The 216,310-nt window shown below is 38.4% G+C and overlaps 3 protein-coding genes across 7 annotated transcripts; 2 read left to right on the forward strand and 1 right to left on the reverse strand.

Annotated features, from left to right (window-relative positions):
- Window positions 1-2,039: 2,039 nt before the first annotated feature.
- On the reverse strand, window positions 2,040-38,547 carry LOC145981138 (uncharacterized). 4 transcript variants are annotated; one of them, XM_083114251.1, is made up of 7 exons: window positions 38,387-38,547; window positions 18,426-18,491; window positions 17,161-17,262; window positions 13,239-13,356; window positions 9,995-10,269; window positions 7,797-8,064; window positions 2,040-4,666 (listed from the first exon to the last, which is right to left on the reverse strand). In XM_083114251.1, exons 1-6 carry the CDS (start codon window positions 38,441-38,443, stop codon window positions 7,837-7,839), a joined length of 846 nt encoding a protein of 281 aa, XP_082970377.1. In that variant the 5' UTR covers window positions 38,444-38,547; the 3' UTR covers window positions 2,040-4,666; window positions 7,797-7,836. The 4 variants fall into 4 exon arrangements, with proteins under 4 accessions (XP_082970377.1, XP_082970376.1, XP_082970375.1 ...); XM_083114250.1 differs by having other exon boundaries at window positions 7,829-8,064; window positions 13,239-13,371; XM_083114249.1 differs by having other exon boundaries at window positions 13,239-13,371.
- A 1,475-nt stretch (window positions 38,548-40,022) lies between these two features.
- Window positions 40,023-128,228, forward strand: Dbp80 (putative ATP-dependent RNA helicase Dbp80). 2 transcript variants are annotated; one of them, XM_083114922.1, is made up of 10 exons: window positions 40,023-40,197; window positions 65,170-65,408; window positions 68,665-68,757; window positions 98,761-98,863; window positions 99,164-99,278; window positions 100,030-100,207; window positions 105,561-105,798; window positions 116,033-116,195; window positions 119,775-119,966; window positions 127,599-128,228. In XM_083114922.1, the coding sequence occupies exons 1-10, from the start codon at window positions 40,141-40,143 to the stop codon at window positions 127,661-127,663; spliced, it is 1,443 nt and encodes a 480-aa protein (XP_082971048.1). In that variant the 5' UTR covers window positions 40,023-40,140; the 3' UTR covers window positions 127,664-128,228. The 2 variants fall into 2 exon arrangements, with proteins under 2 accessions (XP_082971048.1, XP_082971047.1); XM_083114921.1 differs by lacking the exon at window positions 40,023-40,197 and adding an exon at window positions 64,115-64,297.
- A 24,637-nt stretch (window positions 128,229-152,865) lies between these two features.
- Window positions 152,866-211,480, forward strand: LOC145981371 (sodium-dependent multivitamin transporter-like). The gene is made up of 15 exons (XM_083114608.1): window positions 152,866-152,887; window positions 153,453-153,658; window positions 158,899-159,058; window positions 167,830-167,895; window positions 168,291-168,342; window positions 168,754-168,821; window positions 173,254-173,399; window positions 174,400-174,543; window positions 176,965-177,073; window positions 180,262-180,371; window positions 184,491-184,671; window positions 196,196-196,282; window positions 200,880-200,989; window positions 205,812-206,016; window positions 209,150-211,480. Exons 3-15 carry the CDS (start codon window positions 158,990-158,992, stop codon window positions 209,279-209,281), a joined length of 1,479 nt encoding a protein of 492 aa, XP_082970734.1. The 5' UTR covers window positions 152,866-152,887; window positions 153,453-153,658; window positions 158,899-158,989; the 3' UTR covers window positions 209,282-211,480.
- The last annotated feature ends 4,830 nt before the right edge of the window (window positions 211,481-216,310 follow it).

Genomic DNA, 216,310 nt, shown 5'->3' on the forward strand with positions numbered 1-216,310 from the left:
GTTTTCATGAAAATGGAGGGGGGAAAAGTGACTTCCCTTTTGCGTCTCTTTTCAAGGTCAAATTTTTGCAAACATAGAAACGTGGGCTTTGTTTGTTCTAAAGCAATGCTTTCTTTTCCCCCGCCTGTGAACTGCTTTCGAAGGAAGCTTGTTTATCAGTATCCGATGTCAAAATGAAAGTTTTCCATGGGGGGAGGGGGAAGACTGGTTGCTGAATCTGCGTTGTGAGAATGGAATTTCGAAGCGCGCTGAAGGAAACCTTTGTTTTTTTAGCACAAGTGTCCACAAGTTGCGACAGGGGTTACCCTGCATTGTCTAAAAATAGAATTTCAAGCAGCTGCAAGAATCGGTGCTCATTTTTCACTGAGTTCTAGCTTTTCGTCCGTGAATGTTGTGCGTAGGTGTCGTTTTGTGCCCAAGTGTGAGGACATTTTTTGGGTTGTGACAATTTTTTAAAATAATTTTTGGGGGTTTTCTCCCTTCCCCCTCCATATATACGCCAAATTTGCATAAATTTTGAATTTTGACATTTTTTTCGGTGGGGGGGGGGCAGGGGGAAACACCATTTTTTTAAGAATAGTATTTTTGAGGGGATATCCCCTTTCCCCTCCATATGTACGCCGAATGTGCATAAATTATATATCGTCTGAATCTGTGATTCATTCTGCGTACAACGGTATATCTTTCATATCTATAGGGCATTTAGTTTCTGAGCTATAGTCATATCTAGGTACCGCTGCATTTTGAAGCTTGAATCAGTGGCTTCCCGACCATTCCTTTTGGGGGTACTACTCAAGTTACATTGGTCATACGACAATGATGCAAATATTTTTGTTTCTTACATGCCAGCGATAATTTCTATGTGCATTTTGAACTTTTCATATCCTTTTTTTTCGGGGGGGGTGGGGGGTCGAAACCCCATTTTTAAAAAATAAGTATTTTCAGGGTATTTCCCCCCTTTCCCCCTCCATATATACGCCAAATGTGCATAAATTATATATAGTCTAAATCTGTGAATCATTCTGCGTACAACGGTATATCTTTCATATCTAATAGGGCATTTAGTTTCTGAGCTATAGTCATTTCAAGGTACCGCTGCATTTTGAAGCTTGAATCAGTGGCGTGCCGACCATTCCTTTTGGGGGTACAACTCAAGTTACATTGGTCATATGATGATAATGCAAATATTTTTGTGTTCCTTACATGTCAGCAATCATTTCCATGTGCATGTCGACACTGTCATGTACTTTTCTCTTGGGGGGAGGGTGGGGGAACCAATTTTTTTTCCCCGAAATTTTGGAATTTTGAGAGTTAGCCCCCCCCCCCTGCCACACACATGCCGAATTTGCATAAATTTCATATAGTCTGAATCTCTGGTTCATTCCGCGTGCAACGGTATACCACTCATCTCTCTAGGGCAATTAGTCTCCGATCTACGCTCATTTAATTGAAACTCTGCATTTTGCTCAAAATCGGCTCGGGACAGAGGGGCTTACATGTGAAAAAGGCCTTGGGTCTCAAAAGGTTAAATACATAGATCGTTGCTTTGTGATCAAGGGATCCCAGGTTCGATTCCTGGTGGAGGCACATAGTGGTTCAGATCCCACTTTAAACTGTAGGTCCAGTCCCGATTAGCCTTGCTGTGGTGCAAATCAATCAAAAAAAAAATAGTACATAGAATTATAAAAAAGGAATAAACAGTGGAAAAATATCAAAACCAACCTGTGAGCAGCTTAGCACCCTTGTTACTATTCACCTTATGGAAGATTTTGATCCAATCTGAATACTGTGACAGAAATACAAATAAAATAAATCATTGACAAGGCATTAAGCCATGCTTTATCCAATCTTACTTCTATCGCAATGCTGACCTGTAAGATGCAGACGTAAAGAAAAAAGCAATATATTTTCAGTAAAATTTACAAATCGCCTTTTTAATTTGGCAAAAAATATATTTCATAATATACAATGCCAACTTTTGTGCAACAGATTTTTCAAACTTTTATCTTATCAGGAAGTGAAAACAAAAGTCACATGAATTCTTAGTAACATTTCATTTATTTTATCAATGAGGCAGTTGTCACATTCACGCAAATAAAAAAAATCTCTCTCCTAGCACATGCTTAGCACTCAATTTGATTTCATTCCAACTATAATTTTGACTTACTTGTTTGTACATTTCCAGAAATTTTACATTAACAAATTTTGTATGCACGTAGTAGTGTTTGTGTGTTTATAAAATGTTTTCATTGACTACTGCTCCAGACAATTATGCTGAATTTCTACTCACAAGTATATATGCTACCAACAGCTAGTACAGCAAACAACTTTCTACAACTAATTTGAACATGCATTATGCAATCTGAAAGGAAACTAATCCTAGTAAAAACCTTAGCATTGTACATAAAGCATAACTTCTTAATTACAAACGTCATGAGAGGTCATTCGTAGAAACGGGAGGTGGAGAATGAGGCATTAAAGCATTAGTTCATCCCTTGCGAGAAACATATTATGACATTTCCGTTGCTGGAGATCGTTTTTGTCCGGTTATTAACTTTGGGCGCTAGACGAATGGGGCACTGTGATGTAATTATGCATAGTGCTGCATACTGAAATTGTCAGGAGAGAATTGCAGCTTTTATGAAATCACCCCAAAAAAAAAAGATGCAAAAACAACATGAACTGGCTACGATCACTAATGGCAACAAAATTAACAATCACACAACCAATTGCAATCACGTTAACCTTCACCGGTAGAAATTGCTTCATTTCTTTGCAATTTAATGTCTGAATCTATAGTTCCCGTCATCAAACATCATAATTTGTTCTTTTAAAAAGGGGACTTTATTTTCAACATCACATCACAAATACATAGCCTTGAAGGTAGCAACTGGTCTGTGCTTGCTGATATCTTTATCAAAAATATGCATATATATTATTTTTTATGTGCATTAATTATTAAGTGTGTCCTTACATGGTATTTAAAAATAAAAAGTACAGGAATAATTAAATTATCTACAACTTAACACCTGCATGTATTCTCTTACGAGGAAGAACGTCAAACGAACATTAAAAATTGATTTGTTACCAAACAGGAGTGCATATACTGACCAAGCACACAACCAAACGCAACCGCATTCCAAAGAAAATATACAGACATTTCAAAAAAATAATGTACATTAGATTTTTTAAGACAACATTGGGTACAATGTCATTACTTGAAAATTTTTCTTCCATATTGCTACTGTCAATACCACATTAACATTTTTTTTCCATCAGAATGCCCACTATGAAATTTTATACTACAATGGGTCCACAGCTACAAGACTACAACAAACTTGTAATGAAGACAGACTACCATAACAAGGAATGCATTATATTCAGTTAATTTTGCACCTTGTAACTTCCATTTAAAAAATTAATAGCTTTACAAATTCAGTAGTACTACGTAATTTTTTAAAAGACAGAAATGAGTAGTACTCTTGATAATTACATGACAAAAAGCGACAGTGAATAAAAATCTTGTACTTTTATATATATAGAATATTTATATATTTATATATATTCTTTCTCTATAATGGGATGAAGATGCATTTAAAATTTCTCCAGATGTGGATTGACTCAAGTACTTTCCTCGTCTACCTTTTGCACAAGGCAGAAGTAATGAGATGTTTTATTTTCTTCACTGTACTTCCACACGGCCACTATTTAAAATGAGAAACACTTCCACTTAAAGCTTTAGGTGCTAGTTCCTAAAGACTTCGGACATTTTTCCATTCCTGCTAAAACTCACACAAACTGTCAACTACATTTGTCGTACCCCTCTGTTTCAAAATAATTTCATTTTTCAGTTTTAAATTATGCTTTCTTCTATTTGGGAAGGGGATCTATTGGCGAAAACACTACTAAAATTAATTAATTATGAACAATTTCCTAAAATTGGTTTGGCACTATGTTACAAAAAAACGTACATTTACAAATAATTCAATACAACAACACAATATACTAAGACAAACTGCTGAAACAGAAGGGTATTCATAACTGAACAATTGTCATAATGTTAAAAAGTTCGCTCCAACTACAAATTCACAGTACTTTTTTTAAAATTTCTTTTTTGAAGAAAAAAGGGGAGAGGGTTAAATATTGGAACACCAGTCCTGACGTTGTGACAATGAACGAACTGATGAACAGTAACGTCCCCTATTATGCTAGTTTTTTTTAGTGTTGCACGTCTCCTAACAAAGAAGTGAGCGCCGGAAAACATAGAGGGGTTCGCTCGGACAATTAGATATACTGCTGCAATCTCTTCACATCACCGGTTCATTCTCAGTGTTCAAGAGTACAAGATTGCACAGAAAAAAAGAAAGAAAAACAGGGTAGTTAAAACTCACTACATTACCTGCTGCCACAATACACTGCCAATTATAATGAATGGACAACGGTCGTAAGTACACATTGTCATTTTCCGATAGTTTGACTCCTTTTTGTATGTTTTCCTTTGATTTCGCAACCACCTTTTAGCTTTTTCTCTAAAGAAAACACTAGACCATGTTTACTGGCATCCACTTCTAAGCACAGAAGATCATCCTAGTAGTCCTCCATGTGCGTCATTCTTGTCTCTCTCTGTACAACTTCCGGGAACATAAAAGATGACTTGGTCAAAGGTCTGGAAGAGAGAGATTTGTTTCACAAAAGTCATAATTTTTACTTCAAACATTTCATAAAGATTTCCACAATATATGTACTGTAAATCAATATTTATGTATGAAGCTGAAATCAGTTAAATTTTGTATTATCTTTGGGCATCATGGCATGGAGACTGGAAAAATTCAGTTTTTAGTTTCCATATTTCAGAACATTTCTCAACATATACTCAATATGCATGCAATAACTACATATCTGTGTGTGACAAAGAGTTGGGTCAATTTCTTGCAAATAACAGACAAAGTACAAAGTGACATTAAACAAAAGTTGACGATCTTTTTTTATACCCTCCAATTACATTAATTACAAGTTTTCTGTCATCCAAACAATAACATTTTTTATTTTATTTTCTTTGCAATTTTATACCTCCCAAATGTTTGCTTTTACTATTGTAAAACACTTAAAATTAAAACAATTGTTGTCAACAATAGAGAATGAGTGCTCAAGCATCGGCTCCTGGTTGTTACAAACGTTATTTTGGCAACGTTGGAAGAGAGTCCCAAGTCAAGCTGCCCATTCCTAACCCCACCCTTGCTACTAAAGTGTAAATCACCAATCCTGAGACCATCTGTAAACAAACCGTCTCACTGATTCGATGTATCACTCCACGTCAGCTGATTCATGACCGCCGACTATTGCATAGAACACGCCATGTTGAAAGTGGCACTACTTCCTTGCTGTTCACATAATTATTTTTAGAAAATAACCAATGTTATAAAATATCATTATGTACACAAATCTCTACGCTCATTGAAAGTTACAATGCATATTCCTACAAAATGTTCACACTTATCTTGGCTTGCCATGTCACCAAGTTATTTTACGAAGTGCACTATATTTGACGGAACAAAAATAGTTATTAGGATGCTTATCAAAGTTTCCAAATGCAATAAATTTACGAAATTTCTTTGTCTTGTTTAGATCATCAATATATTTATTGGACTTACAGCATTGCATATGGCTGTTTATGCCCATTATATATTTTATTTACATAAGATACAATTTACATAAAATCTACAAACAAATTTCAAATACACTCCTATCTATATCAAATCTTAGAAATATACATTACCATGTTATATCATATTGTCTAAAAAAAATGCAAGTAAAATATATTCAATTCGCATGCAATGCAAGAAAGAAGCCCAATTTATGGGAAATGATTACTGGTGCAAAGAGTTAACCATAAAGGTGAAGCAATAAGTACAAAAGAAAAAGCATTGGGTTTAAAGTGAGACGTCATTTGCGGCAGCATATCCCATACTACAAATTGGCCGTTGTTTTACCTTCCATAATGAATCCCGTAACAACGCTGGATTTTCTTGTGGATTATTTTACTTCTATGAGTTTGCAATGCTTCCTGCATCTTACAGAAGGTCTCAGGGTTGGTGATTCTAACTTTAGTTGCATGCCTGACAGCAGTGTCAGAAGCAACAATTTTGTGGAACACATACAGGATTTACTTCTGGTTTCTCTTCAAGACAGTCACAGTAAAACTTACAATGCACAGACTGTATTTTATGTAACTCGGGTAGTGTCTTATATTATTAAAAAGGTAATTGGCCGAAACAATAAAACTCCCCTTTGTTCCCAAAAGTTGGGAGCTGTTAACCTTTGACGCAGATGCGGAGGGAATTTGCATAATGACATCAAAGTCACAGATTTCTGTATAAATGGGAGGTCGCAACAGGGGCAATGAAGGTACAGATAAAGAAGCTCCCCTGTGAAGAATCTTTCTGAAGTCTAGAGAAGAGATCTCCTAAATACTTGCCGCCACTTAAAACTACTTCTTATAACTAAAATGATTGAATGTAATAGGCTGCTGTTCATGCTCCCTGAATTTAACCTTCACCAAAGTTGTGAGAAAAATATCATCTGCCGCCTACATTTTCACTTTTCACTGCAAACAAATTACACAAATAGCTTTACCTAATGTCAAGGGGGCTGACCTCAGTTGGGGGGGGGGGTTGATGCTAGTTCCAGGGGGGGGGGGCTGCCCTGCTACGGGGCTGGTTGCCAACCTCTCAACAGTGCCAAGCCTACACTTATGTCAAGTAGACTTATGAGCATTATTATTATTATTATTATTATTTGGTTGGTTTACCATTCAACTTTTATTTAGGGTGAGCAACACTACATATTAAATTTCTGTTATGTTGGAAAGAATAGGTCTCAGCAAAACTATATTCAGTGTGCATGTTTGGGTACAGACATGTGAAACATTGCTGCTAGGTTGTCTTGGATCAAAAGTACTTCTATTTAAGTACCATAGAAAAAAAAAACTCTTCTCAGAAGAGTGAGGAAAATTGTTTGCATCTACAGTAAATACACAAAATGGGTTTGTACACACACACACATAATCAAACAATGTTTAACTGTTAGATGCATTTTTGAAAGATTCATTCTATATTTTTAATTGGCATTTTCCATGCCCCGTTGGTATAGACGTTTCATGAATCTTGTAGCTATTTCCGAACATTATGTCCAGTTATTCTTGACAACTGATCTGTATTTTTGAATGAAGGTGGTAAATTAACGTGGACACATTTCATAATCTGAGCAATTATAAGGCATCAAAATGTTCCAAGTCTTAGTTATCGGCTGAGCACTACATGCACAATGATTATTACTTGATAAGATGCATGGTTTAGATTAAACTATGCATTTCTTCCAATATCGTCAGAATTGGCACTGCTACTGAAAGAAAAAAAGGGGACATGTTTCAAGTCCATATAGCTTATTCCTTATGGACAAACAACTTCAAATGAAAGTCTCGACTAGCCCTAACACAAACAAAATCTTCAACACATCCTGTTCCCGTTCATGTGTTTTTCTACACAATTGGAAGTTTGTTATTGCCAAGAGAAATAAATAATACTCCCATAACAGTAATGCTTCCTACAACCACCCAGCACACAGACCTCTCTTTCTCCAGCTTGCCTCAGGGAAAGGTCAGTGAGGTCGGAGCAGTTTTGTGTCCTTGCATCTGGCTGACATGGAAACTGTTCCTCATGCCCTTAACACTGGCTCACTTTGAAAAAAACAAAAAGTGAAATTTTCTGTACTTAAATTACAACAAACTGCTAACTTACATTATATAAAAATCAGGTACATGAGGACATACTCAGGATGTTACTCTGCTTTTTCCTCCACCTTTGCTTCTGATTTTTCTGCCGAATTGTTCTCGACTGGTTTAGCTGGTTTAGGGGGTTCAGAGTTTTTTTCTACTGGAATCTTCTCCTCTGCCTTCGTCTCTGGTTGGCTTTCCTGTTTAGATTCTGTCGAAGCTGGAGCCTCAACCTTGTTCTCCTTTACTTCCTCTTGACTGCTGCTCTTCTTGGTTTCTGGTGCAGCATCGGCCTACACAGAAAAAAATAAATTTTGAAAATACGGTGTTTGTATTTGGGTTAAAACAAGGAGATGCATTATCTCCATTGCTCTTTAATTTTGCCTTAGAATATGCTGTTAGGAAGGTAAAAGAAACCAAAGAAGGACTAAAATTAAATGGTGTGACTCAGTTGTTAGCATATGCAGATGATGTACACTTTTTAGGGGATGATATAAATACAGTTAAGAATAATGCTAAAAAAAAATTCAAAACTGCTAAAGAGATAGGTTTGGAAGTTGACAAAGAGAAAACTAAATATATGCTTACAGGCCGAAACCAAGTGTTAGGTAATAATCAAAATCTAATTACTGATAACAACTCGTTTGAACCAGTTTCCAAATTCAAATACTTAGGAGTAATATTAACAAATGAAAATTATATTAAAGAGGAAATAAAAAGTAGGCTTAATTCAGGAAATGCATGTTAATTCTCTCTTCATAAACTTTTGTCTTCTTGTTTAATATCTAAGAAACTAAAAGTTAAAATATACAAAACAGTAATTTTGCCTGTAGTATTATATGGGTGTGAAACTTGGTCCTTACATTGAAAGAGGAGCATAAATTGCGAGTATTTGAAAATAAGATCCTTAGGAAAATATTTGGACCTAAAAGGGACGAGGAGACAGGTGAGTGGAGGTGACATAATTTAGAACTACATAATTTGTACTCATGTCCAGATATTATTAGAATAATTAAATCAAGAAGACTTAGGTGGGCAGGCCATATGGCACGAATGGGAGCGGAAAGAGAAGTTTATAGGATTCTTGTTGGGAAACCTGATGGTAAGAGACCTGTAGGAAGGCCAAGACGAAGATGGAGGGACAACGTTGAGATACACCTAAAGGAAATCGGTAGGGATGGAAAAGAGTATATAGATCTTGATCAAGATAGGGACAGATGAAAGGCCTGTGTTGCTGCAGCCATGAACCTTTGGGTTTAAGAAGGCTAGATAGTTAGTTAGTAAATCTCGCTCCGGAATGGCACAAGATAAAATTCACAGACAATTGTAACATTAGAACCTTCGTGGTTGTACACATTAAATGATGGACTTGCAATCTATCCGAGGTTCTATATTCAAGTCCCAGTATGGGTGTTCCCTGGCACGAGGGTTGGAAAGAAAAGTAGCAACAACACTATCGCCATGTCACGGATGATTGAGGGAAGGTGCTGCAGTTCCCACTACGTGTAGAGCGAAAGCATAGGTGTTCAATGCACTCATTATCACTAGTGTAGTGCATGTGTGCAGAGCTGTGAAGTGGTGTTGTGAATCCGACCACTCTAATATGATGCTTCGAATAGAGAGCAGCGTGTAAGGATTAAAATTGAGGTAATGCATGGCAGAAAAGCAACGGAAGAGGGTCTCCAAGAAGCATGTAGCATTGAAGCCTTGCCACATCGGACAGTGGCCCATTGGGTGCAGCACATGCAGGTCATCCTGGTCACACAGTGCAAATATTATTCCAGTGTTTCCAGACCTGAAATGGAGTTATTACGTCACTTCAATGTTTACACTCAGCCCGCAGGAGTTCTGACTTGTACTGCTTGGAAGAACAACAACCTGGGAACACTATCTTTTTTTTATACAGTAAGATTACTTCAAACGATTGGCTCATCAGGGAAGTGCTTCCTGTCCCGAAACTGACGTGTGTAAGAGCAAGTCAAGCAGGGTTTGATACCCAGTGGAGGCACATTGCACAGTGGTTCAGAACCAACTTTAAACTGTGGGTCCAGTCCCAATTAGCCCATTTATGCATAAAATGGATTTAAGAAAACCTTCATATTCAAACCAAAAATAAATATTACAAGCATATCTTTGATAAGCAATCAGTAGACAGACCATGGTTGAAATTACAAGAACTGAAAATGACAAGCAGCAAACTCACACACTTAGGAAGGTACTCACCAATGCATCTGTTGTGGCATTCTCCTCCGGCTTCTTCTTCTCCTCTTCCTCTACTTTTGCTGGCGCCGCCGCTGGCTCTTCCTTCTTTTGCGACTCCTTCTCCTTTTCCTCTTCTGCTTTGCTTTGTTTTTCATGTTTTTCATCTACTTCCATTTTCTCCTCTCCGTCCGTCTTGGGCTCTTCTGCCTCATCTTTATTTTCATTGGTTTCTTTCTCCACTTCATCTTGCTGTTCGTTCTTTTCTTCTTTCTTTTGTCTCCCCCTTCTTGAACTTCCTGCAACAAAAAAGAAAATATATTAAATACGAATGGGACATTAATTGCCACTATATCAGTATTGACTGATAGAGAGTCATATCTGATATATTTATAACTATCCAGTGGAACCACGATTTTACGATTTTCAGCGGACCAAGCTGGAAAAGCTTGAAATTCACGAAAATGTAAAATCGAGGAAAATTTTATAACGTATTGCTATGTTGGGAGCATCAAGTTTGAATGAATAACGCGGGGTAATGTAAAATCCGGGTTCCACTTTAAGGGATGGGACAGATTAATCGGTACTAAACCGATATCGGCGGTTGTAGCCATGTCAGTAAAATTACTGATTATTTTACCGATCCGATATATCTATTAATTTCTTCTAATTTAGTGCAAAATTCTGCCATTTATAATTTTTATGGATAATCTCTGTCCTACTTTTTAAAAAGTATATGTCTAAATATGCAACTTCTTTTGCATTGCAGTCACCTGGAAACAAATTTATTAACGAGATCAAGGGTCACTTAGAATTTTGCATCGCATCAGTAAAGTATCTGTATTGGTAAATTTTATCTTGCTAATTTATCGGAATCAGCCAAAATTTCATAATGGAAAATCACTATTAAATAGCGTTGAGCAATCCTATCAACTTGAGAAGAATATAAAAGGTACTATAGTTGATCAAAAAGTACTGCAACCTTTCCAGCTCTAACAGAACTTAAAGGTACATTAGCCACATGGTTGTTTACACCCAATGTCATAATTTTAAATCACAGCTTGGAAATAGTGATGAAAATCTACTAGAAGCTTCAGTAATGTAGTTATGGTGAAGAATAGAGAAAGTGAAATGGACAACAGGAGAAATAAACCATTGATGGAAAGGTTTGGTGAAAGAACACGAATGCTGGAAGCAATCAAAAAAAGAAAAAGAAGGAACTGTCTGCTAAAAGATGCACTCGAAAGATTGGTTAGTGAGAGCAGATGATATTAAATTAAATGGATCCAACGGTGACGTGAAGGGTAAGGCAAAAGATCGAAAAGCTTGGAGGTTGCAATGTAAAACCTGCCCACTAAGGCAGTGCTGCCATCCATTAAGAAAATTATAAGGCGCCATATGTAATAAATTGGATTTTTGAAGATTAGGTTACATGACTGTTGAATTACACTATAAGTGTGGTGTAAATTTAATGTGTTGAAACAAATTGGTTCATTGCACAAGAACGCAATCCAAATCTAAGAATTCTAAAACCTGTTTGTCATTGCTTATTTTCACGTCGTTGCTTCATGGATCCAGAAAATATAGTTTTGTATGAAAAGATATGGCAATTTTCGCACATTATGTTCAAATGGTATTTGGAAATCTTATACAGAAATTTCAAAACCAGGGAATCGCTAGGGAATGGGGGGCTAGACACATGACATAAGCTTACGTGACGAAAAACAAAAACTAACATTCATACAAAATGTTGATAAAATCAAAATGTATGATTCTGCTTCTTTAATGTTGAGAATTGGATGGCTATCACCATTTATGGATGCAAGTCAATATTTTAAATTTAGTCAGGTTAAAGGAAAAAAATACAGGGTGTTTCAAAATGATTTGAACAATTTAAACTCTTATTTTATACCCCCACACCCCTATATGCCTTCATGGCGTGGTGCTAAGCACAGGGGAGCACTTTACTTTTACTTTTATTCATAAATTGTTAAAATAAGATACAATTTAACACATATGTAACGTAACTGTCCAAGTTTAAGTGCCAATGATTATCGCGAAGTTAACTCACAAATGCTCAATGTGAGCACCCTTCGTTACTCTGCACTCGTCAATATGGTAATCTATAGTGGAACCACAAGCAAATAAACCAGCGCAGACCCGTGACTCCTGTGCACCATATTCCCACGTGGAGGGGAGGGGAGTGGACCATGCTTCCTTATGGCCCGAGCTGAAAGGAAGAAGGGAAAGCTGCATGCGGACTACTCGTCCAAGGTTTTTTCCCTTGTGGTCGCTCCATAGCTCCATCCAGTCATGTTTCAACATGTTCTCATCTGGTTTGCACAGCAGCAATAATGCAATAAGAGTTCTTTGCTGGTGAATCTTTTCTTTATGAAATCGTGCACGAAACTGATGGTTCAATCACGACCGAACCTACTCTTGCAAAATGCTTTCTCCTCACCACTGGCAGCCATTTTACAACTGGTCAGCCTGGCACCTGGTGGCAGTTAAAAAAAACAACAAAAAAAAAAAAACCTGAAGGATGCGTTTAAATGAATTTAGGGATATTCGATCGGTAATTATGTTGTATTGCTCATGTAACGAGTTTTTATCATTCAGATAATTTTGAAACACGTATAAATGAGTGGGTGGGACAGATTAAATTGTACTCTAATAATTTCACAATCCAAACCTTCTCTAAACAAGTAGTGCAAATGAGGCATAACTTACAAGACATGCAATCATTTCACTGATTACATGAAGTCCAGTTTTGGCATGCACTTAGTTCTCACTCTTGTCACAAGCTAAGACAAGAATAGTCAAATGAATTGATTGAGACAGCCAGTTGCAAACCCGAGATGAAGTAGGAAGCAGTGACAGGCACTATGCTCTCTCTTTTATCATCAATTGTAACCTTTTTAACCAAACTTGCCTTTCCCATGCTTTAACTTTGGCTGTCTAACTCCTGAAGAAGCCACACGATGTGGTGAAGGCTTCACTGAAACTCTGAACTTTACATTTCCCCCATTATACATTGTCTTGATGGTCGCAACATAGCAAAATGTTATAATTTTTCCAGCATTTTAAGTTTTTACAGTTTGGTCCCCTAAAAATCATAAAATCTAGGTTCCACTGTACATAGTTAGTGCAAAATTCTGCCAATTTGTTATTAATCCATAATAACTATTCAGGTCAAATTTATATAGGCAGGTTTTTGTTTCATTTGAAGAGAGAAGCGAGACATTAAATAGCTTAGCAAACTACTAACCTCTTGCCGAACTGGCAGGTGTGGATTTCCTTTCTCTCTTGACGGGGGGTGGTGGCGTTGGGGGAACTCCTCTGGTTGAAGATCGTGTTCTTCTCCTGCCTTCCATTTCACCTTCGTCCTTGTGTCCGAGTTCCTGCAATTGAGATGCACTGTTCATTGACATAAGCTCACACTAAGAGACAAGGATAATTCCTACTCTCTGAGAACATATATGTTTAGTTATTATGTATCAACAATTCTCTACATTAGGACAATTTTAAGGTGGGAAAATAAGAAAAATATGGAAATCCTAGAACTGTAAGTCATATTTGTAGAAAACTGCATTTTTCTAAACTGAAAATAGAATAACTTTAACAGACTTCTGAGACAGCAGTGACCCTAGCTAAACTTGGTGGTATCAATCCCATAATTTCTATAAAACCACAGATAATATTACTGTTCTGTTTATACAAGGTTAAGTTGGTAAATAGGTCACAAACTGATGTGGGATAGCTGAAAACAGTAGAGTAGTATATAAAGGTGTCATTAGGTGGCAGCACAATCGAGCTTCATGATATTTAGTTAACGGATGCACACATGAGCAGCTCAGTTGAAAAATGATGACTGTGCTCTAGAACTGTACATGGAGATGTTACGGGTGGTGGTTATTATATTATTCGAGCTGACAGGCGAGTGATGATAGAGAGCATAGCAGCTGCTATAGGAAGTTCTCGTGGTTTAGCATACAGCATAATACCATGATCGTTTCAATCCCTGAAATTTCTGATGGCAGCAAATGTTTTGCAGATGATGGAAGATGATGAACATGAGGTACGTCTGTGGCTGAGACAGCAGCTTGAAGACTAAGTAGCAGGGTTTGGAGATAGCTAAAGTGATGAAACAAGTGTATCAATGTTGGAGATTGCGTCGAAAAATAGAAACGGATTTAAGTCAGTATCTCACTTAATATTTTTTAATAAACATTTGTGAGCTATTTACTGACTTACCTATGTATATGTGCATAATTAGTTACCTAAAACTAAAATTAAATAACTCAATTTGTGTAATATACGAGGGTCGTTCAAGGAAAAAGTTTCCCTATGTTGCAAAGATTTTTTTTCTTAAGTTACAGACAAAAATCAACTTGCACCAAGTAGCATGGTCCTTTCTCACTTTTCAACATAATTTCCAAGGTGGCACAAGCATTTGTCCCATCGTTGAATAAGTTTTTGAAAGCCATCTGCAAAAAATTCGGGGTCCAGGGAACGAAGAACACTTTTCACGGCTGTCTGAACCTCCAAATCAGTGTGAAAACGTTGACCCTGCAGTGCAGGAAACAAGTCACTTGGGGCCAAGTCAGGGCTGTAGGGGGTGTGGTAACCTTTCCCATTTCATTTATCCTGTGTCAGTGCTGCCGATTCCAGCAGAAAGGAGTCCAAGAAGTTTGCGGCGGATTGCTTTTTTCACTTTCTCCAGTGTTTGGCAATAACGTGCAGCATTGACTGTTTTCCCTTTCTTCAAAAACTCTTGTGATCAATACTCCACACCACCAAAACACGTTGTTCCGCCATGACTCGCTACTCCTTATGGCCAGGGCACGTTTCTCACTGCACAACTCAAGCTAATCATGTGCCGTGCATGCACGGTAGCCCGCACGAACATTGCATTGTGTGTAAATGTAGAGGAAGACGAAAGAACACATTGCTAGTTTCATTTCATTTCTCGGGCTCGTACTTTCTCAAAAAGAAAAAAAAGGGAAACTTTTTCCTTGAACAACCCTCGTACTTACATAACTTCAAGCTTCTTATAAATGTTTGATATGGTTCCCTTTTGTCACTGCAAATATCCCACCGTAGAGGCACGCATATTTAATTTTTTACGAAAAAACGAAATGTGAGATAACACATTTTAATGTTAATTTTTCATGTTTCTGAAAGGTGTGAGGTGCATATTCCTACCCTGTTTTGTCACAAAATAAACTGCAAAATGCGAGATACTCTTAAACATGAAATTTACAGTTTATTTACCGATGTGACACTTTCTGATGTCAGAATTATCCTGCGAGTTATGCAATTCATGGAAAATTGATTAATTCTGTTGTAAATATTTCAGAAGCAAAAAATGGACCCGTTTGTACAGGAATAAACTTAATATTCTGGTAAGGACATAAATGTGCTTTTAGATGGGATATGAATATTTTGTGAAGTAAGAGCAGTTTCTAAATCAAATTTTGGATTACGTTCACATTTTAAAAACCAAATTGTAATTTTATATACAGCTTTCTCACTGCTATAACAGCAACATTTTATTTTATTTACAGCTTTTGAACCTGAAATTGACTGTTTTGTACCAAAATTTTGCTTTTTTATTTACAAAAAATATGTGCCTCTATCCCTCCGGTATGAAACTTCATCCCATATTCGCCTATTCCCATGTAAGCACGACCTTGTTCTCAAGTGTGCAACACAACCAGTGTTCATAAAACAATCGTACCAGAATTTGACAGTCTTTGCGTGATGCGGAACTTTCTGATACGTAGTTCTGAAATGATAACTACCGCAAGACTACATGCCAACTGGTTTATTGGCCATGTAATCACCTGTAACAGAGCAACTGACTGACCTCTGGTGGCCTAAAAATTAAATTTCATTGTATGGCAAGTATTTAGAACCACATTTGAATCAATATTGAATAATACTTTCGGAGTTAGTCAGCTTAAGTTTCAGGTAACTAATTTTAATAACCCTGTGTAATAACTAAGGCTCAAAGTTTCAAGCCAAACTGAGCCTAGAAATGGTCATTCTAAAGTATATATATAGAGGCATGCATATTTTGTTTTTGGCGGAAACACAAAAAGTGAAATAACACACTGTAATGTTCATTTTTCATGTTTTCTAAAGGTGTGAGGTGCATTTTCCTACCACAAAAATTTTGCTCTATTATTCCTGAAACAAGGGGGGGGGGGGGCGGAAGGACTATAATATATTTGCATTTCACTAAAAATACTACAGTATTTTAAATGAAAGGGGATACATTAATATGAAATTTAATGTATCCCTTTTTATATATGAATGGTATATATTGCTCCTTCATTTAAAATATTATTTTTAGTGGAGTGCTAAAATAAACTATACTCTTTTTTCATTTCCTTTTTTCGAAGGTAAAGTACAGCAAATAATCTTACCATCTGTTTCGATTAAATCTTCCTTGCAACAGCTATACCACATTCCAAAGCTTGCTGCCACTTCTACCTGCCTTTGTCATTTCACAGACACTCGATACAGTTGTCATTGTCACAAGTTTCAAACTATTCTAAAGATCTTCACAATGAAAGTCTGAATCTAGCAGATAAGTACACTTTCAGCCCAACAGACATGCCACCTACAATGAGTTTGTTGCTGCGTAAGCCCAGATCCCATTGTTTCAACAATCACTGCAACGTACTCCCAACACTCATGGAGTGAAGGTAAGGTAGAAGATGCTTGTTCTTTCTTTCCTCTAAGCTGCACCAAATAGACAATTGTTGAATGTCGTATAAAATATTTGATATCTTGTCAAAGGGACAAGGGAAAAAGGGGGGGGGGGAAGAAATGTAGACTCAAACCTAGTCAATAAAGAGACCAGAAAAGAAAATGTTTCAAAAAAGTGAAAAAAGGGAAGTCAAAACCATGTAATCTTGTTGGTGGAAGATAATTATCAATAGTGTTGTTATCTATTCCACGAGACATGTTGAAAAATAAAAAGGACTTCCCTTTAAAATCTGGTCCCTAATGCTCACACACATACACAGGAAAACAAAATCATACGTCAGAAATTTTGATATGATATTGCAGATAATAGTTCAAACCCCAAGAAGTTTGATTCAATTTGCTCAATAATGCTCACACTTCTACAAACAATGCATGCAATCAAGAGTAAGTACATGCAAGTATGCACCATCTACCTTTAGTAATGCCTCTCCTTCTTGAGCTGTTTTAAGAATCGTCGAGATCCTTTTTGATGAACTTCTACGATTTCTCTTTTCAGCTGGTTTCTCCTCCTCTGACTAAAAGTACAACAGAAATAACAACATAAAAATGAGTACACAGCACGTTAAAAAAAGAACAAGAACCAACTATAGAAATAAATAAATAAACCACGCCAGCAGTTCTTAACCTGAAATCCATGGACCCCCGGGGCAGCATGAATGCTTGAGAAATGTCACAAGCTTTTATACTTGTCGTAAAAATTTGAGAATACATAGTTAGTTTTACAAAACGTTAAAGTGCCTCTTGGCTTGCTAGATAAAATATAGGTAAAGTAAAGTTCCCTGTGCATATAGCATTTTACGGGATTGAGGGGGGGGGGGGTAGGACCACACACATTCTCGATCTAGGCCATCTTGGAGGTGATGTGATCAGCACCATGCTATGGCTGCTACCTTTATATCCCATGGTTAACCCCAGGTACCCATTGATTTGAGACTGGGTGAGGCCCAAAGCCATTTCATGCAGGAGCAGGACCGAAAAATGCTGACCTTAGATTAGCCACCCCGGAGCTCCTGCGTGGCTTGCTAGAGCTAAAATTATTTAGTGTTTATTAATATTAGAGATTACACAATACAATATTAAAATTAGTATTGTAATTGGGTGAAGCCTTGGGGTCTGCAACACATACTATTCAAAGGGGGAGATCTATGATGCCTAAAGGTTAAGAATCACTTAGAAAAAAATAAGATGTTTGTTGTAATAATTGAGTTAGAAATAACCATCAGAATCTTCAAAAGCAACTTCTTTTAATGATAAATCTACACAGGTGTATGCCAACTACAGAGGAGAAGACTTGCATTATCAACCTCTATCAATTGATGCTGACAACCAGTACATTAATCTCAGTACAATATCTTGAAAGTGCCGTATTTCTATGAAATCCAATCTGAGGCAGCACACATATGCTGAAAATATTTAGAGTCGAGATTAAAACTTCATCGAATGCAGTATGCTTGCATTATGACACAATACAAACCAAAGGCATTCCCAGAACTAAAAATAAAATTTAAAAAAAATTAAAAGTTATGCAAACTTGGATAAAATGAACCAAGTCATAAGAGCAGAGTTTAAACCCAAACAACCATTATAGTTAGAAATACATTTAGTGCACAATGGACCTTGCATAAGTGAAACTGTGGGAGTGCAGAAAAGTTTTAGAGAATAAAAACAAAAATATTACCTCTTTATCAGCTTCATTTCTGTCTGCAACTTTGTCATCTAATCTCTTCAAATTCTCTGCTCCATCCTAAAAAATATATAGAATACATGATTACACAATATATGATATATACATAACAAAATTTTACTATAATCTAACAAGAAACAACACTGCAAGTATGTTTCATTTCATTGAAAATATTTTTCTTTGCAGGTTAGTTAAAGCTAATTTGATAATTGCATCATGTGGGCAAATCAGGGATGTGGAGGTACGACTCCAAACATTCTTGATCTCAGCCTGGTGGAGCCAATGTTACCAGCAATATCAGATGCTTTATGCAGAGCATTGTTACAAAAGCTGTTGGAATGGAACACAGGATTTCCCACATGGCAGTCAGGCACTCGACCAACCTATCAGTGTAGTTCCTTCTAATTTAATATGTAATATCTTAATTCCTATGCAGAATATTAATTATGGATTTTTTTTTAAAAATCCTCCTAGCAGACAGACTAACTACCGTACAGTTTTGGCAATCATTGTCACACAAAATTTGAACCTTCCTTACTTAAAGTAATGAACATCGTTTGGATTTCGAAAAAAGTTAAGTTGAAAAATATAACCTTAAAATTACCTTACGCAAGCATGTGCGCTTCCCACGGGCAATGTATTTCCATTAAGCGACAGTAAGTATCATAGACTACTGGGAATGAATGTAGAAGTAAATCAGAACCTTCATAGAATGCATTTAGGGATTTTATTTTAATGCTAAGAGAACCTAACCTGACTAATCTAATCACAAAAGCACATATTGAACAAAATATTAATTGCTGAAACTCCGCAATATGTGTTAACAGACGTAAATCAAAATATGTAAAAATTTCGTTCATAGCATGATGAAATCGCAATAAAACAAAAGGAACTTGGGCCTTAATTCTTCATGAAGATAATTTTGGTGAACTGTAAATTGCATCTTAATACTTATGCGCAAAATGTTATCATCCCAGAACATAATTAAAAATCACGTGTATCAAATTTAAAATCTAGAATGGACTGTAATATAAGGACCTTTCTTAAAAAGCAGTGTTGAAGAATGCAGAGTAACTCTTCCATACAAGAACTTAGAAACAAATTATTTCAATGATCTCATTCCTCAATGAAAAATATGAACAAACTGCATGGAAGTATATAAAAGATGGGTAACACTTTACTATACCGGAGACGGATTTCTTCAAATTTACAGGAGAAAGTACTTACGCAAATAATTTTCTGTAGCGTTGTTGATGTTCGGGACTGTAGTTTTGATCCATTTTAATGCGAATGCATGTGGTTATCTACGAAAATCTATTTCCGACGTGCTATTGCTACTGCCACCATTTGCTTTCTCCACGTCATCGAGAAAAAGCGATGTTGTCTGTATATGCAAAACTGAACGAAAGGAGTGCTAATGGAACCTAACCTAACAGGCCTAACCTAACTTAGTAGGCATACCTCGTCCCCATGATGGTTCGTGGGGCTATCGTGAATTTTTGGGCTAACGTCAATGGTTTAATAATTACTCTTTATGTACAAAATTCAACTTTTTTTGGTTAAAAAATTTCGTGAATGTTTTTTTTTAAACTTAGGTATTTTTCGTTAGAAATTCATTATTTCACCTAAAAAAATGTTCCGCAATCCAGAATAGTACGTTAGCAATGTAAAAAATTGCAAAATAAATCATTGATAGATGTCTCCGGTATAGTAAAGTAGTACCAAAAAATGAATTGGAAGCTAATGTGAAATGTCACACAAACACTACAAATTATCAAATGGGTGAAATTTCCATGCAGTAGGGTCGGGTGCTGTATACGTATACTTCCCTGTGGAATTTTGGGAAGAAAAAAAAAACACGACACCACTTTCGAATAAAATTAAAAACATCGATTTTTTTGAGGGACACAACTTACCTGCCTAACCTACTCAAACGTAAACTTCCTCATACCTGCCTAAGGTAACAAAAAAAATAGTAGTTGAAAGTATTTACCGCCTTTTTCCTGAATACCGGTTAACTTAAAAAATACTTTGTTGCATCAAAAATGTCAACGTAGTGTGTAAAATGTATGGTGTGTCTTCAATTCGACAATAAGTCAATGGGATCTTTACAGTGCATGAGTGTTAGTTATTGGGGATAAAGAAAACGGCTCTACTTAGAAATGACTGTTGAATAATATTTGAAGAATGAAAACGTTAAAAAAAATTTAAACGAAAATTCGACGACACTATTGATTTAGAAAATTGATCCCGAAAGTAGCTTGTGGAAATTTAAAGGGCTCAAAGATGCTGCCGTGAAAAACTTTTTGTTTCAAAAATATAAAACGCGTTTTACAATAAACTGTAAAAAAACACTAAGGCAAGCTAACTGAAGTAGCCGTGTCTAATCTAAGCGGCACTCAAATGTGGGAGCGTGACCATCAAATCTTGCAGCAAAGTAAACACGCGCGACTTTGATTTAGCCATTTGCAGCATTCTGAGGTAGTACATTATTCGATATGCACAATTTTTGACATCGAGAGCTGTGAAGTGTCAATATTCATATGGGGCATTAACATAAACCATACAAATTAATATCTTTGATAAAAAGAAATTCGAAATGCATGACGGCAACAGCTTCTCCTGATGAAAAAAAAACGCGTCTTCTCACCTCTACTATTGGCACGCGACTACAGGCAATTATTAAAATGTTTATATTTACAAACTGCGGTATTGAACAGCAATACAAACCTTCCTCATTTATAATATGTCTTCTTTCCTTTGTTTCTAAGCAATATGACGCCTATATTTTGAAATGACATAAAAGACGGTATTTGTTAAGTCAAGACACTCGACCTTCTACCACCTCTTCCTCTGCACGGAGCAAATATTACGTAATGCAATGAAAATAACGAATGAAAAAGCACGAAATTCAACATGTTATATTGATTGGCCGCACAAACTTTTCAGTTTCAGCCGTCTTTTGGGAGAAATTAAATCACTCGCACATGTTATTACACACACACACAATCACAAACTGTTTCTCACTGAACACAAAAACTATAGAACAAACAAAACACGAGAAAATGCACAATACTCTTTACTGTACATCGTCGGTTTCCTTTGTTTAAGAATTAACGTTCCGTACTTCAAACAAAACGATGAAAACAACCAGATTTGTCACGAATTATAAACTAAATTAATATATCCTCACCTTCTTATCACATTTGCATCGAAATATCTTTTAACTGTTGAACTTAAATCCGTCTAGTACTTCCAGCAAACACAACGCGTAAATGCAATTTCGATATTTACGTATGTATGATATAGATATATTATTCGGATTAGCTGTTCAAGGAGAAAAAATGCTGCATTTAACGGATAACTCTGTCACAAGTTACTGGCAGTAACTTGTGACAGCAGTACAACACGTACTGTTCAGAAATAAAAAATTCTGAAATTAAGTTTTCGCAACATAAACCAGTCAGAACAACGTTCTCAGAATTTCTCGCTTCCACGTGTCGAACCTACACATTGACACTCGATTTTTTTTTTATTAAATAATGATGCTGGATATTTCAAAACACTCAACACCTCTTAACATCCTGTTCCAACATTATTTCTCGACTTTCGAGTTTGCGTAAGGTCAAGTTCCCCATGCATATAGCACCGTGCCATGAAGGGATATTTAGGGGATGTGGGTGGTAGGGCCCCACGTATTCTCGATCTCGGCCTGGCCATTTTGGATGTGATGTTATCAACACCACGATCCGGCCGCCTTTATCCTCAAGGGCTGCCACAAGGTACACATTGATTTGAGGCTGGGTGAGCCCCAGAGCCACTTTATGCGGGAACAAGGCCGGAAAAATTCCGACCTTACACGCCGGGAATCGACCCCCGGTCTCCCGCGTAGAAGTCAGGCTTTTCTTATCATTCTTTAAACGGAAGACCTCTAAGCGGCGGCAGCCTTCCCCACACACTCAATTTATCTCAATTCTCCTTTTTCATTCAGGTCAGACAAACAAAAGAAATCCATGTCCAAACTGGGATTCGAACCTGGAACCCTAGCATCCTAGTGCACTGCACAGACTACTCTGCCACAGAGGTCGCCAGACCACTGGGGCAATAAATTGCAACAATAACGATAACTTTTTTTAAAAAAAAAAAATCCTCTGAATAGGATTGTCATAGAAATGCCAATTAGGCTACACAAAATATATATACAGGGTGTCCACAACAAAAATCTCTCTTTAAGTAACTTGCAGTTTATTGCCTGTCAGATGTACAAAGATGTACTCTCATAACGCCGTTACCCCATGTACTAGGTATCCATATCTAATCAATGTTATTAGTGAACATGCAATGTTTACCAGATCACTTCAACCACTCAGTTGTTACAAGTGGTTTGATGAGAACTAGCTACACATTGGTCAAATTGATCCCACCTTGCCAGTACCAGCATTAAAGGGTTGGAAAAAATTCCCAACTGCATTGCTTGGTTAGACAGCTCTAACTTTAAAGGGAAGGGAGGATAGTTTCCATGAAAAAGTATTTTTATATGAAAAATATGGAAATTTTAATTTGGTCAATTTTGGGAGGAATGAAGTATGTTACTTAGTTAAATGCATTATTGTATTATTTTGCTTCTCTTGTAAAGTTTACTCTGAATTGTGCCACATGAACTTAACTTTAAATACACATTTCAAATGTTCTACACCAACTTTGGGGGGCTCAGACCACTAAACCATCAACTTTGGGAGGGCTATGACCAGAAACAGAAAAACACATGACTTAATACTAAGTATGTAAATATGAGTATTGTTAAAATTTTTACTAAAGAAGTTTCAAAATACTATGTGCATAAACTAGGGTAGTGGATGGGGCGTTTGGGCTACAAATGGCTCTCACATGTAATTCAGAACGAAATCATTGATATATTAGGGAGATCTGTTTTGCGCTCCGTGGTAGCAGATATTAAAAGTTGGGCATATTTTGCTATTATGGTTGACGAAACTTGTGACATATCTATCCGTGGACAATTAATATTCTGCATTCGAACTGTGAATAAAAATTTTCATATTTTTGAGAAATTGATGGCCTTTCATGATATTCTGAACACTGAGGCCAAAACTTAAAAAAGGGAGAGTCATTCATTAATTTATTTCAGTGATCAAAGTCCCCCCCCCCCCCCCGCCAATAATTTTGACAAGTCTGCACCCCTGAGTAGTATATGCCAAGTTCAAAGAAATGCTTTATACATAAGTCAATGAAGGCAAAAAGGTCGAATTTCAGGACTTAAAAAGCAGAACTTTGGTCACTTGTTAGAATTGCAAGTAGCACAATTTAAACACATCTGAGACATGCTGGTGGACTTCTATTTTAGACCATTTGACATGGAGCTAATATTATTTTTTAGCTTTTTGTATGGCATTTGAGCAATAATTGTTTGAAAGTGAACCCTCACTTTATAAACATGTATTTAATGACACTGTTACAGTTAACATTATTATTAGTAAAACATGGGGGAGAGTAATCTACAGCTGTTGGGGGGGGGGAGGAAAAAGAAAAAAAAAAGTACCTTCAACGTCTGCCTTTGGACATCTTTTTAATGACCAGTTATCGACCAACTAAAGTTGCATTTAGAGAACAAACTGAACTACAGTTCAATGTTTATGGCTACCCTCCTCTACAGGACCTGCACATATCAGATCGGATTCCAGTCTTACCTCCGATAACAGCAATTTAAGGTTTCATGCCTGTCAGAAACCCCTAAAATATTAGTGTTTACGCAGCACTGTGAGGACAATTTGGGGAAGATACTTTAGTTTCATTACAAAATGGAAAAAAAAGGGACACTCCTTGCAAGATGGCACAATTTGATAATATGTCTAGGCACATTTGTTATTATTTCCTTATTTCATGCCAGTCAGCAATAAGTGTCTAGGATTATTGAAATTAACTACCACATATGTTACAATTCTCACTCTCATTACCTTTTGGGAGCTGCAGTGGTCTAGAACAGGGGTTTCCAACTGGCAGCCCGCGGGCCGCATGTGGCCCGCAAAGCCAGTTTGCAAAATACATTAATTTTATTTATTTTTATTAAAATACATTCTTATTTTACTGAAGGAACGGATGCTCTGTGAAGAAAGACAATATCACAGGCAGAATTGATTTTGCAGTCAATAATAATAATCAGAAGAATCTAAAGTGACGTAACTTTCTCTTCACACCATGCATTCCATCCCTTCGCTATGTGAAATGAACTCGCCTGCTTCCGCGAAGGCTTCACGCTTTGTGTTCAGAAACAAACTGCAGAGAGGCGCTATAGAGATCTGCTTTACTACGCACGAAGTACGAAGAGATTTCCGGTGTTCCAAATCGGATTGTACTGTGACTGATTGTTAAAGTTTGTGCAAATATCGAAATGAGCAATATCTCCAAAAAAATGTAAGATTGAAAATTAAAATAGCTTCTCTCGAACTTGAATTGCGTGATTTGCAAGGCGATGTGTTCCTTCTCACTATGCAAGAAAAGGGGCCAGAGTTTTTCAAATACCTTTCAAAAGAACGCTTTCCAAACCTTCATAGTTTTGGACAAAGAATGACATCGATGTTCGGCAGCACATATACGTGTGAAAGTGTTTTTCCTGCAATTAAGTTCATCAAGAACCGCTACAGAAGCAGACTGGCAGATTCTTCACTGCTTCACCTTCTGAGACTTTCAAATACAGAAATTCAAATACAACTTTAATAAAAGAAGCAGATCGGGCCCAATTTTCACATTGAACACTTACTATGAAGGATTCTTATTTGTATGGTGTCTCTTTAATTTCTTTCACTTCATCAATAAATATTTGGTTTTTGTGAAATAAATTGTAATTATAAAACTTTGATTTGTAATTCCATTGTTTTATTGCCTCATTTTAGAAATTTAGGTCATGCAAAAGTACTACATTTTCAGTTCAGTTCTTACAATTTTTGTAATTCTTAATCCCCCCCCCCCAAAATGCGGCACGCCTATCGACTGCTGGATATAATTTTGGCCCTCGGACCTTTTGAAGTTGGAAACCACTGGTCTAGAAGGTAGAACTTCAAACTGACACCCAGTTTTGATTCCTAGGGTGGATGATATAAGGTAAGAATTTTTCTGGCCTTGTCCCCACATAAAGTGGTTGTGGGGCTCAGCCATCCTAAAAAAAAATAGTACCCGTGGGCAACCCTGAGGGGTAAAGGCAGCTGGAGTATGGTGTTGATCACAACCTACAAAATGGTCAAGTTCTAACAATGTGTGGGGCCCTATACCCACATCCCCTGTCAACCAGAATGGTACTTCCTATTTGCATGTGTAATCCTACGATGAATTCCAAGCTAAGGGGAGTATTCAAAGTGTATGGGAAACTTTACATACCTTCACCACATTATCTTTAGCATGCTCCATGATCACAACAACCAATTGTAAAATTCATATCACATTTTCTTGATAACTGGAATTTCTCTAGCAGTGCTGGCTTTCCTTTCGGGCAACACTTTGTTAATTATTGATTCAACATCAGATGATCACATATCTGCAATTGTTTGTGGAGCATTATGAACGAGATTTTCCTACAGCAAGTTTAGAAATGGCAAGGGAGTAGAAACGAAAGGAAGAAACTAGATTCTAAAAACCAGAATAATAACTATTGCCACCTGGTGGAATCTTCACGAAAACTTAATTATAGAATTCCTAAGGGAGATATCCAACATCAAAACCTGGATTATAGTGTCATCTACACTGAAAAAAAATAATTAAAAAATGGACATTTGGCATCCTGTTTGCAGGTTCCTCAGACACTGGACAAGGGGCCAGATAATGGAGCAATTCCATTAAAAATTAGTTCTGGTCACTATACTTTATATTGTAATGTACATTGTAATGGTTTATCTTCAAGTAATATGCAACATTCCTCTTTCAGTTCAGTGTGAACTTTAGCTTATCTTTTTTTGCTTTCTCTACATTTAACTACAACAAATACTTACTATGGTGCCTGTGTGTGTGTGTCTATATTGTTATAGGAAGGTGAATGGGCATCAAAAAGCTAAAAGTAAAAAGCCGAGTTTTAACCTAAGAGGGCAGTGGAGTTTGGCGAAGGTCGCTGTGAAAAGCACTTAAATTTAACGTTTTTTGTTTTTTTTTTTGTTGAATATAACATTTTAGGACAAAAATTTGCAGGAAAACACGAAGTGGATGTGAACTTACTTTATGAAACTTTGAGTACATGACACATTTATGCAATTTCAATTTGATTTTCCATAAGAAAATACGTAAATAAGCACAGAATAGTTTTGCGATTTGAGGGTAGCACAATCGAAAATGGCCATTATGATGCATACTAATGTAATGCTCAATTCTTTTATGACCAATCTAGAAAGGGCTTTTCTTTCAAAAGACACTTGCACAGCCAAAAATTATTGTTTAAAAAACTCATGTATTATCAATAGTGAAAGATACGGCCGCCAGCATGTTCTGAAATCGCAAGCGGTTCGCCACTTGGCCACTAGATGCCTCTCTTGCAAAATTGCCTCAGACTGACGGGGAGGGCTAGTTCGCATGGGTATTAAGTTCAAAATAATGAAAATAATTAAATAATATAATAACTACAATTAAATAATGAAAATATACTTATTTAATAGATGATTACTTATTTCTGCAGAACTTACTGGAAGGCAAGGCAAGGATTATATTGGGATGATACGACTTTGAATGATAGTACCAAAGAAGATTTATTACTATGTATAATAATATGCATAACATATTACCAGGAATTTTACTTTTCGTCAATTGAACCTAACAACCTTTTTTGATATTCAATAAATATTCAATTCTTTATCTACTTCACATTAATTTCCTTGCCAGGACAGTTATTAATTTTTTTATAAATATATTATGCCGACCTTACCTATACGTAAGCTAAATAATGAATAGCTACATTATCACTATCGTTATACTGCCTTTTGACCTATTCACATAATAAAAATATATTAATTAATTTGAATATGTCAATTAATACTACTTTAATTTAATGTAACCATACTTATTTTAACTTAACATTATTATTATTTTGAGACATTAGGTGAGGACCTCCTTCCGACATATATACTAGATACGTGCATGCCGATTTGAATAAAATGTAGAAAAGGTGGTGAAGGGGGAAGTAGTGCTTCCTCTTTTTACATTTCGACAGTTTTTACCTGATATGTATTATTTTGTGAGTCAACGCTGTAGTCAGGAAATACATGTAAATACATACACACATGCATACATAATTGATGATTCGCAAGGAAACTTCCTTAAATTCCCATGCTTGTTCCGCTTGCAAATCACATCCTCTCCAAGTTATAATAATATTGTCGTTGCTTACTTATACATGTGTGTGTGTGTGTGCCATTAACATCACTACTTCCAAGCATAAACTTTTTGTGGCTCTTACAGAAACATCTGTTTTTGGAGTGGAACAATCACGAAATGGTTTACACTGGCCTCCCCGATGGGGCAGTGGTAGTGTCATCGCCTTGTAATCAAGAGGTCCCGGGTTCGATACCCGGTGGAGGCACATAGTGGTTCAGATTCAACTTTAAACTGTAAGTCCAGTCCTGATTAGCCTTACTGTACATAAAGTGGACTTAAAACACTAAATGAACCAACCAACGAAAAGGTTTACAGTTTCTTTGCAAATCATCAATTAATGTAAATTATTACTTCGAAACCTTCATTAACAATAACAAAAGTGATATAAAATATTGGATAAAATTCTTGCCTTCGCTGAGATTCAAATTAGAGATTTACAGGTTAGGAAAGGGGAGGGAGAATTTCCAGGCTTCTTCCCCTTCAGTGTGAATGGTGCCTCCTACGTTCAACATTTCATTCAAAATTTCTTCTTAGCTTCAGATATATTTTGCATCCCCTATGGCATAAAGGTGACCCTTGTAATTTAAAATGTCCCAAGTTTGGTAACCTCTTGCACACGAGTGTAGGAATGAGTAGTAAAATACTCTTCAGCAATGCACATGTGCTGCTCCAAACAATTAAAAGAACAGGCATAGTAGTGTCGAAACTGAGCAAAGAGAATTCAGTGTAACCAGAGGCAAACTAGGATTATCTCAAGAGTCCAATTTCGGCACAAAATCTTGGTTTATGATTTTTCACGTAAATGTATAGCCAATACCTAGGCACATATGGAGTGCGTCTGTTGACAATATTTCAACCTGCTATATGTCCCAAAAATGGCACTTTTTCACTCAACCCATAAAATCACCAATAAAAATCCATCAAATGTTGCACATGACCAATATTGGTCGCAAATGACAGATTGACATGGCATCAGTCATCAGACATCTAATTATGACCCTTTGATAATTTCTTACGTATTTTTCTCATCCAAAAGTGCATTTCTGAAAAAAATTTAACACTGCCTTCCACAGTCTGGTTGCCTTTACAACCCCCCCCCCCCCCCCGATAGTCACCGATTTGAGGCTCGGTGAACCCCAGAGCCACTTTATGCGGGGACAAGGCCATATATACCTGAATTTAATTTACCCATCAATTACATATCAACTAAATTTAATGAATCAATTACATGTGATGAACTTTCTATACCAGATAGGATCTTCTCAAATACGAAATAAAATAAACCACCAACAGGAATAAAATTTGAATTGGGGGGGGGGGCTGGTCCTGGCAAATATTGCTGACATAACTTTCCTGCATGTTTATAAAACTGGAAGAAAAATGAGAGCATGGTAAAGGAAGTAAAATGCATGTTTTTATGTATTGTCACTTTTCTACCACTATTGGCCTAGAGGATGAGAAAATATTTATGAACGGACACTCGCAAATAACACAGATGTCCAGGAACTTTGGTGGCGAGTCTTAAGGTTGGCAAGTAATGCACTCGGCTAACAAGCTGCCAAAACAAAATAAGTTCTAGTTAAACAAATCCACACGTTTGGTGGTAAGTTTATGATATAGGTATATGCTCTATCAGAAGTTGTGCAAAGGATATCAACAGTACCAATAGCATCAGTTTCCACAGAAATATTATTCAGCATTTCTAAAATTTACCCCAAGAGGCCAGCAGTAAAACTAGGACTTTGGTGTGAAACATGTTTTTAGGGTTTGACTGATTCCATGTCAAATCAGCCAGGCCATGAAACCCACCGATTCGGAATTCAATGAAAATTAGTGTATTTGTTAATACTACCACAGTATGAACACAAGAAAAAAAAATCTTTTGTAGACCTCATAGTTTCAGCATTCTGTAGATTGGTCATTGGCAAGGTCATGGTGATAGCCTGCAGTGCTTAACAGAATTTTTTTTACAGTAAACTCTGTTAACATGAATCCCAAGGGACCGAAAAATCAAGAGTTCATGTTAAAATAATTTGTGCTAACCAGGGATTTTCAGTTTTGTTTACTTCCTCTTGGCCATGACTCCTGTCTTAGTGCTTGCAAGTTGATGTTGCTCATACTGGCTATGTTTTAAAAAATAGAAAAACACATTTGAACACATTGTTGATATGAATCTGTTGGTTACAATACTGTATAAGTTGATGACAAGATGTTAAAAGATTGTTGAGCGATTTCTTCCAGAGAAACGACAGAAAAAAATTATGAAAAACTTTGAAAGTTCGTGTTAAATTAGATCTAATGACGCAACGGACTAAAAAACAGTTCGTAATTCGTATTAACTGATAAAACTTTCTATAAGATATAATACATCCCTGCCGGGACCAACATTTTGTTCATGTTAACCGAGTGTTCGTCTTAAGTGAGTTTGTGTTAACGAGGGTTTACTGCATATCAATGTCAAACCAACATCTCACTTTATTTTTTTCCCCCCTGAAGTTCATGTGTATTCCATTTAAAAAGTTGTCACCAAGATTCCTTTGCACTGAGAGCTAGAAAAAATCTTGTATTGTATATGATGTTGATTTTTTGTGTCAACGTCTGACATTATTAAAATTGCATTATCACTATAAGGCGGAGCAGTTATCTTTCTTATTTATATTGAAGCTTAAAAGTATGTTCTGAAAGGCTATATAATAAAATTAGTGGGATTTGCATTACTTTTATTAAAAAATCTTCATTAAAACAAATTTTATGTACATGCATATGGATCATTCCATGCCAAATCACAAAAAAAGAGAACATTTCAAATTTTCAGGAAATTTGGTAAAAGACATGAATTAACTTACATATGTAAACTTTTAGCCCCAGTGATGCATGGTATTCATACAGCGGGGTTTCCAACATCATAAAAAAATGTAAAAAATTATGTTTACACGGTCAAGAGAAACTCATCATAACTTTTCTTTAAATTATGGTATAATTTTCATCTTGGGCTTGTTTTGAAGCTGAGAGAGCATAGCTTTCATAAAAAAATGTATGTTTAATTTTGTGGAGAATAAAGTATGATATACAGCAGGGCATGAAATTTCTAGTTTGAAATCAGTCGCCGGACTAAAGTCTTTGGTCGCCACTATTTTATATTGATAAATAACAAAAATATGAGCAATTATTAAAAAGTTAGGAATTAATGTTTATGTAGCGCTGTCGTTCTGCACTGAAGTACCACTTATCAATCACAGCTGCTGGGTCAATCTCTGACAGGGAAGGGGGGTTCCGTTTACGGAAACTGAGCAAATCATCCAGTGTCTCAGGCTTCAGAGAGTTCCTGTAAGTCTTGAGTCTGTTGTGACAGCTGAAACCTCTCTCACATGAAGCTGTGCTCACTGGCTCCCAGCTTTCGGAGCGGTAGCATCGGCCTTAACAGTAGCCCCTATACAGTGGTGCGTGACACGGCGATATGGAAAGTTCGTTAGAGCAACGCTACGTGATCAAATTTTGCGTCCGGTTGGGCAAGTCTCCTTCCGAAACGGTCACAATGCTTCAACAGGTGTTTGGGACTGAGTGTCTGTCCTCTTCTCAAGTCAAAAAGTGGCACAAGGCTTTTCGTGAGGGCCGGGAAGAGGTGACTGACGAACCCCGGTCTGGACGCCCGTCGTCGGCCCGAACTGACGTGAATGTGCAGCGAGTGCGTGATTTTTTGAACACGGACCGGCGTTTGAGTCTCTCCACTACGAGTTTGTCCCGCCCGGACAGACCGTGAACGCTGCTTACTACCAGGAAGTCCTGAAAAGGCTGAAAAGAAGCGTAGCGCAAGCGAACGGACATCAAGGACAACTGGAAGCTTCACCACGATAACGCCCCCAGCCACACCTCCTTCATCGTCAACGACTACCTGGTCCGAGTCAACGTTCCTGTGGTACCCCAGCCTCCCTACAGTCCGGACTTGTCGCCTCCTGACTTCTTGTTTCCACGCTTAAAATCAGTGCTGAAAGGAAAACTTTTCGACTCCATCGAGGACATCAAAGCAAATGTCAAGGCAGCCCTTGCAGCCATCCCAGAACAGGACTTCGGGGATGCCTTTGAGTCATGGAAAAGCCGCCTACAGAAGTGCATTGATGCAGGAGGTGCCTATTTTGAAGACTATTAGTCAGTTGTACCGATCAGCTCAATAAATATGTCTTTTTGAACGAAGGCTCATTACTTTTGAATCCTACCCTGTATCTCAGTCAATAATGGGGAAATAAACAACGATCGTCGGGATTAGTTCCAGCAAAACTAAAACATTTTGTACGTACTCATATATTTGCAACTTTAAATTAAAAACCTTGTAACTGCCATGTTAATTTACAGTTTAATGATAATGACGCTATTTATGAATAGTATTTTGTATATTTTTCTACAAAAAAGGTTTGCTAATTTTGCCTGTAAAAATAATTGAATTTTAAATCAAGAGAAATTTAAGTGTGCGTACAGTTTACATATTATATCTCCTTTAGTATGAGCTTCACCCCATCAGTACATATATTTTGTTTCCTCATTTTCCTTTCTTAAGAGCCTAATAAGCAGTATTAAATTATTATGAGATTAATGCACTCTCACTAAATGTGATTCTGATATCTACAAAATCCTTATGTAGATTATTCTATAAATTATTTCTATAAAGTGGTTTAAATCAGTGATTTCTTTCTTTAAAAAAAAAACACCCAATTTAAATCAATCCATCTTGTCACTATGACTTCAAAACTAAAGCACAGTCATCGAAGCGGGTGGGCACATTGTCGCAGACATATAAAACGGCACACAAAAGTCATTCATGTCAAAGCAGGATGTCTACCAGTCTGGTAAACCTCTAAATCCTGTAAAGTCATGGACATTTACTGTTTCTGAAAATATCAAAAGTGTGTTGTAGTAATAGGTTTTTAAACTAATAAAATAAAAAAGGACAAGTAAGAAATTCAAAAGTTAACGGACAAATTATACTTCATAATATAAAAAACAACCAGTGGCTCTACAGCCCTAGAAGGGCCTTGGCCTATCTCCTGACTGCCAGTCTCCCTCCCACAATCCTACCTTGAGGTGTGGAGATCTTCAACTGGTAAGGGATGACGTGGAGTCAGCACGTTGAACCCTCAGCCATTGTTGATTTCCCAGACCGGGTTACATTTGATATATATACTGAGTATTACAGTATATATTTTATATTAAACAATCTAGGAAAGGGTTATGTTTTGAACTATTGTCCACAACTATGGTTATTGGAATTTCCCATTTTCTTGCACCAATATTTGGGTTGTGTTTGGTAGACATTAGGATTAATACAGATATTATAACTAAATTTACTGTAATTATGCATTACTTATGATTTTTTAAAAAAACTCATTTGTTAAAGTCAATACATGCTTAGTGTTACATAAAAGCACACCCCTGATACCTCTTTGCAATGGTCAATTCTATTAAGTTTCCCTATTTGTTATCACTTTTGCATGGAAGTGAATATTCTAAAAATTTGGTTAAGCGTGGTGTTAAATACAGTGACGACCTTCCAGTCGTTTAAATACATGAATTTCCGTAAAGGCATTAGGCTGGAAAATTTTGGTTCTTGGTCTGGAAAACCTGGATAAGTCACGAGAATATTTTTTGTTTTCCGAAATTGTAGATACACTGTCAAAGTTATGCTACTTGTGTTTTTTTTATTATCAAGGTGTTGTGCCGTTATGAGATGCCCCACATGGTCAAAACATCAACAAACAGTCTTGTTTGGAAGTGATGCGGCATTCGAGGAAGGCTATGAGTGCTGTGTGGGCAAATGGAACATCGATGCTACATCATGACAACGCTCCAGTGCATTCGGTGCTCCTTATCCAAGTGTTTTCCGCCAAGCACAACACACCTGTTGTATACCCCCCCCCCCTTTCCATTTGGCATATGTGGACTTATTTTTATTTCTCAGGTTAAAATCCACCCTGAAACGATGCCACAACCAGTGTATAGAAAAGATAACAGAAAATTCACTCTGGGAACTGCAGGCTATTCCCCAAAATGCATTCCAACAGTGCAAGAAGCACTGGGAGCACTGTAGCAGCAGAGGACACTAATTTGAAGGTGATAAATCCAATTAAGCTGTGTACAAGGTAAATCGATTATTTAAAAAAAAAATCTGTTTCTTTTTGGACAAATCTCGTACATATTACATTTTCCTTTCATATGAGCTTCAGCCCATATGTACCTATATTTTGTTCCCATGCTTTTCCTTCGAAAAGAGCCTAATAAACAGCATTGGAAGATTTCAAGCTTAACATACTTTCACCAAAAATTATTCATATCTGCAACATAGAAATTAGTCAATAAGGTAAAAATTACTGACAAAGTATGGCCTAATTTAATTACAACATATCAATAAATTAGTCCCAGGCTGTGTCCTGCAGTCTAAGGCATCAAGCTTTGGGCACAGACTACAGGACACGTGCAGGTTTGAGTCTCCTGAGGGAAGGCTAACAACTTTTCTCCTGAGACTTCAGCCCGTGTACAGGACCGGTAGCCATCCACCATCGTGAGGAACTTATGGAGCTACGAATGAATAGCATAACCTGGTCATGAAAAACCTAAATCCACGACTGGGGATTAGTCATTCTGACCACACGTCACCTCGTAACCGGTTCAATGATCTCCCACCTGTGCAAGTGAGAGTGACAGTCGGTAAGTAGGCCTCGGCTCTCCTAGGCTGTCGAGCCATGGGTTGTATCAATAAATTAGCATTCTAGTAAAATTGAAAATTCAAATTATAATACTTATAATTTTCAGCATTTGCGGAAAGCCAAACAGTTTGATAAGTGGCTACTTTGTCTCAGTATGAAATCATTATCAATAGGTTGGGATATATGATAAAAAATAATGTGTTATTTTTAGCAAAACGAAAAAGACTATTAGGAAGTGATCCTGTATCCCCAAAATGCAACAATAAAAATTCACAAACTAAAAAAACCAACTGACTATATTTTTTTACGTCTGACAAATCACAGACCAAAATACAAAAACTGGCAGTTGATGTCACTGCTGACAATTTTTCACATCTATAGGTACTACAGAAATAGGGGAAGAAGGAGGGGGGCTTGACCAACTGTACTCCCTCCAGAATTATGTTGAATTATTTTCTAATTCCCAGACTTCGATGTTTTATGTTATATAAACTGTGTGCAGAAACCACAAACAACAGTTTCTTGATTGAAAAGTACCGCAGGCCCACGTAAGTAAAAACCTTATACCTCAAGAGAACTTTCACAGTGTTTTATTCATAAAAAACAGTTGTATGCACACTCAGATAGCAAAATAATAAAAAAAAAACATGCAAATAATGTTACCAAACTTAGTGCTCCTAACCTAACAAAAACATACAAAGTAGAAAATTGCTGAGTGTAACACCTAACATCTTAATGATAGCTTCACTTCAGAATTGCAAGTTACTTTATTTTAAAATTCATTTAACATATTATATATTGTAAATTTATCGACTTTTGTCACTAATATATGTTGTGTTATGAAGCAGTAGGCAACATTCCGTCTGGAGATGATTTGGGTGCTATATTCACATGTGCGAAGCCTTCGGGCTGTGATGCTTCAGGCTAAGGAAACAGAGCTACTTTACTTCACACATCTCCGTGAGCTAAAAACAACAGAAAATGTACATAATGTAGTCTTCATAAACCATGCAAAATTCATCACTTTTTTAGCAGGGATAGAGAAGGTCAAGGGTACCATAATAGGTTGTTTGCATGCAAAGATTACAGTTGTTTATTCGAACAGCTTGTAAGCACAAGTAAATAGTCAATATGGGTGATCATTTTAACATTTTCATATATTTGTATCATGAACTAAGTAGGTATCAGTCAAAGAGGAATTTTATTGTGAACAAGCATGGCACAAGTAGGCAATGCCAGTATGTTATTGTTCAAAACAGTACCTGCATATTTCCTAATGTGTTTCACATTCTCATGGCAAGAATTACGCATTTGCTGATGATACTTTTGGAGAAATAAAATATTCTAAAGTAAGAACAGTGCTTGTAGTCAGCAGAAAATTTAAAATGCACCCAAGGTTTTTATATATATACATATATCGGAAACTATGTTTGCCAAAGTTACAAATTACACCTCATTTTATTCAGTACAGACTAGATTATAAACTTGTGGTTTAGAAGCCCAATTTCAGTTACCAAGTGGAAGAAAAGATGAAAATTAAGAAATCATATTTTTCTCTACAAAATTTGAATTTTGTCAGGTCCCTACGTAGGCAACGCCATGATGTGAGGGTTCAAAATGGTACCTGCATATTGCCTAATTGTGTTCCATTCTTGTAACAAGCACCCTTGCTTGTATAAATCTCTAATTTAAAGGTCATGGTTTTCTTTTTTCTGTGGGACATTGTCCCCTCCCCAAATATACTAAGAATGAAATTAAACTTTACTAGTAGCTAATGATATATGCCAAGTCTCATGTGACACTCAAAAGATGAACCTCCGACCATTATCATTATCCAAGTCACACTATGTCCTAAAAGTCGCATACTATGAGAAAAAGCTCCTTGTTCCATTTTGAAACACGCCGTAGTTTAAGGGTTAATGTAATGTACAGTGAACCATTAAATTAATTTACAGATATTTTTAATTTTTGAATAAAGCTAAGTTTGAATGTTTGCCCCACAATTATAGCTTTTTACTCAATAAAAATCTGGAAGCACATTTTATGTAAAAATATGAAACATGAAATTCACATTTATGATTCTTAACATCGTAATTTGCCGATATAAATGTAATTTTTTGGTTGGCTACAAAGGAAAAATATGTATTTACATAAATTCTGGGATCTACTTATGACATACACAAAGAATACAGATGTCACTAGAGTGGGCGAAGTCGTCTTGAGTCATGCATCACATACATTATACAGAATTTACCCGGAAAAAAATACCAAATCTGTAACGAAAGTAGGAATTTTTTGTTTAAGAAGGATTGAAACACTGCATACCCACAGACGATAGACAACGCTAGTCAAGATTTGCCCACCATATTGCATGTAACGGAAGCGAAAAAGCAACGAACAATAAATACTTGTAATGTGAAAAATTACAATTATTTCAGTGAAAAAAGCAAAATCCCACCTTAAATAATGTTTCACAATGCATAATAGGTAAGTACGAATGTAAAAAATTACGAAATGGACGAGTGAAATGTGTTTTGCCTATATCAAACTGGTACACAAGATCTAACAAAAAAAAAGGTAAAGTGTTCCCCTGTGCTTAGCACCACGCCATGAAGGCATATAAGGGGTGTGGGGGTAACGCCCCACACTTTCTTGATCCGGTCCTGAGATGTAACACAGTACATAATTATAATACTAGACTGTGAATTTCTGAGACTCTGCAAATCCAAAAACAGCTATAGATATACTGGTACGAAATTGTACAGCAAACTACATCAGGAGATACAGTCACAGACTAAATAGTTTTCATAAATGGATAGAAATGGCTAATAAATAATTGTATTTATAATATAGAAGAATTTGAAGACAGAATTTGTAATATAACTTAACTCACTGTACAATTTATATTATCAAGCTATGGTGTACATTTATTTTGTACTAACAATGTATCCTGTACTATATTATATTTGTATGACACTATCTATTGCAACTTGAGGTTGCCTAACGACAATAAAACATTCTATTCAAATCGTTTCTGTATTTGTTTTTAAGATGAAGGAGAACTCTTAGCATTATAATTATGCTTATCGAGTTACTATTTGTATGTTCAGAGTAGATGAGAATGTTAAATTTGATTGTAAACCACCTCTTTCTCATAGGTGATAATTTCTGTTGGGTGATGAATGAAAAGATTAATGAATTACAAATCCAGAGAATTCTGGCAATTCTAAAAAAAAAATCTCATACCCATAACATATTAAAATTCTTTACTTTCTTGTTGTTAAAGAAATGTACACATTCGCGACATTGTTTTCAAATAAAATACCATCAATCTAGACCGGCATTTAATTCGTATTGGCTCACATTTACGCCAAGAGCGTTCACCCCAAACAAACTCGCTTGTTGGCTTTATAATTTTGTAACGTTCGGCAAAATTGAAATTAAGGCTATATATGGGTGTAATAAGATGTGCATAATAATATATATTACACAATATTTATTATTGTGACTGGTGCAGTGTTTATTTGGTAATTGTATTCATAACCGCGTTAAAGTCAGCGTCGCTTCGTCTTGGCGCTATCTTTTAGTTCACTTGTCCCCCACTAGGGGGTTATATACGAAGAAGCTCGCTCACGAGCGCCATTGACGCGAAAATACCAGCTTTCACAACGTAAATACAACCACTTCAAGTGGAAATTAAGGATTTATTTATATTTCACATGATTCTCTAATGTGTCCAATTCCTTATTATCATCATCTCCATGCACACGATAACGTACTACACCAATACTAATTTTGGAAACTGTATCTTGTCTCCCTTATTTCGCACTCATCACGTTGGATCAGCATGGTTCCGCCACTTTTACATTACATAACAACATACACTAGTCTTACCTTAGTTGTGACTTCCATCGTGTTTTCTTTCTTCAAGTCAGCCGTTTCTTCCGACATTTTTTAAGACGGACAACCGCGTATAAACACTATACTACAAGTAAAATCTGGAATTCGCCAGAATCCCGGTAACTCTGTTTGTACAGCACGAAAAGATGGCGGTTAGCGTGGGTCACGTGATTAGACTTGAACTTGAAAAATCGTGGATCCTGGCTCCATCTAGGGAGAAGTACGTAAATCATCTCCTGGCGGGAATGTTACAGTGCTGTGGAATTTGATGTAATAATAATGGCAATTTTGCCTTTATTTAGTGTTTGAAGTTCGCCAGAGGCGTCTCTAGAATCTATCACATTTGAATACACATACTGATTCATAAGAATAATGCAGGGAAGTAAGGAAAGGGTAGTATAGCAGATAAGATAGAGATTACGAAATGCAGACGACACAAAAAAATCCCTGGATGCAAACAGTTGGGTGCTGATATGTCAGTTTTCTCTCTCGGAACTTGTAATTTCGACGGGCATTCTGATTTTGAAAAGAATGTGCAATAAAGTAAATGGCAATAGATTAGTCACTTATTCCTGTTTCACAAACTGAGTAGGCTTGGAATGTAATAAAGTGGTCTCAGGTTCAATAACTGGTGGAGGCATATTACACAGTCGCGGGCTTAGCAAGGATATTGGAAGGAAGGGGGGTTAGACCCCAATATTCAATTAAAAGTGGATTGGAAAATTGTTATGGGGAAATAGTACCGAAATATCAAACCCAACTAGAACTAATTTATAATTTTTAGAACAATATTAGAACATATATACGGGTTTTAAACGCACGGCCCTGAAATTAGGCGGGTGGAAGAAGTTCGCGTTGTTGCCACGTTGGAGCACAACTCCAAGAGCAGTCCAATGTTTAGATATGGGACCATAGACAAATAACTCCAAACGAACTTTGAATTCACACAATCACCAGCTCGAAAGTGCGCCGGATTAAGTTGAGAGCAGTCCGTTTTTCCCCTTTTTATGTAAATAATTTATAAGTTTTAGTAATACATGAATAGTACTTTATGAATAATGAATAAAATATGTAAATAGAAGGTAATTAGAGGCAATAAACGCTATATATACATGTTAAAGAATTAATTACTTCGGCCTGTGTATGGGACCGGTGGCCACCCAGCATCGTGAGGAAATTGGGGAGCTACGAATGTCGAATGAGTAGCGTAATCCGGTCATATGAAGCCTACAACAACGGCTGGTGGTTCGTCGTGCTGACCACACGTCTCCGCATAACTGGTTGGATAAGCTTACCACTAATCAACTTTATTTATTTATTTATTTATTTATTGAAATTTCCAGTACAGCAGAAGCCATTTTAAACCAGAAAGAAACAACAATTGCACCCATTGTCATGTCCATCTGCTTTGTTATATAAAGAAAGCATTAGCACGCATACACGTGAAAGTAATGTCGTGTAGGAGCGAAAACAAAAGCATGAATGAAGTGCAATATCACAATACATAATCTGTACTACGCATATTGTATGGATGAATGTGCTTCTTTGTCAGTTCCGCTCGTACCATGGCGCTGGTGGTTTCAATCTACGTTTCTATGTGTAGCTAACCCATCCTATTTTTAAAGAAAACTTGGCGATTACCAAAAAAAGTATTCGTGGTTAATATTTGTGGACGCGATTTTTAATTTGTGCTGTTTGCAATTGAATAGAAGCGATCAGCATATTGAGCTATTTATTGTGAGCTACGAATGAATATCAACCCCAAAATGCCATTCGGATTTACGCAATTCCTTCCAAAATTTAAGGTAATATCTATTGGAGAAGTTTCACTTTATTGTAGAAAGTTGTATAGTTAAGAAATTGTAAAATTATTCAACATTACCGAGTTAACCGTTATTAGGTATAATAAGCTTGCTAAGAAAAGAACGTTTTCTAGTATGAATTGCTTTTCTTAGTCTGTAAATAATTAATTAACTAGCAAATAAGCATATTTTCTTATTATTCAAAGTTTAGTGTATCAATTTTATTTTATCCGATGTTCATTGTTAGTGTCAATATTGGTTGGTGTAACTAACTAACTCTCTAGCATTCTTAAACCCAAAGGTTTTTGGCTGCAGCAACACAAGCTTTCCATCTGTTCCTATACTGGACAAGATCAATCCAATTTTTCAATCCTTACCGATTTCTTTTAGGTCCGTCTCAACGTTATCCCTCCATCAACTGGTTATCAACTGGTTGGTGATGTGGTCAACAACTCTTACTTGGTTTCGAGTGTTAAATTTTGTGCTGTATTTATGTTGTTTTTTCATTATTACAGGATAGGCCTAATGTGTTTCATATTTACAACTTTTTTTCCAAATTTTGAATCGTACCTAACCTGTCTCGCTAAAATAAATTTTGATTGATTGATGGATTTAGATTAAATTACTTCGCATTTCTGCCACTTTTTGGCTAATCCCGAAGATGAGTGATGGTACGATGAACTTGATGAAGGGACACTCACAAAGAATGCCCAGGCAGAGATTCGATCCCGGTACCATGGCGTGTGCTAACTATTCCGCCACGGAGGTCGGCTCTGGTTAAAATAACAATGGCAAGAAAGGTGTAACGGTTTTTTTTAAAATTCCGACATGTTATCAGCAAACTTCTCACACCAATGAAGCAATTAACAATAAAATATAATAACAAAGCTTCGATAAAAGAAAACAATCAAAATATAACAACCTATATTTATTTTCAAAGTTGAGGAGGGAATTTAGATTATAGAATCTCAATGTGAAATGTGAATGAAAAAAAGAACATCCCCCGTTCTTTATTTCCCAGGCTTCTTATTTCTAAATTCTTACCCAACCAGGAAAAGACAATTAATTATGTTATATTATAATCGATATTTGGGGAGGAGTAGAGGAAAAGGGGGAGGTATCGTAATGGTATCTTTATCGCCTTGTAATCAAAGGATACCGACCTGTTCGATCTTCCATTGTGGCGTGCCCAGGATTTTCGAAAAGTGGGTGGGGGTACGTCCCTATATATTTCAGTATAGTGCAGGAGGCATTAAAAAGAGCGTTTCGAGGGCTAACAGCAGACGTCGCTCGCACACTATTGCCGATACTCTCGTGTCGTCTGCTCCTCAGCCGAACAAACAGGCCGAGGTAGCAAGAGGCAGAGGTCACTCACCCTTCCATAAGGGTGCAGCTAGCTAGCTGTGGCAACCGGACTCGCTCATTCGCGGACCTGATTGGTTCTCGCAGACACACCCCCTTATTGTCATCTGCTGTAAGCCCGCGAAGCGATCTTTCTAAGGCCTCCTGCACTATAGTCAGTCCTCATTTTGCCATCCATTCATGCATTTGACGATATTGTATTTTAGGAATACCTGACCAAAGAGACGCCACTGCTGGCACGTTGAAACTCTGTCAAAAAGATGAAAATGAAAATGCACGTTATATACCGTGCGTCCATTTCGATCTGCAGCCGAGAGATCGGGAGAACCGTGGCGGGCGACGCTGACGGAGATGCCGACATTTGCGGCCTGTAATGCCCGCTTAATTTTATGGACATATGCAAACATTTATATAAATATTGCAAAACGAGCACTAACCTGTGTTATAAGAGTTGTTCAAACTGATATCCACCAAGTGCCAAGTGTGTATAATGGTAGAAACGAAATTCCGACAGTGGAGAATACGTTGAATAGCCTGAAACTTTCGTGCCTGTAGCTAAAGTCCTTCTGGGTCGGGCCGAGAACTTATCAGCCCCCCTCGTAACGTGAACCTTGCGGCTGGCATTCCAATCCTCTCACTGACACAACCCACATACACACTGCAATAACACAAACAAGTAACGGCAAGTAACCAATAATAACACTCTTGCGCACAGTACGAAATTAACACGCTCTTGGTTTACATCTGCTGGCCACTATATTCACAGCTCTGTCGCGAAGGAACAAAAAACTCGAGCTCGGAGATTTCGGATTGCAAGGAAGCTCACGAACACCATTGATTTTTAACGGTTTCGTCTACAGCGTAATCTTGATACAGTGTTGCACATTCGAAACCTCCAAACGATTCCCATGGCCACAAAACTCTTTCAAGGATATAAACTTAAGCAGGACGTTACTGGTCAAAACAATGATTAAAATGTTTTATTATCTGTGGCTCTTAACATCGTTTCTAAAGCGTATTTTTTTGTGTATATAATGGCAGAACTTGGATGAATTGCAGATGATAAATTATAACACAGGTTAGTGCTCGTTTTGCAATATTTATATAAATGTCTGCATATGTCCATAAAAATAAGCGGGCATTACAGGCCGCAAATGTCGGCATCTCCGCCAGCGCCGCCCGCCACGCTTCTCCCGATCTCTCGGCTGCAGATCGAAATGGACGCACTGTACATGGAGTGCGACTTGTAATTGATATATACCTGCCTCAAGTATTACACTCTGTTCATATCTGTTATTTTCTCACTTTAAGTGGCTTTTCTGCAACTTTAGTCTAAACACGATGATGGTGATGATGATTGCACAAAAATGATGAAGAGCTGTCCTCAAAGGAGCTATCATTCAAACCGGGAGTCGAATCCGGAATATTCAGAAGGCAAATCGTTTGAGTTTTTGTTTTACGTTCACTTTATGCACAGATAGTCTTATCGGGACTGTTTAAAGTTGGATCCGAACCACTAGGTACCTCCACAGTTATCGAATAAAATTGAATAAATTGATACATGCGCATTTTTTTAAAAAAATGAAAATACACAAGACGCAGAATGATATGATAACTATTTTTTATGTCTCGATGTCTGTCTATGGTATATATCATTTGTAATCACATTTCCAATTATTTTTTTCAGTTTCTAATTTTCAAAACGCAAATCTTGTATGTAGAAATATCATAAACAAATCCATAACTCTTGATGTGGTTGTAATAATGTTTTTTTGTAAGAGAGGCGAGCAATACACACACGTGTCACACACACACACACAGAGAGAGAGAAAGAGAGAGAGAGAGAGAGAGAGAGAAGATCTACACTACTGACAATCATGAGCCCCCTGAGATTTCTGGAAAGAGTTAATGTTATTCGAATAGTGTAATTATACGATAATTTATAACAAAAGTTATTGTTCTTTGCGACATACAGGCCGTAAGTTACAGGAAGTATCATTATTATTCTTATTTCAAGTAGGGTTACATTTAAACTTACTGTCTATTTTACACTGATTATCTAACTATAGAAAACAACTTTATGTCCTTTAATGTTAAGTTTACAGTTATGTTTATAGATATACAGAATATGGAAATTAGAAATGTAGTTAATTTTTTTAAAAAAAACATTACTAGTAGTAGAAGTATAATAATCAGTGGCATAGCGGCCGCTCCCGCAACCCCCGCAATGCGGGGGGCCCCCGGGGTGTAGGGGCCCCGCAATATTCTCTCTCTGTGTCCCTGAAATTATATATACTCCCAGAAATTTAACAGAGAGTATCTCATATTTTTTAAAATTGATTTGCTGTTTTAAGTCCACTTTATGCACAGTAAGGCTAATTGGGACTGGACCTACAGCTTAAAGTGGGATGTGCCTCTGCCGGGTATCGCACCCGGGACCCTTTGATTACAAGGCCACGACGCTACCACTGCGCCATCGGGGATACAGTATCGATATAGGAAACATAAATCTGGTTCCCAGTAACGTATCATATGACGTATACGATAATAAGCAGCGTATTGTCCCAGCCATAGGGGCCAAGGCAATTTGACATGTGGGCCCCCTACGAAATGCAGAATGAACTTACTTGCTCGTAGATAACCATCGATAGGAAAATACGCTACGCAGTTTGTCGTAAACGTAGTGTAGTGTGTTAATTCAATTGTCGACAATTATGAATCCAGTATGAGCAGTGTTCAGTTGCTCAACCAGTCGATGCGTTATTGCTATACAATAAACAATCTAATGTTGGTAATTCATGATCTTTTACCACTAATATTAGTTACACGTGATATTTAAAATGGAACTTCCCAGTTCCAACCACATATTTTCAAGGAGGCTCCAAGCCTTTTCATATTGAAATAAGAGCTGAGATAAATTTCCCACATTGTCCACACTTGTCATGTTTTACTTCAAAGGGGTCCCAAAATACAATAGGAGGTAGAGTCCAGGGGCAATTATCCCTTTCCCCTAAGGGCCAGTACCCCATTTTCTGTAACGCAGGGTGTATGAGTTAAATGTTAGATACCATTACGTATTTTGTGAAGTTCATTTTTCTGAAATACTATTGAAATTTCTTGCGCATTTCTGTCGAACCAGTTCTGTGATCTGCAGTGTTCGAAGTGAAAATTTCTAGCTGCGAATTTCTTTCTTCGAGGTTTGGATCAACTTGAAGCCAATGCAGTAGGTGGAGGAGGATGCTTATGCAAATTATCCTAGCTGTGGGGGGATGCATTATGAATTTTTTCTTAGCTGGGGGATAGCATCCCTCCTTCGTCCCTCCCTCCCTTCGAGCACTGATGATCTATTAATAAAACGGTTCTTGTTATATGAGAAAGTCTTTAAGAAATATATGTTCCGTGGTCTATCGAAAAGAAATGGCATCGCTGAAATTTTGAAAAATGATATTGAGGTCCACTAACAGTAAATTTAAACATCGTGTCCGTGTGGAAACATCTTTTTAGGGGGCCCAGTCCTTCCAATCGGCATTTCATTGAGTGACAGATTTTCAGTGAATAGTGCCCCATCGCCACTTTATTATATAGAAGTATATCTCAAAATTGGAGGCCGCTGCGATTTCTTAGTAGCAGATTGCAATTGACTTTGTGATGTTAGGTCACCATCGACAATCTGGAGGTCCAGTTCAACCCCCAAAACTGAAATAATAAGTTTCCTTGAGTATATAACCCACTATTAGTATTAGGAGGCTAATGTGAGCGACTCTTAAACTTGGCTTGGCGCAGCCAGAGGATGGTTTTGGAGTTGAAGGCGCATCCACTTAGAAATCCGAAAGAGAAGTGTTTACTATCCTTTAAATAATTCTCCCAAACAGTATTTTTTAAAATTGAATTGTTTCAATTGTTCTTTTAAGTTTTTAAGTCCACTTTATGCACAGATAGGCGAATCGGGACTGGACCTACAATTTAAAGTGGAATCCAAACCACTATGTGTCTCCACAGGCTTTCGAACCTGGGACCCCTTGGTTACAATGGAAGGACTTTACCACTACGCCATCGCGGAGTCCCAGTATTTTTTAAATATCTGTGCAAATATATCTAACCTGATATTTTTTAAAAATGTTTCAACCAAAAAAAAAATACAAAGGATCACGAACAATTTATTTGGCTGCGTGAAGCTTCTCCCTCCTCCAAAAGATAATCCTGGCGTTGAAGTAAGAGAAAATGTTTCCAATTCTTCTTCCAGTTATCTCAGAGATTCAGGCCATCCTGATTTAGTTTCACGAAGCCACTAATCTGATATATTCGTATATGTCGATAACACAAAATTGGAACGAAGAATATTTGGGTAAAAGTTAATTTCTTGTACAGCTGAGGAGGGGGGGGGGGTAGGGATGATTAGCTGACTATGGTACGTGCCCCACTCTGGCATCATCTCGATATATATATATATGCTAAGGGGTCCCCTAATATTTTACTTGCAGGGGGGCCCCCAGAGAACTGCGCTACGCCACTGATAATAATAGTAGTAGTAGTAGCAGTAATAATAATAATAATAATAATAATAAAAGGTTCTGTGACTGCCCTCCCCCTGAGAAAAAATTCTGCGGGCGCCCTTGCTGACAAAAATATTAATTTAGGGTGCCAATGCCTTCACTGGCCGCCATGACATTATTTTTTTTTATTGATTTGGTTTATTTAACGTCGCTTTTGTGGTATGTGCCATTTTTTTTGTCTAATCTCGACCATGAGTATGAATGGTAATATAATGAAATGGATGTTTATGGTCAACCACAATCATCAACGGCACACAACTCAAGTCTCTGAGAGGATTATGCTGGCTAGTGTTGCCCACGAGACGAGACATGTCTCGTCTCGTCTCGTGTCCCGTCTCGAAAACGAGACGAGACAGGTGGTCAGTCTCGTCTCGTCTCGAATTTTGAAGCGCTTGTCCCGTCTCGTTTTCGAGACGAGACGGCTCGTGAAAAGTCTCGAAAGTTTCGAAAAAAAATCAAACAAAATAATTAGTCAGTTGCGAATATTTATTTACTCGAAATAAAGTATTCTCTTTGGAAACCCAAATCAGCGTCTATTACATAAAAAAAGGTTATCTTATTTAGTTTTTATACTCTTCCGAAATCCAGTATTACTTCCAATTTTCAATGTATTCAAGCCTAGTAATTGTATGTTGAAATAGTACTCCAGATAGATGTACTTTGCTAACATACCGATTCAGATATATATCTATCTGTAAAAATATTGTGAGAGATAAGAAAATATAAATATGCTGACCAAGGCAGTAATTTATTTTATTAAAAACATATTTATATTTTTTTGGAAACAAGGCTTAATGGTGTTATAATTGTGAGAGAGAACTATTCTCGATAATTTCTTTAAATGGAAAATTTATGAGAAATATTGCAAACCTTACAAAAATTACGAAAAATGCCGGCTTTGCTTGCTTTTCCATAGTAACAAAATGTATTATTTGTTTATCCTTAAATATATTTTACGTCATTAAAGAAAAAACTACTGCTATAACGCGTATACAGTTAAGTGAGACACACAACAATTTTTATCGTCACAACACGATTATTCCCACACAAGGAATAAGGAATATTCCACATACAATCGTGCCATCTAAGGAACGGACCCAAAGCAATTTTTGTAGTCTTCTCATGGAAGGAAGTGATTTTTGACATGTAACCTCCCCTCCCTTGCTGTTTGTAATGTTTCCCCATCCAAACCCCCTCGCGGTCAGTAACCCTTTTCTCTAGGTATCTTTCACCATATAACTTTCTATTAAGCATTCTGTTCGGTTAAACATGAAATTTCGCAGGGGAGGAAAAATTCCCTCCGTTCAAAATATTCGGGGAAACGGGAATTCCCCTTTCGCCGAATTTTTTACTTGGATGGGAAATATGATATAATGCGCCTCTGGGTAATTGTGGGAAACGGGATTCGGCAAAACGGGAAGACACGGAAACTAAAAAATGAGCAAGAGAACACCTTAATTCTGTGAGGAAATGTAATCAATTTGTGGCATAACTTCCCTGGGTGATCGTTATCCTCTCCTGCTTGTCGCGGCGCTTCGGCACCAAAGATTGCATTTATTACTGTTGGTTCGTTCGCAAACGAAACTTCTCGCTTTTCGCCTGTCGCGTGTTGTTTGTCGCATAGGCCAGACCGAAGTAAGAAGTAACCAGACCAAAGCAACAACCTATGTCACTTGGAAACGAACCTCAGCAATAAATACAACCTTCCGAACCGAAGTAGCACGACGAGCTCCACGTGTCGCTGGGAAAAGGTATTTTCTATCACTGCCCATATCAACATCTAATTTCTAATTAATTTCTTGCGTCGGTTAAGCATTCTCTTATTTCTCTATATTCCTGGAAGTTCCAACATTTCTTCGATTCTTTAGCAAGCTCTTTCGAGTTATTTCTGTAAGATTCCTCCTCGAAAAACCTAATTCGCCACACGATGCCAGTATCGAATTCGCCCAGACTATATCCTCGTGTTGCAGGTATCTTTACTTGCAAAATCCTGAAATTTCCTCAACAACTGCTACCCCAAGGGCTTCCTTCCATTCATCCTTGTGCCAAACGATGTGGAGGTAGCCACTGCCATTGTTTAGTGTAGGTCCTCTTCCAGCCTTATTGGCGACAATCGTCATAAAATTCTCGCCAGCACAAACAGCTCATTCATTGCGACCCCTCTTCTCAAAATCAACAGTACTGGTTGCAAACTCCAAAGATTTCGCACCAAAAACCTGGTAATAGGCCAATTTAGTTAGATACTCTGCGTTGACGTAAAGAATCTACAGCGTGTCCCGCTTATACGTATAATAAAAGAAAAAATCACAACTTTTTTATTTACCAATATTTTTTGTCCAAACTTTGTACAAACATGTAAGAACTCAGAAAGTTTTTTTACAAATCAAGAAAACTAGCGCACTTCCACATGTGAACCGTTAGTGGCACGGCAAATGTCAAACCGGTTGTCAGCCTCAAGCCACACGTTTTGAAGTATGTGCGGGGTAATGTTGCTTACTGCAACCACAATTCTTTCACGCAAGTCTTGCAAATCTCTAACCGGTGTACAGTAAACTTTGTTCTTAACACACCCCCACAACAAAAAATCGCACACAGTGAGGTCTGGTGATCGTTGGGGCCATTCAATTATATTCGAACCTCTTCCTATCCATTTTCCATTGAAATGCTCGTTCAGGAAGTCTCTAACGAGATTTGAGAAATGAACCGGTTTCGCGTAACTGTTTTTCCCATTTCTTTATTGAAATGTACGATGGAACAACTTTTTTAGCACCTAAACCATAACGTGCACGAAATCGTCTCTGCACAAGTGTCACAGGCTTCACTTCAGACAACGTTAAAACACAAAACACCTTTTCTTGTGGTGACCGCATGACGGGTGGCTACTGAGGAACTGATAATATCAGTTTTCAAGACATTCTGGGTACTGCGCATGCGCAACTACCACTGAATGTGTTGCTAAAAAAAATTCTGAGTCATTCTTTAAAATGAAACAACAATCACATTTCTGACAGTTTGTTTAGAAGTTATGAATTTTTATTTTATTATACGTATAAGCGGGACACGCTGTATACTGCCTGAAGTCAAAGGAGTAAAAAGCGACATGCAATGCAAGAAACAAGAGGCCTGCCACTTGGAAATGAACCCTCAGTATAACCTTCAGAACTTAAGCGACATGACGAGCGGGACGTGTCGCTTGTCGCTTTCTAATGTAGTGCATCGTGTCGCCTCTGTCTGTTGGTAGCGCATGCATGGGGAAAGCTTGCTTATAGACTAAAGGAGCTTGTGTCGCTTGCATGGACGTCCGCAGGATTTTTTCCAGCGAGGGGCAAGGAAGGTATTTTTTTCCAGGGGGGGTAAACAAAGGCAAATTTTCCCCCAAAATAGTGTTGTTCCCTAAAAAACATTGCTTAAATTTGAATTTATGGTGTTCATGCAATAAATAACACATATTATTGTCGCTAAAATGAAATTATATGTATGAAATACATATTTTTTGGTTGACTTTCATTTTCCAGGGGGGCGGGGGCACGGCCCCCACCCCCCCTCCGGACGCCCATGGTCGCTTGTTACTTCGGTGCGAAACCCTCGTGTCGCTTGGGGATTCCACCAATCGAAGGCAGGCTTGCGCGGCGTCTCATGCCGGTGCAATGCTGCTGTTGATGGGCTAGTTCCCAAACAGCATGTGTCGCGTGTCGCTTCGGTTTGAACTCTCCCTTACATGTAACCTTGCAACCAAAGCGACGCAACAAACTGTTCGGAGTCGATTGTTGCTTGCATGTTGTACGGATTAGACAGTTTCCTGAATAACGTGCGTCATGTTGCCTCGGACTGTGAATGCTTGCTAATAAACTGAAGTTGCCTGTGTCACGTGTGAACTACCATTTCGCTTGTCACTTCGTTCTGAACACGCTCCCACAAGGGAGCGTGCAGACCAAAGCGACACGCGACAAGCAACCGCTTGGAAACGAACACTCAGTAAATGTGACCTCCCAAACTGATGTAACACGACAAGGTTTACGTACGTGTTCCTTGTCGCTGAAACTTAATATCGTGCATAGTGTAGCCTCGGTCTGTTAGTTGGTAGTACATATGGAGTGAAAATTTGCCTATATACGGAAGGGACTCGTGTTGATTGTAACTTCGGTGCAAACTCCCCTTGTGGCTTGTCGCCTGTCGCTTGTTGCTTCGGTCTGAAAGCTCCCTTGGTGTACGATGGATAAAAGAGTTGATTGAAGGCAAAAAAACAACAAAGTAGATTTCTTTCTTTATCTACTAGGGACGTTCAATATATAAGTTTCCCTGTGCTATAAAATATTATATAAAGCAATGCCATTAAAAAGAAGCACATGGTTGACAAGCGCCACCCTTCGTCTACAAGGAACAACAATCGATTCGTTATCAGACGTGAAGGCCCATGCGCTCAAGGGCCAAAAGTAAATGCTTGTTCGGAAAACGCGGGCTCGCGTCATAAGGAGTTCAGAAGCATGGATGCTAAGGGCGTTCTGCTTATGGACCTTTTGGAACGAGGAAGAACAATTAATGCTGACCGTTATTGTCAAACATTGGATAAACTGAAAAACGCAATTCGACATAAGCGACCAGGTCTCCTGTCAGCTGGTGTCATTCTTCTTGACGATAACGCTCGCTCCCACTCAGCAGTGCAAACACAACACAAAATTGAAGAATTGGGGTGGGAACGGCTGTCCCACCCTCCATGCAGCCCCGATTTAGCGCCGAGTGATTTCCATCTTTTTCCGGTGTTAAAGTCTGAATTGCAAGGTTACCGTTTCGAATCAGATGAAGAAGTGAAGCGTAATGTGAGAATAGTGCTCAATAGCCAGAGCCCTGATTTTCTTGCAAAGGGTATGGACAAATTGGTGCAAAGGTGAGACAAATGCCGGAATCTCTATGGGGATTATGTGGAGAAGTGCGGAAGGATCCTCCTACACAAGTATGTATAGTTTTCTAATGTATCTTAAAAATATTTTTTTTTACAGCATACGGAAACTTATATATTGAACGACCCACGTAGCTATTGGTAATCAACAAACAGTATATTAAATATTAATGTTTTTTATGGTTTATGTTTGCGTTCCGGACCGTACAGGACCAAAACTGAATGTAGAACCTGTCCGGCTGTGAAGGACCAGAAATGAATGATGATCCAAACCGGTAGGATCTAAATGTAAGTGAAATTGTAGGTACCACTTACATCTCTCTGGTATGGATTGTGTCGCTACAGGGCAAAGTTCACCGCGATCCTCTTGGTAGTTGTAAAGAAAACACAGGCACACACACTGATAACTATAACTATGTATTATAAGGTATATGCACATAACACTTGATTACACTTCCCATGCACTCCTGTCTAGGGGAAACTGTTTACACGAAGTTGCAGCTGGGGTTACAACAACGCGCCACTAATGAAACGTAGCCACGTTGGGCTTACGCTATCCATAATTGTCCGCGACGGTTTCTGGCTGTGTCCCGAGTGGCCTCTCTACGCACACTGGCTGGAAGTAACTACCGCGCTAAGATGGCGGCAACTAGACACCGCGCTAAGATTGAATTAGCCAATGGGAGTGCAGGTTACTTAAGGCATTTGAAATACACAAATAAACAATTGAAGCTATATGCAATATAAAATATATAAAGAAAGAATAAACATGGTTACTTTTATAGATAAATTTCCAACATACTCCCCCCCGTTGGAATGTTCACATCCAACCTAACACTAGGGGATACATTGTCAGTGTTTTAGCTCATGGAGCGTCTTCTTCCCAATGTGATAAAGGCACAATTTTGCTTAATGCTCTCTTGTAGACTCCGTCTCTAGTACGAACGGTGACTACGCGCACTAGGTTATCCCTTCCCGGAAACACTTCTTGGATGACGCCGACTCTCCACGAGAGTGGTGGAAGATTGTCCTCCTTTAATAGCACTGGTGTGCCAGGCTTCAAATTCGACTGAACGGCTGTCCATTTCTGTCGCTGCTGCAGGCTATGCAGGTAGTCCTGAGACCACTTCCTCCATACTCGCTGCTGGAACTGCTGTATGCGCTGCCATCTGGATAATCTGTTGGCAGCCAGATCTGTAATGTTTGGTTCAGGAAATGAGATTAGAGGACCTCCAATAAGAAAATGACCAGGGGTAATGTAGCTGAATTCATCATGAGAATCAGGGAGTGTGGAAAGAGGACGGGAGTTGAGGCAGGCCTCTATTTGGCATAGCAGAGTTACTAGTTCTTCGTATGTTAGCACGGCGTTTCCTGCTACTCTTCGAAGATGGTATTTCATAGACTTCACTGCACTTTCAAAAATCCCGCCGAATGATGGACTGCGTGGTGGAGAATACTTCCATTGGAAATTCTCTTCTGCTGCAAATCTGTTAATGTCCTTGTTGAATTCTTGTGATTGAAAGAGTTTACGTAATTCCTGCAATTCATTTTTAGCACCATGGAACGTCGTAGCATTGTCGCTAAAAATACTTGCACACTTTCCTCTTCTCGCGGTGAAGCGTAGTAGAGCTGCGATGAAGGCTTGTGATGTCAAGTCTGAGACAATCTCTAGATGAATTGCCCTTGTGGCAAGACAAGTGAAAACTGCAATGTAGCATTTTCTTGTGGATCTGCTTCTTGCGGCCCCGGTCTTGATGTGGTATGGCCCTGCGTAATCAACGCCTACGTGATGGAATGCCTTGCTGGGTCTCACTCTACTGGAGGGTAACTGCCCCATCAGCTGCTGAGCGGCTGAAGCCTTCAAACGATAGCATATGTTGCACTGATGAATGATCTGTTTGACCACCTGTCGTATGCGAGGTATCCAGTATTTCTCACGAAGTGATGATATGAGAAGCTGTGGACCAGCATGCATAAGTCTCTTGTGTTCTGATGCTATCAGAATTTTCGCGAAATGACTCTTCGGATGAAGAATAATTTGATGCTTGCTTTGGAATTCCAGTTCACTGTTTTCCAATCTTCCTCCGACACGAATTACTTTTTCATTGTCGAGAAATGGATGAAGGTTCCTCAAAATGCTTTTGTTGTGTACTTGCTGCTTGTCAGACAAATCTTTGATTTCCTGAGAGAAGAATGCGCGTTGTGTTATCTTGATGCAGGCAAGTGTGGCGCCTTGAATTTCAAAGGTGGTAAGGTCTTCACTCCTTTTCTCTCTTGAGTTTCTGCAATTGCTGATGAACCTTTTGCAGAGTGACACTACTCTCAGCAGCTTGGATAAACTTGAATATCTAGATATGATTTCTTCTTCAGTTGTTACATGAGTGACCAATGTGGTAGCTGCTACCTTACGCTGCTCTGGAATAGTGTTGTCGTCTGGACGGAATGCTAAACTGGATGATGGCCACTGTGTCTCCTCTTCTTGGAGCCAGGTGGGTCCGTGCCACCAAAGCTGAAGTGATCTGATAGTTTTTGCATCGACTCCTCGTGAGATCAGATCTGCAGGATTGTCTTTTGACGGAACGTGCTTCCAATCACTGACCTGTGTGAGTTCCTGTACCATAGCAACCCGGTTGGCAACAAAAGGTTTCCATTTACTGGCTGGTGACGCCAGCCAAGCTAGGACGATTTTTGAGTCAGTCCATAGGTGAATGGTGTCTATACATAGACGCAGTATGGACAATGCTTTGTGTACCAGTTTGGCTAGTAGAACTGCCGCACATAATTCCAAACGTGGAAAAGTGGTTCTCTTCACCGGAGCCACCTTGGACTTTGAACACAATAAGTTCACACTTATGTGACCCTCTGAATCAATTGATCTTACTAAGAGAACACTGCCATAGTTTCTCTCTGATGCATCAGAGAAACCGTGAATTTGAACTTTATGGATGTCTCCTGGAGCCAAAACGAAGCGTGGTACTTTTACTTCGTTAATACATGTGAGCTGCGAATGAAGACGACGCCATGTTTTCTGCAAATCTATAGGAAGCGGATCATCCCATCCTACATTGTGGAGCCATAACTGCTGCAGGAATGACTTGTATGTTATCACCACTGGCGATATTAGTCCGATTGGATCGAACACTTGTGCAATTATGCTGGCAACTTGGCGCTTTGAGAAGATCTTCAACGAGCCTACATCCACTGTTGTGGAGACCTTGCTGTCCATGAGAAATTCGTCCGTGGATGGGCGCCATGAAATTCCCAATGTTTTTGTGCCTTCTGTGTCGAATTGCACTAGATCCTGTACTGCCTTCAATTCTTCTGGAATAGATTGCAACACTGCCTTGCTATTGGAGCACCATTTACGTAGATTGAATCCTCCCTTCTGGAGTAATTCTGTGAGACTTTCACGCAGCTTTATTGCACCTTCAATGCAATGATTTCCTCCCAGAAAATCGTCAACGTAGAAGTCATGTGTCAAGACATGAGTGGCTACTGTGAAATTTGATGATTCATCTTCTGCCAACTGCTTGAGGCATCTTGTGGCCAAGAATGAACTTGAAGTTAATCCATAAGTGACTGTGTTCAAACTGTAAAAATGAATTGGTTCGTCACGTGATGCTCTCCATAAGATGCATTGAAGTGGTCTGTCTTCTGAATGCATGTTAATTTGCCTATACATTTTAGCCGTGTCTGCAGTCAGTGCGATTTTGTGACTACGAAATCTGAGCAGGATTGAAAACAATTCTTCTTGTATCGTGGGACCAATCATTTGTATACTGTTCAACGATTCCCCCGTAGTTGTGGGCGAGCTTCCATCAAAAACCACTCTTAAACGTGTAGTTTTGCTTGATTCCTTGATCACACAGTGATGTGGAATGTAGTACCTTGTCTCCTTGTCTCTGGATACATCTTCCAATGTCCCAATTGGTTGCATGTGTTTGAGTTGTTGGTACTCGACCATGAATTCTGTGTACTCTCTTTTCAATTCCACGTTCCGATCAAGTCTTCTTTCTAATTGGTTAAATCGTGAAATCGCTGTTTGCAGAGAATCCCCAAGAACGGATCTGTCCTTCTTCAAGGGTAGCTTGACTGTGTATCGACCTTCTCGATCACGAGATGTAGTTTCCTGGAAATGTTTTTCACAGGCGATTTCTTCTGGTGAAGGCAACTTATCATGGAATTCCTCCAAATCCCAAAATCTCTGTAAATGGAAATTGACTGTATCTTCTTTGAGAACAAAGAATGACTTCGAAGGTCCGTTCGTAGATGGTACATTGGGAATCCTTCCGGCTACAATCCATCCAAATTCAGTGTTTTGCAACGCTGGATAGTTTCCTGGTCTTGAAAGTTTTTCTGGCTTGAGAATCGTGTAGAACACATCTGCAGACAGAAGTAGGTCAATGTTGCCAGGTGTATGGAAGCAAGGATCTGCTAAATGTATGTCACTCGGAATTCCCCATGTGGAAGTTTCGAGCCTCTGCGCTGGCATCGAACCTGTGATGTTTGGCAAGATGGAACAAGATATATCCATGGTGAATCCACTTATGCTGGATTTAATCTGCGTCTCCATGGTGTGAAAGGCTTGGACTGTAGCTTCATTTATCCCTTGGATAGGTATTCGGCGTTTTTGTTTCTTGATGCGTAGCTGCTGAGCAAGATGCTCTGTCATAATATTACTCTGCGAGGCTCCATCCAAAAGTGCACGACATGGGAGCCACTCGCCGTATGCGTTCTTGATTTTTATGACTGCTGTGGCTAGGAGAACTTGCGAAGTTTCTCTGTTCTTGACAGAACAATATGTTGCTTTAGTCTGGGCATCATTATCCTGAAAACGAGTATCATCGCCTACTGCCGATTTACTTCTGGATTTACTGGACTGCTTCTGTGTTTGACGTTCTCTGTTGTTCTTATCTTCATGAAGAAGGGAATTATGTTTCTCGCCGCAATATTTGCAAGATCCTGCCTTGCATCCTGACCTAAATCCCTGGTGATCTGACTGTCCAAGACAATTGAAACAGATCTGGTTTTCTCGAAGAAATTTGTACTTCTGAGCTATAGTAGCTGCTTTGAAAGAACTGCACGCAAACAGCGGATGCTTATTATTCTTCATAGTATCCTTGCAATACAGGCATGAAGGAGATACAGTAGAAACATACGATCTTGAAGGAGAAGGATGCGCAGGTTTGTGACTTTGTTGTTTGGTGTTGCCACTAAACTGTGGTTTGAATGTTGATCTTTCATTGGAAATTGGTTTGAATTTCTCTAAAGCCTTGGTTCTGTGCTCTAGAAATTGAAACAAACTGTCAAGACTGGTGAATTCAGAATCATTCACTTCTAATTCAAAAGCCTTTCGTGTGGTGGCATCAAGCTGAGAAGTAAGATGTTGAACTAACACTATATCTGATAGTGAACTATCTCCTGCTAATAATTTTAACGCTGAGACGGAGCTAATAGCTGTGTTTGTGAACGATCGCAATTCCTCTGCGTTTTCTTTCGACACTGGTTTTATATGCAAAATATCATTGACGTGTGAAGCAGCTATGAGACGCTTGTTGTCAAAACGCTCTTGGAGTTGTTTCCACGCTACACCGTAGTTGGATGTTGTAATTGGTATGCTTTCAATGATTTGCAATGCCTCACCCTTCAGTGCGACACGTAAATACTGGAATTTCTGAATATCTGAAATATCCGAATTATCATGTATGAGCGAAGAAAATGTGTCTTTGAATGATACCCATTGGGTGTAATTTCCACTGAAATGCGGAAGCTCTATTAATGGCAACTTGACTTGAGACTTGCACGAAGCCCTGTGTTCATTTTCCGCGCCGTCTGTATTTGAATGATTTCCCTCAATTAATGTTAGCATCTGCGACTTGAGATCGAAATATGAAAGTTCGATTGTCTCTCGAACTGCCGTGTGTTCATCGTCTGTGGCTTCAAATTCAATGCAATCCTGAATTTCTTCTAGCTTGGGCCATAATGTGTTCAGTTGCTCCAGCCGAACCTTGATCTGTTGAACGTTCGGCGCCTCTGGATCAACACTGCTAATGTACGACTGCAATCTCGTTATTTGCCCCCTGTAGGCGGCACGTTGCTTTAGAAGATGTGCTAAGTCTGCCATGCCTCAAGGTGGGAGGGACAAGCAATGCGTATTGAAATGAAAGGAAAAAATGAGGAAATATTGAACCAAACACTGTTGTACTCACCGATCTGGCATTCACTGGACCATCTGGGCATCTGAAATCCTGGTTAGGCTGCAACACTGCAGGTAGTCGTTGACACTGACGAGTACTGGAACAGCTGATGCACGGTCGCCATGGTGATGTCACGTCTGCACGCGTGGGCTGCTTGATGCAACTCTCCGCGATACGTTTCTCCTCGCTCCCGCACGAAAACGAACGAAAAGCCAGCCCCGTGAAGGAACAGAAAACTGCAATCTAAAAATAACTCAGGGACACACCACCGGTGTATGACGTCATGTCACTGGTCGCCGACCGAAAGTCCTCGTACAGCGCGAGGGGCGAAGGGAGCGGAGTGTGAAACGTCACTGACAAGCGAACAACGAGAGCGCTGGCGGTCGGGGAAGTCCCGATCGTCCTTCAGCCACGTGGAAAATATTTCGCGCGCTACAACGAATGACGTAATGCTATCAATAACTTGTAGTTACTGTACTTGAAAATAATGTTTGCACAACACAATGTCACTAAAATCACTGATAGTAACGGACCTCATGTTCAATACAAAGGAGATCGCGGCCTGCGGAGGACCAAAATGTTTGCGTTCCGGACCGTACAGGACCAAACTGAATGTAGAACCTGTCCGGCTGTGAAGGACCAGAAATGAATGATGATCCAAACCGGTAGGATCTAAATGTAAGTGAAATTGTAGGTACCACTTACATCTCTCTGGTATGGATTGTGTCGCTACAGGGCAAAGTTCACCGCGATCCTCTTGGTAGTTGTAAAGAAAACACAGGCACACACACTGATAACTATAACTATGTATTATAAGGTATATGCACATAACACTTGATTACACTTCCCATGCACTCCTGTCTAGGGGAAACTGTTTACACGAAGTTGCAGCTGGGGTTACAACAACGCGCCACTAATGAAACGTAGCCACGTTGGGCTTACGCTATCCATAATTGTCCGCGACGGTTTCTGGCTGTGTCCCGAGTGGCCTCTCTACGCACACTGGCTGGAAGTAACTACCGCGCTAAGATGGCGGCAACTAGACACCGCGCTAAGATTGAATTAGCCAATGGGAGTGCAGGTTACTTAAGGCATTTGAAATACACAAATAAACAATTGAAGCTATATGCAATATAAAATATATAAAGAAAGAATAAACATGGTTACTTTTATAGATAAATTTCCAACAGTTTACGAACCTTATTTATTCTCACTATACAGTGAACAAAATTTTTTAAGGTTTTACCCACTTTCCGGAATAATATTTTGTCATGTCTCCCAGTTTTAACTTTTGTTGAAATAATATCCTGCATTACTTGTACGAGACGAGACAAAACGAGACAGGACGGGACGAGACAAACGTATATTTTCGAGACGAGACGATATTTTCACGAGACGGGACGAGACAGACCAAAGTCTCGTCTCGTCTCGTCTCGTGGGCAATACTATACCGCGTTTGTTACAACCTGTCCCGGTTCCCGCGCTAGCTTATCGCTGGCTTTTCTCCGTGCTGGGTAAAGTCAAAGCCAGGCAGCCAATTAAAATACACAACGTCTCAACAGCGTCTACGTAAGCGTCTCTCTTCTGGCTTCCATTCGCTCATCGCTGCCCAGCAGACGACATTTTCCTCGTTTCTCATTGGCACCGAAACTGTCGAGCGATCGATAGCGCGGGAAACGGGACAGGTTCTAACAAACGCGGTATAATGCTGGCTGTGAGTCCAGATGTTAGAGCCATGTTGGGATGGATGTAAGGGTAGACCTTCTCTTCTGGTAAGATGCCTAAAAGTCAACCTCACCTCCATGCAGTAACTGTTTCTTGCAGGCAAGCGAGGCTGTGGCGTTTGGGCCTACGACCCTTATAATCCTCTGTAGGGTTCCGTTGTCCTTTGCTTGTCGTTGTGTGTGCTGAGTGCCCCTTTACAGCCTTAGCTTTTAGCCTAGGTAAGAAGATTTTTAGTCCTCACTGATAGTATAGATTTAGTTCTTGTTTAGTATGAATGAATGAATTTGTTTTAAAAATTGAGTCAGTAAGTTTTTCACGGACATTTTTATTTGCTTGTTAGGAGCTTGCCCTCAACCTTGTTGTTTTAGTAAAGGGCTTATCCTCATTTTGCGTGGCGGCCAAAAATAGCCTATGTGCGTAAGTGTCCATAATATACAAATCAATCAATCAGTCAGTCAGAGCCTTGTTAATTTGCAATAATGCATTCCAAGGGCCACATTTATTCTTTCCCAACTTTTTCTTTACTCGCTTATTCGGCACCTAACCCTTCGCCCCAACTCCTTTATGTATGTCTTTATTCAAAAGAAAACTATAAGAACAATAAAGAAAACACAAATAGTTTACAAATCAATTTCAGTCACCTTCTAAATAGAAATTATAGCATACTGACTCAATTTCCATCAAAATCGGTCAAGTATTAACAGAGATATGAGCCGTTTTGTCATAGAGTGGCCGCCATCTTTGATGACGTCATAGTGGGAAAATGTATAGTCGACGCGCTAGCTACGTTAACGACCGGCTGGCTTTGAAGTCCACGGAGCGCGCCCACCATCTGCAACAGTCACATTCAAAGCACAGTGTTGCCACACATCTACTATCCACATCTACTCTACGCCACCTTGTCCCTCCGCGCACAAGCACCTTTCCACGGTCTCCACATTGAAGTTGCAAAGTACGGCAACAGCGTATCCGCAGTCATGTGACTGAGACTCTACGTGGTGTAGACGAGCAGAATGACAGCTGCGCCCATTGTTTGAAGGTTGAGTGTGATTGGACGAAAACAACTCGCCCGCTATTTATCCCCATCCACGTTCGTGGCGGCGGCATTCTTCAGTTCTTCGACCTTAACGAAGTAAACGCGTGGACTATCAAAAAAGAATCGATCAAACAATTCGATTATGGATGGCGGGGAAAGAACTTCCGGTTTGGACAATTTTCCAATGTAAACAAGTAGAATACAGATCGTCACCGAGTTTATTTTCTTATAAAATATCGGATACAAAAGGGATCACTTGAAATTTTTGAGTGATATAGAGAAACAAAGGTACCTAGAAAAGATTGGCAATTTCCCTGATCCCTTGGATGAAGATTTACGGAAAAATAGTAGTCTTTTCCAAGACAATGTTGATCTTCTATCAACAGTTTCGTGTTAAGACTTCTGCATGTTGAAATAAAGCTTACATAAAATATAAACATTGAAATACTTCAATTTTACAACAGTGAAATGTATAACTTTCGACATTGTGTAGTCAAACACAGCCCCTTTAATTTTACCATATGGCTTAGAGAGAGCGTCGTCAGAAATTTTTGTAGGGGGTAAAGGCCAGTAATGAAAGTAGAATAGTAGAAATAAAAATAATAATAATTACAACTGTTATAAATGTTATACAATAAATAATTACTAAACTAATGAAATAAACAAATTTTATTCTAAATTTATTAGTATTATTATTATTATTTATTAATGATTTTCGAGTGCATATCCAGCACAACAGTTACAAATCTGAAATGCACACTTATTGTATTTTATTATTAACTTTTGCAAGTGTCGTTCAAGAAAATACTTTAGAAGTTAGTAAAAATTTTACTAATAAAGTTTACATTGATTACATTAAATTATAAGATTATAATTTTTAGAATTCTGGATGATTATAAACAGTTTCAATGTTTAAATATAGTCAACACGTGTGCGTTAGACAATTATGATTTTCGAAACACGTAAAATATTTTAATTTGAATTACTCCGATGATGTAGAGTGCATCACACATAAATTTGCCGTTGCGTAGAAACGAATTTTCGTTTCGTCTCCCTCTCTCTTAGTATCACGTGTTCTACCCTGCTCGAAAACCTTCGCTATTGTTGCCATATTGTCATTCCATTCCTGGACACACTCGCGCAAACATCATTGAAAACAATTGAATAGCGCTCCAGCTCGCGGTTCCCACTGTTCGGCAGGGACGGTAATGTGGCAATATAGCACGGCGTAGTGGTTGCTTCTTTTATGCAGTGCATGTTCATTGGCTAGCTAGTAACTAGTGTTGCCAACTGTAATAATGAAGCACTATTTCTGTCACGGAAGGGTAAGGCAGGTAAAGTGACGGTGAGTTTTGTTGGATTGGAAGCACCATATTTTTATTTTATACTAAGTATTTGACCGGTTTGACGTTGTGTTCGTGTATTGCGTGTGTGTATGTAAAAGTGTGTGTTTGCTAATGAACGTTAAATTCCATAATGCCTCCAGTTCTGTCGAAGTTGAAATCAAAAACCTTGCATAGCCAACCTCGGGCAATTCTAAGCAACGTGCACGAGTTCATGAAGGAAGAAGCCAGTCATGGTGTTAGCATCCCAATAAAGCATTTTGGCAAGAGAGCAGCGAACAGCAGCAACAAATTGTTCATATTTCATAATTTTGGAATTATTCAAAATAAATAAATTATGTGGCTCCAACATCATTTCAACTCTGGCTCCGGCACGTGTTCTTGTAGAAATTCCATAGAGGGGGCTGTCATTTTTACTGCTTAATGCGATACATATTGTTTTCTGTGTTAAAATTGCCATGCTTTGATGGGTGACCAAGTTCATAGCAGGGCCGGCGGAAGGGGAGGGCGAACCGTGCCATCGCCCAGAGAGGCAAAATTTGAAGAGAAGAAAAAAATAAGCCTATTGAAAACTGTGATCGAGCGAGATATTCTTTTGCGCTGAATAGTATTGAAATAGCATAAGAAGTCTCATTATTTATTTTATATTTTGATGTTTTAGTTAGGAATATATTGATTTTCAATTTTCCGTTGCTGCGTAATGACCGGTGGGGGGGGGGGGGGGTTCGAAATAGAGCGGCATCTGCCGCCACCTCCCAGGGAGGCAAAATGACTAGCGCCGGCCCTGGTTCATAACAAAAGAAAAAGCCGCGCAGCTTATCGTCTAGTGGCAGTATATGTACTTGTTATTGTTGTGGAAACCGGCATCCTTTGTAAATGTACAACAAAGGCAACCGACTGTCGCCGATCTCAGAGAGGAAATAATAATACTTCTTAAGGAGGAGTGTTATGGTGCAATTGTAGCGGTTTAACACCTTGGCATGTTGTTATCTGCCGTTGCAGTTCCATACCAGTGTATACGGGTTTTGGGAGTGAAAAGTTAGAACGCCACCAGTGCATTAATGCAATGAAAAATAATATATATATTTTTTTATTTTGTTTGAAATCACTCAAATAAGGAATCGTTTGAAGAAGTCTTCTTTGCAGCATTTTTGGTAATTTTACTTATGTGTTAGTTCATATTTTGCGAATTTTTAGTCCATATGTATGTAGCTACATACAAAGCCACTTGTTAGTACATATTAATCCTAGTCCTGGTATAATGCATGACGTTTAAAACTCAACGTTAGATAGACCTGAATTCTCTAATTTTATTGTTGTACGTAACAGCTGTGCATCGGCGCACTGCAGCGATTTTTCTATCTGCTCCATTAGCAACACTGCTTCTTTAGTTGTTTCGCGCATCGCACGGCAGAAATATCTGCGCTGGACTCTAGTGTCGACTATAGAGCGTATTCCCTCGTGTTTGTGTCCAGTCTTTTCGCTTTACTGCCTGAATTCACTGATTTTCCCGTATCGGACCTGTCTGAAAACTATGTATAGATTCCCGAGAAAAAAAATTTGTTCCCAACCTCGTGTTGTAATCAAAAGCCACACAATGATTGTCGCCTTGTCTTAAGACACTGCATTTACACATTTGAACTCCATGTTATTCTTTTGAAAACCGGAAGTAAAGTTCCCGCCCGCGCCAAGGAAGCACAGAAATGCAAACATCTGGTGAAGCCCCATACCAGGTGGCGGATGTCCACCCAAGTCAAAAATACATTTTTGGTATGGTACCTTGTGAATCCCCCCTCCTGTCTCCTAAACTTATTTTGTTCTAGAGCCGTCACATGGCAAAACCCAATTAAGTGGTGTTTTAAGTCCACTTTGTACACAGTAAGGCTAATCGGGACTGGACCTACAGTTTAAAGTGGGATCCGAACCACTTGTACCTTACCGGGTATCGAACCCGCGATCCCTTGATTGCAAGGTGACGACGCTACCACTGCGCCATCGGGGGGCTTAAGAGAATGAGTAATGATATGATGAAATTGATGAAGGGACACTCACAAAGAACATCCGTGCCCAGGTCGGGATTCGAACCTGGGATCCCTGGCATCTCAAACAAGCAACATTAATCAAAGCGGGCGCTCCGGTTTGGCGCCCCTCCCGAGGACCGCGCCCCGGCCAATCGTCCGCTTTGCCGTGGTGCCTGTGAAAATAACTTGGGTCATCTCTATATCAAGAATATATTAAAGGGTTGTGTGTTTCACAATTCTGAATTCTCATTGAAACTGTGACTCAGTCTCGATTAGCGTGGTCCTCCCCGATGGCGCAGTGGTACCGTTGTCGTCTTGTAATCAAGGGGTCCCGGTTCGATACCCGATGGAGGCGCATAGTGGCTCGGATCCAACTTTAAACTGTAGGTCCAGTCCCAATTAGCCTTACGCATAAAGTGGACTTAAAACACCAAATCAATCAATCAATCGATTAACGTATCTGAGAATAAACTACACTATTTGCTACTTTTTGTTCTCCGGGTGCGATATGACGTCACGTAGATTGCAATCGAATGTAGAACAGTATTGCCAACTATGAAATGAGTATTGTTTTTATGTATGTTGTCCTTGTTACCAAATAACAACCTTATGTTAAAGTAAAATTATCACTTTCTCGACTGTTTATGAATGTAAAACTCACAAACAATTGTATACACTTCTGATGGTAGATAATGAATATCAAGATACTTATTAATTTAGTATGTTAGTTTGGAACACTGATATCAAATAGCAGCGCTGCAAGTGAGAGAAGTTGTAACTAATAATTCCAAACTGATTTCAAGTGTTCACCGTGGTGCTTCATTTCCCTAACCGTGTGAGACAGAACAAGAGTTCTAATTTTATGTTTTGTTGTCTGTAATAACTGTTTATCTTTCAACTTGAAATATGGCTAGCGAAGTTGATTGGGCTCTGTGTGCTGATGAACAAGAGAGAAGAGTAATAAGCAAGGTAACGGGAAACAACAGCGGAAAGCATGCTTCTGCTTGCAAAGGGTTGCATCAAGTTGTCAGAATGTCTTGTGGTCCATTTTAGACAACAATATCCAACTCTTTGTTCATCGAAGTGATGAAGTTAGTTGTAACATTGTAGGTTAGCGATTTAATCTTTATATAATGATTATTTCTTGTACATTTATGTTTCTACGATAGCTGTAAAAATATTTGCGGTACGAAGGTTGATCAACTAGTTCCCAACAACCTTGAACACCATTATTTTTTTTTCCTCAGTTACATTAGGACTACTTGAAAAGTTTGTATTCATTTCAAGCATAAGAATTCATGTTGAGATATTGTTCATTGAACTGAATACAAGGTATGTGTTAACATACATATATCGAAATCGAACCATGTAAAAATTGCATTCGTAGCATGATGAAATCGCAATAAAACAAAAGGAACTTGGGCCCTTACATTGTTTAACTCATCTTTTCTATTTAGAAACACATGTCAAATTAATAAGAAATCAACCGCAAGATATATTTTTTAACATTGGTGTGTAGTACAGACCGGTAAGGTTTGCTTTCATTAATATTTATGCATTTATTTTCACTATATAGCAATGTTCATTTCTAAATAAACGAGGGAGCTGTCTGCTGTAAGTAAAATGTAAACAGTTTGGAACCAAATATACTCATTAATTATTGAATTAATGACTTAATGAATAACCAGTATCACTTATACCTCCCCTTCCCTCCATACCATATATAAAAATCATAAAATACACACTAATCAGGCCATTGCTGTATTGATTTGGTATTAATTTTCTTTTTAACACTACAAATGTGCCTTCTTCCTAATTTTATTTTTTGTTTGTACTTTCAGATTGGGAACATATCCTTATCTCGTCAAGAGAAGATACAACCTCCTATTAGTGCATCCTCAAGTGCATCTTCAGGAGATGAAAGAGCCGAAGAATCAGAGTCCATATCAGTGGCTGAGCGGTCACTGCTGCAGAAGATTATCAGAAAAGGATTGGTCGAGAATAAGAATGACATAGAGGTTCAGAGAAAGGATCCCAATTCACCATTGTATTCAGTGAAATCATTCGAGGCACTGAATTTGTAAGTTTAATGAAGAATTTGCTATGCTTTTTCAAATGGCTGATGTTTTAAGTGCTGCGATATCAATCACTGTTTCCTCAGCAACAATATGGCAATGGTGGTTTTGTGGTAGCTTGAAGAGAAGTTTTTTAGGTATAATTTAACAATACAGGGAATTTCTCCAATTTGTTTGAATTTTCGGTTACTTACTAATTTGGGTCTCCTAATCACGAATCTGCACTTAAAATTTGGCGCTCACGTATAAATTTGGCGCTTATTTGGGGGCAGGTGAATCCGGCCACTTTCTAACATGCCCTTAACAGGGAGTCTATAGATATAGGCGGGGCCGCGATAGCGGTTGGGGGCGGTAGGTCGATTACCCCAGGGGCGGAGCCCGGAACCGGCGGGAAATTCGGAAATCGAGGGTGTGGAAATAAGAACTTAATTTCGATTATTTTGCTATTTCCACGTGTGAGCGCCAAATTTTGACTGCAGATTCGTGATTAGGGGGTCAAAATTAGTGAGTATGCCGAATTTCAAACAAAATGGAGAAATTCCCTGTATTGTAAAATCGCTCCGTTTTTTATTTAATATGTGTGTGTTCCATAAGTTTATTTGGTGCCTTTAACATTCTACACCTCCAACGAACTTCAGATCGAATTTATCTGTAATTTGTGAAGTCTGCAACTTGAAACCAAGTTTACTTAAACGTGGAAGTTTTACAGTTTCAAACATATTTCTTTTAGGGTGAGGGGTTACACTGACTTTACTCATATTCAGGAGACAGAGTACACTGAGGTATTTCCATAGATATTCTCGGTCACTCCAGGCGGCCCAAGTTCTTTTTGTTTTATTGCGATATCATCATGCTACGAATACAATTTTTACATGGTTTGATTTCGATGTTTTCTGTTAACACAAACTGCGGAGTTGGTTACACTTTACTATACCAGAGACAGATTTCTTCAAATTTACAGGAGAAAGTACTTTTTCTGTAACGTTGTTGATGTTCGGTAATGTAGTTTTGATCCATTTTAATGCGAATGCATGTGGTTTTCTACGAAAATCTCTTTCCGACGTGCTATTGCTGCTGCTGCCATTTGCTTTCTGCATGAGAGCACAGTGTTCCATGTGTTTGATGACGTAAACGCTGTAGTCATTGTTTTGACCCACACCGTCTTTTCGCTATAAAAAGACGTGTCGTTGTCCGTATATGCTAAATTGAACGAAAGGAGTGTTAATGGAACCTAACCTAACAGGCCTAACCTAACCTAGTAGGCATACCTCGTCCCCGTGATGGTTCGTGAGGCTATCGTGAATTTTTGGGCTAACGTCAATGGTTTTTGGGGCTAATGTCAATGGTTTAATAATTACTCTTTATGTCAAAAGTTGAACTTTTTTTCTTGAAAAAATTTCGTGGTGTTTTTAATTTTTTTAAAAAATTAGTTATTTTTCGGTGAACAAGGTTGCAACACTGCATGCACACTCCAAATCAACAAAACACTGGCACAATGCGCGATGAACGGGTAAGCTATCACCATATTGTGTGGAAATAGGGAAGAACAGTTTGTACTCGTTAATGTAAGAAATAGTCATTCTTTGCTTTAGAAATTCATTATTTCACCTAAATAAATGTTCCACAATGCAGAATAGTACGTTAGCAATGTAAAAAAGTGTGAAATAAATCATTGACAGGTGTCTCCAGTATAGTAAAGTAGTACTGCGGAGTTTTAGCGATTACTTAAGTTATTGTTCAAAATATCCTTTTGTGGTTAGGTTAGTCAGGTTAGGTTCCCTTAGCATTAAAATAAAGTCCCTAAATGCATTCTACTACGGTTCTGATTTACTTCTACATTCATTCGCACGCTTCTACGATATTTACTGTCGCTTGTCGACTGAGAATATCTTGTCCATGAGAAGTGCGTAAGGTAATTTTCAAGTTGTTTTTTTCAACATAAATAACTTTTTTCGAGTCCAAACAGTGCTCATTACTTTAAGGAAGGTTCAAATTTTGTGTTACAATGATTTCCAAAATTCTACGATAATTAGTCTTTTGTGCTAGGATAAAACGTAAAACAATCGGAACCGTTACCCTACTGGTAGTTCTGGTAACCTGGACCCTCTGTACCCCCTCGAGAAAGTGAAATATTTTGCATGTTTTGTGAAGTTTATGTTGTTTAGGAACGTTTTCCGTTGTTTTTAGCTCACGGAAATGTGTTATTGTGGACTAAAGTATGTCTGTTATCTTAGCGTGAAACAGAACAGCTCCAAGGCTTTGCGTAAGTGAATATAGCACCCAACACGACATTACACAACAGCAGCAGACAGGACATTGCATACCATTTTATAAATATATTATAAAATAAAGTAAATCAAACACAAAGGACTGAAAACTTAAGAAACCAAAATAGAAATGAAATTATTGTTAGGAATGTTAGATTTCTTGCTGTTCATAATTTTACGTTTGGTTTTTGTTCAGTAAGGAGTGCTAAGTTTGATGGTGTGATCTTTTGCATGTAGTATTTAGCTATTTGAGTATCCATAGCAACAAAAGTACTCTGAGATTAGAGGTTTTGGTATAATTTAACAATACAGGGAATTTCTCCAATTTGTTTGAAATTTCGGATACTTACTAATTTGGGTCTCCTAATCACGAATCTGCACTTAAAATTTGCTGCTCACGTATAGAAATTCCTGAATTATGGCTAGCCCCACGGACCATTGGCACGTGGTTAGGCTAGGTTAGGTTAGGAAACATAGTTAAAAAATTTTATGGTCGTAGTAATATCCGGAATCTATATATTTCATTCTTTAAGTATTCGAAACGGAAAATCTTGCGATAAATAATGAGCAATTGTGCATTGTTTACTTACTTTGGGACCAAATATATCTGTTATTTGCGTTTTCCACATGGTGGAACCACTTTTATATTTCATAAAACATCAAAATATGTTGACTAAAAGAAAATCAATGTAATTCTCGAGGGGGGTACGCTGGGTCAACAGCCCATTTTACAAAGAAGTGTAAAAGTAAATTTGAAGCTTTGAAAAAGCAATTAGTGTAATTTAGAGAGTTTTCCAAAGTAATATTTATTGGAGAATGCATGATGATAAAATTAGCTTACGCAGCCATTCCTCGTTTATGTTGCCTTGGACTCAAAATGCTGCACACACTAATTTCCAAAATAAAATATGTAAACACACATGAACAATTGTTTGCTCTTTCTTTTTCAATAGTTTTTACGTAATTATAGTGTTAATATTTTGTGTTTTTATAGGAAGCCAGATCTATTAAAAGGTGTTTACGAAATGGGGTTTAATGCACCTTCAAAAATTCAGGAAACTGCTTTACCAACGCTTCTAGCTGATCCGTGAGTATGAATCTAATATTTCAAATTTGCTATTTGCATAATCGTACGAAATAACAGTCGGAAGGTAATGTTTCTTGGTATTGTATGGCCAGTATGAACCATTTAGATCCAGAATATTATCAGAGTTCAGAAGTTTGTGAAAAGTGAATAATGATAGTAGTTGAATAGTTGAATTTCCTTCAGTTACAACCAGAATGCCTTGTTTTCATTTTGTATATTTTGGCTTTTTGCTTATTTCTGCAGGTTTTAATTTGTGAATGTTTGTTATGTTTCTTAAATTGCATTATTTTGCTCATTCATGTGCATTTGCAGAGTTGAAATAGACCAGTTAAAGTCTGTTCTTTGATCTTGGTGTGTGTTTTTTTTTTTTTTATATATTTTATTGTTTTCAAGACTAGGATTTGTGACTTATTTTGGATTTTGCAGGATACACAATATCTTTCCAGTGAAAATAACATTATTTCAATTATATATATATATATATATACGGTACAGATTGAATTGCCTGATTAGTGACTATACTCAAGATTTACTTATATTTAAAGCTTCACATGATTCTCCAGTGATGAGTGGTCTTTCGTAAGAAATAGAAAAAACCCTCATTCCGCTGTTAATTTGTCGGCTCTGCAATGTAATGATAGGTTTTATGTCAAAGTATTATTGACAAAACTGACTGTATAACCGTAACATTAATCAAATTACAAATTAATGTTTGATGAATGGAGCATGTGGAGTTTGTTTACTTCAGGCACAAATTGACCTCCAGGGGGGGGGGGGGGGGCTCATGGGTTATTAGGGGGCTGTGTAAACCAAGTCCATTTTTTAAAAAAATTAACAGTATTAAATGGCGATATTTGGGGTGGGGCTAGGGGTCATTAACTTATATGAAATTTATAAATATCACACAGCTACTACATTTTTCTACATCTTTTGAAGTGTTAATTGATTGATACTGAAATCATCCCTGAACAGTAAAGGTGGCTGCAGTGGCTCAGTCGGTAACGCGTCTGACTACCATGCTAACTGTCCCAGGTTCGATCACCGGCCGTTTCAAATCCGGGAACTTTTCTAATGTTGGAAGCTTCCCCGGTACCCACCCAGCATCAAATAACATGGGTACCTGGGGGTAAAGGCAGGCAGGGGCATGGTGCTGATCACATCACCCCTACTCATGACCGGATCAAGTAAGTGTGGGGCATTACCCCACACCCGCTATACGCCTTCATGGATAACAGCATATTAAAAATAGGTTTTGTTTTTATGTAAATAAATTTGAACATTATAGTTTTACGTAGAAAACGGGTTTCCACTGGGAATCAAGCCAGTGACTGGTCGGGCCAAAGAGAGGGTGCTAACCATTTGGCTACACAGGAGCCCAGTGTAAATTGATATGCTATTGAAATTGAAGACTTATCCCCTTTTCGAAATATTAACTGTGAAATTTGGGGGACTGTTTGGAAAGGTTATAGGGCCGGACCTCGATATGCAAGAGTATTCACTGGTATTGCTAGGATGATCCAGAAAATGATAGTAAACGATTTCTTTGAAATGATGCAAGATTTAAGAAATACAACTCTCCACCTGACATAGTTTAGTCTAACACGTATAACTGAAATCGTATATGGCGGGGTAAGAAGGACTAGTACATCAGGTAACAATGTGTAGAATAGTGGAAGAGGATGCAAGGCATTAAACTAAAACCAATATGTGACAAATGTTGAATCAAAATATGTTGTAACTAGTGATTCTGCGAGAGAAGAGATAGAGGGGAAGGAAGCGCTCAGAGTGTGAGAATATTTTCAGGGACGTAGTCACATTTATCATTTCCTTACATGGAATACACTAAGTTCGTGCTTTTAGATCTCGCACAAAGGCTTCTCCACAAAAATAAGCACTGAGCAATCTTGCATTTGTTGTATTTACGAGTATGTTGTCGTTTCGAATTATCAGCCGGAAGTCTATGAAATCTATTATCACTCATGCACAAATAGGCATTGTTTCACTTGACAAGAACAAGAAAAGAATTAGTTTCCTGTAGTTTACAGTTATTACAAGCATAAGAAAACAGCTTTTCGTTGTGACGTTTCAGGAGAACACACGCTCCCTTCATCAGACATTTTCATTTGACGGGAAACATAGAGTTGAATGTCTGGGAAGCTTCGTTCATTGCAGAAGAACACTGGAATAAATCAAATAATGAAAATGGTAACGTAGATCCAGTATGGAGTTTTCTTTTTCACAAATGGAGTAAGCCACCATCTTTAAAATTTAATGTAACAGAAAACATGAATAGACTTTGTGAAAACAATGATGAATTTGAATTACCGGATGATATTTGGGATTCATAATTTTAAATAAAAAAATAATGTGATCAAATTTTTTTTATCTGAAATAAAAATAAAACAGACTGCGTCTTTTCACAGTTAAGTTGCTATTTTACAACAATGTAACATTGACAACATCCATTATATAACGGATTGTTTTTTTTTAAAAAATTGCTAACCATTGTTATAACTGTATCTTTAGTCAAAATGAAATTAAATGTCTGACGAAGGGAGCGTATGTTCTCCTGAAATGTCACAAAGAAAAACTGTTTTCTTATGCTTGTAATAACCGTAAACTACAGGAAAATAATTCTACAATGCAAGCAATGTGTACGTACAAGAAAAACTAAGAGAAAGATGTTTTGAAATACATTAAAAAAGAAATGTAACACTCTTAAATCAACGATCTGCTTACTCTGCACCAAGCTTCTCTGTAGTGACGTAATGTATCCACTGCGTATACGAATGAGCAGTCCCTGGATCTGTGTGTCTTTCTAATAGTAGTTGAATGCACTTCTTCCGAAACAACCTTCCATACAATTCTTGTAGGCCTGTTGCACAAACGTGGTTTCGTTTTTATGGCATCTAAGATTTCGTTTCTGTTGTCTGTGTTACTAACATTGCAGTGCTTCAACTGCCTTTTTTGTCTATTCGGATGCTTCGTAAACGAAGGCCATGCATACAAAGATTGAATATTCAGATTTTCCAAAGTTTTGCTTCCATGGAGGTATTATCAGCTCACTTTCTCAAGGTTTGGCCAGCAACCATACATCTTCGCCTTCCGATAGAGAAATGGCAGGGTGGCGACAGACCTGGAAAACCTGGAAAACCGGGAAAAGTCAGGGAATTTGAGGTGTCAAAAAAAGTCAGGGAAATGTCAGGGAATTTCAACATCATTGACTTCGAACACTCTTTTGACGAAAATTGTTATAACTCGGGCACTATGGGAGCAATCTACTTCGGATAACTTTTGTTTTGCAGCTAAAACATCAGTGCATGCAACGGTGTACAATTTACAATACCGGACCGAGGAAGGGCGCTTGGGGGGCACGTCCCCCGAATTTTAATGGAAAAAACAAAAATCTGGAGTTTGCCCCCTCTTCTCCCGCTATTTTGGGGAGAAGGCGCAAACTTTAGTATTCTTTTTAAAGAATGGACACTTCTCAAGAGAATGAAACATGTTTTATGTTCTTGGGTGCCATACAAGTTGAATAATAACCCAAAATGTGATTTTTTTTACGAAAAATAACTATTTGCATTTTTGGAGGAAAATTGTTATAACTCGGGCACTAAGGGATCAATCTACTTCGAATAAGTTTTGTTTTGCAGCTAAAACATCAGAGCATGCAACCGTGTACAATTCAGAACGCCGAACCGAGGAAAAGGGGTTTGGGGGGAGCGACTACCGAATTTCAATGGAAAAAAAAAACAACATAAAAATCTGGAGTTTACCCCCTCTTCTCCCGCTATTTGGGAAGAAGGTGCAAACTTTAGTATTCTTTTCAAAGAATGGACATTTCTTAAGAGAATGAAACATGTTTCATGTTCATTGGTGCCATACAAGTTGAATAATATGCCAAAATGTGATTTTTCTTTTTTTACGAAAAATAGGTAATTTGCATGTTTGGTGGAGAATTGTTATAACTCGGGTACTATGGGAGCAATCTACTTCGGATAAGTTTTGGTTTTCAGCTAAAACATCAGAGCATGCAACCGTGTACAATTCAGAACACCGAACCGAAGAAGGGGGGGTTTGGGGGCGCGACCACCGAATTTCAATGAAAAAAACAACATAAAAATCTGGAGTTTACATCCTGTTCTCCCGCTATTTTGGGAAGAAGGCGCAAACCTTAGTATTCTCTTCAAAGAATGAACGTTTCCAAAGAGATTGAAACATGTTTCATGTTCTCGGGTGCCATACAAGTTGAATAATAAGCCTTTTTTTTCTTTCGAAAAATAGGTAACTTGCATTTTTGGAGGAAAATTGTTATAACTCTGGCACTAAGGGAGCAATCTACTTCGGATTTTTGTTTTGCAGATAAAACATCATAGCATACAACCGTGTACAATTCAGATCGCCGAACCGAGGAAAGGGGGTTTGGGGGGAGCGACTACCGAATTTCAATGAAAAAAACCATAAAAATCTGGAGTTTACCCCTTCTTCTCCCGCTATTTGGGAAGAAGGTGCGAACTTTAATATTCTTTTCAAAGAATGAACATTTCTCAAAAGAATGAAACATGTTTCATGTTCTTTGGTGCCATACAAGTTGAATAATGAGCCAAAATGTGAAAGAAACTCTGTTCGGAAATGTGGCATGCATATGTTGCAGGGGGGGGGGGGGGTTGGTCATCAGTATGAATTTCCCAGGCTTGCTCCAGACCTGTGTCCGAGTTTCCACACAAACATAAGAGTATGAAGGTCCAAAAAGCACATTCATTTCGTAATCAGCACCATGATACCATATGGTATCATCGGGCCAGTACGACCTTACTCTGATGATACCATATGGTTGGTATCATCGGAGGAGTAAAGGTTAAGCCTCTAAATATTATGTGGAAAATGCATTGAATTATCATTTTTTCTTGTCCGTATGGGAGTAGTAAGGGGACCTGTCGACAGATGGAGGGGATAAGAGCGGGTGGCGCCATCCGATAGTTGTCGGACATCGTAGTAAGGCATTTTGTTGGACAAACTTAGGGGACATGGAAACAAATATGTTCCATTGATACATACGATTTTTGTCGAATATCGCCACCCGACAAAGTATCTCACTACAACATGCAACAGAAATAGAATGGACTGAAACATACAACAAAAATCGCATGCATAAACAAGAAGAGCTTTAGACTGAAAATATGCTGCTGGAATTTTATTACTCTTCTGGCTCACTTCACCTTATTGAATGTAGCAGTGCTTGCGAAGGCTTTCTTTTATCATCCTGACGTATTACTGGTTTCGCACAAGTTAACATACGTTTACAATGACATTGCACTATTCTTAGATATCAAGAAGAATCCAACCAAACGGGATATATGTTAAATACTATCACGAAAAAGTGAAACATAAATCTGCATTGGTGAACGTTTTAAAAATTGGCAAGTGCATGCTCCCAACCTCAAATTTACTGCAACACTAGTATTGCAATGAAATTAACGCCACTCTCTGTCCTGTCTGTTTAATCTCGTGAGAGATGGTCTTAAATCTCTCACTGAGTGAAGTTAATGTCCAATATTATGAAATAAAATACTAATAATAAATACGTAAATATTTTAATATCATATTTACTCGAATTATTCAATCATAACAGCAAATCACTTCCTTCAAGAATTGACTTTTCTCTGCCAGCCCTGCTAAATTTCACTTTCCTTCTACTGATTTATACGAGGGGTGGCCAGAAAGTAATTGCCAATTAGTAGGTACATTGATTTTTTGCATACTCCAAAACCGTGAAAAATGGTAATTGCTGCGAAATTATGTTTAGGAATGTGCAGTGATGTCTGGACACATTTTTCGCCCATTCGAAATATCGAAATAATAGGCATTTTTAGCGATTTGTTTTTAAAGAAATGTCCTAAAACAATTCCATGAAATCCAACACCCTTGTCTTTTCTAGGCCATGTTTGTGTACATAGAACATGCAAGTTTTCCAACATTTTACTCAAGAGTAAACTATAGAGTTATACGTACGTGGAATAATTCCGACAGCCACATTGAATCATTTATTTCCCACGCTTTTTTCAACTTCTATCAAAACCATTTGCATCACAGAGCAAAGTGGCAGGGTTCTAACAGGAGATCGAGTGTGTATCTACCGTCACACGGGAGCCACATCTTCGAATTTGCCGCACGAGATATGTTTTGAATTACCAAGCTAAGTGCGCACTATCGGCATTTGTCGAGTGAGTAATAATGGAGCTCAGTCGTTAGGGCATCTGACTACTATGTGAGAGACCCGGGGTCGATCCCCTGTGGGGGAGAACCGGGATGTTTTCCACCTATTCAAACTGCTCCGGCGCCCACCCAGCATCATATGAAGCTGGTACCTTGAGGAAACTTTGAGGGATAAAGGTAGCCAGGAGTGTGGTGCTGATCACATTACCCCAACCTTCAGCCGTGATCAAGAAAGTGTGTGGCCCTAACTCCACACCAAAATTCCATTATCTAAAATCCTTACCTTAAAATTAATAAAGGGGTATGGAAAATAACTTTCCCAAAATAACTTTCAAGATATCAAACTCTCGCGAAGAGGCATAAGCCATGTGACTTACAATTTGAAACAGTAGTTTAAAAACACCATGAAGGTATAATTTCAGATATTTGCCAGAATGCGCTAAAATGAAAATGTGAATTTTGGGAAAAATTTTCGGCATAATCACCACCGTTGTTCTGGCATGTGTCGCAGATGGCACTAAATTTTGTATGTCCATGGTATATGTGTCTGACAGCAAAGACTGGAACTATCTCTACCGCAATGTAGCTGTCAAATCGTTGCCTTGCCAGAAACCTCTTCAGTTAAACAAAAAGATGAAAGTAGGTACATTCAAGGCCAGGGCTGTACAGGGAGTGGTCTAAGATCTCTCACCTGAAGTGATGCAAAGGGCCCGTGTGTACTCAGCTCTATGGGGTTGTGCACATTCAATTGGCCTTCCGTGAATTGTCTGCACCATCGTCTCACCATACTATCACGCACGACGTCCGGTCTGCACAACTCACACGATTGCTCTGTGCCAAATTCTGAGCGTGCAATGTAGGCTACATCGCAGTCGGTGAGATACTTCATGAGAGCTGCAATCTTTAACCTAGAACCGTCCTAAACCGGCTACATTGCAACTGTACCAGATTACAGCTACATGCCACTTCTTCCTGCCTGTATGTGTGTGTGTCGCTCTCCGACCACTAGTATTGCGTATAGGCACCATTGGAGCTTTTTCAGGATGCCCCTCGTATATGAACTTTCAGAAGCTTTTATTATTAGAGTGTTCCTGTTTTAATGTGTTGGTTAGCTAAATCAGGTTACTGTACAATGCAATTCTATAAATTCCTTGCGTTAAATTTCTAATACTTACATACCCTTTTCGTCAGCATTAATGGTATAACTGCATGTTGTCAGTTTCACAGCACTTCACTTGAATATACTGTACTGAAGCAGAAATCCCATCGATAATGTAAGGAAATATGACACTTTCTTTTGTTCGATTCAGTTGTTTCACTTATATGCAAGAGTTAAGTTGTTTGCTTTTCAGAGAAGAGAGAAGTAACTTTATGCATTGAAAAATGAGTCCGCACTCATAGTTTTTGCAAGCAGAGGTTTCCAAACCTCAGTGGAAATATCAACATATAATACAGAGAATGTATAAGGAGACTGATAAATTACAAATTGTATTTCTTAATCAATCACTCTTATCTCATTTAGTCGTAACTTTAAAAATAATCAAGTATTTTATTTTAAACTTACTGCGTATGACAAAATTCCATAATCCTTCCGTAGCTTGTGAATTGTAATAATTTTCCAAATTCACTATTTTGCAGTTTGAATTGAAATCATAGAGAATAGAGAAATTAAGTCAATTTAATAGAAGATAATATTGGTACTTAGCAAAACCATACGTGGATCTGTGTGAGTTTATTATTTCTATTTGCAAAAACATCGATTTAGTTTAGTTTGTAATTGTCAGGGAAAAATGTAAATTTTGTCCTGGAAAACCTGGAAAAGTCAGGGAATTTCATTTCTGCTTGTTTGTAGCCACCCTGAATGGGCTTGCATTCTTCTTTGGTGACGTAACACGTGGTACCGATGATTCTTCAGCTAGGCCATGGCTGTTCCTTAATGTTTGACCCTTCGTCGATTTAATGTCTGCATGACATATTACAATGTAACAAACACCATTCTTAATGAATTTTTCCGTACTTTCAAATGAGCTGAAAATAAAATGCAATTTCCATTTAAAGAAACGCAAGTTTGTGTTGAAAATTGTACTTCCGTACGTAGTTGAACATATTGTGTCCACTAATTTCATGAGCCCCTCTCATACCTATATAGTTATCTGCGAAAGCAGTTTTTTAATATTTATTCTTGTTCACGAAATATTTCTGGCGGTAATTTTAGGTGACTCACCCGGTATATTGTGGAAAGACTCAAGGGAGACATTGTAAAAAAACTAAAACTGAAAGCAGACATCGATACTCGGCCAAGCGATACACTCATACATTCCAGCAATAGCGGAAGCAAGTGAAGTCAGGAGATGCAGCATTCCACAAAACACTACTGGGTGCATGGACGTAGACAAGCAACATACCCCGTAAGGCTGAGTCAGCATCTGAGCAACGCCCTATGGTAGGTTAAAAGGAGTCAGTCAGTCATTCATCAGTGAGTTAGTACCGAGCGGCAAGCGTCAACACAAGCATCTGTCCGAGAGTAGCTCTTCAGACTCTTGAGTCGCCTTATCACTGAGGGCAACCACTACATTACTAAGCATGTTCATCGTACCTGCCTACAGTCAACTTGGCTAGTACTGCTCGCCGACCCAGTCGCATCGACCCGATGCAGCCCAAAGTGGTAACCAATAGCTAGAACCCACACATCAACGACCTACCACAGAAACGGAGGACTGTGGGCCAGTGAAACCAAGACTCCGACATCTGTCACCTGACCGCTTTGTAGTCGGCTAGCTGAGAGGCAAGATGCATCAGTGACATCCCTTGATTCCTTCCACACTCTGCTTCTGCTAAGTAGGGGAGATTGTAGGGTGAACATAAAACATAAGTTGCTCTATCATCAGGCTGCTTAACTGTTCACGAGTTTGTTCAAAAGGACACAAGTACTTTTTGTCTGTAGTAGATGTTGCACGCGTTACGTTGTTGTGACCACCATTCCAAATCACGACGCCAAATCAATAGCATATGCACTTTTTCATTGTGTTTTCCTTAGATTTGGTCTCCCGACCATTGTAGTTGTCCTTGACAGGATCTGCGAACGCTTCAAATCTAATTCATGAGCTAACTGAGTTGACTGGCGTACAGCTACAGTATGTAATTACACCTGCAGTAATTACAGTTGAAGCATCCTTTAATTACCTAAAGAATATCATTAAACCCTATATTTTAACAGCGAAAGAAAAATGGCAAGATTATTTACAATCAGCAGTACAGGCTCGCAATATTATTTTTCATAGCTCCACGGGGCAGAGCACGTTTTACTGGCTACATGGATTCGAACCAAGACTTCTGATCGATGCAATCATCCCCCTCCCCCACAAACTACTGCCCCTACAAACTAAAAACGGTTGGAACAGCTAGATGAAATCCTTAGTTCAGCGCATGAAATTTTAAAGAAGCGGTTCCTGCAACAGAAAATGCACATTGATAGCAAAACGCAACAAACAGAATATGAAGTCGGCCAAGACGTGTGGATTTTGGAAAATTTACCACTCAGACCCCCCCCCCCATCCCCCGAGCGTTCACCGTTTATTACAAATTTAGAGGTAAAATCGTCGAGAAAATGAATGCAAACTCTTATAAAGTTTTATTCAAAGATGGCCGAAATAGAGAGAAAGTTGACACCATCACCATAGCTAGACTTAAGCCACACTACGAAGACGTACCTTCTAACAGACGAACAGACAGATCTTCCGACTAACACAATCGACTAAAAACACTATTTCTGTACAGTATTCCCCCCTCTTTCCTGCAGAAACGCACAAAACTCCTTATCACTGTTTTAAACACTGCATGACACTTTTTCCTGGCATGCCACATTTTTATATTCACTTTACTTGCCCCAGAGTAATTAAATGAAAAAATATATACCACAAGTTCACTTTAAAAACAGGGTGGCGACAGACCTGGAAAACCTGGAAAACCGGGAAAAGTCAGGGAATTTGAGGTGTCAAAAAAAGTCAGGGAAATGTCAGGGAATTTCGTCTTCATTGACTTCGAACAGTCTTTCGACGAAAATTGTTATGACTCTGGCACTATGGGAGCAATCTACTTCGGATAAGTTTTGTTTTGCAGCTAAAACATCAGAGCATGCAGCGGTGTACAATTCAGAACGCCGAACCGAGTAAAGGGGGTTTGGGGGGAGCGACTACCGAATTTCAATGAAAAAAAAAACATAAAAATCTGGAGTTTTCCCACTATTCTCCTGTTATTTGGAAAGAAGGTGCGAACTTTAGTATTCTTTTCAAAAAATGGACATTTCTCAAGAGAGTGAAACATGTTTCATATTCTTTGGTGCCATACAAGTTGAATAATATGCCAAAATGTAATTTTTCTTTTTTTACGAAAAATAGGTAATTTGCATGTTTGGAGGAAAATTGTTATAACTCTGGTACTATGGGGGCAATCTACTTTGGATAAGTTTTGGTTTGCAGCTAAAACATCATAGCATGCAACCGTGTACAATTCAGAACACCGAACCGAAGAAGGGGTGTTTGGGGGCGCGACTACCGAATTTCAATGAAAAAGAACAACATAAAAATCTGGAGTTTACCTCCTCTTCTCCCGCTATTTTGGGGAGAAGGCGCAAACCTTAGTATTCTCTTCAAAGAATGGACGTTTCCAAAGAGATTGAAACATGTTTCATGTTCTCGGGTGCCATACAAGTTAAATAATAAGCCAAAATGTTTTTTTTTTGTGTTTTTTTTAACGAAAATAGGTAATTTGCATTTTTGGAGGAAAATTGTTATAACTCTGACACTACGGGAGCAATCTACTTCGGGTATGTTTTGTTTTTCAGATAAAACATCAGAGCATGCAACAGTGTACAATTCAGAATGCCGAACCGAGGAAGGGGGTTTGGGGTGGTGCGACTCCCGAATTTCAATGGAAAAGACAAAAATCTGGAGTTTGCTACATTCTTTTCAAAGAATGGACATTTCTCAAGAGAATGAAACATGTTTCATGTTCTCGGGTGCCATACAAGTTGAATAATAAGCCAAAATGTGAAACTGTTTTTTACGAAAAATAGGTAATTTGCATTTTTGGAGGAAAATTGTTATAACATGGGCACTATGGAAGCAAACTACTTCGGATAAGATTTGTTTTGCAGTAAAACATCAGAGCATGCAACGGTGTACAATTCAGAATGCCGAACCGAGGAAAGGCAGTTTGGGGGGAGCAACTACCGAATTTCAATGAAAAAAAACAACATAAAAATCTGGAGTTTAACCCCTCTTCTCCCACTGTTTGGGAAGACAGTGCGAACTTTAGTATTCTTTTCAAAGAATGGACATTTCTCAAGAGAATGAAACATGTTTCATGTTCTTTGGTGCCATACAAGTTGAATAATATGCCAAAATGTAATTTTTCTTTTTTTACGAAAAATAGGTAATTTGCATGTTTGGAGGAAAATTGTTATAACTCTGACACTACGGGAGCAATCTACTTCGGGTATGTTTTGTTTTTCAGATAAAACATCAGAGCATGCAACAGTGTACAATTCAGAATGCCGAACCGAGGAAGGGGGTTTGGGGTGGTGCGACTCCCGAATTTCAATGGAAAAGACAAAAATCTGGAGTTTGCTACATTCTTTTCAAAGAATGGACATTTCTCAAGAGAATGAAACATGTTTCATGTTCTCGGGTGCCATACAAGTTGAATAATAAGCCAAAATGTGAAACTGTTTTTTACGAAAAATAGGTAATTTGCATTTTTGGAGGAAAATTGTTATAACATGGGCACTATGGAAGCAAACTACTTCGGATAAGTTTTGTTTTGCAGTAAAACATCAGAGCATGCAACGGTGTACAATTCAGAATGCCGAACCGAGGAAAGGCAGTTTGGGGGGAGCAACTACCGAATTTCAATGAAAAAAAACAACATAAAAATCTGGAGTTTAACCCCTCTTCTCCCACTGTTTGGGAAGACAGTGCGAACTTTAGTATTCTTTTCAAAGAATGGACATTTCTCAAGAGAATGAAACATGTTTCATGCAGTAGCGGCTCGTGCCTAAAATAACAGGTGAAGAAGTATATTTATAGGCAATGAAAACAAATAGTAAGTGCCAGTGCCCCCCCCCCCCCCAATTTAAAACGTCTTTTTTGTCTTCATCCGTCCATCTGGAAAATGGTGTCTGCAACAAATTACACACTAAGTCATTTACTGGGTTCATTGCAGAAACCACAGCTCAACACATGAACACAACACACGATAGGAAACGCGAAACACACACGCGGAACAAGATCTCGCGAGAACGCGAAGATTTTGCCACAAGCACTGGATGCGATGTTTTCTCCGACGAGAGAACTGCTTCATCTAGAAGGCGACACCCGTTCAAGGCCAACGCTAGGTGACGTCACCGTTGCCATGACAACCGGCTAAGTTTTCCGCAACCTAGCGGTGTTTGCTCTTGGGTTGGGACGAACTCAATACGTGCGTAGCGCCGAGCGGCGTGTTATTTGAGTATTATCGTGTGCGCTCTGCTGGGAAATAGTTTAATTTAACAAGCAAATGAAAAATGTCAATATTAATTTGAAAATTAGGTGAAAACATCTGCACTTGTTGCACTTGGCCAGCCGCCACTGGTTTCATGTTCTTTGGTGCCATACAAGTTGAATAATAAGCCAAAATGTGAAAGAAACTCTGTTCGGAAATGTGGCATGGATATGTTGCGGAGGATGGGGGGAGCTTGGTCATCAATATGAATTTCCCAGGCTTGCTCCAGACCTGTGTCAGAGTTTCCACCCAAACATAAGAGTATGAAGGTCCAAAACGCACATTCATTTCGTAATCTGCACCATGATACCATATGGTTTCATCGGACCAGAACGACCTTACTCTGATGATACCATATACAGGTAATATCATCGGGGGAGTAAAGGTTAAGCCTCTAAATATTATGTGGTGAAAAATGCATTGAATTATCATTTTTTCTTGTCGGTATGGGAGTAGTAAGGGAACTTGTCAACAGATGGAGGGGATAAGAGCCGGTCGCGCCGTCCAATAGTTGTCGGACGTCGTAGTAAGGAATTTTGTTGGGCAAACTGAAGGAACATGGAAACAAATAGTATGTTCCATTGATACATACGATTTTTGTCGAATATCACCACCCAACAAAGTATCTCACTACAACATGCGACAGAAATTGCATAGACTGAAACGTCCAACAAAAAACGAATGCATAAACATGAAGAGCTTTAGACTGCAAATATGCTGCTGGAATTTTATTACTCTTCTGGCTCACTTCACCTTATTTAATGTAGCAGTGCTTACGAAGGTTTTCTTTCATCATCCTGACGCATTACTGGTTTCGCACAAGTTAACATACGTTTACAATGACATTGCACTATTCTTACATATCAAGAAGAATCCAACCAAATGGGATATATATTGAATACTATCATGAAAAAGTTAAACATAAATCTGCATTGGTAAACGTTATAAAAATTGGCAAGTGCATGCTCCCAACCTCAAATTTACTGCAACAATAGTATTGCAATGAAATTATTGCCACTCTCTGTCCTGTCTGTTTAATCTCGTGAGAGATGGTCTTAAATCTCTCACTGAGTGAAGTTAAATGTCCAATATTATGAAATGAAATGCTAATAATAAATACGTAAATATTTTAATATATTTACTCGAATGATTCAATCATAACAGCAAATCACTTCCTTCAAGAATTGACTTTTCTCTGCCAGCCCTGCTAAATTTTCACTTTCCATCTATTGATTTATATGAGGGGTGGCCAGAAAGTAATTTCCAATTAGTAGGTACATTGATTTTTTGCAAACGCCAAAACCGTTAAAAATGGTAATTACTGCAAAATTATGTTTAGGAATGTGCAGTGATGTCTGGACACATTTTTCGCCTGTTCGAAATATCGAAATAATGCAAATTTGGCAAAAAAAAATGCGAATTGTAGGCAATTTTAGCGATTTTTTTAAAGAAATGTCCTAAAACAATGAAAAATTCCATGAAATCCAACATCCTTGTCTTTTCTAGGCCATGTTTGTGTACAAGTTTTCCAACATTTTACTCAAGAATAAACTATAGAGTTATACGTACGTGAAATGATTCCGACAGCCACATTAAATCATTTATTTCCCACGATTTTTTCAACTTCTATCAAAACAATTTGCATCACAGAGCAAAGTGGCAGGGTTCTAACAGGAGATCGAGTGCGTATCTACCGTCACACGGGAGCCACATCTTCGTATTTGTTGCACGAGATATGTTTTGAAGTACCAAGCTAAGTGCGTACGATCGGCATTTGTCGAGTGAGTAATAATGGAGCTCAGTCATTAGGGCATCTGACTACTATGCTAGAGACCCGGGGTCGTTCCCCTGCGGGGGAGAACCAGGAAGTTTTCCACCTATTCAAACTGCTCTGGCACCCACCCAGCATCATACGAAGCTGGTACCTTGAGGAAACTTTGAGGGATAAAGGCAGCCAGGAGTGTGGTGCTGATCACATCATCCCCACCTTCAGCCGTGATCAAGAAAGTGTGGGGCCCTAACTCCACACCAAAATTTCATTATCTAAAATCCTTACCTTAAAATTAATAAAGGGGTATGGAAAATAACTTTCCCAAAATAACTTTCAAGATATCAAACTCTCACGAAGAGGCATAAGCCATGTGACTTACAATTTGAAACAGTAGTTTAAAAACACCATGAAGGTATAATTTCAGATATTTGCCAGAAAATGCGCTAAAATGAAAATGTGAATTGTGGGAAAAATTTTCGGCATAATCACCACCGTTGTTCTGGCATGTGTCGCAGCATGGCACTAAATTTTGTATACCCATGGTATATGTGTGCGACACCAAAGACTGGAAAAATCTCTACCGCAATGTAGCTGTCAAATCCTTGCCTTGCCAGAAACCTCTTCAGTTAAACAAAGAGATGAAGGTAGGTACATTCAAGGCCAGGGCTGTACAGGGAGTGGTCCAAGATCTCTCACCTGAAGTGATGCAAAGGGCCCACGTGTACTCAGCTCTATGGGGTTGTGCACATTCGATTGGCCTTCCGTGAATTGTCTGCACCATCGTCTGACCATCCTATCACTCACGACGTCCGGTCCGCACAACTCACACGATTGCTCTGTGCCAAATTCTGAGCGTGCAATGTAGGCTACATCGCAGTCGGTGGGAGACTTTATGAGAGCTGCAATCTTTAACCTAGAACTGTCCTAAACCGGCTACATTGCAACTGTACCAGATTACAGCTACATGCCACTTCTTCCTGCCTGTATGTGTGTGTGTCGCTCTCCGACCACTAGTGCTGCGTATAGGCACCATTGGAGCTTTTTCAGGATGCCCCTCGTATATAAACTTTCAGAAGCTTTTATTATTAGAGTGTTCCTGTTTTAATGTGTTGGTTAGCTAAATCAGGTACCTATACAATGCAATTCTATAAATTCCTTGCGTAAAATTTCTAATACTTACATACCCTTTTCGTCAGCATTAATGGTATAACTGCATGTTGTCAGTTTCACAGCACTTCACTTGGATATACTGTACTGAAGCAGAAATCCCATTGATAATGTAAGGAAATATGACACTTTCTTTTGTTCGATTCAGTTGTTTCACTTATATGCAGTGCAAGAGTTAAGTTGGTTGTTTTACAGTAGCTTTATGCATTGAAAAATGAGTCTGCACTCGTAGTTTTTGCAAGCAGAGGGTTCCAAACCTCAGTGGAAATATCAACATATAATACCGAGAATGTATAAGGAGACTGATAAATTACAAATTGTATTTCTTAATCAATCACTCTTATCTCATTTAGTCGTAACTCTACAAATAAGCAAGTATTTTATTTTAAACTTACTGCGTATGACAAAATTCCATAATCCTTAGCTTGTGAATTGTAATAATTTTCCAAATTCACTATTTTGCAGTTTGAATTCAAGTCATAGAGAATAGAGAAATTAAGTCAATTTAATAGAAGATAGTATTCATACTTAGCAAAACCATATGTGGATTTGTATGAGTTTATTATTTCCATTTGCAAAAACATCGATTTAGTTTAGTTTGTAATTGTCAGGGAAAAATGTAAATTTTGTCCTGGAAAACCTGGAAAAGTCAGGGAATTTCATTTCTGCTTGTTTGTAGCCACCCTGAAAAAAAATAATAATGCATATCCAGTGTTGTCAAGTTTACATTAAAACAACGAAACTGGAAGAATAGAAACCATTCCGAGCATAGCTAGGCTATAAGAAACAATAGTGTACACTCTTGCAATGAATAAAACAGTAAGCACAGAATGCACAATGAATTGTTCATACAGCAATTCACGTGAATCAGTCTGAAGCATGGTGCAAATGCTTGCACCACAGAAATCGTGTGGAAAGAAAAAAGAACAGAAATAAGGAAGCCCTACATTCAAATGCAGGTCAGTATTTCACTGAATCAATTGATTCTGTTGACAGTCTTGAATTACTGTGTGACACAGTCTTGAAAAAAGAGAGAGAGACATATAAACATAATAGCGCATCATTATTATGTTAAGAAGGCTTGAATTGACCGCTCAGGAATACACAATTCTTCTCTTTTCAAGTTAATATCTAGTAACAACAATAATAATAATTGAAAGTGAGAAATAATAATAATAATATTAATGTTAATAAGCACATATGTCATAGTGCGTAGAGTTATGCTATATTTTTCTCTCTATTCGCTTATTTAAGCAAATAAGTAAGGACTCTGAAAATACATTATTGACAAAAAAGATCAAGAAAGGAAAAGATTGAAACGAAGCTAATATTCATATTTTACCATCTTTCCAGAACACTACAAAACAAAACAAGAGCCATCCTATTATTCCTCCTCACCTACACACGTGCAACATGGCATGCCAGCCAACAATTAAAAAATCTCATGTGTGCTATATCTCAAGGAATTGCCAGGTACAATTACTTATAATTATACCGTCCCTTTGCACTACAACATCCCCATTGAAATTCCCAAACACAACAGTTATCCTTTTCCCTTCATAACGTACTATGTACTGCACAAGACAATGCCACACCGAACTGTCCTGTCAGCTGCAGAATTTACATGCTCACCTATTTAACCACATTTCTCTAGACAAATCCCGACCCCTAAGCAGAAGCGAACCATTTTAGGCTTCATAAGCACAATGGCAAGCTACTGTTGGAATTATGCCATAACGAAGCGAATTGAACCTTTATTTCAAAATACCAAACAAATCAATAGAACGATAAATAGCATGCAGCTTCAATTAGAAGCTATTCAAATATTTTTTCAAAATATTAGTGTCAAAATCACATCTTTCCAGCATCAAATCCACGATGTCTTCCGAGCTTATAACGATCATTCAGAGGCATTGGCCCATAATCAACAATAATTACTTTCAAAATTGCAAAATTTAACAGATAAAAGCACTAGTTTAACACAATCATTTCGTATTGTACCCAAGCCCTTGGGTAAAAGTGACAAGTCTGCTATTATCCTTAACATAGCAGGAAGCAGAGAAAGGAATGCTGAATAAGTAATCAGGCAAATATTAGGTTACTGACTTGAGAGACCGCTATTTTTGGGGGAGAAACGGTTGGTGAGTGTACGAGATAGAGTAAAGATTGAGAGAGCAATTGGGGGCGATTATTGGACAGTGGTGCGTGAGCAGAGTGAATTCTGACAGGGAGGTCAGACATGCGACAATTCAGATTATCGAGAGGACAATCTGTGGAAATAACCTACATCCAAATGTGAGGCAAGTAAGAACCTTTACCTAACAGTATTCATATCGTTTCGGTCATGGAGAGCATAAAACCCATGAACGTAACCTCTCGCATATCATATCATCATATTAGGACAAGCGAGTGAGTAATAACTTTCAGGAGATGTCTGATGAATAGCTACACCCAGGAGACAATTCAGGATCTCTGGTTCGATCCATTGCAGTATTAATATTGTGTTACGGTTTATATTAGAATTCATGTCAATAATGGCACAATTTGGTCAATTTATGCAAATTTCACAATTTGAAGATGCATTAACAAACTGCAAACACCACTTTGCAAGCGAGCACATTATTCCAAAAACAGTATTATTGCTGAAGGACCTAGGCAAAATCAGAAGAAATATTTTGAGTGAAGGATTTGACTTGGCTATTTCGACTAACCTTATTGATATGTACTATCAGATACCCCTGACTCAGTGCAGAATATCTGATGCAATTGTCAACATGGAGATAAAAATACCAATCAAATTGTAACAAAATTACTATAAGATGTTCAATGCCATTCCTATAACTTTCACGTTTAGGAACCTGACATGTCTACTATCACACAGTCCTGCATATGTTGCAATCGATAAAGATCGAAACATATTAACAATAAGTGGCACGGACCTTGAAAACTGCCAGATTCACATACAAAAGTTATGCCTCCTTCCTTCTCACATGAGAAGACAGGAGGGGCAAAACTTCTGCTTTTCCAAATTAATATAAGTGAAAACAGTAGAGCAGATGAGACAAGCCTGTACATACACATGTCATGAGTTCTCAAACACAGATATACGAGGTTTGGCTAGAAAAAAACCGGATTGATGTTGCTATTGGCAAACAACGAACGCGCGAAGGTTGAGCAATGCATGATTCTATACTACCATACCCTGCCTACAGAATGACTAATTGCCCTGGGTGCAGGCCTCTCAGTTTCGCTGTGGCACTTGGACAAAGCGGAACGTGCGTCTGTGCTCCGTCGGAAAAATGCTGAGTATTAAAATGGAACAGCTTGTCAATATGAAGTTCCTTTACAAACTGGGGAAATCCGCAACAGAAGCGTACGACATGTTAAAATCTGTGTACTGGGATGAGTGTTTATCACGCACACAAGTGTTTGAGTGGTTTAAACGGTTTAAAGAAGGACAGGAAATGATCCAAGACAACCCACGTTCAGGACGACCATGCACGTCGAAAACTGAAACAAACATTCAAAAAGTGAGTGATGTGATTCGAAAAGTTCGTCGATTGACCATTAGAGCAGTTGCTGAAATCACAGGAATAGACAAAGAAAATGTTCGACAAGTTTTACACGAGAATTTGAACATGAGTAAAGTGTGTTCAAAACTCGTGCCAAGGAACCTGACATTGGAACAGAAGGAAGCTCGAGTGAACATTTGTACGGACACTTTGAAGAACATTGAAACAGACCCTACATTCTTAGAGAGAGTGATAACCTGTGATGAATCGTGGTTTTTCACGTACGACCCTGCCACAAAGTGCCAATCAATGCATTGGAAGACCCCGAGTTCGCCACGTCACGAGAAAGCTCGCATGAGCAAGTCCAAATTCAAAGCCATGATGATTGTCTTTTTCGACATTCGAGGCATTGTGTACGTTCATTGGGTACCCGAGGGTCAAACTGTAAACCAACATCATTACATTAATGTGCTGCAAACCCTTCGTGAGGGAGTAAGAAGACGACGACCTGATTTGTGGCAACGGAAGTCATGGATTCTGCACCAAGACAATGCTCCTGTCCATACAGCCCTGTCAGTGAAGACATTTTTGGCTAAATATGGCATCCCAGTGTTAGAACATCTGCCGTATTCGCCGGACCTTGCTCCCTGCGACTTTTTTTTATTCCCCAGAGTGAAGTCCACTCTAAAAGGAACCAGATTTGAGACAGTAGAAGCTGTGCAAAGAAAAGCGACTGATGTAATGAACATGATCTCCGAAAATGACTGGCAACACTGCTTCCAGCAATGGAAAATTCGTATGGAGCGGTGTACAGATCGTGCAGGGGAGTACTTTGAAGGAGTTGTACAAAATGCTGAATAAAAGATTTCATAGCATCAGTCCGTTTTTTTCTAGCCAAACCTCGTAATTCAGTTAGACCTAAATTTATTCACTTTGAAAGGGTCATTATGTTGCGCTGCATGAGAACAGGAAATCTAGTTGCTAAATCTCGGCCTCAACTTTTAGGCCCCTTTTATGCACAACACAACCACAGCACCAGAACAGAAATCCTGAATGGGGAAGGGGAGAGGGAGAGATATTTCTGGAGGGGAAGAAAAATTTGATAAGCCTCTAAATATCACATGGGAAATGCATTGAATTATTACTTTTCTTGTGTGGGGCGTTACCCCCACACCCCCTATATGCCTTCATGGCGTGGTGCTAAGCACAGGGGAGCACTTTACTTTACTTTTTACTTGTCTTTATGGAAGTAGTAAGGGGACAGAACTGTCAACAGATGGAAGGTGGGGGAGTTGAGGGGCATTAACAATGCGGCACCCTCCAATAGTTGTTGGATGTCGGAGCATGCCATTTTGTCGGACATTCTGAAGAACATGTAAAAAAAAGGGTGCTAAGCAACCCTGTAATTTGTTGAATGTCGTAGTACAGCATTTGTCGGACAAACATTTTGGCTCCAATGATGCATATGATTTTAGTCTGATATCGTTGTCCGACTAATGTTGAACTTCGACAAAATGTTCACTACAACTTGCGACAAAAATTGCATGCATGGCATTCGTATGGAATTGATTTTTGTTCGATGTCTTCGGACTGCAACATCTGACAAAAAAATCCATGCATAAACAGAGCCTTGTACATCCAAGTTTGTTTGGTGTAATACAACATTTCATTGAACAATTTTTTTGGCTCCTTATATGTATGCGGTTTTTGTCGAAAGTTGCAGTTCGATACTTGTCATTCTGTGACATCTGACAAAAATCACATGCATTGCGCTCTCAAGAATCCGATGTTTCTTGGATGTTCCAGTGTGACTGGTTGTTTACGATGTTTGTCGGATGCAACATCCAACAAAAATTGAGCCTAAGTCTACACCACTGCAAATATACTACTGACATTTTATTACTCTTCTGGCTCACTTAATCTTATTCAATGTAGAAAAGCGTACAAAGTTTTTCTTTCATCATTCAGAGGTAATGCTGTTTTCGCATAGGTTAAGATTCGTTTACAATGACATGGAACTGTAATACCATGTCAAGAAGAACGCAACAAATCGGGATAGTTGAATAATGTCACAAAAAAGTAAAACAGAAATCTGCATTGGTAAATGTCATTTAAATTTGGCAAGTGGAGGATGCTCCCAACCACACGTTTTCTGCAACAGTTGTATTGCAATTTATGCCTCCCCCCCCCCATTTGGTCCTGTCTGTTTAAACTTGTTGAATGTCCAATGTTATGAAATAAAATTATAATGATAATTACGTAAATATTTATCATAATTACTCAAATCATTTAATCCTAAAAGCATATTACTTTCTTCACTAATTGACATTTCTCTGCCAGACCTATTGAATTTTCATTTTTCATCTGCTAATTTATATGAGGAGCATCCAGAAAGTAAGTTCCAATTAGTAGGGACCTTGATTTTTTGCAAACACGATAATAGTGAAAAATGCCAATTGCTGTGAAGTAGTGTTTATGAATGTGTAGTGAGATGTGTGGACACATTTACACCCATTCGAAATAACGAGAATTTGGCATAAAATATAAATTGTTGGCATTTTTCGCAAATTTAAAGATGTGCTTAAACAAAATACCTCAATCCAACATTCTTGTTTTTTTTAGGCTTAAAAAACAAAATGTGCCATATTTGGAACACACAAGTTTTCCAACATTTTATCCAAGAGAAAAGTACAATGCATGTTGTACGTGGAATAATTCCGACAGCCAGATTCAATCAAATATTTCCCAGAACTACTGCTTCTATCAGAACAATTTGTATGACAAAGCAAAGTGGTGGGGTTCACACAAATGCTGCATCATCAGTATTTGTCGAGCAAGAAGTGTTTTGAATCACCAAGCTAAGTGGTGAGATTTTGGTGGTGATCGAGTGCTCACAGGGGAGTCGTAACATCATCATTTGTCGAGCGAGAAATAATGGAAAATAACTTCCTCAAATCACGAAAATACGTACACCACGTAACCTACAGTTTAAAGCAGTAGTTTAAAAACAACATGAAGGTATATTCGCCACAAAATGCGTTAAAATGAGAATGTGAATTTTGGGAGGAATTTTTAAAGGAAGATGGAGAGTGATGAATTGGCAATGGTAGGGATATATGAATTAGAATGTGGTGGATGTACAAGCAAGTACAGCCCACCACTCAGGAGAAGATCCCTGACGGAAGTCAGGTGATGTAGCGGCAGGCGACCACTATTAGGGTTGGGGGAGTGCACCCTGGGTCAGAAACAAGTGCTGTGGTCTCACTGTAAGCCTTAAGGCTTGATTCACATGTTCGCTCAAATCTCGGTCCGTGCACGGTCAGGGGGTATCCACATTAGCGGTAAAGGTATGATCATCGTCATATTTGGCGTTGATTCTTTACAGAGTACACCGATTTTCCTAATTTTTTAAATAAAGAGCCTGCCGATTGTACTAACTGCAATCTTTAAGATATTTTCAACAACTGAATTGACTGTTACAGTACTGGCGTTCGAAGCAAATGGCAAAGAGAAAAAGATAAAAAGAGTTGCAATAGCGGAGAACATTTATTTGCACTTACAATGTGCAAAGCTACAAATGCCAACAATGGTAAACATTACTTTGTCGGTCTAGGTTTAGCATAAAAATTCTCGGGATGATTGTTTCATATCGACACTGTTGATCATTTCTTTTATTCGAACGTTTCCGACACAACACGGCTAAATAATGTACAACTACCATAACTCTTACAACACCACGAAAAATCCCAAGGATATCACAATTAAACACCCACGCAGAAGCACTTCCACAAGGACAATGACCGCAGCGGAAGACTTCCTTCTACCCCTAAAATCTGCAAATAGACCGGTCTTCCCCTGTCCATCTGCACGCCCTCTCCCCTCATTTGGAGATCTTCTCATGAGGGGTGAGCTGTACATAGCAGAGACAGGGAGAAGCATCAACAAAGTAATTAAAGAACATTGGAGAGACATTAATGAGAAAGATCCAAGAACAGCATTGAGTGAGCATATGTTGACAAATGGGCACAGGATTAAGAAAGTAAAAATGAAGGAGAAGAGTGGAAATGAAATAGAGACGAAAGTGGCAGAGACAAAGCACATATGCATAAACAGAGGAGAAAAAATTAACAAAAATGAAGGAGAAATTTGAATAAAATGGGTACAACCAATACATAGAGGCACATATTTTTGGTAATTAAAAAAGCAAAATTTCGGGTCGATTTCGGGTTCAAAAGCGGTAAATAAAATGAAATTTTGGTGTTATAGCGGTGAATAATCACATGAAAAGTGCTATATAAAATGAAATTTTGGTTTTAAAATTGTGAATATAATCCTAAGTTTGATTTAAAAACTGCACTTATTACACAAAATAAACTTATCCCTTCTAATAGCACATTTATGAAGTTACCAGAGTATTAAGTTTATTCCTGTGTAAAGGGGTTTATTTTTGCTTCTCAAATATTTACAGCAGAATTAATCAATTGTCCGTGAATTGCATAACTCACAGGATACTTCAGACTTCAGAAAGTGTCGCGTCGGTATATAAACGATAAACTTCGTGTTTGAGTTAATTTTGCTTTTTGCAGTTCATTTCGCATTATTTCGTGACAAAATATGATCACAAAATGCATCTCACACCTTTCAAAAACATGAAAAATTAACACTACAATGTGTTTTTTCACATTTCGTTTTTTCGTCAAAAACGAAATATGCATGCCCCTACTAATACAAATACATGTGGAGAGCAAGTTGGTAAAATTTCCCAAGCCATCTTTCATTTTCTGCACACAACGGAAGATTTCAACTTACCAGATCAGTGCAATTAGAAAGGGAAGTTCAATGCCACCAGAAGGAGGAGGGGAGGGAACACAAGAAGAGTAGGTTACAGGATGGAGGGGAGGGGGAGAAACAGCCAGCTATAACACCTTCAAGGTGAAGAAACCAGTTTACCTAGGAGGAAATGAAAACACATGTTCATTCTTTAGAGGTGTAGAGTGACATGTGAGGTTGTGTTGTTGTATGTGTAGCTTGAAAAAGTTCTGGGAAACTAGAGCGAAACACCGCAGATTATTTTGCAGGTCGAAGATATCTCACTTGAGATGATGTAAAGGAGCCTGCATGTACTCAGCTGTATGGGGTTGTGCACATTGGATTGGACTTCATCGTCTGATCATACTATCGCTCATTATGTCTGGTCTGTACACCTCACTAAATTGCTGGTGGCTCTATGCCGGATTCTGAGTGTGCAAAAATATGATTACAGCACATACCTCACAGTCGGTGGGAGACTGTATGAGAGCTGCCATCTCTAACCTAGAACTGTCCTAAAACGGCTGAGTTTTACTGCACCAGATTAAAGCCACATGACAGTTCTTCCTGCCTGCATATGCGTGTTGCACTCCGACCACTAGTGCCGCATAAAGGTGCCATTAGAACTTTTTTCTAGATGCCCCTCATACATAAAATTTCGGAAGCTGTTATCAACAGTGTGTTCTTATTTGAATATTTGATTAGGTAAATCAGGCACCTTTACAATTCAGTAGATTCCCCTTTCATAAATTGCTTGCATTTAATTTTTAATACATATATACCCTTCTCACCAGTAATAATGGTATAACTGCATGTTGGCAGTTTCACAGTACTTCTCTTGGATATACTGTGGATGTTTCTACTGAAGGAGAAGTCCCATTGATAATGTAAGGAAATATGACACTTTATTTTGTATGATTCAATTATTTCACTTGTGTGCAAGGGTTAAGATGTTTGTGTTACATAGAAATGAGAAGTAATGAGAAGTAGGTTTGTGCATTGAAAAATGAGTTTGCAATCATGGTTCTTGCAAGCAGAGGGTTCCAAACCTCAGTGGAAATATCAACATTTAATAAGGAGAAAGGCAAAAGAGATTGAAAAATTACAAAGTTCCTTTTTGCATCAATCACTTCACTCTAATCTCATTTTGTTGTAACTTTAAAAATAATGAAATATTTTATTGAAAAACTGACTGCATATGAAAAAATCCCAGAATTCCTCCCTAGCTTGCGAATAGTAATAATTTTCCAAATTCACTATTTTGCAGATTGATTGCAAATCCTAGAGAAATGAAGTCAATTTCGTGGAAGCTAATATGGGTACTTAATATACCTGGATCTGTATGACATTCGTATTTTCATTTGCAAAAACATGAATTTAGTTTATAATAGTCATGGAAAAATCTAAATTTTGTCCTGGAAAACCTAGAAAAGTCAGGGAATTTCATTTCTGCTTGTCTGTAGCCATCCTGAATAGAAATTAAATCATATGAAAACCCCGGAGTAATACTGTTAACATGTAAAGTGCAACGTGGACGTTATAATATCCGAAGACATAAGAATACACCCCATTTTTCCCTGTAGATTGACAATTCAATACTACACCATACAATCCAGCAGCATGGATAAAAAACCTAAAGTTTCAGCTCAATCTGCCTTATAAAACATCCACAGTATTTAATGTCATGGTGTTATACCACCACGATTGGGCACTGGAAATTCCCTACCTCAACATAACAAAATTCCGCACCGTGACCATTCCTTCCAGTCTCATGGTTTTTCAGCACAAAAGATTTCCCGACAATAATATTCATTTGGCTAGAATGTATCACAACCTTCACCCTGTATCAGCATAAAATATTACATTTTATTCCATTGCTTCTATGTCCAAGTAAAACTAGTCCCCTGACACCCCACGTCCTCTTTCAATCACCGAGTCATACTGTGTCATATATAACCAATGCAACATTTATAATTATAACTTTCACTATAATACTTGCTTACATATACTATAAGCTCAGAACGTGTAGAGAGCCTATTCAAAAGGTGGAAGACTACGAAATTCCCGCAATATACATCTTTGCCATCATTGTCTCGACCATTAGTACCCCCCCTCCCCCCCGTCCCCACATTCATAATCAAAACACCAAAACAACAAGCACCTCCAATCCTCTTAACTACTATGAGTTCAAAGTAATTAACCCCCCCCAGTCCCTCTTCTCCCAAGAATACATTTCCCGAAGCCACCTGCTGTAATTAACTGTACTCTCGGCTAAGGAAGGAAGAAATCCCATCCAGAGGAGTCTCATCTGCACCAAAGCCAGGACCTTCATCCAGAACTATGTCCCCCCCCCCACAAACATAGTGTTAATCAGTGGAAAATGAAGAAGCTGTGATACATGTGTGTTGCTTGTGCTACCTGATATGTGTTTATGCCCAGACAATTACGGCTTATACACAATTCGCCAATAATACATGCATCAATGCATAATGCACAATTGCTAATTTCAGAATGTCTTCAGTAAAGTGCTTCAATATCTACTCTCACAAGTGTATCAGCGATAAACTACCAAAGTAGAAACATCACTCATTCACATACAATAAGAAGAAAAGTGCACATACGTTATTTTTCATCAACACATAAAGATCATATGTTATAGTGAGAAAATCATTATCAGTGAAAGGACACTTGTTCTTATTCCAGCTATCAGGTGTCAACAGGTGATGATACAATTAATTATGTATTCCGTCTGTTATTGGGTACCTTACAACAAACATGTATGTAACAATTTTTTTTTGGTTGGTTAAATAAAGAAACCACCTATATTCTTCTTTCAAAGCCTGGGTAACCACGCGAAACGTGGATACTCAATCGGTCAGGGGAATGTGGAAAGACTCAAGGAAGACATTGTATAAGAGATAAAACTCAAAGCAGACATCGAATCTTGGCGAAGCAACACAATCATACATTCCAACAATAGCAGAAACAAGTGACATCAGGAGATGCAGCATTCCACAAAACACTATCTGGTGCATGAACGACCATAAGCAACAAACCTGGAACGCTGATTCGGCTTCTGAGCAACGCCCTATGTTAGGTTAAAAGGGGTGACTTCCAGAATTCATTCGGTCATTCATCAGTCAGTTAGTAATGAGTAGCCAGCAGTGAGCGACAATACCAGCATTAGTCCGAGAGGAGTTCTAGGCTCTCGAGTTGCCGTCTCACTGAGCGCAACCGCTACATTACTAAGCATGTCTGCCGTACCTGCCAACTTGGCTAATACTGCTCGCCGACTCGGTCACATCGACCAGATGCAGCCCGGAGTGGTAACCAATAGCTAGAACCCACGCATCAACAACCTGCCACAGAAACTGAGGACTGTGGGCCAGCGAACCCAGGACTCCCGAGATCTGTCACCTGTTTGTAGTCGGCTAGGCAAGATGAATCAGTGACATCCCTTGGAGTCCTTCCACTCTCTGCTTGTACTAAGTTGGGGAGATTGTAGGGGGAACATAAAACGTATGTTGCTCTATCATCAGGTCCCTTAAGCATTCACGAGTTCCATCCCTGCAATGTTCATGAAACCAGTGAACCGTATATGGGGGGAGAGAAAAATGTTGACTTCAACACACTATTTGTATGTTTTCCTGTAGTTAAAAGTTAATGTGGGCGTAAAATGCATATTGTGTAGAGAGACAGATTAGAACAAATTTAAGTAAATGATTATACGGCTAACCAAAATGAAAATACATATTATCACTTAATGACTTTTAATACTGTAACAGGCAGCCCCCGTGGCAGAGTGGTTAGCACATTGCGCTATGATGCCAGGGGTCCTGGGTTCGAATCCCAACCTGGGCATGGATGTTTGTGAGTGTCCATTCATCAATTTCATCATGTGATCACTCATCCCTATCTTCGCACAAAAAGCAAAGTAAAATAAACCAAATCAATCAATACTGTAACATTACTATTCTGCCGTGCAAAACTTCGAAAATGGAATTTGCTATTCGTAACAGACATGTAGTTCCATTTTACGAAATAACTTTTGTGAAACCATTACCAAAGCAACGAACAAAAAACAGTCCTAAGTTATTCTCCCCTGAATACAGCATCAGAAACGGTACTGCATATCGGAACGTCTGTATGATACCAGCTATCAGTAACATTATTGCTTTGAAGGAAGGAGTGTAACATTTTTACAGTCGTGACCTCAAAGTTACTGGTTAATTGTAACGTTCCTACAGTGGAACCTTGATAATTCGAACCTCAACATCTGGAATTCCTTGATAAGTCAATTTTTTTGTAATCCCGTTGAATTGTCCATAACACATAATACTAATTTTACCTCAACAACTCTAATAATATCTTGATATGACGAATTTTTGTAAAGTGTATGGGATGCCGTTCGATAACTCGAAGTTAGAGTATGAAAAACCTCGGAGTCAAAGTTAAATTCTAATCACCTCTATAACTCGAAGTTTTAATCGCACAGACCTCAATAAGTCAAAGTGTAGGGTGCGTATGTACGAGGGAAAATCGAAAAGTCTTTGCACCTAATTTTTTTTCTAGCTTGTCATAAGTGTTATTACAAAAGCGAGATACACGAGCGATGCAGTAGGCTTTTCTTGGAACGGCCCTATTGTAAATTCCGATTTCTTCCATGGCACGGTGCTGTTATCAGTTGGCAAAGATGGCCGGAGTGCTCAGGAAGTCCACGCCATATGAGCAGCGAAGTGTTATTAGTTTTTTATGGTGCAAAGAACAAACAGCCACAGATATCCACAGGGAAATGGAGCCAGTGTATAGGGGACAAGTGTTTATCAGTGTGGAGGGTGCAGAGGTGGTGCAAGGAGTTTGAAAATGGACGGGAAAATGTGGAGGGCAATGATCGATCGGGCCGACCTCGTTCCTTGTTGACACCGGACAACATTACCCGTGTTGATGAAATGGTGAAAGCTGATCGACGTGTTCATCTGAAGGACATTGCCACTGAACTTGGCATTTCCTATGGTAGTGTTACGACATTGTTCACGATTTGTTGGGATACCGCAAGGTGTCGTGTCAGTGGGTTCCTAAGCTTCTTGATGATGAACGTTGTTTAAAAAGCCAATAAAGCTTCGCTGCTCATATGGTTCCTGAGCACTCCGGCCATCTTTGCCAACCGTGCCGTACCGTGGAAGAAATCGGAACTTACAATAGGGCCGTTCCAAGGAAAGCCTACTGCATCACTCGTATATCTCGCTTTTGTAATAACACTTATAACAAGCCAGAAAAAATAGGTGCAAAACTTTTCGATTTGCCCTCGTACAATGTCAGGTGATCAACAATTGTTCAGAAGGGTCGTTAAATTTAGAGCTCTATAACTCTTAGTCTGCGATTTTGGCCCTCAATAACTCGAACCATGGTAAGTCAAAATCCTTGATACCTCGAATTTTTTTCTTTTTCCCCTCAAGTTCGAGTTATGAAGGTTCCACTGTATCAGTTTTCACACCCACTAAAGTTACTTGTCAATACGTGATGAACCTCTTCCTTACCCTGTAACGTTACTGGTTCCCGGCAAAGGATGTAACATTAAGGCATCACGTAATGACCTACTCCTTTACAGATCAGTTATGGTTCGGTACCGTTATGCACACCTGTAATGTAATGTTCGATATACTTGGGGTAACGTTTCTGGTCACGAAAAAAGCTACTCAGTTTCTGGTAGTAACATAACAGAAACCGTAATTGAAATACCGCTTCAGTTCATTACGTTACGACTCCCTGATATGTACATACAAGAAAAATAATTATTGATTAGTACATTGAAATTTCTTGCCTTGCTGCATTCCTAGATTTATTTTATCCCCAAGGTAATAATCTGGCTAGATTGTTTTGTATAAGCAAAGTAGATTTGTCGGAATGTATAAGTATTTATTTATTTCCTGTTATGATGGCAATAGGCATGTTTTTATGTTAATTTAAATGTGACAATTTTTTTTACAGGCCTCAGAATATGATAGCACAGTCTCAGTCAGGTACAGGAAAGACTGCTGCATTTGTGTTGGCTATGTTGAGCAGAGTTGACCCTGACCGCAATCACCCACAAGTAAGTATATTGTACTGACTATATTTTTTGGTGCAATTATTTATTTGAAATGTAGATGATATTCCATGTTTTGCCAGTAAATTTGCACATTTTCCTGTAAGTTTTATTTGATATATAGTAATTTTTTCTTGTGATAACTGTTTTTTTATATTTTGTGAGTTTTTTTTTCTTTTGGTTTTTGCATTCTTCATTTTTAAAGTTTGTTGCAAATTTAAGAGAACTTCACATTGAATGTTCCTTATGTGTTTGAATGTTTCTTATGTGTTTGAATGTTCCTTATGTGTATGTTTTAAATTGCAGGTTTTGTGTCTGTCACCAACGTACGAGCTAGCGTTACAAACAGGGGAAGTTGCATGCAAGATGGCTCAGTTCTGCCCAGAAATTAAAATTAAATATGCAGTTAGAGGAGAAGAAGGTTTGTGTTGTTAGTTTTGGATATTTAAAAAGGCATTTTGTTCTTCTGTTTGTGACAATCTTGTCCCAAAATGTTCTTTACTCCTTTGATTGTATGATTAGATTGCAATGTAATCTATATGGTGTGTTTTGTGGGTGGGTGTATGTAGGTGTAGATGGGGTGAAATACCATTAGCATATGTTACGTTGAGAATGTTTGACACATGTTTATAGTTAGTTAAATACTGTATTTCTTTGAATCAGAGGTGCAAGAAAATTTAGATGTGCCTTGGATTCAATGGCATCTTGAATTCAAGAATAGTATACAATAAACCCCCCCAGAGTTATGTAATACACGATAGTGTAATATAAAATGGATTACTTGCCAATTTCAATAATCAATTTTTTCCTTGATGTTTCTTCCAAAATACGCTGTATTGATAAAGAATAACATTTTCTCATGGTAATATTGTTATCGGTAAGTGTAACAATAATGTCACAACAATGCAATTGTAATACTATACAGTATTCTAGCACATCTGTGCATCTTAAATTGAAAATAACTTTTTATCCTTAGTTTTCAAAATTGAAGGCACACTGTACATTTGACGTTGTCTTGAATTTGATTAAATAGAATATTATTTTTCTTAGGGATAGTGTTAGTTACTAATTTTTGGAGTCCAGCGTACGTAGCCATGGACTACTTTTTCAATTGTGTCATTTTCATCGTTCTTAAACATATTTTGAAATACATTTTTCTTTTTCTTTCTCAGTGCCCAGAGGATCCAATCTAACAGAACACATAATAATTGGAACCCCAGGCAAAGTTCTTGATTGGGCTGTAAAATTTCATTTTTTTGATCTGTCCAAAATCTGTGTCTTTGTGTTGGATGAAGCAGATGTAATGATTGCTACACAAGGGCACCAGGATCAAAGTATAAGAATCCACAAGTAAGCAGATAGTAACCAGTTGCATTGTACCGATAATTTTACTGTTCTGGCATGTAAATATTCATAGGAAAGAATATTGCAGTGATGTGTTTACATGCAGTGTTTTTGAGTACTTTACATGCCCCTACTTACGCCTATCATGTTGCCATAGTGTTGGGAAATTGGCCAGTATTCTTCAGTCTTCAACTTTACATTCGCTTTATACTCACAGGACAATTGACAGTGAACAATCTCGACCTGTTGATTACGTGCCCTAGGACGTTCATGATTTCAGGTGTTTAATATGATTAGAAAGTTTTAAATATGCAGACATGGGCTGAATTGTCTTAGTTTAAATTTAATTTTTTTTGTTGTCGTGGTAACGTGTTGCTGATTTTGTTTGCTTGCAAGTATGTTACGTTAGTAGATAAGTACTTATAATACGAGGGGCATGTAAAAAAGGGCCAATTGGTTATTACAGAGAATAAAATCAAGCGAGAAAATTTTAATATTGATGCTATTCAAGTGCATACCCTGGCTATTTTTCTACATAGTCACCATGACGCGCCAAGCATTTTTGGTACCCTGGAACAAGTTTGCGTAGACCCTCTGCGTAGAAATCTGCCGCCTGGAATCTCAGCCAGTCGAGAACTGATGTCTTGAGAACTTCGCTATCATAAAAACATTGCGAAGCAAGCCAGTTTTTGAGGTGAAGGAACAGAAAGTAATCACTTGGGGCAAGATTGGGACTGTATGGTGGGTGATTAAAATGTTCCCATCGAAATTTTTGAATTGTCGCAACAGTACGGTCAGCTGTGTGTGGGCAGCCGTTGTTATGAATAAGCAGAATTCCAGACCGTAACATTCCTCTGCCGGTTTTGGATGGCACGTCGCAGATTAGACAGTGTTTGGCAATACACATCTGCTGTGATGGTTCGTCCTGGTTCCAGGAATTCCACAAGGATTACACCTTTTTGGTCCCAAAACACGGTTGCCATGATTTTGCAATGTGATTGTGTTTGCTTGAATTTCTTTGGTTTCGGTGAACCAGAGTGACACCATTTCATGGATTGCTTCTTGGACTCACGAGTGACGTACGATATGCAGGTTTTGTCTTCTGTCACTATGTGAAAATACAAGTCATCCCCATCCTTCTCCCAGCAGGCCAAAAAATCATTGCTGATTTCATTCTTTCACCATTGCGAGTGTTTGTCAACATTTTTGGCACCCACCTCGCACACAGTTTGCGATAACCCAGGTTGTCCTTTACAATTCGGTGCCATGTTTTATCAGATACTTCAGGAAACTCCTTGCCTGGATTAGTAATGGTGAAACGTCGATTGGATCGCACTTTCTCATCAACACGTTGCACAAGGTCGTCTGAACGCTCCGCTCGTCATCATGAACATTTTAACGTCCTTCCCGAAAAGCTTGGCACCATTGTCTTACATTTTCTTCACTCATTACTGTTGGTAATTTCCGATGAATGTCAGCTGCACTCAGTCCTTTTGCGTTGAGAAATCTAATCATCTACCTCACCTTGCATTTGGCGGGATTTTCTATTACAACAGCCATTTCAACTTCCTGCTACTCGCACGTTCGCACCTCCACACTGAGAAATATACCATTGTTACAGGCACAGAATACTAAAGCATGCTTCCGTGCACGTGCAGCTTCGTCAGTGTTGCCAGTCCCAAGTAAAAAATTATCAGCCTTTTTTTTTTACATGTGCCTCGTAAATGCCATATATATTGAGGTAACATGTAATATAGGGTGTGGCAGAAAATCCTGATGATTTTTAAAATTATATAACACATTAAATAAAGAGAGTTCACTGTATTCATGTGCTAGCCTTAGAAACAAAATGTAGGCCATTATTATTTAAAAAAAATCTAATGATTTACACAAACATTAAATGCGGAAAGTAACATCTTGCAAATGGATAGAATGTTGGTTATCAGTATTGGTAAATTTTATACTGGTGGTTTATTGGCAGTAGCAAAAATTTCATAAAAGTCCATCCATAATATAAATATATTTCAACTAATTTTCTTTTTAAAGATTAATATTTCAATGATCTGCAGTGTGGCATGTCCTGGTGACATGACTAGCATCCAGGGAATATTCATCATCTGTCCATGTATATTGTACCCTGTCATGTGTAATTGTAGCCCAATGAAACCAACAACAAGACCACACTGTCATGCCTGAACCTTTCAGTATTTGGTTGATTGTGATTGGGTAGAGACACATACTTATAGTGAATAAGAAATCAAGATTTCGGTACAAAAAGACTGGACACATTTCAGGATCAAAATCGGTATATAAAATGGCACTTTGGTGTTGAAATGGTGAATATAACCCTAAATTTGACTTTATTTTACTTCGATTCTTGTGCCATTTTTGGTTAATTTGCAAAGATGGAGATGAGTGATGATGAAATTGATGAATGGACACTTACAAATATCCATGCCCAGGCCAGGATTCGAACCTGGGTCCCCTGACATCGTAGCATGATGTGCTAACCACTCTGCCACCGGTTATTACACAAATAAACATTTCCCTTCTAGTAGCACATTTATGTAGTGGCCAGAGTATTAAGTTTATTCCTGTGTGAAGGGGTCCATTTTGGCTTTTACAGCATAATTGACCAATTTTGTGTGTTTTGCATAAATCTTGAGGATAATTCAAACTTCAGAAAGTGTCGCATTGGTAAATAAACTAGATTTTGTGTTTGAGTTTATTTCACATTTTGCAGTTAATTTTGCATCAAATCATTGTAGGAAAATGCATCTCCACCTTTCAAAATGAACATTACAGTCAGGGGCATATCCAGGAAAAAAATGGGGGTGTCCATCCTCCAAGGCCAATGGCAGGTCTCCCCCCCACCCCCCCGTCTATAATAGTACAAGGAAAGTCATCTAATTTTTTTTTATTTTTGGAATCATAATTTCAGTAATGAATGTGTGTTGAATCTTTACAGAAGAATTTTGAAATATTTTGACTGAACTCTTCATCTGAAATCTCCCGAAATCTCTGAAGTAGATCTGTGACGTTTCTTGGGTAGGAATGAGCAGAGGCTAAATTGTGATGAGGGCTCTAAATACTTTGACAACTGTCCAGTAAAACTAAAAAACGTTTCACAGATAAAGAGTACAATTAACCTTTAGCCACCCGATCCGATTTTCAGCAAAATGCAGAGTTTTATAAAAATGATCGGACGCTAATTGCTGTAGACAGACAAATGATATAACGTTTTACTCTGAATGAACCGTAGATTTGGACTATATAAAATTTATGCACATTCGGAATATATATGGAGGGGGGATGAACCTGACAATTCAAGAATTTTTTAAAAAAAATGTTGTTTCGCCCCCCCCCCCATCCCGACGAAGAGTATGGTATGTCATTATATTTGACATTCATTTATTTACCATTGGCATGCCCAAAAATTATTTTGTGGGAAGTCACAAATGCCCATTGATCTCATGTGGCATCCACTGACACCTAATTTCCCAGCATCTTTGTTACCCACTAGGTCGAGTTAGTGTGAATGGCTCAAGATCAGATACAGATAGTTTGAAAACAGGGCTTTTGTTCAAAAATTACTGGATAATGAGCAGACATAGGTCACATTGCAGCAGCTTGAAAAACATGTGCTTGGCAACAAAGACCTTTTTTCGTCTTGCTTTTGAACTTTTCTTTGTAATAGCGCAGCTTTCCTCAACCCCTCCCCCCGCCCCCCTTTGTGGCGACATGGGGAAAATTCCTTGTGACCTTGGGTACCAAGAAGCAAACTTTCCACCCGTCTAGTTTCCAGTGGTGGAAGAAAAGAATTGCTAACAAATCTGGCCTTTGTTTGTCAGAATTCTTTTTTCTTCGTGAGAAAGCCGCACAAAAAAAGCTGCCATTTTCCCACTTTTTTTTTTTTTTTGTTCGACACCAAGATGTGCAAGAGTCATAATTGTTTAATATGTGTGTTAACTAAATCGCAAATCCAGCCAAAAATAGCGACATTATAACGTAAAAACTACGAGCATGCTAGAGGATCTCGATTGAGATGCTCAGGATGCAATGGGTTACATGTAGAATCTCGATCGAGACACTCGGGATGCAAAAGATTAAAAAAGCCCCTTTTCAACTGGGATGGTTCAAACAGACAGCTCCACTTTACTGACAAGGTTCAAGAAATATAAAACATGAAGTGAATCATGTTTTTATAGAAATAGAGTTTCACACACTAACAACAGTTTGTTTTTACTGTCTGGTGTATAATTCAATATATTTGTATTTAGTATTTCACCTCTGCATGTGCTATTTCTTAAAAAAAACACAAACTTCACTTCCTGTACCAAAGCAGTTTCTCACTGAAGTCAGATTTTCAGCTGATATATCACTACCCAGTGTAAAACGGAAAAAATAGTGAATATTATATTAATGCTGTACAAGAGTAGCCTAAACTGTGAGCCTGAGCGAAAATTCGAGATAGCCAAAGGGGGCTTTTATAGAAACCATAGGGATATTTTTAAAGAGGGACCTGTGTGAGGCCCGGAACTTGGCCATTTTGAGCGATTTTTCATTCGTAGGCTGGGTGTCTAAAAGGAAAACCGGGTCGATTTTTGGGTACCCTGGACCTTGGCTTAAAACGCCAGCACCTAGGTTTCGGCGACTCAAAAGTCCCCGATAGATAGTGAATTTTGGATATGAATTGGGGGAATTTTTTCGAAAATGGTGGCAATCGAAAGGGTATCCCATACAAGTGCGAAAAGTCGAGTACGAACTGAATCAGGCCCGGAGGCGTGGTGACTAGTGCCGAAAACATGGGTCGCTGTGGGAATTTTTGGTGTGAGAACTGTAAAAGATGGAGCAAAACTGACGAAACTCTTTGGAAAAAGGAAGGGTTTTCGGGCTACCACGTGGTATTTTTTGTTTTTCTTGTACAACTAATAGCAACGGAACTGCCATTTTGAATATGGCTTTTTTGGAATTTCCAAGTCACGTGATCTGCAAGCCATCCATCGCCCCCTACGGGCCAAGTGTCTTTCAAGTTTCCGTCAAACACTAAATATGCATGCCTCTAGATAAAATGCCCGTCTGATGCATTACTGTTTGCGAATACTAGTAGGTATTGGGAATTCTTGGTTGGAATTTAAACACTAATACCAGCTAATGCTTTCCTGAGGTTAATCTATCACATGCTGTATTAAAAATGCTGAGGTTAAATATCCTGGAAATTATATGCAAATTGGTTAATTTTAATTCTTTTTCCAACAGAATTGTGGGGGGAGATGAGTTTTGTTATTAAGGAGCACCTCTTGTCCATACATATCATCAAAGGATATTGGTAGATTACTAACGATTTGATTTGTTCCAGGAACCTCTCGAAACACTGTCAGATGATGTTATTTTCTGCAACGTATGAACAGGAAGTCATGAACTTTGCTGAGATCATTGTTCCAAATCCAGTCAGCATTAGATTGAAACGAGAAGAGGAGAGTTTAGATAATATAAAACAGTACTACGTAATGTGTAAAAGTCAAGACGAGAAGTTTTCTGCAATTTCTAATATTTATGGTGTTGTGACAATTGGACAGGCAATGATATTTTGCCATGTGAGTATACTGCTTACGTTAATAAATGTGCTTGTATGCTTGTATAAATTGCTTGGTTTTAGATCGCAAAATTAATGAGGGGTATACAAGGTGTTTCAGTGTAAATGTACAAAGAATTTTGTTAGATATATTTGGACAATGTTGGATAATGGGTGTACAATGTTGTTGCATGTATTACAGTATTTTCCTACACAGCCCATATACAGGGTGTCCCAAGTGGGACTGACCGTTTTGAAAAGTGTGTTATTTTAATATGGTAAGGGGGTCATTCCACATCAAATCAACGCAGAAAACTAAGGTTTTGACACCCACCAACTCCGATTTCAATGAAATTTGGTATACACCCTTCCTCTATGGTTGAAAGAAACCCCCTAAATGTTTTTCACTCTATCTCAAACGGTTTTCATTTTACAGCACTTTGACAGACAAAACACTGATTTGATGATATTTCAGTCTTAAGACCCTCGACACACGATATCCTTGCTTACATTTTATTTCTTTTCTCCGTAACCAATCATCAGATCTCTTTGAAATTTTACACAAAGTTCAATGAAATAATGAGGATTTCAGAAGAAAAATACATTAGTACTCAAAATATTTTACAAATGCCTATAAAAATACCAAAAATGGATTTTTAGCCTAATTTTTGTGGTGGGAAAAGTAGGTTATGAAAATCTAAATTTTCATCATGTGGGTATGATAGAACCAAAAATTTTTGATGTTGAAAATCATTGCAAAGACATGCTCTTTCTCTACAAAAAAATAAAATTTTTGGTTTTTTCATTCCTTCTAACGAAAATTTTACGTTTTTTGGAAATTGCCTAAAATTTCAGGGTCAATAATCCCTACCTAATGGTCCAGCGCTGGTCGCTCGACCATTTTTAAAATTTTTCATTTGTTTGTCGTTGTAACCCCTGTACAAGGGTAGTTCAAAACAGGCATTATTTTTGTAGACTTCGTTTGAAAATGGTGGCCATTATTGTTTCATGACTTGCAACATTTTTGGCCTATGCAAACAGTTGCGATAATTATGATATCTCAGCTAAGAAATATTATAGAAATATCTGAAATATTGTTTTCAGTACATTTCAGGCTACATTTTATGTTCCATATCTTCTTTCACCACATCTAATGCAAATGGCTGAAATTTAGAGTCAAAACTGACTGATATTCAATTTTGAAGGGAAATCAATGTATAGGTTATTTTTTTAGTAGGTAAGCAATGAAATATCAGAGCTATAATTTTTTTTTAGATTAACCCTTAGTTCGCCGCCGTAACACATATGTTACAAAAAAAGTACAGTAGAGCGTCGATTATCCAAACGTCGGTCAACCGAACGACCGCTTAACCGAACTGTGTACTCGCTCACTTTCAGATATCTGTAATGAAAAAAGTACGTGACTTAGCTGCTCGTAAGCGTGTAGGCTTGCTTAGACAGACCAAAATAAAGGATTTTTTTAAACGTTAATTTTGTGTACTGTGTGTATTGTTCATGCAAAATGCGTATGTAGTGGCCGCGGTGGCTCAGTCGGTAACGCGTCTGACTACCATTCTGAAGGTCCCGGGTTCGATCCCCGGCCGGTTCAAATCCGGGAACTTTTCTAACGGTGGAAGCGGCCCCGGCGTCTACCCAGCGTCGAATAACATGGGTACCTGGGGGAAACCCTGGGGGGTAAAGGCGGTCAGGGGCGTGATGCTGATCACATCACCCCCACTCACGACCGGATCAAGAAAGTGTGGGGCGTTACCCCCACACCCCCTATACGCCTTCATGGCGTGGTGCTAAGCACAGGGGAACACTTTACCTTTTACCTTTTTACCTTTTTATATGTACATATTTTTGTTTAATAAACTGTACCACATACTATATATTCCTACTAAAGTTGCCTTTGTACGTTACTTTGTAATACATACTTAAAGAGATGCCGGTTTTTATGAATAAATTTACTGTACAGTACTTCTTTTTGGCAAATAAACATGTGCAGTTCGATTATCCGAACAAACCAGTTTTCCGAACACCCATGTCCCCCAATTACTTCGGATAATCGACGCTCTACTGTATGTCCCTTGTAGCCGCTGTAACACATATGTTACAAACACCTTTAGATACAATTATTGAGGGTTTGCCACACTTATATTTGTATATTGAGGTTGAAACACTGACAGTTCGTTCGGGAACATGTTTTGCAATTGTGTTTCGAAAATTCCAAATCCCCCCCCCCTCCTTTCTCGGAATATGTCACGTGTTTGGGCTCACCCAAACACGTGTTCGCTCTTCAGTTGACAGACACAATAAATGCTTGGTATTTACGATGCTGTTTTCCTCCAAGCTTCCAACGCTGTGATTTAGTACTGATCAGGCACACATTCTTCTTTATGTTTAGACCTGGTGATCCAGCTGAAGTAGTGGCAGGGGGGGAGGGGGTAGGGCAAGGAGAGAGGGGATTGGATGAGGTTTGGCGGTGTTAGAAATGCAATGAAGGTTGACGATAGCCAGAGGCCAGAAGCATGAGTCTAAAGCGTGCGTCTATCCAGAAGTATAGACAAAACAAACGATTGCAAAGGCTCCCTTCCCTCCTCTGTTAGGACTAACAAAGGCCTCACCATAAACACTTCGTATCATATAACAGCTCATCGATTTCCGTAATGCAAAATCGTTTCCTTCCGGACATATTTCCACAAAGAGCCGAGTCAAAAGGGAGAAATAGATTCACAGTAGCTACACAAGATGCAAGTGCGAACAAAAAAAAGCAAAAGTTCGGGTTTTCTCCCCAAAGTAGCTGGAGAAGAGGGGGCAAACTCCACATTTTTATGATTTTTTCATTGAAATTCGGGGGATGCAGCCCCCGCCCGTAAGCCCCCCGCGGTTGGGGCATCCAAATTTTACATGGTTGCATGCACTGATGTTCTGCCTGCAAAACAAAAGTTATCCGAAGTAGATTGGCCCCATAGTGTCAGTTATAACAATTTTATGAATAATATGCAAATTGGCTAAAATTCGCTAGAGTTTTACGTTTTGCCTTATTATTCAAATTGTATTGCACCCACGAACATGAATCAAGTTTCATTCTGTTGCGGAAGGTCCATTCTTTGAAAAAAAGCAAAAGTTCCGGTTTTCTCCCCAAAGTAGCTGGAGAAGAGGGGGCAAACTCCACATTTTTATGTTTTTTTTTCATTGAAATTCGGCTCATGCAGCCCCCGCCCGTAACCCCCCCGCGGTTGGGGCATCCAAATTTTACATGGTTGCATGCACCAATGTATTGCCTGCAAAACAAAAGTTATCCGAAGTAGATTGGTCCCATAGTGCCAGAGTTATTACGATTTTTCTCCATTATGTATACGAATTCAAATTTCCCGCTCAAAGCCTCGGCGACACTGGGCTTACTTTCGTCAGACCGTGGGGCGTACTAAGGGTTAAACATGTACCTCCAAATCTTCAGCAGAAAATATTCGATACACGCCAGTACACACCTTTTCTTTGATAATAGTTACTAATGGACTTACTATGCCATTCGTATGTTGCAATTAATTAATACGTACAATAATTTTAATTGCATGTTAGTACATTAAAAGTAAATAGTTATAATTATAACTAATAACGTAAATTTGTTTGTTTTTGCCAAACTTCCCCCTGTTGTAACTTTGTTATCATGTAATATCAATCTTGAAATTTTTTACAGGTACCTCTTTATGCAGTAAATATCAAATTTTATTAGGTTCCCAACCAGATATTGGTTTGATTTCAGTTTTAAGTCAACGTTATGCACGGAAGGCTAATCGAGACTGGACCTACAGTTTATTAAAGTGGGATCCGAATCAGTATGTGCCTCCACTGGGTATCGAACTCGGAACCATTTGATTACAAAACGTCGACGTAACCGCTATGCCATCGGGAAGACCTTTCCAACCAGACATATATTTGGGGCCCAAATTTTAAGAAAAATGAGCACCTTCAAGGAGCTTTAACTCAATGCGGAAACCAGTAACCGAGCTCAAAAATTTTCTGGTGAAACTTTGCATGTACATGTTTCCTCTAAAAAAATATAGCTCTGATATTTTATTGCTTACCTACTTAAGAAAATATCCTATACATTGATTTCCCTTCAAAAATTGAATATCAATCAGTTTTAACCCTTCATTTCAGCCATTTGCATTAGATGTGGTGAAAAAAGATACGGAACATAAAATGTAGCCTGAAATGTACTGAAAACAGTATTTTTTACCCCAGATTTCTATAATTTTTCTTAGCTGAGTTATCATAATTATCTCAACTGTCTGCAAAGGGCAAGAAAGTTGCAAGTCATGAAACAATAATGGCCGCCATTTTCAAACGAAGTCTAGTTTTAGAAAAATAATGCCTGTTTTGAACTACCCTTGTACAGGGGTTACAACGACAAACAAATGAAAAATTTTAAAAATGGTCGAGCGACCAGTGCTGGACCATTTGGTAGGGATTGACCCTGAAATTTTAGGCAATTTCCAAAAAACGTAAAATTTTCGTTAGAAGGAATTAAAGAACCAAAAATTTTATTTTTTTGTAGAGAAAGAGCATGTCTTTGCAATGATTTTCAACATCAAAAATTTTTGGTTCCATTATACCCACATGATGAAAATTCAGATTTTCGTAACCTACTTTTCCCACCACAAAAATTAGGCTACAAATCCATTTTTGGTATTTTTATAGGCATTTGTAAAATTTTTTGAGTACTAATGTATTTTTTTCTGAAATCCTTATTATTTCATTGAACTTTGTATAAAATTTCAAAGAGATCTGATGATTGGTTAAGGAGATAAGAAATGAAATGTAAGCAATGGTATCTTGTGTTGAGGGTGTTAAGACGGACAGACAACACTGATTTGATGATATTTGAAAGTGCTATAAAATGAAAACCGTTTGAGATACAGTGAAAAAAAATTAAGGGGTTTCTTTCAACCATACAGTAAGGGTGTATACCAAATTTAATCGAAATCGGAGTTGGTGGGTGTCCTGACCTCGTTGAAATGGCATGGAATGACCCAAGGAGAAGCTAGAAACAAAAACATAAATTACACTGTTCGGCAAAATTAAAATTTTTGTCGCTCCCATGAACCAAATAAGGTGATTCTTATAGATTTGGAACTCCTGAGTTCGAATCCGCAACCAGTTTTTCTCCAAGACTTACCAGTTTTGAGGGAGGGGGTGGGAGCTGGTTTCAATTACCACGCAAAGGTGCTATTCTCCCCCCATATAAAATTGCATGCCATCATCAGAATTTCAATATAAAGCAAGCAGATAAAACTACATAAAGAGTAAAAGTTCAACATTTGCATGTCAATTGGTGTTCCTGCTCCTCTTGTAATTTGTACAGGGTGTCTCGCATGTCGCATTCCAACAGAAGTCGGCCAACATATTCACACTCCATTTCCCACTGTAGCGCCTCTCCATGGTAGCTATTTGTTGATGAAACCTTTCACCGTGTCCATCGGAGACCTCACCCAAGCTGTACTGTTGAGGGAAGAAGTCCAAGTGACAATGCAGGAAATGTAACTTGAGGGACATATTAAATCCCATGGTACGAAATGAAGTAATTAACCTGCCCACAATGTCTTTGTAATTAGGTGACTTATGATTCCCGAGATAGTTCTTCAGTGATGTAGTCAAATTTCAGTTGTTCCATAAGCGACGGAATGTCACTGCAATACACCAAATCACCATCCTTTGTAAAATGAGGAACTAGGCTCACCTCTCTTTTTCTGTACATCGATATATTCACATCTCGGTCAAGTAGATTCCATTGTTGAAGTCGTGATGCAAGCAACAGGGCCTTGGTCTTCGGAAGGTTTAAGTCTCTGATCAGATCATTCAGTTCTTCCTGACTTATCACATGTGATTCCTTAGTGTCAGACACTGGGGCGTAATTGGGATCTGAATGCGTACTCGAAGATTGTGCAACATCCTGACAAGTCGCAGGTTCTTTGTCGGATGAAACACTGCTCAGTGTGTATGAGTCTGGTGGTACGGGTACAGGCAGAGAGGTCTCCTCGCGGAATCCAAGTCAGGATACTGTATTTTATGCTTCGTGCCTTTTCAGAAACCTGTAATATTGGTCAGGCAGAAGTAACAGTCTGCAACATGATCCCGGGGCTCCCGCCAAACCATAGGTATGGCGAATGGTATCGATTTATGTGTACCTTTTAACCATCCTTTTAGTGTACGCGCACACGAGTTACAACTTTGTTTGGGAGCCCAATCGCGATCCTGGTCACCGACTTTACACCCAAAGTACAGGTGGTACGCTGTCTTTAGGAACTGTGACCATGCCTACTTTGCCCCTTGAAGACCACTTCCCCACATATGTAGCAGAATGAATCTACCGAGTTTTTGCAAGTTCGTGGCATGTTGGTTTAACACAAATGTCAATATTTCACGCAGAAATATTTTTCCTTAACGATATAAACAGACACAGAGTAACGCGACTCTTTTACACCACGATCACCTCGGAAGTAAAATATCTGCTTGATGGGACAATGAGGTGGATGTCTTGGCACCTTTTTCCAGCCACATCCTGTTTGTCGTCTAGACAAGGGGGTGCCAACGAATGACCACAAGTTGATTACGAATCCTTTTACCTTGAAGGAAGCCGAGGTGACAGTGTAGGAAGAGTGTAACGAAAATAAAACGTTGAACTCCAATGTACACAAATAAGCCTGTCACACATAGTTAAAAATTGTAAGATACCATTCATTTTAGAGCCAGTCACTTATGGCTCGTGGGACATCGTGAAAATATTTCTTCCAGTAGTAATGTTAAAATGCAATATTATTCACATTTTTGTTTTGACATTTATCTGGAATTCTCAAAAAAATGTGTGTTGTGGCAGAATTCACTGTTTTTTTGGAGTGGGTGGGGTGTATTTGGAATTTTTTTCTATTTCGGGGGGGGGGGGAGTTGTGGGGGCAGGGGAAAGAATGTTCCTAGGATATAGTAACAATTCTTGGATTGAGGTAAAATACACAATTATGCATTCCAAGCATAAAAAATACAATTTCATTACAAAAATACAATTTTTCGGTAATTTTTTATGGAAAATGCCCCCTGAAAAAACCTTACGTGCTGGAACTTTTTCAATGCGATATTCGTAATCAGCGACTCGAAATCTATAAGGTACACCCTTTCATCCTCGTAGGAGGATTTTCATGCCGATCAGTGTTATCAGGATGTCTACCAGTCAAGAATGTCAAGAAAAAGTCAAGAAATGAACAGGTACGTCAAGAAAAAAGTCTAGAAATTATGCTCGTGGTCAAGAATTTTTGCATTTGTTTTTGCAGTATAGTGAATTTACATAGTTATATACCTGTACTGGTATTTGTTAAATTTAATATTTGGAAATTAAAATTGCATTGAGTTGTGGTTATGGTTTGTGTACTTTGTTTCTGAACCTTTAGACTGCCGAGTGGGTTTTCGAAACTAACCTCTCTCTGGCCACTGCCTTTGTGTGCGATTTTCAAATTTTACACGTATTTCAGAAAAACCTTATATCTTGGCGACTATTTGAGCAATCTACTTCGGGTCCAAATTTATATAACCATTTAGATAGATGCATCTAAAGAACCATCCAGACTTTTTTGTTATCGATTTCTTCCTTAAGAAAAGATATATCCCTTGCTCTCACGCACACACAGACATTCAGGTGTTGCAACTGACGACAATATTGAAGACATTTTCTGTAAAAAAAAGGATTGTCTAAATATCAAAGGGAATTTGCATCACCAGGGGATTTTTTACTTTAATATTTGCAAAAAATCACACGGAAAATCTATCAGTATAAGAATTTCAGTTGGAGATATAATTCAATTTCTTGCACTGAATTTTAAAAATTGTAGATCCACAGTTCATTTGGCAGATAATTATATTTCTGTTGTTAGTAACACTGATTGTTGATGTACCGTCTGCTGTGCTGGGTTGCAAAGTATAAACAAAGCAAGGTGAGAATCCCGTGTTTGACTCGGTGTCTCAAATTGTTCAGTGTTTTTGTTTTTAGTGAAGTGAAAGTGTCCGATGGTGTGTAAAGAGAAGGGTAGTCAGTGAAGATGAGTCAGATTAGAGCATTATTACGTACACAGTTTTCCAAGGTTACGATATTAAATTAAAAGTTAAACAACTTGGCCGTCCACGCCAGATTTAAACATCAATTCTATTAAAAAAAAAAAAAAGAAAGTGGTAATGGTGACAGATGTCAAAATTTTAATAGTCACATTTATTTCCTAGAAACCCTGACGGACATCCATGCACAGCATGCTACGATGCCAAGGGTCACGGGTTCTAATCCCAACCTGGGCATGGGTGTTCTTTGTGAATGTTCACTCATCCTTATGTTTGCGATTAGCCAAAGTAGTACAAATGTGAAGTAAAATAAACCAATCTTAGGAACTATGAATTTTTGTTTGCAAATTTAGTAAACAAAGTTCCATTAAAATTACCTCTTTCATTAGATTTCTGTGACATATACTAGCGAAATTTTTTTGATTTCTTGATCACGTTGGCATTACCCATCATACTAGATGCAAGATGGGCTACACATGAAACAATCTCTTTTTCGACTCAACATGTTCGTCTGACACTTGGAGTTTGCCGCCACCGTGATGCTTCATCACACTCCCTGACGATAAAAATTGTTCCTTCCATGCCTTGATGGTGTTACATAATGGAAGATCCTTGTGAAACATGGCAAAAGTTGCACTTGCACAACACTTTTTGTCTGAATACCGGCACACACACATTGTGCTTTTTCAGTAATGTTGCCATTTTTGTTTGACCCCGATGGAACAGTGGTAGCGTCGTTGCCTTAGGCACATAGTGGTTTGGATCCCACTTTAAACTGTAGGTCCAGTCCTGATTAGCCTTACTGTGCATAAAGTGGACTTAAAACACCAAATCAATCAAACCATTTTTGAGTACTAGTGCTGCCACCGCTAGTTGTACATGTATGAGAACTTGCTGAAACAAATTCATAAATGTACTATTGCTTTTGCAATGCTTCAACAAAAAGCTCGGTTTGTAGAAATATAATAACTATTCAAAACTGTCAGTTATAATCCGGACACCATTCATATTGATATTGAGGCATTTGTTGTATCGTGACAGGTTTTTGTATTTCTTCATCAATAACGTTACAGCGTGTCCTGATTTAGTTGCGACAGTCCTGTCTTTTTATTCTTTGTTCTGACTTCTAACTGACATCAGTCAGGACTTGAAACTATCCCAATTTTTTGTTACTCCTGGAATGTGATATGCAGAAATATTGATTGAACCCAGGCTAACTTAAAATACCATGTTCCAGAGAGGACATTTTGAATTCATGTGTGGAGTTTGACTACAAGAGTGGTGTAATTTGAGTTGCTTCCATTTGGTTGGTATCTATCTGTACTGTAAGCAATTCGAGCATATGTAGAGGTTTACCCCAAACATACCTGGTGTCAACCAATGGAACGCAAGTACTGAGACTTCAGAACCATGCAAACAGCATTGAACCCAGGTCAAACTCCAGGAAGTGAAGTATATTGAACTCTTATATGCAAAAGAACACCCCTCCAAGCCTTCCGACCTCAGTCCAATGTTTCTTTCAGTCAGTGGTAGAAGTTTGGGAGTGTTCTTTCATTCAAAGAAGAATATTCTTCCAATATTATCACCAGCGAATCCATAATTTAATTGAAATATGTGTTAAGACCATGGTATGTACTGGATTAAATTTCAAAGATAACATTTTTTGCTTAAGTTATTCATTATTTTACTAAAATCAGACATTAACTATGGGTCACCCTAATAAATACATATTGCTTGCATTGAAGAATTTTTCTGTTATTGTTACAACCAAGTACACACATTTTTTTTCATGTAAATTTTTGTGAGAACACGCATTTCCTTCATCATACATTTATACATAGTATAGTTACAACAATAAGATAAATTTAATAAATAAAACTTACAAAATGAGACTTTGTCAATAAGATTTGACATATGAGCTATCATTACATTGTTGGAAGCAAAGAACTGTATTAACAGTGAAATGAACATGTCTCATTTATTATATTTTTATATATTTATTCTATTCCTGTTATAACCATAACATTGATCAAAGTATAAATAAATGTCGGACGAAGGGAGTGTGTGTGTTTTCCCCCAAACCGTTACATAAAGAAGCATGTTTATTTGCAACAACCAAAACTTAAGAAAATGTAATTTGTTATTTTCAGACCAGAAGAACAGCAAGTTGGTTAGCTGAACGGATGACCCGTGAAGGCCACGCAGTTGCCCTGTTGACCGGTGAACTATCAATAGAACAAAGAATAGCTGTGCTTGATAGATTTAGAAATGGCCGAGAGAAAGTACTCATAACCACAAATGTGTTATCTAGGGGTGAGTGTAATGTATACATGTGTGTTGATACATATGTAAATACATATTTTATGTATGAAACTGAAGTCAGTTATATTTTGTATTATCTTCGGACATCATGGCATGTAGACTCAAAAAAATCATTTTTTCCCCATATTTGTACATTGTATTAGTTTTTGGCTTATATCTTACATATTTTAGTTATTTTTACATATTATTTCCATATTTAAGAACATTTCTCAACATATACTCCATATTCGTGCAATAACTACATGTCCCCTTGTGATCAAAAGAGTTGTGTGAATTTCTTGCGAATAAGTGACAAAGTCCAAAACGACATTAAACAAATGAAAGTTTGACTTTTTTTATACCCTCCAATTGCATTAATTACAAGTTTTCTGTCATCAGAACAATAATAATTTTTGTTTCAATTTTATACCTCCCAACTGTTTGCTCTTGCTATTGTAAAACACTTGAAATTCCTGTTCATTTACAATTGTTGTCAACAATGGAGAATGAGGGCTCAAGCATCAGCTCCTGGTTATTACAAACGTTATTTTGGCAACGTTGGAAGAGAGTCCCAAGTGGAGCAGCCCATTGCTAATCCCACCCTCGCTACTATTTGGTCTAGGAATTAATTCGTGCGGTTGTTATGCACACATTGAAGCTGTAGTTCAAACACAAAATAAATAAATACCTTAAGAAAAATATTGTCCATCGCGAGCCACCACTTTCGCCCATCTGTCAGGCAAGTTACGGATTCCTTGGCGAAAGAAGTCCTCATCCTTTGAAGCGATCCAGTCAAAGACCCATTTTTCGATATCTTCTGAAGAAGTGAACCGCTGTCCAATCAAATCGTTATTCATGCAATCGAACAAGTAGTAGTCCGAAGGAGCAACGTCTGGTGAATGCGGCGGGTGGGGTAAAACTTCCCATCCGACATTTTGTAAATAGGTTTTGACCGGTTTTGCGACATGTGGGCGAGCGTTATCATGTTGAAAAATAAGTTTATCATGTCTGTTCTCCCATTCTGGTCGTTTCCTGGCCAGAGCTTGCTTCAAACGCATTAATTGTCGTCGATAACGTTCTCCATTAATAGTTTCACCCGGTTGCAGCAGCTCATAGTACACCACACCTTTCATATCCCACCATATGCACAGCATAACCTTTGTACAGTGAATATCTCGTTTCGGTTGTGAGGACCTGGTTCACCTGGCTTCACCCAGGCCTTTTTTCGTTTCGGGTTCTCGTAATGGATCCACTTCTCATCGCCAGTAACAATGCGATGCAAAAACCCCTTTCTTTTCTGTCTTTGAAGCAGCAATTCGCAAATGGTTTTTTGTCTTTCAATGTGTCTGTCTTTCAATTCATGTGGAACCCAATGTGACATCTTTTGAATCATTCCCATGGCTTTGTTTGATCAACGCCTAATGCTTCTGCAAGTTCTTCCTGCGTTTGACACGAATCCTGATCGAGCAATGCTCTCAATTCTTCGTCTTCAAATTTTTTTGGCTGTCCAGGTCGCTCTTGGTCTTCCAGGCCGAAATCACCACTTCTGACACGTTCGCTCAGCTAGCACATGGTCACCATACACTTCCACCAAAATACGATGACTTTCGGTAGCACTTTTCTGCATGTTAAAGTAATGAAGCAGAACACCCCGCAAAAACACTTTATCTGGCACGAACTGCGCCATGTTCAGTTGACTACAAAATGCTGTTGTTGACGCGTCAATCAACTGCCCTATACTACGAACGATGCGTGCTGACAGGAGTTTTCAACGCATGTGTGGATACATGGAACTGTGGGACGATATGCTCGTTACGCCATCTCTTGTCCAGGCGCACGAATTAATTCCTAGACCAAATAGTTGCCTGCCCAACAGCACCAGAAGGAACGATTTTGTCTCACACGTATCGAATTTGCTTCTGGTTTCTCTCTGCCGATGGTGCAGTGGTAGTGTCGTTGCCTTGTAATCAAGGTGTCCCGGGTTCGATACCCGGTGGAGGCACAAGTGGGTCAGATCCCATTTTAAACTGTAGGTCCAGTCCCGATTAGCCTTTTTGTGCTTAAAGTGGACTTAAAACAACGAATCAATCAATCAATCTTCAATACGGCTACGGTAATAGCTACAATGTTGAGACTGTATTTTATGTAGCTCGTGTAATGTCTTATTAAAAATGTTTTTTTTTTTACAATTTTAAGTCCATATTTAACTCCATATTTTGGTGAAAATAACTAAATATGTATTTACAGATTAAGCACATTTTTACTACATATAAATCAATTCCCTGGTTAGCATCTTTTGAAGTACTTGTCTAAATAAGCAGTTCTTTTTCAAAATCAAATTCCATTGTAGTCACCTTTTCACATACATAAAATAAGGAGTTAATTGAAGTGTTCATTCAGGTTTTTTATTTGCTTTCTGCTGCCTCTCTTAATTTACTGGTAAATTGGATGTTACCATTTTTCCCTGACATAGTAAGAAGTTTTCAAAATACAAGATACATTTCAACATTTCAATTAACACAGACTGAAAATTTTCAAATGACATCAGCAATTTATAATAGTCCACGTCTATTTCTAAATGTTGTATTCAGGATCCTTGGATTTGAAGCATGTGGTGCTAATTCATGCACCACAAATAATTTTGTTATTCTAAATTTCAAACAGACTGGATATTCCAGTGAAAATGAAACTAATGTTATATAAAGCTCTTTGCATAACTGCAAAATGTAAACCAATAAAAGATGAGCATATTTTTAGTGATGGGCCTCCCCGATCATGTAGTGGTAACGTCATCGCCTTGTATCAAGGTTTCTCTGGGTTCACAGTGGTTCGGATCCCACTTTCAACTGTAGGTCCAGTCCTGATTAGCATATATGTGCATAAAGTGGACTTAAACAACAATTCAATTAATTTTTTTAAGTTACATTTTGCTTTTTAAGGCCATTTCTTGAACCTACAAGTAGATGCCTATGCATATTTTGTTTTTGACGAAAACATGATATGTGATATAACGCATTCTGTTAATTTTTCATGTTTCTGAAAGGTGTGAGGTGCATTTTCCTACCCAGTTTTGTCACGAAATGATGTGAAATGAACTGAAAAAGGGGAAATAGACTCTTAAACATGAAATTTACCACAGTCTTGAAGTATCCTGTGAGTTATGCAATTCACGGAAAATTGATTAATTCTGCTGTAAATATTTGAGAAGCAAAAATGGACCCCTTTATATATTAATAAACTTAATATTCTGGTAATGATTTAATGTGCTATTAGAAGGGATATGTTTATTTTGTGTAATAGTGCAGTTTTTAAATCAAATTTGGGATTTTATTCACATTTTTTAAAACCAAAATGTTATTTTGTATGGTGCTTTTACCGCTATAACAGCGAAATTTCATTTTATTTACCACTTTTGAGCTCAAAATTGACTCTGTTTTTGTACTGAAATTTGTTTTTTTTATTTACCAAAAATATGTTCCTCTACCTATAAGCTATCAAATAATACTGTATGTATGCAGCCTTCAAGTACTGATTCAAGCTTGCTACCTATTCTCAATTAGCTTTTGTGTGAATAAAGTGACTCCTTTCTAGGCATTGATGTGGAGCAGGTAACAATAGTCGTAAACTTTGACCTCCCTATTGACCAGAGCGGCAAGGCTGACTGCGAGACTTACCTGCACAGGATCGGACGAACGGGAAGGTTCGGGAAAGCCGGTCTTGCCATTAACTTGGTGGATGGAAACAGGACATTGGCAGTGATGCGGCAAATTGAAGATCATTTCGGTAAGAGCAGTTTTTAAGTGTACTTTCACCCTTCGTGTGTCGGGTGAGAAAAATTACGTCATTGGTTGCACATGATGCCAGAGACCAGGTTCTTAAAATACGTTCAATTAAAGTTCTAAAATACCAAACTTTCAATTAAATATTACAGTCGGAATAGGAGTCAAGCCTCTCCATTTTTTCCTGGTCTTCCCCCACTCCTCTCTTTCCTCTTGTCTTCTTCTAACACTCTCCACATCTTGGTCTCCCCCTTGGCGTTATTCCCACTCCTTGTGCATTGTAAGCTCTTACTGGTAGTCTTTATGCATCAATCCTCTTCATGTGACCTAACCATTTCATCTGTGCCTGATCTATCCTGTCCTGAAGCTTCACCACACCCACCGTCTGTCGGATCTCCTCATTCCTTATTCTATCCCTTCTAGTCTTCTCCAATATACTCCTTAACAATTCCATCTCCACTGCCTGCATCTTTCTTTTGTCTCTCTCTGTCATTGTCCAAGTCTCTGCTTCGTTTGTAATTATTGGTATATAGAATGTGTTATATATTACCTTCTTGCATATCATGGGTACATCCCTGTTCTATATTAATCTTCGGACGCTTTGAAGATTCCACCACCCATTTGTCCTCTTCTGTTTACTTCCTCAACTATTCTTCGACTTCTCTCAATTGTGTTTCCTAGATATTTGAAGCGGTCTCCACTACCCTCAACTCTTCCATGTCCATCTTTATTCTTAGTTTATTTCTGGTTCTGTTTCTTGTTGTTAGAACCTCACTCTTTTCTGCACTGAATTTCATTCCTTCTCCTCTGAGGCATGAAGCTACAAAATGCACATTTCAGTTAATAAAACAAGTGCACAGAACAAAGTAAGTAATTTTCCACGTATGGGAATTTCAGCGTTACATGTGCAACTATAAAAATCAGAAATAAAATTTGGAAATAAAATAACTGGTGATTGAAAGTAGTTTTCATTTTTACAAATGTTACAATGATGTCTATCTATTGTATCACTTTCACTCGGAATACCTATGTTATCCACTTTTCTTCCATTCTGAATTTTTATTATACAAACTGTTCAGTTATTGCACAAAAACACAGTTTAATAGAAATCAAATTAGCCAAAAAAAGTGGCACAAGATGCGAAGTAAAATAAAGCAAACAAAGACAGTTCAGTTTTCATTAGTCACGCATGGACTCTCACATTTGGCTTCGAAGAAGGTCTCCTGGTTGCTCGAATATGTGACTCTCACTGAAAACAACATCGTTTTATAAAGAAGTAAGGTCAGAACATCTAGACAGAGGGAGGTTGTTGACAAGACAATCATTGATAAATGGTGACATTAAAACCACACATAAAAAAAAAATCTTTGTTAACCATAAGTCAATAAGGGCCAGGTATTACATGAAAGCTTATCTCTTTTCAAGAGCCAATTTCTATTCATTTTCTCTCCTTGTCACTTTAGCATGTGAAGTGAATATTCTAAAAACTTGGTTAAGTGAGGTTCTAAGTGTGGTGTTGGCTAAAATATAGTCACATGTTTAAGTACTTGAATTGTCCTAATAGCTGTAAGCTGGAAAATTTTGGTTTTTGGTTCTTGATACGTAAAACCTGGGAAAGTCGGGGAATTTTGTTTTTATGAAATTGTGAACTCCTTGAGTGAGGCATTTAGCAAGCAGTTCCCTCTTAGCAAATTCCCTTTTCTTTTCTTGATCACTTCCAGCATTGCTATTCTTCCACTATTTCCTTCCAGCACAGTTTTATTTCTTACTTTGTTATAATAACTAACTAACTAACTATCTCTAGCCTTCTTAAACCCAAAGGTTTATGGCTGCAGCAACACAGGTCTTCCATCCGTCCCTATCCTGGGCAAGATCCGTCCTTACCAATTTTCTTTAGGTCCATCTCATCTTCGTCTTGGCCTTCCTACTGGTCTCTTACCATTAGGTTTCCTAATTAGAATTCTGTAAACTCTTCTTTCATTTCCCATTCATGCCAAATGGCCTGCGCACCTAAGTCTTCGTGATTTAATCATTCTAATAATATCTGGACATGAATACAAATTATGCAGTTCTAAATTATGTAACCTTCTCCACTCACCTGTCCTAAGGATCTTATTTTCAAATACTATCAATTTATGTTCCTCTTTCAATGTAAGGGACCAAGTTTCGCATCCATATAATATTACAATTACTGTTTTGTATATTTTAACTTTTAGTTTCTTAGATATTAAGCGAGAAAAAAGTTTATGAAGAAAAATGTAACATGCTTTTCCTGAATTAAGTCTGCTTTTCATTTCCTCTTTAATATCATGTTCATATGTTAGCATTACTCCTAAATCATTTGGAAATGATTCAAACAACCTGTTATCAGTAATTAATATTATTATTATAGCTGGGGACTTTATGTTATAACTTATAACATATTTTTTATTTGGCATTGGATATAATACTGCGGTGAGATCTTTACGTATCTGATGAAAATCAGCCGAAATAGACAAACTTGATAAGGCATATTTTACCAATTTAGCATTTTTACAATGTATTTCTTCAATTTTCTCATAATAAGACATATTTCTGTCTAATTTCGTAATTGTCTTGCATGTAATCGGTTATTTTATAATTTATTCTTCATACCTTTAGTACAACGGATAGTTTGTTATTCATGGCAGGGTAAGGGAATTACGAATGAAGAAATTAAAAGCAGATGCCGTCTTTTCTTACCAACTAGTACAGAACAATAATACACCCTTCTATTTAACCTGTCGATAATTGATAGCCTTGCGAACATTATTGAGGAAAAATGTTCTCAGTCATTGTGCGGGCATGAGAATCACCGTAAATAAGTAACCAATCAGTCAAAAGTAAAAATGACGTTCGGTATATTACAACCCCTACTCTATCGGCAATCGAGTACAGGAATTTCAAGATTACTTGTCGTTTTGAGCTACGCACATATCAGTGTGTATACTCTGTCCCAGGTACCTTTGTAGCAGGCGAACAAACCAAATCTCTGTGCAAGTAGTAATGCGAGACTGCTCCACCACACAGTTGCCACAAAGGTATAAATCTGACATAATAGTCAATGAAACTTAATATACAGCACCTTCAATAAGTAGTGTGGAAAACGAACCAAGAAACTGGTTCCCCAGACGGATGACAACATAGATGGCAGTGCAATCAGTACGGCTGCTAATTTTCTTATGAAAGTAATGCGGCTTAGTTAGTTTTTGAAATATATTGTGTAGATTTGTTTGTCTTGAAAGGCGGTACTTGAATTGATGGAAATAGTTATATTTGTGGAGTGATTTGCAGTTACGAAATGGCATTAATTTGGAAAGAAAAGTAAAATAAAATTAATAAATAAATAGCATGCGCAACACAAGATGAAACATTCCAATGTGATTCCGGACGTCAGGTGTTGGATTGTGAACTACAGTTTATTTTTCTATGTTGTTAGAATGTAAATAGTATACTGAGAAATATTTCATACCAAGCCGACAAACCACAAATCGTCGATTCAGGCACCTTAACCTGGCATTTGGTTCATCCATCAGCGCCAGTCCTGCTTACCAGGAGCGGCCCACTGAAGCGAGCAGTCGGTAATCAACCAATGCAGCCTTTCGAACCCTAGGGACACAAGCTCTGACTGCACCGTTTCCTCAAGGAGATTTTAGACCTTAGCGACACGCGACAAACGATACGAGGATTTCACACCAAAGCGACACGGGTCCTTTGGTCCAAGGCAACTTTCATACCAAAGCAACACGCTACATATGTTGCTTGGAAACAAGTCAATCAAGAGCAACATTTCACATCGTAGCGGCATGACTGGCAGCACAGGCCAATGTTTGGTTGGTGAAATCCTCAAGCAATAAGTGTCACGTGCCGCTTGTCGCTTTGGTGCGCAATCTCCCTAAAGCAATATACTCATTGCATCGTACATGCACGAACAGCAAACCACGGCAACACGTTGCCAGCTACTGAGGAAACGGCCCAGTTTGAGCGACACACAAGCAACAAAGTGACACGTGTGGCTTATTGTGTCACCTAGATCTGTTGTTGTAACGTGCGGTTTATCGTGTTGCCTAGATCTGTTGTTCACACAATTAGCAGCAAATGCTTGCTAATAGACTGAAGGCACCATGTCACTTGTCACTTAGTTAGGAACTCCCCCTGTGGCACGTCGCTTCCGTCTGAGCACCCTTCCTTTAAGGAGCTTTCCAACCGAAGTAACTTGTAGCATGCGACCCCGACCGAAGTAACTTTTAGCACGCAAATACGCCATATGAACGTGTCATTTGCTGTTTGGACCCTCATGCACAATGAATGCTATTTTACAGTGTGAACATCCCATGTCGCTTGTCCCATTGGCCTGAAAATTTCCTTACACTCATGTTGATGGTTGTTGGTTGGTTGATTTGGGGTTTTAAGTCCACTTGATGCACAGTAAGGTTAATCGGGACTGGACCTACAGTTTAAAGTGGAATCCGAACCACTATGTACCCCCACCGGGTATCGAACCCACGACCCCTTGATTACAAGGCGACGATGCTACCACTGCACCATCGGGAGGCACTCATGTCGATGGCACTAAGGAGGTTTTGTGTGTGTCCCCTTGTCGTTTCAAGCAATCATCATTATCATCATCGCCGCAATTAGTTTAAAGCAGAAGAAAAGAGACAGTAAATATCAAAAATCAAATGCTTCAGTGAGTATATCTTTGAAAGAAATGATGATGATAATATTGAACCTAATTCATACACAAAAATTTAGTTAACAAGAGCATTCCACACATATTTTTTCTCCCGTATTATTAACGAAAGTACAACCTTGGTGACAATGAAGTTCGACCAGAAAGGAATACGTGATTAAATGCACAGAGGCATAGGCGGTGGAATGGGTGACCCGCAGAAGTGACGCATGTGTGTAAGAGGAGGCGTGTGAGTAGGCAAGAATCGTGATCCCAGCATGTTGCACCCAAGGTCACGTAAAGAACGAAAACGGGGATCTATATGCGTGACATTGAACTTCGACCAGGTACCAGACCCATACGGGAAATTCCAGATAGTGGCGCATTCGACGGAAGCATGACGTCACGGACACGGTAAGGGAGTCCGCCGTATATAAGAGCGTGCTGTGCACCGAGGAACCGCAGTGCATCATCACCATGGCCAGGGGCAAACCTATTGACAACACCGTGAGGAGAAGAGTAGTGGAGTTGCAACGGATGGACTCAGTGAACGGGAAATAGGGCGCCAACTGAACTTACCCAAGTCAACCGTCCACTGCATCATCAAACACCACCAAAATACGGGTACTACAGAGCCAGGTAAGGCCCCCGGTCGAAAATGCCTGCTGAGCGTGCGTGACCTACGGATATTTAGGCGCTATATCCAGACCAACAATCATGTTTCTGTGGCTGAATTACGACTGTGGACTCGAGAACGCTTTCACATCGAAGTGTCAACCAGAACCATTCGCCGTTACCTACAGCGATGCGGTTACCGAGTGTAGAAGGCGAAATGTAAACCCTTCCTTTCCATGTTGAACAAAGGCAATCGACTACGGCGGGCATGAATGTACCGGGGATGGACATTTCGGCAGTGGAACAGGGTTTTGTGGACGGACGAATCCATTTTCAATGTTGTGTACGGGAAAATACGGAAAACAGTCATTTGTCGGAAGGAGGCACAGAATGAAGCAAAATGTTATGCACGTCGGGTACAGAAACCTGCGTCAGTGATGGTATGGGGATGCATGACGGCATCTGGGGTTGGCCCACTACACGTGTGTGAGGGCATTGTGAATGCACACGCCTATACACACATACTGGAGCGGCATCTTCCCACAGTGCGAAGGCACCTGTTCCACAGGCGGCGTCTCATCTTTCAACACGACAATGCCAGGCCTGATACAGCGCGGCTGACAAGAGAATGGTTGACTCGCCATCACGTGCGAACTCTGCCATGGCCACCATCGAGTCCCGACCTCTCGCCCATTGAGAATGTGTGGCGTGTTCTTAAGCGACGTGTGCAACAGAGGGGACCCACGACAGTGGCTGCTCTTATCGCCTGCCTGCAGGAGGAATGGCACAGCATGGATGTGGAATACCTTGAACGACTCGTCCGCAGCATGCCCCGACGCATTGCCACAGTTATTCGCCGACGGGGCGGCGTCACACCATGGTAAACAGGATCTCCTCTAACAGTGGTCGAACTTCAATGTCACGTGTAGATGGACGAAAATGTAGTATTTTGTGTGGACACCATACATTGCTGCGTTGCAGCGGAAATTTATGTTTTCCTTTGTTCCATGTAGCCTGCTGAATAAAATATGTTCAGCATATGAATGTGTTCTCCTTCTTTCACAACGCACTCCTATATTTGTGACTGGTCGAACATCATTGTCACTAAGGTTGTATAACGATAACAGGACGTGGTCGACTGTCTAGAACGTTAGTTAATATCTTTGCGACCACTGTACCAAATATCATAGCAATTATCACATCCATAGAAATGCTTCATGTAAAAGAATCAGAAGTTGCAGCGAAAACTCCATTTACTTCCATTATAAGGAGACGAATGCCATGCAGCTGTACTGACACCAGCGCCTCTAGTGGTGTCATATTTGAGTGGAACCAGCCAGAGAGCCCAGAACAGTGCCATTTTCCACACTACGTTATTCAAGGCGTTGTACTTAGGATAATTGCAGTGAACCTCACAATATTTTCCCACTACATTCTTCGGTTAAAGGGATTCTGACTTCATTTAATACCCCACTCCCACCCTAGTTGATCTTCCCTAGAAGATGACTTCCCCTATAATGAGAAATTCGAAAGTACAGTTGTGCATATTTTAGCTTTACTGGGAATATTTCTTCAATTTTATGTCATATTTTTCCATTTTTATGACATAATTACATACATATTTTACAGTTTTATAGGACGTAAAGTCCCAGGACCTAATTACAGGGTGGGTACTCACCGGGAATTCCAGGAATTATGCATGAATTCTGCTTGAATTCTTCTCTGTAGACGTGAAATATTGCAACTTTTTAAAATCCCAAATACATTGAATTTATTCATATTTATTAATGCTCTCAGGCAAGTTTCTCACAATTTAGCTTTTTATTTTTATTGAGGAAGGAAAAGAAAAAATCCCTGTGGAAAATAATATTGATTAGGTAAATTTGAAATCTTATACAATTAACAATTTTTCATAGATTACTATATCCGGTAATATGTGTGACTTGTGTTTGTAGATGCATTTCTAGTCCGAGTATATGAAATGGCAAACGTAAACTCCACACTTTAAATTATATATATATATATATATATATATATATATATATATATATATATATATATATATATATATATATATATCGTTCAATTGAATTGAATTAGAATTTTTGAATACACTGAAATTGCACAGACCCTTTATATTGTTAATATATTTATGTGTGTGTGGGTGTTGAAAGATGGTAATACCTAAGTTTGAAATAGAGAAAACACCTGCTTGTACCCTTGAATTTTTGGAAAGGTTGACTTGAAAACTTGGAATTATACTTGAATTTTATCATGGTCCTGGAGTGGCCACCCTGAAATATTATTAATATACATCTTTATTCTTTTCAGGAAAGAAAATCGCTGAGTTAGATGCCGAAGATGTCGATGAAATAGAAAAACTTGGACAGGAGTGATAGTGGAACCACGATCCCTGTGAACGGATTATATTCATTAACAAGACAGTGTTTCCAGTGTATAATTATAATGTTATAATAATACATTATGACCTATGAACATACCACACTGTGAATGTGGTCAAGACATTGGAGAGGCCAACATGTGATACATCCGTAATTTTTTTTTTTTTGATAAGTGGAACTGAAATGGTTTTATTTGCAAAGGATTTTTAGTGGTTTAATAATGTAAATTTATTTTATATTTTCTGGATGTGTATGAGTGCAATGAATGGAGAAAATGACTCTGCGCGACTGTTACTTATGCATGACTCCTATTTACTGTATTTGTCCCATTAAATATGTTAGTAAAATGGTTTGTTTGCTGTGAGTACCTCCTTTCTGACAACAAGAAGGAATTAAATATGCAACGATTCTATATGTTTTCAAAAACACTTGCCTTGTTGCTCGACATGAAATCAATTTGCGTTTTCAATTTGAAACTGGTTTTGTAAGTAGGAGAAAGGCATTGCTGTGTCTAAAGTTAATATGTTTCTCACAAGTAAATAAAAACTTTGAAAAGTAATATATGTATTAATTAGGATGTTCATATGATATTTTAACTTAATACTGCATAAATATTAAATTAATTAATATATGACATTGTCAATCCATCAAAAATTATTACAGTTTCATACATTTTTTTGTTTAAAAAACTGCAGATTTTTAAAGAATCATATAATTCTTTTGCGTAATTTTGCTATGGGGTTGATGGTCACGTTTACATACTAGATATTGGTATTGGTGTAGAAACCAATACTATTGTACTTCTGTGCGCATTTTAGGAATTTAATAGTTTTTCCAATATTAAAATATTTTAAAATTATTCTATTTTTGTCACTAACATTTAATGGATCAGTGTTGTATATACGTATATATATTAGAAAGGTATTGCTGGGTATATGTGTGGATCCTATACCCATTGATATTGGCCAGAGCCGATACCAGTAGCTGTAATATGTAGTGCGTTATTAATAGTTGAAAAACGCTTGCATTATTTTTTTATAAATATTTTGTATCAGGGCTAGTTTTATATTAATTAAAAATCTTGATCTTGCACATCATTGCAAGGCATTATTATCAACCTCAAGCGACACACAATTACCAACAGATTTTGTATTTGTTTTGTAAATATTCATTCGGCAGGACAAGATTTTTTAGAATAAATAGAAATCTCTGCAGAAAATCTTATGGAATGTCCCAGTAACACTACATTACATACCTTTGACTACAGTAACTCTTGATGTTCATTCGGACACCATTTTATCCACGCCTTGCTTTCGGACAAGTTTCTTGTTGCTTTCAAATATCTTGATATACTGTTTTAACCAGATCTAAAAATGCCACTTCAATTACAGTCCATACCAGCTAACTGTAGACCAGGTGAACGAGAACAAGTCTCTGCGCAAGTAGTGACGCGATACGGATCCACCAATGAACAGTGAGAGGAACGGGATTGTGTAATCGGTGACGGGAGTTTTCCTGTTTTCCTCCCGCATTGCAAACTTTTGAAAAGGATAATACTGAACGCACATGGCAAACAGACCGCATTTTTGTCTCCAGGTCCGTACGATTGGTTTAAGAATTTCTTAGGGAAATATTAGGGATAAAACTGCAAGAGCAAATGTTCACAAGCAGTGCATTTAGCGTACGGACTAAGGTCTGGACCGTACGGTTGGCAACGCTGTGCTTTCACCACTCTATTTTCCTCTGCCGATATGCGTGGCCCTGCTCTTCAGTTAGCTGGTATGGACTATATTTTATTTTCACTATAATTTCAATTTTTAGACCAACTTTTACCAGTTCGAATTAAATGGTGTAAATTTATTTGTTGCTTTACATATAAACTTTGTCTTGTTCACAGGGGAATATCCAGAATTCGTTATTGGAGACACCCGAACATATATAAAAAAGAACATAACTTAGGGAAATTAGTAGTGAAATAATTCGCAGTACATCTGTGTCTGTATATCAATTGAGACTATTACCCTCATAAATTTCCTTTGAAATTTAATTATTGCAATTGGATACACAATAAATTAAATTTTTTGGTTGTTCAAAATTTTGCTCGTTATGATGATAAAGGTTTTGGCTTTCTTAAAAACTCATTTACAATCTTTATTGATGGCTTGTGATTTTTTTCCATTTTCAAATTGAAATTTTAGTCTAAATAAGGGAGCATGATTTTGAAGAACAGCTCTGTATATGCCACACAGTATTTTGCTGAAATTCTCAATATTGATCCATATTTCTAGATCATTTGGCAAAATTATAAATAGCCCCAAGGCCTGGTGACCCCATGCCTGTTCATGTTTCATCGCAAAAGATTCTATATTTAATCTTTGAGGATGTCCCAATTTACATTATCTAATTTTCTTTAGGTATCAATGAAATTTAACTGAAAGACACATGATGTAAACATAGGTATGATATTTATTCTGTCTTATGTGCAGAGGTAATTAAGTTGTCTTCATAATTATGAGCAAACAAGAAATGAATTTAGTGTTTCCTAATATGTGTATATTAGTCAAAACTCTTGCCAGGGTAGGTAACAGTATTATTCACATGCTTCGCTAAACATGTGACATTTTATTTTTGATTGGTAATGTTTAAACGGCATGCATATTTCATTCGAAATATTCTTAAACACAAAATTTAGAGTTTATTTACCAACATGACACTTTCTGAAGTTTGAATTATCCTGTAAGGTATGCAATTTACGGAAAATTGATTAATTCCTCTGTACATATTTGAGGTACATATTTGAGAAACAAGAATGAACCCCTTCATATAGGAATAAACTTATTACTTTGGTAACTGCATTAGAAGGGATATGTTTATTTTGTGTAATAGATGCAGTTGTTAAATCAAATTTAGGATTATGTTCACGATTTTAAAACCAAAATGTAATTTTTAACCTTTTTTTTAAAAGTTGTTCACAGACAAAACTGGTAATTGGGGTCGTTCGTTTAAAGGTGGACTGCTTTCGTTTGAAAATTTTGATTTTCTCAAAATTTCGGATGGAGCTGTAGTTCCATCAGCTTCCTCCCTGGGTATGCCAGTGGTCAGTGCTATGACTTCTTTAGTAGTAAACATGGACATTGCAAAATTTGTCGAAATTGATGTAGGAAGAACTTTTTGATTTCATATTACAAAACTTAAACTGAAGTTGGTTCCAGTTTATAAGAATAAGATTTTTAATGTGCGAGTTCACACATCACATCGGAAATTTTCCCCCTTTAATAATGCTTTCGCCGACAGTTTAATTCTCAACAATTCAATGGAAATTACATTCTTTTGATATGAGGCAATGCTGGCAGTAACAAGGAACGGCGTTAATGGAACGCAGCCAAGCCGGTGATGTTTTTCAAAAGCAAGCGGCAGGCTCCACGTTCTTGCCGCAATCGCTGACGCAGCTCAACACAATACTGTACATTCGAAACAACAACGTCTGTAATTAAAACAACAAATAAGAACTAGTCCCGAGCCCTGCTAGCCTATCTCTCTTAAGAAATATTCTTCGTTAACTTATATTTACAATACAACTACATTAAGTCATTCCATTCGTGTGTCCGGAGAAGGAAAGAGGCAATCCGAGAATTAGGTATTCCTTATAAATTTAAAACAAACAATCATGCCGCCCCTACCAAAGTGCCGCTCTAGGCCTGGGCCTATGAAGCCTATTGGGAAATCTGGGCCTGACTGGACCTACAGTTTAAAGTGCGTGCAATGTGCCTACAGTGTAAAATTGGATTGAACTTGGAACCCTTTGATTTCAGAGTACAACATTGCCGCTATGCCATCAGCGAACCCCATAACAAATTCGACAATAACAATAAACTAAAGTATATATTAATTGTTTCAAATAATGAAATACAAAACATCCATTAAAAATTGTACCAACATTATTAAGCATAAATAATATACTTTCTATATACTTTTATAATATTTCTGTAATTTTTTAAACACAATATTTTCACAGTTTCAATCTTCTTCAGCTGAAATAAGAGAAATGGTACATATACAGTAACGGACACTTCTGGATTATAACAATTGCAATGAAAAGTTAATAAGAGTGTTACAACCCAGAAGTGATTGTACATGGTACAAACTAAATAAGGAAAGAAATGTTAAAATAACACCAAAAATGCTGAATACGTTTGAAATATTGTGTTAAAATAATATCTATGCCAGAAATATTAATTAAAATTATGTGGAGGCACCCCGACACTCCGTCCTCCTTTCTAACATGATCACATTCATTACCAAAGGTTCTGGATTCAAATCCCAGCGTGCACATGACCATTTATTAATTTAATGAAATTACAATTCCTTCTCATCATGACAAGTAGCCAAAAGTGACAGAAAAGTTATGAAGTTTCTTTAAAACAATTATATAGAGTTGACCTTACCTTGTATTGTAATTATATCCAGGGTCTCCTCGATGGCGCAGTGGTAGCGTCGTCACCTTATAATCAAGGGGTCTCGGGTTCGATTCCCGTTGGAGGTACATAGTGGTTCGGATCCCACTTTAAACTGTAGGTCCAGTCTCGATTAGCCTTACTGTGCATAAATTGGACTTAAACAACAAATCAATGTAATTATATCCTTCAGTTTGTCACATTTACATATTAAGAAACATTTCATTATTCATTCAAGTTCTTGCTGATATGAAGGCACGTTTACACACATTAAATTTTATTAAATACAGTAGTTCAAATTTATTTTTGAAGGTTGTAGTTCCCTATTGCAAAGAAAGAAGCGTGAACAATGTTGCATATTCCAAAAAATATTTTCTTGTTCGAAAATTGTGCTTAAACTTATATTTTGGAACATAGTTTTGTAAATAATAAATAACTGTGCATAAGACCAGTGTTTGGGTTTCCAATGGGTTTAGTGATGTATGAACCGGCCATATAATACTTTGTCAATTCACAGAGCAGGGAATAGATCTGCAATTAGTTTATAGTGCTGACTAGTTTTTGTGTGTATGCCTGTGAAAATTCAATGATATAAAAATTGAATGGTAGTGTTTCATATTTCTAAAAGTATTTGAAGTTTAGTGTTGTGTTTTGTTGAAAATTTGTTCATCTGAATTGAGAATTACAGAAAGTTAAAAAAAAAAAAGTGCCTAGGTAGGCAGAAAATATATTATTATGCTCATTGCTTCAAAGCATGATCTTAATAACTCTAAAACGTTGCATACTGTAAATTAAAAATAAAATTTTTATGATGAATCAAACATGCTCCCATTTACTTGAATGTCACCTAACCTAAAATTAATCTTGTACCTTATTTTTGAAGGAAGATTTGTTCTTATGTTACCACATGAAAGTTGTGTAAATACTTTCAAAATTTTTCCTGTAATTTTTTTTTAACATTATTTACATCATGTGTAAATTTGTGCTAATTTGTGTGTGCTGCAAAAGTTTCACAATCCTAATTTTGAGTGAATAAGGTGAAACTGATTTTACATTAACCCCACCCTTTCCCCAGTATACATTTCACCTTTGGACTTTCTCGATGGTGTAGTGGTAACATAGTTGTCTTGTAATCAAGGAGTCCTGGGTTCTATACCCAGTTGAGGCACATGATACAGCAGTTCAGATACCACTTAAAGTGTAGGTGCAGTCCAGATTAGCCTATTTGTGCAGAAAGTGGACTTGAAAAACAACCAAATTAATCAACATTCCATCTACATGTCCCCAACATAACAAAATATTATAAAATTTTCCCCAATGTAACAAAAATTGTTATGAAATTTTCCTTAATTTTAAGTTTTTTCACTGTGTTTATCTGAAATTCCTCTGTGTAACATGAAAGCTGCAAGAGATATACAGCCTGTTTTCTGCATTGTAAAGTCTTCTGCATTTGACATAATATTTGAGTGCCTGTTAATTCCATACAGTAAAGTTGTGGAAAAATTATATTCTTGACTCAAAGTACATTTTGTCCCCAAAATTGTCATTTGGGAGAAGAAAATGGTATTTTGAATTATCACAGGGTCCTAAGCTAGGTTGTTAAGGATACAGGAACCCATACATTCTAATTGTTTCTGTTGCCTTACATAACAGGACCGGAACTTGTTTTCTCGCACAATTTAAATTCTGTCCAATTTGCATGTTGTTTCATTTCAATACCGAACTTGGTCTTGGACTTTTAACCACTGTGTTATTTTTTTAAAAAATTTACCAACGTTTCGGAGGCTGAATCTACCTCCATCTTCAGGGTAGCTTGTAGTCTTTTAAATCATATGGTGAGTATATTTTTTTAAAAAAAATAACAGTGGTTAAAAGTTCAAAACCAAGAATGAATAAATCACCACTGATTAGCTACAAAGAAGAACTTGGTCTGTATTTAAATTGATCCAGAAAATAGGTTTCCGGGACCAAACTGAAATACTTCAAAGATAAAAATGTTCTTTGCAGTCCAGAACCCATTTACGCTGGATTTTCTTTCCCAGACTGGAATTGAGTTCATTTACAATTCCTGGAACTTTAACAACCCTGGTCGTAAGTGAAAGTTTTGTGACTGAAGTCATGCTAATCTGTGAATTGCGACCGAATAAATGGTATATGCAGCACTTGGTGGATTTGGGAATAATGATTTTGTGAGCAAAAGTTAGTGTTGATTAGCAACACTAACAATCCAGGATTTTGTCAGCAGGTGCAGCTACTGTGTCCAAGTACTGGTCCTGACAAGTGTAAGAAATACCATAAATCATACTGTAATTTTGCCATGAAAGGGAACTTCTGAATTGATCTCATAGGCGTAGCTAGAACTTTATATTTGGGTGTGCACAAAGAAAAAATATGAGGTCTTGTACCTTTTTAATAGCATTTTGCAACACAATCACTTGGCTCTTTAACTGCACTGATAATTGTAAAGGAATATAAATTCACTAAATGACAGTGTTGAAAATATCTGAATATTTGTAGTAGAAAAAAATCAAATTGCATAGAAATTACACAAACAGAAAATGTTCATGAATAGAGCCCGGGACTTTGTCCTATAAAACTTTAAAATATGTATGTAATTATGTTATGAAAATGGAAAAATATGTCATGAAAAATTAAAAATATGTCATAAAAAATCAGAAGTATCACCAGTAAAGCCAAAAATATGCACAACAGTACTTTCGAATGTGTCATTATACGGGATGTCAGTATCTTCCAGGGAAGATCAACTACGAAGGGGATGGGGTATTAAATGAAGTCAGAATCCCTTTAACCATATAATGTAGTGTGGGAAAATACTGACAATATATTGTGAGGTTCGCTGCAATTATCCAAAATGTTATTTGCTATTATGCCAGATTTACACCTTTGTGGAAAGTAAAGCATATTTGGCAGCTCGCTATAAAAAGGGGGTATTTTTGTTCTGTACTAGTTGGTAAGAAGATGACATCTGCTTTAATTTCTTCGTTCGAAATTTCCTTATCCTGCCATCGACAATATGAACTATCCATTGCACTAAAGGTACAAATTATAAAATAAAAATAAATAAATTATAAAATAACCGATTATATGCAAGACAATTACGAAATTATACAGAAATATGTCTCATTAGGAGAAAATGGAAGAAATATGTTGTAAAAACACGAAATTGGTAAATATGTCAAAATATGCCTTATCAAGTTTGTCTATTTCGACTGTTTTCCATCAGGTATGTAAAGATCTCACCCCAGTATCCATTCTGATGCCAAATAAAAAATATGTTATAAAGTCCCTGGCCCTATTCATAAATGCTACAAACAAATACATCAAAATACACGTCATCTATAACAAGAGACGTCTGTCAAAAGGTACAATGTTCTCAAACTCATCAATAACTTCATTTACATCAATAGACTAAGCTTTTTCCTGTTCCACAAATAGCAAGAGCAGGGCTTCCAATCTATCCTGCTTCTGAGTTGCTCTTAATTTAGTTTTAACTTGGGTAAGCTTGGAGAAAGCTCTCTCTCACACGTGCAGCTTGCGACAGGTATAGAAGAAAGGTGTACAGAGTAAATATCTTCTTTCTCCAATGACATCAAAAAATCGAAAAACTATAGACACTCGTTTCATCAGCGATAATGCACACGTTTGTACCAAGTAATGACATTTTCAACTTCTTACAAACTGCCGCTTATTTTCTCTCTTATTGAAATATCTGTCTTTAATTCTCTTTGATAAAGCAGCCCATTAGGGTGTGCCTAGGCACACCCGGCACACCCCGTAGCTACGCCTATGATAGATCTATTGTTGTACCTGGCAACTCTGGTCTGACCTTGCCATGCTTCCTTCTTGTCCCATTTCTCTATCACTTTCTGTCTTTCTATAGAGTGGGCCTGGTGCAATTACTACCAACAACAATTGAAAATATCTCCTAAACCAACAATGCTAGAATATTGATTGTTTTTTTTTTGTGACAGAACACATAAAAGATAATTGATAAGTATGGTGAGCATGTGGCATACTACTAAACATGTGGACTAAAATGACTAAAAATTTCCTGCGCACACACACTACTAAGTTTATGTAGCCTTTTGACAGAGTCGTCGATGTGTATTAATCCGTTATCCTGCAAATGCTGCAAGACATTTGGCAAACTACCATCTTGATATTTGTCAGGCTGCTAAAGGCACACATGTGGAGATCTACTGAAACTTGGGAAGTTTCCTTAATGGAAAATCAAAATCCCATTGCCTAGCAGTATTTAGTTTCAGAAATATATCATTATTTTATTGGTAGTAATCAGTGGCGGCGATTGGGTTCAAAAGCCGGGGTTGGGCAATTCTACCTTTTTCAAGGTGCCTGGAAATCCTGGAAAAGTCAGGTAATTTAATTTTTCTGCTAAAACGGAATAAATGATTTTAATATTATTAATAAAATATAGTCGTGGAAATGTAATTAGAAGTGTTTGTGGAATCCATCTCTTTTTGTATTTTTTTTCCTTTCCCGATAGCCAATCAGTACTGATTTTTGTACTAGCAAACTAAAAAAGGTTTTTGAAGAAAGAGAAAAATACAAACCAGAAATTTTAAATTAAATTTTTACTTTGTGAAACTTCATTATATTATGTGAATGTTTCCCCAATTTCCGAGAAATTCAAAAGTTAATACAGGAAATGTGAATGCTAATATTTTTCTAATTGATGATGATTTACATTTAATAGCAAAATGAGTAGTCCATAAAATGTGTTTTGAAGGGAGGGAGGGGCGGCAAAATGAGTGGCATTGAGAGCCAGTTTTCTCATCACCGTGGTGTGTACACAAGCCCCTAATTAGAATTGATCTCCAGGAGGGGCTCACGGGTTATCAAGGGGGGCTTTGTAAATCAACTCCATTTTTCAAAAGTTTAACTGTTAAATTAAGGTAAATTATGTGTGGGGGAGGGGGGTCATTAAATTACACAAAGTTTAGAAATATCACAAAAATACTTCATTTTTCCTATATCTTTTAAAATATCACTTGAAGTGTTAATTGGCTGCTACTGAAATCATCCCTTACTGCACACTCCATACTACGTTTGATGATACAGATATCACACAACAAAAAAGGGGCAATATTCAATCATAGTGCCTAGCATACATTCGGAAACAATAAAACTCCCCTTCGTTCCCAAAACGTGGGAGCTGTTAGCCTTTGACGAAGATGCGGAGGGAATTTACATAATGACATCAAAGTCACAGATTTCTGTATAAATGGGAGGTTGCAACAGGGGCAACGAAGATACAGATAAAGAAGCTTCCCTGTGAAGGAACTTTCTGAAGTCTTGAGAAAAGAATCTCCTAAATACTTGCTTCTACTAGACTTCTTATAAATAAGATGAACGAATGTAATAGCTGATGTTCATGCTCCCTGAATTTATCCTTCACCAAAGTTGTGAGCAAAATAATATCGGCTGTCTACATATTCAATCTTCACTGCAAACAAATTACACACAACAGTTTTACCTAATGTCAAGGGGGCTGACCTCAGTGCCAGGGGGGCTGACGGTAGTTCCAGGGGGGCTCAGCCCAGCTACGGGCATGTGTGTACACCTTCGGCAGAATCGAATATCTTTCCAACCCGTAAAAATAGCAGGACGCTAAATATCTGTTACATTTGTGAAATAAAAAATACTCTTTATTACTTTGCTCTTCAGGTTCCAGAGGTTAACAAAAGTGCCTTTATCTTGTGGGTGGGTCCCCCTTTGTTTGCCCACGCCAAGTTACGCCTACAACCCCTCTGGCCCCACCTTAACGTCGCCACTGAAAAATTTGCAAATTGGGAAGAAAGGGTTCTCTTAATTCACGTAAATGCCCATAGATGTCGGTAGTAGTTGTATGACGCGATCGATAGAAGTTCTGAATGGTGCGGATAGAAGGCAGACTAGTTGAATGGCATCGCAAAAACGTTACATTTGGGGACTTTGGAAGATATTTCTTGAGTACCATTATGTTAATATTCTCAAGTTCAAAATTACATGGATCTACTTTAATTTATGAAAAGGAAAAAATCTTAACTGCTCATTGTAAATGAAATTTAAGAGAAGTTGAAATGAGAGAAAATGTTCCAAATATCACTCACTGAATGGGAATATATACGATTAATCTTATCTTTTATGAATGTTTTCACTGAGTTTTATCTTACTGATTGGCTATCGGGAAAGGAAATAAATACAAAAAGAGATGGATTCGTTAGAATCGCACGACAGTTATTGATAATATTGAGCAGGTGTTGCTGTGCACGTATGCTAAATGCATTAATTTCGCTTGTTGACAAATATTTTTGACTCGTGCCAAGGAGATGACCATATTAACAGACAGCATGTTTCAAGAAGTTTTCGTAGGTGCAATATTTTAGATCTCCCATTTTGGAGCAGCGTGTTACGAGTCGTGATGGTAAGTAGCCAGTCGGAAGAGACTTGATTTGAAGGCTAGGAGATATTCGTGTAAAGTGCAGTGCCTTATTACAACTCCTTGTCTGTACCCACAGTTCCCTTTGACAGACAAAAGATCTGCCATTCAAAGAATCTCGTTTCAAGTAGCTAAATGTGAAAAGTTTATTTTGCCTCCCTGTCCAAAAGAATCAAAATCGCCCATTATACAACGCTGTGGTACTAATTATGCCACTTGATCTGCGCTTTTGGAAAAAGTTTATAAGGAAGTGAATGCTGTTTACAATGAGTTCAAAAGGATGGAATGAAGCCAAGAACTTCTCTGTTCCTGAATTGGCCATGTTTTTTTTAATCTGTTAAAAACTACTACGAAAATAGCAATTTAAAAAAAATCAAAATTGTTTTGTGAATATTGCTTTCTTTATTGGCAATACAAGATTAACTATGCAAATTGTATCTCTAAAATTAAGTCATGTTAAAAGTATTAAGAGTTAAGACAGATGTGTTGTGTTGCTGCAGCCATAAACCTTCGATTTTAAGAATGCTAGAGAGTAAGTAAGTAAGTTGGGAAGGGAGGGAACAACCTTTTTTAATCATATGTGAGTGAATTGAAAATATATGATTATGGCAAATTTTAGGCGCTAAAGTGTTGGGTGTTCACACGCAATCGTAAAAGATTACAAATACACACTGCTCAATTCTTCTTTTATTAAAATCGATTAATTTTGTACATGCACAAACTACTCTCTATTTTGATTTCTTCTTCTCAGTATTCCTCATCATTGCTCAGTCGTTAGGGAGGATGACTACCATACAAAAGACCCGGGTTCGATCTCCCTCGGTCCCTGTTCAAGCAGCTCCAGCGCTCACCAGCGTCGTATAAAGTGGGCACCTGGAGGAAACTCTGGGGGTAAAGGCGGCCAGGGGCGTAGTGCTTATCACATCCCACCAACATTCGGCCGTGATCAAGATAATAATAATAATAATAATAATAATAATAATTAATAATTCATGGCTCGACAGCCCTGGAAGGGCTTTGGCCTATCTCCCGACTGCCAGTCTCCCTCTCACAATCCTACCTGGAGGTGTGGAGTTCTTCAACCGGTAATGGGGTGACGTGGGGTCAGTACGTCGTAACTGCAAAACCCCTAACGCCTTCATGACGTGGTGTAAAGCACAGGGGAGAACTTCTTCTTCTTCTTCTTCTTCTTTTTGTCCCTGTCAGCATTATCTTGTCGACTTTGGACATCGTTATTGTTTTGTATTTGTTTTAACGTTTTCTTCTAAAGTTGATAGTTAGTCTCACAAATTAATCAGAATCACAAATATAAAACAATTATTATAAATAATTCACTTTTTTGTCCATTTTGCTATTTCTTAAAAATCACTTTATATTTCAAGTGTACATTTCCGAGAATATGCATACAGCATCCATATTAATGAAGGGGATAAATCTGTTAAAATGGATGAGAGTGATATTGGAAATGGAATTTTTAAACGTTGTAAACCTTTGTAGAGTATGATTTGTTGATCTGAAAAAATTGGACATTCTAGAATTAAATGTTGAGCATCAGGATTATTATTGCCACATTTACAATTTTCTTGAGTTTTAATTTTTATTTTTGCTAAATGTGCTGGTGTACGTACGTGTTCTGTTCTTAATCTATTAATAAAAACTATGACTTGCCGTGGGAGAGTGTATGAATTGAACCAAGGGACTTTAGATTTCAATTCTGCAATCCATCTATATGTGTTGCCCACAAACTTAAATTGATCCTTGCACCATTCGTTCCATTTTTCCATAATTTTTATTTTTACTCGTGGTAATAAATCAGTGTACATTAACCTATTGAAACTTATGAGTTGTAAATCTCTGGCCTGTTTACCATATATGTCCACTCGATCATTTCCTACGTTAATATTATGTGCTTTGACATAACTGAATTGTATGTCAATGTTTCTTTTGCAAGCAAATTGAATTTGTTGAATAATTAAAATAATAAGATATGATTGATGACATAATTTGGGATAGGATGTAAATAATGCTTGAAGAACACTCAGAGAATCTGTAAGGAGAAGATTTTTTAAAAAAATCTTCCGCTATTCCACATTGTAAGGCTTTGTATAGGGCGTAACTTTCCGCAGTAAAAATAGATGAATCTATAGGTAATCTAAATTGTTGATAAATGTTTTTCTCTGGGATGTAATAGGCACACCCTACACCATTGTTATTCTTAGAACCAACGTTGTAAATCATTACATGCATTGGCCATTTTTCTCTGTACATTGCATGTAAACCTAGATCTCTGAAGTGGATTGAACATTGAGTAGGCTATATAATGGAATATCTAGTTGATAAATCAAAGGATGTAAGAGAGTGAAAGTATTAGATCGAAGTTCTGGAAATAAGTAATGACAGTATACAAGGAAATATGAGGTGGTATGAGGATTTATTACATCGGCTTCAGCCCATTGTTTTTGTATTTCAAACAATTTATTAAATGGATGAGGATGATTTTCCCATGATTTAAGGAGGAATTTTATTGTTAATTGAATCCGCCTGTGACTCAAAGAAGTTTCTTTACTCTCCATATGAACACTTACATTGGGGCTTGATTGCATAAGACCTAGACAAATCCTCAATGCTTTTCTTTGTAATATATCTATTTTGTCGAGTAGATTGGATTTTGCTCCCCCGTAGCTGAAAGCTGCATAGTCGAAAAATGAGCGAAAGCAATTTTTATAAAAAAGAAGTAAAATTTTTGGGTGGCCTCCCCATTTTGTTGTTGTCATGCTACGAATTATGTTTGAAAACTTTTGACCTTTGATTAATAAATATAAAATGTGTGTATTCCATATAAAACGTCTATCAAAATGTACACCTAAATATTTGTGAGAATCTGTCACTGGGGATGTCAGAAATTTGTAAAATATTATTGGGATAACTGTCTGTGCGTTTGTTATTAAAGCAAATGATTTTGGATTTATTTTCACTAAGGGTTAATCCTGCATTATGAAACTATTCTCTAATGGTGCTAATTAATCTCTGCGTTTTGATTATACCTTGGTTTGCATCATCTGTAGTACAGTAAAAACAAAAATCATCTGCGTATTGTACTATCTGGAACGGATAAAGAGGTAAGGAATGAATTTCATTTGTATAAATATTAAATAATAAAGGACTCAAAGGTGCACCTTGAGGAATTCCTGTGGTAGTGAAACGAGGGTTACTAATTTTTTTATGAGAACCACCCATATATCTTTCTATTGGAATATGCAGGGGCGTGCCGTGACCTTTCGTGATAGGCAAGCGATGGTTAATTTTTCGTTTTGGTTAATTATAACAATTTCAAATATAATATAAGCCTACACACATCCCTATCTACAATAATTTGCATAATGGTGAAGTATCGGGCTTGAGTGTGTGAAGTGCATACATACCGTAAAGCCCGACCCTGTGGTCGAGTGGTTAGCACATCGCGCTGCGACGCCAAGGGTCCCGGGTTCGAATCCTGGTCGGGCTTGGTTGTTTGTGATTGTCCATTCATCAATTTCATCATTTCCTCACTCATCCCCATCATCGCAAATTAGCCAAGATGCACAAAACGCGAAGTAAAATAAAATCCAAATCAATCAATCAATCAATCAAATCATACATACCGTAAAATCAAATCTTCGCTGCAGGTTTATAAAGAAGAAAAAAGCCTCTCAATATAATTCTTCTTCTTCTTCTTTTTCTGACCCTATCAACTGGTAGTCGATTTTGGTCATCTTCCTGAGTTTTTTAAAATTTTTTTTATGTATTTAGTTCGCTATTCACTTATATTTCACAAGAATGAAAAAAAAACATCTATTGATATTTATTTATACTGTTTGTTAGATCGTCAAATTACATCTTCTTGCATATCCATAAAGAAGCCATATGGTGGGAGGAGTAGGGTCCGTGAGCAGGGCAGTAAGAGATGTAGGGAATGGAATTCTATTTCGACGTAAACCACTATATAATTTATCTCGTTCTCTGTCGAAATTGGGACATTGTAAAAAGAGATGTGTAGCATCTTGATTATCTTCTCCACATGCGCAGGCTTGTTTTGTTGTAATATGTAGTCGTGATAAATGATCATTAGTGCGAACATGACCTGTACGTAGACGTATTATAAAAGTAATAACTGATCTTGGAAAATTATATGGGTAGTACCAAGGTTTGTTTTGTGAATGTTCTGCAAACCATTTATATGTGTTGCCCGTGGATTGAAATTGTTCTATACACCACTGTTTCCATTTTTCTTGAAGTTTATATTTAACTCTTGAGAGAAGGTCCGTGTATGGAAGTCTCGCAAGTGAGGTAGTTTCCGATGATCGAGCGGTTTTGGCATATGTGTCCACACGTTCATTTCCCGTGTTTACTTGGTGAGCCTTTACGTAACTAAACTGGACGTTGATATTTCTTCCATTAGCATACTGAGTTTGTTGGATTATAAGTATGATGAATAAAGGATGTTTACAAATCTGAGGATATGAGGAACTCAGCGCCATTAATACGCTTAAAGCATCTTTTATGATGAGAATTTTTGTGTAATTATTATGGATAGCGTATGTGAGAGCTTTATATATTGCATAACTTTCTGCAGTGAAAATAGAAGTGTCAGGTGGTAAACGGAATTGTTTGTTTATATTTTGACCTGGAATGAAATAAGCACAACCCACACCTAGGCGGTCTTTGGATCCATCAGTATATATGATTAGGTGTGTTGGCCATTTCTCTTTATACATGATATGTCTTCCTAAATCCCTGAAATGGATATTGCATTGGGTATATAAGGGTATGTCTAATTGATAAATTAAAGGATGTTGGAAGGTAAAAGACTTTGCACGTGATTCCAGGTCTATGTATTGGCAATATACAAAATAAAAGAATGTGTGTTTAGGATCTATGGCTTTATTTTCTGTCCATTGTTTTTGTATTTCAAATAATTTATTGAATGGGTGCGTATGATTTTCCCAGGTTTTGAGCAGAAATTTTATTGTTAATTGGATCCTATGTGTCAAACTAGTTTCTCTGCTTTCCATATATACACTGACATTAGGACAGGACTGCATGAGACCTAAGCAGGTCCTCAAAGCTTTTCTTGTAAATTTCAACCATGAAGAAAATAATGATTTACTTGATATTTGAGGGCAACTGTAAATTAAATTACGTTCTTTTTTAACCCTAAAAATAATAAATATCCTATTAGCATAAAGTTTCGATCTTAAATAAACGGACGGGTTTCGGTTTCTTACTTGGCTAGAATTATGAATCATGACTTGTCTTCAGTTATGCAAGCGCAGATGTGATTCTGGGAACGTTCATGTCTTTGCACTGCATTATAAAAATTGCTCAAGTCACTGTAGCTTGTTCCTAAATTTGTATTGAACAAAACACATGGCCAACAAAATAATTTATTATGATCGTTGCTACCACATAATATTGTTGTACTGAGATGTTTTAAACTGCCTAATGAAAACTTTCCCATCTTTCTTAGTTGGTTTGGTTGTGCACAGTTCAGGACACGGTCGCTCGACTCACAATCACAAGCTCCAACTTTACACCATATGTTTTCGAACTGAATGGTTTTGAAAGAAGGTCCCTAATCAAGGCCTTACCGTATGTCAACCATGGCTGAAATTTTTAATGTACTTTTACACCAGGTACAAAAACACGACACAAAGAACAGAAAAAAAACATCACAATATCACAGTAAAAAACAACACGCAACAGCAGCACCCACGCTTCTAAATTAACCTTCCTTTTCACCCTAACCTGCAGCGTTACATACCCTCCATATTTCCGAGTAACCGACCACATGACGAATATGTTCAAGTACCGGCTGTGATTTCATTTCTTATAAATAGCATACGACTTGTGATCACTGGCTAACTTCATAATGTAATTTGTTGATTACTATAGAGTATCAAACATGAAAATCGTACCGCGTTAGGTGGTGCTACGGTTGCACAGAAAATTCTGGAAGTTAGCAATACCTGTGGCCAGTGTGGACGAATTCTTTCCAACACCCTTGCCAAAGACAGATGCGGTCTTGGTGTTGCTTGCCCTCGGCCTTTTTTCTTCGTAAACGGGGATGGACAGTGTCCATGCAAGAACTGCATAAGTCACTCGAAAAGCGGGGAGAAAGGCGAGCAGTCCTCTTCTTCTAAACGCGGTCAATCGTGGCGCATCGCCCAACGTCGTCAAGGGTGTAGCCGGTTTATGTTTCAAGCCAAAAGAACAGAAAATAGAGGAAATGAAAATTCTGCAATGTAAATATCTTGTAGTAAATAAATTCCATTCGAATGTGTATAGAGGCATTGAAAAACACGAACTTTAAATATCAAAAGTGTTTTAAAAAGAACGCAAGCGGCGCTTGCCCCGCCTTTCCTTACCGCACGCTTCTGGAATATAGGTTCCATATGATTAACGATAATTGAGGATGAATGAAAATATTTTCTAATTTGTTACAGAGCATATGTAAATTGATAGAATCATATGCCTTTTCTACATCTATAAAAAGACTATAACAGTATGAACGACTAATTTTGCTATTTTGAATTGCAGTGCTTAGGATAGCTATTGCATCTTGACTGCCATAATTGATTCTAAAGCCAAGTTGAGTAGGATAAAAGAAACGTTGGCGTTCTAGCGTCCAGGTAATTCTGAGGTATATCGTTCGTTCGAATATTTTTTCCAAGACTGAAATTAACATTATGGGTCTGTAAGATGTAGCACAATCTGGTGATTTATTTGCTTTTAAAACTGGGAGAACCATATAATCTTTCCACTGCCTCGGTACTTTACCGGTACGGAATATGTTGTAAAAAGATACAAGAATATCTAAACCTGCTTTAGGTAGATATTTTATGGCTTGGTATGGTATTCCATCTAAACCTGGTGCAGTGGGTTTAACATTATTAATTATGTTTTTTAATTCCTCTGTAGAAATGGGAGGGAATTCAAGTGAAAAGTTAGAAATATTTTCCTCCATTTTTTTATATGGAAAGTGTACTGATGGTGGAGCCAAAAGCATTAAAAATTGGTCTTGCCAACTATTATCTATTGGTTTTCTACGAGGTGGACATGGTTTACGTAAGGAATTAAATTTATGCCACACATTTCGGGATGATTCCTGCATGTCTATTGAATTGCAATATTTAATCCACGCTTCACGATTGCCTTGTAGAAATATTTTTTTTCCCTTGTGCTATTGGTTTTTTCCATAATATTCGATTTTCAAGGGTGGGATATGAAGCAAAATGATTCTCACTCTTTTTTCGGTTGGCTCTTGCTGTCTCGCACTCCGAAGTCCACCAATGATTTTTTGGAAAAATTACTCTTTTTCCGTGAACTGAGAATGTCTAAAACTTCTGTGATATTTTGGAGTAGTGTATAGTATGGAACCGATTGAGAGGAATTTATTTGTTCTTTAAGTATATAAGAATCTATTAGAATTGTATATGATTCCCCTTATTATTAATTTTCCAGCGATTTGTGGGAAATATGATATGTGGAATTGGTTGTGGGGATTTAAAATGTGAATGAATATAAATGGGATAATGATCACTACCATACCTTTCTTCCGCTGTGGTCCACTGAAATTTTGATAATAATGATTCTGATATTATAGTGAGGTCTATTGATGAGGGATTATTTCCGTTGCGTGGGACGTGGGTGGGCGATCCATCATTTAGAACAATGAATGAGTTGTTTTCTATCCAGTCGGCAATGCTGGATCCAAGTCTGTCCGATGATTGTGAGCCCCAAATGTTATGATGACCATTAAAATCTCCAACAATGATGTATGGGCTAGGGGTATTTTTTATCAATGCTTCTAAATCTGACGGTTTTATATTCTGAGAATTGTAATTTGATGGGATATAAATATTGATTATTGTTATTTTTCCCCCTTTATGAAGATTTGGATAGCACGTGCTTCTACTTTATAATCGCGGAAGAGTTTATGATCTTTGGATACCTGAATTTCCTGATATGATATTGATTCGTGGAGGTATATGATAATACCTCGTTCATTTTCAGAATAGGGTGGGCCTAAACAATTATAATGAACAATTTTGTATGTTTCGTACTGTGTACATTTGTTTCCTGTAAGCAAAGTGAGGTCTATTGATGAGGGATTATTTCCGTTGCGTGGGACGTGGGTGGGCGATCCATCATTTAGAACAATGAATGAGTTGTTTTCTATCCAGTCGGCAATGCTGGATCCAAGTCTGTCCGATGATTGTGAGCCCCAAATGTTATGATGACCATTAAAATCTCCAACAATGATGTATGGGCTAGGGGTATTTTTTATCAATGCTTCTAAATCTGACGGTTTTATATTCTGAGAATTGTAATTTGATGGGATATAAATATTGATTATTGTTATTTTTCCCCCTTTATGAAGATTTGGATAGCACGTGCTTCTACTTTATAATCGCGGAAGAGTTTATGATCTTTGGATACCTGAATTTCCTGATATGATATTGATTCGTGGAGGTATATGATAATACCTCGTTCATTTTCAGAATAGGGTGGGCCTAAACAATTATAATGAACAATTTTGTATGTTTCGTACTGTGTACATTTGTTTCCTGTAAGCAAAGAATTATTAATTTCATTAAGTCCAATTTTCGTGTAGAAAAGCTAATAATATTCCATTGAATTAGTAACATCATCTACTATGTGTATCCTACTTGTTCTGTTTGAAAGTAAGGTTTTGTAACACATTTAACAGATTTATGGATAGTTCATTGATATGTTGTAAAAGCTGTTTTTGTTGATGTAACTCTTTGAGTTCAACTAGGGTTGACCATAGGAGTGGTATTGTTTTGAGAAGTGAGGCGTAGACTTCGTGAATATTACCGATAGATGGGGGAGGTTGATCAATGATTTTTGTCGACCATTCAGAATGTCGATTGTTTGTAGAATTAGCAGAAGGGAAGATGATATTTTTTCCCTATAGATGAGGAAGGAGTAATATCCGACTCCGTTGAGGAGCTTTCTGCTTTTGATGGTATGTGATCTGGATTATTGGGAACCACATTTCTCGATTTGTTATGGTATTTTCTTTTGTGCTTTGTAGGTTCATTGTTATTTTTCTGTGCAATATTAATTATCTCAAATATGTCTGGATGTGGAAATACTTTTGGGTCCACTGTGTCGTGTTCCAAAGAAAATTGTTGTCTTCTTGTATTATTAAAAATGGGCTCCAAAGTTGTAATGGTTTTTGTGTTAGTAGATGATTGTTCTTGTGAGTTTTCATTTTTTAAGTCAGTGGGTGGTGAACTGAAACATTGTTGAATAGGTTGAAACTCTTTAAGATTAATTGTGGGCTTCATAATTTCCTCTATGCTAGGTTGTGGAATATAAGTCCCTTCTATCATTTATTTAGCTTCACGGTATGATAAATTATTTAGAGCCATACGTTCCTGGATCTGACGCTCTTTGTGCCACATTGGAAATTTTTATCAAGGGCTGAATGAGACCCCTGGCAATTTGAACACTTGGTAGGGAGATTACATGTATCTCCGTGTTTAATTGCTCCACAGGCAGTGGCGGATTAAGCTTCTTCGCCGCCCCTAGGCACAAACTTAATGGGCGCCCTTCTCGAAAGAAAAGTAGTAACTTATTTGCAGTATTTTTACAGGCTAATATAAAAATTAGTGAACATACTGAAATAAGAAACAAAGGATAAAAATTAATTTTCTGTATGTGCTATATCTAAAATTATGTAATGTATTGAGAAATTAAATTCACCACTCACCAGTCATAAATGAAGCCGCTTCCGCCTCACTTTGGTTGCTGCAAACTCGTGTATAAGTTCTTCAAAGTTGATGTGTCCATCTGTCAAGATGTCTGCTTCGATGTGGAGAATAGATAACTCGTCCAGTCTTTTATTACACATGGTTGAACGGAGATAAGTCTTCAGTCTTTTTAGGGCCGAAAACGAACGTTCAGCTGAACAGTTTGTTACAGCAGTACACAAATATATTCTTAATGCAATGTCCACATTTGGAAACACAGACTGCAGCTTTTTTTTTCGTATAAAGGCTAACATTTCTGCTGGCGAGTCACAGATTTCTCTGGTCTTCAGAAGCCCCGCAAAATGCACACATTCGTTTGGAAAGGTTGATTCCAGATCAGTTTCATATGCAGCCTGAAGGTTAGCTGCGCGTTCAGAAATGACACAAGAAGAGCTTTCAGAAACTTACTGAAAATCATGAAGTTGTCAGACATTAATTTATAGCTTTCTTTTCTTCTAATGAATTCAGCGTGCAATTTATCAAGAATAGGAAGAAACACCTCAACTTTATATTTTTCTCTTCCTGTTAGAACAACCTCATTGTCTCTTACTTCATCGGCTTCAATGTTACGTTTTCTAAACCTTTTATAACTACACTAGTAATCCATATCAGTTTTCTCCATGGATTTTTGCTCATAAGAGTCGATCGAACATGTCACGAAGAGAAGTTATAAAGTTCACAAGTGATTCAAATAAATCATGTACTATTGTTAAATCTATGTCGACACTTTGTAATTTCACGGTGACGCTCTGGAATCTCTGCAGTATATCCCCAAATAGTGATCATGAAAGCTGTTTCCAGCCTGTTTAGTTGATTCAAGAGGGATAAGGCCTCATTTCGAACTAGTGGTTTCTCAAAAGGATCATCGCTTACATGAGTAAGGGCTTTCATTACACTATCCCAGTTTTCATATATATTATATTATATATTATATGTACAAGCCTCCTTTCGTGCTGACCAATGTGTCTGTGATAAGGATTTTAGTGTTTTGCTTCCTGGATACATGAAAGAAACAAGTAAGTTCCAGCGTTTTGTTGAACTGGGGAAAAAAATGTAAATATTTTGAAGCATAGTGAAAAAAGAACATGCTTCCCTACAACTGCTTGCTGCACTACTTCCGACCAAATACAAAGAATGAGCTGCGCAGGGCACATAATATGCTTTAGAATTTATTCCTTTAATTCGAGTCTGTAAACCTGTATATGCCCCCGACATATTGTCGTACGACTGACCTCTGCAATTAGTAAGGTCAATAGAATGTCTGGTCAAAATATCTATTACAGCTTCGGCTAGATTTTCAGACTTGTGATCTGGATTTGACAGAAACGAAAGAAACCTTTCAACAGGTTTACCATCTTCATTCACACATCTTAACACAAAAGCTAACTGATCAGAATGCGAAATATCTGGAGATGAATCAACAATTATGGAGAAATATTTACTTTGTTATATTTCATTAATAATTTATTTTCTCACTCTATCAGCAAGCAGTTCAATAACTTCATCACAAATTGTAGAAGACAAGTAGCTTGTATGACCTTTCCACGGATTTTCATACCGTTCAATGTGTTCTGCAAGAAATGGATCAAACTCGGCGATAAGCTCTAGAGACATCATGTATTGCCCGTTGTGCAGAGAATGGAATTTTTCTTCGTGACCACGTAAGGGAAGCCCGCGACTTGTCAACTTCTTTACGACAGCAAAAACTCTTCTTAAGACACTGACCCAGTACGCAAGTTCCGTCTGAATATGTGATTGAAAATGGTTCTCCAAGGCCCCAACAGATTTCTGCCTTGTTAAGAGTGCCATATCGCAGTTTTTGTGTTCTTCAGAATTTTCGTGTGATGCTAGAATATTTGAAATGTTTTTTCAGTCTGAAATGCCATGAGTTGCGATGTTTGTTTTGCCCTTGAACAACCTGCATGATGCACAATAAACGGCACCAGTGCTGCACGAATATACCAAATAATTCCGCAAAATTGATTCGCCATTTACAAGTTTACGAAAAAAAAACACTATTATTTAAAAATCTTGTCTTACCTCCTATGAGTCTTTGCGATTTAGAAAAATCGTTTTCAGCATTCTGATTAATTCCACGACTTAGAAGAATGTCAATTGTAGACTCATTCAGACACCACTCGGCAGGATCGTCACTAACGAAATTTGCACTCTCGCTGTCACAATCAGGAACTCCTACGAACTGAGAGGACACTACCTCAGGTGCACTTTCTTCCTCCACTAAACCCACAATATTTTCGACATTTTGCGTTTCACAGAGTTCACTCGATGTAGCCGCTTTCACTTCAATTTTTGAACTGCTTTCGGAAATCACTCGTTCCTTTCGCCTAAAAAACGTGTCCACTGTACCAAGCTTTTTCTGTAAGGTTGCTTCTCTTTCACGCTTTTCGTTTGCAAGTTTACGATAAGCCGCCCCACTTAACTTTGTTCGCTTCATGCTGCCTGCTGCATAAAAAAAAACACCAAATCGCAAACGCACTAGCAACAAACTAAATGCACCAGCCAGAGAATACAGCAAAACAAAAACTAGTTGCGGTCCACGCGAAAGCTGCACTCTTTTTTTTTTTTTTTTTTTTATTTAGTTTATTTTACTTCGCGTTTTGTGCCTCTTGGCTAATTTGCGAAGATGGGGATGAGTGATGAAATGATGAAATTGATGAATGGACATTCACAAACAACCAAGCCCGACCGGGATTCGAACCCGGGACCCTTGGCGTCGCAGCGCGATGTGCTAACCACTCGCCCACAGGGTCGGGCAAAGCTGCACTCACTCACTCACTTATCAGCAGTGTTTATGTGTTTATTTTTTTAAAGACTGGCATTGTTACAGATGCAAGTTTCAAACAATCAGTCTTCTTTACTGCCTGGCCATTAACAAACGCTTAGTGGAAGATCGAGGGGTATGTATTTACAAAAACAAACCAACAAAGGCTGGGCGGCTTGCATTGTCATTGTAAGCGCTAATGGCCACAGCACGGGTTAAAAACAAATTGATTGGCGCCTGAAGGAGGCAGAGCAGGCGAAACATTTCTTGATAACACATAAATCAGATACATCAAGGTTTCTTTCGTATGAAGCGAAAATGTTGCAAACCGTTGATATGAAACATTGATTTCATAGGTCTAAATTGTCACTGTGTACGTAAAACACTTATTATTCTTGATATTCTGGAAAAAATTGCCGCCCCTAAGAGTTGTCGCCCCTAGGCACGTGCCTAGTGGGCCTATTTGGTAATCCGCCACTGTCCACAGGTAGCGCATTTAGACTGTGAACGACATTGGTTGGCTGTGTGAGCGAATCTGAAACAGTTTCTACATTGAATGACTGTTTTCTGTTGGAGTGTTACTTCATATATGCTGCTGTTTATAGCTACTTTTTCCGGGAGATGTCTACCTTGGAATGTCAAACACACTAGTTTAGTATCGCGTAGCTGAAACGAACATCACTTTTCCATATCTTTTTCTTCATTAGTTTAGCACTAATGATTGGAATATATGATTGACTGCCATCCACTACGTCTTCCTCACTGACGTCGAATTCTATACCATATATTAATCCTTCTCGTTGAATTAAGGATTGAGGTATGCGAGCCTTAATAGAAAGATGAGATTGAAATTCTTCGTTTTTAACAAACTTATTCGCCTCCAGAGCAGTGTTGAAATATACTCCTACCCTGTTACGACCACCTTGGTCTATAGCTATATTTAACTGGAATTTCAGCTTTTCGAAATTTGTTACCTAGGCTCCCGCCCGCAAGTTTACCGACGTTTCTTCCTGTAGCCTCTATCAGAACTACGAAAGGGCCATTACTGTTATGATCGTAGAAGTTCTGAGCCGAGATTCTTGCGTTCGAAGATTTAAGAGAATTATCCATAACTTCTTGACCTTCTTCATGGGTTATTGTCTGAGAATTATCTACTTCAATGTAGAATGCGGGTGAAATATTAGGATTCATGTCATCACCAGTGTTTTCAGAATGAAAAGACGAAGCTGCATGAAGATCATTTAAGTCTTCCATTCTGATTATCAATGATAAGACCTTTACGGCCTATTATGTATACTAACACTTGTATGGATTAGAAGTCACCTGTATCACTTGAAAAAGTATTCTTGTATATTTGAACACTTGTTCTTTAATGTTTAATACACAGTACAATCACAATCACAAAATAAATCACGATAAACGTAAACGTAATTTAAACACGACGCTCATGAACATCGCCATTCATAACAATCAGGGGAGAACTTTACCTTTTATTACTAATTTTAATTGCAATTGATAGTTTTGCTACCAATAGCCTACCATTCATTTCCCATAAACCCTCATGACGTCATTTATCGCAGACCAATGGCCCATGACTATTAGTGATGAATCCGCCTGTAGATATTCCACCTTGGATCATAAAAAAGACTTTGATTAGCAAGACAAATGGTCCTAATTTTCGAATGGAGAGGGGTGGGGGAGAATGTAAGGATATTTTTAATGTAAAGCAATTACCGTGTTTGCCTTTTTTGTACACATTTTTGAGGAAAAGCTTTATCACTGAATTTATAATTTATAGTATTTCAAAGTAATATGTAGGTCTACTTTCAACAAATAACTTACCTAATCTAAGTAGAAAAGAATCCATTTTAATTTTTAATATTCTTCGTCAGACACTGCAAGCAAGAAAGAAGCCGTCTAGCTCAGAACAGATAAACTTTCCTGAAATGAAGTTAATCAAAAACTGAGTATCGGCGTATAAGACGCACCCTGTTTTTCAGACATATTCTTAATGAAAAAAGTGCGTATTATATGCCCGCAAATACGGTATGTATATTTTGAAAAAAAAGATCATGGGCCAAAAAGGCATAAAAGCTGTTAGGTCCAAGATCAAAGATTGAGTGAATGAATTGAATAATTTTGGCACCTCTGTTCAATTTTAAAGTAAAAATTTTAAGACAATTGGTGTAGAGGTAGTGTAACAGGTAAAACCAATAAAAAGAGAAGAACTAGCGTTCAGTATTTCTGCTTCAAGTTTGTAATATTTCAGCATGATCACCACTGTTTCCCGGGTGAGTCATCGAGAGCCACCCTAGATGCAGCAAGCTACGTAGTGTGTTCTGTAGCCTTGGCAGTCCCGCTTGTTCTCAGCGTGTATTTTGCAGTCACAGGGAGAAAACAGAACACGAGCAGCTCTTACTTATCAAGTGATCGTCAAATCAGAACTTTTCCGCTTGCGACGTCACTCGCTTCCAGGTATGAAAACACATTTTATTTGTTGTTTGTGTTAATTTAAAAAGAATATTAAGTTATTTTTAAACTCTCATACCAGGTCCGTACCCAGTTTTTTTTTGAGCCCGAAACCTTGGTTATTTTACATATACAGTCATGGACATAAGTATTCATACAAAGGCATTGTCTGAATGAAACATGTTATTATACAAAGAAGACCGTAAAGGCAAGTCAAGTCTGTAGCACATATGCTCCATTGGAATGGCAAGAATAGAAACGCAAAGCAATTGTGTACATACAATTGAAATTGTCATGAGAAATGTGGGTAATCCTTAGATAAACTGCTTTCTAGATGGTCATAAGTATTCATACGCCAGGTTATAAACCCCGAAAAAAGTTCGTGAAACAACCGTTTCCATCATTCAGTGCCAGATATGTGTTTACTGCACTTGCACCTGTGTAAGGAAGTGTTTGGTTTGGTGTTGACGTGCTGCAGGAAGTCAAATGGGCCGCAAAGGGAAGGATACCACCAAATTTTGAGGGGGGCAGAATTAAACGGCCTAATTTTGACGGGGCAGAATCAAATTTGAGCCTAATTTTAAAAGGGTTGAATTAAACTGGGCCTAATTTTGAGGGGGAAAAATTAAACTGGGCCTAATTTTGAAGGGGCAGAATTAAACTGGCGCTAATGTTGAAGGGGCAGAATTAAACTGGCGCTAATGTTGAAGGGGCAGAATTAAACTGGGCCTAATTTTGAAGGGGTAGAATTAAACGGCTTAATTTTAAAGGGTCACAATTAAACTGGGCCTAATTTTGAGGGGTAGAATTAAACTGGGCCAAATTTTGAAGGGCCAGAATCAAACTGGGCGTAATTTTGAAGGGGCAGAATTAAACTGGGCCTAATTTTGAAGGGGTAGAATTAAACTGCCTAATTTTGAGGAGGCAGAATCAAATTTGGGCCTAATTTTGAAGGTGTAGAATAAAACTAGCCGTAATTTTGAGGGGGCAAAATTAAACTGGGATTAATTTTGAAAGGGCAGAATTAAACTGGGCCTAATTTTGAGGGGGCAGAATTAAACGACCTAATTTTGAGGGGGCAGAATCAAATTTGCGCCTAATTTTGAAGGGGTATAATTAAACTGGCCGTAATTATGAGGGGGCAAAATTAAACTGGGCCTAACTTTGAGGGGGCAGAATTAAACTGGCCCTAATCTTGAAGAGGCAGAATCAAATTTGGTCCTAATTTTGAAGGGGTGGAATTAAACTGGCCGTAATTATGAGGGGGCAAAATTAAAATGGGCCTAATTTTGAGGGGGCAAAATTAAAATGGGCCTAATTTTGAGGGGGCAGAATTAAACGGCCTAATTTTGAGGGGGCAGAATTAAACGGCCTAATTTTGAGGGGCAGAATCAAATTTGGGCCTAATTTTGAAGGGGTAGAATTAAACTGGCCGTAATTTTGAGGGGTTAAATTTAAACTGGGCCTAATTTTGATGGGGCAGAATTAAACTGGACCTAATTTTGAGGGGGCACAATTAAACTGGACCGAATTTTGAGAGGGCAGAATTAAACGGCCTAATTTTGAAGGGTTAGAATTATACTGGCGGGCTTCCCCGATGGCGCAGTGGTAGCGTCGTCGCCTTGTAATCAAGGGGTCACGGGTTCGATACCCGGTGGAGGCACAAGTGGTTAGGATCCCACTTTAAACTGTAGGTCCAGTCTCGATTAGCCTTACTGTGCATAAAGTGGACTTAAAACACCAAATCAATCAATCAATCAATACTGGCCGTAATTTTGAGGTGTTAAAAATAAACTTTGCCTAATTTTGATGGGGCAGAATTAAACTGGGTCTAATTTTGAGGAGGAGAATTAAACGGCCTAATTTTGAGGGGCAGAATCAAATTTGGGCTTAATTTTGAAGGAGTAGAATTAAACTGGCCGTAATTTTGAGGGGTTAAATTTAAACTGGGCCTAATTTTGATGGGGCAGAATTAAACTGGGCCTAATATTGAAGGGGCACAATTAAACTGGACCGAATTTTGAGAGGGCAGAATTAAACGGCCTAATTTTGAAGGGTTAGAATTATACTGGCCGTAATTTTGAGGGGTTAAAAATAAACTGGGCCTAATTTTGATGGGGCAGAATTAAACTGGGTCTAATTTTGAGGAGGAGAATTAAACAGCCTAATTTTGAGGGGCAGAATCAAATTTGGGCCTAATTTTGAAGGGGTAGAATAAAGCTGGCCGTTATTTTGAATGGGCAAAATTAAACTGGGCCTAATTTTGAGAGGCAGAATTAAACTGGGCCTAATTTTGAGGGGCCACAATTAAACTGGACCGAATTTTGAGAGGGCAGAATTAAACTGGGCCTAATTTTGATGAGGCAGAATTAAACTGGGTGTAATTTTGAGGGGGCAGAATTAAACGGCCTAATTTTGAGGGGCAGAATCAAATTTGGGCTTAATTTTGAAGGGGTAGAATTAAACTGTCCGTAATTTTGAAGGGTTAAAATTAAACAGGGCCTAATTTTGATGGGACAGAATTAAACTGGGCCTAATTTTGAGGGGGCACAATTAAACTGGACCGAATTTTGAGAGGGCAGAATTAAACGGCCTAATTTTGAGGGTCATAATCAAATCTAGGCCTAATTTTGAAGGGGTATAAATAAACGGCCTAATTTTGAGGGTCAGAATCAAATTTAGGCCTAATTTTGAAGGGGTATAATTAAACTGGCCGTAATTTTGAAGGGGTAGAATTAAACTGGCCGTAATTTTGAGGGGGCAGAATTTAACGGCCTAATTTTGAGGGGGCAGAATTAAACGGCCTAATTTTGAGGGTCAGAATCAAATTTAGGCCTAATTTTGAAGGGGTATAATTAAACTGACCGTAATTTTGAGGGGGTAAAATTAAACTGGGCCTAACTTTAAAGGGGCAGAATTTAACTGGGCCTAATCTTGAGGAGGCAGAAACAAATTTGGGCCTAATTTTGAAGGGGTATAATTAAACTGGCCGTAATTTTTAGGGGTTAAAATTAAACTGGGCCTAATTTGATGGGAAAGAATTAAACTGGGCCTAATTTTGAGAGGCAGAAACAAATTTGGGCCTAATTTTGAAGGGGTAGAATTAAACTGGCCGTAATTTTGAGGGGTTAAATTTAAACTGGTCCTAATTTTGATGGGGCAGAATTAAACTGGGCCTAATTTTGAGGGGGCACAATTAAACTGGACCGAATTTTGAGAGGGCAGAATTAAACGGCCTAATTTTGAAGGGTTAGAATTATACTGGCGGGCTTCCCCGATGGCGCAGTGGTAGCGTCGTCGCCTTGTAATCAAGGGGTCACGGGTTCGATACCCGGTGGAGGCACAAGTGGTTAGGATCCCACTTTAAACTGTATGTCCAGTCTCGATTAGCCTTACTGTGCATAAAGTGGACTTAAAACACCAAATCAATCAATCAATCAATACTGGCCGTAATTTTGAGGGGTTAAAAATAAACTTTGCCTAATTTTGATGGGGTAGAATTAAACTGGGTCTAATTTTGAGGTGGAGAATTAAACGGCCTAATTTTGAGGGGCAGAATCAAATTTGGGCCTAATTTTGAAAGAGTAGAATTAAACTGGCCGTAATTTTGAGGGGTTAAATTTAAACTGGGCCTAATTTTAATGGGGCAGAATTAAACTGGGCCTAATTTTGAGGGGGCTCAATTAAACTGGACCGAATTTTGAGAGGGCAGAATTAAACGGCCTAATTTTGAAGGGTTAGAATTATACTGGCCGTAATTTTGACGGGTTAAAAATAAACTGGGCCTAATTTTGATGGGGCAGAATTAAACTGGGTCTAATTTTGAGGAGGAGAATTAAACAGCCTAATTTTGAGGGGCAGAATCAAATTTGGGCCTAATTTTGAAGGGGTAGAATTAAGCTGGCCGTTATTTTGAATGGGCAAAATTAAACTGGGCCTAATTTTGAGAGGCAGAATTAAACTGGGCCTAATTTTGAGGGGCCACAATTAAACTGGACCGAATTTTGAGAGGGCAGAATTAAACTGGGCCTAATTTTGATGAGGCAGAATTAAACTGGGTGTAATTTTGAGGGGGCAGAATTAAACGGCCTAATTTTGAGGGGCAGAATCAAATTTGGGCTTAATTTTGAAGGGGTAGAATTAAACTGTCCGTAATTTTGAAGGTTAAAATTAAACTGGGCCTAATTTTGATGGGGCAGAATTAAACTGGGCCTAATATTGAAGGGGCACAATTAAACTGGACCGAATTTTGAGAGGGCAGAATTAAACGGCCTAATTTTGAGGGTCATAATCAAATCTAGGCCTAATTTTGAAGGGGTATAATTAAACGGCCTAATTTTGAGGGTCAGAATCAAATTTAGGCCTAATTTTGAAGGGGTATAATTAAACTGGCCGTAATTTTAAAGGGGTAGAATTAAACTGGCCGTAATTTTGAGGGGGCAGAATTTAACGGCCTAATTTTCAGGGGGCAGAATTAAACGGCCTAATTTTGAGGGTCAGAATCAAATTTAGGCCTAATTTTGAAGGGGTATAATTAAACTGGCCGTAATTTGGAGGGGGTAATATTAAACTGGGCCTAATTTTGAGGGGGCAGAATCAAATTTGGGCCTAATTTTGAAGGTGTAGAATTAAACTTGCCGTAATTTTGAGAGGTTAAAGTTACACTGGGCCTAATTTTGATGGGGCGGAATTAAACTGGGCCTAATTTTGAGGAGGCACAATTAAACTTGACCGAATTTTGAGAGGGCCGAATTAAACGGCCTAATTTTGAAGGTGTAGAATTAAACTGGCCGTAATTTTGAGGGGTTAAAATTAAGCTGGGGGTAATGTTGAGGGGGCATAATTAAACTGGGCCAAATTTTGAGCGGATGAATTAAACTGCCTAATTTTGAGGGGCAGAATCAAATTTGGGCCTAATTTTGAAGGGGTATAATTAAGCTGGCCGTTATTTTGAATGGGCAAAATTAAACTGGGCCTAATTTTGAGGGGACAGAATCAAACATGGAGCTTAAGTTTGGGGGAAGAGACTCGAAAAGTTTTCCATCCAATAAAATCAGCGTCCAGGATTATTTGCTAAATAACTGACGTTTGCGAAATCACAAATATTACTCTTTATTACATTACTCCTCAAGTTCCCTAACTTATACATCTGAATAAGCCCGAAATTTTTTGAAGGGCAAGTGCCCCCTTGCCCCCGCCAAGTTACGCCTATGAGAGTTAGTATAAAGCTTTGCATTTTGTTGCAGTTATATATCACCGATCGTACTCCTAGGATGTTCTTCGACAGTTTTCAACCATGGAACTCAAATCTGGCTCATATGGTTAGGATACGCGGGGATGCTTCCAGTTGTCACACACGCATGTTTGCCCGTGTTTCATCAGCTTCAATGCACATCTGTTCACGAGGTAAGAGTCACGTTGAATTGATTTGCTCATCTAATCAGTTTCTGAATGGATTCACGATAAATATATTTGTAAATGTTCTCTGCTGTCTAAAGGTTCTTTCACTGTTCCATCTTTCTGATAATATTCTCGTACATACAAGCTCAAGGTTATTCATAGAAAACTAGTTCCGAATCTTCAATAAGATATTATTTTTATACACTGTGGCTGTCCAGTCGGTAAGGCGTCTAAGTGCCACGTGGGAAACCGAGGTTCGATTTCCGGGGAAGGCAGTCATAAGTGGAAAATTTTCTGTCAATGTCCCTGCATAAGTTGGCTCCCACCTTTAAAAAAAATGCATCCATGGGGTTAAAGGTGGCCAGAGCGTGGTGTTGGTCACATCACCTCCTGCATGACTTATACTCTGTTCCAGGAATTTGTGGAGAAAGAGACGAAAACAAGTCTCTGCGCAGACGTGAAGTTTGTGATAGCTTACTGTTTTGAATATTTGAATCATTGAAAACTGATGGTTTGAGGGAGGGGGGGAGAGGTCAAACACATAATAGTGTCTATATACATAATTAAATATATATAAAGTACATAATTTGTTATATATATATATATATATATACATACAGCAAATCCTCGTTAACACGAATCTCAAAGGACCGAAAAATCAAGAGTTCGTGTTAAAAATATTCGTGCTAACTGGGGACTCAAATTTTATTGTTGCAATACAGTTCTTTCTACACATTAACCATTTACAATACGTATCTATTATGTATTTAAGTATTGTAGATAATGTAGATTTGGCAATTCCATACTGCTCAGCAATTGTCGTTTTGTTCAATACACCACGGTCTACTTCCTCTAGGATTCTCAGTTTTGTTTGCAGATCTATGCCTGTCTGCTTCCTCTTGGCCATGACTCCCGACTTACTGCTTGCAACTTGATGTTGTTACTCGTACTGACTACGTTTTAAAGAATAGAAAAACACATTTGAACACATTGTTGATCTGAATCTCTTGGTTACAATACTGTATAAGTTGATTGTTGACAAGATGATAGAGATTGTTGAGCGATTTCTTACATACCTAGCAGAGGAACGACAGAGGAACAAGAGAAAAAAAAAATATGAAAAACTTTGAAAGTTCGTGTTAAATGAGATCTAATGACGCAATGACAGTTCGTAATTCGCGTTAACCGAAATTCGCGTTAACCGATAAACTTTCTATAAGATATAATACATCCCTGCCGGGACCAATATTTTGTTCATGTTAACCGAGTGTTCGTCTTAAGCGAGTTTGTGTTAACGAGGGTTTACTGTATATGTATATATGTGTGAAGCAGCAAATTTATTCATTTAACAACTGGCCAAAATGTCACTAAATTACAGAACAGTTGAAATGGTTTTACTATGCAAAAGTTAGTTTTTGCTTTCTATTAATGTAAATCAAATTGATTTCCCCAAGCGTCTCGAACGAGATACCCAACTGTAACCCTCACGGTCCCAAGCGTCTCGATCGAGAAGCTGTGTCAAGGTCGTAGTTTTTACGTTATAACTTTTCTATTTTTGGCTAGAATTTCGATTTTTTTTCTTTTATATTGTTCCTAACACATGTATTTAACAGAAATGTTTCTTGCACCTTTTTTTTCTTCATGAAAATGGAGGTGAAAAGGCGGGAAAAGGGACTTCTCTTTTCAAGGGAAAATATAAATTTCAAACATTTCAACAATTTTTAAAAATAATTTTTGGGGGTTTTCTCCCTTCCCCCTCCATATATACGTCAAATTTGCATAAAGTTTGCATTTTGTGCATTTTGAAAAAAAAAAATTGGGGGGCGGGGGGAAACGCCATTTTTTTAAGAAAAGTATTTTTGAGGGGATTTCCCCCCTTTCCCCCTCCATATGTACGCCGAATGTGCATAAATTATATATCGTCTGAATCTGTGATTCATTCTGCGTACAACGGTATATCTTTCATATTTCTAGGGCATTTAGTTTCTGAGCTATAGTCGTTTCAAGGTACCGCTGCATTTTGAAGCTTGAATCAGTGGCGTGCCCACCATTCCTTTTGGGGGTACAACTCAAGTTACATTGGTCATACGACAATGATGCAAATATTTTTGTGTTCCTTACATGCCAGCGATAATTTCTATGTGCATTTTGAACTTTTCATATCCTTTTTTTCGGGGGGGGGGCGGGGGGGGCGAAACCTCATTTTTTAAAAAAAAAGTATTTTCAGGGGATTTCCTCCCTTTCCCCCTCCATATATACGCCGCAGGTGCATAAATTATATATCGTCTGAATCTGTGATTCATTCTGCGTACAACGGTATATAGTTCATATCTCCAGGGAAAATAGTCTCTGAGCTAAAGTCATTTCAAGGTACCGCTGCATTTTGAAGCTTGAATCAGTAGCGTGCCGACCATTCCTTTTTGGGATGTACAACTCAAGTTACATTGGTCATATGATAATAATGCAAATATTTTTGTGTTCCTTACATGCCAGCGATAATTTCTATGTGCATTTTGAACTTTTCAAATCCTTTTTTTCGGGGGGGCGAAACCCCATTTTTTAAAAAAAAGTATTTTCAGGGGATTTCCCCCCTTTCCCCCTCCATATATACGCCGAATTTGCATAAATTTCATATAGTCTGAATCTCTGGTTCATTCCGCGTACAACGGTATATCACTCATCTCTCTAGGGCAATTAGTCTCCGATCTACACTCATTTAATTGAAACTCTGCATTTTGCTCAAAATCGGCTCGGGACCGAGAGGCTTACTTGTGAAAATGGCCTTGGGACTCAAAAGGTTAAATATATATCTTACATTCTCGTTTTATTATGCATATATATAGTATACCTCTCCTTCATGTCCAACTTTCCCATATTATAAGATGATGCATATTGCTACGTCCCACGTAGCGGTGCACTTCACCAGTACACTTACCTTATAAGCTCAGCAGAGCATGCTGGATAATCCCAGGGATCGGGCTGAATTACTGCGTTCCTTCCCCTTGGATCCACAGGTGAAGTCCAATGACAACCCACGAGGTTGTCCTCCTGATGCAGGTATCCACAAGTACGAAATACACTTTCGAAATAAAGAAAAACCGCAATATGTTCAACTTTACGTTTATTTTAGACACGCACGTATATCATGTCAGACTAAAAATTACAATTCAAATACTTTTGAACGGTACAGCACGAGATGCGTAAGCCTATCTTTTCCGTAACGCGAAGCACCTCTGGCTACTTCAAATCTCTCCGCGCGACTCCTAACCGTTTTCCCGGAAGGCGAAAACACCTCCTCAGTTACACAGTGTTACCAGACACAATAACCTTTTAATACTAGGAAGTTCTATAAAAGCCAACAGTAATATATTAGAAAAGTACAGTAATCTGGCACAGTGAATTTAGGTATGTGGTGGCAACAATGCAATGAAAAGCACGTGATCTTCTCACCCCACAAGAGTTTAAATACATCAACAATGGCTTTCAAAATATAAGAGAAACGAACGGCGTTTGCCGGAAACATGAAACAACAAATAGATATACGGAATTTAACTCAGAAATTATTAACTTCGGCTTCAATTCACTGATCAAAATGAAACTTATAACACTCCTTAGAACATTTAAAAGCAAATGAAACGATTAATGTTGAAACTATGTAAATTGCTTAAATTTGCCGCTATTCATACTTGTAGATATGTGAATTGATTATAAAGGTGGCCATATTTATGAATATATATATGAATTATTAACTGTATAATACTACTAATAATAATAATATAAAATATAATAATATAAAACCACGAAGTAATGGCAAACTCGGGGTCATTACAATATCCCCCCTCTTCCAAATAAAAAAATCTTTAATGAGAAAAGCGAAGAAAAGTATTTTTTTTTATATAAAACAAATGTAAAACTTGTCTGTGCCAGAAAACGTATAACAACGAAGTATCTTAACATTGATTACACAAATGTTTTGCAACGTATTCACAATAAACAGATTATGGAGATAACAAACCAAAGTTAGTGTACTATTCCATTCTTGTACACAAAAAAATCATTCCATCTTTAAATATCTTGTTGTTTCACTCAAAGCATTGTTACAAAATAAGCTTCCAAAAGAATTTACATTTGCACAGAGCTTAATCTTTAGCTTGCAATATGTTATTCGTGTTTTTCTTTGACAATCAAAATATTCTAGTTTTAACTTACATTAGAAACATATACGATTCGTAAATACAAGCGGTTCTACAATCACAGAAAACAATTACAAAAGGAAAAGTTGTCGGCACTTTGACAACCATCGCCGAACATGAGAAAAAGTTACCGATCTATATGCATTGTTACAGTCATGCTTCTCCACAAAAGAAAACAAAACAAAAGAAAACATACAAATATTTACAGGAAATTACAGTCGCAAGCTTCATTCATTGTTACAGGCTTTTACAGAAAAAGCGCGTTCTTGCTTTGAAGAGAAATAAACAGATATCTTTCTTATACTCTCAGTTCTTTCTTTCTTGCATTTCAACCTAACAATGGATTCTTTTGTTCGACAGTATTGAGTAATGTAAAGAACAAAACAACAATTTAATCTACAAGTTCATTTGCACTTGCGGGATTCCTTCCTTCAGTCAAAATGCATCCATTTGTGTTGTCGGGCAAGGGTTGGATGACTTGTGGGATCGAATGTTTGGGAGCCAAAACAATATCAATGATGAAATTAGACCACAATCGGTGATTCGTGTCGACAATAAAGGCGCAATAAAACATTCCTTTAACTTTTCTAATTCCTTGTTGAGGGCAGCACGTTTAGAAATGGGAATCGGATAAGGCTTCCGAAATACAGGAATTTGATCTATTAAATTTATTTCACATTCCAGTCCTTTGACCGTTCCTGGTCTGTCAGAAAACGTCGGTTGATATTTTAAAATTAAATCTAACAGTTCCTTTCGTTCTGAAAAACTCAAAGTAATACTTTCATCGACCTTGCACTTCAAATCCTCCTCACTAGCCATCCACTTGTCATACTGAACGTGGTGCACAGCCTTCCTTTGCTCATTTGCACCCACGTTAAAAACTATATTCTCAGACAAGGATGATTCATCATCGAGGCGAAGTATCAGCTGATTGGTTTGAAAGTCCACATTAGCCTTGTAGTCACGCAGAAACGGAACTCCTAAAAACATATCTGCCGGAATGTTTTTGATCACAAAAATGTCCACTTGAACTTCCTGTCCATCAAATGATATTGTAAGTTTTCGTTTTCCACACACACGTACGTGTTGTTTTCCTGTAAAGTCTGTCAGCCTAACTTGTGGTTCTTTTGTAAGTGTCATACCACTGAATTTCTGCACTAAACGTTCCCAAATTTCATAATTCAACAATGATACCTCGCTTCCGGTGTCGATGACACAAGATACCGGAAGTCCAGCGATGTTACTATTCACGATCGGAGTGGTGCTATTTGAAGATAATTTTTGAATTTTAAATACGGCACCTCGGATCACAGCCTTTTCAGTTTCAGTTAAATCAATCGTCGTGGTCACTCCAAAAGATCTCGAATCACTAACGTGGGATAGCTCCTCAAGATGCCCTTGCCCAACACGGAGCTGATCAATTAAGCAAGGTGAGAGTTTTCCGGAGAATTCCCACCTGCCTGATTCATGTTCCAGTAGTAGTTTCGAGTGTCATTTATAGCCTGTTGCTGTTCGTGACTTAACGGCGGCTCATCAGTGTTTGTTTCAGCGTTCACCATCGGGTTATGACGGGGAGAGTCCGATCTTGACCGTTGGTAGCTCGGCCTGTATCGCTGTCGTCGACGAGCAGGTGGTGTCCATTGCCTCGTTCTTTCTCACCGCTCATCTGTTTGAGACGTCCGGTTCTGTTGATTCTGCCGTCGAGAAGTGTTGTACGGATGAAATGAATTTTGGTTTTGATTGTTAGGACGGTTATTTTGTCTTACCATCCTTACTTGTGGAGCTCGGTTATTTTGTGTACGACGAAAGTTAGAGTCTTCCTGTCGTCGTACGCCAGCCGTGTTGTCATACGTTTGCCAACCCATCGGTTCTTCGCACACTTCGTAACTTTTGAGAAATGTTGTCAGGTCACGAATGTTCCTAGGAGCGTTGGCAAGGCACAGATGTCGCACTCGAAAAGGGAGCTGTTCGATTATCAAAGTCACCACTTCATTTTCTCGTAAACTGTCAGACAAGTTCTTGAAAGCAGCGTAGGTACTCCAGGCGTAACTTTCCATGGACGAATTAGTTTGCCTAGAATAACGACGCCGTCGCAAAGCAGCAAGTTGTCGTTGTTTAGCTTCCGGGGAAGCAAACTGTGCCCGGAACTGTTCACAAAAGTCCTCATAGTTTTGGAACTGGTCACGATTCGCGGAAAGCCAATGTTCAGCCGTTCCCACAAAGATTCGAGACAGCAAACCTACTCGACACTCATAAGGTACATGCATTAGGTGAAAGCTAAGGTTTAGGTCTGTCAGATATTTTTCCGCTGAGTACGCTTCAATGTTTCCGTCAAATTTTGGTAACTGATGTATGTCTGTCATGCGTGGCAAACGAAGATTCCACTCTCTTAAAGGGGCACTATCCGAATCGGACACTTCATCTCTTACTCGTCGTTCGTCAACGTCGTACTGTCCAACCCGAACTGTCTCTCGAGCAGGTACAACGGACTCGCGCAAAGAAGGTCGATGATCTCTCTCAATGTGCAAGGACTGCTGTTGTACGTACATTTCTGCAATGCGACGGGGCGACGAGGTAATGTTGTGGCCCATGTTTTCGCCTACGGGAGGGGTAACAGTTTCCTCTCGAACAACTAAATTTGTCACACGCTGCCGAAGGTCTGCAATGTCGTTTTGTAGGTTCGTGTGGGTCTCCGTCACAGTCTCCTTTAGCTGGGTCCGCAGACCAGAAATGTTCTGCGAAAGTTCAGTCACTTGATCCTTCAACACGCCTACATCGGACTCAAGGACAGTCTGCTTGGACACTAGACCCTGTTGCGCTTCTTCGACTTGCCCAATACGTTCAGATGTAAGCTGTATTTGAATAGGAAGAGCACTTAGTTGTTGCATAATGTCACCAAACTTTCCCGCTATCTGTTCATTACTCTCCCTTTGTTTTTCCGATAATGCGGTGACGAACTGTTCTTGTCGTTGCCGGTCTCTCTCTTCCCGCTCACGTTCCTGGGCTAACCTGGTCTCTTCCCGGTCACGTTCCTTCTGTTCCATAGCGCTGACGAACTGTTCTTGTCGTTGCCGGTCTCTTTCCTCCCGCTCACGTTCCTGGGCTAACCTGGTCTAACCTGGTCTCTTCCCGCTCACGTTCCTGGGCTAACCTGGTCTCTTCCCGCTCACGTTCCTTTTCAGCAATTGCAGCAATCATCTGATCCTGTCTCTCCATCACGGCCTTTATCCAATCCGGGATCACTGACACGGTGCCTAGTACAGGTTCCACCGGCCGCATCCTCTGTTCAAAGCACGTTTGACACAGCAACTCCTTGTCATTCTCGCCGACCACAGTCTCTGCTCGTGCCACACACCCAGTGTGGAATAACCTGTCACAATTTTGACATCGGTATCCAGATTCTTCTGTCCAAGTAATGCTGCAACACGCCGCTGTCGTCTCCTGTACTACGCTGCGTGATTGGCTCCTTAGGTTCTTCCTATCCATCTTCTGGGAAAGTGGTATAAATTTTGGGAGGACACAAAACACTCGAGACCACTGGGAAGCACTTCACACAATGGGAGAAAGGACAATCTTCACTCTTCACGAGCCCCGCGATGTGGCGCCAAAACTTGCTACGTCCCACGTAGCGGTGCACTTCACCAGTACACTTACCTTATAAGCTCAGCAGAGCATGCTGGATAATCCCAGGGATCGGGCTGAATTACTGCGTTCCTTCCCCTTGGATCCACAGGTGAAGTCCAATGACAACCCACGAGGTTGTCCTCCTGATGCAGGTATCCACAAGTACGAAATACACTTTCGAAATAAAGAAAAACCGCAATATGTTCAACTTTACGTTTATTTTAGACACGCACGTATATCATGTCAGACTAAAAATTACAATTCAAATACTTTTGAACGGTACAGCACGAGATGCGTAAGCCTATCTTTTCCGTAACGCGAAGCACCTCTGGCTACTTCAAATCTCTCCGCGCGACTCCTAACCGTTTTCCCGGAAGGCGAAAACACCTCCTCAGTTACACAGTGTTACCAGACACAATAACCTTTTAATACTAGGAAGTTCTATAAAAGCCAACAGTAATATATTAGAAAAGTACAGTAATCTGGCACAGTGAATTTAGGTATGTGGTGGCAACAATGCAATGAAAAGCACGTGATCTTCTCACCCCACAAGAGTTTAAATACATCAACAATGGCTTTCAAAATATAAGAGAAACGAACGGCGTTTGCCGGAAACATGAAACAACAAATAGATATAAGGAATTTAACTCAGAAATTATTAACTTCGGCTTCAATTCACTGATCAAAATGAAACTTATAACACTCCTTAGAACATTTAAAAGCAAATGAAACGATTAATGTTGAAACTATGTAAATTGCTAAAATTTGCCGCTATTCATACTTGTAGATATGTGAATTGATTATAAAGATGGCCATATTTATGAATATATATATGAATTATTAACTGTATAATACTACTAATAATAATAATATAAAATATAATAATATAAAACCACGAAGTAATGGCAAACTCGGGGTCATTACAATATTCATTAACTTGTTTCGTCTTTTTTTTTTCAGTATCTGGAGAAGAGATTCGATAAATGCGTTAGGATACTGGCGAGTAGTATGTTTGCATGTCAAACGGTAAGTTATTTGACTTCAAATGACGAAATTTCGAGATTGTTTATGAAACAAATATGTTTTCTATTGGACTGTTTGTATGACTAGCTAGGACTAAGGAAATTAATTACCTTCATTAGAAATAATAGTTTACATCAGATAGAGTTTATTTCTTGCCTGTGAATAATTCCAGGAAACACCTGAAAAGAAGTTTGTATAGATACATTCCTTGGTTTGATAGCTGTGCATAAAGGACACACATTAAGACCACTTCGCCCATACCAAGCTGTGAAAGGTCAAAATACAAAAGTTGAAATATAAGTCAAGACATCACTTGCATAATTATTTTAACTTAAATAATGTTAGTGTCGATATGACCACAACTGAAGTTTTCTAAAATATATTTTTCTTTCCTTCAGCTGTTCTACCTAGCTGCAGTCGTTTATGTCACTGGACATGCCTTAAAATTAGGTGAGTGATTTTCCCCAAAGTGGAATTTATAGATAGTATCTGTCGGATGTGTCATGAACTTTACAATATAGAGCAATGAGTTTATTTTGAATATATGTTGCAACACTTAGGTACTCTTAAATTCCAGGAATTATCATTGTTTTTTCTCACGTCGTCCGTTATTCGGAAGTTTAAAATCATCTCTTTTGCATAGTTTTTCGGAGCCAGCGTCCGTTAATTTCAACACGTAGCTCCACATTTAAGGTGTGGCTAGAAAATACTCGGACTGATGCTAATACATTTTTTATTTCGGGCGGAAATTTATAAAACTTTCCGTTCTTTAACGGTATCAGCGAGGAGAATTTTCTCTGTAACTACAGGACTATAGTTACTCAGGTTTCAAGTGAGACATTTTTGTTGTTTTCTTTTCAGTGGGAGGATTTGATTCTAGTTTGGGAGTGTTGGTGATTTTTAGCATTGGAATTATCTACACAACTCTCGTAAGTACTCTCTACCCATTTGTTTTTTTTATTTAAATATATGGACTTATATACATGAGAAAACGTAGTTATCACACTTATTAAAATCAAATAGGTTGTATTTAATTAATGTAACAAAATAACAATGTAATCATAGACGTCCGCAGGATTTTTTCCAGGGAGGGGCAAGAAAGGTATTTTTTCCAGGGGGTCAAACAAGGCACATTTTCCCCAATAATAGTATTGTTCCCTCAAAAAACATTGCTTAAATTTGAATTTATCATATTCATACAATAATTAATACATATTGTTGTGGCTGAAATGAAATTATATGTCAAAAATATATATTTTTTGGTTGACTTTCATTTTCCAGGGGAAGGCCACGGCTCCCCCTTGCCCCCCCATCCGGACGCCCATGAATGTAATAAATTATTCAATGACGTGGACATGAGCGTTCCCAGAATATTTTGTAGAGATGGTCAAGCCTTTGAAATAAAATAGAGAAGTGGAAATAATTTATAAATATGAGAATTATTACTATAAACTAAGGATGTTATTTTTTACCAAATCAGCGGCGGCGATTAGGGAGGCGTGGGGGGCAGTTGCTATCCCACTTTTGTCATTTTGCCACTTTTGACCTCGCACTATGCTAGTAAACTGTCCTTGTCCGCCCCCCAGTTTTGGAACCCAATCGCCGCCACTGTTGTAAATTATTATTATTGTACCTTTGCACAGTGGACCAGAATTCTGAAAATTGGGAAAAAAATCTGATGGTGATACTTTAGGCTGTCAGTATTCTAATAAAATTATATAATACATAACAAAACATAAAATGATTCAAATTCTGTAGTTATTCATATGATAGTAGTGCAAAATAATAAAGTAGCATGTTGTGTACAAAAGAATGTCGTGCTCATGTACTGAGAAAAACTGCAGTTTGGTATATCACATAAAATCAGTTAAATCCTGTGCTTGTCGACATGAAAACACTACCAAATGGAGCCGGGGTGGTTCAGTCGGTAGAGCGTCTGACTGCCAAGTGGGGACTCGGGTTCGATTCTCGGGATGGGTCATCTACGGTCGGATTTATTTCTGGCCTAGTTCTTGCATAAAAGCAGCTCGGGTTTACACAGCATGTAAAAAATGTGTACCCAGAGGCAACCGGGGAGGGAGGGAGAGAGGGGGGCCAGCGTGGTGCTGATCGCATTACCTCCACAAATGACCGAGATCGTGAATATGTGGAGCCTCCACATTCCCCCATATTCCTTCATGGCACGGTGCAGTGGGCACGATGATTCTCACCTACCTTGCACTACGAAATAAATTTTACTAAAGTGTATTGTGTTTATATACTGAACAAGTCGCAAGAAAACTAAAGGAGAAGAGAAATACAGGCAAAGATGAAAAATCTGTTGAAGAGAAATTTGTGTGCATTCCATTCCACAAGAGATTCTCACAAAATTGCCAAAATTTTTAGAAGTTTTAATTTCAAAATTGTGTTTAGATCACCAAAAAGTTTGGAATGTTCATTTAATGAATTCAAAATTAGAAACTCTCTACCAGATGTGGAAACTACAGGAATATATAATATAAGTTGTTCATGTTCAAAGGATTATGTAGGACAAACAGCAAGGAAAATGGCAATAAGATGGCACGAACACGATTTGGACATTATAAATCAAAACCCAAGAACAGGTTTGTCAGCTCACATCATCAAAGAGAAGCATTTGATTAAAAAGAGAAGGGTTTTAAAAAGATTGACGGGAAACATAGAGTTGAATGTCTGGGAACCTTCCTTCATTGCAGAAGAACACTGGAATAAATGAAATAATGAAAATGGTAACATAGCTCCAGTATGGAGATTTCTTTTTCACAATTGGAGTAAGCCACCATCTTTAAAATTTAATGTAACAGAAAACATCAAGAGACTTTGTGAAAACAATGATGAATTCGAATTACATGATGATATTTGGGATTCATATTTTTAAATTAAAAAATTAATGTGATCAATTTTTTTTTATCTGAAATAAAAATAAAACAGACTGCTTCTTTTCACAGTTAAGTTGCTATATTACAACAATGTAACATTGACAACATCCATTATATAACGGATTCTTTTTGTTTAAAAAATTGCTAACCATTGTTATAACTGTATCTTTAGTAAAAATGAAAATAAATGTCTGACGAAGGGAGCGTGTGTTCTCCTGAAACGTCAAAACGAAAAACTATTTTCTATGCTTGTAATAACCGTAAACTACAGGAAAATAATTCTACAATGCAAGCAATGCGTACATACAAGAAAAACTGTTTATATGCTGACTGAGATCAATTTAAACTTCACTTTCCTTGTTAGTAGTGGATAGATTTTCCATTGGTCAGGCGGGTTCATCTGACACTCCATGATGTCGAGCAAGTGACATCTTCTGAAAGCGTACATGATTTCTTATCAAGCAAAGGCTGAAAGCTTGATGTTAGTGGATCATGAGAGATAAGCTGATGCATAAGATCTTTGTTGGTAGAAATTTGGGAGCTCTGTCAGGAAAGTCGCTCACTTAATATTCTTGATTCTTGCAACTTGAACCTCCTCAGTGAGCTGCCGACTGGAAGAACAGCTGCTGCTATGGTTTCAGGACCATGCACCAAGATCGTGTGTACGCAATCGGACATAAAATACCAGAAATATTCTGTTACAAGAAGTTTCACAGTTACCAACGCACATTCACGAAAACTGTGAACGTTAGTACGGTGACTTGACGATTGTGTTTACAAAATAGTTGCATCGTTTGATTAACATCTCGTTAATGCCTGTGATTTCCACTGACATTTTTAGGATCCTGATAGAATTGGTGTGTTGTCTTGTCATCATTAGAGCTGCCACTGCCATCTTGTTTAGGCTTGTCAACGACAATGCCCACGAAGCGTTTGAATTATCCTGGACGTTTGGTTTTCGAGCTTTCGTTTTTACTGTCTTCTCCACGAGCCTGCCCCTTTTGAATTCGATTCGATACGACATGTCAAGGAAGAAGTCAAGTGATCTTGTCAAAGTTGTTTTCATTTCTGTCGGCCAAGCGTCACAAATGTACCATACCTGAGCAGATGATGTACCGCTCGCTTTGTTGCAAACTAGTGTATAAAAGGACTGTCAGAATTTCCCGATTGCCAGCTTTGAGGTATGTAGGACTGAGATACTATATCTGGTCTCCAATGTATTCCGATTCTGCTATGTTTACGTTAAATACTGCGTTTTTTTTAATGCAATTCTGTTTCAATGCAGGCTTATTTGGTAGTGTGAAACCATGCGAAACTACATTCTTTTTCCATTTCGTAACTCCGATTAGGCAGGGGTTGGCAGCCAGTTTTCTCTTGGTTGGTTTTATAAGACTCATTGAACCATTCGGCACAAACATCCTCATCCTACATCGTCCCACAAATTTTGAAGTCAAATGGAAGAAATACACGTCATTGTAACTCAGCTCAAAACGGCAGTATATGAACATTCTTGTATAACAATGCCCACAATTCAGCAAATGAATTCATTCATACATTACACCCACAGAAAGTGCATACCTTGACGATACGTAGAATATGTGCAGCTGAAGCCCACACAGATAACGTTCTGATAATTCAACACCAATCTCAATAGGTGAAACTGTGTGCGAGACATCTGTGAAATGGCATTTAACAAATGTATGAGTTTTGCCCACCTTAAAATCCTCATTTACGTTAACACCTGGATGGAACTTTTTGCATTTTGAGGCAGCCCCATCATTGTTCTACAGGAAACTAATGGTTTAAAGGCTCTGCTTTCAAGTAGGAATTTCGATTTTTGACCCCATTTTAAGAATTCTCGCCCACTGTGCTTTGGAGAGACTTCTGGAGACTCGGTCCACTAGATGAGTGGTTATCCAACACAACTGCAAAATTTGGCATAGTATCTGTAAGATTAAGCTTGTACACAGTGACGGCGATTAGGGGGGGGCGAGGGGGGGACAGTTGACCCCCACTTTTTGCCACTTTTGCCCCCGAACTATGCTAAACCTTATCTACCAAGCGAAAGTAAACACGGTCTTTGCCCACAGTTTTGCCCCCCTAGTTTTGGAACCCAATCGCCTCCCTGCTTGTACACTCTCGCTTTGGCAATTTTATGCAGGAACCACTGACATGCGAGGGGGAGCTGATGGGGATAGAGCCCCCTCCGAAATTTTGAGAAAACCAAAATTGCCAAATGACAGCGGTAAAGAAATCGGTAAAAAACAAAGTGGTAAACGCAAACTTCACTTAAAATGAACTGCGATTACCATTTCTGTCTTTGTACAACTTTCAAACAAATTAGAAAATGGTAATAACGAAATAATATTTTGTGTATTTAGCTGAGTACGCTAATGGCTGGAGACCATGAATTTTGTATCTGGATATTGTTTATTGTTTTTAGAAGCCTGTCTTCTGTTCGTAGGGTGGCATGAAAGCAGTTATGTGGTCCAACACCTTCCACCTTATGGTTGCTGTTGCTGGCATTTTGGGTGTTGCAGTCAAAGGCCACATCAATGTTGTGGAGACAGAAAATAAAACATTATGGGTGGAAGACTTTGAATTTTTCAAGTAAGTAAAGTTTCCCCATTAATTTGTAGTTATACACTCATACCTTAGAGCTCTCTCTTCTAAAATGCATTCACTGGGTTAATGGTTCAGAAACTATTTATGTACTCTTTAATTTTTATTTTGTTGTTTTCTCTTATCTCATTATTATTGTTTTTAATGTCGAAAAATCTGCATATTGTAGAGGGTGTACACGATGAACCTCCGGGATTTTGAAGTGATGCAAAATTAGACCAACACACCTGCACACTTTTTTGGTAATTTCATTGCAAAGAGCAACTCAAAAAGTTTCTTACAAAAAATTTCCACACTTCTACGTGAGTACCTTTAGTGACCCGAAGAATGTCCAGCCGGTATGTCACTTCGCGCTACGTGCGCTGCAGCACGTCGTCAGGGTTGGTATCAATGGCAAGAACAATTCGTTGAGTAAACTGCGTCCTTAACATGCCCCCAGAGGAAGAAGTCCAGAGGAGTGACACGTGAAACGTTGCTTCATCTGAGAACATTACCATGTTCAGAAACTCGGGGTTATCATCAGTGCGAGAAAGAATCGTTTGCCAAGTCAGTCCTTTTGGGCTTGTCCACTTTAACTTCTTGACAAATCTGAGATTTGTTAAAGACACACCGAAACTTACGCTGCACCGTAACAATCGATTCTGACTCCACAAACCATACCACAGCGTGTGCTTTCTCTTGAGAAGACGCCATTTTCACAAAAGCGACGACAGCGCTGCCAAGTATGACGCGTACGAACTAAAAAAAAAGAACAACACAAACTTGAACGTATATGGCAACAAATACAAAAGACTGGATTGTCGTAGCTTTATTTTCTGATTTTTAACATTGCATTGAAACCCTGGAGGTTCATCGTGTACACCGTGTATTTCCAGTATTAGATTTCTCATATACAGTATATTCTGTACCCCTCCCAGAGAAAATAAATATATAGATCTGCCTATGGTTGCATTCATATCTATATTCGACATATTTCTTGTCGTTTCAGTACTGATGACAACCTCTTAATCACCCAGTACAACTTCTGGTCCGTCATCATTGGAGGCTCTTTTCTGTTCGCCAACTTATATACCTGCAACCAGATCCAAGTTCAACAATACCTGTCAGCACCATTGTTGAGCCACGCACAAAGGTAGCTTTCAACTTTAGTATTAAAAAAATAAGAAAATCGGGAAATTCAAACTTATACCTTCTTTTATTTTTAAGATTTTATCTTAAGGTCAGTGTTTCATAATCAGCGGCGCCAGGATTTTTCATCTAGGGGTGCTGAGAGGGTAGCGGAAAGGGTGGGATTCTGAAAATAAGGAAAACATGAAACACGCATGCAACCTTTCAAAACTGGAGGAGCAAGGTGCCAAAACTGGGGGGGGGGGGGGGCAAGGTCAGTTTACTTTCCCTTAGTAGATAAAGTTTAGCATAGTGCGGGGCCAAAAATATGTAGTGAAATACAAAATAAAATCATCCTGCCCTTAAAAACACAATTTTTGAACCTATAGGTAGAAAATACATAGTATTTCCGTCTGCCACAAGACAAATCGCGAAGACCACAGGAACTGTGTCATCTTTAACATCCCTTCAGCCGCACTATCCCCAACAACGAACTGTGAGATTTCTTCGTGAACGTTGGGCCTGCCTCTTCCTAACAGTTTTTGAAAATTCTTGAAATGGTACGTTTACTAGACACGTTACGTGGAACAAATACATAGAACGTATTAAGAAGAAAACTACCCTTCATGTTGCAACTCGCATTAAATAATTTCTCAAGCACGACCTAAAAAAGCAGTTGAAATTTTTGCTCCAGTGTAAGAAAGAACAAGCAGGCGTAAAATAAACCGTTTATCAATAATGCAAAAAAGAAGAATAACTCAGATTAAGCTATAGGCAATTATCAAAAACCAGGAACAGACCACTTGAAGAAACAAAATAAGAAAAAGTTCATAACAACAATGCTGGCGAAAGAAAAGAAACGGCCGCTGATCTTTACAGAGGCTGCCGCCAGTACATAAAAGTACCAGCACCTCTTTCAGTGCTTGCCTGTTGCATACAATAATATAGGTCTTACTTCGGTACTTCTCATTTGGCGCTCAATATGACGACATAATATTACATATTAATGTTAGTGTTTTCAGTTGAACGTAGGGGGTGCTGAAGGGGGCGCGGAAGAGAATTAAGCGGCGCGCAAGCTTGTACACTCTACATGAAAAGCTTGTTTCAATTATGAAGCATGCTTACTAAGCTATCTGGAAAGTAACTTGCAGTAAGATTTGGAAACAAATATGCATAAATATTATCTCGCCATCTCATGTTGGTATCTTGGAACGATTAGACCTAATCGCTTGAGGCTGTTATGAATTCAAGGTTTTTATTCTATTTTTGAGTATTCTAGATCTAGAATATTCCTTCCCTTCGTCTATATTAATGGCAAAATATGCCCAAGTGGTGTCAGAAACAGAGAGAAAATTAGAGAGAGAAGAATATTTTACAATTCTGAATCATTCATGAAAATTTTGATTTGTCATCGTAGAAGAAGTGGTTCTTATTGGTTATTGTAAAAGAAATTATGATTTTGATTTGTTGCCGAAAAGCAGTGGTTCTCAACCTTCGTGAAACGGCGGCCAGGTAAATTATTTTTTGAAATGTCGATGCCAGTATCCCAACAACTTTACTAGTAAATATCTTTATAATTCTTTAAAACGCAATATACATTAATTAATATGTAAGGTCGCCTCACTTAGTAGTGCAACAGCTTCTTTATACATGATTTGCGTCCAATGTGTAGTCCGAACGACAATATTCGATTGTTTTTAAGCATAATTTTCTATTGCCTTGTGCCATTAGTATTCAATTATTCTTACATTAGTCAAAGTGTAAACTTTTTGAATTCATTTTCCAAAATATAAAATCGAGCGACTCAAAATTGCTGTATAAGTTCACAGTACTACTAAATTCGTTAACTGTACCTTGAAATTAAAATTAAAAAATAAATTATGTGTAGGCTTGTTGACAAATATAAGTTAGGGTAATATTAGTTGTCAACCGCTGAATCTAATGAACCTCTCGCTGCCTGATATATTTGATGCCAGGATCCGGTACAATGGGATCCAGGAGTATTACCGCGCAAATTCTCCACGACTATTGTCATTAATTTTTCTCTCACATCCTATTTGTGTTTGAGCGATGGAGTTTTATGTATGCTGGTGCAGAAGTTGTCAACAGCTTGTTTTGAGTTTTCTTTTAATTCTTGAAGCTCTTATTGGGTCAAATAAAGTGCACGAACATGGTGATGGACAAATTGCACGGTAATACTCATGGATCCCACTCTACCAGGACGCGGCCCGGATGTTGAGAAATACTGCTATATATGAAATGTTGGTTCTTACACATTTTAGAATATATAGTGGTTTCAATTTGGATGCCGTAGGAAAAGTGCTGGTTTTGATTTGTCGTGGTAGAGAAAATGTTCGTTGTGCTTTGGGTGTCCTAGAAGAAATGACGATTTGTTTGTTGTTGTTAATTTCATATTTAACTTGATTTAATTTTTTTCTTATTGCAGGGCTGTAGGAATCAATATGGTTTCCTTGATACTAGTAATAACCACTTGCTGTTATGGGGGATTAATGATGCTAGCGACCTTTCATGAACGTGCACAAAATCTCTCGCAGGCAAGTATTCCACCTTTTCAGTTTTCATTTCTTGTAGTGATGGGGAAAGGGAAGGGGCGAATTCCTCCTTCTAGTTGTAAATATTTATAACTGGGCAAGATATTTCTTATAAATACTGACCTCTTCGTCATTTAATTGTTCTTTCCGATACAGGGTGTCCGGAAAGTATCGCAACCTTGACTTTGAATTTACGTAAGTTTTGTACATAAACATTCAGTGTGGGGAACAAGTTAATACCCGGTGCAAGGCTCATTCATGCCTCTATACCTTTTTGTACAAAAGTTATGTACGTTCAAAGTTTCGCTTTACGTGACTTTTCGGACACCCTGTACCACCTACTTTTCCAATTCCACACTGCATGTAGTTGATCAAATATTTTCGATGTAGCTATAAGCTGTAATGATAGTTAATTCTTTTATTGTCATGGCATCGTATAAGGAGGGGGTGGGTCGAAAACTTTTCATCTGATTCCCCTGGAAAGTGCCATCGTTCGTTTCATGTTACAAAGACAAGCAAGATTCTAATTCTCATTGTTAACAACAGAAGTATAGTTCAGTTAGTGTTCGAACGAAATAACCAAAGCGTAAAATACAGGAACCAGATTGTTTTCATATTCTACTATTTAATGCAAAGAATGATTAATTTCACTGTTTCCAAAATTCCAAAAACTTGACGCCAGGATCCAAGGTTCGAATCCCGGGTAAGACATGCATGTTTGTGTTTGTCCTCAATGAGAAAGTAGAGAAATGAGTAAAACCTGATATGTATGAAATATTGAGAAAGAGCATGACGCTGACGCTTAGGGGTTTTCCTTTATTATTAAAACAAAAATGGCTAGCGCTCTCGCCTTTGGTGCGAACGGTCCCAGGTTCGATTCCCGGTGGGATCCCAAAAAATTCCGCCGTTGACCGAACGTCGTGAAGGCAATTGGGAAAGCTACTTGAAAATAAGAAGTAACGGTCTCCGGTCTCGAAAGCCAGAAAACAGCGGCGATGGGACTCCATGCGCTGACTACGTGTCACCCAATGAATAAATCCATGCACTGACTACGTGTCACCCAATGAATAAATCCATGCGCTGAATACGTATCACCCAATGAATAAATCCATGCGCTGACTACGTGTCACCCAATGAATAAATCCATGCGCTGACTACGTGTCACCCAATGAATAAATCCATGCGCTATCTACGTGTCACCCATTGAATAAATCCATGCTCTGCCTACGTGTCACCCATTGAATAAATCCATGCGCTGACTACCTGTCACCCAATGAATAAATCCATGCGCTGAATACGTATCACCCAATGAATAAATCCATGCGCTGACTACGTGTCACCCAATGAATACATCCATGCGCTGAGTACGTGTCACCCAATGAATACATCCATGCGCTGGCTACTTGTCACCCAATGAATAAATCCATGCGCTGACTACGTGTCACCCAATGAATAAATCCATGCGCTGACTACGTGTCACCCAATGAATAAATCCATGCGCTGACTACGTGTCACCAATTGAATAAATCCATGCGCTGCCTACGTGTCACCCATTGAATAAATCCATGCGCTGCCTACGTGTCACCCATTGAATAAATCCATGCGCTGATTACGTGTCACCCAATGAATAAATCCATGCGCTGACTGAGTGTCACCCAATGAATAGATCCTTGCGCTGACTGAGTGTCACCCAATGAATAAATCCATGCGCTGCCTAGGTGTCACCCATTGAATAAATCCCTGCGCTGACTACGTGTCACCCAATGAATAAATCCATGCGCTGACTACGTGTCACCCAATGAATAAATGGCTGTGGTAGGTCCTGGCGTCTTCGATGGCTGTGTCGCCAATGGAGTTAGTTAGTTAATGATTAATTATCAAGGGCGTGTCGAAAATAGTAGTAGGAGGGCTAAAGGGTCTTAGAGCTCCTTACAAACATGCATGTGAACTGACAAGGGAGGTTATCTAAGTGTCCTCCGATTTCCATGAAACTTGGCAGGTGTATATAAAGGGCCCAAAGGAAGAAATACTTGTTTTTGTGTCTCAGCTAAAAAACTGTTTTAGGGGGCACCCCCCTCCTCCCCTGAAATGTCAAGATGAGGATAAATTGAAGTGGGGATCTGAACACGAAACCACGTAAACATGGCATAGGAAGAACACGCACATATAATTGGAACACACATAGCACAGAGCTGTGTTTGGCAGTGATATGCACTTCATATCTCAAGTGTCCCACGTGTGTATCTGCCAGTACTATTAGCACAGAACTTCAACCTCCATCGTCCTTCACGATAGAACTTGCGTTTGGTACCGACAATCCTACAGTTCTGTGCTGTGTGTGTTCCAATTATATGTGCGTGTTCTTCCTATGCCATATTTACGTGGTTTCGGTGTTAGATCCCCACTTCAATTTCTCCTCATCTTGACATTTGAGGGGGGTGTTTGCCCCCTAAAACAGTTTTTTAGCCGAAACAAAAAAAACACGTATTTCTTCCATTGGGCCCCTCTATACACCTGCCAAGTTTCATGGAAATCGGAGGGGGACACAGGGGTCAGATCCCCACTTCAATTTCTCCTCATCTTGACATTTGAGGGGGGTGTTTGCCCCCTAAAACAGTTTTTTTAGCCGAAACAAAAAAAACACGTATTTCTTCCATTGGGCCCCTCTATACACCTGCCAAGTTTCATGGAAATCGGAGGGGGACACAGGGGTCAGATCCCCACTTCAATTTCTCCTCATCTTGACATTTGAGGGGGGTGTTTGCCCCCTAAAACAGTTTTTTTAGCCGAAACAAAAAAACACGTATTTCTTCCATTGGGCCCCTCTATACACCTGCCAAGTTTCATGGAAATCGGAGGGGGACACAGGGGTCAGATCCCCACTTCAATTTCTCATCATCTTGACATTTGAGGGAGTTTTGCCCCCTAAAATCGTTTTTTTTAGCCTAGACAAAAAAACACATATTTCTTCCTTTGGGCCCCTCTATACATCTGCCAAGTTTCATGGAAATCGGAGGTGGACACTTAGAAACCTCCCTTGTGAGTCGAACGAATAAAAAGCCACTAAAGGTGTGATTTGGCACACACATGAGATGTACTACGTAGAAATTTAAGCAACAGGCTCGATCAGGACTCGAACCCATCCATGGCCAGTCTTACTATTGCATTACAAAATCCTATTTCCTTTCCAGATCTGCCGAAACGATCTTCAACTGTTTACCGTCTTCGCCAAAGAGACTGTTGGAGACACTCCTGCATTAACCGGCCTCTATCTTGCTGGAATAATCTGTGGGTCATTGAGGTGGGTAAAATGTATACTAGGGTATACATTAAAACATAAATACAAGGTGGCACAAAAGTCATCACCTGATTTTCTTAGCCTATAGCTTGGGTTTTAAAATAAACAAAGTAGGTTTTTTTGTGTTAAACTTTTATTGATACTTGTAAGCTTTATGTCCTCAATTTTTAAAGATAACATCCAATAAATGACCACCATTCGAATTTGTGCAAATTTGGGCTCTTTTTATTGCGTTTTCCATGGTGTTGGAAATCTGCGGGGAAATGTTTTCAATTTCAAGCTGAATATTGCCCTCTACTTGCTGCAACCTCTCTGGCTTATTCACATAAACCAATGACTTCAAATATCCCCAAAGGAAAAAATCTGGAGCGGTCAAATCGGGGGACCATGCAAAATGTCGTCTAAATTCTTGTTGTGTCAAGGTTACAGATAGATAATTCCTTAAAAATATTGTCACAATTTTTCCACGTTCTTGTAGGGTATACTTATTCATTTTCACACACAATATATTTCGTGAGTATCTTCTATTTAATCGACAAAACACTTACTGATATAAACAACAATATATATATATATATATATATATATATATGTGTGTGTGTGTGTGTGTGTGTGTGTGTGTGTGTGTGTGTGCGTATAATGTCATTACAAACATGTAAATTATTATAGAATTAAATTATATTATTTAAAGTGTACACGTAATGTAATAGAATCAGCAGCTAAAGAAAGTATAGGATACCATAAACCAAGAAAAAGTAAGCCATGGTTTGATAACGAATGTAATAATATAATGGAAATAAGAAATCAGGCTAGACTTAGGTGGTTAAATAACTCTGATGATACAAATCTAAGCAATTATAATAGCATAAAGCGAAAAGTTAGCCGCACGTTTCGAAGTAAAAAAAAAAGAGATTACTTGAAAAGCAAAATCAGTAATATTGAAACAAACAGCAAAAACAAAATTATCAGAGATTTATATAAAGGTGTAAATGAATTTAGAAAGGGGTGGCAACCTAAAGTAAACTTGATAAAAGATAAAGACGGTGATTTTTTGGCTGATTCAAGTGATATTTTAAACAGATGGAAGAACTACTTTAATGACCTTTCAAATGTTCATGTAGGAGATAAATCAGAAGTAAATGAATTACACACAGCAGAACCTTTAGTTCCGAACCTAACTTGACTGAAGTTAAAGATGCTATTAATAGGCTAAAGAATAACAAAGCACCTGGCATTGATTTAATACCAGCTGAGTTAATTAAATATGGTGGAAATTCGTTAATATGTCAAATTCATAAATTAATTTGTTTAATATGGAATAAAGAAGAAATCCCTCAACAGTGGAAAGAATCCATAATTGTTCCTGTGTTTAAAAAAGGTGATAAAATGAACTGCAATAATTACCGTGGAATTTCTCTACTCTCAACAACATATAAAATATTATCTAACATTATTTTAACAAGACTAACCCCATATGCTAATGAAATTATAGGTGATTATCAATGTGGATTTTAACGTAACAGATCAACTACAGATCAAATTTTTCACATCATACAGATACTTGAAAAAAAGTGGGAATATAATCAAAATGTCCATCAGCTATTCATTGATTTCAAAAAAGCATATGATTCGGTCAAAAGAGATAAATTATATAATATATTAGTAGAGTTTGGAATACCTAAGAAGCTTGTTAATATGATAAAAGTATGCACCAGTGAAACAGAAAGTAAAATTCGTGTGGGTATTAATATGTCTGACAAATTTACAATTCATGATGGGTTAAAACAAGGAGATGCATTATCTCCATTGCTCTTTAATTTTGCGTTAGAATATGCTGTTAGGAAGGTAAAAGAAACTAACGAAGGACTAAAATTAAATGGTGTGACTCAGTTGTTAGCATATGCAGATGATGTAGACTTATTAGGGGATGATATAAATACAATTAAGAATAATGCTAAAATATTTTTCAAAGCAGCTAAAGCGATAGGTTTGGAAGTTAGTAAAGAGAAAACTAAATATATGCTTACAGGCCGAAACCAAGTGTTAGGTAATAATCAAAATCTAATTTTTGAAAACAACTAGTTTGAACCAGTTTCCAAATTCAAATACTTAGGAGTAATATTAACAAATGAAAATTATATTAAAAAGGATATAAAAAGCAGGCTTAATTCAGGAAATGCATGTTACTGTTCTCATCACAAACTTTTGTCTTCTCGTTTAATATCTAAGAAACTAAATGTTAAAATATACAAAACAGTAATTTTGCCTGTATTATTATACGGATGCGAAACTTAGTCCCTTACATTGAAAGAGGAACATAAATTGAGAGTATTTGAAAATAAGATCCTTAGGAAAATATTTGGACCTAAAAGGGATGAGGAGACAGGTGAGTGGAGAAGGTTACATAATTTAGAACTACATAATTTGTATTCATGTCCAGAAATCAAGAAGACTTAGGTGGGAAGGCCATGTGGCACGAATGGGAGAGGAAAGATAAGTTTACAGGATTCTTGTTGGGAAACCTGATGGTAAGAGATCTGTAGGAAGGCCAAGACGAAGATATCGTTGAGATGGACCTAAAGGAAATCGGTAGGGATGGATAAGAGTATATAGATCTTGCTCAGGATAGGGACAGATGGAAGGCCTGTGTTGCTGCAGCCATGAACCTTCGGGTTTAAGAAGGCTAGAGAGTTAGTTAGTTAAAGTGTACAAAAAATATATGGACTTTCCTTCATTCCAATTTCGATTGCAAATTGAAGATTTTGATACACTACTAATACTATGAACAATGATTTGCATGACTAGGGGGAGTGGCAAAAATGAAGAGATATTATGAGAAGATAATAGTTCCCTACATAAAATTCACATCTAAAAGCAAACACGTATTTCATTTACGTATTTATATACTTAGCAGTAGCTGATGAAAGGCGATGATAAATAGAGAAGAAATAGCAATTCGGACTAATTCTATGTTCTGGAGATTGCTGGGTTCAGTGTCCTTAGAGATGAGGCTCTTTTTTGTTCGTTCTTTGTGTATGTTGTCGATATTATTCCCGTAATGTACAGGGTGGCTCAAAAAGTCACTTTACACCCTCAGTACAAGGCCACTGCAGCGCGCAACATGGAAATGGTGATGACCAATCTTTGCCAGGCACGGTCGGCGGCCATCTTGAATTCAACTTCAGAATTTTAGATGGGAAGGGGGTGATATGATATATATATAATCAGGGTAGAATTTCACGAGAAATGCAATGGTGAAGGTTTTCTTGATGTATCTTTAACCAGTAAAAGGTTATGACTGAATTCTTGTACCAATTTTCTCCTTTTCAAGGTGTTAGAGGAATGCCTTAAAATTTGTTTAGCGCATTGGTAACGCATCGAGATCAAAGTGATGTCTAGGGAGAGAAGTTTGCATGCCATTGCACACGATTTTAATCGGATACATCCACGAAGAGCTGCGCATTATGAATGATTACCAATGCGCTAAAGAAATTTTAAGGCATTTTTCTAACACCTCGAAAAGGAGAAAATTGGTACAAGAATTCAGTCATAACATTTTACTGGTTAAAGATACATCAAAGAAACCTTCACCATTGCATTTCTCGTGAAATTCTAGCCTGATTTGATATATCATATCATCCCCTTCCCATTTAAAATTCTAAAGTTGAATTCAAGATGGCGGACATCTTGATGTCCGCCGACCGTGCGGGTGGCGTCAATGTGGTTCCCCCTTGGCCTGATAATGATTGGTCATCACCATTTCCACGTTGCGCGCTGCAGTAGCCTTGTACCGAGGGTGTTAAGTGATTTTTTGAGTCACCCTGTATATTCGACTTCAAAACTATAGTAATTGTTTGTCTTTTGTTGTTAGAACAAAAACTCTCCCCCACTGGAAAAGTTTGGTGGAGGGGATATTTTAGAACAAGATCGTTGGTGTCCCCCCACCGGGATTTCGCACCCTGTAGGCATCGCATGATAGCAGAGATGAAGCAATTGCATCCTAAACAGACCACATCCATAATATCTCAATTTGTTTACAATTTGAAGCTAGTTTAAATCATCAATGGACGAAGTGTCTCGCCCGTGAAGAATGTTTGACTGAAACTTCTGTTTCCTTCACAGCGCGGTGACGTGTGGCATCATATCCCTGCCCACCGTTGGTGTCTCGGACTTCCCTGCCTGGTGCGGGAAGGACTGCAGCGAGCAGGCGTCGGCTAGGCTCAGCCGAATAGGAACAGTGCTCTCCGGGTTGGTTCTAATTGTACTCGCTGTCTGCGTAGAACGACTGGAGGCAGCATTTCAGGTAAGCAAAAAGTACAACATACATAATTGACTTAGGATAATCCCGAGACCAGACTTGTTACTTGTCACATAACTATGATAATAATAACCATTATTGTTACTATTTATACTATTTAAGTTTTATAGTTGGCCTTGCCCCCCTCTCAAGAAAAAAAATCCTATCGACGACCAAAAACCCGGTTTTGGTGTTTCGAAAAGAACGTCCACAGCAGGTTTTAATTCTCGGGGAGGCATTTCGCTGTCCCTTCATGGATGACTTCCCCTTTGATTACGAGGGTCACTATTTATATTTTGAACCTAACAATGAAAAAACAGGAATTTGGAATTAAAAACTGCTTTATTGTTTTTCGAAGTATTCTCCTTTATGGTCAATACACTTTTGCATTCGTTCGAACCATTTGTCAAAGCAGTTTTTCCAATCTTCTTGAGACACCTCCATAATATGGTTTTTGAACGCATCAACGGCGTCTTCCGCCGACGAAAATCGTTATTCACGCAATTTATTCTTGACATTCGGGAACAAGAAGAAGTCATTGTGTGCCAAATCAGGACTGTATGGCGGATGACCCATCAATTCGATTTTTTGACTGTTCATAAAGTCGGTTGTTAGACGAGATGTGTGACAGCTGGCATTGTCTTGATGAAGAATGATCCGACGGCGTTTGTTTGTTTTCCGTATTTGACCGAAGACCTCTGGAAAACAAATTGTTGTGTACCATTCAGAGTTGACCGTTCTACGTTCCTCTAAAGGCACGGTTGCCACATGACCAGTTTTCCCGAAAAAACAGGCGACCATTTGTTTCGATGTGCTTCGAGCGCGAACAACTTTTGTTGGATTGGGTTCATCTTGAAACACCCATACAGTCGACTGCTGTTTACGTTCCAGCTCATATGCATATATCCATGATTCGTCACCTGTTACAATCTCATATATGTTTTTTGAAGCACCACGATTGTATTTATTGAGCATTTGTTTGCACCAATTTGACGCGAGCGTCTTTTTGAGTTTTTGTCAAATTGTGTGGGATCCAACGAGAACATACCTTTCTCACAGCTAAGTGATCATGTAATATTTTATATATGCTGGTGGAACTAATGCCTATGGTTGCCTCAATCTCACAGTATGTCACATGACGATCTTGCAGTATTAGGTTTTGCACAGCATCAATGTTTTCTTGAACAACAACTGATTTTGGACGACCTTCGCGAATCTCGTCGGTGAGCGAATGGCGGCCACGATTAAATTCGTTATACCAGCGTTTCACAGTGGCAAAGGATGGGGCTTCATCGCCAAATGTTGAAGTAAGTTGATCGATGCACTCTTGTCTTGAAAATCCACGTCGAAAATCGTAAAAAATCATCGCACGAAAATGTTCACGAGTTAATTCCATTTTATTGTTGTCGCGCAATCTCCAAGGCAACATAAACACCACAAATGAAGCTATTGACAAAACATTTGAAGTACGTTATGTTCAATAATGCCAGACGATTCCGTGCAAACGTCAAATCGCGCCTAACTTCAATCAGTGTTGCCAAGGCTCAAAATATAAATACTGACCCTCGTACCTTTAAGTCGCTGACCTGCACGGCGGAGTGGTTAGCACATCGCGCAACGACGCTAGGTTCGAATCCCGGCATGGGTATTCTTTGAAAGTGTCCCCTCATCAATTTAATCATATCATTACTCATTCCAATCTTCGCGATTAGCCAAAAAGTGTTAGAAAAGCGAAGCAAACTTCAATAGTACAAAATAATAATAACCAAGGCTATCATTGTTATAATATAACTATGATCAACTAATAAAATAAACCAAATTATTCCAGTTTATCATAATTCTTATTATATGATTGGGAAAGAGAGTTCTACTAGTTCCACCAGATGGGTGAAAATCTACCACAACTGGGTTTTAAACATTTTGTATCATTACTTGCAGTTAGTGTGCTGAAATGCATTGTTACTCTATTTTGTAATTAACTTTTACATACCTCGTTTAAGAAAATGCTTTAAAAGTTACGGGAAATTTTATTCATTCTGTTTATGTTGTGTGACTTCTCACAGAAAATTACAAAATCTGGTATTTTGAATAGTGGTGAGCCATTTGTTATTTGCATCAGATGGTGGAATATGAAAACATGAACTGGTTTCCGTGTTTTACACTCCATTTATTCGCTGCAACGCTGTTTTATTTTTGTAAATGTGTTTGTATACTAACTTCTTTATTATGTTAATAAGAATTACAACCTTTGTTTGTTTTTGTAACTTAAAATGAAAGATGGCGATTTCCAAAGGGGAGTGGGACAACGGACTGGTTCGACTCCCCTCCAGACCCATAGCCAGGCAGGGGACAGGGAGGGCTCTGTACCTTCGCTGCCCCTGTTCCGAGTTGTGACCTTCCGTTTAGACAGAAACCTGTAACTTTGACATGTCATCATGCAAATTCTCTCAGTATCTGCGTCAAAGGCCAGCATGGAACGAAGGGGAGTTTTATTGTTTCGGCCCGAGGGTGGAATGTTCGCTAGGCACAATGACTGAATACTGTTCATTTTTCTTGTGTGATATAAATATCTGTATCATCAAAAGTAGTATGGAGTGTGTAGTAAGGGATGATTTCAGTAGCAGTCAATTGACACCTCAAGCGATATTTTAAAAGATATAAAAAAATGTAGTATTTCCAGTGGCGTAACATGGGCATTTCGGGTGGGAACGCCAAGTCCGAAGGAAGGGTCGGCCCTTTCTTGCTTAATAATTTACTTATAATTGTATTAGTTACCACAGGTATTGTTTATTTGAATGAAATCAGCTGGATTTTCAATAAAACATCATCCATGCATGTTTTAGCTAGAAAATTAGATGCCTCACTATGCCACAAATGTTTTGAACTCTGGTGTTTTATACCTTTTTTTATATTTTTTTGCATGACGCAAGTCATTAAAAACCTACCTGAATCACAAGCGCCTCTGCACAACAGTAGACGTCATTGTTGTGGGCGATCCAACTACTGATTGATTTGGTTTATTTTACTTCGCTTTTCTACCACTTTTGGTTAATCGCGAATATGAATATGAGTGATGATATTGATGAAGGGACACTGACAAAGAACACCCGTGCTCACGCCGGGATTCGAACCAGGGATCTCTGTCGTCTTGGCATGCTGTGCAAAACCCTCTGACACGGAGGTGGGCGGATTATTCAACTATCGTACACTCTACTGACGTAACAGTGCCGATTAGCAATTCAGACCAGCTGATAAACATTTAAAAATAATTTTGTCTAGAGAGCATTCGATGGTAAGAGTTTTCAAATGAATGCTAAACGTTTCCATTGACACAATATTAAGCAGTTAAATAATAACGAAAAAATAAGAACAATAAAAAAATAATAGTTTTGCGGGTTAAGTGGTACAGAAGCCACAGGCTGAATTTCTACCAAGAGGACTTCACCGACATATTTGACAAAAATTGTGTTGATCTTTTAGTTTCTAATGCACATCGCTGTTCGTGCCATAAATTATACAATGCAGTGGCCATTTAGAAGCGGTATATTTGAGATTGGTAAAGTTACGTCAGTCAATATTGAGTATTGTAGCACGAGTTGCATGAGCGCGAGAAACCAGGTTGGAATTCTACCGCTTTTGTCTGCTTCAGAAGGCAGGAAGGGTCACATGAACCAATCACGGTAGACCTCTGCTTCCTTACGCTGGCGTACGAGAGAGCATTTACGCGCGTGCTGTAGAGATCGAAGCTTTCCCTCCAGAAAGGCAGTAAGGAATATAGGAGTCCTGTACGCCGAACCTGCTCGGCGTCCGGCCAGGAAAGGCATTGAAAAAAGATGCTAGAACGAGTGTTGCGAGTGAAGCGTTGAAAGCGGATCGCGAAAAATAGCTATTATAATGCCATGAAGGTCAAACATATATGAGATTAGTCACGTTTTACTTTATATTCACAGCATTTACGCATTTTTGAAATTTTAAATCTGGGAACGCCGGGCGTACGGGCGTACTATAGCGCCACGCCACTGAGTATTTTTATGATATCTCTAAAATATATATAACTTAATGACCCCCTACTCCCCGCCCCACACCTCCCTCCATAGGAGAAGTAAAGATCATTTAGTTAGTATTTGAACAGAATATAGCGACAGTAGAAAGTGTGTTAGATAAAAAAATCAAAGGAAAATATAGGAACCAAGATGTATCTCCATGTTCTACCATTTAATCCAAGAAATAAATCGTTCCACAGTTTTCAATATTCCAAAAAATATAGTTTTAAGGGAGAGGTCACAACATAAACCTTCCCAGATAGCACAGACAACTTGCTGTAAGCATGAAGCAAGCTTACCATGACAAGCTAAGTAGCTAGCAACAAGCTTGCCATGGCAAGCTATTAGCTGGATGCAAGCTTACATTAAGCAATCTAGTTACCACAATTGGAAGTTGCAGCAAGCTATAATATATATATATATATATATATATATATATATATATATATATATATGTTATATATATCTGTCTAAACATGGCTGTAATGTACATTGTATACACACATATGCATAACAGCAAAACTAGAAACAATTGGGGCTAATTAACAACAAACACCCATGTTTGAAACATCACAGTTTTTCTTTGCAGCTTATAAAACTTTTTGATGCTCCCCAAAATAGGCAATAGTTAGGCTGAAGAGTTCCATGAACTAATCAATCTGAAACTATACACTAGTAATCAATTTTTCTTTGCAGTTTTTTTTTTGTCCTCGTTTTCTATTTAGAAGGGTACACCTTCTCTTTGGTAAGTGAATTGTTTTCATAAATGTTTTCCCTTGCAAGGTGATGGTCTAAGTGTTGTTCAGTATTGAAGTGGAACATATTTACTTATTCTGAGGTAGTTCATTTAGATCTTATTTATTCCGTGACGGTAGTGGAAATTTACTTGAGTTAGGAAAGTAATAATTTGCTATGGTACGGCATGTGTTGGATATATCACGTGCCGTAGTTCCGGAGGATGATGGATATTATACAGCTGGTAGTCAGGATGCTGTGGATCTATCAGGAAGGTGTACATGGTTAAGAGATGCTGTAATGGTGTGCAGTGGTATGTGGGAAGGCAGTCGTGTAGAGCATCTTCGTGCATTGTGCTAAGAAGTTGTGGATGGTGCGAGTTCATTCGACCAGTTATATATTTGTGACGGATGGCTTCGATGTGGGTTGTGATTTCGGGAAAGGTTATTCGCTCGTACAGTAGTCGTGTAGGACTTGGTAGGACTACTCTGAAGGCCAAACGAAGAGCATGTCTTTCCAGAACTTGTAGTTTGTGATAGAATGAGTCTGGGGCTGATATCCATGCAGTGTGGCCGTAAATAATTGCTGGTCGAAGGAAAGCCTTGTAGGTATGTAGGACAACCTGGGAGTTGAGTCCCCAGGATGTTCCAATTAGCCGTTTGAGCAAGCTCAGACGATTTGTAGCTTTTTGGACGATGTTGAGCAATTGAGGTTTCCAGGTTAGCTTGGAGTCAAATATGACTCCCAGGTATTTTGCAGTGGTGGCAGGCAGAATTGGAGTTCCCCGTATTTTGATGCTTAATAATGTTGGGTTCCTTTGGATCTTCGAGCGACAGCCTGTCTGTAGAAACACCAATGCTTGTGTTTTGAGAACATTTATTGTGAGACGCCATGTGTCACACCATCTTTGGAAAGAGTTTATAGCTGGTTGGAGAGTTTTATTTATAGCTTGGATGGTTGAACAACAGGCGAGAAATGCGGTGTCGTCAGCGAATTGGTAGATAGAAACTTGTGGGGGTTTTGGCATATCGGCAACGTATAGTACGTAGAGTAATGGTGATAAAGCAGCACCCTGTGGAACGCCAGAGTAAGGGAAAATGGGGTATGACATCGCTCCATTTACAGTGACATAAGCGACCCTATTTGTTAGAAAGCTGTGTACTAATCTGACATAGGAAAGCGGTAGGTGGAATTTATGGAGCTTGTAGATGAGCCCAGTATGCCATACTTTGTCAAATGCTTTCTCCAGGTCGAATAGTACTAGACAGGATGGTTTGGAAGTGTTGAAGTGATTTGTGATGCGAGTCGTTAGTTTTAACAAATTATCAAGGACACTGTGTTGAGGTCTAAAGCCTGCTTGGTGCGACGGAAGTAAACTGTGTGCTTGTAAGTGCATGTGTATGCGTCGAACCATGATGCGTTCGAATATTTTGCTAAAGGTTGATGTGAGCTGAATAGGTCGATAGTTTGTAGGGTTGGTACTATCTTTGTGTGGCTTTGGGAACATTAGAACCTTCGAAATCTTCCAGTCTGTCGGGTAGTGTCCTGTGCGGAGGATAAAGTTGTAGATAATAGCCAGAAATGACAGCAATGCAAGCGGGGCCTGCTTAATCAAAACGTATGTGTTATTGTCCAATCCGGGAGCAGTGTTTCTCTTCCCACGCACAGTAATTGATAATATCGTCTGTTGTGATAGGAACAGTTAGAGCATTTGTAGGATCAATAGTGTGCGTATTGCTGGGTTGCAGTTGCCTGTTATTGGGGTTGGTGACTGTCAATTTTGATCTGGAGGCGGAGATTTGGAGCTAGTTGTGGTGTTGTAGTGAAAGTGTCTTGCAAGATATTTGCGAAGGCATAAGCTTTTTCAGTGTCGGTGTTTAGAGCTGCGTCCTTGATTGTTATCGGATATGGAGTACTACTGGATTGTCCAGTGAGCACCTTGAAACGTTTCCAGTATTTTGTGGGATGGCTTTCATCACTCAATTGGTTGCACGTTTCAATCCATCGACGTTGTTTATAAGCTTTTATATAGTTTTGTACTGTTCGCAGCCATTGACGGTGTAAGTTAAGGGATTCAGGATTTCTGATCTGGAGGTAGTCCCTGTATGCTCGTCGTGATGCTGTGATTAGGTGAAGATATTGCGGAGGTAGCTTTGGTTTGTAACTATTGAGAGTGGTCGTAGGTATGTGAGTGGTGGCCGCACTGGTAATCTGTGCCGTAAGATGTTCCACCATCGTATCGAGTTCCTGTAGATTGTTTAGTGGTGGATGCGGGTCAGAAAAAGCATTCTGTAGCTTTTCACTATATGCCTCCCAGTTCACTTTGTTGTAACACCAGATTTCGAGGTTGTATTGTACTGCTTGTATTGCGGTTACCAAGATTTAAGGTGATTTTCACTGGGTCGTGGTCACTGCCGATGGAATCCAGCACAGATATGTTCAAGCAGGGACTAAGAGATGTTGATGTTATAACAACGTCAGGGGTAGTGTTACTTGTGGGACGTGTGGCTCTGGGCAGTACAGTGGGATCCATGAGTATTACCGTGCAAATTGTCCATGACTATTTTCATTATTATTTTTTTTTAAACCTATGCGTTTTAAGGGATGGATTTTTATGTATGCTGGTGAAGAAGTTGTCAACAGCTTGTTTTGAGTTTTCTTTTAATTCTTGAAGCTGTTATTGGGTCAAATAAAGTGTCCGTTGTTATTGCGAATACGGATACATTTGCGGATTTGTACACCTTCGCATTCCAGTTCCTCAAAGATCTCTTCGTCTGTTAGGCTAGGTTCTACCCCTGATGACAACTGATAGTAGTGGGGATTTATGTGGTAGTGGTGTTTGTTTTTGAGTGGAAGCATTCAGTGTTTGGATGTTTGCTTTGGCTCCATAAATTTCAAAGAAGCTTTGTTTCTAATTAGTTTTGCAAAGTCTGGATCTGGTGATTTCAATATGATGCCATTAAGGGTGAACAGTATTTGTGAAATTTGTGCCCTTGGCACATATTTAGATGTTTGTTGGAATACATGTTTTGCTGTATTGTATTTGGTGAGCAGGAAGTTGTATAAGCTGGTACCCTGTTTGGTTTCTAGTTGGTTTGCATGAACTGTATTTGCTGCATCTCGTTTAATTGGTGATCTAGATCGTTGACGTTGAGGTAATCCTTCATAGGAATTGCGACGTCGGTGTTTGGTGGAATAGCTGGACGTTTGCATTGGATCATTGGTACTTCGTGAATCGAGCATCGTCTCGGAGTTTAGACCGTCCGTCCGTTTAGTACCTCCGGTGAAGGTTTTCACCCCTTCTCGCTGTCGTAGCTGCGTTGCAGGAAGACCATGATGCATATCAGAAGACCACAACCGTGAGTTGTTATATGATCCAATGCAACAAACGAAAATCCTGTGGGAAAGCGCACAAACTCAAACCAACCGACAACTCAATCCAATGAAGCAATTCCAAACTAATTGTAGAGCCCAAGACAACCAAGAAGAGTTGTCAAAAAATAGTGTAAGTCATATGTCTACTCCACTCAACGTGTTCAACCAAAAGAAAGGTTCCTCGCAATCACCTAACCACCGTATAGGCACAATTGGTACCGTTTGTCCGTTCCAGACTTACGGCTTCCACCGGGAGTAATTGGCCCACGATGCGTGACACAAGAGAGACCGACTTACAATTACCTATACCTGATGTCTTTGCAGTTTTTTTTCCCCGTTCATCCGTTTAGAGGGATCTTTGCAGTACTTAGCTCCTAATTATATAGTCTGGGATAAATATATTTATCATGGGAGTTTCAATTTTATTCACCACATTTTATTTTCTGATCTTTGTTGCACTTCAATATTCACACATCTTTCGAAGGATAATAAAACACATTTCTTCACTAACTACAATCAAAGTTATCCTTATTTTTGTTACTAAAACTTATGTTTGTTTTACATTTGAGTCGCACTGCCATCTAGTGTAAGCCGTATGAAATAAAAGCTTTGGTACTTTACTCACACTGGAAATCATTCCACTGTATTTCGGTTTTATTTTATTTTGTCATTATTGCTTATGTTTAGTAAGTATCTCTATTGTTATATTAAATGGGTGTCTGTATTGTTTTATTTTTTAAAAAATGCATCCTATCATGCTAGTTATCACATGCATCAGGCTTACGTCCAGCTTGCCATGTCAAGCTTGCTTTGACAAGCTAAAAGGAAGCTATCGCAAGCTTGCCACAAGCTTATGTGCTGTCTGGGTTATGAGTAAAATTTTCTCCTAACTTTTACAGCCTTTTCGCGAATGATATATGCAAAAGTTAATAACAAATACAATAACTGTGAATTTTAGTACACTGAGTGAAATGTGAACAAAAAATGTATGAAATAACTTTGTACTATATATTCACTTATCTATTTTTATTAGTATATAATATTTTTCACTGTAAAATAACATTTGTATTACGTATTATCAATTTTTATTATTGTTATTATTTCTACTATTCAAGTTTTATCATTTCTCGAGCTCCAGCAAAAAATTCTGGCAACGTCCATGGTTGGAATGATATCTAACTGAAATTTATTTCTGTTATTATTATTTACAATAAAAATAATATACCTTTGTTTTTTGTAACTTGAAATGAAGGATGCCAACTTCTAGGAGCTGGTCAACAGACCGGTTCGAACCCCCGCCCTTCCCGACGCTCATTTGCATTACATACATTTATGTATTTTCAGCAACGCAAGAAGAAAGAAAAAAAAACGCTGTTTTATACCGTCGTGCAAAAAGACACTGACATTTTTTTTCAGGTAAACTTATTGCACTGCAGTAATACTAGACTACTAATAATAACTGAAAATTAGGAATGATTGCTACTGAGAAAAACCTTTCAACAGAATAATATCAAATGATCTTGAATAAGCTGTCGATGAAAGTAAATACCATGTCAAATTTCCCTTGCAAAACTTAAGTCGCTGCTTACGCACAACTGATATTGGATGGACCAGAGATAAGAGGACTTATCTCTGGTCCATCCAATATCAGTTGTGCAAAATATGGAGCTTCCGTGAATGCATCTGCACATGTTAGATTGACGGAATTGGCTTTCGTACATCTCTCGCATGTCATAATCGAAACTTTAATTTTGAAAATCACAGAGAATCCTCTCAGCGTTACAAACACGAGGAGCATCGAACGCCTTCGTGCATGGATTTCTAGAGCGCTAAGCAGACGACAGAGTTCACTGCCGAACGAGAACGTCATAACTGGAATATCCAATCAGAGGTCGTTCGGTTTTCGTGACGTACAGCATCAATTTGGCACAACTTGTAAGGCCAATTTCTCGCAAACTATTTTGAATTAACACAAACTATTTTGCACAACGTTAATATAAAATTAATGACATGCAGTGAAACAGTTTAAATCATATTTGAGGTTAGAGTGGAAATGTCCATTCTAGCTACGGGCCTCGACTAACATGCTCGAATGGTTTCTCTTATCGTACCCAACACAAACATTTTCTTGGTCAAGCGCCGTATTTCGTCTTCTGACGTCAGGTTAAATACTTTCGTCGTTAGGCTAAATGTGGTGTATTTGTGCTAAGAGATTTTAACCTAACCACGAGAGCATTCCGCGATTGTGTCAGAAGACGAAATACGGCGCTTGACCAAGAAGGTGTTTCAGTTGGGTGCGATGAGTCATGCTCGCACTGTAGCAAGGACACTGGAGTGTAATATCTGACTGGAGAAAAAACAACATACTACAGAGCATTCCCTGACATTCGCTACGAGACTCGACGGCAAGCGGACCGGCATCAGTGCTTGTCTTTCCCGGTGAACGGGGTCCGTGACAGTCGTTAGAGTCGGCTATTAAAATTACAGTTTTCATATTGTGTACTAACCTTGACTGCAGAAGATGTTAGGGCCTCCCCGATGGCGCAGTGGTAGCGTCCTCGCCTTGTAATCAAGGTATCCCGGGTTCGATACCCGGTGGAGGCACGTAGTGGTTCGGATCCCACTTTAAGCTGTAGGTCCAGTCCCAATTAGCCTTACTGTGCATAAAGTGGACTTAAAACACCAAATCAATCCATGCAGAATATGTTGAAAATGATGTCCCTCTGCTGCAACCCATTCCTGGCATCTCCCAAGGAAATTGGCATTTACACCTGCAAGTTCGTCTACTGTAATTCTCCCGATTTCTCGTACAATACTCTCTTTTAACTCACGGATGGTGTGCGGATTGTCTTTGTATACTTTATTTCCCCATTTTTCTTTCCACTTTTATTCAGAACTGACCCTGTTACTCTAAACTTTTTACAAGGTTTAATATGGTGGTCCTATGTGGAACGGGAACACTAGGAAATTTCATTGCAAAACGTCCTCCCACTTCTTCAAAATTTCTCTTTCCGAAGTAACACTCGACAAGATAAATCCTTTGTTGTAATGTAAACTTTTGTGGTGCCATATTAAGCCACAATCTTCAACACACGGACGCGACACAACACAACTTCCGAGGGAGGATTATACTGGCGTCAGTCTGCAACGTCAACAGAAAGGGAAAGAGAGCGAAGGCAGGGAGAGCGATAAAAACAGACTGTAGCGTGCGAATGTCAGGGAATGCTCTGTATTACACGAATTATCTTGGAGGGGAATCACCAGGAGTGTCATGTTCGAGCAGTAATCTGATATGAGCTTTCTGAGCAGGTTGACCACTACACGATCATTTTGTCGCAAAGGAATATGTAATTAATGAAGTAATTATTGTTTTCTAGATGTCAATAAGGATACAAGATACCCTGGGAGGAATCATCCTGGGACTATTTTCTCTCGGACTGTTTGTGCCATGGGCCAACGTTGTGGTAAGTCGGTTTAACATTTGCGCACTAATTGTAATGAACCGATGACGTTACATCATGTGTAGATCTATAGCCATGCATGCCCAGTATGACTGTGAGTAAGCATGGCGAAACGAATGCAGTATGCTTTCTATGTTGTTTTCTGTGTCTCGATTCTTTGTTACTCATTTCTTCCTTTTCCCTCTTTGTCATGGGCGTCCGGAGGGGGGGGGGGTCGAACGGGTCAGTAAGCCCCCCCCTGGAAATTGACATTGTTCATTTAAAGGTACAAGAAAGCCGAAAGTTTGTTACTCCTATTATTAAGAACAGAAATAAAGTTCATTTAGTTAGTATTCGAACAAAATAATCAAAATAAAAATGCATTGCATCGATAAAAATTGAGTGACAATTACAGGAATAAGGTTGTATTCTACCATTTCATCCAAAGAAATAATGGTTCCACTGTTTTCAAAATTCTAATAATTAGAGTCGTAGGTGAGAGGTCACACAACACACTTTATATATAAAAAAAAAAACCCTAATATTTAAAGCCTCTTCTTGACGTGCAGAAGCTATACTAACTGCATAAAATGCAAAAGATATAATGTGCTGGTATTCACTCCTTTGATGGATCGAGTCTCTCCATTTATATAAAATTAATAATAATCATTATTATTTCGAATAACATTTATTTTTGTTAGTTTATAATATTTATTATTGTGTAATAACATTTATAACCGTGGTAATAATACTTATTATTCATCTACATTCAACTTTTATAATTTGCCCGAACCCCCCCTGCAAAAATTTCTGGCGACGTCCATGCTCTTTGTCTCTCGGAATATCTATTTCACTTCCAATCTTCCCTTTCTCTCTCTCTGGTTTATTATTTCCCTTCTCTCTTTTTCTATCTGACTCTCGATTTTTCCTCTCTTCCCTTCTCGCTTTTTATTTCCTTTTCCTTTATTTCCTTCTTCTTCTTTTCCCCTTCTTGCCTTTCTTTCTCCGGGGCGTCGCCATGGGGGCGCGAAGGGGTGCTTGCTTGCATACCCCATAATTGGTACAAGACGTGTTTGGTTAAACTATTGGTAATTGTAAAAAAAAATAGTACCATTTACTACAATTATTATTTTTATTGATTGCTAGAAACTATTTTTGTTTAATCCGAACTTTTAGTCAAAAGTAGGTGTTAACTATTCACAGAGGAGAAACATGGGATTAAACAAAAATAGTTTATAGCAATCAATAAAAATAATAGTTTTAGTAAATAGTCTGACTACCATGCTCAAGGTCCCGGGTTCGATCCCCGGCCGGTTCAAATCCGGGAACTTTTCTAACGTTGGAAGCGGCCCCGGCACCCACCCAGCGTCGAATAACATGGGTACCTGGAGGAAACCCTGGGGGTAAAGGCGGTCAGGGGCGTGATGCTGATCACATCACCCCCACTCACGACCGGATCAAGGAAGTGTGGGGCGTTACCCCCACACCCCCTATACGCCTTCATGGCGTGGTGCTATGCACAGGGGAACACTTTACTTTTTTTTTATTATTACCAATAGTTGACACGTCCTTTTCCATTGCACTAATATTTATTGATATTAATTATGTTTTCTCTTGTATAAATGTTTTTTGTTCTTTAATCTTAATTTCTGTAATTTACCTATCACTGATAATGTCAGGATAGTGACTAACCTGTATATACTTATCTTGTTAAGAGCTGTTACCATGGCAATTACGATTGTGTTTTGTCTTGACTTTGAAGTTCGGGCACAGGTTCGGGCTCTGAGTTTGAATGGAGTGATCAAGTTGAATTATAAGAAGTTTAATTTCTTGGAGTGAAATGGATTTTATGTTAGGCACATAAGTATTTAGTTTGCAAAGAAGATAAAATATACTTTCTTTTCATAGTGCAAACTTAACTTTGATTTTTATTTGACGAACTAACAGAGAGTGTGATATTACCCAATACCCTGAGAGGCATCACGTGAATGCTTTCGAGTCTTTCATCATGTGAACTTATTATTTGCTCTTTTAGTTAAATCATGTTCTTTTGACTAAAAGAACGTGTCATAGTTTAACAAAACAGGTATTGTTAAATCAACAAAATCAGTTTTTTTTATTCCAGTGTCATTTACGTATGACTTATCAAAACCATGACGTCACATGAGCGTATAATATTAAGTATTCAAGAGAGACCACTAGTGTTGTAACTACAGGCAAAAGGAAAGCCACATTTACTTCTTTATGTGGGTTTGGTTTTTGATTGATTGATTGATTTGGTGTTTTTAAGTCCACTTTATGCACAGTAAGGCTAATTGGGACTGGACCAACAGTTTAAAGTGGGATCCGAACCACTATGTGCCTCCACCGGGTATCGAACCTGGGAACCCTTGATTTATATGCGTTTGGGTCAAACCAAGCAAGCAAAAATGAATTACGTCATTTGATATTTTCATAGAAGCCTACTAGAAGTTTACTGGTATTTGATGTAGTGGCTAAACCCGCTAAAGTAAACATGCATGTTCAATTTTTTCTTTATTTTCAACATCTCACCCCTTAAGTTTCATTCCGCACCCCCCTAGATGGCTAATCCTGGTGCCGCCACTGTTCTCTCTGTTTCTGGCTTTCTTCTTCTTTCTTACCCGTTTTCTATCTCTCAGTTTTATTTTTCTTATTTCCATTTTTCTGTTTCTTCCTCCCGATCCTCTATTTCACTTCCATTCTTCTCTTTTCTATGTCTCTCCAATCTTTCTTCCCTCTTCTCTCTCTCGATAATTTATTTCAGTCTCTTCCAATCCTCTCTCTGTTTCGTGCCTTTTCAGTGGCGTCGCTAGGCCATCTGCTTTGGAAGGGCTGCAACAAGATACATGACTTACTACTATTGTAAATATTTTTAATGTTTGAAAATAGCAAAGTGATTAATAAGACAATAATATATAACAAGCATAAGGAATTAAAACTAACAGAAACTTACTGCATTAATTTTTATGAAAACAGATGGATATCACAAAAATGTCACAAAAAGCTTTGATAACAAACACACAATATCACAAACTCCGTAACACAAAACGCACCACTACCGTTTCATCGCGTAGCAACCGTTTTGAAAATAGAACAAATGACAGCGATCGTTTGCACTGTTGCCAGCTAAAGACCTGACGTGTCAGATGTAAGATCGTGGTTTAAAAAAAAAAACTGTCACAACGAAACGATTCTTTCCCAGAATATGTATCTAGAGGTATGTTCTTGCATTAACAATTGTTCAAATATGTTTTTCGAAATACTGTATTTAATAATAGCTAAAAATTGGGGGGGCTTATTGAGGGATTGGGGGGCTGAAGCCCCCCCAAAAGGGCCTGGCGACGCCACTGTGCCTTTTATTACTTTTTCTTTCTTCCTGTTTCTATCTATCTCTCCATTCTTTCCTTTGCTTTCTTCCCCTTTCATCTCTGACTGACCTTTTCCCTCTAACTTTCTTCTCCCTCTCTCTTACTGCATTTTCATTTCTTTCCCTTCCTTCCTCCTTTTCTCTAGTTACAGGTGGCACTAAATTATCTCCCTGGGCACTGGAATCTCCAGCCAGGAATGCCCCTCTTTCAAAAGGTAAAACATTCCCCCTTCCCCTCCCCTTTATGCTGAATTAGACAAAATTTGCGGAACAATATAATACGAACATATTTAAGCAATATATGTTTTCTTTACACATGAATTTAAAAGACTAAAGAAAGGAAAAGCACGGCTCACTTTCATGTTTGCTATAACTCTTTTCTGTTCTTACGGCGGGCGCTCTACAAGCTGGTAAGGGAAGTGGGGAGCGGGAATACGCCGCAGACCAACCAGACAACGGCTGTGGCGCCGAGAGATACAACGTGGCGGGAAGAAGTACTACGTGCACCTTGTTCTACCGGCTGCTGCGTTTCTTATTGCGCTAGATTGGTCGCTTCCCCGCTCCCCACTACCTCTGCCAGCTTGTAGAGCGCCCGCCGTAAGAACTGAAAAGATCTATAACATAAAACGTACAAAAGTGCTCGGGCTCACTGTCATTGTCAGAGTACAGAACCTTATCCTTAACAGTTTGTCTGGTGGATTCTAAAGGTGTCTCATTTCAACTCCATCGTCGCGATCACCAACCGGTAGGTAGAAAAACTGTACACAATACCAAAACGAAAAATCAATAACAAGTCAATCAAACTAAACGATCCTCGCTATTTTTGTATGAATATATAAAGAATTGGTATAAAATTTCGTCCCACCAAAAAACTTCCCATGACGTAGGGCACCCCTGTATCCAGCACATACAAAAATGTTAAAAGAGAACAATACTGTGTATTAAAAAACATTCAGTATGCCAATCTTACGCCTCAGAACTCACATGTTGCAGGCTCAGCAGCTTTCAGAAATGTCCATAGTGTCCGGTCAGTGGCGGCAATTGGGTTTCAAAACTGGGGGGCAAGGTGTCAAAACGGGGGGGGGGGGGAAGACAGTATATTTTCCTTTGTAGATAAGATTTAGCATAATCCGGAGTTAAAGTGGCGAAATGTGGGGTTAGGCAAAGGCCCCCACGGCCCCCACTGTGTCCGGTTATAAAGTTGTTTCACAGGTTAATACTTTCTCCTTCCAGGGGGCGCTGGTTGGCTTGCTGTTAAGCTTAGGCGTGATGTGCTGGCTACTTGTTGGGCACATAGTAAGTATACCAGCAGAACAAAACGACAGTGCTACGATTGTTTACAGGTACGCGAGTTTAGCTTTTGCATTATATCTATGTCTTTGCACCTCTTTATGCAAGTCTAGCTTTAAATTTAGTGTTTTTTTATAAGAAATGATTTACTCAGGAATGATCTGAAAATTATTCCTAGTAACAGGGTTATTAAAGGTCTCATTGGTTTCGCTGCAGGACGGGAACTTTTTTCTCGCACAATTTAAATTCGGTCCAATTTGCGTATTGTTCCATTTCAATACGGATCTTGTATCCGAAAAAAGAAAGGTTCCTGGACCGCATCTAAATTGACCCGGAGAAAATGTTCCGGGACCGAATTTAAATTCAGCCGGAAAAAAAGGTTCCTCGAACCATATTTAAATTCAGCTGGAAAAAAGCTTCCTGGACCGTATTAAAATTGATCCGGAAAAATTGTTCCTGGACCGAATTGAAACACTTCACAGATAAAAAGGTTCTTTACGGTCCAGAACCCATTTACGCCTGCTGATTTTCTCTCCTACACCGGAATTGAATTAATTTAAAATTCCTGGATCTTTAACAACCCTGCCTAGTAATGATAAGGGCCCCACATGAAATATCACTGTAAAATAGCCTAGAATTTCCATTTTGTGAGCTTTTTTTTCCTTAGCAGGAAGGCATGAGTTCTATTCATTTCCATTGTAGCACAAAATGATATTGTCATTTTGTTCCTAGTCTACTTTGTGCACAGAAAAGCTGATTTGGACTGGACCTACAGTTTAAAGTGGCATCCGAACCACTATGTGCCTCCACCGGGTATCGAACCTTGCTTACAAGGCAACGACGTTACCAGTACACCATCGGTTGGGCGTCACGACAGTTTTAACCACAACGATATCAAGAAACACGTATTTACTTAATTCAAATTATCTGACGCTCAAAGCTTAGAACATTTATGTTTTTTTCTTCGAATTCCTTCCGAACGCCGGACATAAGACCTTTTACGGTCGAATCGCCCGAATCCACGACTTTTGCGACACCGTCGTATGCGATACTAGCATTTCTGCCGCCATATGCGACAGTGTATGGAAAGTATATTCCATGACAGTTGTGACACCGTCATCTGCGACACAAAATGTAAATAGCTTTCCTTCACACTTTATCCAGGCTTGGGACTGGCAGCATCAAGGAAGCTGGTGTGTTTTTTAAAACCTTTATTAGTTTTCCTTCTCACTGGCATCATGGAAGCTGGGTGTGTAAAAGCTGGATGTATTTATCCTTTGTCAATGACGGATCTTTTTAGATCCCTTGTCAGTATAGGAGCACACTGCAATCCCTTGTCAATGTAGAAATGTAGAATGCGTCGTTTCTCTTGCAGTTGGACCAACATGTTACTATTTTCATTCTAATTTCTGTACGTACGCCATTCTCCTCAAAAAGCGCTTAAGACCTCTATGCATTTCATAGTCGGCAAACGCTCTTTCTATTCTCTCATCTATTGTAATGTACTGACGTCGTCAACGTTTCCCTTTAAGATTCAAGGCCCTCCTCTCACATAAGTAGTCGTTGTACACAGCTTCTAATCTTAAAGTCTTCACTAATTGGTACACGTTAGGACTTGACTTTTCCGTCAATACATTAACTGTATGGTTCCATCCCTCGACTACATTGTTAGTCCTGTGCCGCTGTTGGGAGCAGTTCCACATGGAAATGTCCAAAACAGAGTTGTTCATCCACTGTTCAACGAAATAATCCAAATAAATTTCTAAATATGTCGTGGTTTGGCGCATCTTCCACCACACACAGCCATCCATCATCGACGACAGCCACAGGGAGGTAAGTCAGAGCTGAACACATTCTTATACACAACCGCACGTCTGGATCTGTTTTGTAATCGTTTGTCAGTCCTGCACCTTTCGCCACAAACATAGGTTAAAGTGATAATTGCAACCACTGATCTGAGCCTCGGGAAATACTTTCTTCAGAGACGCTATTGCTGCTGCACGTACGCAAATGTCGCTAATTCTGGTAAACAAATTAGAAATCGTAGGGGAAAATCCAAGAAGTGTCGCTTATGACGGGAGAAAACCAGTTTTTGCCTTAGTGTCGCAAATGACGGTGTCAGAAATATCGGAACTCCGAATCGCCCACGGAACCTTGGCGGAAAGTAAGTTCGCGTCTGCCGGCAAACAGGATGCAATATTATTGTATTCTCGTACAATTGCATTCACAGTTACAATTAAGTTGAGCACGCACCTTATTACAAGAGGTGTTGGAAATGATGTCCTCCTGCATCCACACATTTACGGCATATTTAAAGGAAATTTTCACTAGCATGTACCAGTATCTCTTCCGAAATTGCTTCAATTTCCCTCCTGATCTTTGTTTTCAATTCTTCTAATGTATGGTTTCAGGTTTGAAACCTTGGTAGCTCGCCACGCAGACGTCATGAAAATGTCTGTTTCTTGTGCAAGACGTCGGAAGGAAATTTGATCGTACTTGAACTCAACGTTTCTCCTCATTAAGCACGCCGTTTTATCCTTTGCTTCTTATCAAAAACAGATCCTCATTACCTAAATTTGTTCACAAGTATCCGAACTCTGTCTTTGTGTGAAACAGGAACATCTGGGAATTCTGCTGCAAAACGTACTTTAACTTCCCTACAAGAATTCGTAATGACGTAAGAGTTATGACAGATCATAAGTTCTCAAGTCGAAAATGTTGTATATAAAAAAAATAATCACGCTGTACAAATACAACTTTGCTAGCAATGTGTAAAAAGCCATAATGGCAATCACGCTGTATGAATTATAACTTTGACAGCGATGTAAAGAAAAGCCATATTGACAATCGCATTGTATAAAAGAGAGGAATAGCAGTGTGGAGATATTCTGTGGCTTAGCTTAATGGAAGCCGTGGTTGTACGTTTTTGCGATGCATGTCAATCGGATTGTTTTTTAATAAATTTCAAGCATGTTTGCATGTGAAAGTTAATAAAAACTTGAAATTACTAAACCCAGACTTGTTTTTGACATTTTGCATGAGTAAGCGTATGTGGTTTAGGCCTGAAAGGTAAAAATCCCAGTAAGGAAGTTGGTCCCCTGCGATTCTCCAGTTGCCAGAACTGCTACGAGGATTGGTATGCGGTCACAGAGTCGTGCATAAAAATGCGTTGTTTCAAATGTGCGGAAAGGTAAACTAAAATGATCTAAAACACTTGTTAACACCTTAACACTTCACAAACACGTGCAAACTGGACACCAGCTATCTGGATAATGAAGCATTGACGCGTCCAGAGGCAAGTCAGCGTACAACCACACTTCTCTGTGGTACAACTGTGTCTAAATGCCGGCAGATGCGATTTTACTTCCCGCTGAGCTAGTCGCCGTTCAGCAGGTGACTCGACCCGAAAAATGCACTGTATTACATGTCCGGGAAAAGAGGACGTTTGGTAAGCCTTATCCTGCCTTCTGTCCAATCACTCCGTCCAACAACTGTGTTTTCCATTCCTCTACTCCTTGTGTAGTAGTACCAGATAGGTAAAGTCCACGCGTTTACTCGTTAACGTCGAAGAACAAAGAAAACGACCGCCACAAACGTGGGTGGGGATAAATAGCGGGCGATTTGTTTTCGTCCAATGACACTCAACGTTCAGCCAATGGTCGCAGCTGTCATTGCGCTCGTCTACTCAACGTGGAGTCTCAGTCACATTGTTGGAGCTGGTGGGTGCGCTCCGTCGACTTCAAAGCCAGCCGGTCGTTAATGTAGTTAGCGCGTCGACTATACATAAGTAGATCTGGAAACAAGGCGGGAAACCGGTGCACTGACTTCCTGCTGGGAACGCCCCTTCGCAAGAAGTTTCGGAATAATACGTTGAGAGGCACCACTCGCACTCTTGCCTCCACTTCTTCTCCAAACTTTACCTGGGGCGCGTCAAGTATCTGAGCGCTCAGCGAGCAACGTGATCGCTCAGCTACTTGACGGCCAAATAAGCGTTGCTCGGCGAGCGCTGCTCACTTGATGGCTGAGCGAACTTGAACCTTGCTCACCACAGGTTTGAGGTTTGAGCCACAGAATATAGCGTTTTTGTGTTTCGTTCTCGGGACGAAAAGAGTAAGAAGAGGAAGACTGTGTGAGGGTTGCGGGTTGGCGGCCAATGATTATGATTAAGGGCTTGCGATGTAGCGTAATTACAGAACAAGTTCAATCAACAGAAGGTAATATAATATTCCAGTTCTTGTAATTGTATCAAAATGAAAGTGTTGTTTATTCCAAATGTACACCGTAGTTTTGGAAATTTGTGCAAGGGCGTGAAAATGAAAATTTCGACACTTTTGTCCACATCAACTGAAACGTTCCCGAGTGATTGTAGTGGAATGCTTAGGTACACGTGAAAACACGGATAGACGAAATAAAATACATCCTGTACATAAAAAACACAAACGAGGTTTAATAAACTTTCAACATGCGTACAACATGACCCCGAGGAATCTGAAACTAAAACTCTCGTAATCAACAACAGACTATCGAACATATTTGTTCTTCTTCTTCGTAGTTACATGATTAGATTATACATACTACAATGGTCAATCACAACATCAACTATTTCCATAATTAACAACTTTTGAAACACTGAAATCTTGTCCACTCGACGCAGCCACATTGATCACAGATTATTCATAGGCACTGATATTTTGATCAATGAGCAAACAGCGTCAAGTAAATGATCTGTCTGCTCAACGAGCAAAGATCTTGCTCAGTGAGCATCGCTCAGATACTAGGCGCACTCCAGCTTCACTACCCTGTCCAATCTCCTCATTCCTTATTTACCTCTATTGAGTCCGATAAGAATACTGATGTCCTTAATTTATTTTCCAGCGACCACATATTCCCTCTGCAGAAACTGTCCTACTTGTGGTACACGCCGATAGGGTGGGGCGTGACTGTGGTGGTGGGACTCATTGTGAGTCTTCTGACCAGATCGTTTCATAGACCAAGTCTGGAGTCCGACCTGTTTCCGCCAATCACCAAGTGGTTTTACAAGTTCATCACGGGCCGACATCTTGGACACGAATGCAGAGATGTAAGTCCCTTTTGTCTTACTTTTCCCATGATTAGAGAAGTTGATGCCGCCATCTTGGGGCAATGTTGCCATATGAAGAGAAATTTCCCCCTTTGCAATGAAATTCGGACCGAATTTCCCTTCTCCTTTATAAAAGAAAAAGAAAATGTAATGAAAAATGCCTAATTTTAAGAAAACATTGAAGACATCAGACTCAATTTTCGTATATACGAGGGTCACTATTTATATTTTGAGCCTTAGCAACATTGATTGAAGTTAGGCGCGATTTGACGTTTGCACGGAATCGTCTGGCATTATTGACCATAACGTACTTCAAATGTTTTGTCAATAGCTTCATTTGTGTTGTTTATGTTGCCTTGGAGATTGCGCGACAACAATAAAATTTAATTAACTCGTGAACATTTTCGTGCGATGATTTTTTACGATTTTCGACGTGGATTCGACAAGAGTGCATCGATCAACTTACTTCCACATTTGGCGATGAAGCCCCATCTTTTGCCACTGTGAAACGCTGTTATAACGAATTTAATCGTGGCCGCCATTCGCTCACCGACGAGATTCGCGAAGGTCGTCCAAAATCAGTTGTTGTTCAAGAAAACATTGATGCTGTGCAAAACCTAATACTGCAAGATCGTCATGTGACATACTGTGAGATTGAGGCAACCATAGGCATTAGTTCCACCAGCATATATAAAACATTACATGATCATTTAGCTGTGAGAAAGGTATGTTCTCGTTGGATCCCACACAATTTGACAAAAACTCAAAAAGACGCTCGCGTCAATTGGTGCAAACAAATGCTCAATAAATACAATCGGGTGCTTCAAAAGACGTATATAAGATTGTAACAGGTGACGAATCATGGATATATGCATATGAGCTGGAACGTAAACAGCAGTCGACTGTATGGGTGTTTCAAGATGAACCCAATCCAACAAAAGTTGTTCGCGCTCGAAGCACATCGAAACAAATGGTCGCCTGTTTTTTCTGGAGAACTGGTCATGTGGCAACTGTTCTTTTAGAGGAACTTAGAACTGTCAACTCTGAATGGTACACAACAATTTGTTTGCCAGAGGTCTTCGATCAAATACGGAAAACAAACAAACGCCGTCGGATCATTCTTCATCAAGACAATGCCAGCTGTCACACATCTCGTCTAACAACCGACTTTATGAACAGTCAAAAAATCGATTGATCCGCCGTACAGTACTGATTTGGCACCCAATGACTTCTTCTTGTTCCCGAATGTCAAGAATAAATTGCGTGGACAACGATATTCGTCGGCGGAAGACGCCGATGATGCGTTCAAAAACCATATTATGGAGGTGTCTCAAGAAGATTGGAAAAACTGCTTTGACAAATGGTTCGAACGAATGCAAAAGTGTATTGACCATAAAGGAGAATACTTCGAAAAACAATAAAGTAGTTTTCAATGCCAAATTCCTGTTTTTTCATTGTTAGGCTCAAAGTATAAATAGTGACCTTCGTATTATATTAGGTTCCAATTTCATACATATAATTTCTTATTGTTATTTGTTATTTACACTCTGGCAAAGAAACTGTCAAATACATGAAGAATTGAATATACAATACACAATGTATTATACTGAATAACAAAAAAAAGGATGTTAGTTCCAGTTGGCGAAATGTAAACTTCCTGCTTAATATTTTATGCATATTATCAAAAATAGTAGTGTGCAAGGCAAACATAAATTCTTGGTACTGTCCTTCAAACCCGTATGATCCCAATATAATCCTTGCCTTCCAATCAGTGACGGATTAAGGAGTGTGCTATTGATGCTGCAGCATTAGGCCCATTCCTGAAATAGGCCCAGATGATAACAGACGAGAATTTTCCGAAAGCTGAACTGTTTTCCTTTGCTATATTAACCTGAATATAAATCTTAGAATAAAATTTGGAGCTCCAATTTCGGACGCCTAGACACAGCGTTACTTACTTGTATTATACAGTTACTATTATTCTTTGCGCTGTGACGTAACTATAACGTCGTTGTGTTTATTGTTCACCGAAGATTTCAAGTTAATGCTATCAGTTTTACGCATCAGGCCCAATTTTGTCTTAATCTGACCCTGCTTCCAATAAGTTCAGAGGACATTATAACCATCGATTATATAATAAATGCTAAAACAATTATATTTTCATTATTTAATTTTAGTAGTTGATATGTCTTTCGGGGAGGAAGGGGGCTGGATAACCCTAAATACGTCTTTGATCACTGCCTATCTGCACCGAGTTACATAAGACAATTTAAATTTGAATGATTTATCGTACTTAACGGTAGATAGTGATTATAAATATATATTTTTTAAAAAATGAACAATTAAATTTACATTAATTACATGCTGTAGTCATTAATACTTTAAAAACTACCACGGTCATTTTTTTTACGGTAGATGAAAGGCAGCGAAAATTGACGATACTTACTCTCTAGCCTTCTTAAACCCGAAGGTTTAAGGCTGCAACAACACAAGCCTTCAAACTGTCCCTATCCTGGGCCAGATCAATCCAATCTTTTCCATTCTTAGAAAATTGACGATTTTCAAACTGTTCAGTACCTTCTACATTTGGAGCCAAGATGGCCGCCGCGTTATTCTCTGGACACTAGTGCCTACTGAAAGAGAGAGAGTGAAGTGAAGCGACGCGATGTAAGAGGTATTGCAGGTTGGCTGCAAGTAATGTATATTTTGCGACGAATGCATCAGTTCGATGTAATTGCATGTTCGCGCCCGTCATCCAACAAGAAAACACTCTTCTTGTTCCGGATACTCTTTGTAGTATTTCCAGGAAGGTTAATGGTGCTGTAGGTAGACTAATACACGGAAATAAGACACTCAATTACATCGAACTGATGTAGCTCGTCGCAAAATATACATTACTCTTACATCGAGTCGCTTCACTTCCTGACAGACTATTCACTCTCTCTCTCTCTTTCAGTAGGCCCTAGTGTCCAGAGAATAACGTGGCGACCATCTTGGCTCCAAATGTAGGAAGTACTGAACACAAACCATTATTTCTCTACTGTGTAGTCCAGTGGGTCTAATTGAAATATATTGCAAATTAGGAATATTATATTAGCTATGCAAATTTTATATGTAATTTCTTCGTTTTCAGGAAGCAGCAGATGATGAATTTCAGTTCGAAAACCCAAGAAGTTTCTGTAGCAATGAGTGGGGTCGTAGAGGTCAGGAGAGGAAGAATTCGAACCACAGACTATCTGCCACGGAATCTCTTCTTGACTCTTAGTGCACGAAGTTGTAGCTTATCCAAGAATCTGCATCTATTGCGACGCCTGTGGGCTGTAGTAGCAACTTGTAGTGTAGAATCATATTTTTTTTTGTATTAACGCACACACACACGATATAGACTGTCCCTGTACAACGGCGGTAATTTTTTACAGGTCTCACTTATCGCACAAGCCTCTAGCAACATCGCATTCTGATGTCAGTGTGGAGATGCCTTCATTGTTAGGTTTAGTTCTCTTATACCGCTCGCAATTTCAGCTGGCGGCTGGGAAACAACGAATCAGCGATCAGTTGAATTCTCTTCGACTGTCATCGGGCATTTTCGAGTCACACGGTATCGAAAGTTATTGGCGGGACGAAGCAAATGAATGTTTGGATACACACCATGTTGCCAAACGTACTGCAAAACTGGGGAGAGAGAGAGAGTTGGTCAGTGCCGCAACCGAGTTGCGCACACTTTAGATCCAGGATTGCGCACAAATCTCACTGACCTGTTTTGCGCACAGATTTTGTTCGAACGTTGCCACTTTGATAGCTTTAAAGTCTGTGCGCAAATCTGCTTTTTTCTTTAGACAAGAAGAGAGAGAGAGAGAGATTAGAAATAAAATAGTAAATCATACCAATTTACTCAAACTCAAAAGTTAGGTTAGGTTAATGACCGCAAAAACACGTGTAAGTCCACACACACAACAGAAGTGAGAATGGCTCGAGAACATTTTACATCTGACAACATCGCTTCATTTTTTTGTGCGCAATCCTGTACATTGTGACAGCTTGTCAACACGGCTGTTCTAAAACTCCAGCCAAGTCAGACGAAGCCGGCTACATCTGTACGTAGGTAAACTCAAACCAAGTACGGCTAGCTCCGCCCACTTCAGGCTCCGTGACGTCACGGTGACGTTTCCGGCTTATTTGCTCGTAACATGCATAAGCCGTTCTCGATGCGACTGAGTTGGCTGACTGCAGAGGAAAACTAGCAGAAAGCACGACGCAGGCGGTTGCAATGGCCGGCAATCATTTACTTGATGCCTTCGTAAGTCAGAAAGACAGCTGAAGGAATAGATGTAGTTAATATTATCTTATAATTCTATCCGTAGATGTATATGGGAAAAATATGAAAAAACCGGTATCCGAAGAGATAACAAGTATAAAACAATGAAAAAAGTAGATTTTGATCTGAACTGTAATGAAATAAATATTTTTAAAGCCATTTCATTAACCATAATTGAAGGTTATTACTTATTGTTAATACACGGTACACTAAACTAAATTCACCAACCAATAAAATACTAAAAAATAATTATTTTTGATGTGTAGACATACAGTTGATTCGTTTCTTTCGGTTTTTTGTGCCAATTTGTAAAACTTTTCAAAATATTCTATTAATTTATATTAATGTAGCCGAGCTTTATATGGAGTTGATATTTACTGCCATTTTCACCTAATACTATTTCCAAAGAAAGTCAACTGCTTTTAAACATGCTCAAGAGTCAAGCAGACGATCCACCACGCCATAAATCCACCCTGTTCGTAAACTACAGCGTGTGACAGCTTCGCGTCGGCTACGCCGCTTCCTTCGCTAGTGACGTCGACATGACGTTTCGTGTGACGTCTGAGTAATCCACTCGTAAGACCTGGGCTGAGTTGGCTGGAGTTTGCGAACAGCCGTAACGGCTTATCAGATACCACTGATAAAACCGGAAAAGTGTGCGCAATCCGGCTGTAGCCGTTGGACAGCGCCGTTACTCTATAAAAGTTGCACAATAGTACACAAGCACGGAAAATTAGTACACAAAACACCCAAACACTGTACAAAGAAGCCCATAACAACAACCGACAAAAACAGACACGCGCTTGGAAACTTTGTAACGGGAGAGCGATGTTATCCCTACAGCTTTTATTTCGCAACTGAGATTGTTCACACCCACGAAGCAGCATCGTATAAATAGCTATATTTCAAATGTATTATTTATGTTAAGAGAACGAAACCTAACAAGGAAGGCATTTAGCATAGCAATCCGCGCTGACGTCAGAAGGCAAGGTTGCTAGAGGCTTGTGCGATGAGCGAGACCTAACTTTTACAACGTGCAGAGGACATGAACATGTTGAAACGCTACAAACCCTCGAGACACAAACACGCTGGATCTTATCAACCACTGTAAAACGCATATTCATAAATAAAATGTTATCGTTCCTTTTGCAAACCAAGAAAAACCGTTTCTTTTCCCATTATAGATTTATTTTGCCTTATGTTCCTCTCTTTGGAAGTGCTGCATCAAGCTAATTTTCGCCTTGAAATCCTCAAAACAGCGGCGATGGGATTAGACGTGCTGACCGCGCGCCACCTAACGATTGATTGATTTGGTTTATTTACATAGGTAAGGAGATTTTAGTTCGCAGAGGCAGTACAGTTTTCGTCCTTGTTAAGGGGAAGAGTGACAATTTCGTACCAGTTGTGCATTTTTTCAATATCGTCGAAATGGGCACTGCTACTAAAAGAAAAACCCTTGACTATACAAGATAGTATGAATTTCTCCACATGTTACACGTGGAAACGGTTTTTTTAAGTCGATTATGAAGCTCACGATGTTTAAAAAATATGATGAATAAGTATTTGCAGAATCCCATATATTCCTTATGGGGAATCAACTTCAAAGTACTGCTAATCAAATGGGAGTTTCGAATTTTCCTGCGACTAAGACATAGTTCAACGTCTATTTTTTCCGTCCATGTACTTTTCTACGTCATTGAATGTTTGATATTCCCGAGAGAACAAATAGAATAATGCTCCCATAAGCGTAATGCATTTCTCCTTGCATCCTACGGCCATCCTGGTAATGTTGCCAAACCTGATGCGCATAAAGAGCTAGATTTCACCTTATATGAAGCTAAAGTTAAATTTCAAGGAGCTAGATTTAGGAGGAATGTATGAAGTGTCTCCTAGGGTAATTTTAGTTGTGTAAGGATAGGGGCGCTGCTATTACCGTTAACTTTAAAGTGATGACAATTTATTCTTAGTTTTTACCGTCTGGATCTGGCGGCATCACCCATCTCAATAATCCACTGATGGTCGTATGAAATCGAAAATTGAGGATTCGCGGATAACAATATTGCCATATTCACCTCAGCCAAGGCGCTATATAAAAGTAGCTGGGGAGGTAAGAGGGGGTGGGGCGACGAAGCCAATATAACAATATCACGTCACGTGCAAAATGTATAGTCATGGCAAAAGTTGGTAACATAGTTGGGTTTGGAGGGGGGAGGGGTGCCACAGTTTACAGCCAAATGAGTGCAGGAAAGAGCCAGATCTGGCTCCAAAAGAGCTAAGTTGGCAACAGTGCTCCCCAGCTGCGTCAGAGAGGGAAAATTGTCACTCTTCCCCTTAAGAAATGAATGAATGTATTCTTATTAAGAATCGAGTAAGGATGTTTTGATCATAATTTGTTTTCTTGTTGTGGGTCTGTCCTGAATTTTGTTTTAGGTAAAGGGCTTATCCCCGTATTGCGTGACGGACAAAAATAGCCTATATGCTGACGTGTCCATAATATAGGAATCAATCAATCGATGATGGATGATTGTTAGATGAAATTGATGGAGACTCACAAAGGATCACCCATTTCCGTGTCGGGGACTCGAACCTATGATCGTGAGTCTAGCTCTCAACACGCTCTGCCACTGAGGTGGCTTGCTTCATTGTCACCTAGCACTTGGTACTGTACATTAAGTTACAAACATGAAAAATATTTGTAAAATAGTTCGTACATTGTGAGTGAGTTTATAAAGTTGAAGATTTATAGGTGAATTTGCTGCAAACCTTTACGTAAAAGCCTCTATGTCGAGTGTATTTTCAAAACGTATCTTGTCCAGTTTACAAATTTTGAGAAAAACTATCAGTACTTCAGAAACTTACCGGAATGATTAAATATTTGATGTTTGGTATATTTATTTATTTATTTTATTTATTTGAGAAATCCTGAATACAGAGAGAATCCATTTTATATCAGGATATCAACAGAGAGAAAAATAGAAATTAACAAATGAGAAGCACGCACACATATGTAACAAGAATAATAAAATAAAAATCAAACAATAATAATAAAACAATAACTAGGGTATAACAAATATTAATTTCTCTTCAGCTGCTTGATGCACGCATTTCTGAAAGCCTGCTTAGGAGTCCTTCCATACGAAATCAACACAGCCCCCAACCTGACCATCACCGATTTTTATGAAATTTAGGGAGTTGAAACTATGGATGGAACTTAGTAACTATGCAAATTTTGAGTCTCGTTTGTCTTGTAATTGTTAAATTATTCAAGGTCAAAGTTCGCATAAATTGACCTCTTTGAGTCCGCTTAGCTGTACTAAATGTGCTGTAACTCCGCCCCTATTTTGCGTAGGAAGATCAAATAAAGCTTATTGTACAGGGAAACAAACAAGCTTTCCAGTGATATATAACAAGCTTACCTTTGGATAAAAATGTAATTTTATCACGTGACCTTGACCTTTGACCTTGAATATCTCAAAACATGTCATCACCAAAAATCATGAAAAAATATATATTTGGTCCCTCATGCCATACTATAAAACATATCAAATTATGATTCTGGGACTGCAATGGGATCAGAAGATAAAAAATAATATGTGTAACTATGTGACTGATAAAAGCCTCATTACATGAACTATGACGAGTCGAATGTCCCTTAACACCCCCCTACAAAATGTAAAGGAGTTATCCTGGGTATAATTGGTCATGAAAGAAATAGGTTAGGCACATGGAGATCCCTAGCCGTGTGTGTCAAGCGCAGGTCCGACATATTATTGACCGCCATATTGAATTCAACGCAAAAATTTCAAAGGAAAGGTGGTGATGTGATATATCAAATCAGGCTAGAATTTCACGAGAAATGAAGTGACGAAGGTTTTTACAACATATATTTAACCAGCAAAAAATTGATTACTGCATGCTTGTAACCATTTTGTCCTTTTCGAGGTGTTAAAAACAAAGAATTAAAATGCTCCTAACGTGTTAGGAACTCATCGAGATCACGCTGACCTCTTGGGAGAGAAAGAAGTATACCTAGCTAGGCACCATTGCATATGATTTTAATCAGCGACATTCACCAAATAGTTGAATAGTGAAGAATTTTTGGAAAAGTATCTCAAACAAACACTTCCTTTGGAATGAAAAAATCTTCAGTGACGAGGCTAATTTTTATGTTCACGATGAAGTTAATAAAAAGAATATGCAATACCTGTGATTTAATAATATACAGTAGACAGATCCCAGCCGAATGGTTGTTGCTGGTAAGCTAATAATGTGTTATAGTGTATGTAGAACTGGAATGGTTGGTCCATATTCAACAACGGAACCTTAAATGGTGAGGGCTTCTTGGATTTGTTAAGTGAACAGGTTTTTCATCCTTGCTTACGGAATATGGCATTTTTCCAGAGTTTTGAAACAGGACAGTGTGTGACCACACTATGTGGACATTTTGGCATTTGGTAAATTTCTAGGTAGATTGATGGGCACACGGGGATCTATAAAAAGGCCTGCACATTCCACAGATCTAACATCTTAGGAGGACTTTTACCTTCAAAAACATTTGAAGAGTATGGTGCATGCACTCAGTGTCCATGATATTGACCATCTGAGAGAAGGCATAGTTGCTGCCTGCGATGATGTTGCACCTGCTACATTGCCAAATGTTGTGTGTGAGTGTGAGAGACGTCAACGAGTGTGCTCACAGGAACATTGACAACATTATAATGTGCATATATCGTAAATTACAGATATGCGTATAACTTTTTTGCTGGCTAAAGGTACGTTGGAAAAACCTTCGTCACTTCATTTCTCGTGAAATTCTAGCCTGATTTGATATATCACATCACCACCTTTCCTTTGAAATTTTTGCGTTGAATTCAATATGGCGGTCAATAATATGTCGGACCTGCGCTTGACACACACGACTAGGGATCTCCATGTGCCTAACCTATTTTTTTTTAATGACCAATTATACCCAGGATAACTCCTTTACATTTTGTAGGGGGTGTTAAGGGACATTTGACTCGTCATAGTTCATGTAATGAGGCTTTTATCAGTCACATAGTTACACATATTATTTTTTATCTTCTGATCCCATTGCAGTCCCAGAATCATAATTTGATATGTTTTATAGTATGGCATGAGGGACCAAATATATATTTTTTCATGATTTTTGGTGATGACATGTTTTGAGATATTCAAGGTCAAAGGTCAAGGTCACGTGATAAAATTATATTTTTATCCAAAGGTAGGCTTGTCATATATCACTGGAAAGCTTGTTGAATTCCCTGTACAATAAGCTTTATTTGATCTCCCTACGCAAAATAGTGGCGGAGTTACAGCACATTTAGTACAGCTAAGCGGGCTCAAAAAGGTCAATTTATGCGAATTTTGACCTTGAATAATTTAACAATTACAAGACAAACGAAACTAAAAATTTTCATAGGCTCCATGCATAGTTTCAACTCCCCAAATTTCATGAAAATCGGTGATGGTCAGGTTGGAATTTGCACATATCTGTGTTGATTTGGCATGGATGACTCTTAGATAGATGGAAGCTTGGAGGATCATTTAGTGCATTGTGCCTTGTTTGTAGCCTATAGAGAAATTACCTTTGTTCTAGGGATATCCTTGAGGCTTTTGTGTAAAAGAAGTTGTTTTGTTGCATTTGCTGTTGGTACGTGGGATCCGGATGTGAAGATGTGGTAAGAGTTCGTTAGTGAAAAGTTGTCCATTCATGATTTTGAAAAGAAATGTTAGATCTGAAACTTGACGGCGAAGGGAAGGATCGTGAATTTGAAGAGTGGATAGAATTTCATGTTTGGAAAAGTTTGCAAGGGCTGGACATCTATGTTCGACTATTCTGATATAGAAATTTACCACTTTGTTTGTTCTCTTTATATTGCTATCACAGGCCATTGACCAAATACAGGAACCATATTCAAGAATAGTACAACGCACGTTATAAAGTAGTTTTTAAGGGTA

Source organism: Lepisma saccharinum, chromosome 29 (genome assembly GCF_977018435.1).
Source record: "Lepisma saccharinum chromosome 29, izLepSacc3.1, whole genome shotgun sequence".
Classification (NCBI taxonomy): domain Eukaryota; kingdom Metazoa; phylum Arthropoda; class Insecta; order Zygentoma; family Lepismatidae; genus Lepisma; species Lepisma saccharinum.

Bases quoted from the DNA above. Each gene is read 5' to 3' on its own strand.
- LOC145981138 (XM_083114250.1), bottom strand. From the start codon at position 38,443: ATGTCGGAAGAAACGGCTGACTTGAAGAAAGAAAACACGATGGAAGTC. The intron at 13,372-17,160 runs GTAGATGGTGCA...TCTCAATTGCAG, and splicing joins AAGGAGAGGCATTACTAAAG to GAACTCGGACACAAGGACGA. The intron at 10,270-13,238 runs GTTAGTAGTTTG...TTTTTGTTGCAG, and splicing joins ACCTGCCAGTTCGGCAAGAG to GAAGTTCAAGAAGGGGGAGA.
- Dbp80 (XM_083114921.1), top strand. From the start codon at position 64,235: ATGGCTAGCGAAGTTGATTGGGCTCTGTGTGCTGATGAACAAGAGAGA. The intron at 98,864-99,163 runs GTAAGTATATTG...TTTAAATTGCAG, and splicing joins CTGACCGCAATCACCCACAA to GTTTTGTGTCTGTCACCAAC. The intron at 119,967-127,598 runs GTAAGAGCAGTT...TATTCTTTTCAG, and splicing joins GCAAATTGAAGATCATTTCG to GAAAGAAAATCGCTGAGTTA.
- LOC145981371 (XM_083114608.1), top strand. From the start codon at position 158,990: ATGCTTCCAGTTGTCACACACGCATGTTTGCCCGTGTTTCATCAGCTT. The intron at 168,343-168,753 runs GTGAGTGATTTT...TTTTCTTTTCAG, and splicing joins TGGACATGCCTTAAAATTAG to TGGGAGGATTTGATTCTAGT. The intron at 173,400-174,399 runs GTAAGTAAAGTT...TTGTCGTTTCAG, and splicing joins GAAGACTTTGAATTTTTCAA to TACTGATGACAACCTCTTAA.